The sequence below is a fragment of the Anopheles ziemanni genome, chromosome 2, assembly GCF_943734765.1.
Source record: "Anopheles ziemanni chromosome 2, idAnoZiCoDA_A2_x.2, whole genome shotgun sequence".
In the NCBI taxonomy this organism is placed as follows: domain Eukaryota; kingdom Metazoa; phylum Arthropoda; class Insecta; order Diptera; family Culicidae; genus Anopheles; species Anopheles ziemanni.
In genome coordinates, this window is record NC_080705.1 from 30,181,593 (window position 1) to 30,425,385 (window position 243,793).

The following is a 243,793-nucleotide window of genomic DNA, read 5'->3' on the forward strand; positions in this document are numbered from 1 at the left end:
AATAACTGCACCGTAATTACGTTCCATATTGCCAACCCCTGTTCCGTTCTCGAGGGCCGCCTTTTTGCGGCTTTAATCCTAATCGGAAGCGATGTGGCATTTACGATAAAACGGCAAACTGTTTGTCAAGCAATTGAGCGAACCGCTCGGTATTCCGAACCAAAGCCGGGCCAAGCCTGTTTGATGTGGTGGCGGCGTAAATGGCGTCGGCAAAAGAGGAAGAACGAGAAAAAAAAACCTGCGACATAGCGCGTCCCACGTTCGAGGACGAGTATTCGGAAAGTTCTAAAGGAAGGAAGGCTGGCGAGCGGTAAGTTGTGGTTTGGTATCGAACGTGGACACCGGCTTGCGTTAAGTGCGTTAATGATGGCAATTTACAGCGACCCGAAGCAACCCGACTTGGGGTTTCTCTAATGTCTGAAATTCTCCTCCGGAGAAACATTGCGCTTCTTCGGTGTTCGATTTCCACTAGCGATCGACGTAAAGAATCTTAGAATGTCGAAATAGAACTTAAATGGATTCGCTTACGGGTTGAAGAACACAATGGATAAACCACACCGCGCCCAGGAAAAGCCTCGCCCGTTCAACCGCATGGAATTCGCGAGCAATGTTAATGCGGCGGCCCTTAGTTCCAGCCGGTTGGGCTTGGAAAGGATTTTTCAAGTTCACGATCGTTACATATTTCAACAGGAACTTGGCGTGACGGAGTTACGACCCGCCACCACTCCGGTCGGAACGGGTGGATAGAAAATTTAGTTTTCCGAACGAACGAAAACACATCCACTTAATGTCGGTTGTAGATTTTCGAGATTTTTCGAAGGTGGAACTGTGTGTTATGGGGCTCTCAAGGACAAGCGTATCGCATGCCTGAACGCCACATCGTTCACATACGACGTATGAAATCGACCAATTTATGATCCGTGTGGAGTTGATTTTATTTCCAATTTAAATTGCGTGTCTTAAGCGAGGTCACGACTTTGAGAAAATTAGCCGCCTATCCAAGTGGTTTCCACCGACTTCCGCGATATGCATAGTGAGTTTTGGGAAATCTCCTATAGTGGCCGTCTTCTGTGAAGTCTGTTCTTCCCATATCGGTTACGAATAATATTCCCACATGCCCTTGTGCTTAGTATTTCTTCCTGCTTAATTAGTTTTAATTTCCAGAAAAACTTGCCTTTATGCGTTGGCTATCTACATCTTTCGGTGCTATCTTCGACTTCCATTTTCAAGCAAACGACTCTTTCTTCATCGTTTAATCTTACATTAGTGAAGAAGTGCGACCAAACAGAGCCACATTAGAAGGCGTTGTCTTCTTGGAAAATCTGGATGGAAAACGATCTTGAGTGCTCTTTGAAACAGGGGGTGGTGCCTGTGTCGTTAACCATCCATTACTTTAATTACAACGTACTTGAACATCTTCAAATCAGACCTATCTTAGCAGGAAAAGGCTTTTTATCCAAAGAAACTAGGTGACACTGTTATATATGGCATCTTCTTGTCAACCTAACTTGGTTTTAGTCTTTTTACAATATATTTTATTTAGGAATAACAGGATTTACCGAAACTAGGTTAATACCTTCGCTCCGAATCGATTGCTTTCTCGTTTGTCTTGTTCTAACAAGCTCTAAGCTCTAATGACCTGAAATTCTCTTCTCAAAAACACAATTTCCCAATTACCGCTAGAGCTTTTGTGGCGGGATTTGCTTCGTTCTTTCTCGCGCAGGCAGTAAAACGTCCAAGCTCACAGTGCAACTCCACCATAAAACCACTCCCGATGGCCGTTTGTCATCGATCCACCGCCATGCGCGCTTGATTACTGCGCCGCCGTTCCGTGTATTTGTGTCCGAACTTCCGCGCGTTCGCAGTTCCCTCCGCTTTCAGTCCAGCCCGCCGCTGAAAAGTGGCACAAAATTAGGCCTTAATTTACTATAACTGTTAATCTTCTATCACCGAAGACGGAAGACCTTTCAAAGACCTGTCGATCGGTGAGCTGAAGCAAGCTGCCGCTCTCGTAGCTTTATATTCTTGTATGTCGTCCAAAATCTCTGGCTCTGGCGAAGGCTTTTGGTTGGTGATCGAATTCGACAGTATCACCATTTCTCAAGCAATCGTTTAGAACTACGTCTCAGCAGCGATCGTTGAATATTCATATTTTTAGCCGCGTCAAAGTGGACGGCAGTGATGGGGATTTGAATAAAATCTAGTTTCCCAACCCGTGGTGACTTCTGATGGTGGTGTTTTTGTTTTTCCTCCAGTGCATGTGTTTGTCCTGTTGTTTTGTATGTCGGCGGATTACCACATGGTAACATTATCGATATTTATGATACCCGTCCGGTATTTCAGTTTTGGGAGAGATTTCGTACGGAAGGAACTTGTGGTTTATATCGTGGGAAATGGTACGACCGTTAAAGGCAAATAGATTTATAGGACAACATTATTCCAAAATGTCCAGAGGACTAACTCCTACAAGGTTTAAAAATTTGAAGGGTGCTTCCGGTAACCTAATCGAAGTGTGTCAGACATGACTCACATCAGGATCCCGTGTCCCAATGGGTGCCCACCAAAAAGTAGTGACATTCCAGCGAAAGTTGCGTTACGGCGCACACGGGTACAGAGGGCAAACGGTGCCGGCAACCGTCTTCGCTGACGTCAGTTGGAAGTTTCACTTTCTTTCCTCGTGCGAAAACTTCGATACACCGAAATGAGTCGAACCTACGACTCAAAGACCGATGCCAGCACGACCCACGATTCGTGGCCACGAGGAATTCCTTGTTCCAGCGTGGTGTGTGTCCTCGCGGGTAGGCAACCTTTTGCGCGACGAACTTGCCCTCGGGGGGGAGAGCGCACACATCAGAAGATAGGCGGTGGATATAGAGGCAGGCCAGAGCAGCAGCTGCCGCGCTGTAGCCTGTAATTCGAAATGTTACCACACTCTTCTTTCGGCGATACCTATATCCGCAGCGCCGCCCAGAGGCCTTCCCGTCCGGTCCGGGCAAGGTCTCGGTGGTGGTGATGGTAGTGGTTGTTGCTGCTGATACAGGTTGCAAGCGAACCAGCCAAAGTGGTCGCTGCTCGAATCAACGCCGTGCTGTGTGTGCGTGTGTGCTTGTATGTGGACTCCACCCGATTGCCGCGAGTCGAAACCCGGTCCAAAGGAGGAAACCAGTTCTGGTCCAGTCTTAATAATGAAGTGTGTGCACCTTTACTCGTACGCTGTAGCGAACCTTAGGGGCCTAAGCCTTCTTAGACGTTCAGGTGCACGCTTGCGGGCCACACTATCTTGCCTGCACGCCAACTCCCTCTAGAAACTCTCACTTTGATCTCCTGGATCTGCTCGGCTGCCTGCATGGGCGCTATGTAAACTGTCAAACCTCCGCGGAGGTCAACAGGTTCGATACGAAATGAGAATTTAATCACCGCGACTCTTTAGGTGAAGTGAGACGGGGACGGGTCCACTGTCACGGGAACTGTTGTGAATTCGTTTTGGCAAGTGGCTCCGGGTTCCCGGGGATGAAAGTTCCCCGAAGTAAAATTCCCCCCTTGTGTGGGGGACTTTATCGCTCCAACCTGTGTCGGGGTCGACGTCTCGGCGGCTGATGTCCACGCGCAGGTCATCCCAGAGTTCAGCACTTTTGCTTTCCGCAGGCACACCAACAACGGGTGTTTTACCGTAAACGGTGTACCCAAAAACCTGTTGTGCTTCCTCGGATATGGCGGCGGTGGTACTTGCAAACCCTCGGTGGGCTGCGACCTGTCGCAATCACTTTCACTGCCAACGAGTTTTCACCGGTCTCCGGGTGACAAGCCGGTGGCTTTCCTCGACCGTGTAGAGAATATAACAATAAATCTACCGAAAGGAAGAGTGTGCCTACCAGGTCCGGAACTCTTGGGTCCGAAGTTCGCACAGGAGGACGACGTCCATTGGGCCTGTGGGTCGCAACCGAAACCGCAAAGTTGCAACTGGAAAGGTGGGAAGCTAGAAGTCACCCGCATGCTTCTAACGGCCAGCTCCATCGGTTTCCGGTATGTCTTTACCTACTAGACTGGACAGCAATGGAAAAATTGTGTCCATGGATCGCGCTTCCACTTCATGAACCGGAATCGAATATATGTACACCGTCGGTGGAACGTGCTGCTCTGTCCGATAGTTGGCGAATGCACTCCAACCGGCCCGTGGTAGGTCTATCACATGACCGCACTCGAGAGCCGGTTTTAGAAAATGCATAATCCGATACTCCACCGCCGGCCATGTCCGTGCGGTTCTGCGGTTTTGGGGGGTTCGGTGTTTCGCAAACCAACCGGCCGGGCGGGAATGTAATAATAGTTTAAAAGCTGACATATGCTCGACCGCACGGCGAGCCAAAGGCAAACGATCCAGATGACGACGACGATGATGATGTTGCGGTAGCCATTTTTCCCATTCGGTTTTCCTGCTGCTGGCGGTGTGTGAAGGATATGGTTTTGCGCTACAACTTTTACCGCCTCGCAGATAAGGGAAATGAGTTAAGAGCCGTATGTGAGGGCCCCCATGTTGGGTGTTGATTTAAATGACAGTTTTATGTCGGTTCGGTGCAGCGTCAAGTGGACTACCGGGTTTTTTTTCGGTTGAGTGGTTCAATTTATGGAGGCAATCTTTTTTTAATTTATAAATATCACACATTTGTACTTTCTCTCAACTGATTCAATGCAGGTTTATTCCTCTTAAGCTCATAAGATATCAATTATATATTGCCTTACTTTTTTTTGTCCAGCTTTTCTCCTCACTTAACCCATTTATTTTGTATCTCACAGAATCACGTTCGTGACCAATTGTGCTCTCGGACGGACACACACACACACACACACTTTTTTTCTACTACCTTCATTATGAAGCCTTTTAAAACATTCAATTGCTATCAATGAGCTTCATTTGCTTGGCCGTATGTAACTCACAAAGCAGCACCGATCCGTTACGCCTCGTTGAGTGCTGTACTCGCCATTAGGGATCGGGGTTGGTAATCACACGCGCACAACGCTGAACGGTGCATTTGTTTCCTTTTTGTATCCCCTTGATGTGCTTTTCCCTTTTCCCACCCCTATTTCCCGTCCAATAACGCAGTGTGGCCATTCAATCAAAAGCAGTGATCTGCAACTTATGTGTGCCACCTGAAGCATGGTGAGGAGTCGCATTGTGCAACCGGTTATGGACGATTTTACGAGCCGATAATGTCCGGACATACGATCCCGTTCCGTCTTCCCGTCGACCCCGATCTCGTCCGGTGTTCTCAACTCGAGAGGAGAAGAGTGTCCCTTTAAGAGGTTGACGATTTGTGATTGATTTGTTAGAAGAAAGAACAGCAATAAATTGTAAAGATAAAGCGCAAAAGAATGAAACCACTTTTCAGCAAAAAACAAAAAAAAATCACTGTCAAAGGTTTGATTGAGCAGTAATTGATCGAGCCCCCCCTCGGGTGGTGGTGATCGAGTGGTGATCAAGCATCGCCCGTCCAGCGCACACTTTCCGGTGCGATCACACTGCGCATATAAGATGCGGAAAACCAACATACAAAAGGCGGAAAGCAAAAATTAAGCTAGAAGGGGGAAAAAAACACCCTCCTCACGAGTGCACAAGAAGTTGAGGCGAACGAGTACCGCCAAGATGGAACTTCCATTGTTCGCTCGCCCAGTAACCTTCACGCGGTTGACCGAACGCTTGAAGATCATGGAAAGAACAAGTGGACGCACGTGGAACGCCCGGTTGGCTTCTTGGAGGTACGTTTAATTGAATTCTTCACGCAGAACACTCCAGGCGGGAGTTTGGATGTTAAAGGTACAAAGTGGACAAAGGGGAAAAAATAAATAAAAACAAACGTTTGCTGCTTCGTTGACGGCTCAGAAATCTCGTGAAGAAGGCAAAGTCCCGGGGATAAACCCCTCCGCACTGGCCCTTTTGGGACGAATTGACACGTAAATGTATTTATTCCCGCTGTCGTGTCGGGTCGAGCTTCTTCTTCCGTTGGTGTTGCCGACTGTTGGATTTTATTTCGCGATCCTCGCGCAACCTCGGAGAATAAAACAGGACCCCCTTGAAGATCGGTGATCAGTAAATTCACTTTAATCGCATACCAGGACGGTGTGTGGCGTGAAACGAATCGCGCGACATACGTGAGAGGCTCGAACGTACTCGTTAATGTCTTTCTTCCACAAAATTGTACCTTTTTTATTTTTGTTCACCTGCTGAATCATGCGAGCGAAGGATATGTTCGGTTGCGATAAAACTTTTCCGTGATGCCCGCTGGGGAGGCTGAGAATGATCGTGCTTCAAAGCTCCTTTCCTGTAGCCGAAGCGCTTATTTTCGCTGCCCGACTAAATGGGATTGTAGGATTGCAGCGTCAGTATTTGCGTCAAGAATTAAATCACAATTACTGGCATTACAGAAGAGTTTTGTTGTAACACAGTTTAATTTGTTTCTTCACTTATCTAAAGCAAAACCATCTTATTCTCCTCAGCTTATTGTATGTGGATTAGGAGATTAAAAATATTTGCTAGTGTTATATCAGAAAAGCAAATGCTATAACGATCATCATGAAGAAAACGATCTCTCCGTCGCATTTATGCCCTTCCCGAGTGATAACCTCTTGAAGCGATTCCCAACCTGCTTGTGGTGATGATCTCGCATGATTTCGCCAAGCCAGTGACACCTCGCATGACGCAAGATGAACGTTCAAGATGCTCGCATTCGTAGAATGCCCTCCCCCTTGGCCATGTTATGTAATTGCAAGTGGTCAAGTGTTGATCCGTCTTTTATCCACGGATCCTCCAATTCAACCACTCCCAAAATTTGTTGAAGAGAGATCAGGAGTACCACCGCAAGCCGCGCATGTTGTTTAATCACAGAGTCACGACGAGTGAAATGTTTCTCGAGCCGGGTATAATTATCATTTGTTCCGAAAGGCGCTCGGCATGAGCTGCCCGTGGTGTTCCAGATCTCTTTCCCCAAAAAAAACCAGTCGACGAACGTTCAACCAACGGCTTGTTGTGCCACTTCCTTAGAGGTTGTGGTACAAAATAGAACCCAGAACGGTACAGAATGATTGATGACGCCGGGCATAGAATGTGTCGCTGGTCCCTAACATGGGGCTTAGTTCTATCCATCATCCGAAGTGGGTGAACAGATTTCTTACATGTTTTCTCCGCCGTAAGTTTTTGTAGGTGGTTTAAGCTGCCTGGAATGTCGCTTGAGGGTGTGCTGAGCTTAAGGGCTGTTCGATTTGGAAAACATGTTTTTTGCTTCTTTTGAGTCACCAATGAAATTGTTTTTAATTGTTGAAGATTTATACAAATGTTTTGTTAACTATCTTTGATTGTTTGAATAGATTCTGCTTAATTTTCCCTTTGTTAGTCATATTGTTGATATTTTTATGCCTTTTAAGAGTTGCACTATAAACTTCATATTTTAAAACATCACAAAACTATTTTAAAATTCAAAGAATTGGTCAATTGCTTTTATTGATATCATCAAATCTGTCCTAGCAATAACCTTTTCCCTTGAAACAAATGAAATTTAATAAATTATCTCATATTCTCTTTCTCCTTCCCATTTCTACAGATTACCGCATCCCGGGCCCATCGATCGGTGTGAGAAGAGATTTGTTTTATAATTAAATCCACTCCCAACGACGATCGCACGCCCCGAAAGGCCGCACGGCGAAGCCACGCTTTGCCGGTGGCAATTAGCAGCAATACGACCATTTCCGACAAATCACCATCATCACGAGCCCCTCGGTCATACCGCGTCCCGGCCCTACCCCGCGCGACGGACGCAGTAGTCGCTAGTGGCGTCTAGTTTTCCAAACCCAAAGCGTGGGTCATTTCCTCCGATCGGTAGCCAGTATCCGCCGGCTCGGTTGCTGCCGTGGGGGACCACGAATCTCCGGAACAGGAAGTGAAGTGAAATCAATAGAAGGCAAAAGGCAAACGCACACACAGTCGACCAGAAATGCGGACGGTGAAAATTTATCTGGCTTACCCAAGAGAGTTGGGTCATTATGATATTATGAAATCTTGGTGAGAAGACAAAAACACAAATGGATAGAAATGTGCAGCTCACTGATATCGTGGAGGGGGGGGAGGGGTTTTACTGGCTGCTTGATTCCGTGTGCTCCCTCCTTGTGCGTTTCGTGATCATTGTTTGCAGTGCGTCAAAACCCCGGAAAGTGTTTTCCACCTAAGATCACCCGAATTGATTGTTTGTCTTAATTTAATTCTATTTTTAGCTGCCGATAAAAGGAAAGTAAATCCACCGGAAGCAGTTGTAATAGTTCACGATTTTGAAGGCGCAACTCCGGCACTCCCGTGTGAGGGTGCTGTCGCTTTTGTGTCAGTTCAGGTCGGAAAACCCCGCGCTGCACCAATGTTGTAAGTCAGCGTTGCATTCTCTGCGGCAACAGTGCAGTGCAAAATTAGCGCGGGTGAAGTGAAGTGGAGTCGAGTGGAGTGAAAAGTGCCGAGTGAAGCGAAACGAAAGCCCAATCAACATGTTATCACGCATCAGTGGCGGCGGTCAACCGTCAACACCGCCCTCGCCAGCGACCTCATCAACAGCGACGACGCCGATGATGATGATGGGACCGACCGGCACATACCAGCATCATCATCACAAGGATCAACACCAGGACGTGGACGATCTGGACGAGTATCTGTCCGAGTACAAGCTGCAGGCACCGATCGAACCGATAGCTCACTATGCCGGTAAGTACGTTAGCGAAGAAAAAGTGGGAAACAAGTTCTGGCAAAGGCAAGCAACCGGAAAAAATCATTTCCTCAAACGAAATAATTCTATTATTGAGAATAATTCTTACGTGTCGAGAAAAAACGAGTCAAGTTTTTCCTTATCAAAACGAAAACTGACATTTTTCTGACAATTTTGGAGAATACGGTTCTAATGCTATACACGAAAAATAGACAAATTTAAAGCCTATGCATTCTCAATTTCATCAAAATGCAGTATGGAAATAAATTTACTTCCCTGGAAATGGAACGGATGGATGTTGGAAATTGGGATCAAATTTATTCTGCTATTAGCCCTTTGACTGATAAATTATCTTTCTTATCTATTCGACCGCCATGCAACAATTACGAGTGTTTTCAAATATAATATTTGCTCGTATAAAACGATCACACTTGAAACATGTTACGCGTAGTTCGCGTCCTTCAGGCACTTTAACAGACCGTTCAGTTTACTCCACCGGACATTCATTTCCACCTAGCCTCTTCTCCACCCACATATCAACCTGCATTTCCTTATGCTTGTCAACAACAGCAGCAGATGTTGTGCGATTGCGCTGTTTGCGCTCCGATACTAATCGAATGCAATTTGTTGCGTTGTTTGAGCGTGCCCTATTTGAACACGGGCTTTCAACTGCACGGCCCGTTAACGATTCGATCGGGATATTTGAACGCGCTCGATAACGGCTATCAACAGTCGAGATTCGCGTCCTTGCGAGGCAGGGACAACAGGTGGCGTTATATTTCACGGGCCGACCGTTTTCTTCCTCAACGCCTTGAAATTGGCTTCTTCAGTTGCCATCCATCTCGAGACAAAAGCGAACTGTTCCCGAGATAAAGTGCGAAACAGCGGCCAGCAATCGGGTGATCGAACTTTTGGCTTTTATTGGTCCGAAAGCGAAAACTGATATCTAACGTGTACCACGTTATTGTTTGTGTGCGATTTTTGCTTTATTTGTTCGTCGAGCTAAAGAAGAGTAAAACAACAGTAAATCGCAATCAATCTTATCTAGGTCACAGGGGAATCTTAAACCCCCCCTGCACGTCATCGATAAGATTGGGGAGGTACGTTGGCGAAACAATAAATGCAATAACGACGACCACGTGGGATTAGATAACGGGTGCCGCTCCGTGGCAGCTGGGAACTGTTTGCGATGCGACGTAAGCGAAAGACACATATTATTTTTAGACGCCTTATGTCGTGGTGGTACATTTCTCTTTTCCAACTTTACCATCCGTTCTTTGAGATAAATAAGCCCTTACCAGGTGGAAAAGGGCTCACACAGCTCACTTATCAAATTAGAGGAAAGTGTACGTTAATTTTTCCTCTTAGCCTGGCTAATGTGTTTTTTTTTCTCAACGATGATGTAATGCAATCGGAGATAAAATTAGGGCCCCTGTTCGTGACCGGCTAAACGGTCCCTTGCACGGCCCGAAACCGTTAGGGAAAAGGACAGGGGCATAATTTCCCCTGCCGGGTACCGGAGGAAAATGGCTGACCGAAAGCCCGGCAGCCAAAATGGTAATTGGCGCCGCTGGTAATTTTTATAAATCATCCACTCGATGAAATGCATCCGAGAAAGAGAGCTGGCGTATGAAACTGCAACTGCAGTAGAAACAAATGTGCAGCGTCGTTAGAAATTCCGACCGCGTGCACTTTTTGCCAACAACACACACACCCATGATAACCACCCGCCCGTTGGGTGTGCAATTGCACTCGTTTACAATGCAACTGTGTGTCTGCCAACGCAGTTTGTCTATTTTATTTTATTTCCCCGCTGCTTTCCTTCGCCGTGCTTAAAATCGCCACTCTTTGCCGCCTCCTTTCCCGTAAAGCAATGCAATTGCCGGCGTTTATCCGTTTGACCAGGGGTGCAGTGCAGTGCAGTGCAGTAAAAAAAATAATGGTGCCCCGATGCACCTTCGCGGAATCCGCTAATCTTTGCACCACCTGCACCCGCGCTCAGTAAGACAGTTCAGTAAGTGCCATCGGCTGGTAGAGTGCAGCTCCAGTCGCTAATGCGGCGCACAATCGTGAAAGTGCACCAATTGTGCACCAACACCGCCGCCATTCCGTGGCTGAGGTAGGCAATTTTCGGTGAAGATTAAACAAACAAAGAAACTGCTGCAGGCGTTACGAGCGGAAAAACTCTTTTGCTCCCCGGCGAATTGTTGGGCGAAGCCAATTTCGGCTACGCGAGAGTTGATCGTCCACGAAGGTTATGATTTTGGAAGCGTTTGCCGACAACTCATTTCCTAACGAACGCTAACCGTTGGAGGTCGTTGGGAGTTATTGAAATTGATATCGACGACATTTAGCGAGGAAACGCAAGCAGATAGTTTTTCATAAATATTGAAGAAATGTCAAGTGTGAAGAAAGTGGATAATAAGAAACGGTGGCTCGATGATATTGTTTACGAAAGATCGTGAATACTGACTCTATCAGTACGCTTTCGTAATGTTGACTTGAGTGTGCCTTTAATGAATCCAACTAGGCAATATTTTTGTAAACATGTTTCTTTACTCCATTATGAATTTTAAATGCTTAAAACATACAGTAGGAAAATGAGGAAATATGCAACCCTAAACGAAGAACACAAGTCTTCGAAGTACATTGAACACAAATTCTTCAAACTATACGGTTCGATTCGATCGTTTATTATCATAAAACACTAAAATAACAATAAAATTCTCCAGAACCCATCAAAACCGCTTTACTAGAACAACTCCTTGCCACGCGTTATTGAAATAGCATGGAAAAATGATTTTTAAATAAAATTTACAAACCAAAAAAAAAGTACCATTGATAAAACAAGGACCATACAAATTGGTTTTAATTTCAAATGAACACTCGTTTTTTTGTTGCACAATTTTAATTTGTTCATTACCATTGGATATATTTGGAAAACACTTATTAGTTCACATTGCCGGGTGCATATTTCTATTGGTTGATAACGTGTTATTTGTTTAAATACAAAGATTAAAGATTTTTTTCATTGTTCCCTAAACAACCCTTTCGAATACAAAAATATTTCTGCAACAGGTTTCAGGCCCAAACAGACTTCTCTTCTTTTCTTTCTTATATAGAAAGATAAACAATGTTAAAATTAACATAGAATTCATGGAATGTTATAACCATAGAGCAATTTTCAAAAACAAATGCCAAAGTTTTATCGTCATTTCTATTTTGATAAACACAAAATACAAACCCATTGATTTTTTTTCCAAGGTTTATGAGAAAGATTTATGTTTTCCAAAAACTAGTGAATAAGTTTTTCTCTAACCTTGGATTCTAGCATTGTAAAGATCGTATAGATACGAACAGCGAGACGCATTTCGACACCGATCGGACTCATCCGAAACGAAAGTTGATCGAAAGTTCAGTGGCATCTCATCGCTTGGCACCGAAACCTTCATGGTCAACCGATCGTTATAAACTGGCATAACTTCAGGCGATCAATTTATGGTACGCAGGCACCGGTTTAGCAGCTCATAAAAGGCGCCGCCATTTTCACGCCAGCTAAGCGGTATGCAGGACACAACGAGCCTAAAAAAAAACGGGGTATGAAAAACTTGTGCGAATTATGTGCTTGCAGAAGCATGAAAGCGCGCGGGGCCGGCTTGAGCCGAAGGATCTTCTTCAGATTAAGAAGCACCGACCGGCCAAGGGTTTTCGACTTCCCCCTCCTCCCCCCCACCGGGGAAGGTGACTGCGGGTGGGCACCGTCGTGATTGAACGAGGTCATCGCCACTGGGCCAGCGAAGCTGTTAAGCGGTGGCTAGTGGACGATGCAGCTGCAAACGGTTAAACGCTGTATCCAGAGCCGATCATTACATCATCATCTTCATCCTCATCGATTCGGTGGCTGCGCCGAGGCGCACATGTTTCGGCGTGTGTCATCCCCTTTTGCGACATGCGCCACCCTCGGTCTCGGTTCGATATGCGACCGCAATCGATACTAATACCCTCCGGCGTGTACCGAACCCGCGTTTCGGGGCGAATGAACGAACGAACCGGGCTGGTGACTATCGTGATCAAATATTAAGCCCCATCGCCCCGACGAGATCGGCGACGCGGCGGTATGACGCAATCACGCGGTCTCTGGGACTGTGGGATCCCTCGGTGTATATTTCACCTCCCTTTCTTGACACTTTTCTCCGCCTTCCCGTATCGACGCTCGCCGTATCCGAGGGCGCAAAAAGCAGACTCCTCGAGAAGCGTACAGAAAAAGCAACCCCCAAATCTCTACGCCACGCTGGAGAACATCCTCGAACACGAGCGAGGAGGACAGGTCCGCGGACCACACCTTTTGTTTGCCGGACCGATGTCGGTGGTTTTTCGAATCGACTAAAATTTTAAGTAAATACTCCCCTAGCAGAAGGTAAGCAGCTTGTCCGTTCGGGCGAGGAATAAATAAACTCTTCCACTCATATGACTCCATCATCCGTCTGTCTGCTTAAGACGGTCGGTGGGTAAATTATACTACACGTTGAACGATTTGTCTCTCATTTTTCCTCTTCCATTACTACCCTGTAGTTAACGTTGTTAACGGACCACCGAACACCGGTCGGTAACTAATCGTTCGCTAATTTAAGCGCAAGGAATCCCATACTTAACCCTCACTACTGACCCCCGTCCTCAATTGGCAATTGATCGAATGAGGGGTCGATTTTTTGTTTTTTTTTTTTTTGCTAAATTGTCCATTTGTAGGACACATATACACACACACTCACAGTCAGTCATGTCAAACAATTGTCGGGGAGGTCGGGTTCACGCTTGCCAACATGATCGCGTCATCGCGACGGGTAGAAGAAAAGTGGGCCTTCCGCTGCGTTCTGCATGGCTGCGATCGCTAAACCTGTGGTCACAGCTTTCCGCAACCGCATGCGGTTGCGTTTTTGATCTGTCAAACGAGCACAGCTTTTTGCCAAAAATAATACTTTTATGTTTGAATATACCACTTATATGAGCATACAATCTCATTAAAGTCTACTAGGAACAATATTTACAGTTGACATATAAAAACGCCAGAGTCTGCGGCAAGAATCAAACTCGTTTGATTTTTTAGTACAGAAACCGCAAGGTCTTGCGTCTGCGGTGACAGCCCATGACAGCTCCTATCTCTCCCATGGGAAAAAACGCAAGCGCATGCGGTTGCGCAAAGCTGTGACCAGGGGTTAACCGAACCGACGTATTACAAAATCGTCTTCTTACGCCAAGACCCTCCTCTCTGAGACTTGGGATGGTGGAAGAGTGTTTTCCGGTCGCGAACGACGGGAACGAGGGTTCGTTGAAGCCGTTGGTGCTTTAAGATAGCGATCGATAGATCGATTGTTCTCCGTATGGAAGCGCAGGGCAGTGAGGGGAAAAAAAAGGCAAAACAAAATAAAATCGAGCAGCTAATTAAACGCAAGTACATATGTATGTTCATTAAAATCGTTGTCGTGTTCACTGAAGGGTGTCGGAGGCGCAGCGAGGGAAGGGAAAAGCGGCGCAGGCACCGAAGCATAATGTTCGAATTGCGATTTTGCATTGTTTTTATCGATGAGTGATTTTCCGGAGACCGCCCGTCTCGACGGAAGAGGTCATCCGGTCGTCGCCCGCGGTTCGTCGCTTGACGACCGACGAAGTCTTTCGTGTTTCGTGACGTGAGCTTCCCATGGCGGGGGGAAAAAAAGTACTGGCTGGCTTCCCGTTCGCCGGCTTCGATTGTGCTTATTAATTGTTACGCAAGTGCTTTTCTCTACACCCCCTATCCGCCTAGGGACACGATCTCCACACTCCAGCGCGTACGCATCCGTTCCCGCCGGATCGTGGTCGCAACAATTTTGGCAGCAGCATCAATTTTCGCTTCTTGTAGGGCAGCTGTTGACTTGAGGTGGCGCACAACAATTGAGTTATGATGTGCAGTTTACCTTCTCCAACTCGCAATGAAGGGTTGAGCCGTTTTGTGGCAGCATTCTTGCCGAGTTGGTTGTGGTTCGTCGTGAAAGGTTCGCAAAAGAATGTGCCAGCTCAGTTTTGCGCCCACCGCAACGGATGTACACTACGCGAAGTGGACTCGAATTTCGTGAATTGTGGATTGCGTAATCGTTTGCATTTCGTTCGGTGAAATATGTTTTTATTTTGCCGCACTCAAGAAAGGTGTCCAAATTCGTTCCAAATCGTCGACATACAGAAGAAGACAACCCGCCTTCGTTTCGTGGTGCCGAATTATTAGTATTCAGCCAAGCTGCTTGCCACAGAAGAATGTATCCATAATGATCATCGGGTCGAAAAGAAACCTCTGCGCAGATTTGGAGGAGAATTTTCAAATGGCCCTTTCAACACCCTGTCCAACGTGCCTGGACAGCGTAAAATATTATTTACACACACACACTTTGTGGGAGTTAATTTGCGCCTGCCAAATGTCAACTCGTTACGGATGGTGACGCGACTCGACTGCAGCGGCTTCGTTCGTGCCGGCGTCGTTGGCTTGACCTATCCTCCGGTACCGGCGTCCTCCGGGTGGGACCATCTGCAATAAATTCTAATTCTTATGCCGTATACTACCCGGTTGGACCATGGCTGTCCATTAAACGTGACCATGTTTCATAACCTCTTTCGGGCTGGCGTCCCTCGGTTGTCGGGCTTGGGACGCATAACGCGTCGTGGACGTGCGCAATCTTGGCGATTTCGGTAACCAAGGGGTGTGTTTGTTATCTGAACCTTCGATCATTTTATTGTGCAATGGATGAGTAGGTACCGAACAATAATTTTTATGATTACGGTACGCATCCCGTGGATTCTGTAATGGCAAAATTAAAGTAGACATTTTATTTAAAGTCTATTAAAGATGCATAATTCAACAATGTAAATTTTTGCTTCCGGATGGTCAGTGCCTAGCGAATTAATAGCCTAAGACAATAATTCCCTTGAAAGTGTTCTTCGATAAACTAAATTCCATTCTAACTGAGGTTGCTGAAGGAGTTGATCTTTAAATAAAAATTCCTACAGAGTATCAAAGCAGGGCTTACTATAATTTGGCAAACTAATGATGGTAATATATTTCATATCTGCAGAGGGAAATACCTCACAAATACACAATTGTAAATAGCGAATACCATTTGAGAGTAGGAACTAACTTCCTTTTCTAATGGAGTCCCTCGAGAAATGCTTTCATGCGGTGGCGACCTGGAACCAACCGGAGGAATGAGGATGTGAACACAGAGACCGACCGACAAAGTAGCACATTCCAGCCAAGCCGTCCGGGTTCCGGCTACCATTAGACCCGGCACGCACCGAATGAACCCCTTTTTTGCATGCACGAACGATCGTCGTCTGTTCCTGCCGAGGTAGTATGTGTCGCCCGCTAAGTGCAATATGTTTAGAGCCTCATTTTATGCTCCTGCAAACAATTGCAGCCCGTAATGTGGTCGCCTGAAGACGGCGGTGGACGACGGTTGTCGCGCACTTTGTCGAGCAAATGCGAAACAAAACTTAACACATGGCGATAACTAAAGTAAAACAGACACCAACACACACAGAGTGCTCGTCGTACGCCCTTTGCTGCGCTGAGCGAGGCTGTTTTGTTTTTGTTATTTCTTATCCCGCCCCGGGTGTTGCATTTCGTGCGACATTGTATTGGGAGTCCGCGAGTAGCACTTGGGCAGCGCGCGCAGGAAAATAAATTAAGCGTCTCTCGGTACGCAAACCCGCCCTGTAATCCTTCCCCCCTCACTCCCCTCCGCCTTCGATTCAACTGAACCACCACCAGAGGCTACGTGCCGAAGCATAAATATGCCAATCTGGCACTCCGAAGCCCTTTCGCCTGCGAGGCTAAGGCGGGCTAAATAAACCATGCGGCGATGCCCGACGGTGTGTTTATCGGCAATTGGAAACGAATGTGACATGATGTATTTGTTTTTGATTCGCAACGGTTAACTCGGTGGATTGGTTAGCCCGACTGGATGGGAGTTTGCGATTGGAAACACGTGAAGGGCTGAGCAGAAAATAAAACATGCCCGGGTTGTTTCTAATCGTAACGGCTCAAGACGATACTGTGCCTGCTTTTATTATTCCTTGTTTTAGTATTTCCGCATTTTCGCGTGTTTAACACCACTGCGATTATGATTTCGAACGTTAGGGATGGCATTACAAATGGTACAAATGTTGTTTGCATCAATTTCTGCATTCCCTTTCAAGTTTTATCGAATGAAATGAAAAGTAAAAAATATATAAACCTTGTTTAGCACTAAACAAGAAATTGCAGAGAAATTAACACTAGAGCTACCGCGATTTATGTTCAATATTAAAAAGAAAATTTTATTTTTGTTATACATTAAAAATAAAGATTCCATTGGATGTGTGAAAGTCACGCATTAACATTTGGTAGAATTGTTCAACCTTAAGAAATAAATGTGATTGAAAAAGTACCTGACCAGTCAAAATGACTGGGCCGGTAGTTCTAGTGTTAAAAAAGTAAAGCTCGATCAAACTAAAATATAATTTGGAAAAGCACAAGTAAGTGTAAATGACTGTTGTTTAATTAAGAAAAGTTGTAGTTATAAACATAAATGTAGCGCGAGCATTGTATAACTAGCGTAAAAAAGGTATTTTGTTTGATCACAGAAATTCGATGAATTATTCCATGTAATTTTTGAAAAAACCTTGAAAAAAGAAATTGTAAGACAAACATATTTATATCGAAATTAGTCAAAAAGGTAGAAGTGGTATTTTGCAAATGTGGTACGGTCCTTCTTATGCTTGCATTCTGTATTTATAAAAAGACTGCCTGTCTTAAATATTAAGTTGAATATTCTTCAACACAATGTACACAATCAGTTTCGTTGCCTTAAAAATAAAATTAAGTAAGGACTGTATAAATTATTTCTCTTGCAACACATCCAGCACATAACGGTACGAAGTGAAATGCGAAAAACGATAATACGCATCTGCAGACGACGGTCTGCAATTTGGTAAATGGCAATGCAATTTCGATTGACCATCCCCGGGGCGACCAGTTACCACCACGGCCAAGGAAGCGGGTCCATGCAATCCCTTTTTCGTCCGCCCGTCCTCGTAATGAAGCAGTTGTGATAATTTCGAACGATCACAAGGATGGACGGGCGTCCCATAAAGTCGATAATTAGTCCCCAACCCCCGTTCCGTAATTTAAAAATGGGTCGTCCGAGAGCTCGAGCATCGAAGGCACAATGTCATGTTGCAACATTGCATTGGTTACGATTGGCGAAACAACAAGCAAAGATTTGGGGACCACATTATCAGAATTTCAGAGTTGTTGCCGTACGACTTTCGGCGCCTGGGGAGGTTTTCGCAGATTGGATTGGATCCCGATTCAATTGAAACCCTCCGCCTTCGATGGCTCATGTCATTAGCAGGAGAACAGACTACAAAAGTAAAAGAAATGGGTAGGAACCAACCCTTTCCTTGTGAGTCGCAGGATGACTCGGGGTAAACTACTTCACCTCCCTTACCCCATTCGTGACACTTCCAAAAAGTTCGGAGGAGAAGAAAAACATGATCATGGAGAAGTACATCAGATGACGGACACACACACCACACATCATACCGCCGAGTGGCTGGTGTGTCGTAATTATTTATTTTATCGGTCAATTGTTGACTTGCTGATGACTGACTGGCGAATGGAATGCCACCACGAGTTGCATACACAAGATGCAGCACAAACATTCGTCTCCACGCGTCCGATACTTCTATGCCATTGTTGCCAACTCTCGCGAATTGATTATGATTGCAATCGATACAAGATGGAACCTAACCTCGATCGAATGTAAAATGCCACCGGCTCGATGTCGCGCGTGACCTTGCGGGCGTTGTGTGGACGTTTTTGCGTACTTGTGCATGTGTGTCTCACCCCTCAGGCTCACGGTCCCACGCGGGCGATTAAGGTCGAGGTGATTACGACCGTTGGACGCCGATGGACGAGGTCCCCGAAATAAAACGACGTACTTAACCCCAACACTTGGATGGGCGCGAAATGGTAATCGAACTCCTACGGTTGGGTTTGATGTTTCGTAGGCGTCGGTGCAGAAGCGAGCTAAAGGTGCCATTTTAAAAAATTAACCTCCAACGTGACCAATAACGTGGCAATAAAATTTATTGCACACCTTTAACTTTAAGGTATTCAAATGAAATAAAAAAAGTCGCAACACGAAAAATAACTTGATCGTATCATTTAATATTTTGAGCAATAGTTTTTGAGTATATTTCGTGTATTTTGCGAACGCCAAGGGTTTGGTAGTGGCTTCGATTCGAACCCACTTCGAACCAACTGAACGCACAATTTTCAACTGGACTTGGCCATTCCTTGATCGCTGGTTGGCGCTCTGTCTCACCTAATTATACCAAATAACCGGGCCTCGAGGTCGCGTACGTTGGTGTACGTTTCACCACCTCCTTGCTAAAGAATCCCCGGGCCGATTCATCCCACCAGCAAGCAAACCCATCCGCCTCCGGAGCGAACGCAATTTTAGTGCGTTTTCAAATCGACCAATTTCGCGAAACCGACGCCATCGAAAGAAAGGGAGGCGGCAAGGGGGTAGTTCGATGGGTGGGTGGGGGAGTCTTGCTTAAAATATAAAACCCCAACGTTACTACAACGCAACGGAACCCAGGGGTGCGACCATCGAGGAGGGTCGATTTCACAAATCAAGATCGATGCAATTGTTATTGAAACCACGTACGGGAAAGAGACTCCATTTTTTGACGCACTCCGAAGCCCGCGAGGGATGGGGGGTGGGACTGGGTGTTTTCGACAAATGCAAATCATTAATGGGCCGACCTCGCTCGCATGTTCTATGCGTAGGAACGCACCTATGTTGGTTTTCATCACTGCTTTATGTTCCGTATTCAGGAGTGGAGTGTTTGCACCTATGCGTGTACGTGTGTGTGTGTGTCCATGTATGTATATAGGACGGGAAATCAGTCCCACAATTCCACCGGCCCAATGCTCTGTTATTCGTTCCCGTTGCGTCGGAGAAGGAAAATCAAATCCGCCGGGAAGCGTCCATACTGTTCCGGGTGAGGATGATGATGATGATGATGATGATGGTTGGTTGGCAAAATGAGACCTCACTTCCAAAGCACCGCGTGCGGAAATGGTACGCAATTGTTGGATTAAATTGACTCGAAGAATTGAAGAAGGTTTGTTGGATATTGGCCTAATAATGAAAAAAAAAACCTATCTTCATCCCACCGACTAACTGTACCGGAATTGATGAAGTTTTTGGTACAGTTTTCGCGAAACCACCCACGAATTTAGCACACATACCGTATGTGGGCCGAAAATGTAAACGAGAAAAACCAGGGTAGTACAGTTACTAAGGGTATTCTTTTTTAATTGGAAAAGCAAAAAACATATTTTTTTAAATGAAGCTTTGCTTAAGATCTGATTTTAAATATTGAACAAAACGATGATGGAATGGAAACAAACATGAAGTTATTCAAATGCAAACATTAATCAGCGGTCAAATAATTCATTCCTAATATTTGGTACAAAATTCTTAAACATTTACTCGTCGAAAGAGAAAGCACCCTTATTTACGTAATCCCCCCTTTTCTTGTGAGCGATAAATTTTGTTAAAATATACTCCTAGCCCTAGCGTCTCATGTTTGCCAGCCTATAAACACACACCGCGATAACGATTGCAGCTCGTTTCGTTCGTGTAGCAAGCGTAAAATAAACATTTCGGTATCATCACGCATCGCGGTTCGTCGTGTCGGGGGAGGTAAATAAAGCGCGAGGGGGCAAGACAAACCGTGGCAAAAATAAAATTAACCCAAACCAAGCACCCCACCAAGCTTCGGCTCCATCGCCGTCGTCCCGCGGAGGTCTTTAAACTCATCAAAAAAGATTACGATTTCTTCCGCTTTCTTCCACCAGCCACAGGTTAAAACCTTAGCGCATATTCTGCGTGAAAGATCGCGCCCCCTCGCCCCCAAATGGCGCAGATTTTGCCAAGTTTCACTCCGCCCGGAAGCCCCGAAGAAGCATTGGGGAACGTCACCAACGGGTGGGTGATTTTTCTTCCAAGCCCTTTGTTGTGTCCACTGTTTTGACAGGGCACGCGTGTTCGTGCTCCCACCGGATCGTGGTTTTGTCTGCATCTTTATTAATTAGCAATGAAATTGCATCTTTTAAAGAGAAAAAATTAAAACACACCCCCCCTCAACAAAGCATGGGAGTTAACTATCTGTAGAGAAAATTGGGCAAACGATGGGTGGTTTAGGGAAAAAAGTTTGCCACGGAAAAGCCATACGAACATAAAAATAAAGAAAGAAGCAAAAAAAAGATGATCATACAGGCGCGACGACACAAGGGAAAAATTAAAATTACTGATGACGGTGAAAGAAACCGAAACATAAAACAGAGCTAATCACTGTTCAGCGTAATTCCGCCAACTGCTCGACATCGTTAATGCAAGTAGACTAACTAAAGCACACTCATTTTCCAAACTAATAAAACTCTCCAACGGTCTAGCGAGGTTGTCGAAGGGAAAGAAACGAACTCCACTTTCGAGTGCCACACTCCGATTTTGTGTTTCGCGCGTTGTGGATTAATTAATTATTAATTTATGCCCGCGCGAAACCCCTTTCCTTTTTTAATGGGTTAGTGGAACGGCGGGGCGGAGGGCGTGAGTCCAAAACCGTCGTGAAAATTGTCGCGAAAGGTGGAAAATGGGTAGAGGAAGGAAGGATCCCAGGTGCACGTTGTTTTTGTTGAGTCTGTCTCGAGTTTCAGACGGAGTTTGCGAAGGTTTTGAGATGGCGAGTTAAATATGGATTATTTTGATCACTTCTTTCGCGTCACACGTAGATGATTTGTTTGCATGAAATGAAAGCAGATTAATTAATGCGCCGGTCCAATGTGGTGAGCAGATCGTATAAAGAGCACCCGAAGATAAAAATGATAATGACGAAGAATAGGATAGACTTCCGCATTGCTGAAAAACTCTGAAAAATGATAGGAAAATGGAAATTAATATGTCTCTGATTTTGTATAAACAAACAAATTTCAGATCCTGATAAAATCAGTTATTCTGCATCACAACAAAAAATGTGAAATGTGTGTGAATGGGGCAAGCATTTGTTTTTACCATGAACTATTCTCCCTTTAATATTACAAACCCACCAAATGATTACCGAACTGGCTTCTGTTTATTTATCATCTATTCGTGCTATCACTGTCTGGGACTATCAAAAAAGACAAACATAAAACACTCTGGCAAACCACGTGACCAGCTTTAACACTCTTAACGAAACACGAATTCACTTAAACACCCCAAAACTCACAGGCCCATTTTTTAAGGTGGGGAGCTGCTTGCAAACAAACCTTGCCGGTTAGAGTTTGTTACATAAGCTGGCCACCGTTTGTAACTAACGTTATTTCGTGTTGTTGTTTTTTTCTATATTTCATTTGTTTATTTTTTGTGTTTCCTTCACCGACCGGGAGAGAGAAGGAGTTTTTTCTGTCATTGGCTCGTAATTCGGAACCTTCGTCTTGGCGCAAGAATTGGAGGACCTCATGACGGAGTAGTAGCTTTCGTTTCGGCGCATGACCTAGAACTTTCGCGGTCAACTCGCGCTTTCGTTTGCGGTGGGCGACTTGGTAGGGCGACCTTTTGCGGACAAATGCGAGCACAAGTGCAGTGTGGTAGTGGTATAGTACGCCTTGTCCCTCTAAAAAATAAAACTTGTGACCGAGACGTTCCTCTGTAGGACACAGGTTGTGTGGAGGTTCACAATGCCTATTTTATTTTCCTCTGTAACGATGCGTTCCACCTCCAGACAACTTTCGGCTGCCGATGCAGTCGGACTGAGTGGGTCGATTCGTAAACAGGAAGCACATATAATCTCATCATCGAACTATGATGCCCAGACCAGATGGATGGAAGGTAGATACCGGCAGGCTCGGGGTTGCTTTTTATATAGACACGTTTGCGATACGTCTGTTGACTAATGAGAAACTTCCGCGTGTTGTTTTGTGTACCCTGCGGGAAAAATATTCCACACTCTCCTGTGTGTGGAGCTACGAACTGCCGGAGCTTTGAGCTTTTGCTTGACTAATTGCCTGCACGTTTACTGCACCCTGAATGCACCACGGAAAATAAAACGTATTACAAAACACATGGACAAACTGGCGACCCCAATCGTTCGGTTCGAAGAAAAGACATCCCCCGGGCATAGAGGTTTTGTCCGGAGGAACAGGAGAGGTACGAAAATTAACACCCATCCGCGAGACGGCTCGAGCAGCGCTTCTTCCGGAAGGTTTCCGTAGGCTTCTGCCACCCGACACAAGGTCGGCCAAAGGGTACGGCAAAAGGGTGGTGTAATTACCCGGGGGGCGAAGAATATAGTCTTGGTTGCTCTTAACAAGCGGCAGTATGGAAGATATAATATACTGATCTTATTTGTCTCTCGTTTGTGTTTGTTTCCTTCGCAGATGGAGAACTTGAAGCGGAATGGCTCAATTCGGCTGGATTTCCACAACTAACCAAAGCATTCGAGGAGGTAAGTTTGACTTTCATACACAAAAATGTATGTCCTTCAAAACATCATCCATAGAACCATTCACATTTAATTGATCTCGAGCAAAATGCGCCATAAATGTGACGCAGTGAACAAAACTAAGGCTGACTTAATTAGCGAAGTAAAAAATCAAACAGACATGTGGAAGCAGATATTATCAAATTAAATTGCGCGCAAATGTGCGCAAGTCGTCCTAAACGCTCCAATGAAACCGTTGGTTCTGACGTCACGTATCAATCAACTTCTGACACAACAGCAACAGCTTCCCCGCAGCAGTTTCGTTAGCGTTGTTGCGATTGAACAAACATTTAATTATTCGATTCGCCGACCATGCGTCTTTCCAAACCCGAAGGGGAAGCGCCAGCATCCCGAACCAGAACGCAGCCCCGTGCGAGGTTCTCCTCCGGAGTAAAATTGGAAATGGCTGCGTTGATTGATTACATGATTGAGATTTGGACGATAAAGACGATAGCGAATAAGACAAAAAAACCAACAAACAAGAGGATAAAACAAAGACGCCACCGCCCGAGGGAGCTGTGTTCATTACATTCTTTCGCGCAACTGAGACTGCTGGTGGTTCTCCTCGGGCAGGCACTACACCTGCAAGATCGATACAACGGGTTCGTACGAGCCGAGGGTGTCGGAGGAAATGTTTAATTTCCTGCCGGACGTTGGGTCCACGCTATTTAAAACACCGGTAAACGAGTTATTGTGACGCGCCAGATCCCGCTGTGCGTTCGATCACGGTAGGCTCTGGCGAAGTCCGCCAAGGAGCAAGGTGGAAGCAACCTCAAGCTGCTTTGATCTTGACAGATACGCACAGGCTATGCTTAGTACGTTCGTTTAGTTTCAATTCAAGACTGCTTCCCGTGTGCGTGTGTGTGTCTGTGTGCGTGTGTGCCGTGATCCTTTTGACGCAGGATCGGGTTGCCATCAACTTCAATCATCTCGCTTTCCGATTGTTTGCTCAGGTGATTAAGAACTTCGTGCCAGAATCACATCAGAGAGGGACCTATGGTGGAAGGAAACGATATTAACAATTATTGGTTCATCACACGCTCCTCGCTCGAGCTTGGCTGGTGGCTTCGTTGTTGTTGAGCCGACCAGCAAGATCTACCAAGGTACTAGTCTGCTACCAAGGTCTGCTCTTCTTTTCGTATCGTCTTCCGTTTTAGCTTCCCATAACGGCCAACCGAGGTCGAACGAGTCTTAGCCCCCGATTCGATTCTTCGACATTTTCGGGAAGAGAAGTGTCGTAAGTTATTATTTGCCCACTTCCTCCTACACGATATTCGCACATTTGCCCTTGACTTCGTAGTGCCTGCGTCTGGAAACGTCAGAAAACAAAAAGGAACGCGACCCCATGCGCGGTTCGGCGTTTTAATCCCGCAGAGGTCGCACGGGTCGGCTTTCGGTTGGTTATTAATTAGTCTCCAGTCATACGGCAATTTATGTTCATCTGCAAATCGATGCCGAACGTAATCTGTTCGAACGCTAATAAAGAAGAACTAATTAGTAAAACAGGTTTACGATCGGGTTCTAAAATAATCTGTCTATACGGTGGAATAGAAATAGAGCTTTGTTTCGTGATTCAGTGAAGATAAATGTTTTGACTTGTGGTCAATAATCAGCGGTACCATTGAACCATGTGGTGTTAGAAAATAATATTGAATTCCATCACTCATCGATTTTTCATGCTTGTGTCGACATCGATCAACCAAGCCAGTACGAAATGTTTTTTGTTATGAGTTTTTGGTTTTTGAGATTCAGAAAGATTATTTTTCGATTATCTGTTAGAAAACGAATAACAGAAACAGAACAGATGTTTATATTTGTTATCAGCAAGGAATAAAATTTGAGAACAGAAATGGGTAAAGGAGCGGAAATAGGTGATTGTCAAAAGGTGATTTTTTTTAAATTCCTTGGCATAAGCAAACATCAACAAAGTCTTTGCCACACTAATTAGGTAGCTGGAATGATGTTATGAATGACTGAAAATCATTAAATTTCTATTAAAACATATCTTGTCCTTCAAGGGTTAAGCAGCCTTCAAGCATCTCTTCTTCATCCTATGCAATCAATCAAAGTTTACCATGCATTCAGTGACATTGCAAAATCCAACACTTTAGGCATGCTTTCAAACTAAACAAACATTTGTTCTTCTCCAGGGTCGCGAGCTATCGGCAACGGAACTAGCTCCGGTCATCTCCGGCCTGTCAAGCATGCACGCGGAAGCGGTCAAGCAGCGCGTGAAGGCGCTCAATCGAACCGTGCGGGGCCGAACGCGCAACCGCTCGACGAAGAAGCCGGACATTCGGGACGTGTTCCGGGACCAGGACTCGTCCAGCACGGGGACACGGTCGCGCAGCGCGACACCGGACTCACTCGACTCGCTGGCCGGCGATGACGCGTGGCACGGATCGGTGAACAACGGCCACCATCACCATCACATACCGAGCTTTGTGTCCGTGTTCGATGGCAACGGCGTTGTCCGGCCGACGCCCATCCGTGGCAAGCAGCACCTGCGACGTACGCCCAGTGCACCCCTGCGCGGTTCGGCCGAGCTCTTCCGGGGCTCCCACATCCGGTGCGACATTCCGATTCACAATGGTAGGTAGAGAGAAAGAGAGGAAGAGAGTGTGGTGTACGATTTTTCATTCGAAATTTCCCATTCACTTACAGAGGGTATCGAGCTGCTCAACTTCCAAAGACTAGGTACGATTCACATACCGAGGATCCGGTCGGGGTCGGACCCATCCTGCACCATCGGGTAAGTGTTCGCCTCAACCTTCTTCATCCCAAACTCGCTCATGCTCATCCCCATCCTCCATCTCCTCCTTCGCACAGTCCGCACGCAGGCCAACACATCTCTGGCACACGGAGCCACACGAACCTCTACAACGGCAGCCCGTCGGTCCGGCGGGACAACGACGATTCGGGCAACTCGTCGTCGGAGCAGAGCCCCCCGAGCTCGCCGCCGCGCAACAGTCTGCTCAGCTCAGTGGAGAACTCGCCACTTCGCTCGTCGTACGAACCGGTCAGCTTCGAGAGCATGATCAAGCAGACGACCCCGTCGGCCGCGGACCAGTGGCAGCCGCTGTCGGCGGCGTCGCGCGAACCCTGCGTCGACATCGACCTCATCTCGGAGGGCGAACAGAAGCGCCTCCAGCCGCTGCTCTGGCTCGAGCTGGCATCCCTGTTCGACAAGCATCACGTGTCGCTCGACAAGCGGAAACCGTTCAAGCGGAAGCGCAAGGAGGAGGGCAACGTGTTCGGCGTGTCGCTGAATGCGCTCGTGCGCCGTGACCAGCAGATCACGGGCGAAGACACCACGCTGGTGCCGCTGATACTGCAGGCCATCCTGGCGGAGCTGTCGGTGCGCGGCGCCAAGGAGGAAGGCATCCTGCGTGTTCCCGGACACAAGCAGAAGGTTGGTGTAGTGGTGAAGTGTAAACTGAGTCAGAGTGAGTGAGTGAGTCAAGTCTTCGCAACGAGTGCATTGATTCAATTCACAAAAATGACTTATTTAAGCTCATTTATGAATTGGCTCAGAGCGTAAGGATTTGACTCAGTGAGAATGAATTGAGTTGGTGAGAATTATTTGACTTAGTGAGAATGATTTGACTCACTCTGCCTGATTTGCCCCTCAGAGTGATTTTGAATCATACTTTGTGAGCGAAATCACTCTGAGGGAACCAAATCATGCTGCGTGAGTCAAATCAATCTCACTGATTCATATAACATTCAATGAGACAATTCACGCTGACTGCGACAAATCGTTCTCACTAAGTCTATTCATTCTAAATGAATTAAACAAATCAGTCCCTACTCCAACTCACTCATTCCTAATTGACTCACGTTACTGAATTTTTATTCTCATAACTAGCTTGTAGTCTCAGACGCGAGCCAGAGGGGAATCCATAAAGTATACTCATATTAATTGAACCATCCTTTCCATTTCAAGACCGAAGCTCTCTACAATGAGATCGAGCACAGTTTCTACTGCAAGCCGGAAAAGATAGAACCGCTCATCAAAAAGGCCGGTGTACACGATCTCAGCGCACTGTTGAAACGATGGCTACGGGAACTACCACAACCACTGCTGGCCAACGATCTGGTACACCTTTTCTATCAAACGAACGGTAAGCGAGCGGCCCTTGTTTCCTTGGACGATGAGCATTCATGTTCTAACGCCCGTTACTCGATCTTCCATCAGTTCTACCTCCACACGACCAGTACAAGGCGCTGACGGTGCTCTGCCAGCTGCTGCCGCACGAAAACCGTAACACACTGCGGGAGCTGCTCAACTTCTTCCGCCGAGTCGTGGACCTGCAGGAGTGCAACAAGATGTCCCAGCAGAACGTGGCCACCATCATCGCGCCGTCGTTCTTCCCGCCACGGTAAGCACGACGCATTTATATGACCGACCGTATCCGCTTACTGATAAGTCTTTCTCGCCCAAAAGGTTTGTCCATCCGCCGGACAAGAACGACATCGGGGCGCAGGTGCGTATGGCCGCCCAGTGCTGCCATCTGACGAACGTGCTCATCACGATGACGGACAGTCTTTGGCTGGTGCCGCAGCGACTTATCGAGCAGGGCAAGATGATCAACAAGAATGGGCAGGTAAGGATTGTGGCCAAAGGAGCTAACTCGCAACTGAGAAGTCCTTTAACAAACGTCCTTTCTTCCAGCCCAAGCGACAGCTTACGCGTAAAACCAAAAACGGAAGCAGCAGCATTATCGCGATCAACCGAAGTGCCACGAACGGGGGCGACTTTGTGTTCGATACCAACCACATCCACCGGTTAGTGATCTAAATCTAAAAGGGCGGAGAAGAGAAATCGCGAAAGGAGTTTAAGACGGCCGATGCCTCCACTGAAACAGGTTTTACCACCAATGAGCTTTACTATATATCACCAATCGTCAAAACCCAAGAAACCTTATGCTTAATGTTAGTCTCCCAAAGGCATCCCCGTTACGCCGTGGTGTGTCCGTGCTTTAGCGTTATTATGTTTGCACTAGCCGTAAGGAGTCGTGTCTAAATTTAAGATGAGTGTAATTGTATAGAAGAAGAACGATAAAGGCCACGGTAACTGTCCACTGCGTGCGCATTGCGTCTCCACACCCCATTTTCAATACCTCATTAGAAGATTAGGAGGCGTGCGTTGATTGAAAGGATTGAGGGTTACATTTCGTTGCTTCCAAAACACGTTTGCATAATGAGTGCTGCGGGAAGAGGAGGTGTAAAATAAGAACAGTATTTTGTTTAGACACGGGCTCGCTCTAGTTCTTCAGCACCTCAAAGGGTGCAGGTGCGCGTGCATCGGAGGTATTTTTAGAACCGCGTTTTGTGTTGTGTTTTATTTCTCCCCCGATTTGTATATACGAAGATTTTCGAACGGGAGTGTTCTTTCTGTAAGTCAGCATTTAAATCTAGCCCTATCGCTCTACCCTCCACGCGGCTTCGCTCGTCTTCGTTCCGTAGGAATGGAGCTTAAAAATAGGTACACTTTCCACCGCGACATCCCGCGCGATCGGTGTCCGGAATCGATCATAATTCCATCGCTCAAAGCCGACGGCCACTTTTATGGTATACACACCATGCGTCATTATGTCGAGGTTCTATTTTCGGACCAGAACTAAAGCAACATGCGGCGTGAGTTTAAGTATCCGCCCGCTCTCGGGAAGTGATCTTCTCAAGAAATGGAACGTAGACGGGACGAAAGTGCTCGGTTAGCCGACCCTTGTTTGCCGACGCATCTACTTTGGCTCCAGCACTCGGTCGATCAGTTTGACTAAATTTAGACTGACCGAGTTTGGAATGAGAGTGGAAGCCGTCAGCGTTGAAATTGACACTCGGGCAGACTGTTACTAAGGGGTTCGTCCATAAAACTTAGCGATTTCGAGACGATACCGATCCGCGCGGATGAGGAGGAAGGTTCACATTTAAGTGAATTAAAACGACATGCACTTTATAAGAAGCTGCGCATATGGTGTGAGTGTGTGTTTGAACGTTAGAATGTGTACTCAACTTAGTCAACAGCCTGCAGAAAAGAAAAGCGTATTTATTATCCATACATACGAAAACGAACAGTTTAGTGTTCTAAGCTTTAGGTTCTAGGTGAACGCAATAATAGTATCGACCGCTGGAGCATATAATATGTAACTGTAAAATGTAACGAGCATTATAGCCGGTAAGAATTCGTGACGCTCCGAACGTGAGACTACCTATATTAACACAGCTTTTGTGCGTGAGTTTGTATAAAAAATGGTACCGTGTGAAAGAACTCTACCGTTCAGCAATAATTAATGTGAGTGTGATGAAAGTGTTGCCTCAAATAAATGATTTTCCCATATCTGCTTGTTTCTGTTTCCATATAATGTTGATATGTTTTAATACTGTGGCCATATTCTTAATGAGTATTTATTCTTTTTCTGTTTCAAATTATGCAAACTTTCAGTTTGAGGGGAACAGAAATTCTATGCAGAACGCATAGCTAATTGGCGATTGAATATATAAATTTACCTAATTCCAAGGGCAAATTTTTACATTCAAAAATAAAATATTCTCTCGAGAACTAAAAAACTTTAAAACTTTGTAAAATCATATAAAAACAGTGTACAGGAAGATTGTGCCGCTGTAAATAACGCTTCATCGACGAACTTTTGTCGATGAACTTTGGAAAAGTTTCAAGGGTTTAGCCGAGACACATCCGGTAGGTAAAGCTTTTTGTGGCTTAAACATTCGAAGCGTTTCTATTCTATTTCTATTATTACAGCTTACAAAAAGGATTCTTCAAAGGACATGAAAGAGCTGTATCCTGGAAAAGGATCATATTTAATTAAATTTTACTGATAGTTATGTTAAAAGAAAGCGTCAAATCATGCCAAATTTTATAAAAAGATAGAATATTCTACATTGTTTTCCCATTTTGTAACGGCCGCAAAAATTTCCTGTTGCTAATAAACAATGCATTCAAACAAGTTTATTAATGTACTTTGTGTTCTTACTCTTGGTGAGCGATGCTGGTACCCACATTCCAAACCTGCTACCAGTCTGCCTGTTGAACGTTGAAGTTGAATGTGGTCAGTTTCCATACCGACAGGCCGGAAGAAATCACAATCGTGCAAAATTTTAATTCATAAATCTCCGAACTCATGTGTGCCATTCGATTCGTCCTAGCGTTGTGAATAATAACGGACGATGGTTGTGAGCTTGCCAAAAACGAAACGAAGCCCAACGCAAGAAACCGGGGGGCGTTTGCATTGTCTGGCAAACTGGGTCCCCACCCACATCCCATCATGGAATGTGACAAATAATGAGAGCAAAATTTATGTGAGTGTGTAAACTTGCAAGCTACTCACAAAAAAAGAGGGAACCACACTGTTGCTGGGAGTTAAATGAAAACCGCACTGAAGGAAGAATGCGATAAATTAATTTTTATTAATTGAAACGACAAAGTCTCAAAGTTGCGGAGGCAGTCGACTTGCCGTTTGGAAAACCACCGAAATCAGATACCGTCAGCTCACACAAGCTGGACGCTTGAATTCCGAAGCGAACAGCCGATGCAATGTAGATATTTATCAGTCGGGTTGTTGTTAAATTGTTGCTACATTTATTCCTGCTTTCTGTTACACACGAATTTAATGCACATTTTTATTCATCCCATCAAGAAAAACAGCCACCGATACCTAAACCGTTTTGTGTCCAACAACTTTAATGGTGCAAAATGGAGTCTGCGTTTTGTCCATTCTCACAAAAAGCATGAAGCAGCAGTGGAGTTCTCCATCCGACGGAAGTCCGTCCGGCCTTTGGCAACGGCAACCGAACAACAATGTTCGCTGGCGGGAACGAGGCTTCGAGCAACGAGCAACTTCAGGCCCAAAGGTGTAAGCCACGGTTTTTAAGCTGCCGAATCGCCAGCATGTGTGAGATGAAGTGTGCTCCAGGGGAAACGTGTACGATAAATTATTAAAAGATCATTTCGAGCGACATACACATAGAAATATCGTCTCGCAACAACAAACGAGCGGTTTTCAAAAACCAAGTACGCAATCCGCAGTGAAAACCGTCGCCGAGCTCGAATGTTCGCTATGCGAATGTCGAGATTTGAAGTTCACGATACCAGGCACACGGACACAGACACAAACTCCCCCTAGATGGACAATAAATGTTGACAAACATCCACCGCTTCGGTCCTTGCGGCCCCCGGACCGCGAAAGGATGTGACAGCTAATGTTTGACGTGGGAAAAGTTATGCCGCTCGTTCGCTTTGGGAAATTCAAACGACTCCGACGACTCCGAGTTGATTTGACGCCGTTCGGGAAACTTTTCACTTTCCCAACCCCATCCCCCACCCGTTCAGCAGGGTTGTACAAAAGTTGCTCTCACCACCCTAAAAACCCGGGTGCATGCGTCCTTTCGATGCTCGGAATGATGCAAATGCGATGCACATGCACTTTCCTCTTCTACTCAGTCCCCGGCTTTTCCCGCGCCACCCGAACGGTGAAAGTTAGTTGAATTGAGTTGTTTTGTTGCAAAATAAGCGTTCTGAAACGACACCAAAGTTCAAGTGCACTCGATTGCGTTCGGTTTCAACTCGGACGGCGGGCAAAGAAAATGCCGAAGGAAACCGACTGGGTGGCTAATGAAAAGTTAAATCGGTTTGTGGTTGCCATCTTTCAACGCACACTCAGTTCACTTTCATCGGCACTTTTTGCGAGCGATGCCAATGGCGAAGGATGCTGATTTTCATTTCGGTTCATGGTTTTTCTGCTTGATCGGTGTCCTCCGACATTGAAAGAAATTCATGGCAGCCGTTTGATCAGCTTTTAATAACCACAGCTGGTTGAGTTTCTAATTGTTTAGATATTTACTCATCATAGGAGCTTAGACATTTTTTCGACAAATCATGTTTGACAGAATAACTCCTTTCTAAAAACCTCGCACGCCTGACTTGTTTCTGCTATGGTCTAGAAATTTTGTGGCAAAGTGGTGATTAGTTTGAATGTAGTTCTCTTGTTGCCAAATTTTTTATTTCACCGACGCCATAAAAGTTGGTCCCTAATGTAACACAATTGTTTCAAGATTGTATTTTTTTTTTATTTACAGAGAAGCGTCCCTGTGAGCATAAAAAAGAAATATTTTTATTCAGTTATATCTACATCGAACATACGATTCATACAACTTTCAACCGTATCTGTTTAAATTTGTGAATAATATGACATGGAAACATTACGAGAACTGTAAACCTTCTTCGTTCAAAAAACCATACTCAAAACGTCAATGTATTTCGACTCTAACGTGACCTTCCCAATTTCTCAACATAACGAATTAGAGAAAGTGTAAAAGGGTCATGGAACGTTATTATTCCACATATAAAAACAAGAAGAAAGAATGAAATAGTTTATCAAAAAATTAAAGGTATTTGTTAGCGCTGCCAGAAAAGAATAGAAACATATTATCAAACTTGGAAAAACGACATGGAATCGGTTAGGTGAAAATGTAATTTGGTGAAATATAGATAGAAATTCGAAACCAATGAAAGCATCTACTAAAAACGACTATTTAGTTATTTTCCGAGATAACAGTATTGTTTGCCTATTGTTTTGAGCCGACGTTGAGATTATTCACTAACAAAACATACATACTTATGAGTATTTTTTCTGTTTTGGAGTCTCGGGTTTAAAATGTACCGCATTTGAAAATAAAAAAAGAACACCACCTACTAAGTCTATATATACAAACAGGGTTATCTAAACATATCGTCTCACAAATTAATGAACTAAGTAGTTTTCATCAATTTCAAATATTAATTCTTCCCCGTGTGTTACAAGCAAAAGAACAAACAACGTTCGGTGCAACGCTGCTTATTATTATTGCCAATCTACCAACAAGTCCAGGTCCCGTTGCTATTGGCAGCCCGGTTTGTAAACTGTTGCATCGTAGCCTACTCCTTCGTGGTCCACCGATTGCCGATTGCCCTTCCGTTTCTTCCATTTGGTTGCATTCTGTCATATTTAATATTCCATCCAGCACGTCGTCAGCCAATTCTCTCGCTCAATGTTGACCCGGCGCGCAACATAATGGCGGTAACCGGGGCGGACGGAAGCGGTGTGGCGTGTGGTTGAAAGTTGTTCAATTAAATTCATACCGGAATGGTATTAATAAATTATTCTCCCCCGTTCAGCAAATCAATTTCCATCCCACCCTCGACCCTGCCGCCGCATTCAAATAGAACAAAAGTTCCCCTGCATCCTGGCGGTTAGAAAATTGAATAAACACGCCGAGCGTCGGGGCCGATCGGGTGGAATTCGTGCAACTTCGCACTCCAGAGGGCATGTTAGTCCGGTGCGATCAAATATTACATCGCCGGAAAAAGGCGACACGATGCGAACAGCGGGAGCGCGTGGATGGAAACGAAACAAGAGGGAAACTTTCGAAACAAGCTAATCAAAAATACTTTCCATTGCATTGGGCAGCGCAACACAAATGTTGAAATATTTCATCAAATGACGTACCAATAAGCGCAATCAAACAAGGAATGGCTTTTAATTAATTTTTGTAACGTTTGTTAATTAAAATGGGGGTGCTAATAAATGAAATCGTTTAATTTGAAAAGGCCCTTTTTTCATTTTCCAAACTTGCAATCGCACATGTTGCACAAAACCATACACTAGTTCCAAATGGGCCGGGTTAAAACACAGACAAACTATTGTCCTCTCGCCAAAGCACAGCAGGCACGTCCCCGGGAATGGTCACGTGCAGACGCGTGGTACATCAAACACTCTTGAATTCGGCCCCATTACACCCATCCACAATCGAATCCGGCGACTGACCGGAGGTTCGGTGCACAAACATGGTTCCTGGTTCAATGGGCACTTCGAAGGACTTCTCACAGAGCGGCAAACATTACACTGTCCGCAAAAGCACAGGCCAACAGGCGACGCGCGTAGCTGACAACAATGTGGAATTTATCTCGGCTTGCATCCAAAGGGAATTCGCCGCAGTTCGCAACGTCCGGCACACTTCCGGCTTTCCGCACAAATCCTGCGGGAAATAGTTGCTAAATCAAGCACTGCGACTGCACTACCGTGGTGTGGCTCTGAACCCGTAAACTGGTACGCGTTTTCCACCTGACCGTTCCCTGCCCGGTTCATCCTCTCCATCGGTGCGATGTAAAGCGTAAATATTTGCATTGGATAAACGAATGAAATACCTTCCAACGGGGGATGCACCGAAGGTTAAGACCAGCTCGCCCATTTGTTCCCTGATTTCCTGACTGACCATCCTAGGATCAAATAATAGGACTGGGACCGGGACGACCGAGGAAAGCATTGTTTGGACAGACTACTCCACTCAGCGAAGAGAGGTAACTATCTACAAATCCTTTAGGACTTATAGACTCCCGCATACGATTCTCGTTGTATTATTAAATGGTGAATAAATACATTTGTACTACGAGTTGTACGATCCGCCTCCCTCCCACCAGGAACCGCCTCTGGCTAACGATTTATTCCCCATTCGCTTGGTAAATAAGAAAACAGTTTCTTCCGTACACAACGTTCAATTCTTTCTTGCAACTTGATGAAAGAAATGCCCCGGAGCCATAGGTTATAACAAGTCCGGCGAGACTAAACTCCCTTCCATGAGCCTATTACATATGCTAGGTGGTGGGTTCCGACTAGGTGTGTTTTGTTTGCAGTCTCAAGTGCATCCTGGAGTGTATTAAGTTACTTTTTAATTGGCAATGGAACTCCTATTGTGATGCAAAATTCTTTTCACAAGAAAATTAGTAAAATAAGTTACGTTCGACACATTTTCCACATTCAGCAGAAAGTCAGTAATACTACAAATGGCTGCTTACGGTTGAACCATTTGGCTAGAACATGTGAAGACATGGGTTGAAGAACGCAATCGGAATGAAAGTAACTGGCAAGATAAAACAAACCAGCAAACCACACCGTAAACAATTTATTTTTCCGTTGGCATTTTATGTGGAAGGAATGTTTGCACCATTTATCATCGGGTTGTATAACTATGGTGATGATTTTGCGTGAAGGATATTTAACCGGGAAGCGTAGCAAAACAGATAAAACAAAACCACCTTTGTGGATTATGCAAAGCTAAATGTTCACCGTTCTGTTTACTTGGTGCACTAACTGTATACAATTGATATGAAAGAAACTGCTTGAAAATTTAAATAAAAATAAACGGTGTGACCTAAAAACCGCTGTTGCATTAAAGTCTTTGCGTGACGATCAACTTTTTTTTTTTTTTTTATGTGGCACGACATCCCCTAGTGGGACAAGGCCTCTCTCCGAAGAGAGTTTGTGTGACCGAAAGACGGTATATTATAGATCGGTGGTTAGCCGTTCGTAATACCGGGGGGTGCCAGACTCGAGATTCGATCCCACACCTGTGGTGTGGTGTTTCCTCGCGCTACCGCTGCGCCATGGGCACCCCCAACTTTAGATTAGACGATTGACGATCAACTTTAGATTAGAACAAAAAAAAACGCAATGAGAATAAAAACACGCAATAACCGCTCTACTATGCGAAATATTTTCAGTAAAAGAAATAGTCGGACAACAAAAGAAAAACAATAAAAAGCAGAACTAAACAAAACTGAAAGTTTAACCTTGTCTCATGACAAACTATTTTCAAAAAGATGAACACTTGAAAGAAAACAAATAAAACAAGAAAAGAAAAGTGTAGATTTGGATGCTTCTCTCCGTTAAAACATTCCGAAACAAGTAACACAATGAACAGAGAAAAAAACTTAAGTCAACCAAAAAAAATACGTAAGAAATTAGCCAAACACGCAAATTGAACTAAAGAGAAAAAAATTCATGGCTTTATGTGCTCCTGAAATTCGAATAATTTTAAAAGATGTTTGACTAGAATTATGCAGTCCCCTTGTCTTTGACTGGAAAAAGTGTTTGTTCAGCGTAATTAAATTATCATCCAGTGGAAAACAACACCTTCAACTTGGTTTCTCAAACGCCTGAAATATAACTAAATGATAAATCTTTCCAGCTGATAGCTCCAGCAAAAGAACTAACTGCAGAAACTTACAAGTTCTAGTGTAGAAGATTAAGTTGCTTGTTTTTTCGAATCAACATTCACTTGTCCTTTTGCTAGCAATCGTTGTCCGTCCTTTAATGTCTCAAGCCTTGTAGTTCATTTTCTCCCAGCTCACCGGGAAACGTTGCTCACCGTATTTTACTTGCGCCGGGCCGCAAAGGTAAAGTAACGGGGAAAATAAGAAATCACGACTTCCATTTCCGAGCCATTGCACATTTGCACCCGAGATGGGGACACAGTTGTGTGCAGTCCATCGGAACAGTCCACTGTTTTCCCAGCAGCCTAGGTAGCTCGGGCAAGATTGCTTCGCTCGATTAGCATTTCTGTAGGCAAAAGGAGGGGAGTTAGGAAAAGTAGCTCAAAAAAACTTACTCCCTACAATACGCATACCCCACCAGCGGGGGACAGGCAATCGAATGGAGAGGAAAATCGTTTTAAAGTGCGCATCCCGCGTCCTTTCAAACAGCCTCGACCGGAATGGTTGCAGGTCAGTTCGGAAAGACAAGCAGCTCAGCTCGCTCGATGGACTGGCAACTCATTTCCATTCTTAATGCAACTACTTAGTGGAACACAAAGCTAGATGCCGCTTGGGCGAAGAGTAAGGAAGTCTGCCTTGGGGTCGTCCGCTTGGGGGAGGTGTTTTACTCACTGCAGCTTTTCTCTGCCCTACCCTGTGTAAGTGTGTGTGTGTGTGTGTGTGAGTGAAAGATAGAGAGTTTATCTTTAAGTTAATTTACCTGAACAATGCAGCACCGGTAACAAGATTCCGCAACAAAAGAGACAAAACAAAAATCCGAACGATACAAAAAAAAGGAATACTGTAGAACAGAGCACAAATTTCTCTACTTTTGTCTGGCGCTTGAAACCTCTCCGGTGGTACGATGGACTATCTCCAACCCTCCTCAGGGTACCGGCTGAGTGGCCAGTGTTAGCTTAAATGATTAAAATCCATCAAAATGAGATGGGAAATTTAACTTAAGTGCAAACACACCCTTCACTGGGTTTTTGTTTCGGAAGGAGATGAACTTTGTTTTGCCCTTTTTGTTCCCTGCATTCAACAACGACCTTTACTTGGAAACATATAAAAAAACATGAACGATGTTTTCTTAAAATAGTGATGGTTTTGACTTTTTACTTCATTTTATAGGTTATCAACTAACCAAAATATCTTTTTCGTATGATTTTTTACCGTTATTAAAGCAATCATATAGCAAACATTAGGTTAAAAGTTTAATGTTAAAAAAAACTGTCCCTAAAATTTGTACAAAGACTACACATTTTTTGTAAATGAGAGAACCTTTTTGAATGTAAAAACTCGATGTAACCGATCTTTTTCTATCAAGACTGTTATCAAGTGCCAAACAATATAATCTCGAAAAGGATATGAAAAGTTAAAGAAACACATTTTTGAGATTCATTTCCTACTTTAAATTTCGTTTCCAAATACCTTTGATGAGTATAAATCGTTTTGTTTACGAAAAAGTAAAGAGAAGAAAACCATGTCCTTTGTGAAGAACATGAAATAGTGTTTGTTTCACAAAAGATAACGACAACAGAATATTCAACATTTTCAAGATTAAATCGTAAACCGAACGTTGAACGGAACGCTTAACCCGATGCAAACCAAGTTCGAACGGAATAATTAAAGCGCTTTGCCCGAGATCTCCGGTTCATCAACGGAAAAAGGGACAACCAGTGCAAACAAAGCCACTTGGCTCACCACTTGGGATGTCCACATGCCGGACATTAATTTGACACCCGAGAATCGTTTGTTTGTTTGTCTGTCTGTTGGACTTCCCGGAATGAACATCAACCCCACGTCAACACTAATCGATGACCTACACTAACGACACGACACCTTCCCTACGACGGCCGAATCCCGTAACTTTGGAGCAAATTGAATAGAAGAGGGTCACATAAAATATGCACCAACCCCGCTGGCTGTTCGGTCCAATTTTCACGTGAGAAGGAAAGTGTGACTTTCCACGAAAATTCTTTCCGAGCCGGGGAAGCACGAAGATTGTGGTTGTTTCTCGAGTGCTAGGTAAACTACGCTCGTTGGTTGGAAAGGTTGAGGTAAATCAACCGATTTTGTCCTTTCTCGGAACCTCCCAAGTTCATTAACACCGGTTGTGTTGAAGCGAACTCTGTCAACGGAGATCCATCCCAGCACGTGGTCCTTGCAGTTCATGTTCTGCGAACTGTTGCGCTCTTAAAGTTTTGCCATTAACTGTCGACCAGGGCCAACTACAAAGTAGTGAAAAGCCATTACCTAAATTGTCCGAAGAAACGAACGACCAGCTGATGATGCTTAGGTAAAATGAATCGTTAGTCACTTAGTTACTGATAACCTCCAAAATAATTGCCGATAGGAAAAAACCCCTTGGATTTACTCCAATATATAAATAATTTGGCGATGAAAACACACTGCTAATCTCCCGATTGCAAAACACGTCCATTTGCAATAAATGCCCCATAAAGGCGGATAATGGACATCCGAGCAAATGTCAATCGTATTAAACAGCTACTAAAATCCCACCCGGTCTATTACAATTCGCCTGCTTCTGGTATCGTCGGATCGGTGGTGTTCGGTCGGTGCCAGTTCTGCTCCATCTGCGCGACAATTCTAATCCGATTCCGGGGTGGTTAATTCGATTTTATCGCTCGTACGGTGCGCCACCTCCAGCCAGACCGCCCCACAGTTAAATCATTTCCAAACGAGCCTCCAGTATGGAGCATCTCGAGAATCAGCAGCTAATTGCCGCGATGTAATACCCGGTCTGGTTCCGGTGGGGGAGGGGGAAGGTCATGCGTTTCCCGGCAAGCAATTTCAAACGCCCGGCTCGTGCCGGGGAATGTTCGTAGCAAAAGTAATTGGATTAAATGTAGCATGTTTATAATTCGAACCTGACGCTTGGAATGGGTTCCAGTTCACTGCATACACGCGAAAGTGTGATTGATGAGGCCGAAGAGATAGATGGGTGTTGAAATGGATTATTTTGGATAGTTTTGTGGGGAAAAGTTTAGTGACATTTGATTTATCCGTTGCTTATTTGTTCGGTTTAGGCGCCGAAAAGGTCATCAAATTAAAAATGTTATTGTCTAATCAACCAAATTTCCGTGCATTTATGTATGTCACCTGTAAACCACTAATGATAACCTATCAATATTCATATTTTATTTGTTTTTTATTAATGAAAAACGAATTATTCCTTGTTTGCTTACTGTTAGTAATTTCCTTTTCAAACATTTAGTCTAAGCAATGAATATGATGTTAGAAGGAATGCATATTTCTTTCAGTGAGAAATCTTAACAGTTTAATCAAAAGTCATCCCTGCAAATGTTTCCTTCAATCTCCTTAATTATTAGTAGGTACACTAGAAAGGACATTTTGAAAAGTTTGAAGAGCATTTCAACGATTATTATCAAGATCGATTATTTATTTATAAGTCAACTGCTCTTCTCGCATGGAAGAGACAGGATGTTTTAAAGCTGGTGTCGAGTTGTTTTACCTCTTATCAAGTCAAGTTTTACTTTTTATCCTTAAATCCCCATCGTATGATGAAACGGGGAAGTTCAATTAGTAGTTTCAAAGAAAAAACAATTCAAAAAAAAAAATAAGACCAACCAATATAATCTTCTTTAATAAAATAAATCACAACTATTTCAAGTAAATCTGTGCTCGTAGGGTGAAATGAGGGGTTTCAGCTGCAGCAAAAAATAGAACTAAATAAAACCGAGTCCAATCAATTTAATACGCTCAATCGTCTCCAAAAGTGTGGTGGAAGATAGATGCCAAACGTTTAAATTACTCTGACCTTTATGGAGCAAATATTTGGGTATGTTGGTATGGGTATTTGACTAGCTCATATAACCCACGATTAGGCTCGGCCCAGCAAAGGTAAATTCGTCCCGTTTTTCCTCCATCGAAACGGTCAGCAATCACTGACTTTTCCGATCCTCATCATTGTCCAACCCTTTCCTCCCCCCTTCGTTGCACTAAATGAAAGCACCATATTGGAGCACGGTCGGTGTGGAAAAGAGTCCATTCCGAGCGCCCCACGCCTACACGAAACCCTAATAACTGCAATGAAAACGCTCTCACCGATCGCACGCATCGTACGGAAATACATACATCAAAGCAACCTACCCACGTGAGGGTAATGATGATGGCGATGATGGCGATGATGCATCGCCAGTGTTGTTAGGCAAACCCACCTTTTGTTGACCCGACCGAGCCGGCAACCGGTGGAATATGAACGAAAGCCAACACACCGTCGGCGTAAGCACGGATCATTTCGAAACCGTGAATTATGCGGACGTCCGTTCCGTCTCATTTCCGGCCGGGATTTCCACTTGCCGGGGCCGGGGGAAATTCGATCGAATCCATCAAAAAGCCCCCGTCATTGCGTTCCCGCACGCGCTCGAAACCCCAAAACGATTCCAATTCGAATCCGACGAACTACTGCCAATCAAAATTGCATCAAATCCCGGTGCGGAAGAACTTTTCAATCGTAACAAACTTTATCCCCACGGCGCGTGGCTGCAGAACCCTTTCGTATCCCAAGAAATGGCTTAGCCGCGCGGGCGCGCGTGTGTGTGTGTGGGTTGAACATAAATATCAATTTTCACCCGACACGAACGTGTGAAGGCAGCCAGCTAGGGATAGGATCCACTCCACCTGAAGCCAAATGGATTGCCATTTTCAAACAGAGAAAACCCCGGATCATCATCATCATCATCATCGTCGGCGGCGGCGGCATCAGCGTGGTTCGTGAAGGTCTCGAGGGACTTCCTTCCGTGCGTCAGCTGACCGACCGTGCGAACCGGACTGACCGGTCAATCTCCCGATCGATTGGTACGCCGGTTTGGTCCGAATTGGTGAAATTAAATCGATTATTTCAATCAAAGTCTTTGGCGCTTGATTCCGATGGGGAAAATCACAGATTGGCTGACTTTTTCAAACTAGACAAAACTTCTACAGTAAAACTATTAATCGAGGAAATAATACATAAATAAAGGGTTTTTCTAGAGCGCATTTTCAAAGTGGAATAAAAATTCGTTCTTTTTTAAACATTTCATCTCAATTCAAAACTATGCTAAAGTGTTGTATAAAATCGGTAAAGTTATGAGAACTAAAAAAGGATCCAGAAAATGTATTCTATGTAAATCAACATTGTTTAACATATAAATTTGTGTAAGCCATTCAATATCTCTCTGGATTTAAGAGATTAAAGCATCTTACATCGCAGTTCAAAGTTCTTCGTCATTGTAATGATGATTCTCTTAATTTTTCATAAATTGAACTGTATTAGACCATGATAAAATTCACCTCAAACAAAACATGAGTTTATCAGCATCTCATTAATCCCCTTCACCTTTAAACGAACCTCGAATTCCTTTTCCCGCCGTAAAACACCGGGCGTCTCCATCACGGGCTCACAAATATTTTCCCCTAACATCATCCATGTTTACCGGAGATTTCTCCGGTGAACCACAATTAATGGTAGTACGGTTGATCACATAATAAAAAATCGATCCCGCATTTGCCTCACTAAACGCCATCATAAAACATTTATTATGCCAATTAAACTGCAAGTGCAAATAATTGACCAAAACATTTAAATGTACGTACGATTTACGCGTCATGGCGCGTCAGGCCCGCAAATAAATAAACGATGACTTGCAGACCAATTTCCGGCCCCTAAGGTAAACCCCGCACCCTACCCCATCCCCACCACAACTCGTCCCAGCGTGATGTTGAGTAGGTGAGTGCTTCAGTCAGCTTGTGATAGATTTAAATTCGCTGCACAAAGCTGACCCGATTAATTAGTCGGATTTTCGTCGCCGTTGAACGCTCGGGACCATTCAAATGTCCGTCCGGTCACATCCCCATTAGGTGATAAGCCGGGCAATAATTCCTGACCCCGGTTGGGGGAAGGGGCCGGGACGCGATTGGGCGAATGGTTTCGATTCACCAACTCCATTACCAACTCTTGCACTTACGCCCCATGGCTCATTGTGCCTTGTGAGTGCTCCAAAAGGGAGTCCACCGTTACAAACGCCAAACCGAATCGAATGCCCAAAACCGGGATCCCCGAGAACGTTTGCCGAACATTTGCGGCTTTGCAGGAATATCACGTAACCTGTTAAAAAACGCTTTGTCCGTCGGAAAACCGTCGCCACCGTGCTTGCTGCCTCTCGGAAGCTCGCAAGAGGAAGAACCGGAGGATATTTATGAGGCAATTCGAAGTACATCATCATCCCATTAGCATCAATTTTACGACCCGAAGGCCGAAAGCAGTTTCACCAGTTGTGGGCCGCTGAATGCCAGCACAACAGTGAGCTGTGATGTGTTGTGCCGTCGAGTGGGTCTTGACCGAGTGGCAAGAAGACGCTGCGGCTGGAAATGAGTCGATGATGATGGTATTGTAGTCTGTTTTCCGGCCGCACACTCGGGTGGAATCATCTGAACAGAAACATATCCGGTTGGGAGGTCTGATAAAATGCAACATTCTTAGCATTCCCCTCTTGAGAATGTCCCGTTTTCGTTCGATTTGAGAATACGTTTGAATTTAAATGTTACGCCCATATGGAAGCGAGCTTCAATTTCTTTTGAACTGAACGTCTCTTTGTATCGGAAATTTAATAAAACTTAAAACGCAATCAAAAGAAGCCAATACTAAAGCAATAAAACCCCAAAACATAGTCAACAGCATCCACTAACAGCTTTGAGAGGAGAAAACTAATATCAACCGAAGAGCCGCTTTTACATTGCCTTAAAAAAATGGGAAAAGTATTACATCTCTAAAGTTACTCTCAATCAAAAAAGTTAAACCACATACACAAAAAGAAAAAGAGTCAAAATGGGAAATCGTGTGAAATATCTGTGACTTTCCCGATGGCGATATTTTCCATACCCATCGACACTAAATATGCAACTTTCTAACGAAATCAGACAGCTGCCGATTGGGGATGCTTTGGATGAAAAATTCATGCCTTTCTCCAAGGAAGACGCGTTGGGTGAAAGTGTCGTTCCTTTATGGTCCTTTTTCCCCACTCTTGTTCATCAACGAGCCACATTCCGGCACATTCAAGAGAAAGTTTGATTACCCCACACCCTGAAGCGCCCGACCACAAAAGTCAAGCCGACGGTGCCGGGAAGAAGAACGAAAATATGTCGTCACCTCCCTGTCCTCGGCTGCCTCAGGACGGTCCGCGCCCATACGGGTCCGGTATGGGTAAGAAATCGCCTGCATTCCCCCCGCACCTCTTGTTGCGGTTTCGTGTTTCATCGACGACAATAACAACAACAGCTCGATAAGACTTTCCACCACGCACTTCCCACGGGGAACGCATCTTGGATGCCTTTTCCGCGGACCATTGCCTCCGCGCATACCAATTCGGTACATTGCGAAGGGGAGGGAGGGGGATGGAAAGTGTTTTCACTTTAAACCGTGAAGTGGAAGGAAACGAGCGTGCTTTCATCAGCGGGCCCCTCACACCCATCAAGGGTTGATTCCAACCACGGGCCACAGGTGCTTGGGGAACACGGTGGAAGAAGAACGAACCGGGCGGGTGGTGTGCGAGCGACAAGTGTGCGCCAGTTGTTTTGCTGCTCCATTATGTTTGTTCGATATCAGCTGATACGGAATCGCATGAACGTGAACGTGGTGAACACACCCGAAGGACCTAACACGGCGCACGAACTGTGCGGCATCCTCGCAAGAGGAAAAAAACATCGAACATCCGAGTTTCCATTCATTCTACCTTCGGATGAATACGGTGCGATTGTGTTGGTAAGGAATCTTCCTTTGTATGCGTGCTACCCCTTAAATGAACCTTTCCTGAGGGGTAGATTTCCATTCTGCCCTGCGCATGCGTTGGCCAATATTCAAAATAAAAATCATCGACAGTGCCAATTTAAATTTGAATTGCTCAAAAACATCGCCCGAATGCAGAAACCGAAAAGGATATTTTACACAGGATAATTGACTCTTTTCTCTAGATAGATTTCTATTGGCTGAACAAAAACCGTCAGAAATTATATCTTATACCTTTTATTGTTTTCTATTTTTACCAACCATTCCACGCTTTAATGTATTTTATTGCATTTTTTTTGTGCCTTGCGTATTGTGTCGGCACCAACTTGAAACGACAAAACAACGAATAACTACTAATGCCTACAACCATTTAAAAAAAACTCCTGTGATATATTTTTTGCTGTGAGTAATTACACTTTTTGTTTAGTTTTGGAGCATATTTTTCAATAATATTGAGTTTAATTCCACTTATTTTGAAACTCGAGAAACAAGCCGTACTTCCATGTCTGCCACGTCTTCACTGCAACAGGAAACAAATAAACCTCTTTCGTTTTTCCAACCTCAATTTACTGCAGGATGCCCGCAAGATCGGTTTTATGAGTGAGGCCAACTAATTAAAGGCACTATCAGAACGGTACAATAGTTAGAAGGCTTCCAGAGGAGCATCTCCTTTCTTTTAACTCTCCTTGCGGCAGGCTCGTGGATAGTGTGTAAGGCGGCATTTATGATGGCTAAAACTTGCAATTAAAAAAAACAGTTACGTCTGTAACGTGAGCATTATTGGCTAAACATATTGTAAATGCTAGATATAGTCTTGTTTTCTTTTACAAATTGTAATAAACCAAATTCTGACTACAACATTTTAACTAACTGGTAAAATTAAAACAAAGTGATTGATGACGGCATGACCTTCAATTGTTCGTCGAAAAATATCCGTAATTAGTCTCGCTCTGGTACGAACAGGACTGCTCGTTGAAACCATACAACATCACCTTCAAGCATCACAGCACTATAAAAAGTACCACGCGGAAGCTGGCACAAATCAGAAGCACTCTTACATCCGACCTCAAAAGGCAAGCGTCAATCCGTAACGCATTATATACCGTTCGTCCAAGGAGAAAGACCGGCCCACCGAAACCACCGACGTAATGGATACCGTCAAACTGTTCAGCATGCTGTTGATCTGTGCCGCTTTGATGTTCGTCTGTGATGCACAGGTAAGCAGCAGAAGCGTTTCCAGCAATGGCACGCCGATACCGGGGACGTCTAACTTTTTCTTCCTCCTTCAACTTTAGCTAACTTTCACGCCCGCCTGGGGGAAGCGGTCGCCGGGTGCGCTGGGTATGAGCCCGCTGGCGGGCACGTCGTACGGGCAGGACGCCTGTAAAACGCCGGTCGATTCCCTTCTCGTCATCTACCGGATGATACAAGTAAGTTTCAATTATGCTCACCTACTTTACACTGGGCATAACTGCTAAGCCCGAACCGCGTAAACACAATGGGAATCTTTTCCTTACATTTCTTCCGCACGCAGGCTGAAGCTCAGAAGATTGTCGACTGCAGTCAGAAGTAGAACCCCATCGAAACCATTGCACAGGATGAACGGAATAGCGCAACGCCCTTCAGTGATAAGTTTCTTCAACATCCTTTATCATCGCCCGCACTCGCACACTATCTCGGCCATTCCATTTCCATTCGGTACGGCAGGCAGTTTGGGAAGAATGAAAGTGAAAACACCAACCATTCGCTTTCCCTAAGGTTGGCAGGTTACAGATTTTCCTCGTTTTTTCATCCAACTTAACACCGGCGTCCTCGATCGTAGTGTTGTTTCCGTGCGACGACAACAGTTTGATGTTCAGGTTCGTTCTCGGATACAATTTGTAAATAATCCACGCGGCTATCATCGACGGAAGAATATTTAATGTGAAACAATAAACAAAATGGCATAAGTGAATAATGTGGGGGTGTTCTTCTCGTTTAACGAAAGAAAAGTAATAGAAGATCAAGAGTATCATATTTCAAGGAAAACCGATACTGTTCTAGGAAAGTCCGATACTTAGAAATGAGCTCTTTTGCATCGTTACTGTGGTCAGAGAGCCATGAATCAAGCAGCAGAGCGACCCTCGGAAGCGGAGGCAAACTTAACGTACACGAGAACGCTTCCGTCCAGTGCCTACAAACACTTCCAACCGGGTCAGTTCTGCCCTGACTCTAACGGCTCACATTTATCATCATTCCACGCAGAAGTTTGATGGTCTCGGATTGAAAACTATATGAATCACACTGAGAGGTCTTGCGATTGTACAATTGTTCGATAACGAGCAATCGTGATCATGCCCCTCAGTCAAATGCAGTTTTTCGTCACAGACCCAAAAGAAGCATTAATGAGCATGCTAATATAGCTGAATTTGGTTTTTGATCTTACCATTACAGTTAACGACAAATGTGAGCAACGGGAAATTCTATTTAAAGAAAAGAAGAAATGAAGAGAAACAAATGTAATTTATCAGCTTACAGAAAAGTACAAAAACTACAAAATTCTTTGGAATACTTCTAAAGGGGTTGATTAGGAAAGTGTCTTAAAACATGTTATACTTTTTTTCGAGAAACCGTCTCACTTTGGATAAGTGAAGACGGTGCCATTTTCTTGTCCTACATATTTCCTACATGTACTGTAGCGATATCTGCTTCGTTTTAAATTAGTCTTTATTTCAGACTAGACGACTTGTGATAGCAGCAAAATTCGTTGCATAGTTATGAAAATACGATTCTTTCTAAACCTTCAACCATCGGGAAATAAAAATACGTTTTCAAACTCGATCTGCTACATCGGTTATATTATGACTTATGTAAACTTAACATTGATTATATTTTGTTTATCATTTATCTTTTGAAAAGTAAACTTTTCTTCTTTATTTACCATTCAGATTTGAAAAGCAAACAAATTCATCATGATGTAAAACATCAACTGTGCTACAGTGTGTGTAGCGTATTCAAAGAATGTTTGCAAAACATGTTTCCGAGGATTCAAATTCGTAATTTCTAACAATATATGAAGTCAAACTCCACGCTGGTATCTTGAAGTTTTCCTTTTTCATCCTGATCATTTCAATCATAATCATTCTACCATCATTGGTAGAATTAAACTCAATTTCTCGGCTATATGCAAATTTCCGAATGAATAGTGCTACATAAAGGACAATAATTTTTCAAATGTAAGCATCTTGTTCCAATTTAGAACCAGTAAATTATCAAGCTATTCGCAATGAGGCGCGTTGCAAAAAAATAATCTAGTGAGGACCCTATATAAATCACTCACAAAAAATGGATGATGATGAAATAAATTAACCCAAACTAGTTTTTCGGGGAGTTACCACAGGCCATCGAAGGCGACGCCAAGCACAAAGACCCATAATTTGCGCGACCGGTGCATTTGTGGTAAAACCAGTTCCCGACTCATTCTTGAACGAAGAACACACAACAAACTCGCCCGGGAAGGCACAGTTTGGTGGGGAAGATTCGTTTCAAATCCACCTAACGCCTTACGGCTGGCGGAGGTAACGGAAGAGGTTCGCATTTGAAGGCATCGATCGGTGCACATCGCGCGGCAAACATTTCGCGCTTCACCACCTTTCCGTGAGAACCGTAAATTAAAAGCTTTCAGCAATACAGACCGGACGCGGTTCGCGGGTTGATTGCTTTGTGTTCTAGTGCAGTCCCGGGGGCCGCTGTCGATTTCGTTTGCTCATTCGTGCCGCAGATCTGGAGCAGTAAAGATGAGCTCACGCATCGGAGCGCGCCCGTGGAGGGGCACGAGTGCGTCAGCATCGCCCCTCACGGTGGCTCTACTGCTGTTGGTCGTAGTGTTTGCAAGCGTTGTGCACGCCGATTTAGAAGGTTTGTGTTTATTCTGCGTGTCGAGGGAAAACTATCGATAGTGAAGTTGAGTGACTCGTTCCTAATATCTCCATCTACTCTCTACCAGTGGGGGATGCGTGCGTGGTACAACGAACGTCCGAACCGGGCATCTGCCGTCCCGTGTCCGAATGCCAACAGGTGATCGACGATATCCGCAACCGACGGGGAAATCCCACCAAATGTGGTTTTGTCGAGCGGGTGCAGATCGTGTGCTGTCCGAGTGATCAAGCTAAAACAACGGCCGCCTCCACCACGCAGTCACCGGTGAACGAACATCAGCGCATCAGGGATAGTGCGTCGGACTGACAGACTGACTAGACAAAGAACCAACCAGTTCTCATGTGGATTCTACTTTTCTTCTGTAGAATGCGCCGAATATGGGCAAGCGGTATTTTCCAAGGAGTACGTTAACTCGCTCACTGCCGATGAACCGAAGTTGCAGACCCTGGATAAGTGTGGCCACACGGCAGTGGAACTGATCGTCGACGGGGAGCTAGCGAAGGCTCGTGAATTTCCCCACATGGCTCTGATTGGGTTTGGAGCGGCACCCGAACTGATGTACCTTTGTGGAGGATCGCTCGTTTCCGATCGGTTCGTGCTTACGGCGGGACATTGTTTAGCCTCCATTTTGTAGTAAGTATGAAGGATTGTTTTAAATGGTTTGTGACTGTTGGAAACTTTGATAATATACGAAAAAGAAGGCTAAGGTGATTCAGTAGACAAAGAATACGTTGATTTTAAATTTAAGTAAACCCAATCGTTCTGCACCCAAACACAAATGCTCACCCAACATTGTTTATTGACAGGCACGAGATCAAGCATATCAATACAAATTGATATTGTTCGTCCAATTGGTACTGCCGAAAAAGCAATAAAACTACGACGAATGCATAAGAAGCAAATTGATTTGACCTTGAAGCATGGGATCGAATCAATGTAGAACAATTTTATTTTTCGGGGAGCCAAACTTCTTTTTCAGTTTCCAAAAACCTAATTAAATTCTCAAAATTAGTAATTCATAATCTCATGTATGTTTGCTTCTAGTGGCCCAGCTACCGTCGTTCGTTTGGGAGAACTATCACTAAGCTCCACCACGGATGAAGCATTTCCGGAGGATTTCGACGTAACCGAGCGAATCGCTCACCCGGAATACAAACAGACCGCGCACTACAACGATATCGCTTTGCTGAAGCTGAACCGTAAGGTTATATTCTCGCCCTACATCCGTCCGATATGTCTACCGGTGCAAGCCACTATACCGCAAAAGCGTGCCATCGCGAGCGGTTGGGGTGCGATCGGGTTCGGGCTGGAGCAGAGCAGTGCCCTCCTCAAGGTGACGCTCGAACGTTTCCCCTTCGATGAATGCAAGGTAGCGTTCGAGCCGAGCCGAAAGCTTCGCACGGGCCTTAACAGTACCACCCAAATGTGTGCCGGTTCCCGTAACTCAAGCAAGGACACCTGTCAGGGTGACTCGGGTGGTCCGCTGCAGGTTTACAACGACGCCAACGTGTACTGCACGTACACCATCATCGGTGTGACGTCTTTCGGTCAGAACTGTGGCCTGGCCGGTGTGCCGGCGGTGTACACCACCGTGTATCCGTACATTTCGTGGATTGAGAATTTAATATTTTAAAAAAGAATGCCAACCAATGACTTACCTCAGATTTCACGAGATGTACCGATCGTTCATCATCAAGTGGTAGACTACTTTGCTCAGCTTCTCACCGACGGTTCGATTCGTGGGACCGAACGGGAGATCTAACATCCGCTGCCGTTCCGTCTCGCTGGGACAACGCTCATAAGCCCGGAACAAACTCTGGGGTGTAGGATACTTCCCGACGATTGCATTTACTTTTTCGATCGTGAGCAACTTGATCTGCAGCAGTTGCTTCATAAACACTTCCCGGACGGTGCAGTCTCGTGTCTTCGACGACTGTTTGTAGAAATGATCGAACGAAAGCAGGGGAACGGCGTGACTCGAAAGAGGGAATGCTGTTGGTACCTCGGACGTGGGGCGGTTTGTGACATCCACGAATGTTTTGTTCTGCAAAGAGTGCGAAAACAACTTAATGTAATAATGCTACCTATGATCAAATTAAAAATCCTACTTTATTAAATGTGCTTACCTTCAAAGAGTTATTGATAAATTTCGACATTACCGACAGATACATCACGGTGTGGTGATGGTTTTCCGTATATTTTACGGTAAAGTCTTGCACGTATGTATTGAGAGCCGCCTGCGTGAGCGTGCTTTCCGGTACCCCGACTTGCCGGTTGTTTCCCAGGTGCTCGATCAAGTATATCACATTCGCCAGACCGCATTGTTTGAGACGAAACTTTTGCTCGTGAAATCGCCCATCCTTGATGCTGCTCGCCAAATCGTCCATTCGCTTTCGCTCGATCACGTATGGCAGCAGGAAGTCGCGTCCGGTGTCATCCCGAACGATCCAAACAAAATCTCCAACACTCAGACGACGCACCTCGTGCTCGACGCTATTTTGAGCCAACTCTTTAAGCGTTCTGTCGAGGCTACTCTTCGATTTGCCGATCGTTTCAGCCGTATCGACCAGAAGAATTGCTTTTGGATTCCGTATAGCAATCGAATCACTGCCTCCGTCTACTGCTTCAGGGACATAATTGAATACTGAATCGTCCGGCATGGCATCTTCAACGGGTTCAGACGTTTCCGAATCTACCTCAATAGCTGCGCTCTGCAAACCTTTCGTAAGCTCCCGATAGTGATCACTTTCTTCGTCGTTAAGAATCTTTTCGATGGCTACATTATGATTGGAAGGTACCGTACCTCCGCTGGCAAGGTAGCTTTTCAAGCGCTTTTCCAAATGTTCACAAATTGTTTTTCCAAAGTCTACCAACGCGATACAATCCCGACCCGATGCCAGCGGAAGTGGGTAGCGCCGTAGCGATGTTAGGGCTTTCTGGAGAGCCATCTTTCCCATCGAGTTCTTCTCTTCCGCTTTGGCGATCATTTCTTCCAGCCACTTCTCGAACAAGGGATTGGGACGCTTGAGCCGTGCACTGATTGTACGATACTTTCGTGCGTCGTCGGTCGAAAACGACTCAATGTTCACATTTTTAACTATTTTTATGTTGTACTTAACCGGCGGCATCATGCGAGAATAGCTAAAGGTTTTTTAAAAACGCGATCTGCAACAAACTACGCGGATTTAACCGAATGTTTACCACGATTTCGCCGGTTGGGATTTGAAGGATTAGTTCAAGGTTCATTAGGTAAGCAAGAGGTCTATGCATAACTATATCCTGACCCGCCATGTCTATGACAGTAGCATCTGAAATTGTTTACTGAAAATGACCACTACAAAGGTAGTGAAAGATCTTGTTATTCCAAGAAAAATTAAATCAAATATTGATATGGCTGTTAAATAAGCTGATGGTTTTCTTTTATATGCGCCGGTGTAAAAATTATTTCATGACTTGCTAAACCTCTCTTCTATATAGACCGTATGCTCGTGACATATCGAAAGCATGAAACGTCAAACATACCCGACCGTAATTTCTTGTTTGTCATTCTCCGGTGTAGGTTCGATCGGTGCAGCGCTTCGTATTGTTGTAATTAAACCGTGAACAAGTAAATAGTTCTCAAATTCTGTTAAAATGGAAACTCTCATGGGTATTCGTGGTCCCGACTTTGTGATGCTAGCCGCCGACTGCACGCACGCACATTCGATCATGGTTCTAAAGGACGGTAAGCATTCGCCAACAAAACAAAACAGTTCCGCTGGTCATCGTTACACTCTAACCTTAAACGCGTACGCCTTCGTGCATCGATTCCAGATGAGGACAAGATCCTGAAGGTCTCGGACAACCTGATGCTGGCCACTATGGGTGAACCGGGCGATCGGGTTCAGTTTACCGAGTACATTAGCAAAAACATTCTGCTGTACAAAATGCGCAACGGGTACGAGTTGGGCCCGAAAGCGGCGGCCCATTTCACTCGCCGAAATCTGGCCGACTACCTTCGTTCGCGTACACCGTATCATGTTAACATGCTCGTCGGTGGATACGATGAAGTGGATGGTCCACAGCTGCACTACATCGATTACTTGGCCAATTCACTACCGGTGAAACACGGCGCCCATGGATACGGTGGAATGTTCGTGAATAGTATCTTCGATCGGTACCATCACGACAAAATCACGCAGAAGGAAGCGTACGAAATTTTCCGCAAGGGTGTTACGGAAATTCACAAACGTTTAATTCTGAATCTTCCCAACTTCAAAGTGGCAGTAATAGATAAGGATGGCGTGAAGTATCTCGATGATATTACGCCCGATTCCCTGAAGAAACCGTCTGCAGCATAAGGGAGCATTTTAGATTGTGCTGGAAATAATTTGCTAAGGGGGGAAGGATCATTTTTTTCGCGTATTTGAAATAAAATCATTCACTATGATATATCTTACTCCAGTTGAATTGTCGGCCGAAAATATAAATTTGGGTAAAGAAAACAAACAAATTGAAGTGTGAACATTTGATCACCACGCATGATCGTTGATTTATTCATAAAGCATCCTTCGGAGATTAAAATACTTTATGTGCATCGCTCATCCATAGCTTAATTGGTTGCATTTTAGGGGTTAATACTTTCCGAAATGGATGACCATCTGGATAAGCATTAATGTTTGTTTCTTTTACATCCTACTTCTCAGTGGATGCTGCTGCTGTCGAATGGTTTTCCTACTGTCGCATTTTATCAAAATTTACCTACACTTTAAACCCTACTTCTTTCCTTACTGTGCGTCAGAACGCAAAACACACTTACAGCGGAAACATGCGTTATTCAAACACTCTCACTCGAGTGTTTCTCAGTCAAATAATAACGTTTTTCAGTCGGAAGAAAAAACCCACTATCAGCTCAGATCGAACGCTTGACTGTTTTTCAGTGAAAACTGTCTTGATTGCTAGAATTCTCCAACCTTATGCTTAAGCGGTACGCCACGTTCGCGTAAGTAAATTGTATTTGTGCTGATGGAATACGTTTAGATTGCACTGATTATCGATAACTTTTACAAACAAAAAGAAACTTATTTGCAAAAGGCAGTTGAAAGACGCAAAAGCGATGAACGTGAAACAAAAATCCCAAAACTAACTAACAATTAGGCAACCCAAAAATATTCTAATAAAGTTAACATGCGGAGCTTCCTGTAACTGCCGAATTTTAGGAAGAAGATAGATTGGGTAGATCAGTATATTATTTATGCTACAATCCTGGATCGTTATTTTACACTCTGATTGTTTGCCAGAGAAATGGCCCGTTACTTAATATTTGCACTTATTGGGACACAATCGTTTCGATCAGTTTCGTTTGTAACATGCTGTATGCTGACGAGCCGGAAGATCGGACCTTAGAATGTCCGTTGGTTGGTTGCGGGAGGGAGGGAAACAATTGGCTGAGGGAGAGTCAGTGGGGTTGAGATCGCATTCATTTTGCCTTTTTAGCCTCCTTCTTTTTCGTTTCCTTTTTCACCTGCGGTGCGGACTTTTCCGCATTTTTCGTTTCCTTCACTTTCTCCTCTGGGTGGTCCTCGTACCTGAAACCGCAAAGTAATGGATTATGTAAAATGTCGGGTTAAAACAAATCAATCTACATAAGGAATACTTACGCCAACAAAGTTTTAATGTCTCCCTTAAGTAGTGCGAGCAGAAGTGGCGTTCCCAGACAAGCCGGAACCAAATACAACAGAGCTGGCTGTGCATGCTTAAACACGTGCATCACGAAAATCGTGGCCAGCAGCCCCACAAAGTAGGCTGTGAACGTTGCGTAGAAGTAGGTGTTACTCTTCCGTTTCAGGCTGTTGTCGAAGCGCAGCAGAAGCGCAATGAAAATGCCCGGAATTACAATGTCTCCGAGACCGAGCACGGCAAAGTTGGACGCGGAAAGACCGTTCGTGATAAGGTCCTGCGGGAACACGAGTTTGATGGGCGCCTCGAACGATTTTGCCACCGTCACCATCACGTTCGTACCGAAAACCCAGAAGATATCGTACACGAACAGACCGCACAGAAGAATACATCCTGTGGCGATGTTGTTGAGGTGCAGCAATTCAACGCCGTTTACGGCGAACGCTAGCCCGAGCAGGTTGTTGGCAATCCAGTGCTTCTGAAGCAGGTACCACACGCTAATGACCAACGCCACAATGAAGCACACGACGTCGTGCGTCGTGAAGCGGTAGTCGATTAGGTACTTCTTCTCCTTGCTCTTCTTATCGCCACCCTCCGGTGGACCCTGGACGAACGAGAGGTGGTAGGGAATCTTCGGAATCGAGGCCGGAATCAGCGAGCTAATAACCGGACTCAGCAGATGCGACAGGGCCATCACGCCGAGGAAGAAGAAGTATCCCGTGAGCAGGAAGTTAATGTTATCCTTCGAGAATATCTTGAAGAACATGTACAACCCGAAAAGCGCGCACGAGGCCATGATGGGGAACATCATAGCATCCTTGGACGACATCGTGTCGGGCTTTTCGCCCGTTTTCGCGAAGGCCGTCGACTGTTCCTTGTGGTGCTTGACGGAGCGCATGGACCCGAAGAAGATTGGGAGCATGGCCATCACCACCAGCGTCCCATATGCTAGGGCCATTCCCTCCGGGGTCGACGGGGTCTTGGTGGTGCCATTGGTCGCCGCTCCTCCCTCCAGGTCGCCAGCAACGGTTAAGTTTTCCTGTATCTGAGCGATAACTTCTTCCACTACTTCCGCCATGGTTTGTCTGCCTTCAAAGTGATGTTTGTCGTGCAATGTCTTTTACTTGACCGGATAGTTTGGGTCTGATTTTTCACCTCACTCGTCGGTTTCTATCGCAACGGCCGATTAGACGGCACAGCGATCTTGGAGAAGTTGGAGCAGAATGGAAGAGAACACACGCAAGCTTACACCGGCAGCAAACAATATGTAACACAAAACGATACCGAGGATATCGAAACGAAAGATAAATTCCTACGGCTCTACGTAGCCTCCAGCGCCAAAAGTGTCCCGTGCGCGGTTCTACTTGAGTGGTGCAGAGCAGAAAAGGCCACCTCACTCGCCACTCTACGCGAACAGATTTTGTTTTCACACAAACTGACTGCGTGTCAAATACCAAGGAATTTAGTGCAGGTGCGTTGTTTAGTTTTGCTTACAAAAATGACATCTATGACAATCATTGGTCTGCTGTCCCCGGGATGGTTGTGCTCAGTAAATTCTTATTTTGCATATTTTTTATACTAATTTCACTAAAATATACAACGTTTGTAAGTCAAATAATTGTTTTCATTTTATTTCGTGAACCTGCATTTTTTTTAATCCTATACGAAATTGCTCATTTCCATGATGAAAATGATGAAATTTACCTTCAAATCGCTCTCCTTGGTTACAGGGTGATTCAACGCAAATAAGACATTTAAATTTACCGTTAACAAACTATTGGCTATTTAATTAGAGAATAGGCACAATATCAATTACATAAAAAGGTATTGCTTGATTGCACCATTATTTTTATTAAAAACATTTGCAAACAGTTCCTTTATTGAAATGCTACCGGACGATTTCACAAATCAATGCGTCGAGCAGAGTGTCTTTATCAGGGGGCATCTTGATTTCTTCACTTTTTTGCTATTGCTCTAGTGTACCGATTACCAAACTCCAGCATACAGGCCCGTAATCCTTGTTGACACAGGTGGTAGTCTCGGTACGGCGGAACCAACACCTCGTTCATCGTTGCCATCATCTCCATGTACTTAAGCAGCGCGGTCTCATACTCCCCTGCCGCATGCAACCGTGTAGCCGATTTGAACAACATATCCGTATCCTGGAGCATCTTCAAACCCTTCATGATGTTCGTATGCTCGCCACACTCCGTGCACTTCACCATGAAATCGTTTATCTCGGCCGGTATATTCAGCACGTTCGAACATATCTTCCCACCATCGCAGCGGAACCGAATCACGTTCGGGTCCATCTCGGAAAACAGGGGCCAATTCTGCAGACACGGTTCACACTGGCACGTGAACCGGTACTGTTTGAGCAGCGTTTGGTGGCGTTCTTCGCGACGCACCTGCGTGAACAGTGGACCATAGTTTTCGGCCACCATCGAGTCGGCCGGGATGTTTTTGACCGTCCGCACGCACACCTGATTCCCGCGATAGTAGCGTGTTACGCCTGGGTCGCACGAGTGATTGAAAAGCGCCAGTGTCGGATACAGTCCACCGCCGATAAATGTGGACTGTCCATCGTCTTCTTCTCTATCGCGGATCATTTCGGACACCTCGTGGGCGTTGTACTGCAGTAGCTGCAGATTGTGCAGTAGCAGGCCACCGATGTAGTTCTGCGTCTCCGAATTTAACCCACTGTATCCTCCGAGTGTGAGACACGTGTTCAGCATCGTCGCCATCAGCGTGCGCTGGAACAGATCCTCCGGAGTACGCTCGGACTCGTGGGTGACCAACTTGTACACCTTGCGGTAATCATCGATCGGCAATCTAGCAGGGAGAAGCAGAACAATTGTTCATTTTAGAACCGGTTATTTACGTGAGAAAAGGGGTTTGAATTAAAAATAAATTTCCCAACAAAAGGTTAGCCAAGCCGCAGGTCTCGGGCACTTACTGATCGATCTGCTCGTTTGTCAGCGCAGCCAGTTCCGGTTTGATCTTTGCAAAGTAGTCTCCGGACTTTTGTGTGATCATGCGCAGCGCCATGTGGCACGTGATGGACGCACCGGAGCCCCACAGGATGGGCAGAAAGCCACACTCGTACCGATGATACGATCCGTTCGCTTTGGCCTCACACTCGTCCGAGCAGAAGATCACATCCGAGCACAGCGGGCATGCGATCGGTACCGATACGCGCCTAAAGCAGTGCGTGCAATGATCCAAACTGTAGTCCTCCAGCAGGGCCGCCACATGCGGACGCTCCAGTAGAAGAATTGTGTTCGGCTTCAGATCACTTTTGGTGCGCGCGAAACGTCCTTCATCTTGCGTATAGTCGAACCAGAGGGCCTTATCGACAAAGTGTTCCGGGACCTTCGTTGGCTGGCTGGCCGGAGCCTTCGGTTTCGAAGAAGGCTTTTTCTTCATCTTCTGCTCCATCTCGATGTTCTTCGGCAGCAGGTTGATCATGATTTGAGCGTCACGTTCCAGTTTTTGACGACGCTCCAGGGGAAGCGTCGACTCGTCCAGTGCTGTAACTGTGGCCCTGAAATGCATCAAATTATACCAATTAGACCAAACTGTTAAATCTTCTTGGCTAAGCTTTTCATACTTAAAGCTATCCAATGCCGCCTCGTAATCCTTTTTTGCCAAAAAACAACGTGCCTTCCGCTCGGTCAGCTTGTACATCATCTGCTTGGGATACTGATGGTTGAGGGCCCTTTGAATGTCTCTGAGTGCGAGATCATACTTCTCCAGATGGTACAACGCGGCACTCCGGTTTGCCAATATGATCGACTTTTCTTGGACTGAAAGAAATAAAAAAATCCGAATATCATCTTCTCCTGCCCAAGATACGATAAAGAAATGCACTATCAAAAGAGTTAATTTGGATCGTCGTCTAATGTCAACGAACGGTACGAATTTCGACAATCACACATCTAGGTCAGCAGAACCATTGCTTCCAAATATAGCCCGAAGAACGCACAAGAATGCCAGAGAGGTTATGTGCGCCTAGGGGAGACCGCCATCAGATGGCCTGTGAAAACGTACCGTTTGCCTTCGGCGTGGACAGATAGCACTTGTTGTAGAACACGAGCGATTCGTTCCACCGTTCTGCCTGGAACGCCTTGTTGCCCAGCGTCTTGAACACGATCGCCTGCTCCATACATTTTCCGTTGAATTCACGCTTCAGCTGCAGCTCGTCGATGATGGACCGCAAGCCGTTGACAAACCGGAACCGCTCCTCGTTGCTGGCCAGCTGGGCGAACTCGTTGAACCGATTGGCGTCGATCGATTTCCGTGCCGCCTCGCAGTACCGGGGGAACGTGCCATCTTTGTGGTAGATCTCCATGGTCGATCGTTTTCCCTTGCTAATGTTGAAGCTGATCCCGGCGGATGAAAGATGGCCGTCCCGATGGCCTGCTGCAATGGTACTACGGGGAAAATCTAAACGTCAACCCTGGCCACGTGAAGTTACGGTTAGAGAACGAGAGAAAGTGCTCAATCGGGGATATTTTTAGAAGACGTTCATTTTCTCAGCCCGCCTTGCGTTTGCGAACCACACGAATTCAGTTTCATTTTCATTTTCAACGCCGGGTTGCTTTCGGATGGTTTGTTGTTGTTTACAAAGTTCACCGCGTATTCAAAGCGACGCACGCGCAACCGTTGATTTCATTGAACGGCCGGTTTTTATTTACGCAACGGAAGGCGGAAGCCAACGGGGACGAGAACGCAACGTGATCCATTGCGCAGAATGAATGGATGCGAGGCGCATAGATTACATTGTACCTTCGAGAGATCGTGTATGCAAAGGTAAACAAACCAATCTTGATAGACAGTTCGCAAGTTTTTGTTACTTTTCGGTGTTAGGACATTCCACGTAGCAACTGCCCAGGTCCAGGCAACAGCGGCGTATCCCTTGCTGGCAGAGGTGATAGTCCCGGTACGGTGGCATTAGTATTTGGTCCATAATAGCCATGATCGCGGCATACTTCGATAGTGCGTGCTCAAAAAGACCCACCGAATAAAGGTGGCTTGCTTCGTTGAATCGGTTTAACATTTTTGCGTCCTGTGGAGCAAAAGGAGGAAGTGAAATGGCTGTGTCAAGGTCCTCGACGAAGCCTTCGAGCATGTACGTCCATTAGGTGATGCTCGTGGCTTACCTGAAGCAACTTAATTCGCTCCATAATGTCGACCGTTTGTCCACAAGCGTTACACCGCATGGTGTAGCATTCCGAGCTGAGATCGAACAGCAGTGCCTCCTGGCAGGTTGGTCCGGTGCAGCGAAAGCGTATCACCGATTGATCCATGTCCGCGTACGCCGGCCAGTCTGCCTCGCAGGCCTGGCAGCAACAATCGAACCGGTAATTACTGGCCAACGATTCTCGGCGCTCCGTTCGCGGTGCCTTCGTGTACAGTGGACCATAGTTTTCCGCTATAATCGAACCGGCCGCAATGTTCTTGATCGTCCGAACATGCACCGTAGTGCCGGTGAAGTACCTGGAATGTGTATGGGAAGATGTGACAGTTCAACTCATCGACTAATCTCTTTCCGTAGGAACCATGCAATTACCGGACGATACCGGGATCACAGGAGTGGTTGAAGAGTGCCAGCATCGGATAGAGAGCCGCACCGATTGCGACCGACGTTCCTGCCTCATTCGGCCGCTTACGCTGCACTTCCGAGACGTCGTGCGCACTATAGTTGACAATTTGCAAGTTGTGTAACAGCAAGTACCCTAGAAAACTGTACAGTGAAAGAGAATGTTAGTGCCCGCAAGGAACATCCCAAAGTCCCATTACCCGTCCCACTTACCCATCGTCCGGTTGGATGGTCGTGTAGTTTCCCTGCCGGAGGATACTGTTCAGCATCGTTGCCATCAGCGTCCAGATGAGGTATTCTTCCGGGTCACGCTTGTCCGAGTGCGTAACCAGGTTGAACACTTTCCGATAGTCATCGCTGGTAAGTCTAAGAACAAAATCAAACTTATTGTCGTTCATCACTAGCTCGGTTAGTATCTCATACTTGTCAGTCAAACTGGGCACCAGGTTAGGTAGCTCGTGCCTTATTCCCTCGAAGTAGGAGTACGGTTTCTGGGCGATTATTCGCAACGCCAGATGGCTGACGATGGTAGCCCCGGACTTCCACAGTGTTCGCAGGAATCCACACTCGTACCGGTGATAGGTTTCACAGGCGATCTGTTCACAGCGCCCCGAGCAGAACACAACGTCCGTACAGTTCGGGCAACAGTAGAGAATCTCGATCCGCTCGAAGCAATGGCAGCAGTGCGTTAAGCTGTACTCCTTCACCAGTGCCGCCACGTGGGGTTTCTCCTTCAGAATCAACTGATTCGGCCGTAGGTTCGTCTGGGCCGTGGCAAACCGACCGTCCGTTTCGTTACTCTCGTACAGCACACCACCATCCAGATGTGGTCGAAACACGCGGTCCCCTTTCGGCGGTTCCAGGTACTTCTGTACGTTCTTATACTGGTAGTACACCGTGTCGGTGAGCTTTTGGAGCTCCGCTATCTTGGCATCGCGCTCTGTGTCCGTCAGCACGGGGCAGTGCTTGAGATAATGGACCGTTTTATCGTAGCACTCTACTGCCGCCTTGAAGTCTTTTTTGGACTGAAAGATCTGCGCCTTACGCTCCCACAGGCCGGACAAACGATCCTTTGGGAAGCCGTAGGCGATGGCGCGATCAATATCCTCGAGCGAATGATCGGTTTTGCCCAACTGCAGCAGAACTTGTGCCCGGTAGTCTAGTAGGAGTGATTTTTCGTGGGCTGCAATAAATCAATCAATGAAATGAGTGTTTTAGCGCAGTGGAAAATGGCTTTAATTTGAATCTATGCAGCCTATAATCACATGGTATTAGCTGGACTAAATTAACTTGCAGCAGGTGTTAATACCATGTTTGAAGGAGCGTGGGAAGTCTGTTTCCACCATTTTGCACAACAATAAATGGCTCGTTTACGACCACCAGATGGTGGCGAGGGACCATAAATTTAAATAATGACCATTTTATGGATTAAAAATTCCACAATTTGGTGGAACGAGGATCATCTGCTTTTTTTATAACACCACGTTCGTCGCCGTTGTTACCGAATTTTTCTTTTGTTTTATCTTACACATTTTAACGTACCATTTTCTTCCGGAATGAGTAGATACGATTGATTGTAGCATTTCAACGCACCGAGCCAATCTTCATTCTGCGCCAACCTGCGACCCTCCGCCTGGCACTCCAGCGCTTTTTCCAAACATTTGCCCTCGTCCTGCACCCGCTCCAGCGGTAGATCGTTCACAACGCGCCACTTGAGTTCGTTGACGAACCGAAACCGTTCCTGATCCGTTGTCAGAGCCGCGAACTGCTCGAACTCTTTCATCCCGAGCGCACGGCGGAACTTCTTCGCGTACCCGTGGAAGTATCCATTCTCGGTGCTGACTTCCATCGCCGTCGCGAAATTACTTATCACACGGGTCTCTCTAGGGGTCGTAGTAGCACACAGCACTGTTCGGACTGTTTCTGTTGGCGACAAGCGATGGAATAAACGCGAGATTCTTGGATTCTGACATAGCAGCGTTTCGGTTTTGTGGCAGTGAAAATGTCTTTGTTTTATTAATAGACACCAACCAAACCAAACGCCCCACAACAACGGCCGTAACCGTAACGCTTCTGCGGCTTGCGCAACCTTTGACAAACGCAACGGTGAACGGTGTGGCCGGATGCGCATGAGCATACGCAATGTTGTTGTTCATTGCGGCAGAATGAACCATCAGCGAAAGATGCGGACGGATGGTCGTTATTAATTTATTGTTTAAATTCGAGATATTCAAGCTACACCTGTTCTTTTATTATGTGTTACAAAATCTTTGCGGAATGTATTAAACAATGGATGGTTTTAGATCCCCCTCGTCCAGTAGTAATGCCATCCGGTTAGATCCAGGCGAGGAATCAGGGGCCAATAGACGTCGGGGGTTTGGGCCGGTAAAAATCCGGCACTAACCGTGGACCCTTGACAGGCGGGTTGACCAGTTGTCTACCGAAGATTTCCTCCTCATAAAAAAAAAGATAGTTTTAGTTATATTATTTAAGTGACTTCTTAAGCTCAATCCACGTTGATAATATGGTTTAAAATTTATTTTAATTTTACTTCTCATGACCTCACGTCCCTGCAGTTTAATCACAGCGGGATAAAGGAAATAATAAAAATTAAATATTATAATAACCGTCCGGATGTTTATCCAAAATATTCGTTATTAATTTTTCCTGCCATCGATTAACTTCTCTATAGAGCCGTTCACTTTGCTGTACCGATTTAAGGTGGTACAACCTCGCCAAACTGAACGTTCGCAACAATCTGGCACTTTCTAGATTCGAACGTAAACGGTTGAAACTACATGGGATGGTGCACAATTGAGTGTGACTTGCTTTTTATTTTATTTTTTTTAATACATTACAAACATGTTCACACACTTTCCCACCGTCAATAGTGTTGGGCGGAACCCGGTGCAGTATTACAATATTTTATTTCAGTTACATCGCTCTGCTTTATTTTTGCACCACAGCGAGGCTGCAACGAAAACGCTCACCACACACTACCAGCCAGCGACCGTGACGTGCAGAAAAACGTGTTTCCGACGGGCCCTCCCCGGGGTGGTAAGGGGAAGCGGTGGTGGCGGGGGACTTTCTGCCCCGGGGCAAATGAAACAATTTTCCTGATATTCATGTGCCAAGGGCAATGGAGCAAGTAATAACGCATGCATGCACCCGGTTGTTTAATGCTGAGCGAACTTTGTATCTCTTAGCTCAGTACTATAATCATTTTTTAAAAGGCTTGAAGAAAACATCTTACGCAGTGTGAATCTGTTATACATTTTAAATCAATTTTAGTCATTGTATGTTTTGCGTTTCACTTACTTAATTCAACTGATGGCAGTTTTATTTTCTTTACTTCTATTTTAGAAAAGGGCAAAGAACTAAGCAAACCTGCTTTAAGGAGCACATGTTTCGGACGAAACGTAAAACAATAGCAAACAGTGACTCAATTCGGGCAGCTGCCATTCACCAGTTGATCATGTTTTCAAGCTCGCCTTGGGGTGGGCCGTAGCAAAAAGGTGGTGTAGTAGAAAATCTTAAAATACACCTTCGCCCAATGGCGTGACGAGACGATGCTGATGGCGATGATGACGATGCGCCTGGAACGATAATGCCGGTGACACAAGACATCACAGTGTGAGTCGAAAAAGAAATCGGTTGACCCATTGACGTCGCGCTGCGGTGTGCCGCCTTGGCACTGTGCCCGATAGATCAATTTTATTGTCCACCCTTAATTCGTGAATGTTTACCATACACCCACGGTTTCGTCTTTTCTTCTGCTAAAAAGGGAAGAAAAACCACGCTCACATGTGTCCACGAGCGTCACATTCCTTTTGGGCCACGAAAGGTTTTTGTCCCACATTCGCGCAGTGGGCATCCCCGGGGGCTGAAGTGCACGTGTGCGAAGATGCTCACCTCACACGCTGGTGACGATTTCTTTTCCCATCCCCTTTGGGCGAGCAGTGGTGGGCGAAAGTCACGGCTTTGCGACGTCACCGATCGATGTCCAATGGCACTGATCAAGCTCAAGAGCATCCAACCCGGCTGGCAGGCAGCCTCCAGGTTGAAGTGCAATGAATTCGCCGTTTCGAGGAGGGCCGAAGTGTGTATTGCGAAGATAATTACACTTTACTCCTATTGATTTGCCCACAGGTGCCATTGAAGTGCGGCGTTTGAGAACGCGCCGAGAGTGTCCGTTTCGATGGCCATGAGCTGGCAGCTCCTTGAGGAGGAGTATCATCTTCGGATATTTTTTACGTGTGGATGAGTTCTTTTTTATTGTTTGCTTTTCCATCCCATTGTCCCTCGGACGCGCGTGTAGGTGGTCTTTTCGCGTGGCATTATCGTTTCGAGAGGGCATGTTCATTGAAATTTTCGCGTAGACTTAACCCAATCGTTCGGTTGAAGTGGATCCTTTTGCGAAATAGACAAAGCCAAAGTATGCTTCCACCTAGTGTTGAAAGGATCAATGTGGCATCCGAAGAGGATTAACTGTCCCGCATCTAGGGTACACGTGTCGACGTTTCTTTTAGTTTAAAAATGCCTGAAGAACAGCATACATCTGACGTCAATGTTGATTATTCGTGTAAACTTTGTTCAATGAAGAAAAGAGCGATGCTAGTTAAACAGCTGGACTTTACCTCGGAAATGACCTGTTTTCTAATGTTCATTTATTCTTCTTCTTCTTTATTTCATTTATTATACTTACCATTTCACACAATCTTAAAAAACAAATATTAAAACGCAATGTTCTCTCTAAATTGTAGTAAATCAAAAATTGGTTGATTTTAAATAGTTTATTCATATATTTAAAGATCTTCTCTCTTTGCTACAACAACACTGTTTTGGTAAATTCCAATGTATATGATACATAAATAGAACTTACGGATAATAACTTTCTAGCGATAGATGATGTTCCTTTTTTGTATATGTTCTTTTGTTTTTTTTTCATGTTTTTGTTACGCGGTGTTTAGCTGTTTTGGTATTTTCTGGTTTCGTATTTTCTGCAGCTTATTAGCGTTGCGTTTTGTTTGTCTTTCCCTAATGTTGCCTTTGAATGTACAGAATGAAGCTATTGTTGTTTTGCTTTCTACTTTTCCCTATCTTCTATTTTTTACTATGCGTTTTCTCAATGTTTGCTAACGTTAGATTCTGATATGTGTTAAATTTTTGCCTTTTTTGACCTAGTTTATCATATCCATTCGCTTTATCATTAGGCCCTTTTTGTTTCGCTACAGTGTGCTTTCCAATTTCGTTCGGCCGTGTTGGATTGCAAAGCTGAAGCATTTCTAGCAGAGTTTCTTTTAAATAATACACAATAATCTTACGGAGAACGAGTGTTTCTGTGGGGGGTTTTTGTTTTGCTGTTTGTGCACGGGTGTTGTCAACCTGCCGTTTTGCAAACGGTACACGTAAATTAAAGTATAAGATAATAAAACAATCAAACAAAAATAATACGGAGCAAAAGGAAGTAACGGCCAGATCCAAGCCCGACCATTTCTGGGGCTCGACCATTCCTGTGGAGCACCGCTATCGTCCCGTGTGCAGAACCGTCAGATATAAGGTCGGGGATAGGTAGGTGATGTACCGTTGAGAGTACGTTGAGGTGTGCAAGAGGTTATTGGTTTGGTTTTTCATTGCTATTCTTTAAAAAAAACGTCATACTTCATCATGCTGTAAAACATACAGCAAACGTTGAAAGCGTTTACATATTTTACAACAACACGAAGGACTGATAAGTCTGCAAACATTCAACAATCTGCTTTGCATATGTGTAAGTTAGTGCTAATATCAGTGTTATTCAACGGTGTCCTGTTTGAACTATCATCGACATAAAACATATGAGAAAGTAATAGAATCGCCCTTTTTGAGTTCATAACCACCCTTAGCCCCACTGTTTTCCCTGCTGAATGTTCTCCAGTTCCGGAAGCTATCAAATTTTGGTTAGCATGATGATTAGATGGTTGATTTAGTGTCCCATGCAAGCACCTTCCTCCACAAGGGATGGTTTCGTGTGTATGAGTGTTATCGAATCCTTGTCCCGTTTCCGAAGTGTTTCCAATGTCATCCCAGTAGTAGTTCTTCACATTTTCCACCCGGATTTACGGTCGCTTCCAGCGAGGACTTTCCCGAGGCACGATGTTTGGTAGTGGTTCGTAGTAGTGGTAGTAATAGTTAATCGTAGTACAAACTATGGAGATGGGCTAGTGGGTTACGCTCCGGGCTAAATGTACTGAACATCGTTAGTCACTTGGCCTACTTTGTTAGTGTTCATCTACGCGGACGAATATTAGGCATCCGGGCGGGGCAGGCGAGGTAAAAAAACAGGGAAATAAAAACGAGAAACAGACAGAAGATACACCGTTAAAACAACATTCCAATGAGTTCAATGCGAAAGAAAGAGGAATTGTTAATAGGGATATTGAATAAGATTGTAGATGAATTCTCGTGTGTGAACATGATGGCGATGGAATTGGGATTAGTGTAGTAGGAAGACAGAATCTCCACGGGACACACTCCTTCACGTTTCGGCGGAGGATAGAATAAGACCAATTTAAATACTTGTGAAGAAGCTGTTCCGAAACCTCCAAACCGCACACGGGCTGTGACGGCAATGCTCGTGCCTATTTCTTTCACTTTTGCTCGATCGGTGAAAAGGGGCTAAATCTTACAAGTGGTTTGGGGGGAGGGTTTTAAAAATCGTATGAATTTGATTCCTCGTCACCTTTTCTTACTTTGAAGAACAGACGGTAAAGGGCCCCGGCGATGATACCTCCGACGATCGGGCCAACCCAGTAAACCTGGCAAGGAGGAGAAAGATATATTGGATTGTTGTTATGCTGGTTCCTTGAGCTGGTTTTCCCGGCGGTCTTCTACCTACCCAAAGGTCCGTGTAGTTGCCCATAACGACGGCCGGTCCGAACGAGCGGGCTGGGTTCATGCTTGCGCCGGTGTACTTAATCTGTGGAATTAAAGCAAAGTCGGACGTATCGTAACAATTATTGGTTGCGTCAACAATCGGGAAAACGGAAGGCCTCCTTCCTACCCACGCTTCGAACTTACCGCAGCCAAGTGTCCAGCGGTGATGGAAAGCCCGATGGCGAGCGGTGCCGAGCCCTTGATGTCCGAGCGACGATTGTCACACACGCCATGGACGACGAACACCAGTATGAAGGTGATGAGCGCCTCGACCAGGACTCCCTGGCCAGCGGTCAGTCCCGGGGCGATGCCGGTCACGCCGAGTCCACCGACCACTTCCGACGGTGTGGCAGCCTGTGGGGTATCGGGAGAAAAGCGAGTGTCAGTACAAAAACAACAGCCTGTTGGAAAATGCCACTAAACACGAAAGCTACAACCAGCTGGCCTTGCATGAAGGCTCCAGCACGATGTCCCATGCAGCATAGATTGGGGTAGATTTTAATATCTTATACAGTGTGATGTTCTCTGTCAAGGGTATTCACGTGGGGTGTATCATTTTCTCACAATTAATTCATCTTTAATTTGTTTACTTTTCAATCACGATAGATTACGTTTTAGGTAGGTGTAAAGTAGCCAAATTTGAATGTTTAATCAAGGCGTGTCGATAATTTTTAGTTACACGAGCATGAGTTAAGCTCAAGTTGAAGCTTGTTGCAGGTTTAACCTATCTTAGTTTGCTTGATTACGGTTATGAAATGTTTTGGATTTCGCTTGTAGATTTATGACCTTCTGGACAAAGCTATGTATGTTGTTTGCTAAGTTCTCTTTTTTTTTGTATGTATAAAGCTCCTTAAAGTTGAGTTGTTTGAGGTGGTTGTATTAAGAGTGATTGGAATCAAATCGTACGGCGACATGGTATGCATCAAAATCAAATTCGTCTGTAATAAAGGAAATCCAAATAATCCTCCCAATTGGACTCCCGAGACATTAAACCAAAATCCGTTCCAGAAAACAGATCCACCCTCGGGCCTTCGCTTTACTCGTGAATCAAACAAACTGCTTTTTTAATTGATACCTTACACGGCACTCCGAGACGTGCTGCTGGCGTTGACTCCGGGGGGGAGGCGATGAGTTTACCAATTCGCTAAACAAATTAGCCCACGGTGCGTGAACGTGTACTTGCGACCACGACGCCGGTACGCTAACGGGAGACACTCGAAAATAAGTGGTACGAAAGAACGCACCGGTCGAACCTAGAACGTACACTTCAGCACCGAAACCACCGGCGAACCATTTAGAGAAGGCAACGTTTTAATCGAAACTCGCCATTAGGCGCACCATTTAGCACGTTCACGGCGCGCTCGCTCTAGGTACGTGCGTAGTTTCGGACGAGCCATTAGCCGGCGATTGGCGCGCGAAGGTTGCCAATTAACGAGCCAATAATCGGTCCCCTGGAAGCGGTCAAGCCGGGTGTCCATTTTTGTTTTTTCAACCCGGTCAAATCGATCGTCGCGGAAAATCTCCAACGTCAAGAATCTGATCTAGAATCGCGCTGAGGACTGACCAAAGCAAACACCGAGGCCTAATGTCAATTCTACTTCATCTATTTGTAGCTCGATTCTTGGACAGTATTGGACGGAGAGTGAGCACATGCAGCAATTAAAACAGATTAGACCATCCATAGGTTAAGAAGAAGGCGCAAGATGTCTCTCGAAATCGCAACATTTGACTGCTGTTTGCGCGGAGTTAAAGAGCACAACGATGTTCACGACAACCTGTGGGTTGACCGAGAGTGGCGGTTCGGTTTGTTGAAACATGCAAAACATCATGTCCAAGGGGATGCACGAGCTACCGCCAAACAAGCGTCTCTACTTGACGCCTCGAGTGAGAAGATGCTGCACCCTACATTCTTGTAAGTGTCGCCGAAGACACACGCTCGGAAAGAGAAGGTCCTCCCGTGTCGCCGTGGAGACAGGTTTTGAGAGGTGTCATCATGTCAGACATGCACCTACTACACAACTTAGTATGAGAGGAGCGGTCAGGTCGGCGGAGACCTTAGCGCATGACAAGAGCAAGGCGAACCGAAAGAGAAACACTAATCGGAGTCACTCAACGCTACGGGTTTTCCAGCAAAACACCAATCGGTATCGGTTGGCAGCCAAACATACATAAAACATACACGCCAGCAAGCATAACACTCCCGCCCCCGAATTCTGCCCACCGAGGTGCGGGTGCGAAAGGTTAATGCAGGGCCTCCGGGGTCCGGAGTCATTTGAGTTTCTCCCCGTCACCCGGTGGTTCTCTTGTTATGCGTCAAAATGTTTGGCGGCAAATCAAAATTGGATTGATCTGCGGTCTGCCGTTGCTGGCTGGCACGGGGCGACCGGGGCCTAACCGGTCGCCGGCCCCGCTCGACACTTGGTCAAGGTTTAGGGCAAGGGGAGATCGTCTACTGCCTCCTACTAATGAATAGTTCCACCACCGAATGGAGTGCGTACCATGCGTTCTTTTTTAGCGTCCCTTCGTCTTCCGAAAATTGGATTATAGATCACATCTACATGGTGCTAGTCGGGACATCGGGGCGCACAGACCCGAAAGGCTATTATTAGGGGAGCTGATGGAATGATGGTGAATTTATCGGTTCGAAGCGCGTGCTCGGTCCGCCATTTCGGCAGCTGGCGCGAGTGTTACGAACACGCGACACCACGAGACGCGATTGGAGGTTTTTTGTTTCGCTTCTTTCCGCCGTCGGTGTATCAAGATTCGCCAGGGGCAACCGGTAGGGGGAAACCACTTGCAGTAGTGCCACGACAGACATACCGTCTCGGGGTGGTTCTGTAATGGTTCCGCCGTACGGAGCAGCGTTCACGCTACCACGGTTCGCGCTGATTGATGGCCAGTTGGAAATTTGTCATTTGTTGGCGGTTGGTGTTCTTTTTTCTTTTTTTTTTCTATACCACCTTCACTCCTCCGGTTTCGGGTTCGAATGTCGAATGCAACAGGTGGTGGAACATCGCCCCGGACAAGGCTGACAGGTTGGCTGGCGTGAAGTTGCGGTGTGCACGCGTCTCGCAGAGGAAGTGAACCCTTTCGGGTGGCATATATAAATCACAAGGGCGAGTCCCTTTTCTCCGTCTTCTACTGGGCTGCCCGAGGAAACGAATCCAATAATGTGACCATTGTTGTTAAGGGCGTCAAAAAAGCAACAGACTTGTTTACAAACCACATAATAAAATAAATAACGAACCACTCAGTGACGTATTGCACTATCGAATTATGAAGGTCATGATAGGGTGCATGGTAATAAACGTAGGGTAAGGTGGGGCAAGATGGCAAGATTAAATTTGTTACTGTGACGTATCGATTTATAGGACGAAAACATCATTGGAAAAATCAAATTTGTATTTGGTGTGTGGTTGAAATTTAATTAAATACCCGGTTGACAGAAATTGATATTGTTGCTGGTACTATGTAGTTCCAGCAAGAGTCCCAGCAATCTGCCATGGAAAAACTTGCTGGTACTACATGACAGCTGCAAAAAATTTGAATTTTTGTCAACCGGGTATTTTGTAATGCTCAAACCTATTTTGTTTTTTTTTTATATTAGAAAGAACTGTCTGGTCGTGTTAGGATCATTGATAATAAAGCATTAGCAAAACTCTTTTCACGTGTGTGGAAAATATTGGTCTTGAAAATTGGAAATAGAGAACCGAAATGTATAGAACTTTGGCGTATATTTCTCGAATGAACTACAAGAAACGAAGGGTTTCCGCTAAAGAGGTTGCATATTGCCTCACCTTGCCTTACACGCCGATCGGAGAAAAATGAGATTTCCCTGTGAACTCTTTTTCATGTCAAAGCCCATGAAATGTCATACGAATTACACTCCTTTTAAGGTCCAGTTTGTCCTCAAAACAGATCGACCTACCGATCCTTGATACTGAAAAGAAAACAACAACGAAAACAACATCTACCAAAAGCCAGGCCTGTCATTTCTGCTCATAATGGTCGCAAATTAAAGGTGAACATGTCAAAGTTTATTTGATCCATTTTTACGGTAAAAATAACCCCTCTATACGCTGCCGGGCGAAGGTGAAGGTGCCCTCGAACTCGAACCTCCGAAGGGTCCGCAAAGGTCCGGTCCCGTTTGCCCTCATTATACCACCATCATTATGTACCTTCGGAACCAGGAATGGAGAAGCAAAGAGGGAAAAAAAGGAACTGAAAGAGATATGATTGATAAAACACCACAGGACCGATCCAAGACCAAGGGTTACAAGAAATGGAACCAACCGTCTGCCTCGGTCTGGCGTACCTTGGCATTTTGAGCTCCCCTGTGTCTGGCACAAAATGCATCGATAAGACCAAAATGGCACACATGATGCCGCACGAGACTGTGTCAGGCTTTCGATCGAGTGCGCCCGATTGAGCGATTGAACAACGAAACTCGCACTTTGTCTTCATGTGCGCGCACATGACAGTGAGCAAATAGAGGCAGCAGCACCCCACGTCAAAACAAGTGACTTCGGTAGGTGAACAAACAAAAAGCAAGCGACGAACCCGCGCTTGGAGGGGTGGGAAAAAGCGAAAGGACTCGCCTACCACGCGTACGCGCTTTGAACTTTCAGCTTTCCGGTGTCGGTTCTAAAAGTGCATTTACATTTCAATAAAAATGCGACACAAAACGATCGCAGCCCGAGTTAATCTGTGACAAAACAGTGCATTACTGCACCGGGGCCCCTGAAGGTAGGCAACAGGGAGCGTCGTAGGGGGTTTGTTGGGGGACTGGTTGCCCTATTGTTGTTCACATGCATGTGCATGCGCAAGGGACACCGGTTTACCTCGCGATGCGCACATCGTCGGTTGTAGGCAATTTGGGTTATGTTTCGCGTATGCCACACGATTGCAGCACACGCTTGGGGCTGTTTCCTGTCCCGCGCACCCTACGAACGGGCTTCAGACCGGGGCTGACAGATGAAAAGAAGGTTTCATCTTTGACATCTGCCTTTGTGCCGATTGGGAGACGCGTTGACTTGCGCTGCATTCTACTTGCGTTTTGTACCATTCTCCCTTCTTCGTGTTCGGTTTGGAAACATTCTAAATCAACCCCGGTACACCCAGTCAAAGGCGTTGTTTCCGTTCCATTGATCCCGTTGAAGCACGATGACAACAGGTTTCATGAGATTTCGATTTCGAGCAACAACGGGCCGAGGGAACGGCACATGACCGCCATTATTGTTGTTGACATATTTTTCCGCCATTTAAAATTTACTACAAAAAAAAAGCTGGGTGTGTTACTGCGCCGGGACCTGCCAGTCTGCCCGACGGTCGGGGAATGTAACACGCACGAATGTACATACGTTTCGGTTTCGCTGCTCGTTTGTGCCAAATGACATCGAAAGTGCATTTGCATGCCGAGCCAGGCACTTTCATTACAGAAATAAATCGATCCATTTGAGTGCGTGCTGGTTAATTGCTGCAGGAGCAGTTTACCATTTTTAGATAAAAAATAATCCATTTAATATTTAAATTAAGTTATAGTTATAGTTTTTATGCTGTACAAAAACATGCACTCACCACTAGAACAGTAAATCGATTTATTTTTCTTTTGTATTGTTTTCTACGTCTTATAGCGCCTTAATAGCGAATACCTTTCTATTGCATTAGGCAAATTTTTAACATCATTCCATTTACTTCTTTAGAAATGACATACCCAGTTAAATGAGTTTTTCCTCCTAACTGGTCATATCAAAACGATTCAGGCCCTCAGACGTTAGGGTCTTTCCAAACAAATAAAAATATTTTAAAAATTTTAAAACGTCGGACAAACAACATGCCTCAAAACTAGGGCTCAGTTTTAGTAACATTGATTTAAAACATCATGGTTGACCCTATATTACATTATTTTTTACGATGCTGTTAAGCAAACTGCTCTTCGTGAGTGTAGTTGTAAATTTGACATTTTGTTGTTTACTCACCTTAATGACGGCGGCTCCTGCAATTGCACCGATGCACTGCGAAACGATGTAGAACGCACCCTTCAGTATGCTCACGTCGGCCGTCACCATCAGGCCGATCGTAACGGCAGGATTAATGTGGCATCCGCTCACGTGTCCGAAAGCCTGAAACAAAAAGTTGGCAAAATGAGCAGACGAAAGAAAAAAACATCACAATTGAATCTAGGTGAGAAAACGGTCAATTGCTGCTGTATCATATCTTCCCCCAAGCACACGCGATCCACCTGGACACGTGCTCCACATTTAATACGGGGGGAAAAAAAAGAAACAAACGGCTCGAAAACGCAAATCGGATTCGCAATCCGTTACGCATCGTGTGAGACGCGCGCGCTGGCTTTGATCGTATCGGGCGGCGTGCTAGGGGATTTATTGTTGTGCCTTTTTAGAACTAGCCCAACTTCACGCCTCGCCCTTCCTCTTGCCTATCGCTTCTTGATCCATTTTCCCACGACTTTTCGTACAGTTATAGATATTTTGTTTTTTTTTTTTGCATGAAAAAGGACCACCTTTCGAAGGCTCGTGCGACGTGAACGGATGACCATGTTAACACCTGCCCGTTCCATCACGTTGAGCACGATTTTTGCCCGACGAATGTGGCCGTTTTTGTGGTCGACTAGGCCATTTTTCATCAACCACATCGGGAGTCGTAAACCGGCGAGGCGCGAAAAAGGTGATGATGGTAGGTGTTTATTGGACGTGTGATCGTGATGGTTCTTGATTGCACTACATGCCGGTTGAATGATCTCTTCTTATGCCACATTTTTTTCGCGTTTATTAGAAGAAGTTATTCACTTCTGCTGCTAACAATAGTTTTACTATTACTTTTGTCTATTTTTTGTATGATCTTTTGAGTTTAGAAAGTTATATTATCATTGTCTGATTCACGTTTGAAAATGTTCTCCTAAATAAACTATTAAACGTGCTTCTAACCAAAAGCCGATGCTCCATAATGGTCCATAACTGATGTGATTAAAATCCAAACTATCGATTTTCACTCGCCCCATTTACCGTGCAGTTTAAAATTAGCAGGATCACACCGACTCCGGTGCATATAGCTCCCAGGGCAGCTCGGGGTGCGTGTTTGTGTTTGCATATTCAACCGGCGGCACAAATGGACCCTCTTCAAGGGCCGGTTAATAGGCACGTAACTGACGTTGCTCTGGCTCTGCCCGCCATCGCAAGGGCAACCGCCATCCTGTATCGTCTTCCAGTGGGTGCTTGTGATGGAAAATTAATTACATGTTTGTTCATCATGTCAAAGTACCACCATTTGCGAAGCGCAAATAAATCCGCTGCTCCAGCGGCGGTGGTGCAGGAAAGGGACCGTGCTTCTGTCGCAGTGTTTGCTCCCATTTTTCCCACACACGAAGACGACAACGTCACGAATGTGCACGCGAATGTCATTTGCAATCGATATGGCACCTAAAGTGGGGGGGAGTGGAAATAAACCAAACGAATTGGAAAAAAGAGAGGAAAACCCTAAACCAACACTTCGCATCGTGGAGGGGAACAAACAAGCGAAGGGTTGTTGAGTGATGGCAGGGTTAATTTATGCGTCAATTAGGAGCAATGAAGTTAGAGGGAAGGTATTAATCATATTTCAACGAACGAACGTACGACGAGTTGACGATACCAATTGTGGGATGTTTGAAAGGTTGATCGAGGCTATGATTACTTGGACCAACCAAGGAGATTATATTTAGCTGTATGTTTTTTTTTAAATATTTTGATACTTAAAGTTTTTTTATTCTGTTATGTTTTTTTTATAGAAACTCTTTTTGCGAGGCATCAGATATAACTGTTCTTTGCCTTTAAATCCCATGCATCATCTTCGCCAATGTAAATCCTAGTGAAAGTTTCTTCTAGATCCGGCTGGGAAATTTTGTCGATCACCAGCATGACCAGCCGCTCACCAAACGTGAGTGTGCAAAATCGTGCCAAAAGCAAAGCACAATCACATCAGGCAAATCAGCAATTCCAAGTGAAATGATAAACAACCGACCACCAGCAAAAATGGTGGTTTTACCCAACGATGATTTTCTTTTTCGGGGACTTATCTTTTGTTTTTATTGTCACCACGCATGTAGGTTTTTCCAGCACCCGATTCAGTTCTTTCCCTCGCGGTGATTAACTGTTGACGCACCGGAGAAACGTTGCATAACTGCATGGTCGCACCTCTCGGGCGGGTGTTTTGCAACGTGCAGCTCTTTCCGGTCGACCGGATAGTACCGTTGTGAGTCAATGGAATCAGATCGGAGCGTTGACCGCCACTAGACGCCGCATGCCGCGGACCTCTTAACCCCTTACCGAGCAACCGGCTAGAACGATTAACGAAACGATCAGAATTACAAATGCACACGTGTGCAACGCGGTGCAACAATCGATCGATCGATCGATCAGACACTTCTGCATCGAATTAGCGGCAGAAAACCCCCCATTGGTGGGTAGAAAACTGGATCGACGAGACGCTCATATGCCGCGGGCGGTTGAATGAAAACGCTTCCATCATTCATCGGTTTTGCTTTCGTTCTCGCAAGTGTGCCCTTCCAGGAGCACGCGGGAAGAGGAACGACGCAGGGTGAACCACCCGTGGGGAACCGGTTTTCCCGACCCGGCCCGACGGTCAAGTTTCCACGCACAACTCCGACCACAAAAGACTGGCTCGTCTAGCCGTCTTTTAGATGTCTTCAGCTGCACAACTCGCCCGGGAACCCATCGAAGTGCAGATCAAGTGCGGACGCGTGCCACACACACGCACACTCTGTCGGTCGTCGAGAATTTTCCCCGCACACACTTCGCCCTACTGCCCACCGCGTCGTTAAGGGAGGAAAGAAGTTGTCTCCATTTGGGAGCGTCATTTATCACCTCAACCCCTACTCGGCTCCGAGACTCCGTTCAACTCGAGAACGCCGGAGACGGTGTGGTGTATAATTAGTTCACGTTACGCTTTAATCACATCGCTTTGGTGGAGCCCACTGCGAGTGATACAATTACTGCCTGATGGTAAATAAATTGCTGGGTGCACTTCTTCGGAGCGATAGGAAAGCAATAATTAATAATAAATATGTTTAATCGTCATGTAAAGCAGTTTTTATATTCGTATAAATATTCATGTAACGAAAGCTCGCCTATTTTTAATTCACTGCCGTTTACCTCGGGCTTTAAATTGCGACAAAAATCAGGTACTTGAATTTTTTTTTATTATTTTTGGTTAGAAATGTGATTGACGTCTAAAATTCTATGGCATTTGAAGGCCTAATATCGGGTGGTTAAACAGAGTTTATGACGCTTCATTTCACAAGCATTTCCTCAAACTAAGGAGGGCAAATGTAGGTACATCTTGTAAGGTCGAATTCGTTCACGCAAATATTCGATAACCGAAATCGATCCCGGCCACGATCCGTCACGATCCGGGGATTCGTGTTACCTCCGCATTCTGCGCTTCGAAACAACACGCGCCTAAAAACGTCTCGATGGTAGCCACGGAACGGTTTGCAAAAACACAGGCCTAACAAAACGAAACAACACGGACAACCCTCGGCGGGTGGGCTGTCCATTCCGTAGTGTCCCTGACAGAGATCGACCGGTTGTGGCCACAGTGGTTTTGGTGGGTCCGAGGGTGGTGTGGTTTTAATTTCATGTCGCATGCAGATTGTTTCGCGCTTTGCACCAAGCCGTTTTATGATGAGTCGTTCGGAGTTTATTTTTTGTTTTGGTTCGATCACTTGCCTCGAAGTTGTGTTTTGCACAACGGGGAAGAAACCGAAGCGGTGAACAAGCGCGCACCCAACACTAGTCAACAATGAACTGATTGATTGGGTCGAAGGTAACCCATCAGGCCGAGACCATCATCGTTCTTTTCCACTTCTGCCCCAAACCATTTTTTTCCGAAGCGAAGAGAAGTGCTGCACCGTACATGTGCTCCACGTGGCGATAGGCATTTATTCGTCGCTCGTTCGAATAGATGGGATCGATTTTTGGCCACGTTTGAGATGCAAAACTACCCTGGTAATGAACGAAGCACGAGCGAACCCAATGGCAAACCTCATCGCTGCGACGACCTTTCCCGGGGCTAACGATGCAAGTTTCGGTCGTCTTCTTTACCACCGGGACGCGGAGGTGCGTTCTTTTTGGCAAACCATTAAATGTCGGAAAAAATAACAATGAAAAAAACCGTCGATGATGATTCCAACATCGATCGGAGATCTGTCCGGAACTATTAGCGTTGATAAGCCGAGAGCGGAACGGAGGCGATGGCGAAAGGGTTGACATTTTCGGTACAGTCTCAAGCTAAATCTGAGGCCACAACCACCACAAAGGCTAAAGATACCGATCGCGGGTACTTTGAAAAATGATGTCCAATTGAAACCCTGGAACGTCAGGTAACGTCAGGGTTGTGTTTGGCTAAAAACTTTCAAGATCAATTTCAGCACTCCCACCAGCAGAAGAATGATCCAGAATGGTGAATCCCAGACCGATCTTAGATACATCTGAGCGAGAGTCCTTGCGGTAGAATGGACTCTATAATGCATGGATGTCAATCAGGCCGTAAAATGGTTATTATATTTCGCAGATTCACTCATTAGCCGGTGACTTTGTTTAACGATCGAAACACGAAATGTCAGTTGGCATTAAACAAGGAAATCCACGGCTGAAGGATGAGCAGATTCGTTGCGCAGCGTCGACCAACCAACCAACCAGCAACCAAGAGCAGTAGGTGCGTCACCTCAAGGGCTTATCGTTTCAGTAGGTTCGCCTGGCCGTTGTAAGTAAAAACCGCGGTGGAGTAAGAAGACATTCACGATGCGCGAACCACGGTTAAGCATCCTTGGTGGTTGGGGAAGGTTTTTTTTTCTCCGTCCCATGCCTCCATCTAGGTCTTTTTTGTGACTCCCAGCCAGGCCGCCGGCGGCTGACAAAACTACAATCAACCGATTAAAAGTAATTCCCTCCAAGCGAGTCGGCGAGTTCGGGGCAGCCTGTGGTTCCAGTTTGTCTAGCCCGGCGCGTTTGTTTGCGCCGTTTTGACTGACTCCCTTTTCGCAAACTCGGCCATTCACTTTCGCTCGCGTGAGTCTCTACAGTGGTGGCGACGAAAGCGCAACAGTGGATTGATTGTAGTTTTGTTTGCCTTTTTGTGGTCGTAGTTTAAAAACTGCCAAAAGAAAAACCAGAAACTACGTCAGTGAATGAATAATTGCCACCGTTTGCTCACACGTGTTGAGTAGTTGCGTGGAACAGTGTATATCCATGCACGGGTATAGACTGGTTGTGCCGCGTGGAAGAACTGGTTCACCAACTGGCCACGCTAAAACGGCCCGCTCTTGAAGTGTGGTGCGCAAAAATTGCTCATCGGCGGCGTGTTTTGTTAACTTGGGTTTGTTTACTTTTCTTAAAGGTTTTTGCATTTTGTTTATTTTTAGCCGATCCTTTTCTCCGTCTTTCTGTTCTCTCAGCAAACTTAATAAAGGCGGTCTCCCCTCTCCACCAGCCCGCCAGATTGCCTACAGCACTCGCAGGTGAAGCGTGAAGAATCTGCGGATACGCGAGTAACAGGGGGACAAGGTGTTGGGCGACCGAGAGCGACAACCCGCGAAGGGAGGGTGGGAGTGAGAGATGTCAAGGTTACAAAGTTATATTGAACGGTATTATGCAATGTATTCGCTAAACAAGTTGCCGAACGCACATCGGAATCACTGTTACCGGCGAGCGGGGTTCAAGAAAAGGGTCTCCGTTGGTGGCCTCTCCCCAACAGAGTAAGAGAAAGGAAGCAGGCAGCACGAACAAGAAAAAAAACGCCACGAAGAAAAAGGGAAGGATAACGTAGGTGCAACCGTCATCGTCAAGAGGGTCGGATCGCGAAAATCCCTCGACAAGAATAAGTCATTATTTGGAGGATACATATAAATCTTCGAGATCGTTCTCCACATAGATCTAGCAGAAGCGATCCGGAGGCTTATGGGCCTTTCAGCCTATAGAACGTATTCTAAGACCTTGAGTTGTTTACTGGCCGAGCAAAGGTTTCGGTTATTGTTTACCACGTGTAAACTAGCTTTGGGCTGTAAACAACGGGCCGCAAATTGCCGAACCATCTCGAACCAACCTGATGGTGGTCCAAATTTTATGCTGGTAACGAAAACAAAGGGTTGGTTGTGTCAATAAGCATAGATATTCTAGTCCACATTCGAATGTTAAGAAAACAATCGGGATCGGTTCCGAAAAAAAAACCCTAAGGTACTCAACGCTTCTCGAGGGGTTGCCCAGGAATGTTTGCCTGGCAAACACTGTCAACCTGTCAATTGTTGCATTCAGTGGTTCGCAAGCAGAGTGACGAGGCAGCAGATCGCGACGATCGTCGATGGTTGAAATGGAGCCTGAACCTGTCTGTATCAACCTTGCACCTTTTCACCCTCTTCGCATGGGAGCTAAGAACGCGTAAAGAGCCTTATGATTCGCGGTGGAAACCCAAAGGGGCACGGTCTTTCCCGTGCAAAACCAAACGGTCTAGCCGTCCACTCGGTTTGAGGTTCACTCCCATCTAAGTGTCTACTAGAGCGTCTCGTGTCTAAGCCCTAGCACAAGAGTGCAACCTTTGTGGAATCGGACCTGGCAAGACATGCGTCCTACCACAGCCGCCAACCACACGCCCAACGTTCGCTCGGAATCCATAAACCAGCAGGCAGGTTTCAACAAATCCATACGAACGGCACCTGAGGCCTGCGTTGACAGGTTAACGCCGCGTGGAATCAATTGCCGTCTAGCCTAGAAGTGACTCAGTGACGTCGTGCCAGAGCATGTTTGCTCCACCCTACGCACCACATGTTCCAGCTCCGGGGGACGGCCACATTGGAGATGGGAATGGAAAGGTAGAGGAGAGGTGATATAAATTCGCTATCGAAAACGTACCGTTTGCTCGACGCGAGTGAACGAACTTTCGTGCCACGGGAGCTGCAATCTTGAGCCCTTGGGGGGGTGCGTTTTAACGTACTCTGCCATCAGGTTGATCAAGATCTGCGAGGGCACACCGGGGACACTCTAGTAGCCACACCGGACAGCTCGCCCTGGACAGCGCGCCGGTGACAGTCGCTGACCCTGAACGTGTGTGTACGTTCGCGAAACCGAGCCACGAATGCTTCGGATTCGTGTAGCACGACATAGCGGCTCGGCCATCAGGGCGCACTGCTGTTACCCTTTTGCTGCCGTTGATACTGCACTGGTGAGTGGGGTCCAGTTCTCCAATGGAGATTTGCAGGCGCTTTTTGACTTTTTCCTTTCCGTTCGCAATCTTGTGCGGTGATCAACCGACGTCAGTAGGGTTTGGCGATAATTTGGCGAAAAAAGGTGGAAAGAATTGCTTACCACTGAGTTGGCGATGTTTAGCGGCAAGGCTAGGCTAGGGATCCCTTGGAATCGAAAAGCACGTACGCGAATGATTATAATCTGCCGCCCGGCGGAGCACGGATTCGTGGGAATTGTTGTGAATGTGATTCACGAAACAATAGTTTTGCAATAGTGACCATGAAGGTTCAACGGGCTGTTAGAAGCTATATTCATCAAATCCAATGTCTCAATAGATGAACTAAAAAATGCTCTTCATTTGGAACAGGTTATGTTTCGAGTTCTTATCGCAACGAACCAAATTCTTTTACAGTGAAAGAATATAAGAGATTTTTTTCCCCTCCAAATCACGTGGCTATCTGCAGGCGCCCTGCTATTTTAGGGTACAACCCGGAGACGTGCCTACCTATTTGCATACAGATTTGAATCTAAACGTGTCGGTACAACGGAATCTAGTCCAGTACACTACAGCCGCCTCGTTTGTCGCACGGCATATTTACCCACCTTGATTGTACCATCTGCAAACTAAATGAGCTGCAGCTTGTGCTTGGTCGAGTTGGTGCAATAACTAGAGACCCGTTTCTACGGATGTGCTGTTACTCACCGGCTTCACGGTTTCTTGCAGCACGTCGTTGAAATATCGGCTAGTGTCAATATTGGCCCCCAAGCAGCCGCCATTTGCAGGCCTTACGGAACGGTGCCTTGCGGTAGATTCAATATTTACCCGAAACCGAACTTCAACACCGAATACCCTTTGTTTCGACCGTCAGGTGTCTTCTGCAAAGGTGGCCAGGTATTGGCCGGGTGTTGTACGCGAGCCGGCAGTAGCCGTTGTTATCTTTTTAATTATCGTACGCATTAGTCAAACATACACAGACTCCGAAGAAGTGGAAGATAAAACTAGCGCAACAGCGGACTCAGCGAACACAGGGACAACTACCCCCGACCTTGGGGGCATGGGAAGGGCTTTCCCCGGACGATTTTACCATAACTACTACTTCTACTACCACTGCTACTACTACTGTCCACATCCTCAAGCTCCAGGCTATGAGGGGGTAATTAAATCGTAAATTGTCATCACTGTCCCATTAGAGGAGAGAGTCAGCTGGCGCCCCCCGAGCCTGTCGAGGAAGCAACAAACTTGTCCACTTCACATCGCTATCAGCCACCACCCCAGCCATACCGAATTGGGCACCTTGGCGATGTGTGTGGTCGAGGGGGTTTTGCTAAGGTCTGCCTTATCTTCCCCACTGATCCCCTTTACGAGTGCTTGTTACGGGCAATCGTCTATTTACCGCTTTAAGTAGCTAAACCAACCACTTGGCGGGCACGGGCAGCACTACAGCTGAAGTTTTATTGATCTTTTACAACTCGGGCAGAGATTCCCTTTTGGAGAGGGCTACTTCTGCAGTGCACGAGTTTGAGATTAATAATAATAAAAAAAAAAGATTAGGGGTAATTAAAATGACACGCGGATGATTACAGTGGGACATTAGCCTATCAGATCGACCAGTTGTCAGGACATTGATTTGACAATCTCTAAACCGAAACCGGTTGAGGACGTGCTAGGTCGTGTTTATCGGAGCTCCGTTTGCAGTTAAATCGTCAGTCCAAGGTCGCCGATCCAATGGCTTGACTTACGGTATCCGAATGGTTACCCACATCAAAACGTATGACGGAGAAAAAGGGTGCGCACAACATTGCACTGCCTGTCTGTCAGGTGGTTAACCTAGAAACTCATCAGTCCCTCCGTGGGTCATTGTTAGCACGTGGTGGAACAATTTAACAGCGCAATGAAGCTCCTTGTCCAGTTGATCATTCCGACTCTCTAGGTCTTGCCAGGCGTGCCGAACTCAGTCCTTCCGAGCGGAACTAGACGGCCATTAAACCGGTAAACTCACCGATTGACGTCATTGGCAAAAATTCCTCCCGGTCGAGGTTGAGAATGTGTTGACTTTTTACCCAGGTCTCATCACCCACCCCCCTTGGCTCGCGGAGGCCTCCCGTTTAGAGCAAGACCATCCCTTACCTTCACCTTCACTACGTCGGCTTAGATATCGTGCTCCCTGCGTTGGACGAACGGCTTGTAAACCGCAGTCGCGCCACATTGCCGCCGTCGTCGGGGAGGGAAGCAAATCGCCCATGGTAGTTGCAGTTGGAGATTATGGGATGCACCCGCATGCCACCACCCCGCGGTCAGAGGGCACCGATCCCGCTATTCTAATCTTCTTTAATAGCCGGGTTATTGTTCGGTAATGATTATTATCGTGTCTCGGTAATAACAATTATTATTATTAAAACAAAAACATCGCTGTTTGATCGTCCGCATCGGTCCCTCCTTCTGTAGGCTGGGACGCCTGCGCGTCCGTTGTAGCACTTGCGACCAACGGCAGCCTTGGTTGGATTTCCAATGCACTCGAAAGAATTTTCAACGGCATTCCGCCAAGCCCTTCGTCGTGGTGGTTGCGTATCTGGAAAAACGCACGACGCTGATGATGTGTGGTGAAGGATAAGGCGCATGAAATCTGGGCTCTCTAGTGATCATTCTGGCACGTGGAGGCGATCGCTATCGGAAGAAATCGTTGTGTTCGCATATGGAGAGTATAATTGGAGCAAACCGAACGCTGTGTGGCAGCATTAGAGATCGGTGTAACCCGACCCAAACGATAGGGCTCAACGGGGTTTGTCCTGCGCTTAACCTTCCCAGGCCCAGTGTCTGAAGTGCACGAGCTCAAATCATTTTAATAAGACCAGAGAGATCATTTTAATGCAACGACCTGTGACTGATTTGATTTCGAAATGAAGTAATAAATTGTTTACCGGTTGTGAGGCTGCGACCAATCGAGTCCAGCGTAACACGATAACAATATCCTCTCGAGCCGTTTAAACAAAGCATCTCCCAGCGTGCCGTTGGAGGGCTTTACCCAGCTCTCTAGATGGCCAAATTGCGCACCTCCAACACGATCGATCATTTAAGACAGGACAGACGGGAGGACTTCGGGTAAGTGTGCGAAGACGGACTGACGGACACGTACATGTTGAACTTGGCGAAAGGCGAGTCGCAGAGTCGTACGGTTTGACATCAACGAGACACCAACATGAGCATGGTTTGATTGAAGTACCCCTTCTCCTGGCTGCAGAACGGATCAATCGCACACCTCGGGTTATAGAACCCCCCCTCGGGAGAAACGGTGGGTGGTGGAAAAGGGGAGCGAGAGTAGTGCACATACCCGTGCACAAACACGTTCCAGTCACACGTGAAGCGAAAAGAACTAGCAATAATGACCATGCCCTAGGGCACTGGGTGCTGATCTCAAGATCTCCAACACCGGAGAGTTGTCCGCACGAGCGGTGGTAGACTTGTGTCCTTCTTCTTCTTCTACCTCCGCTTGGATACCCCCCTTCAACTGGCAGGCAAACCTGCCCTCTACCGGTGCCATTCAAAACGGATTGGAAGTTCGAGAAAGAAGCAATCTAAATTCATCTAAGCCTCCTAAGGACACCCCCAGGACAGGATCCACTGGCCAGCGAATGCATGAATCATTCATTGCCCCTCGAGGCTGGGCTTTTGGAAGAGGGGAGGGAGGTCGACGAGCGTGGTCCCCCCCTTCCTCAAACCCTAACCAAACTCGTGTGAACGAGATTCATTCACAAAATAAACCACAGGACTCGCTCGGTTGGTCGCCGCACGCGAAAGGCCCATGATCCGTTATCGGTCGCGAAGGTCAGCGGTCGTACACCGGTTGGCGAAGTGGACAAACTGGTCCGTAAATCAAGCGGATCGCACGAAGCTGCTGTTGCTGCTGGTACCACGTTACCTACCTGTGCCAATGTGGCGACCACCAGGCCGAAGGTGAACGCAATCTGCGTCAGCGTGGGACTGTAGTCGGTCCAGCCCGTCGTGCTACCGATGCCGATCGACACGAGCAAGAAGGTGCCGAGGAACTCGGCGATCAGCATTCGCCATATGTTGCGATTTTCGGTGATATCGGAGACGCCGACGATCTGTTTCACTCCTGCGGATGGGACCGACGATTGGGAAAGAGAACGAGAAATGCGATTAGTGTTGGACTCAGCGGTGTTGTTTCATTATCGTTTTCCCAGCATGGCACACAGTATTACGTCAAAACTACGGCTAGGATGAAATCGGGGGTAAATGTATCGGAATCTTTGTAGGGGAAAAGTTGAACAAGAGCAGAAGCAGTTGAGGTTTTTATCGCCCTCCTAAAGTTTGATTTCGGTTTCCAAGTTCTTTGAAGTTCTTTGAAGCGTTCAGTGTAACGATTGATTGGGAAACCGACTTGCTTCATAGTATTATGATCAATAGACGTCCCAAATCCTATGTTTCAATCCATGTAAATCTGAACAAAACAAGCCTGACAATCCCATCGGGACATCAGGACTACATATTACGTCAAAACTACGGCTACGAAGGATAGGAAGATAGATATGATAATGTATAAGCCAAATGTTGAGCAAGAGCACAAGCCGTTTCAGCCTTTATCAACCTTGTTAACTTTGGATCAATTCATAGGAACTCATGAGATGTTCAGTGGATGATATTCCATGACATAAATGATAAATTATTCATTTTGTTTAACGAATCGTTTCACAGTGCTACAATGTGTTGATGTCTCTAATCCTATCTTCCAATTCATGTTAGAATTAGAGCTGTGCCAATTCCGATTTAGATTCAGATCAGAATAACTTTTTAAACCAAATTAGTGTATCTGAAACTTTGGACGACAGATTCATGAACGCTTAAAGAGCCGTGGTTTTTGGTTTTTGTCGCCAAATCCACAAATCCTGGCAACTCATGAATCACTGGCGAATCACAAACATTCATGATTGGTGTCTCAAAAGTTTCACAGCAAAACACAACTCTAGTTAGAATGGATAAATAGCCTTCCAATTTCAATCGGACCGAAATCTAAAACAGCTATAAAATTGATACAAATCAACACAAATCATGCATCATTCTAGGGCAGGCCAGGGGGTTCAGCATTCTGGGGCACAAAACCTGTCATACATCGGGTTTCGTTGATGTGCCCCCGTTTTTTTTCACCCACCCCTCCGAAGGAGGGACAGGAGGGACCAGGTGCACTTGAGCTACATGGTGCAAAACGAGGCCAAAAGCCACCACTGCAACGTCGCCCGCGTCTGCGATGGCCGCAACGGCGGGATCCAAATACCTGGTGGTTCCTGCTCTCCCGCCTGCATAATACGCACATGAAAACGGACCGCAAACATTTAGCGTACCGGAGCCGACACCAGGTAGCGGAGACCAGTACACCGTAACGCTACACTACCTTCTTTCAGATCGAACTTGCTCAGGATGGGTATCATCTCGATGACGCGTCGGAGTAGACCGGAAGGTGTTCCGGGTTCTAGAGCACTTTGGAAAAGTTCGCAAAGCACTTAATGAGGCAGTCCGATATTGTGCAAATTCACCTCGCTGACGAATACTTTCGATATGCAGTGTTGTTTGTTGTCACAATTATTTTATCAGTCCACGACACTCTTACGACGTCAGCACTGGGACACTGGAACTTTCGCCACCGAAGGCATTTGCCAACGGAATGTCGCGAAATCGAGTGCAGGCAGGGCGGCTGGCGGCCAAACAAATAAACAATTGAACGGCAGAACCGAAGCCGCTACTACTATCAAACTGTGTTTTGATATTGATCAAACTTTGCAATCGCCTAAGGAAGGATGACGAAGGCGCTGATGTTCAGGAGCTAGCGTTTCCGACTCGCTGGTTGGATGGGGTTGGTGAATTGAAGTGATAATAAATCAACGAATGTACAACAACATCCGGAGCGGGCGCGCTGTTTTCCTTTCCAAAACAGGGAAGGAGGAGGTCTATAAACGGGAGCCGTTTGTTTTGCTGCTCGGTGACGAAATGGTTTTGATTCGGCAAGCTGATTACGCGAGAGGGATCGATGTAAGTCGCCTCGGGAAAATCGGGCACCCGGGGAATTATGGTGGTTAATTTAAATGTGTTCTTTCTTTTCACCAGCGATCCGAGGAGGAGCCGGTGTGTCACCAAGGGATGTGCACACTACCGCCGACACGCAACTGGTCGCGTTGGTCACGAAAAATGGAATCGACTTTTCCAATTCGTTTGCTGTTTCGTGCCACAAGCGAGGGTTTTGTAGAAAACTTGCTCACATTAAACGACGGTTGAAAAATAAATAAAACCACAAACAGAGAACGGCACCAACACACGATCGGTTCAGCAACACACAACTTTTATCAATTCCTAGCACGCGGATTTTGGTTCGCCGTCTCCTGTAGGACGCTCTCGGCTCTAGACGCTAGAGTTTCCACCGGTTTGTGCCTCCGTTTCGGAAGAAGGAAAGTTATCTACTGACGACGGCGCTCGAGGGAACCGAATCGATGCCGGAGCAAAACAATCACACGGCCCAGCCCGCCCTGATGAAGTTGCAGCCGCGTGAAAAAGCGGGTGGGAGGGAATTGCAAATCACAGTGCACAGCACCCCTTTCAGCATGTTCGACAGGCCTCCGTCTCCCTTCCCTTGCGTCTCCTACCACGTTTGCGCCGGGTCATGTTCGCGCTTTCACGTGCCGATGCGAACGCAAGCCCGCCGCGTGCCCTTCTCCCGCTGGCTCGCAAAAGGGTCCATGCCATGCCGTATGCATCGATGCGTTCGGATTGGCTTCTGACACTCGCCGTTGCGAAAAAGGTGATCACAAGGACTAACTCTTGGGCCGAGAGTGGGGTTTGTTTGTTTTTTTCCGAATTTCATAGAACACCTTTAATTTTTCGAAACCAAAACACGGGAGCAGCCTATGTTGCACTAACACTTCCAACCACTTCTCATTATAGGTCAATCGACGCTGTCCAGCCATATGGCGTCCGCTTATCAGCACGGACCGGGGCCGTACATTTCCTGCGCGTGCTGATGCTTGATCTTTATCGCTTAGTGGTAAATTCAATTTAGATAAGAATTGATGAAATACCATCGTGAGCGAAAGTGGAAGATTGTTTCAATTTTTGTCTCCGCCGCGTTTGTGTTTGAACATCGTCGTGCGTCCACAAACTATCGCCACCCATCGAAAGGGCGCCGAAGGGTTGCGTAGGGGGGTCGTAGGCTTTTATGTTGTTTTCAATTCGAAAAGAATGATTGGTACGTGTACATTAGGATGTTGTTTTCCCGCGAGTAGCGCCACCCAGACGCCACTACATTTATCAGTTTCGACATACCAAACGTGTCGCTATGTGAAGTGACTATTTGAAAAGTTGTTACGAGACGCTTCCCAACAACAAGTCGAGAACAAGAAATTTCTACGTGGTGGAGAACGGACTCGAGAGAGGACGGGGCAAGACATTGGAACACTTGGAACACGATAGAACATTATCGCCATTGGGGTGCGATAAGAACCCATTGGACACATTGGTACGTGAGCAACGTGAGGGCTTCATCTTTAGAACTTCAAATTGAATCTGTTCGTTCTAAGTGAATTGTGGAATGGGTTGAGGTGTTGACGAAGTGAGATATCAAAGAAACAAACAAGGTTGCAATATCCGTATCGTATGAACGCCATAACCAAACCAGTAAGATAAACCTCGTCCCCAACGGTAGCCTGATAATTGGCAATATCTGTCAACTGGAGCTAATTGACTTAGCAGACATCTCGGAAAAATCGTTTTGCGACGTGAAGGCCATGGAAAATAGAGGTGGGAAAGTGCAACGTCGGTTCGGCGAGCATCGAGTTCGATCCTGACCATCGTTTGACCTTAGTTATTTTTACTTGATTCACCGGTCTTGGTTTAACGGTTTTCTCAAACAAGAACTTCATGCATCGATAACGTCATAAATGCATGTTTTTGAGTGACCTTTAATTGCGTTTTCATTTAAATGATTTATCTACGCAACAAATTTTATTTACGCAACAAGTTTTTCGTCTTCTATAATTCAGAACCAGTGTAACCAATTTCTATTTCTCGCAACTCCAAGATCCATTCTCAAAGGAACGAACTATCGGAAACGCTTCAATAATCAGCAACAAATTATGTTTCATGCACAAGGATACAGCGCGGGTCGCTGCCCTTCGCTTTCAATCCCAGCTTTCCCAAACTCTACGCAAGCTTCGTCAATTATCGAAACGGAACCAAATCGAGGAGCTTCCAGCGAAGCCTAATCATACTTTATGACTTGCACGAAGCGTGACAGATCGACGTTAGAAGATGAAAACGCACAAACTAACGAATCGTATAAAATACGCGTCAATTACAGCTAATCAAACTGAATGCAGGCCGCTCGGATCGAACGGGCTTACCAATCCATCTTCCTGCCAAACGCCAATCCTCACTGCATCGTTGCATTCCGGAATGCACACGCCTGGAGGCTGCATAATAAATGTGTTTATGATAATTAAAAGAGAAATTTTTCCCTTCCATCTCCATGCGCGATAGCCATTATTTTTCCTCGCTCACAATAGTTTTGGCGGTATTCGCCACCAACGGTGGATTGCCGTTTTCCACGTGTTTCTTCTTCAACACGCTTTCATTGCGGCGGCTTAGGGGTGAAAGATTTTCTCTCGGAAGCAGCATCACAGTTTTGCGCCCAACGCAAGCTGTGTCTGTGTGTCTTTGCGCACCGGATCCCATCTATGTTGGCACGCGGAAGGCTTATGCTTTCATCGCTACGCTCGATGCTCATTGATGCTGCTGGCCCCTCTGCTCGTCGCAGCTCTCCAGCTGGGAAATACTCGCACGCTATCTCATCTCCAACATCCATCAGCAACATCGTGTCGGCAACATGTTTGTTTGACGCGACCGAACATTAACCAGCCGACCGGTTGGCTGGTACGAATACATAATAAACAACCATAATGCCATCCCGTAGACATACGTCTTGCCGCAACCTCTCCTCCACGAGTCAACCCTCTCCAATGGGAATTGTGATGTACGCTTGTAAAACAATCTTAGGCTGCCGCGAATCAATTCACCAGCTCGTTTCCATGTTCATCTTCCACCTGCGCAAAAACACTGGTAGTAGCATAAAGTAGCTGCGGTTCGTTTCGGTCGCAGTTGGCAGTGAAAAATAGCAACCATGCGAGCGAACGCGCGTGTGTCTGTGTGTATGTGTGTATGTGTTTGTGTTGTGAAGGTGGAAAAACAACTGTTTTTAACCGGCTGTTCAAATTAGCGTAATAGTAGCCGGAGTTGCCATCGCTACTGTGCTGCGAAACAAGGCAGGCATAGTTGCATAAAGATTGTCTCGCAACCCGGCGGAAGGTGAGGTAGCAAAGACTTGCTATGTTTTGCGAGGGATGAAAAGCTTTTATGCGAAAACGATTGAAATGTTCGTTGCATATTTATTTCAATATAAAACAACATCGAATTCTGTTGTTTCACAGGGTGATGTGCTTTAAAAACTGCATAGATTGCAACGAATTTTGCATTAAATATTTTTTCTTAACAGAAGGTTAAATGTACAGAAATTTCTTGTACAACCCAAAGTAAACAATTTAGGAAACTTGTTGAACATGAACAATGTAAAATGAAATTTGCATGAAACAATGTTTCTAAAAAAAAATTAAATGTATAAAAATTTTTTAGTATAACACAAAGTAAACAATTTAGGCAACTTGCTGAACATGAAATATTAGTTGAAAGTACATTCCATAGACATATCAATCCATGGATAATCAGCAACGCGCATAGCACGCTCTTTTCCGCTTCTTCTGTCCGACGACCGTTGGCAATTGCATGCGCCAGGAAGGAATTCAATGTCAAGGGATAGGTAACGGTCCCCGACGGGGGTTAGCGTGAACGCCCGCTAGTAACAACGTTTTGACGTCCAGGGTTACCGGTGGTATCCATTCCGAGTCCATCTTCCGCGTCGTGACAGTGGACTTTATGGTTCCATTCCTTCGGCCGGTCGACCTGGTTCACTCCAACCAAGCGGATGAAACCACGCTCGAAAAGGGGTCAGCCCGGAATGTAACGTTCGTGCCGGAGTGCACAGTGTGTGCACAAGTGTGATGAGAATACGTAAGAATGCTTTAACGGAGCTTCGTATGCGCCGTGCAACGTGATCATCATCGGTTTGCAGCCCGGTACACTTATAATAGGGTGAGAAGCGAGCAAAACAACATCGCCTGAAACCGTTGCCGACCACTTTCAACTCGAAAGCTACAAATTGGAATAAAGTTGCTAGCAATCAGATTAAGATAAAGCACAGAACAGATTGCGATGAACGGATTAGCATTAATCTGGAAGGTATTGTTGCAATGCGGTCCACAGATGTAGCAGTTTATGTAAGTAGCTAGAACAATCTCAATGCAGTTAATTAAATCAGAGCAAATTAGAAATTGTTAAACATGAAATTAAGTGTAGCAAATAGTCTCCTGTGGCGTAACACGACCGTCAATATTAGTAAATTTTTCTTCATACTTCGTTCTTGATCAGGATTAAACAACTACGGCTGTTCCGGAAGAGGTTTGTTTACACTGAATAATCTGCTCAAGCGATGCGCATCAAGGTTAACTCGCTAAACCTTAACGGATGTAAATAGGATAGACGGTAACTAATCTCTGTCCAGTTATCGATTTGATTAAACATGGTTTATCGAAATCATAGCTGCTGCCGTGCGGATCCAGACAACATCAGTCTAGTCTTATCGTCTCTTAATAAAGCGCCAGACGCGAACACCTGACAATATCGTTGCGAAAAGAACGTAAGCCGAAACAACGTCATTGATTGTTGCAACTGCGTCGTTATCTACATTCCTTGCGGGACGTCTCGTAACACCAGACTCTAGACCTGTTCAACGCTGATATGTAATTTAAATCCCTTTTAATCGCCACCGGTAGGCAACGCGCCAACACGTGATTCCTTCTGCGGCCACAAAACCGATTGATTAAATGCGATCGAAAATCGGTTTCAATTATTTCACGGCCTTGGTTTTGGGGCCGAAAAGCGCCACGCGAAAAAGGTACGCAGTACCGCTTACACATACTTCCCGTCACAACAATGTGCGTTGATTCACGTGACATTAATGTTACGTTTAGTAGCTTTATTACATCCGCCCGAGACACCGTGAGGCTGTAGTTCTCCACACCTCACCGCTGATCTGCCATGGTTAATAAGTAAATTACACGGTACGCCGCCCGGTACCTCGTCTTCCTGGCTAACCTTTCGCTCTGCAGCTCCCGAACGGAACCCCTGGCCATCCAAGGATACATCCGACAGTCTAATGAGTGTGAGTCTATCGAAGTTTTTACGAGGCATTCTGAAGGATCCGCACGTTGCGCGAAGTCATCCGATATCGCTCAATTAATTACCCGCAGCCGGCGGTATAGCCCCCGAAGTCGAGACACGCCAACACTAAACGACGCTACCGGTCGCGCGTTGAGTACTTCCTGTGCCGTGCGCACGGATTCGTCGGATCGCGATCGATCTCTATTCGCAAATCTGGCGATCTTTTTTGCGCACGGGCTGCTACTGCTTTCCTTCCCCATTCACGGACGCTGCGTGAGACGTTTCGAAGCCATCGCCTCATTGCGCGCACCATTATCCGATGGGGCCGTGAGATAACATCACCGCCTTTTCCAAACGCGCCCGCCCGGAGACTAGGTCTGGTCCGGGGGCCAAAATTGCAACGTTACCCAAATACGGCCAATTGTGGCGCGGTAGGTTTGTGGATGGGGTTGTCGAGGAAGGTGTTGCCTTGCATCACCGATCATCAGGCGCCGATCGGATGCGATCACGCCAAGGTTGAGGGCACACCGCGTCGGTTGAAGCCCCGTCGTCCGCTCCAAACCCGTCCCCCTCGATGGTGACGTGCGCAAACTTGTCAAAGTGCAGTGCAAACTAATTAAATTTCGTGCCATTATACCTTCTCCCCAATGTCACGCAGTGGCCGACACCCAAGTGGACGGCGCTGGAACGTCGATGTTGGGATGTTGATTTATCGTTCGGTGGTCTGATCTTGAAAAGGCCTGCGCATCGGCCTTTCTCTACGGGCTTCCATCCTGTCCAGATGATCGCCACCTATACAACTTCACTGACGCGGTGCAGACGCCCGAAGGGAGCTTGAGAGAGGGAGAGAGATCCATCCGATTTATTTTGGGACACAACCGGTACCCGCGGCCTATCACCATTTTAAGCTCTGAAACGGGTAGTACCAGAAAGCGTACAAGGTTGGAGCGATCGGAGGCCGTAACCAAGCTTTATCGCGCAGGGTGAGGTCCATTGGATTGCCTCTAGGGAATAGACAGCGTAACCATCAGCGAGCATCTCAGTGGAAGATGGCACTCCATCATCGAAGTGAACCTCTCCGACACTGATTTCATTCATGGATCGTCAGAGGACCTTATCCGCAACGTCCACGAGGGTGTCTTCTGTTAGAAAGCTTTTTACTCCAACCACAAAACGAAGCCAAATCCCATCGATCGCCACCGATTCGCGTCGTTGGTTCGGACGCGCGTTCCGCACGTGCAGCGAGGTAAATATGTGCGAAATGTTTTCACGCTAATTTATCACCGCGATCAAGCTGAGGGAAGTCGTCGACACGGAATCCACAAGGCACAACGCCGAAGAGGAAGCGGCAGCACTTTAGATTGATGGGCCGCTCGAGTGGCAAGTGACGGGTTGGGGTCAGGTTAATGAAACCGTAGGCTACTGGTTGGTTAGCCGGGCGGAAAGCCACAGTAGCTTTTGATCGTTGGCGATGGATCGGGTAATTTATTGCCTCGCTGGACTACATTGATATGGAGATGGTTATGGTGAATCCGATAAGATCCAATTCAAATTCACTAAAGCTGAGCGACCAGCCGGTGGTGGATCATTTTTTCTTCTTCAAGCTACCTATTAGACAGACTGCCCACAGTTGATCGGGTAACCGATATAGGCAGGAAAGATGAGTGGACCTTAACCTTCGTCTTCCTCTACGCGGACGATGTTGTATCCATTTGTGGTTCCATGCTGTACAAACCGATCTAGATCACGATCACTTTCGTTGCGTGGAGCCCCAAAAATGATGCCGAGACGTCCTTCAGACGCTCAAGTTGAGATTAACAAAGATCAGATTCAAATCCTGCAACAAACAACTTGTCGAACAGCCACAACTTCACCCGATCGGCCTCTCCTTGCCTTCCCCTCTATGTGGATAATTATATGCCATTTTCTTCACCCATCACCCTGGTTGACGACCTTTTCGTCCATGTTATGGTTGTGGTACCGCTTTGGCAACATTGACCGACCGATTCGGGGGTGGCCATCCGAGAGTTCAGCCTCCTCAGCGTGTGTGTGTGGCTGTGCCTACCGGTGGTTCATAATGGCACACAGGTGGACTAATTAGCGGTTGTTAAGTACGCGAGCGCAATGCATATTTAAGTGCAATTTTATTGTTTCGCACTCGGCAATTATCGAAACGTAAACGCGGCGTGGCGCACGGTGGCGCATCCTCACAAGTTGGCAAGTGCACCGACAAGCCACCGAAGGGGAGGTCACCGTTTCTCGCGTTTCAAACCCATGGTGGTGATGCTGGGCATCATTAGGAAGATCGCTTGTTCGCTATCTCCGGGTGGCTCCCTGTTCCTAAGGGCGGCCGCCGGGAAGCTGCTAAGTCACCCTGCCCCGAAGGGTGTAGCACTTTCTGGTTGATGACCGGTAAATGGTACCCTCAGAGCGTGCCATCAGCGCTCTTCGCCAATTAGTCCCAGCACGACTCTCCCATCGACGTCTGCCGTAACCGGACCACATTCATCATCACTCATCGCAGAAACCGGTAAACAATTATAATTTCAAATCGCACAAGGAAAGGGCAACGTTGAGGTGCGGAGTGGAAGGTTCAATAAGTCGCAACTCAACCCGTGTAATGTTATGAAGGCGGGGTGCAATTGTGATAAGACCACGACTCCATCGTAAATATCAAGAAGACAAACGGTTTAATTAATTTCCAATCCAGGCCTGTGGCGCGGTAACACGTTTGCCACAAATTCGCAATGTAACTATGCTAATTATTGGTAGTAAATTCTGTGGCGATCGTTATCGTCTCGATTTATGTCTGTCAGTATGAGCCAGTTTCTAGAATATTACTTAACATTTCTCCCCATGCTATGGTGCCATGTTTCTCACTTTGTTTTATTGCACAGCTCTAGGACGCATTTTGCAAACACGTAAAAGCTTTTCACACAATGTCAGACGAGTAAACGACTCTTCAAGTGCACCCATTTTGCAGTTTTCTAGCACAATCCGTAACAAATCGAACTGTAGCAAGGACAACCGGCCGACTCCTGCTTCAGCTTCTCATCGCTGCGGAGTTCCCGCGCAAGGATACACTCAAGCACACACATTAGTAGAAACCCACAACTCACTTCACACCCTTGTCGTCTTTTGCTGAGTCAACAAGAAAAGAAAAGAACCAATATTCCCCCCCAATTGGCGCACCATAGACGCACCATTAGGTGCGAAATAATCTTATTAAACGCGCCGAACAACGGCCACATCGATCCGCCACTCGGATACGCAACGAGGCAGACAAATAAAACAATCCATATCCGAAGCTCGGCGCAGCCTGCCATGATGCAACCCCTTATGTGTGTTTCGATTCGTTCGGCTTCGTTCGCCGGGTGGATGGTTCAATTATTTGCCCAAAAGTAGCGACGCCAAATGGCCGAAGTGAAGGTGAAAAGCGCGCGTACGAGCGCACTCCAAAATCGCTAAATCCGCACAATCTCGTGCGGATCGGGCTCCAATACCCCGATCGGAGAAAAAGTGCAAAGAAGCGGTAATACGCGGCACAACAACAACGATGACGATGGGCAAATTATGCACACACCGACCCATACCTCTTCGACTTTACCCGGTCCCCAATCCACCGACGGGAGCCAGCTGCTGGCACTTGAAGAAAGTATTTTGCCCATTTTTGGGCTCCATTTCAAAACGGCGAATTTTTGGCGTAGCCCGCCTCGGCAGGATGATTAACTTCTTTCATGCCGGTCCACGGATTAACCACCACTCCACGGCGCGCCATCGAGCCAAAGGGGGTTTTAGTACGCGCTCACGATAATCGATACTTCAGGCATGTCGCTTCATCAACACTCAATGGAGCCGATTGGCGATGGCTTTATTTTTGGGCAAGGAAATGTGAGCTAATTGGCTCGTCACTGGAAAAAGGAGCTCTCTCACCGGGTAGGGCTCGAGTGAAGGATGTGGGCCAAGTTCGACCAAGCACCTTCTTTCACCATATCTAAATATTCTGTTCAAATTTATGAGTGGGCATATTTGCAAGTTATCAGACGTTTTTTGATAAAACAAAATACATCATAAATTTTCTCAAAAACAGGACTAAACAGTATGAAATATTATCATTTGCTATTTTTGCCCTTCGACCTTTCACTTTTGTGGGCGGTTTTAGCGTCGACAAAACCTTGTCGTACGCGTTATTTTAGAAAGACTTCCAATTTGTACTGCCAAAAAAAAAGCCAGTGGGAATGAGTATTTTTATATTTTATAAATTTCTGCCGAAGGGCAAACTGTTTTGCTTCCACTAGTATTGTTTTGCAAGGATTGAATCTTACTAATCAATTTAAAAAATATTGACATTGTTTGTAACTCCTTCGGGATTTGTTTCCGTTCTTCGGGATTTCCAGTGTTTGGGATTCGAGGTCTTCCTGAGGAAGGGTTAATAAATAACTAGTTAATCCAAACTAGGCATTCAAACGCCAAACACCAAATTTCCATTCGAATATGGAAGGCAGGATTTTTTATTTACTTTTTACTCTTTTTTAATTCATACTATTGAATTTCATTTGCATATCCCGTCTCTATTAAAGTAGACATTTTAAACTATATAACATCCAGAGGGATGTCCTTTGTTCTAAACTACAGCGCACCTTGAGTATTTGTATAGCAGGCTCCTTATTTGAAAAATAATCAGGAAATCATTGTCCAGTTAAATGATATTTTTATTACCCATTCATAGAAAACACAAGAAAACGTAGAAATCTTAAGCTGACCATCGCCGACCAACACTCACTCCAACACCTTAAGGTCGGCATATAAAGCTCGCGGCTCGAATCGAACGAAAGAAAATCAATCTTCCCACTCCTCGGGTGGATTGATGACGCAGATTTAAGCACCTTCACCGTTCGCTTCCTTTTCGAGCGATGCTTATTTAAATACGGTCCATTGCAACAACCAGCACGGCCACTATCAACCCTCTGAGCTCTCCCCCATCCCAGGCCCCCGCGAAGGGTGGCACTATTTTCTGTTTTCTTTATCGTTCGGTCAGGTTTTCCCATATTTTCGTCCACCCCTATCCCACGAGGAACGCGCTGCGTTAATTCACAGCGAAATAAGTTCCGACCGTCCCCAATCTCCGCTCGTTCGCGTTGTTTACTGTCCATCACACCAAAAGGTGTACCCCGCGGGCCGCTTGTAGGCCGATTACAGCGTCTTGGGTGGGGGGAAAGACTTGTTTTTGTTTTCCTCCACTTTGAACGCCATTCGCCGCGGAGTGCTCCTTTCGTGACGTGCACAAACCTCCGCGGCGCGTGTAGGTCAAGGTCGTGAGAGCGGCTTACGTTTTTTTCGTTAGTAAGTTTGGTTATCCGAGGAGTACGCTTTGAGTTTGTGTGGTTTCGTCTCCAACGATCGCCGCATCATCTTCTGCACACAGATTGTTTTATTTATTTTTTTTTTGCCGTTTGGCTTAAGCTGTCAAAATTTGCGGCCAACGGCGAACGTCTTCGTTTTTGTTTCGCACAAACGAACCGTATCCAAACTGCACGCGAGCGTGTGGCTTTTCGCGCATCTTATTTAATATCTTACTTCCTCCCCCTTTCGCCCGGTTAGGGAGGGAAGTTCAACCTCCGGAGGGGTGTGATTTTTATGCCACCGGCGGAAGAAAGCCTCGAACGATTGATTGATTCGGTTAAGCGCCTACCACTACGTTTACGTACCACGTCCGTTCCCGATCGATTCCGTTCGGCCGCGCTGGCATGGATTTTCGGACATGTTGTAACTGTCCTCGTGTTTTCTTTCGTTGATTATGAACTTATGCTGCCGGGGTCAGTTTTATTGCTGCTGTTGTGTTCGGGGCACTTTTAGGACGAAGTTTATGTTAAAGTAACGTAATTTATAACCAAACCATAATGTTAGAAAATGCAATGACGACTACTACGATTGGTAGATGGAACACGTTGACTACTTAGTTTTATTACTAAACACGCGTTTATGATTGCAGAGCATGAATACGCGATGAAGAGTAGGTAAAGGTGGTAGCAAAGAGTGTCCTTCGAATGGTGTGAGTATGATTTGTGTTCCTCTTTGAAGCACTTCTTAGACCATTCGCGTCCATTTGGATTATTACTGCGAAAAGTCACGCATAAAATCAGGCAAGTAGTAGTACGTCTTCCACGACGGCACTTAGCTAACCCATTTCCTTTGATAATAAGTCTGTTTCCCTTAAATGTAAGGTTTTTGGAAAAAATTATTTGCATCTTCTGTAACCCATTTTACCAGAAATTCGTTACAGAATGGAGAACTACTCGCAAGCAAGTTATAACGTTTTGTTTTGTTTACAAAATTCTTTTCAAAACCTTCATGCTTTGTCTTGTAGGTTTGTTTTAGATTAACATTCCTTCACGCCGTATTTCTTCCTGTGACGTAAATGATCTCATGACCCAATCATGCAAAACGCGTTATGGCAAGAACAAGATTCGTTCAGTGCCAAAATTTTGCACCACGCTTTCAGGTTCTCTCGAGAAGTAAAAACCCCCCGGCAAACAGGTTCATCGAACTAGCGAAGAAATGCCATCGCAAGAGAAGGCTTCTCAACACATTAACGTTCACCTAAATGACGTCAATTGATGTATCACATTTCAGGCAAATTTATCCCAACAGAAATCCGTTGCTGAAAACGATATATCCAATAGAGCATACGTGTGTATGTTGGAGACAAAAAAAGCCAGCATGAAATGAAGGTATGAAGTGTTTTTCCTTTTTTTTTGTTTTTCGCATTAGTTTGCCCTCCCGTTCCACTTCTTTGTCGGAACAATAGGACCACTCTTACATTCCTTGAAGACCTCTCTGTTAATTTGCCAAAACTAAACGTAACTTCTTTTTTTGTTTTGTAAGCTTGACAACACTTAAAAGCGCCTAAAAAAAACGAGGGTACTGCAAATCGACCACATGCCAATTACCATCTCCCGGTGGGTATCTTTTTTTTTCTCTCACTCTCATTTAGTTCTTTTTTTCCATCCCCACACCCCTCCTCCTTCGTGGGGCTCCTTCTTCGTTAGACGCAACCTTGTGCCACTTTCACTTTTGCTGCTCATATTGTAATGCAAAGGAATTGACTGTGAAGAATTGCCGCTGTCAAAGTAGTGCAAGTTATTTGGCGAAGATTAAGAACGATGTGGTAAACGCGAGAAGACTAAATCCCGACAGCAAAAAAGGGGCACTAGCAGCTGAAGACGTCTTCTTATGAGCGGTCGAATTTATTATGTAATTTAAATAAAATCGAAGGTACGTTGCCCGGGCGGTGAAGGTTTCGGCGCCTCAAGATCACCGGATGCACGAGTTGTCTGATGGGCCCCGATGCTTATCCTCAAAATCGAGCACCGAATCCGCGGAGATCCGCGATCGATCCGATCGGCCGGCCGGCCGAACCTTTACCGGATCCAACCTTCAACGCATCTCCGGAAGCGTCTTCATTTGCATTCGTGCGCGGCGGCTCTTCCCGATCGGCGGGTACCATTCCTTCGGCCCGCGGTTACCTTCACCTCAACCTCAACCATGGCACGGTGCCGGATTTACATAAGCCCGACCGCCCGACCGCACAGGTCCTGAAGCGTTTCGCAGTCATTACTTTATTATGTTCGGCTTTCGGGTTTCCTTCTGTTCCTTCCGCGCGCATTAACATACTACGAATAGTGGCTGATTGCTGACCGCGTGCCTTTTCTGTCGGTTTACTCTTCCGGGCGGTGCGGAAAAGGATCGACAAAAAAGCCCCCTTCCTGCTCACGTTCTTTGCCCGCAACAATACGCTGGCGAAGTGTTTCCCACGGAATCGGAAATTCAAATCAGCAGCTCCTGCTGGCCCGCTTTGGAGCCCTTTGCAATGGACATCGTATCGTTGGATGTGGGCCAGTGCGTTTGGGCTTCTCGCGTCTCCCCTCCTCTCCGCCACCCCATCTCCCCCAAAGTGAACGGCATTTCGGATATTGGCATTTTCATTTTCGGCTCACTTTTCGTCCCACCCTCCGTAAACGTAACCCTCGTGGGCAAATCGAAGCTGGAGGGCGGAGGTTTTATGTACCTCGCACCTCGCAACCTGGGCCACTGGCAATCGAGCAAAATCACGGGGAAGGTCAGGGAAGGAAAAACAATTAACTGGCACTTGACATTGGGCGATTTAATCGATTCGAAGTTTGCTGCTAAGATCCTCGTCGCCCTTTTGATCGACCGTCGGTCAAGCGCGGTCCGGTTCGGTTGGGTTGGGCACGTGCTCGACTTAGAACGGGCAAAAGGTCAGGCGCACCTGCCACCTGGGGGGAGCCGGTTGCACGGGTTGGGATTGCTCTTGGGAGCGTTCGGTATTGTGCGACTGCAAATGTCACCGAGCCGTCAAGCGGTTCTGGTGTTTGACAGTTGAAAAGCGTGATAATTGCGTAGTAAGTTTTCAACGCGTACGCCCTCGCTAGTTGTCTGGCTCGGGAAGGTAAGCTGACCAAAACGAAGCTGCCAAATACAAGTCGTTATGTGTATAGTAAACTTTGGGTGAGTTTTTAAGAAAAGAAAAAATACAAGAAAAAATATGAGTACAAAAATCTTAAGTTATTGTTAAAACCCATGTCAACCATGTCAATTCGTCTTAACAAGGGACGAGCTTTTACAGAAAATACAATTTCTTATTTAGGATATCTGATTGACAATTTTCATCATTGACCAGACAAACTTATGCAGCAGATAATCTCATAATACGTAATTCGGAGAGATCCATTTAAAAAATGAGGGCTTATTCGAAATAGATTTCAGCCAATCAGTAAACAAAATAAATGTGAGGATTGAAAAGCTTTTGTAATTAAAATTTACAAATTTTTAAGCCAATCGAATTAATTCAAGAATTATTAATTTTATTCCCTTAATTTTCAATTGTCGTTGAGGTGAAGGCAATAATCTTTGTGGCAAGTTTTCGCTCCATATTCGTAGATTTTTTATTATTTTACGTTCAATACGAGTATAGGTGAATGGAAATCAGTTATCATCATCAGTGGAAATTATTTTCTACTCAAATTTTTGTTGAAGTGTGGATCGTAGTATTGGGGACGTAATCTTGCATATGGCATGTAAGGATAGCATCCTGAAAATCCAAAGATATACAAGTCCAAATGAACTGCTTTTAGATTAAAAAATTAAAAAAGTCAAAGTTCGTTTTAGATGAAAAACAATTAGCAACAATAAATCGCCTATTAGAACTTGTTGTTGAAAATACAGGCTAAAAACAGGACGTAATCCATACACAAACTTAGCTGCGCACCTAATGTTATTTAGCGACACAATCAAAGTAATTGTGTGTGTACTAAACGGATTTAAAAAAAGCTGCTCACTCGACCCCGGGAGACACTGAGTCATCGGCTGTTCTCAAACTACTGTGCGGTGACCTAAGAGCAACGCCGCTGTAACCAAATTGTGACCATAACCTTGTGGCCAAAAAAAAAACTGATTGCTTTTTATCCCTTTCCCCGTCTCCTCCGTATCCAAATTGTCACGAACTCCAACACCCCACCGAATCGATATACCGGTTCTCCGACCGTCAACTTCGATTGTCTTAAGCAGCTACGCAAATTGGTTCTTCAAATGTCACATCCACAATTTCATCCACATTTCCTCCGCCCGGGTACGCCGGCCTTTGCCTTCCGGCACGCAATAGGGCAGGAGATCTGAAGAACACTCCGCCACAAAATGTCGCCCAGGTGAATCTTGTTTACCCGAAATAAAAAAAAGCCGAACATTTGGGAACTGTGTCAGTTGGGAACGAAGGGCCATCGTCTGTGGACCACCCAGGTACCGAGGTGGACTCTTTTTTCCAAAATGACATGGGCTGCGGTGGAGCATCACAAATTTTGGCCACGTCGTCGGTACTTGAGTCACCGGAAGTGGTTTATTCGATACACGGTTGACAAGCGCGAAGCGTAAAATAACGTCTTGCGCACGTTTTTGAAGGTCCACCGTAGGAACCGTACCGAAAATGGCAGGAACATCTATTAAACGGGCAAGCGTTTGATTGCTTGCCGTTCTATTGCGGTTTGCAGCTTGCATAAGCCACGTAATATCCTGTTTTTGAAGAAAGGGTAGGTTAAGGTTACCACGTGCATCAACTCTTTCCCAGGGATTTGGTTTGGTGTGGTTTGGAAAATATGCTTTTTTTTAATAATTTAATTTTCACTTAAGTTTCAAAAAGCGTTTCGACTTAAGGAAAAAGCGTTTCGAACAAATTAGGGAGTAAAACATTCGGGCAACTGCTTCTGCAAAAAGTTCAACGTCCGCCATTTCCCTCGCTTACAATACGTAATCGTTCCACCTGGGCCCGGGGGAGGGGGTTGCACATTATTAAATCCATCTTAAACACTCACCTGCGCTTTCGGTCATTTTGGCTGCCCTGGGCGGTTCTTCACGATTCAGCGTAACTGCTTTCTCCCGTTGTCTTTACTGGGTGAGCCGATTTGCAGCTCTAATCAACTGTGAACGAACTATAATTTTCCGCTACCGCGCTATTTTCTATTTCTCGATGGATCGTTTTTCTTTTCCTGTTTTTTTCGTTTCGTTTCGTTACGGTTCCTTTGACACGCTTGACTATGCCTCTTGACAGGGAAGTCTTCTTCACAGTCACTAAGCTTTGGGCGCCACGATGGGTTCCAGCCGGGAAGACGACTCCAACAGCTCAATTCGCTTTACCTAAACCTTGTCTGGGGTTGTGTCGGAAGAGAGGGAAAGAGTAGTTGAGAAAAAGAAAATCATTAGAAAAGATGCCGACTTGTTTGGATGCTCGAGGGCTACCAGAGAGGGGCGCTCTTATTTGAACAGCTTGTTTTGGGGTACAAGGAAGTACCGCGAGGAGAATCTCCAATTTCATAACCTAACAATCATAGCCGTTTGTTCTGTGTGTGGAGTTGTTCTTTTTTTTTAATTTGGTGTTTTATTGTTCAAAATAGATTAAAATAAAAGTTATAGAAGTCTGAAGGTCTATTTCCGACGTAAGCAACGAATGGAAAAATAAATCATGCAATTGTAACATAAAGGGATGTAATTTGCAAGCAACAGAAGCAAGCCTAACTGTATCTTATCTTGTTGAAAAATATCTTTGACCTATTATTCGAACCAAAATTCTTAACCCCCTTAATCAGCTGTTTATATTGTGTACTGCTTGCGGGAAAATTAATTTCCACAGACACACACGCAGTTCGCTTCCAAAGCCAGCCTTCCTCTAACGCGCCAAACACAGCGGCGTGAACCTGTCCTTCTCACCTACTTTCGTGCACCTCACGGCGGGCAGGAGGCCAACGTGAGCAAACCTGAATGAAAGTAACGTGGCATAATATGATGCTGCGCGGCTCAAGATCATGATCACGATCGTGCGATCTGCCCGCCAAACCTGTATCTCGCCAGCGAACTGATGTGTGCTGTTTGTCAGCATTTTCTGCCAGCAAACGGTACATTTCGCATCGCCATTTGCTACGTTTGACCACTCTGGGCAAACTGACCGGAATGTGGCCACTACGTAGTCGCATAGGAGAGATTTTATTTATGTTAAAAATGTCTCTAGCTTCTGGAACTTTTTGGATGAATTTTAGTAAAACCCCTTTAAAATCTACTTTGATAAAATTAATATCTTTCAACTATTTGAAATGTTCTAATTTCAGTTTAAAAGCACCTGAAAACAGGTGTAGAATCGCGTAGATCATCGTCTCTGCCGACTTTGGCAACAACCGAACAGGCACGGCCAGTGCACGGTCGTATTTTTATCTTCATCGTTCTATTTCCATTTTCACCCGCTCGCGAAAGGAAGTGCGCTCTTCCTGTGCCGGACTTCAAGGTACGGGTCGGAAAATTTATCGTCCTCCGCAGTCCGAGCGCGGCCAACTCAAAGAAGCATAAACCTATCGCTCGTATGCACTCGCGAAGCAAATGCTCCTACTGACCCACTGGCGTGAAGTGTGCACGATACGGTATATGTAACCGAATACAGGAATAAAAACCATCCCAAGCACGCTGCAGTTAATCGTATGTTTAACATCCTCCCCATCATAACTTTCCACATACACACACGCACACACATGCACACACGCCTGGTGGAAACGACTCCGGGTCCGGATTGAGCCACTATCGTAAATAACTAGTCGCGAGTTGGGTTAGGCACAACCCCGGAAGACATTCCCATTTGTTTCGCCCAACACTTGGTCCACCAGTTGGCGCGGAACGGCTCTCATCGCATCGGCCCGCCCGGAAGTCGTTCGTTCTCGGGCCAGAACTCGAGAATGCAACCCGCACCCGTCAGGGTCCTTTTTATCCTTTTTCTCTTGTGTTTGAAAGGGCAAAAAGCGCTCGTGACAGGATATGCTAATTGGAAGTACAACCGGGAGCTGTCATGCTTTTTCGACTTCCACTATATTCGGGTGGTTTGATTTAAACACATTTAACGGCGGTTTTTAAGTAGAGATTTCAATAGCAAATTATTTTGGTCGATCGTTTGCAATTCTAGTGATGAGTTAAAGCCAGGAAATGGTGCTGACTTTAAAAGAAAAAAAAAATTTTCTAGTAAAGTAAACACTTTGAATAAGCAGATAAAACATTTCCCTTCAGTTTTTTATGAAAAAAATAAAACGAAAGGCAATGTCACATTGGCATAACACTGTTCTTGTTCACTTTTCAATTTTTAAAATAAAAAAAAACCCCACTGACTTATCACCAGTTATCTACTCGACCAAATCAATGGGATGCGAAAAAACCCGCACGTACAAACCGAATCCCTCCGATTGATCAATTCACCACAACCGGGAGCAAACCTGCGATAAAACGATCTCGCCTATCTTTCTGTCCGAGGGCACTTGGAACACTGAATGAACGGCACCCACAACCCGTGTGGCACCTGAGCGATCCTTCTCCGCAGATAAGACACCTTCTGCCTATCGTGACCCGTAAATCTTTCTGTCCACACACGCTTGAAACAAAACGGAAGGAAATAAAACAAACCCCTAAACACACTCTCTCTTATGTCACTAGAAGAAGGGGATAGACGGAGCAGCCCCATCGTCGTGCCCCATCGGGGAAATCGCCACATTTTGCAACATCGGTAGCAAGCTTCTTATCAGCTGCATGAGTGTCCATCCACTCCAGGGGCCGAAAGGCGGACAAAAAACCGGCAACAGATCCGTATCGTCTGCTACGTGCAGCTATTCGCTTTTTGGGTGCTGGCGCTAGCAACGCACGCCTTTTACACTAACCTTTTCCGTGCAGAACGGGCCGGATAAGATTCTCTGCCAACACTCTGGTTCTCGGTTTCTCGACCAGAAGTCGAAGAAAACTGTACGCCCGGATTCGATAAACACACGCAACTGGGAAAACTTTTGGCTCGAAAAACAAAGCACTCTGTGTTTACGACCAAATCGACCAACAACATGCACGGTGGGGAAAATCACGAACTGGACAAAATCAAATTACAAAACAAACACACACAATTCGACACACTCGAACGCGAAAATCGAACTGACCACGCGGTCTGCAACCTGCAACGGACGGTGTTTAAATGGCAACTGGAAGTGGCGCGCGAAAGTAAATATACTGGTGGAGTTGTGGAGCACGGTTTTCGTGCGTCTGCGGGAAGGCGGCTGGTTCGACTGGCGATGCTGCTGCGACGGTTGGCGGCCGTATCGTGCGGCTGCTGCACTCAGCCAAGCCGCCACGGCATCGCGGGCGTGCATCTCAGGTGCGCGAGGCTGAGTGTCGCCGTATTATTCGCGGTTCTGGCCGACGGTCGCTCACGTACGCATCGCGGGATCCGCGGGTTTCACTTCACGCTCGCGACTGAGTGTCGGCAATCGTTTGATGCAGTTGGAAAATCTTTGAAAAACCAATTTGACTGGCGGCGTTCACAGAACGGTTTCCGGCGTTTTTGAATGGTCTGATCAAAAAAACAAAAGATTATACACTTATACGCTTATCAGAATATTACAATTTTAATAGCGAACTTTCCATAAAGGAGAAAAGAATTATACTTTTCATAGCGAACTGTTCATGAAACGAGAAAAGAGTTATACACTGGATAGGAAACTTTTCCTTGTTGAATAAATTACTATACTGTTAAATAACCGTAAAACCAATAACATTTTACAACATAAACTTTCAATGCTGTTATAACACGAATTGTTCAAACGAGCAATAATTTTCTTGATTCTTATAATTTTGTTTAAGAGTCAGCAACTTTTATTTAATCAGCAGCAATGGGTTTTGATATTGCTTTGTTTTTATTTGATTTTAAAATTAGCGTATGACAAAATGGACACAAACATTAAATGAAGCTCCTGAAAAATGATGAATTATGACAGAAGAAGACCTCGGAATATCTCTGTGCAAAGCATTTCTTGAATAAAATCTTATTTTTAAATGTTTGGATATGGGAAAATAGTGAATGAAACGATTAAATCTCACGTTACATATTGTACAATATCAAAATATGGAGCCTGGTTTTAGTTTCCACCACAAGTGAGGCGCGGGTTTGGTTTTCTATTTTATCTATCTAAACAATAAACACTAATTGATAGAATTGAGTCGATTTGTTCCATCAATAAGTCGAACTTGTCTTGCTTGTCGCTTCAACGCTCCACACCCCACCAAAATGTCTGGGAATTAAACGTGGATTCCCCAAAAAACCTAAACTGGTGGTCATCTATGCCGCCCCCATCGATCACCGATGCGTGTACCACCCATCAATCAAACCCATTCCGTGATGGCGGAAGTATCGCAACAATACACCCCCTTCCACTGCGAGCTGACGCCGAAACTGTCCAACCATGTCACACGTACCGACACCATATCGGAACTCCGCAACTTCGGTTTCCGCGTTGATAAGGCACTGACACCGGCCCAGAGCATAGATATGATTCGGCCGGTGCGCCATCACTATCATTCACATTTCAATGAGCCCGTGACAGCCATTTTTAGTTATTCCGGTGGGCAGTTCTTTTGTTGGGTTGAAAACAAACTGACCTACCGTTCGTCATTTCCGCTATGATATTGGACGATTAATTGATTATTCATCCCACACACAGCTTTTTAACCGGTTGCAATATGATGTTTTTTTTTCTCATGTTTGCCAAACTTTACCCGGAATGCGAATGGCTAGATTTTAAACAAACCCAACCTTGCGGGTGCACTTTTGCGAACGTCTTACCGCGGTCGGAAAACCTATTGCGCTGGGCCAACTACTATCAGACGACCATAAACATCGACGGTAGCTTATCGAAAGGGTCTACCCGAGAAAAGAAAACGAAAGCTAGCAACGCAAGAAAAGGGTGACATTTCGCTTGGCGCCCTTAACCGGCCTCGAGCACGTAGGCGTGTCTGGATTTCATTTGCCAAATTGAACTACCGCCGAACACGCTCCGCTTGGCCGTGTCTTCGGTGGCCATCATCCGAAAAATTGGAACCCTTCGGCCCATTGCAAGCGGACGGCGGCGTTATTTACAACCGACACAATTGCCGCGAGACATGGCGGTGGAGATTTAATTTTCCAGAGTGTCATCTAATGGGCACGATAAAAGCGGTACAAGAAAGCGGGGAAGGTTATTTGTGTACCGCAAAAGGTAGAGAGGTAGGTGTTTGACATTTTTGTAACTTTGTAATTTTTCTCATTAAATAAAATTCCAGAAGAATAGACAACGTTGAAGCGTTACGTACGTACGCAAGTTTGAGTCCCATAAACTCGTTATGTAAAAATTTTTGAAATCGGTAAACGACTACTTTTAACTTTATGTTGTTGGTTTTGGTTTTTTGATGCACCTCTTGGTGCAAAGCAAAACAGGTCGAAATTAAGTTTTTTCAGCTTTTATTTTCTCAAAATGTGTTATATAAATCCAGAATGAAAGTGTTCGCTAGCAGCATTTATCAGATAGGCTGTAAAAATCAGGTATACATGTTTATCTACTGTTAGTATACAATTTCTAAATAACATGTTTGCTGATGAAATCATTCATGAATGGTCAAAGAAAGGAGCTTGAAGAAATTTAGAAGAGCTTATAAAATATCAGAAACACTGTTATGCAACACTCTTCGTTGACCTTAAAGTTGTCGTTAAAATAAGTTTCATTTCTAAACCCACCGTTTCATGAAAATAATTAACAACTCAAACTTCGATTTATGTCTTTGCCTTTTTCATTCACAATTATTCTTTTGAAAAGCAGGTTGTTTGAAACTGTTGAATTAACATCTAAAATGTAAATTTAATTTCATTCATAAATACTGTTTAAAAAAGTATGTTATTTAAGAAATGTGAATAAATAGCACTTTTGGTTAGGGTGAAAGTGCATCAATTGGGCAACGATTATGAGGAATCATATAACATGGTCAATCTAAAAGATTGTATAAAATATATTCTTCTCAATACCAAATTTCCTAAAAAGATCCTTAGATTTCCTCGTTATATAAGATGTATTTGAAATTAAAATGGACACCAGTAAGGTAAAATACATGTTAAGTGGCTGGTGTCCGTTCATGTGTTGATCTTGAGAAGGATTCTATCTCTTTATTATCTTGTTCCTTTTTATCGTTATCAGAAGTACAAGATGAAGTAAACAATTGCTTCTCGTTTGCACAAAATATTCATAATGCACCTGACCTTGGTGACACTGCACCTCCTCCGCTCCGACACACTCCACCTGTTCGGTAAGATTATCACGTCGATAGTCGAGAGCTCGCCTCTTTCTCCCCGTCGGCCGAGGTAGCAGCTGACGTCCCGTCGCCACTGCATCTGTGGCGATGCATTGACACGTCTCCGTGGCGTAGGATTCCAGAAGCTGTAATTAATAATTCAGTCACATCCAACACCTTCCGCAAACGGCGTCACGTTGCCCCGTTGCTCACAACCTCACATCGCCACCGTGAGCATTGCGACGGGGACGACTCCCTAGCCCTGATCATGAACTCGAAGCCATCGAACCGAACGACACCTCGAAACCACCTCCTGATTCGGTCGCCCCCTCGTCCACGCCTGTCTCCCAATGCTGGTGGTGCATCTTCCACTAATTAATAACGAATAAAATAACACCTCCCTACAAGATGGGGCCGCCAGAAGAATTATCGTGCAGCGTGCGTACGGTGTCACACGCGGTCAGTCTTCGCGCCTCATTGCGCTTCCGATATATCGACGGTTTGGCCACGACGACGCCACAGGACTCTGGCGGTTCGTTTACAAACAACATCAAGGGGGTTTTTAATGAGCTGCAACCAGCACCATTAAATGGTCGTTTCTAATGATGCTCAAACAAGAAGCAGGCCATGATTATTTTCAGTTGGATTTAACAAATTCGACGCAATGCTTTAACCTTTGCAAATCCTTCACCGACGCACCGACGATTAAAATGAATGTCAATAAATTATTCAACCATGGTTGTTTTTCAAATCAATTTTACCTTTGTCCGACACAACAAAGGAAATAGTGAGTAATAGAGGTGGACGAACTGGTGGCAAAATAAACAAGAAAATAATTTGTTTTCTAACCGACTCGTAATTAACTATTCGTATCATTCATTAACACCCTGTTTAACCACCCTAACATCCGGCATAACACACGGGTGGAAAATCCGTGTCAAACACGGCGCGACAGCAAAAGAAGAGCGCTGATAAATGAGAACATTCCCCAGTAACGCTTTAGCAAAAACTGATTTTTGGAATTCATCACAAAAACACGAAGTAAGAAAATTTAACCCTTTTGCTTTGTTTGTTTTGTACGATCAAATGAAAATATTACGTAACAGCTGGGTTCGATGGTTCGGGGTTTCTTCAACGTGTACGAATGACTGTCGTTTCCTTTTCTTATCTTCTCGACGCGCGAAAGAGTGTCGTTGGTCAGGCGTGGGTGTTGAAATAATTATATTGGGACGCATTGCCGTGGCATACTTTTGGGGCGGCCAGAATGTTTGCCAGACGCGTCTCGTTTTTCGTTCATGTAGACTTTCCTACTCGTTGTTGTTGATTTTTTTTATCTTTTACGACAAACGATTTAAAGTGTCGTGACAACCGTCTTCGCCGCAACGATTTAGTTTATTTTGAGTTTGTTTTCGAAACGTTTTGTTTGAATCGAAACGCAAAAGTAAGAATAAATTGTTGATTCAACTAACGTGAGTATATTAATCGGAAAGTCATAGAACAAGTGAAAGATGTCATGAAATTTTTAAACATGTACAGTAAGTTGGGGCAAAAGAACGCTATGGACGTTAGGGAAATTGGAACTCACTGAAACTAATGATCGGAATTGTGATTTTCTCTAAACTTTTTCAATATATGTCCCACAAAATATAGTACAAGCGGTAGTTTGACTACTGATTCAAAACGAACAAAAAAAGGAGTCGTCGCAGATACCATCAACACATTTAAATAATCTTAAAATTGATATAAGTTAAAAGTTAATAAGACATCTTTATAATTTTTTAAATTGATCTTGCATTCTTTCCCCACTATGTTGATTTTTTTTTCTAACTATCTTACAAAAACTGTACTTGAAAAAAGATACTTTAAATTTATTCAAAGAGACCAACGCTAGATGAAGCTCACAAACGTTGTTGACAAACTCTGATAAATGGTTCATTGAAGAAGAACAGTGCGCACTTGTGCTCCCGCCACGAGGCAAAATAATAATAAAGCTGCTCGACGGTTATTTTAATCGTCATTTGATTTATGTCTTTCGGCCTCACAACCCTTGTCAACAGTTGAACGTGAACTGCATACATTTATTCGATCATAATCGTCCCATGGCACGTGTACTTAGCTTATTTAATGCACTTTCCATTAACTTATATTTGAAAATGACTAAACGTGAAAATTCTATTCATTTTTTTCGTGATGATGAAGTCTTGCTCAACACCATTTAATCACGCATACCGTGCGTGCCTTCACGGGATGATAAAACGTCAGCATCCTTTGTCGGTGAGCGACGCAACTATGTCCCCGGGAAAATGATGGCGATCGTATAATTTACAATGCCACCATTATTTTACACTTTGGCAGCAAACGGGTCAAGCTCTTCTTCGTTCTTTCACGTCGCAACAGTTCTTTAATTACCGTTGACAATTTATAGTCCTCGAGTCCCCAGCCCCTGCAGGTTCTTCAAAACAACCGGTACCAATGCGACAGAAAGACCGATGTTAGTTCCTAAAACAATCTCCCACCCAGTGCAAAGTCAACTCGTTTCTAACGTTTGCCAAAATTTTCCACCACTCATTAGCATCCGGTCCTCTCGGGTTTATGGGGAAATGTTCTAAAAGATCTCGCACGTTGACCTTCGTGGGGGTTGCACTATACGAAAAGTATTATATGTCAAATTTTATGTCCCCCTTCTGCGGGACAATATGCGAGAATCAATTTTAAGATCGCACGTTTGGCAACGATTTGCTGTTCAAAATCAACCATCCCAGATGGTTTGACGTGCAGGAAAATCACGTTCCGTCTGTTCGTGTGGCGTGGTAATGGCCAAACACGATTTTCTGGGGAACGAAAATAATATTTTGCTGGGGGGTGTTTTTCGCAGAGGGGTTTTTTTTATCATCTTTAAAAAAAAATCTAAGATTGAAAATAATTTTTCATTCTCATGAATACCTCCTTTCAACGATGCAATTCTGTGAATAAAGTTCCTTCCCATAGCGAACCGTTTCGCGAGAAGTTTGTTTGGGAAAACCTCATTGTTTACATTCTTATCTCGCCCGGGATTATTGCATTCCTGTTGTTGAAGGAATTGTTTATTCAAACGCAAGCGCTGGCTGCAGCAGCAATTATATCATTTATCTTATTGATTAGTCCCACGCCCAAGTGGTGTTGTTTGATGACACGTGCCCCCAGGACAACACGAGCTTTTGATTATAACAATTGTTGTTCAGAATTTAAAATTAACAATGCAAGTTTAGATCAATGTATCTAGTCATACCTCTTTTAAAAATCAGCTATCAAAATTAACAGTAGAAAACTTTTATATTTGTATACTTTTCAGTTAATATTTTGAATTTGACTCAGATAAGTAATGTAAAGATTTTTTTACTTTGCAATTCATAAATAATATTTATAAATTCATTTGGTTTTGAGTAGTATGTTAAGGAAATCGGAAAGCTATAATAAACTAAATATTAGTTCTACGCTTGTGTTTTTTTCATTTCAAATCCGCTTTGATTACAATGTTTCTTGAAACTTCCGACGCAAATACAGGGCGCAAAAAGCAATGAACAAAAGCACGAGTTCTCTTTTCTCCGCTTGCATTGTAATAAAATGTCTATTCTACTGTCCTTCTAAATCGTGAGCATGATAAACACCCGATCGAGCAGAAAAAGGCTTTGCATGTCGGTTGTGCGAATTCTGCCTCGAATGATTTTCATTCGAAATGACGCCATCATAAGACGTCAGCTGACGTCGGGAACCCCGTGACCGTCGACTCTCCAGTCTCAGCATCGTTGCCAGAAACACATCGCGATGACGTCGAGAACGCCCCGGAGTATAAAAGGATGGCGAATCTTTTATCTGTGTAAGGAATGCGAAACTGTGTGACTAAAAAGGAAAAAGACACCACGCGAGGCAATTATGTCGACAATTATTGGCGAAGCACGCCCGGTGCGGCGTTCCAGTCCGCGTTATCAAATTACTTGTCGCGACGGCGGTGACCGACCACCGGGAACATCCCTTTATCTCCTTCTTCAGGGCTAGATAGAGGCAATAGAGGGGGAGACTATTGAGGGAGGCTGCACATTTGCATGCTTACGTAGTATGGAATATTAATTATAGGCTTAAGCTAATATTTGATACTTAATTTATTCCATTTGTGCCCGGAAGACATAGGGATTCTGTACGGGGAAGCTACTTCGCCAGGGTAGAACTATACCATGTTGAAGCGAGTTTGTGTGTGTATGAATGAGCCTCAGCGGACGATGATAGCCTCAGATAGCCTCGATGCCGTAGACATGATGTAATTTATCTACGAGAGCCACGGAGTGTGATGACGCTTTTCCGAGTGCGCGTAGAACAATAATTAATTGTTTTAGAAAATGTGTACCGATGTCATTGTTTACCTCGCATGAGGTGGACGATTTATACTATAGTTGCACTTGAATTCATTTTCATACTCTATGATTCACCCAACACTTGGAATATAAAGTCATTCTGAAGCTAAACGAATCTAATAAAAATGCAAATCATCATTGCACAGTCGTGAGAAAGTGAAGAACTTTTACAGAAGCATCACGCATCCCGAGTCGATCATTAAAAACTAATCTAACCGAGTTCCTCGCACGTGGGGAAATAATTAATAAATTTAATTACCACCATCGTACCACCTTCATTACATTTCAACTCGAACCGTGTCATTGCAGCAGCGGCAACGATCATTCCCTTCGGCTAAACATGCTGTTTGTGTCCTGCTGAGGGCGCATCCCTTGCAGCAAACCAATCAAATCGACAATAGTGCACGGACGACAAGTGCGGCGACTGGCTACCGCGATGACCGACGAGTTCTTGTTCGATTCCCGCCCCAGGAGATTAGCCAAATGATGTCAGATAATTGTGCATTTTTTACACCCAAAGAAGAAACGACTAGAAGATCATAAAAAACACACACGCTCAGAAGCTTGGGGAAAGGAATACGTGTATGGGAATCCTTTTTTGGCCACCGACCTCCAAACGATATGTAGCTGTGGGGTGGACACGCTGCGCCATTTCGGTGCCAGTCGTGGGCAGAAACCTCAATAAAAACCCCTCAGCAAAACAAGACACACAGGTCAGGTGGTGCTAAAAATACACAAGATCATCGTGATCGCTCCCTTTTATCTCTATCGAATCGGAATAGCTACGTCAATCCAACGAATCCCAACCATCGGATCCAATTTCTCCTCCACTTTCGCCACGAGCAAACCCCACACGGGGCACGAAAAATTATGACACAGATTCTCGAGCAATCGCAAAACGGTGGTAAGATAAGATAAGAGGCATTAAGCGCCAACAATAAAACACGCGCCAACGTCCTTCGGGGTTGACGCAACAATCCGTTATCGAAAGTGAGCGGAGAAAAACGTGTGTATCGTCTTCATCGATTGGCAATCGAATTATCAAGATTATCTCCAGACAACGGCTGGTGGTAAGCCACGTGTGATGTAGACCTCCCCAAACACATCAAGCAAGCTGTGAGCATTGCATACCCAAAGGCGCTCGGAAATCTCCAGCGAACCGTTCGTACACTTTTTGTTCGACCACGTGACTACACGTGGTGTTCGAACAAATTATTTCGCATCGTTATGTTTTGGGCATTGTTGGTAAAGGGCAAACCAGTGTGTGCATCAAAAACAAAACACCTTTGAAATGTAGGGCGACGAGACGCATCAATCTCTGGTGACAACATCATATGTAATCATAGATAACGGGCGCACGTTTCCCTGGCAAGCGTTGAAGAGGACGTAAGTGCACCGTAATTGAAGAGTCTGCTAGTTGTTTACATTATTTACTCACCCACGAATCAATCAAATGCGATAGAGCAACATTCCATGAACTGTCTCTAAGCATACAGAGGCGTTGTAGACAAAATTGTAAAAGAGTAGCCCAAACACAAAAGTTGGTTTTCTTCGAGACTTTATCTAAGTAAGCGACACAGTTTATCATTTTTCTCAAAATATTTTTAGAACAACACGTCCTTGGCGGTAGGAAGCAATCATATAAACACAATGTTAAACCTTTTTGACGTGCGGTAAAATTCGTCCCCAGCATCTGTGGTCAAAGATGCTGAGTGCTGCCCTGAGATGAAGATCTCGTAAGATCGCCACAATGCCGCGCGTACAATCCCATGAGAGCCATTGGTGAGTGGCCAGTTGCCGTTCCTCGATGCTGTCCCCCTACCCAGGAGTAATGGTGGCAGCCGTTACAAGTTCACAGTACCCTCAACCGTTCTTTGAAGTACCTGTGTGTAGAGAATAGCGCCTACCCGAGGTTTGCGATCGTCCGAGCTGAAAGGGTACGCTGAACCGAACTCGCTGTTCCCGCTCATTCGTGGTCGATCCTCCGTGCGAAGAGCATCGTTCAAGCAGAGGCTCCGCTGGTGAACACTGCTATCGATAGCAGACAGATACTACGTATACTACCATCGGCATCATCCCAGGACAGGGAACAGGAGACATAGTTTTGTGGAAAAAAGAAAGAGCAGTGTGTTGTGTAGTGCCCGTGCCGCTATCTCCTACCGGTTGCGTTCGTTATCATTACAGGAAAAGCACCATCTGAACAAACTCCTCGTCCAAAGTAAGTACGGAAAGGGAAGCAACATCGAATCGTCATCGGTGGTTGTCGATTTGACGAATTTTTATCTTACCACCAATAACAACAACATCAGCAATTGCGATCTGCTGTAATTTCAATGTGGAGAAAACTCGCGTCCCTTTACACCTGGACGATGGCCTTAATGAGCCCTTATGGTAGAAGTGTAACGATAAGGACACATGTGCGTACGTGGTGTAGTGTGGATGTATAAAATCGTCCAAGGTACGTTGGGCAACCATATTTGTACCCGATCATGTTCAACTGATGGCGTACCAAACGAAAGGTAGTCATTAGTGGTTTGAAACCGAAGGTTCGCTCTCTGCGGACATAATGGCAGAAAAAATGGTCTTAATTTCACCACGAAGAAGTTGTATTTCAACGAGAACGACCCCTTTGGTTCGCTAATGGTGAATCGGCCAAGTGCAATGTAGCAATTTGTGATAACGCAAAACAGTTGTCACATTTACCTACATCCATCATTCGGAGTGCGTTGGAATCGTATGCTGGAGGCTGGTGTTGATAAGCCTTAGGCAGCAAATCTTCTAATTACCAGGCGTGTGGCAAAGCGCTCTGGAATTGGCTGTTTTTACGATCACGACGATTCTTACGACCACGTTCCAGGTCACTTAAAACTCATCAGACCTTCATCTCCCGATGCTTCGGTTTATTGCTATCGCCATTATTTCTTCCAAAAAAGAAATGGTTCGAAAAGAATGTTTTCTCGACGCCATAATTTTTAACTGCGATGACCAACCAGTACTGTGTGCGCAACTGTATTTGTTTCAAATCGAAACAACTCTAAATCCATTACAAAATGTCGTAATTAGATATTAAGATTTGTATAGGTTCAGGGTCTGCAAGAAAGTAGCACAAAATGCTACAAAGTTTGTGTGCAATAAATTACAAACAAACACTCATAATTTTCAAACAACACACAACTCAAGCCACACACCGCTTCAAACCTTCGCTCTATCTCTCTCTCTCTCTCGGTTGAAACCTTCGAAAACAAAAGATACTTTTCTTCAGTGATGGTTCTAAAATAAAAGTAGTCGCACCAAACCTGACACCGACGGAATCTACCACTTAAAACTGATCGTACTGATTGCGAGGCCACTTACCGAGACCCGACCCGGTGTAGCACGCGCGTTCATGTTTCCTCCGAAACCGCGGCGGTGGCGGCCATTTGAAACGTTTAGTTTTTCCCTCTCAAGTGGAGCAGAATGATTTGCGACACCCGCCACTTGGCTGCGGCAGGGAGTGTGTGTGTGTTTATGTGTATCTGTGTATCCCGACCGGTCGATTTATCAAATTATGTCCTCGGTTTGGGGACACCGCATACCGGGGAAGTACTCTTGCCCTCCCGAGTTAATGACGATTGTGGGTGGACAGTTCTATTGGTTTGCATTGCACGCAAACGCGCCGAGATGCGTCGAAATGGGAGCCAAGCAATGTCACGTTTACAATTGTTTTAATTGCTTCTGAACACAGATTGAAGGTTTTCCGAAACTTATCAGATTCTAAAAATATTATCCGATGTCAAAATATCCTACAAGGTATTTATTTCATTTATTTGCCTACCTTGAAGTAAACAACTTTATTACTGCTTCACTTTCTTTATTTGTTTGTTCAGCATTATCAAACCGTATTGAAATGCGCAATAATTACAATCCTTCGCCAAAACTGTGACCAACATAAAAAATAAACTTAAATTACTTGAATTTATTACTTTCACATCCAGTGCAATCTCAGAATTATCAAATTGTGTTCCAAAGCGCAAAATGTATAATCTAATGGAGCATTGTAGAAGAAAAAATTAAACAACCCTGATACGACATTCTTCGAGCGAAAAGATAAGGAATTGACAAGAATAGGCACAGAAGGCACAGAAAAATCATCCTTTTTGGATTTGGGAGCAAAACGAAAGTGTTTAAGTTATTTTCAAAATGGGAATTCATTTTCATTTTTTTTTCGAGAATGGTGAAACAGATAAAAACACAACGGAAAGCATAAACATAAACAATCTACACCTTCCACTCGCACAAACCATACGCATGTGCCTTAATCTAGACAGATCACCATCGATTATCGGTTTCATTCGAGTTCAACTGATTGCCTATTATCACTTCCCCCGAGACGGTAGGTAGGAAGAACCTGTAAAGTGAATTTAGAAAATTTTCCACTTCCACAATCAACTGCAGGAAAAACGAGTTCTGCTCGCGTTTTATGTTCAACGTGTTCATTTCCGTAGCGTTTAAAAAAAATTGCATGATCGCAAAAACGATACAACAAGCTCACCGGCTATTCCCAGCAGTGCGTTTGAAATTGTAAAATCGTATTGCTTGATCGACGTGTCGTCAGGCAAAAGTGGCGTTTGGGAATTCCCTCCTACAAACACTAATCAATGTTCCATTAGCCTTTCGCGAACGTGTCGATAGCGTGAGGCTAATCCAAAGCCGAAAACTGAGGTCGATCAAAAACCCGCATGCACACCGGATTGCCAGTCTGTTTGCATACGCACGTAATTACACGTCATTTATTTGACATCCAACACGATCGGTCCACCAGCGATACTATCGACGTACGCCATCGGCAACAGTTCATCGTCTTAAGCGTCGTTCGGAGGAAAACTAACCCTACCTACCACCTACCTTGAGGACGCGGAACGGCACGTCTGGACGTATAACTTTTACGGCCTTGTGTGCATGCGGTAAAAATTAGCAACTCCGGCTCGACGGCATACCGAGCGGAAGACGGGGGGATTTGAAAACAATCATAAAACTAACTACTTCCAACACCGATCTGTGGGTTTGGGTTTGGAGTGGAAGTGTGGAGGTAGTGAGGATGTGTGCCAGGAGGTAACGGCTCGAATTGCGGCCGCCAGTAACAATGATGGCCCGGGCTTTGGCCTCGCAGCGGTGACAATTTATTTAAGGCAAGAGAAAGAGGTTACCCGAGATATGGCGGGCGGCTACGATAACGATCTCGACTAGGGCTAACCTCAAAATCCTACCACGCCCCAGGAAGGGCGAGAAGATGCGGCCGGTAATTTAGAACACATTTCAGCGGCAATCGCTACTTCCGTTCTAGCGCCTGTACGCCACCATCTGTCCGACGGGCTTGATTAACTCCCGGTCCGGTACCGTTTTCAAACCCCGGAGTGGAACGATTCCCTACATTTGGTTTTTCGTGGGCAAGTCGTTCCGCTCAACTCTAATTCTTTTCCACGTTTAACAACCCGTAGGTTGGATCTCCTAACGGTTCCGGGCGTAGGTTGAGATGTATTTGTTTGCCCGCATGACGCGTAAAGCTGGTAAACAAAATACAACTTCGCTGAATCATGCCGTATTGATTCGGCTTCATTCGATGAAACTTTTCCATCCACTCTAATCAGCCTTCCACGCATTGGGTGAGTCATTGGAAAATTGTCCGAGTCATTGGATGCAGGTGCAACGTCCGGTAGTTTTTAATTGCATCGGAAATAACTCAACAATAATTGTGCTACTAGTCGGAAGGTAATTGGGACGATGAACGATTAGGTTGGTTGAGAAATGTAATAAATTTTCTGAAAGAATGGTTTATTTCATACACTCGAATGTTCCCACGTTTTAATGTATTGTTTATTCTAGTTAAATTATCAACATGTTCGTTCACTCGTAACAATCGATGAAACAGATGTCACTTTTATGTTCGTCGTCCTAACAATTCGTATGACGCGTTAACTTATTTGTTGTTCTGTTTAGCATCCCATTGGATCATTCCACAGCTTCCGAATAGCAATGATTGATCATCTGAATGCTCACGATCATAACATATTACACAAAAGGAAAAACCAACCGGTGATCGTGCCTCAACATGGTGAGGCTAAATCCAACTTTAATTGCTCAGGAGTATCATTCGATTTTGCATGTTTCTTTTATTGTGATGTCCATTTACTTCGCACGATCCTACTTATAAGTCATCTTATAAAAAAGTAAAAAAAAACAAGCTTCTCTAAGCCTTTGAGCAGAGCCTTTGCAGAATGCAATTTTATGTTGAAGTCATGGCCTACCTAATTGGCAAACCCAGCAGAAAAGGTTAGAAACCTGTAATGAATGCAAAGATCACTCGGTCTCATTAACCCTCGGAGGAAGGATGGTTGATCATAGTCGCGATTTTTAAGGATGCATTTTATTTGAAACGACCATAACACGAAGTAGAGATACGCTGTCAGGTGTATTTATTTAAAACGGAGCGCAAATTGAAAAAATTTTAAACGGAGCGCTCGGGGGCTTCGACAAGTTCCTCTGTATGGAAATTTCTTGGTAAATTGCTCAACACTGAATGATGTTAACAATCAAAATCAAATTCCTTTCCGATGTTGACAAGCGCTCATCAGAAATAATCGCAAATTCCACCGTCGTCGACGTGTGAGAGCAGCACCGCAAGAAATCTGACTCCTCAACATCCTGGATGGACGGATGGAAATTCCGCGCGCAGGGGAACTCACGACCGCACGAATCGTGTTTGATATCAGCGAACCGCAGCATCCATCGCGGGGAACAGTTGCTATAACCGAGCGGCATGCGAGCACGCGACAACTCCCCGCGACTTCCAGCCAAGGTCACGGTCAATTCATCTGCTCGAAAGCCGCGTTCGTCACTTGCTGTTGGAACCAGGTCTATCGCTTCGGCACTGATTTTGTGGTTCGTCTTTTTTCTTCCAACTATTACGTTGCTGCGCTTGCGCGCAATTGTAATTGGGATTTGCGAACGAGAACGGGTGCGGTGAGCGCAAATTGTTACATATTCGCATCGCGGGGTAGGTTCCAATGAATTTGTTTGTTTTATGGCCGGCAAACGGCTTGGCCGTTATCTATTGTTTACGGTGCAAATACGCGGATGGTATTGTTTTTAGATCTCCCGTTGAGAGCTATTTGGAAGAATTAATTAATCGCTTATCTTGCCGGGATTTGTATTTTACTGCCTAGATTAAATGTAACGGGGGTAGATAAAATTCAGATGAACGTAGTCAGTGCCATTTTATAAATTCCATGCAAATAACAATTGACACACGCTGTCCTGATAAAGGCTAGCCTGATCGTAAAAAGTGTGTTAACCAGAGTGGGATTTAAATTGTAAGGATTTGAAAGGTTTTTCAGTAATTATATTATTAACTTAGGTCTGCTGTTGGTTTTTTCCCCATGGGAATATTTTTCATTTAATCAATTTATCCCCACTGAACACTTTGTATCCGATCAACACGATCGCCATTTTTCACTCCACCCCACAAAGGTCAATCGATGTGGCCTGCAACTGAGCCAACATGCAACCCAACCCCTCTTCAACATCTATGGAAGCATCTTTGCGTGTCATTTGCACCGGAGAGACATTTGCAACGGCGCCAGTAGTGTACGGTTCTCCTTCACATCTACGAGTCTAAGTGCATGCAATTAGTCTGCCATTTATCATCAGTTCGTTTGGATAGAATTTCCCTTCAAACGCTCGGGGCCGGACACGGATTGGTACTTCCGTGATGAAGCGTAGGAAGTGAGAAGTAAAGACAATAAGCTAACGCTTTTCCCATTGCCATCTCGAGTGGCTTATCTCGCACACTTAAGTGCATTAGCTTACTTCCTAGCCAAGTAGGCTCTTGGGAGAGAAATCTTTGACACGCTCTTTTCGAGGCCTCTTCTTCTGTTCATTAATTAAAGGGTTAAAATCTGTGGAACAGCGGAACCGAGGAATCATTTATCTTCGTAGAACAGAACAAAATACTGTAGCCACAAGAAATAAAAACCTCTCATCGATCAATCATCGTTAGTGCTGATGTGCAAGCCGAAGGGAGGTGCCATGGCTACGGTGGAGTCTACTTGGATGGTTCTATCCAAAACTGTACAACGGCTTACTTGGTCGTGCGTTCGACCTGTCATTGGTGTGACGATAAATAGCAACAAACTTCTCCTTCGACTACGTGAAAATGACATTACTTACCCCTACGACCGAAGGCAGAGAAAGAAGCGACACAGAGGGCAACCACATCGATCGCATGCAACTGCAATGTAGGCGCCGGACCCTCCCGTACTCACCAACTTTGGTTGGGGAAGGTGCATCGTAAATTTTAAATTCCAAATGCATCACACTGACCTAGTCCTCCGGATGGCAAGCGTGTTGGCATTGACAGTCAGCGGCGGGTCCTCCGCAAAACCCTCACCCTTGCATAATATGCCCACGGTTGGATATGGACGTTACGCTTCCGAGCTCGCGGTAGTGAGAGTCTTGTTTGTTTTGCCTCACACTGTCCCTCGTAGGACATGGTTGTGATAATGCATTTAATTTTCGTCTCGCGAGAGAGTGATTAGCATCGTACTATGAGCACGTACCCGGGTGCATAACGCGATATCGATATCCTTGCCGATGTTCAGGGTGAATGCAGCGCACCTGTGTCAACCTGTGAGTGTGTGTTTGCGTTGGATTAAGCCATTGACATAATTTCCTTACGAGGAAATGGAAGGAAGGTTTTGTTTTGCATACCGTTTATCGTTTTGAATCGTTTCTTTACCCTTCAAAAATTTTATTTAATCAAATAAAATCAATGTGCCTGTGCGTTCTTAGTTTTTTTAAAATACATTCTTTTACGCTGTAAGTATTTATTTGAATTGAACAATGCTTTATTGATTTCATTGATTTTAAATTGTATATTTACAATGTTTGCCACGTGGGCTGTACAAGGATTCTTAATTATAACTGTATATGCCAAGGATTGTCTTTAACAGTAATACGCCTAAATGTATACTGCATGCAAATTAAAAAGGTAGATGTAATTAATTAATCCCTTTTAGTACTCCCTTACTCCCTTACAGTATTGATCAAAATGTTGTGCGCACCATAAAAATTTAAATTCTTTATTTTTCGTTCAATATGAAATAAACTCACTTTAACATGTGTAATACCGTATCTAACAAGATAATTAAAAGAAATTAAACAACAAATGGCAGCCTATCACCGTTGATCTACGGTATTTGTAAACTAGGCCTGTTACTAATAACATTTGTATTTAAAAAAAAGGCAAATTTTCATCGGTGATAGGAAAAAAGCTAACCAAGCTAATCGAATGAAGTAAATTTTATTCTTCAGTTACATCTTTTAAGTACTTTCAAAAAATATTCCGACGGCCAGTAAAGCAGCCTTACTGTCCTTGGCCGAAACTTTGGCCATAGCCGACAAAAGCAAGCGTGTAAGGATGTTTTTCAATGTTTGGGAGGCAAAATTTGGAATAGGTGGTACCTTAAGTGTTGTAAATGTTTTATCGATTGGTTGGCAGAAATTTGGTAAAGGCAGAAGGAGGGTTGGTAGTGTGGGGTATATCAATTATATTTGACCACTGAAACCACTCCTCCAAACCACTGAATCGTACTCTTTATGATAAAGTTGATTAATCTGATCTTTTTCTGATAAAGTTGATTAATTCCAGAAGGCATTGCACACTATACATTCATTCTCTTTTTTCTTCATGCAAATCTGCTGGTTTACAGCCACGATATGGCGTTCTATGGGAGATTAGGGACCTTAAAACATTTTAAATATATTTTAACTAGCTCCAAAAGCAACATAAAGGTCCACAGGTTTTTTACCATTTGCTGCCGTCTGGCTGTAAGTAATTTTTGGTCTTTAAGCATGTTTTAACATACAATCAAACGTAGAGGGTGTAATGTTTTGGCCTCGGCGGAATCAATTCAATTGATACCGTTGTCAAACTTGTTCTAAATTTAAAAGAAATGCTACTATTTATTTTGTTTTTTACAGAAAGTGGCTAACCCTAGCCGTTTTTGCATGAAAAGTCGTTAAAATTAGTTTTTTTCAATGCAAACGATATTGAGCTTCTGCGAGAGGAGTAGAATAAAAGGTATACAGTTTAAACCAAATGCCGTTACAATCCATGTCTCAAAAGGGCATGTTCTTTGAGGTATAGAAATGACTTCAGCAGTAATCCTCAATGGGTGTCGGAAGTACGTCAAACGGTATAACGGCCCCGGGAGCCGGTTTCTCAATCAAACGTATCAAACTTGACACGCGATCGTCAAGACACGGTTACCTTTCTATCAATCATCGTACGGTTGGAAAAAAAAGGTTTCGCCCCGAACTTAATGAAGAAGGGAAGATAAAACCGAATAGCATCGCGGTGGTCATGTTGGGGAATCCCACACTCGAGGTATCGCGAAAAGTTTCCGCAGGAATGAGTTTGCTTTATATTTTCGTTCATATTCTTTACTCCACCCTTACTCGTCCCAGTGTCCAGTGGTGAAGCATTTGGTATTCAACAATGATCGAAACTTTTCTTGTACGGAATGTGCTCCGTTTCCTTTCGCATCGGCATAAAACCATTAGCATACCTTGATCGTTTTTCAATGGAGATAATTAATCTGGCTTAGCCACGGCTATTAGACAGCATCTCATACATGTATATCGTTTGTCATTGACAAGCAAGTTTGTTTGATCAGAATAAGCTAGTTTGTTTTAAACATTCTAAATAATTTGGCCGATCGATTTGGCACCCTTTTCGACAATTTTTACACATCCCACTCATTACAACGCGGTCGGCTACCTTGTTCAACAACTCTCATGTGGTGGTTTAATTTCATGACTTTCAATTGCCTTTGGCTGAGGTCATGATTTATGTCGAACCTAAAATAGATCGCCAGAAGATAACAGAAACCCTCCTCGGAATGGGGGCAAAGTCCAGTGTTTGGCTGTCGTGCCACATTTTAAAAGATTAGCGGGAATAAATACAACGCTAGAAACAAAAAGTGAAATGATCCTATCCAACCATTGCATCCAGTCTGCTATATCAATTATTAAGTCATATCGTTAAAAAAAAAACAGATTATATTTGTGATAATCTTGTATGGTCCATAAGCTTCGATTTGCTGCAGTTTTGTGTTTTTTTTTTTTGTTGCGCAACCTTTTTTGCATCCCCCACCGGTGCAGCATATGGGGTGAAGGCCTCTCCTAAGACGAAGCCCGCGGTATCGAGAAGTTCATCCGCTCTTCCGCTCCAAGTGATCGTTCTATTTTTATCTTTTTATATTATTATCAATAATGAGAGTGCGGGGGGAGGGGGTGTGGGCAGTGGATAGAATAAATTGGAAAAGGAGCGTTGCATATCCCTAACCTAGAATCGAACCCCAACAGCAAGCGCGGTTATTAATTGGTGCATCCACTAAGTGGTTAGGGCTATCCAGCTCCCCGGCATAGTGCCATGCAGCACTAGCATAATACTATCCACACAAAGGGTTCTGTGCTTTGCGTTGGCCGCGTGGCGCATGCGTAAGGCTATGCTACACGCGGCGCCGGATTGGATTTTGTGGAGCCTGGATGGCTTTTTATTTCATTTTTTTTTTATTTCAATCACGAAACGTTGTGATTATATTAGTTGATGTGTCGTCGAATTGTAAACAAATTGAGAGGAAAAATAATGAAGAATCTATTTATATTTTTATTACCCCTTGTTCACAGTAAAACAACACCCTACAAGAACACAAGATGGGCTACAATCTCGGAACCGAGGAGCTGTCGAGCAAATCGAGTGGCCTCTGGAGAGCTTTGCTAGCAGAGTTTGTAGGTAAGTCCCATCATACAACCGATTGCTTGCCACATCATTGAGGGTGTGAAAGGGTGAAACAAAAAAAACACCATTATTAATATCGCACCGTTGACTCGTCGTTCTCTATCAATCTTATCACCCCTCGATGTCGCCGCGCGTCTTAGGTATTTTCATTCTCAACTTTTTTGCCTGTGCCGCATGCACGCACGCGAACGGCGACAAGACGCTGATTTCACTGGCCTTTGGATTGAGCGTGTTCATGGTGGTGATGGTAAGTAGACAGAACACTTGGCGTCCCGCCCACGGAACCGTAGAAAGCCCAATCGATTCAAGCCTAAGGTGTTGGATTAAACCGGAGAAGAGTTAGCTTCAAAAACATCTCCTATTACCATAAACATCCTCGAACGAAGAAGAGGGGCGACGATCGCCAAGAGCGGCACACTCACGTGATCTCCAGAAAGCGCTGCTTTCGTCATTCGAAAGCGATCGATCATTAGTGCCGAAACAGGAATCTTCCATCGACGTCAAACCCGCATCGTTGGCGAATGAAAAATGGTCGTGCGTTTTATTAGCATAAAATCAACGAGAAGACTTCCTACATCCCCCCGAAAAATCGAAAGATATCGTTGAATGTTTGGTTTTGTGAATGTGAGATATAGATGGTTATTTACAGCTTGATGCACATTGCTTGCATCATGTTCAAATGCCTTCAACGCATATTCCCTCAGCGAGCGAAGGTGCAATGCAGGTGAATCACGTAAAGTTTATATGGTGTTTTCGACTATCGTAACAAAATCGCTCTACGTGGTATGGTAGGTTGAGGGTTGCTCCCTCGATTCAAAGCGTGTCGGTTCGAATCCAGCTACTGGCAGGGTAAGGTAAGGTGTAAGGTCTTGGAAAATAGTACGCCCTTTGATCACCACGGGTAACGGATGGATGGGCACGATGACCACAAAGCCACTTGCACGCCGATAATAAGCAAAGCGCTTGAAAGTGTGTGTTATCTATCAACAGAACAGTAAAACGTAAATCATTCACTATTGCCGAATGAGAATACCCAGTTCATTTGATTGATTTTATTTGGTTTTAAATTTTTTACTTTCATAACATAATGCAAAATATCGGCTGAATATTTTTTCTAACAAAAACATTTTTTTTATCCAAAACTATATTCAAAAATATGTTCCGATGCATGACTGCCGAGAAACAACGGGAATATGCCGGCATGCGTGGGAGCGATCAATTTAAGCGGTCATTTTCAAAATACTACAGTTTCCTCACTATTTAAGGCATCAACGTTAGCGTAAAAAAACTGGAAGTATTTTTTAATTAAGTGCGCATACTTTTTGTGGGCCAAAATTTTTTCTTTGAAAAACTATCAAAAGTGGAAAAGTTGTAAACAAACAAACATAAAATGGTCGCGAAATAGTGTGTCCTATTTTTATTTATTTATGTTTTGACCCAATGTGTTCTGCGCATGATTTGCTTCATAATCGTAAATCAATAATCGAAAGTCTACTGCATTCTCAATGCGCTAGCGCATCAAATGGAAAATCGATTGGGCAAATAAGTTTAAACTATTAAAAAGAATATGTTATGAGCTTCTGTTGTGTGATATTCCTTTCATCGATACCTCGGCGTTCCCTTATCCTAGGCGATCGGTCACATCAGCGGAGGACACATCAACCCGGCCGTCACGGCCGGTATGCTGGCCGCCGGCAAGGTTAGCCTGATTCGTGCGTTACTGTACGTGGCGGCGCAGTGTGCAGGTGCCGTCGCGGCCACCACCGCCCTCGACGTGCTCATCCCGAAGAGCTTCCAGCATGGGCTCGGAAATACCGGCCTGAAGGAAGGCGTGACCGAAATGCAAGGTTTGGGTTTCGAGTTTTTCCTCGGCTTCGTGCTGGTTCTGTGCGTGTTTGGCGTGTGCGATGAGAACAAACCGGACTCACGGTTCGTCGCCCCGCTGGCCATCGGGCTCACCGTTACCCTGGGACACCTGGGCATCGTCGAGTACACCGGTTCGAGCATGAACCCGGCCCGCTCCTTCGGTACCGCTCTGGTCACGGATAGCTGGAGCAACCACTGGGTGAGTCTCAAGCGATTGCATTAACAGGGTAAGGTAAGGAGAGATTATATTGTCCCTTTTTTTTAAACCACAGATCTACTGGGCTGGCCCGATTCTCGGTGGCATCGCAGCCGCACTCCTCTACAGCTTGCTCTTCAAAGCACCGGCTTCCAACGATGCCTCGGAACGCTATCGTACCACGGCCGATGACAAGGAGGTAATGTTGAATCTGATGAAGCATGCCGCTCTTGAGGAATCCGTCATCACCACTTGAAGGCAATCGAGAGAATATCGTCCGCGATTAGGATCGGCCATCCTCATCAGATCACCTCATTCGATTCGTTTTGTGATCATATTTTTAATCGTTACTTTTGTGTTGTCCTCGTTTTATCGATCGTTGTTATATCGTTTTTTAGTTGTTGAAAATTTTAATTAAACCCATTATTCATTGGTTTGTTTCATCTCATTTAGTCATCCACAGGCGCCATTCATTCGTTCACTTTCATTCGCTCTTCATCGGTCGCTTCTCTTTCCGTTTTCGCCATCTAGCATTCGCTAATGTATTTCTTTCCACACCTTAGATGCGACGGTTGGACGGCAAGCACGACATGGCTTAAGCTACTTTTCCACTAGAATCCTCACCACTGCGGTTCTACAACGTAACGAAAGAAAGAAAATTAAAATTACGAACAAAACCCCTCCCCGCTTGGAATCCCGAAGCGCGAAGACTCTTTCGGAAGTCGTTGGGGGCTCCCGTGTCTCCATCGGCGCTGCCAGGTTCCATCCAGCATACCCAGCCAGCTCAAGTGCGTTTACTACATTTTAATTTTAATGCTATTTAACTCACTGACCCCAATCGCCGTCGAACGCACGGTTGCCGGAATCGGCGCAAGCAATCGTCGTTTTTCGACCGTTTGTCTTCTACATCCATTCTAAAAAACCCCCCACAACCACGTGTAGGTGTTGGAAAGCTGTTTTCGGTTCAAACGAAAACATGCCTTTCATCCGCACCCCGCGTGGCCTACTTCGTTCGTTAGGTTAAGGTAGTTGTAAAAGTCGTAACCCGTAACGTTACTTTTTGTACCGCGTGGTATGAAAGAAAAATGTTTGGCGGTACATAATTTTAATAAAATAAACTATCGTGCTAAGCGCACTTACAAATCATTTGTGCTCTGTGTCAAGTGCCTAAGTGTTTTAATTTCTACATCAATGACAAATGTTTTTCTGCCTTAAGTGGCCGCACTCCATAGGCTGTCCTTTAAACTCATGAATGAAATACGTTGATTGGAAAAACTTCTAAAACCATCCACCTCGGCGCTACTGCAAACCAAATGGTCCATTGTTGATAAGGAAACAACATTCTTTCCCCCGGCGATAACGTTTTCCCATCGAACGTTTCCAAACCGGGCAGTTCTGTTTGATTTAATTATGTACGTTCAGAAATTCAACCAGCGTATAGTTTACTTTTAACAGTAACACTTTATTGTACTGCATTTTGGTATCGATTAATTGCACGAATTTCATAAACAAGCAAAGGGGTTGAAAAGCAAAAGCTTCCTAAATGGGGGGAGAAAAAACAGTAAGTAATAAAAACTAACACATGTCGAACCACTTCAACTCTTTCTAATAGTTAACTTGGCCTCCGTTGGTTGACACACTAAAAGAGCACCAAACAGCTGCCCTTCTATGGCTTCTACAACTAGTATTGTATATCGCATGAGCGAGCAAAACGGCGCACGTTCATCCTTCTAAATAGGGGATGGAATCTTTGGAATCGTACGCAAAGCTTCCTTCTTTTCTACCTCACCGCTAACAGACTTAAGGTTTCCGCGTATTGTTGCTGTTCGAGTTGAGCTTGCTTTTGTTGCATTGCATCTAGTAGGCAGTCTCAACGACAACATCGAATACTTTGATGTCGCCCTGAATGTAGACGGCTTCAACCGTGCGCGGATTATCACGGAACACAAACTCCGCTATGAGCTTCCCATTCAGCGACACCTGATAGCTGGTATCCGTGCAGGCAATCTGTAGGTGGAACGGCTTGCCGGGCATGAAGTCGGTCATATTTTCCGACCGCTCCTCACGCTCCCACTTGCCGTTCATCCACGAGTTCCGGCAGATGACGTGCCGTCCGCCGACACTTCCGAAGCGCGGGTTCAGATGGAACTGAATGTTCGGATGGGGCCACACGTACGCGCTGCTCTGCAGGTTCACGTAGAACGAGTGGGGCAGCAGCTTAACCCGGCCGTACAGGTGAAGCTTTTTGCCCTCGGTAAACGGCTCCTGGAGGACGCCCGTGTAGGGCATCGGTTTGCCATCGGCTTCCGGCAGTGAGCGGGGTACGAGCGAAAGCGCATCGTGGTCGATCTGCTGGGCCTCCGGGGTCCGCTGTCGGATAAGCTCAAGCTCTAGCTGCGGATAGTACTCCATATAGCACTGATCTACGGCAACATCCCGCACGTCCCCTTTCACCTCCAGGGTGGTGATCTTCTTGTACGGCAGACGGTGCTTGAACGCGTTGAAGTGACGCCCATTCACGCAGATAAGAAACTCCCGCTCGGTCACCAGCACCTGCACGTTGAAACGCTGCCCACGGTGGAGGTTAAAGGAGAGCGGCGAGGCGACCTCCTCCTTGCCCCAGCATCCCTTTACGCGGCAGTTGCGCACGATGTAGTTCTGGGGTAGGCGCGGGTTGAAGTGAAGCGCGATGTCACCATTTTTCAGCAGCAGATTGACGGAAAATCGTTCACAGGTGAGCAGAATTGTGCCCGTCACGGCGAAACACAGCCCCGGCGATACCTCGGTGATGTTTTCCACCGTGTACACCACTTCGGTCGATGAGCTCTTGTCCAGGCTAACCGACCCAGGAGAAAATGCTTCCTGGTAGGCGAAGTCACAGCTATCTATAGATTCCGAAGACATTTCCGGTTCACTTTCCGGATCGTCGGCCGCGGGTGTCGAAAGGGATTCCTCGTTGCTAGCGTCCGGCGGGTAGTGTCGCTTCAGCAGGGCTTCAAACTGACGTTCCTTTCGGGTCACGGCCAACTGCGACCAGCATTCCTTCAACGAACCGCAGCGACCCTCAGCCAATGTGCTTCCGTACGCGAGCAGATCGTCGCCAATACTGAACACAAGAAAGGCAAGTACGGCCATTCGAGGCGATCGTACTACGACAAACTACCAACTCCTCACGTACATCGTCGAATGGTGCACAAGTACACGCGAAATAGATAGGAACTATCTTCAGACGAAAGTAAAAATACTGACAGGCAACGCGGGACGACGCAATAAGTACGACGGATGATGACTAATGTAATAATCTTTACAAGACTCCGTGAAATGAAGCACAATTTATTTTGACGAAGAAAACTCTGTGTACGATTGCAATCCGCTGATCTGTTTTTGTTTATCAATTTTGAATCCCCTGAAAAGATGACGTTTTGCTGTGCAAGTTGTTTTTCGAGCAGTTTCAAACGCGAGTTTTCGAGCTGTTAGCACCTGTAAAAAGTTTGAACTTTCAGTTCGTTGTACGTTTATCGAGTTTTTGTTTGCTTCGCTTGGGAATGGGTTTTCCGTTCAACTAAAACGCAACGCATTTGTCATTTTAAACTGTTACACAAATTTTTATTCAAACTCTACATTGTCCAATGGTCCTCCCTGGATATTCGATGTCATGTAGCACATAGGAAATGGTAGAAAAAAATCGGTTAAAAGCAAATAGTCAAACTTAAAAGTCGTTATAGATAAACAGATAAAAAAATAAAAGAGAAAAAATTCAAAATACTGATTACAATAAGTGGGAATTCTAAAAAGTAAACCAAAATTCCTTAAATTTTGCCCTTCAACTTGCCCGCTTTCTGCAGCGCCAACGCTTCACTTTTGGATAAAATTAATTTTTGCAACTTGACCGTCTTGCCACCGACATTCATCTCGACCGGTGCGTCCGCGTTCGGCTCACGCTTGACCGTGCGGACAACGTTGACCTGCACGGGTTCGCCAGCCTTTGCCGACTTTTGTGTCGTATTACGCAACGTAGAGAGCATTGCCGGATTCATAGTTTTACGCTGTGGGCCCGGCGCAAAACGTTTGCTCGATACCGGCTCGTCGGTTGCGGATTCTTTGTCGGCTGGTCGCTTTATGCCAGCCATCGGCTCCTTCGAGGGTGGTACGGCATACGATCGTCTGACCATCGATACCGAACCCTTGCTGGACGCTCCGGCAGCACTTGGGAACGTTTTTGGTGGCACATCTATTCCTACCCGCGTCTTGGGGAAGTTCATCGTGCCACTACGTTTGAGTCCACCTTCGACGGTGGATTTCCTGTCCGACAGCACTTTTTTGATTTCCTCGTCCAGTTTCGTGTGCTGCTGCTTCCGTTCTTCCTTTTTCATCACCACTGGTTCAACCTTCTTTATGGCAACATTTTCTTTCTTTCCTTCGCTTTCCTCCACCTTCGGGACTATCTTCGGTGGTCTTCCGGGCCTTCTTTTCGGTTCCACCACCATTGCCTGAGCAGTGCCTTTGGACGAGCCCTGGATGGGTGACTTATCTTTTTCAATCGGTATCATTTGCGGTTGCTTCTTTTCGACAACAATAGGCTGTGACGGTTTTTTCGGTGGGTTGGTCGTCAAAGAAGGCGCCGATTGCTCCCGCTTGATCGTCACACCTTTGGGCAAATTTTTCAACATCTCCGACACGTTACGCTGGGCCGTCTTCTTTTCCACCGCCTCCTGATTGCGTTTGAAAAACTCAACCATGCTCTTCTGGCGGGTCATATCTTTGCTTTTTGGAAGCGGTGATAGACGTTCCTGCTTCACTTGCTTCGGGTGTTTTGTTTGCGGAGATACCTTTGGTTTTACCTCCGATGGTGTTTCTTCCACGTATTCATTCACCTCGAATGTTTCTATCACTTGCTCATTCCCTTCCGGTTGCATGAATATGGCCGTGTCGTAATCTGAAATCGTAAGGAAAGGCGTTATGATCAACATTGGTCGAACAGTAAAAGGCAACCCTCATCACCTACCTTCTGGTTCAAGGAAAATATTTTCAATTTCCGAATTTTCGGAATCCAGTACCACATCCGTCTTCATCTCTTCGCCAGACGTCAAGCTTTTGCTATCTCCCTCAACTTTGGGTTGGTTCGCTGCGACCTCCTTCCGCGACGCTGCCTGCTCTTCATTTAGCTGCCGCTGCTGCTCTTCCGACCATTCGCACGCAAGCTCATCCGCGTGCTCATGCTGACAGTGAGCGTTTAACTTTTGCTCGCTCGTGTACAGCAGATCGCAATAGTCGCACGCATACTGGTTTTTCTTGGCATGCTCATGAATATGCGCGACCACCTCATCAATATCCTCGAACAGTTCGCGACACAGCGGGCAGACGAGTGTCTCCTTGGCGTGCACCTCCGAATGGGCAATTAGCTCGTTCTTACCGTCGAAACTCTGCTTGCAGTCGTTACATTTGTACTCGCACTGGCCCGCCGTATTGTGGGCGCGCAGATGCCGCGACAGATGATGGCTCAGCATGAACGACTTCTTGCAGAGCCGACACGGATACGGTCGACTGCCCGCGTGTGCCGTCAGGTGCCGTGACAGTGCGGCCGACGTGTGGAAGCTCATGTCGCAATATTCGCACTTGTGCGGAAGTTCCTTCGCGTGCACCGCGGCATGCCGCTCCAGGCCCTGCTTGTAGGCGAAGCTTTTCGGGCAGTCCGTACACACGAATGGACGATTTTTTTCGTGCGTCTGCGCGTGCTTGTCCAGCTCCTCCTGCGACACGAACACGCGCTCGCAGAACACACACGGATAGGTCAGATCGTCCTTGTGCTGCGCCTGGTGGCGCGTCAGCAGTGTCGATCGGGAGAACGCCGCACCGCAGATCACGCACCCGTACGGGCGCTCGCCGGTGTGCGTTGCCCTATGCTTGGCCAGATCGTACTTACTGAAGAAACGCTTATCGCACTCTTCACACGGGAAGTTTCGCTCGCGTTTGTGGTTTATCTTGTGCAGATCCAGTAGCTGCTTCAGCTTAAATGTTCGCGGACATTCGGTGCATGGGAATATATTTTCCTGTTCCGGTGACTCAACCGGCTCCGGCTCGAACTGCAGTATCATCTCCACCGTTCCATCGCCGGTGGTGACGAATTCTTCCTTCACGTTCTGCCGTTTGCTGGCCATGCTGGCTAGTCTGTTCAGTATGACAGGAGACTTTAAGTTTTGCTTCACCAACGGTTGATCCTTGTTTTGCTGGGCGGGAGGTGATTTCTGCTCGTCGTGATACTGGAGCCGTACACCCTGCTGCTTTGCCATTTTAGTCGGTGCGTCGCGTTTCGGCATCGGAGTCGATGTCAACAGTGGGGTGGACACCGAGACGACACTTTGGTCCCGCTTCATTGTCCCTGCAGGAGGCGTTCCCTGATAGCCTGTCGTCCCAATCCGTTGGGAAAGTTTCAAATTTTTCAAATCATTTGGACTCAGCTTGATGATATTGATCTTTCTTTCTCTATTGGATTCACTCTCGCCGCCAGAAGAAGCATTAATGATGTTAATCGTTGCATTGGCACGTGGATTTGCTTTGTGTTGTGAATCTTTTACGTTTGCCTGAAAAGAAAATTTAATTTGTACATGTTAACACGTGACTATAAAATGTGCATTTTATAGCACGTAAATAGACATTTTTGTAAATATTGATAGAATATTACTTACAGCGAAAGAAATCAATTCCTTAGGTAAGGAAAGTTTTTCTGGCCAAATTCCGGTGGTGAGAAACAGTTTCAATTGCGAATCAGCGGTCTGACATATTTGTTTGAACTGATAGTGATAGTTTAGCAAAATTCGACAGGTGTGACAGATCACCCCCGGCATACCATCGCCAGCATAAACCTGTTGTAGGAAAAAGAAACAATAGAAATTACAATCAACAGCATTCAAACGCTCATTTTCCGTTGCAACATTTAGCTTTTATGGCATCGAAATTCGCCCAGTCGGTACGAGCGAATGTGTCCGCGTTTGCCGCCATATTTGTTTTAGCTTGCTACTTTTTTCGCTCCCTCCTCCTCGAAAGAAGCCGTGGCTAGCGAGAGCACAAACTTTTCATTTTACGCGCAAAATGCCACAATCTACAGCCAGATTCTGCATTCCGCGAGACGAGCGCAACATGATTTACTCCTTTACGCACTTACCTCAATCGAAACGCAAGCCGTTATTTGCAGCGAAAGTGGCGTTTGTGGCGTCCGATTAGGGCCGGTTTGAGGAGTGAAGATCGAGCTCAAAGGTGCATCTTGCGCTAGGCAAAGGCGGCACATTTGCTTCGCTTTCAGCTGCTGGGGACGCAAAGCTTCGTCCACCACATCCACCGCGATCAATGTACGGTCACCCGATTGATCCATGGTGATTGAATTTAACTAGTTTCACACCCTGCACTGGGAAACTGCGCGTTTATAGACGAGCAAACGGGGAAAACACACACGAACCAGGAACCTTCCGATGCACCGCTCCGCAGCAGGTAAGAACACAGACTGAATTGAAGCAATTGGATTGAGTGCGATCGATCGATTGTAGATGGCGCAGGTAATTTCTGCAGCTGTCAAAAAAACGGGCGAAAACGGAGAACCACTTTTGCTTTACAATTAATGTGCATAAATTTAAAAAAAGAACATTTGCTATGATAAGTAAAATATCAAAAAGTCATTAAATCGTGTAGATTGTTGAGATTTTGTTAATTAAAACAGCATTTAATTTAATGAGAGATACGCTTTCTAGCGCCATCTGTTGATGAATCTGCTTGATACTTTTTCTGGCGAACGTTGATTTGACAATTGTAAATTAAAAACATAAACAACGTTCGGAAAAACAACGTGCTTCGTCGGTCGCCGGTTACGCTGCACACGATCATGGACACTACGGGAGAAGCTGATTGTGGAGCATATTTTGATAGCTATGAAGATCTTAAGGTATCCTGCGAAGTGTCTCTTAAAAGTCGGCAGTTTGTAAGAACACCCCTTTTCCATAGATTCACGAGCTGATGCTCTCGGACGAACCCCGACAAACCGCCTACCAAAACGCAATCTTGGGCAACCGGCAACTGTTTGCTGGCAAAACCGTCCTAGATGTTGGCGCTGGCACCGGAATCCTTTCCCTCTTTTGCGCCCAGGCGGGTGCTCGCAAAGTGTATGCGGTCGAAGCGTCCAATCTGGCCCACTTGGCCCGTGCCGTGGTGAAGGAAAACCGATTTGAACAGGTGATTGAGGTGAGCGAGTGCAAGGTCGAAGAGTTTCGCCTGCCGAACGACGAGCGGGTGGACATAATTGTCTCCGAATGGATGGGATTCTTTCTGCTCCACGAGGGTATGCTCGATTCGGTGCTGTACGCGCGGGACAAGTTTCTTAAACCGCACGGATTGATGTTTCCAAACACCGCCACCATTTACATTGCACCGTGCAGCGTACCGTCCCGGTTTGACCGGTGGGAGAACCTGTCCGGCGTTAGCATGCAGTGCTTCGGAAGGGCGTTACGTGAGCAATGTTCCAGCAAGCCCGAGGTGTTGACTGTGGCGTCGGAACATTTGCTTCACGAAGGCCATGTTATGACGTGGCTTGACCTAAAGGAAGTTACCAGCGAGGAGCTAAACAGTATCGAGGCGAAGGAAGTACTCGTTGCACAGAAGGAGGGCAAACTCCAGGGGTTTTGCATATGGTTCGATTGCACCTTTCCGGCGGCAGAGTCTGATGAGCAGATGAGTTCAGAAGTGATACTGTCCACGAACCCATCCGCCCCGGAGACGCACTGGAAGCAGACGGTTATTCTGCTTCCGGAACAGGCGTGTGAGGAGCTGGAGGCACGAGACCCGGTGGCGTTCAGTTTAACCATGACACGCAATCAGGACACAAACCGGAGGTAGAAACGAATCAAACAAAAAAAGCTTCTATATAATTTCCTTGTAATTTGAGAAATTTTCATTTTTAGGTACGATCTGCAGCTGACTCTCCTGGATGCGGAGACAGAGGAACACAATTTACCATGCGAATGTCAGATGACAAAGTGTATTTTAATGAAAGCCCATCTCGACTCAATGCAGGTCGATGGGTAACCAGGCGGACAATAAACGAACGTTCAAGGAACTCCAACTAAGCAGTTGTTTGTGTGTTGGAACTGAACCAATGGTTGAAATCCAGGCGAAGTAATAACTGAGATAAGGGCGCACTACTAGGGCCCGCCTTGAGACCGATGAGAAGCTTCAACAGAGAATCGACGTGGTTCATGAACCTGGAAGAAAAATTAAACATTAACCTACGGCGGAAGAACTGCACGTGCCATTAACTTACCCTTGCTCGTAGGTTACAAACTCCTGGCGTTCCATCTTTGTCATCGGATCCTTGCAGAGCATGCAGAACGAACAGAACCGATCGACGATCGAAAGGATACTATCGAGAATTGTGAGCACCGGATTTTCCTGCACCTGTATCACACCGGCCATGGTGGTCGTTGTGCCGAGTGAGGAAGATGGTTCGCTAGCGCTTGAACTGGCCAGCAGGAAGCATAAGCTGAGCACATTCACCTGGAATATCGTGTGCGCTCGTTGAATCCGTTCGAAGTCGGCCGGCCTGGTGGTGGTGTGGCTTATTACCCCCAGGAGAATGGCGAACTGGCTCTCCAGCACGTCCACCTGCAGGTAGTACTGTAGGTTGTTGATCAGAAACATCAACTTGTTGCGCAGCTGCACCACGTCCGAGTTGTGTTTGATGCGCTTTTCACGCTGATACGACCAGATCTGCAGCAGATCGTGCTGGATCTTTTTGATGCGCAACAGAAACCGGAACATTTCGTTGTACCGGTCGAGAATCTTGGGTGAAAAAAGTAGGTGCAACGGCCACTTGACCTTATACTTGAGCATTATGTTCCCGATGGCGCTCTTGGTGTCGTAGCAAATGCTTTCCTCCACTTCGTCGTTCCCGGGCAGCTCGAATGAAAACTGTTCGATGTCTTCCCCGACGTTGATACTGTTGGCGGCCAGCTGAAGGGCACGGTTAAGATCACGGGCGGTTCCATCGTTGATCTCCTTCCCGATGAGCAGCTTGAGCGATTGCGTTTGTACGAGAAACTCGGAGAACAGTTCACCCCGGCCGAGCAGAAAGAAATCCTTCATCAAGCGCAGCTGGCGTACCAGGTCGGCCTCCTCCACCACGATGACCGACATATGCATCGTCACTTGCTCCTTGATTTCGTCAACCAGATGCTCGAACTTGGTCACGTTGAGATTCTCTTCGTTTTGCAGCTGGTGAAACTTGCGGAACAGTTCCTGCTCCTGTTCGCCCCAAAGATTGTCCTTCGCGGCCGCCGACAATCCGCCCGTCCTACGGCCGGCGATCGGGGCTCGCCGCGCCCCCCGATCGATCGTATGCTGCCGCGGGTCGAAGTGACACATCAGCACCGTTTGGCCCACGAACAGGACCTTCTCGGCCCAGCTGGCTGGAAAGTAGTAGGGTAGCATCTCACGACGGATTTCGTACCGCCACAGTTCCGAGTTGATGCTCGCACTGTCCGAGAACGTGTTGACGGATGTTTGCGTGCGCTGCTGTAGGCCACCGGTGCTGATCGATCCCTTCGGGTTGCTTTCCACCTGCTGAATGAAGAACTCGCCGTAGTGGTCGACAAACTTGCCGTGCATTAGCCAACCGTACAGTTGCTTCAGGAAGATGACGTACACCGACTTTTGAATTCTAAAATCGTAAGAATGGAAATTATTTCACAACGTACTGGCCACAGCCTCGATCCACTTACGTTTTGACCGCCTGATAGTTTGCATCGTTCCCGTGCAGACAGTGTTGCTGCAGGTAGGGCAGCAAGGCGCACCCGTGAATCCTTTGCGTCACCACGCCGCTAACGAGTTGCAGAAGAAACCCAAACAACGATCGATACTGGCTTACTTGGTGAAAGATGAACATGAGCGAAAGATTCGGCCGCTTGAGATACTTGGCCTCCAGCTCGACCGCCAGATCTCGGTACGGTTTTACCACCAGCTCCAGCCCATCGACGAACGCCTGCAGATAGAGACCCTGCGGAAGCGGTTCCTCCGTGGGTTTCTGTTGCTTCGGTTTCAGCAGCCCAGCCGTCAGTGTCCCATACTGCTGTATGAATTTTTTGATCTCCTTATACTGGTTGGCAATGCGTAGTAGCTCTTCGAGGATGTGTATTTCACCCGGGTGCAAGAAGGTGGATGCCACTTCGGGGATCTTGTTGTACGGGCAAAAAGTATTCATATAAACATTCGATCACTGTAAAATGTTTTTAAAACTACTGTTTCGGGCTTACCGTAAAATTTTCGATCGGCAGCTCGGCATTGGAGGAGAATAAAGTGAACAGAATATCGTGAATCATTTTCAGCTGGCCGTCCGGCTCGCGCGCGGGCTGAAAATTGTATATAAACAGCAAACAACGGCAAAATGACAGATAGTCTGAACTGACAGCATTCTGCGCCGGGCGAAAAGTTTTATAGCATTATCAAAATATTGGTTTATAGCTCGATAGATCTGCGTAGCAGCGCCAATTTGTGTACGACGGGAATTCGATTACAAGTTTGTCGATGTAATTAATTTATCCGTTGGTTTTGAATTTTGAAATTCGAATTAACCGGTTTTCACCTGACACACAAACTCTTAAATTATAAGAAACAGATTTTTTTATTATTTTGCTCAACCACTCAAATTTTTAAATAGATACACCACATGAACTTTTTAACACAGTTTATTTAAACATCAATAATACACATCTGAAACAGTTGCTGGAACTTCATTCGCAACCTTTGTAAAAATTAAAAAATGCCATTTTTTACTCCCGTTTTTCCATCACTTCCTTTACTTACTGTTATCCTACTTCATGAAACCTTATCAAGCCGACATGTTTACGTATCGAAATGGTAAATAACATCACGGTATGCTCTGTGGCACATGTTACATTTACAACGGTTATAGGAAAAACCTGGTAATACACTCAGTCTGTTTGAAACCAGTGTCCATTCGCACGAACCTAAACCATGGCTCACTGCATAAACGTGATCTGCGGTGCTGACCTCGGTTCCCGGATCGTGCGCACAGTCATCAAGTTGTCGTTGTAGTACTCCAGCAGACAGTTCCGCTGCCGGCAGGTGCAGATGGCTTCATCGACACCGTAGCTTCCGTTGAAGATGGACAAACGCTGCGAGCCACTATCGGCCATTGCCGGTGCGTTGCCAATGTGCAGCTTGCGTTTGTGGCAGATGTAGCAGCCCAGGTGTGTCTCGTCGTGGGGGAGGATGCTTACCGTTGGTATTTGCTGATCGCTCGAGCTATGCTGGTGCGCCGACACGTGACGACCGGGAACCGTTTCCGACAGCATGCGTCGTAGCGACGGTCGGCTGAGGTTGGTTTGCGATTGGTCCGGTGTGCACAGGAGATCGGGTATGGCTGAGTGGGAAAATCAATTGTTAAAACTTGCGTGTTCTTTGGGGTTTCTCCTGACGTGCACTTACTCAAATTTGTGATCGCGTCGTTCGATCCGAAACGATCCATCCGCTTCTGATCATCCTCACCCTTCAGCCAGTACGTGCGCATCTCGCCCTTTCCCTTTACCTTGATAATGCCCCGCTCCTCACACTTGTACCCTCCGAGCTTTTTCAACAAGCCGTACGTCACGGATGAAATGTGGATCTTCAGCGCGTCACCCGTGCTCTCCATCCGGGACGCCGTGTTAACGGTATCCCCAAACAGGCAGTACCGTGGCATCTTCAAGCCGACCACCCCCGCCACACACTGCCCCGAGTGGATGCCGATGCGCATCTGTATGAACTCACCCGGCCGGTGCCGTATCTCCAGGTTCGAGATCGAGTTCAACAGATGCAACGCCATCGAAGCGATCTCCCCGGCATGCCGGTCACCGTTTCGCAACGGAAGCCCCGAGACGACCATGTACGCGTCCCCGATCGTCTCCACCTTGTACACGTCGTAGCTGGAGATGATGAAGTCGCAGCAGGTATACAGATCGTTCAGCATTTCCACCACCTCGAAGGGGGTGCTGTGGGCGCAGAGTTCCGTGAAGCCCACCAGATCGCTGAAGAAAATGGTAACGCAGTCGAAACATTCCGCTTCCACTCGTTCACCACGCTTGAGGGACTCTGCGACACTCCTTGGGAGAAGAAATATACACAAAATTCTTAACTCAATGAGACCTCCACGGTGCCGATGAAGACATACTTTGGCAGCATCCGCAATAGCAACGATTCCGTCTTTTTCTTCTCCTCCGAAAGCTGCAATGTCCGCTCCTGCACAATGCCCTCGAGATTGTAGGCGTACTTTTCCATAATAGCTAGCATGTTGTCGAAAATGTTGGACTTTCTGGCAAAGGGATCATAAAAAGTATCGTAACGTTTCATTTCAATGTCCTTCCAAACAGGTGCCACTTACAAACCCGCCTGCATTGGTTTCAGCTTCACACGCACCAGGCGTATGTCTGGCCGATCCTCGGGATCCTCTTCCCAACAGGCGTGCAGTAACTGAATCACGTACTCCGGTGCATCGAGCCCTCTCAGTGAGGGACGGAATATGCCGTACTCTTCGGGTGACATGACGCGTGCCACAATATCTGAAACAACGTGGTCGAGGAAAGGTTTAGATGATGACCCGTAAGTGTTTCTCAGTCATATTACCTTGCCAACTCATATTGATGTCACCCCATGGACCCTTCCGTCCGATGATTTCATACAGCACGATTCCAAACGAGTATACGTCCGCCTTCTGAGTACCGCGGGCCGGGAAGTTGGAGTCCCGCAGTATTTCCGGTGCTTTCCAAAGACTTCGGCGCAGTTCCTTCTCGAACCTGTAGCGCAAAAACAACATTCCTGCATGATTGAATGCTTCCCTTCGGGCCTCCCTTACTTGTTCGGTTCTTCCTGTCCCGATTTGAACTCCTGCAGTCCAAAGTCGGCTATCTGTGCGACCCAGCGGGAATCGATCAGGATCTTACTCGATCGCAGGTTACCGTGCGAACCGACGTCACTGTCGTGCAGGTAAATCAACCCCTTCACGATGTCGCTCACCAGCGACGACACGAACATGTGGTCTAGCTTCAGATCCTCGTTCGAGAGGACGTCGACTAGGCTGCCGCGGGCACAGTACGACGTTAGGATCGCTACCGTGCCGTGGTCGACCGATGCGCCGACGAACGTGATCAAGTTCTCGTGCCGTATCTCGCGCATTTGCTTCAGCTCCTTGCGAATGTTGCGCGTGATGTCGACGGAGCGCTTGTGGAGGTACTTAATGGCGGCGATATTGCCACGGTATAGCCCTGCAAAAGAACACAGGAAGTGGTACTTGGCGCGTTTCGGTCAGTAGTGGTGCTGCAAATCTTACCAATCGTTGTATAAGCACGTTTGTTCGCATCGCCTGTATTATTTACCATGATGCTTTGTTGACATACCTGGGAATGTAAAGAAAAAAAGCATTCAGATAAAATACTGAGCCTTGAAGCTGTAAAATAATGGCATCATTGTAGTTTATTATACTCGTCACAGTTTCCAATTTAATCTCTATAAAGATAATTTCAACATTATTTCTGTCTAGTCATGGCACATTTTTGTCTTGTCGTTTTATAAGAAAGTATGAAAACCACAACAGAAACACATAATCATTTTATAAATATTTTAAGCATAGTTCTCTTTTTAAAAGTTATCCATTTAGTGATCTCTAGTATGCAAGAACAAGTAAATTTATAACAAAATAAAACAAAGATTGTTTTCAAAATTGTCCAACTCCTGGCAGTGATCGAGTTGGCCATAACTTAGTTTCCCTTCCTGGTCATTTCGGTATGAAAACTCCTGTTTCCTATTTCACGTCGGGCGGGATTTTGCGCTACCTACAAGGTTTTTGCGGACCTCATTGTTGTAGAGCGCATCGGGTGAGGTGATTAGAATCACATCCTTCATGTCCACCTTCCACAGCAGGCACGCCAATGTCTGCTCGTAGCGATAATGTCTGCAAAACAAAAAAGGAGCAAGAAAGCACATCGTGGCGCAGGACCGGAAACCGGACACTCGCCGTCATTAGTATTGCAAAAGGCAGCGAGAGTAACGGGTCAGCGGGACCACGGTGGCATGACGTCACCGTGACTCCACGTATGTGTGTGTATATCGGAACGCGCTATACTACTTGAAGAGCACGACGGTGAAGATGGCCATGAACAGGATCACGACGAGCGCACCGCTTATGTAGCGCCAGTCCTTCGCCTTCGGGCGACACTTTTCGTTGTAGAAGCCGCAAATCGGTTCGGCGGCCGGTGGCCGTCCCTTCAGCCACATGATGGGTCGGTTCGGGTTGAGATAGCGGAACTCCGGCAGGGTGGTGCTGGTGGTGGCATTGCGCGCCCCGTACACAAACATTGCCACCGCTTGCATCGACATCTGCAGCGAGTTGTTCACCTTGTCGTCCTTCTGGAGCGCGATGACCGAAAAGTTACCCTCGGCGTCCCCATTCGGATCAATGTAAACCTGGCGGAGAAATGGATGATTTGAGATTCGCGTTGAAAGATACCAACCTCCGTCGGTGGAACGGGAGGCAACACTTTAGTATACACGATAACATCGTTCACGTTGTGGCGTCACCTACGTCGAAACCCTGGATTGAGTGATATGAACGGTTGAATATATGGCGCATAATCAATCTTCCATCCGTGATGTCCCCGCCGTCGCGTAAAACCTCCGTCGCGGCTCGTGCGTAGATGACGAGTGTATCGTACAGGTACGCGCCGTATATGGGGACCTGTGGAAGGAGCGAGAAGAAAAGAACAAGCAAAAGAAAAATTGGGAGACGTGAGTCAGTAACGCCATCATCCAAAGGAGATTCAGTCGAACGGAATGAGGCTAATCAAACACTATCGACTTCCACTCCTTGTCTCATCCGAAGCTGAGAGTTGTTTGCCATTCACACAAACTCCGGCATCGGAGAAGCCACATGCTATCGTCAAGAGTTTTCCAGACTTACCTGTATTGCATCGAATATTTTCTGATTATAAGGCAGCGGCACGTTGAAGGGGTCCATGCGGGAGTACAGCTTGAACTGGTGGCACAGGTTGCGATACTTGGGGTTCATTGGGAACGATGGCGATATTCGTAGCACCGACTGAAATGCTTCGTGCAGCCGCTCCTGGTCCTTATAGTTGTACCGCTTCCGGTTGTGGTACTTGTCCTTCGAGTACTTCTGGTAGAAGTCGGAATATTCTAGAGCAAACAGATTGGTGTTTGGACCAAAGGGTTATATTTGTGTGTAGCCATCCAGCGCCTACCTTGGTATATGCTACGCTGCACGGAGGGATCATAGATTTCATCGTCTATCGATATGACGATGTAATCGCCCGTACTGAGCAGCTTCCGGTTCTGCAGACATCGCACGAAATCCACCATTTCTATATGATCTCCCACAAAGACGTACACTGCGAGCATCAGGGATCACAAATGGATGTCAGTAAGTACACTTCTTCCTTAATTTCATTTAACAACTAATACCTCGTGTGTTTTGATAGGTGTCATCCACTATCTCCTGCAGCTTGTAGATCTTCGAAGGGATGTAGTCCGAGTAGATGCGGAAGTGGTTCAGCGTGAGGTTGTTGGATTCTGCTTGTAGCTGTAAATAATCACGAAACCGTCGTTGTTCACCATAGTTAGTCTAAGCGCATATTCTAATATCGAATAACATAAACAATCAAAGAGCTCATTGAAAATCTTTCCTCGACAGTCCAATGTACCGCGTTGGGGAACTGTATAATGCAACGTTTATGGACTATCATAATTTCACGCACCATAAAACGAACACATTTCTTCGTGCAAAGGTAAACCATAAACCTATGGGGAAAACAAATGTTTCACCACAAACACGGATGTTCGGGTTTTAGCGTGGATTGCAATGGCAGAAGCTTACCTTTATGGCAAGCGCAATCTCCATACTCCAGGCCGGATGTTTGCCGGCGACGATGCTGAAGCAGTGCCAGTTGTTGGCCAGCAGCAGGGCGGCCACACTCTTCGACACCTTCGTCGCCGGTGGAAGCGTTCGAGCGAAGCTGCTGTAGACCGTTTTGTCCGAAACCGCGATGTCGGCGCATTTCTATGGTAAAAAACAAGGAAGGGAAAGCCCCGGTTCCGCGAGAGCATGATCAGTCTGGTGAAACTCGAGCCCGAACGTTGGTTGGGATAACTCACGTAGGATATCATTGGTAGGTTCCAGGCGGACGCAACCAGCGCCTCGGAAGTGCACGTTTCATCCGGTCCGATGAACACCACGATGCCACTGTCACGCATTTCCGTCATTTTTCTGTTCCAAAGTATGTCGCAGGTGTGAAAAATCTTCGTCGAAAACGGGAAAAGAAAAAAATCCCACCCCCATACTCACTTTATCGGGAAAGCCTTCAGTGATTTTTGCGCCCCAATGTCCACGGCTTTGAGGCGCAACTTTTTACCGGGCAGCAGCGTCGAGTCGTTGTTGATTGTTTCGACCGCAAGGAGCAGCGCGCCCAGGACGACCTGTGAGGGTGGATGAAATGTCGGTTTATAAACGCATCACCAAATACTTGCTCCTCAAACTCAATCACGTGCTTAATCGGGAAGAAGTTACGCAAGTCAATCTAATATGATTATCCTGTGTCGAGATTGAGTTGGAGTCAATCAATACAAAGTTACTGTAGTTCCGATAACAGGGGTTTTATGATGTAATCAAATCCGACGGTGTGGTGAGTTCAATGATTTCTGTTACTTGTACCATTGATCAATGACTGTAAAATTAATCCTAATAAATTGTTGCTTTGTACTCGATATCAAAACTAGCACTGTCGAAAGTACAGAAGGGCCACATTTTAAGCGTGAACTACTGGGCGCCTCCATTAGGAAACGAGATGCGGTGTTGCCAATAACATTTAATTTTAATTTTAACTTTAATTTTTGATAGAAATGTGCGACCAGCGTTTATAAATTGGATTTGAAGGTAATTATCAGAAAGCGTAATAATCAGGAAGGGCTCTCATTTTTGCTTTCAAACATTGGTGATCCAAATTCGAATAGGGTAACGGTACCAATAGTGGTGCACTTAGTAATGTAACTAACAATATGATGTAATTTATAAGTGTTAAGAACACAATATTTTACATATTTGAATCAAGTATGATCGAAACACGACTGGAAAACATTTATTTTCACCGAAAACCATTAAAAATACACGAAAAAAAGCGTATATTTCTTCCGATTTGGTTGCTCCTATAATGGTGGTATGGTTCCTACAGTAGTGGTATCGTGTTCCTATAGTGGTGGTAGTACTTGGAAATGACTGAATAAATTTTGACTGTGACTTATTTTTGAAGCATATATAAAACAGAATGGTCAAATTACTTAGGCCAATGCATTTTCTTGGTCATAGACCAATGGATTGGCCTCATAGACTACTTATAAACCAATGCATTTTGCAGCGATTTATAGCCTTAAGGAAATCATGGCATACCTGATAAATTCTTAAGAAATCCAGCATATTAGTACAACCTGTTTAGAAAATATTAATTTTGGAGCCTTCATTTATTACGAAATGAGAAGGTTTGTCTTTTAAACACCCCGCAGAAGATCAAAGAACATTTCATAGAAGAACAAATATCTCCATTGTATTTACTTCGTCGTAGATCTGGAATTTTGTTCCACTACAACCACTATTGGTACTAGCCCCACAATAGGAGCACTTACCCTATACAATATTTGAATATACAATAAATATAAATTCTTAAAATGCTTCCTTTCCAGCTTTTGCAATGTTGCAGTTGGCAAAAGTTGACCAGAACTGAACATCATTAGGAATAAAGCCACAGGTAACTGTTTCAGTGTCTTATAAATTTAAGGTTACAAACTTGGTATTTATTGGTACATGTACTGGAAGTAACGGAGGCACGAAGGCAACCAACATTTATCTACAAGTACTAAAAGGATTCCGATGATTTTCTCAAACCGATGAACTATGCTTGAAACTGTAGAAAACTTCTCTTTCATTTGAAGCGTGGTATAAACATGCCATACGACTATCAACGTACTCAGTGTGACTAGGTCAGATAAATCACAATTATCATGCTAACCACCAGCGTACGCTAGTGTGGCAATTTCAATTCCCTCCCTGGGAATGACGCTCCGTGACCAACCCGGTCACCACATCGTACTCCATATCAAGCACATTACCACCCAGCGCGGGTCGGCAATCAAGTTTCAATTCCCGTTACCTACCGGCGCCCAGCCTCACCTTGAAGACCTTGACCGAGGTGGGTCCCTACCTTGGAGTGTACGTAGCCGGCCAAGAATCCCACGTACAGCTCGTCCCCGGTGCGATTACGGCCGATACCGGGTGGCATCGCCATCGCCCCTTGGGTGACGTTACCGCGCGCCAGCCCACCGTCGACGGGGGTTCGTGGACAATCGCAGGACATTCGGGCGACAGCTGATGCCATCGCGTGCGAAATCTGTGGCCCGGAGGGAAGAAGCCGGCCCGCCAGAAGCAGGAGAAGCAGCGTAGGCGTGACCGTTGTTGTCCGAGGCATTCCTTATCTATCGGGGGCCGGTGTGCACCAGCACTCCAGTTGGCGGTAGGTTTTCCTATCAGGTTAATTCTGCAACGAAAGAAAAACGTACTGTACATAGTTTTCTTTGGTCGAAAGTGAGAGACCCCCAGCTTGGGCGATATTTTTTCCAATTAATTTACACCTGCTCAACCATATTTCCTGTTTTAAAGAGGACTTTTCAGCTGAAACTTATTTCCCACCAATAATTTACCAACGGCTGGTTCCTGGAAAAAGCTGTTTCCATGGAAGGAAAGGAAAAGTTTGGGCTGGCTTTCAAAATCCGCTCCTAACCGTGAAATGAATCTACTTTAAATTTGCGAAATTAACAGAACCTTCAAGGTACCCAAGTTAATCGTCTTAGGAGAAAAAGAACAAGCGTTCTGCTTCGTTGTCGACGAGGTAAAATTTGATTCCTCATTAATACTGTGTTACTAATTCTATCAGAGCATTTAGAATTGTTTATAGCCCAATACCGTGTACAGTATTGATTGATTTTCTTAACAATTGTAGTTTAAAACGTATTGTTTCTTATAACATTTTTCGACGAGAAGTACTTTCACCTTTAACCCAGTTTATGTGAGCTTTGAGGGGAGAAGAGCAAACTTAATTATGTTATTTTCAAAACAAAATGCTTCTTTTGCACACAACAACACATTCATTCAAAGACCAACGTACCGAGTCTCGGGGTTTCTCGTCCAAACCGATTACTCGTATGATATATTTTTATTACTTCGCCCGGCCAGCGAGTAAGCTGTTCTCGATTCCTTTTGTCGCCCGGGATGAGCTTAGTTATCCTGCCGAGCGAAAAGAAAAACTGCGCCCAGCGGCCAATCCGGTGCGTACAAACGATGTGGAAATTAAGTTTGGTGTGCTCACAAACACCCTCGCATCACTTGCGCTTCACTTGCCAGGCCGGGGTCATAAAGTAGAACTAGAGCAGTAAAAATTATGATTATTACAAATGGCAAATGGCCGTTCGTGTCTTGTCTTCCGAGGGGTTTCGTGTGGGTAAAACTGTCGACGACTTTCTACACACCAGAGCGTCGAAGTTTCTTGTCGTGTGGAAGAGTGCAAGATACCGGATGGCAGGCCCCGATCAACGCCAGGACACCGGGAACGATGTAAATCCCTTTTATGAGGGAACCGGTGAAAAGACGGAAATCATGTTTGCTGCTCAAATGTGGCGGGATAATAGCGTATGCGTGTGTGTGTGTGAGCATTTGTTGGGAGCCGCTAACCAAATTCCGAGCGGGAATAGAAATGTATTTTAGTGACACTTTGTCTTTATGATAGTGTCCATTAACTACAATTGTGGTGAATATAAAAATCTTAATATCAGTCTACGGAAACATGTTTAGAATTCATATTCAATATTGTTTTGTTTAGGTTTGAAATAAACTATTAGTGATAAGGTTTTGTAATATCTGTAGTCTTATTTACATTCCAACAAATTTCACCAATTTATCCACACACTTACATACTATCGTGTTTATTTTAATCCATTGAGACTATGATCTTCAACGTAAAAGCTTTACCTTCAAATGAACATATTGCTTCAAAGTTGAGTCTATTTAAATTTACAGTTTGAATTTCAAAGTGATTTTCACATTCAATGAAATATATTAAGCCCACATTGTTTTACCACCGAGTTTGAAGGTGTATCTTGGAACTTCTTTTTGACAAATCAAAAGTGCTAACCCCTAAAACACCCATTTGTGCTTGCATAAAAAGAGGTATACTACTGAGAAAGAGAGAACAAACTTTGCAATAGTCGAGTGAGCTTTTATGATCTTCTATTGAGGTACTGTTTACAAAACAAAACCAATTTTTAGTAAGTAACATGGTAAATGGCTAAATGTGTCATCCAATATCGATGTTTTTTGTTTCCAATTATTATAATGTATGATTTTAAATAAATTTACTTTCGAGATGAAGATACTCTTTTTACTTTTTATTTTCGTTTAAAGTGTTTGCTTTTAGAAAATAAGAACAAATAAAACGGAAAGTCCTTAATGATATTTCACTCTTCATCCGGAAAGGAATCCGGAAAATGGTCACGCTACACTACGCCCTCCACCATTTCCCAACCATTTTCTACGAAAACGATTGTGTCGCAAAATTAGACCATCATTGTGCTCGACCCAAGTTTGCTTTGGCAGAAGTTTTCCTTTCCGAACGGCCCACTTTCTACCGGTGCGTTCCATTGAGTAAACTTGCCACATTAAAGTTCAACCGACTGAAGCTGCAAACTGTTGCTTTTTCCCCTTCCTTGACCGAAAGGGAAAGGGGGGAACCCTTTTTCGACACCGGGTTCCCTGTGCGGCGACAAACTTCTAAGAGAGCGTGCAAAGGATGTGCACCACTTTGCCGGGACTGCTCCCCGTTATAAATGGTATGAAATTGTCACCAAAACGACGCGTAGCCCTGGGACCGCCCGGTGATAAATTTATCTTCATTTTCGTGGATAATTAATTTGTTTTCCAGCGACCGGTTTCGATGGTCCAGCCTGCGTGTGCCTGATCATTGCGGACACGTTTGTTTAAATGTGAGTGAATTAGGGAAGAAAAACAAAAAAAAATAATAAAAAGTTAGGATATGTAGGTAGCGCCCATGATGACCACGATGAAATGCTCCTAATCCATGTGGCGACATATGAGAACCACCGTCCCACGTGTTTCGATCGAATTTGTGGATTAAACGTGGCTTAAATAATTTATTACACTATTAGCGGGTATCGAAATGAGGTTTCATCTCCGACGAGGCGAATTTTCTTTCCGTGAGCAACGGTTTCTGTGTCTGTTGGTGATGTGTAATTTGCGATGATCTTTTATCTAGATACTCTATCTTGAGCTTGTTTTTCTTTTCAATGTACTGGCATGAGATTGTTAAAAATTTATCTATTTAATGAACAGTTTTTTAACTCACACTACACTTCTCAAAACAATTGGAAAACGAATCGCTATTGTGCGTCCATCGTTTCCTCGAAACACTGTTTACTTAACACATGACTTTTTCCGAATCACAGCAGACGCTTGAGTTGCTATACTAAATTTAACGGATTTCCACCGAGTAACGATTGCTGCACAAATTGATTTTTAAAATAATTTGTTTACAACATGGACCACCCGGGAAAATTTACCCGAACTACCCTGGCCACACGGCAGAGCATGGTTGCAATCATGTTCACTTGTTCCGACACACGTTCACGCATTCATGGTGACTTTTATTCCGCTAAAAAAATCACTTCACACACCATCAGACCTGCCTTCCTTGTCGCACCAGGGATGGTAATTTCGGTGGCCCCAAAGTCAATTCAACCGGGGGCATTGAAATGAAGTTTAATTTTAATTTCATTGGCATAGGACCCACGTCGGAGGCAGCGACGAACACACACACACACACACACCTTGATACCCACAAAAAGGACACGTAATAGGAAACGCGAAAAGGAAAGCAATCCCGAATGCTGCGGTTTCACTGTGGCGCGCTTATCCCTGATTAATCCGCTCGTGAAAAATCCTATTACCGGGGCGACTGCACCCAGCACGGGGTCTACGGTTTAACGGTCACTGTCATAAAAAAAGAGAAAACAGGAAAAAAAACTGGAAAACCTTAACAAACTTAGCCACATGAATTTTAATACTATTTTATTGCTCCATAGTAAAACATCCGTCTACGAACCATTCGATGTATCCTTGATTTTTTACCCGGACATGCCACGATTAAACCACCTCACCAAGCGTGTTTTATTTTATATGTTCTCGGAATGCTTTTATTTTTCACCCCGCCAGGACTTGTGACGTTATTTTTTCACCACATCGTTTCCACCCATTTTAATGCGATCTAATTGACATCAATTGAAAACCCATCCTTCGGGAGTGCGTTGGTTGGGTGTAGCGTCGACGGAAGGAAAACGTGTGACTCGTGTCCATTCCCTTGTGTTACTTTTTATGTTTTTTAATTTGGATTACTTTTTTCCATATTAACCACCCCCTGACCCCGGCCCGGTGCGAGGTGCGTTGTTCCAATTAAAAGTTATCGGTAATTTTAAACCCTACGAACACTTCCCAGATGCACTGAGTAACGCGGGGAAGGCGGGTCACTGGGATAACGTTTCACTTTCACTGACCACTCTGGCGGCTAGGAGGGAAATTGGCGTTTACTTTCTTCACTAACCTTCTAGCCGGAAGTGAAAGGGGTATTGTACTCCACTCGAGAGAAACAAGGGGAAAAGGATGATGCCACTAATGTCCCGTCCCAGGGATGCCGGTTGATGCGGGCACTATCCTTGCTGGCAACAGACTGTCCGATGCCGGAGTCGGCACTTGTTGCTTTATATACATTTTACGGAAGTAACGCTCGCCCGAACCGAGAACGATTCGGCACCGACATTCCGGAGCGCAGAGTGTCGCTCGAACCAGCGATCTCTCCCGGAGTTGCATCCGCAGGCAATGCGGAGAGTGTTGTTTTTCCCGCAGCTGGTCGTGTTTTCCCTACATTCCTTGCGGGATATGTCCTGGCTCTCAGACGGGAATCGAACGCGGGAAAAGCTGACAGTGGATCATCCGGTCGGAGGGTTTTTTTTAGAAGAATTTATTTACTTCCACCTCCGAGCACGTGCTGCGACGGCAAACATCGATCGACGTGCCGGGATCGTTGGGTAGGATCGTTTTATGAATGAATGGGCAACTCCTCGCTTTAGTTTGTAAATACTATGTTATCAAATACATAACATCGCCCGTAAGCTAGGTGCTACATTGGATGTCGTCATGATTAAAATGGATTAGTTTATTTTAATTGAATTCTCACTTCGGAAGTCGTTTAACATTGCACATATGTCTGATATTGTTGAAAACATATTTGATACATGATCTGGATTAATCAGTAAGCTATCGTAAAATCACTCCATGTATTCAATTGCAATCAAATCACTTGACCCCAACTAATGGGACAAGAGATCTGCATAATAAATCAACATTAATGAACCGGTAATCTCAGTGCCCTTAGATGAGAACAATCGAAAAATTTAATTATTAAATAACAAACAAATTAGTATACACATAATGGATTCTCGAAACGAGCTTGATGAACTAGTTATTCGGTTTCATAAAATGAGACAGAATAAATGAAAACAAAACAAGCTCACCAGTTGAATTTTAAGCTTCCGTTTATTATTTCATCAGGTTACATAGTTCACACGTTTTGATCAGATAGAAACATTCAAGTATTTCTGTACGGTAATGTTTAGTTTGGCAAATTGCTGAACGGATGTAAACTTCGCTTTACTGACCAAACCAGTTCTTACTATGGAGTAACAAACTAACTTGTGGTACTAGAACTGCTTCTACATATCGAACGTCCTACTCTGTTCAGTTATTTACATTGAATGTAATGGTTAGAAATATATTGTTTGAGCGCCAAACGAAGCAAAGAAAACCATACCATCAGTAAACGATTTGAATTGATAAAATAGGTAATGAAAAAATGTCAGCGAAAAAATTCAGAAACAAATCTGTAAGGTACTTAACTTAAGGTAATTCGGGTTCGCGTTCCTAATGAGGTTCGATTATGGACAACATGTGCAAACGTAGTGCGCAAAACATCATGCTCAGAGTGAAGCATTCCATTTTATCCATCTTGACGATCTGGCGGCGGAGGCCTTCGTTCTGCGGGTTCAGTTCCATCTCCTTTACAACTGCTACTCGCTTCTCAATGTACTCGCCAACATGAGAATAACTGTCATTCACCAGCTTTATAAGTCTTCGCATAACCTCATGCATATCCTTTACTTCCTTGACATATCCGATACGCGTCTTTTCCACTTCTGCGATAAAAAATTGGAGCTTATCGCAGTCCCCCAACAGGATTTTAATAAAGGGCTCTACTTGGAATCTGAGCTTGAACATAAGTCCGCTGTTAATGGCATCCTTCAGCTGTGGAACTTGAACGTTAGACCCTTGGATAGTTTCGGCAAAGTAAAGCGCCCCAAAATCAGGGTCTTGTAGCAGATCGGTCAACGCGGCAATCCGCATTGGGAAACTTGTTTCAATCAATGGCTTGAACTGCTTGATCGCTTGTTCCATGTTTTGTAGTTGAAAAAAAACTGCCTTCGCTGTACACCGTTAATATGATGGTCTTATTTGACTATTCTCGTTCAACCGGGTCTCGAAACTAGTGATGAGAAGAAGGAATAGCTTCTTATGATCCGATCTGCTCTCTTGATTATATGATCTGATCTGATCCGAAAATATGAGAGCAAATGCTCCATTATGATCCTAGTGACGCCATTACCCGTAGCGCTATGGCGATGTGTTCTGATCTGATCCAATACGCTCTTTGCCGGCAGACCTATGGCGATGTGATCTGATCTGCTCCATTATGATCCTAGTGACGCCATTACCCGTAGCGGTATGGCGATGTGTTCTGATCTGATCCAATATGCTCTTTACCTGTAGACCTATGGCAATGTGATCTGATCTGCTCCATTATGATCCTAGTGACGCCATTACCCGTAGCGGTAAGGCGATGTGTTCTGATCTGATCCAATATGCTCTTTGCCGGCGGGCCTATGGCGATGTGATCTGATCTGCTCCATTATGATCCTAGTGACGCCATTACCCGTAGCGGCATGGCATTGGAGTACGATTATGCTCTTCTGATCTGATCCGATCTTTGACTGAGAGCAAATGATCTGATCTGCTCCTGAAATTTTGGAGTTTTCTCATCACTACTCGAAACACAACTTTTAGCTGACAAGATGCTGAGCTTGAACTGTCGGTGAACACTAGTGTTGGCAGAATCGGGATTCGGAAGATTTGAAGATTCGATCCCTAGAGGGATTCCAAAGATTTGAATCCCATTTGACGGATTCTAAAGATTCGAATCCCATCTGACAGATTCTAAAGATTTGGACGGTCGTCATCGATTGCACAAGGAGGTACATCTTAGATTTCCCAACTAGCAAAAGGGGACCACTTTCCGGAGTAGGGCAGGTATTTTCGCACAGTTTTGGTTAACACCGCCAGCTATCAACGGTTGATAGTGTGGCGAAACCCACCAGTACTACTTAAGGGACCTGATCTTGTTCCTTGCATACAACGGTCCCGAGCAATCACCTCGAAAGATAAATCCCCGAGTCCCCCAAGGTTAACGAGGCACCACCTTCCGGAGTGTAAAAGGGTATTTCTGCTCTGTTTGTAGTTCACACCGCCAATTACCATTGGTTGATAATGTGGTGCCACTATCAAGAACAGAAAGGGACCCAACGACAGCGAGATGTGTAGATACTACTAGTTCTTTTCGTACAGCCATGTCCACCAATTGTCCTCATTTACGCGCGCGTGTCTCAAAACTATGTAGACTCATTCATTCTATGAAGTTAAATTAAATAATAAAAATAAAAAGTCCCTGTTCATTTTTTTACTCATCATCACCATAGTCAAAGACCATGTTGACAAATGCAATACTACGGGGCTCAAAAACTACAACATTTACTAAATACATTACAAGCACAGCGTCAGACCACCTGCTTCACGTATACGGCGCATAGGCGTTTGAACTCCCTTAGATTTCGCGCTTGTTTAATCTCTCTCGGCATCCTGTTGTACCATTGTACTCCTTTAAAAAATAACGAATTTCGGGCGTTTCTAGACAGTTAGCCAGGAAGTCTTGGCTCATCGGCATTACGAGTGTGATACCGATGGACGTCAGTCCCAACAACTATCCTTTCCCCCAAGTACGCTGGTTCCAGGCGTTTCAAAATTTTGTACACAAAGACCACAGTTCCAAAGGAACACTATCCGCTGCTTGGACTGTTTCGCCTGTTTCCTTGGATTGGGATTCGGATTTGGGGATTTGGTTTACCTATCACTACGAACGAAGCTGCGCGCCAAACTTTGTGCAACAAGCTTCAAAAACCGACTAATTTCTCAATAACTTTTTAGTGGCTTGACCAATTTTAGCGCCAGACCAATTAACTGAAAGGTTTTTTAAAGACTGTAACTCTGTGCAACAAAGACTCTTCCGTAATTCTTAGTTTATGAAATTCTGAGGCGTAGGTGCAGAAACCTTGGTTGGTATTATGAGTGAAGTACTCAGCCGGGTACTGTAACCTGTCAACGCACACTTGCCATAAAATCATGCAACTTTGAATCACTCGGTAAACCAAATCTGCTGCGTTCCGTTAATGCATGAAATTCATAAATAGCTGCAAACGATGAACTTACCCTCTCAAGATATAGTTCAGCTTCAATTTAGCATACAAACCGACCGATGTCAATAACACTTAACGTTTTTCTAAACAACGAATTTACGCAATGCGATGCGGATTTTACTGAGTTATGCAGTGTGCAATTAAGATACAGTTGCACAAATACCTTTATGTAATCACTTCGAAAACATCTTAATTTATCAAAAATAATTTTAAAACAAACAGGCTTGCATTTTTTATAGTTTATTCCATCAGTTTGCATTTCTCACTCGTCGTGATGTGAGCGGAAGAAAACGAAATTACACTCAGATAACAACACTGTATTCTTATACTCCATAATAAAGGTCGACTTGGTTTGGGACTTCCTGATTTCAGTAAGACAAAGTACTCTTCTCCACCATCCCGTACCGTTAGATCGAACTTGTTGCTTAAAAAAAGTCCGGCTTTTCGGAAACGGAATCGTATAACATCCAACAACGATATCGGATGATGCGAAGCCTATTCTCTAGTTTCCGAAGGTACTCCTTCTCATCCATCTTAGCGACCTGTCGGTAGTGGTTTTTGAAACACTTATCCTCCTTCGATTTGATGGTGGAATACTTTACTTTGTGTTGGCACATCTGATCGTATGCAGCGTTCACCTCCATTTCCAAGAATTGTATTTCCATCATTGTCTCCTTTCGGATTGACTTGCCGATGCCATGGCGGTGTTGCCGTTTCGGTTTCACGTCCAGCTTTTTGCCCTCCTCCATCACGCTGATCCAAGTATTGAGCAAATTGCAGTCGGTTTTAAGGGTTTGAATACAGGGCTCTATTTTTAATCTGAGCTCAACGATAAGTGTGCTGCCCTTCACATTCACGGACGACAGCGCGTCACATCTAGTTTCATCTTCCATAACTTGTTGAGAAGACAATTTGATGTTTGAAACATTTGCTTTCTTCGACTTTTCTAGCTTCGAAATTGGAACCTTCAACTTCTGGACGGGATCAGCATACTGACGGCCGGAAAATGTAGGGTCTTCTAGCAGAGTATTCAACCAGGCAATACGCTTTGGTAAGTCGCTTTTCAAGAATACTTCGACGCGCTTGGTGACATAGTCTTCAAAGTCTTGTTCCCATGTTGTTGCTGTTGCAGACAAAGTGCTTCTTCTCATGTTTACTTTTGGCTTGGTTTGGTGGAGTGTAGACTTTTCTAAACAAAAGGTCGAATGGCGGTTCGTGTCCACTGTTTCCGATAAAAACTATTCTGCATTTAACAGCGTGAATAATCAAAGCAGTATTTGTGTGCACTTGTTAAACTTGAACCATTCGGGAACACATGATGAATTGGGCGCTGTGACGTACTAAGAGTTCCCGGTATCATAATGACCCTATGCAATGGTATAAAACCCAATGTTCAGTTCTTCCTTCTTATAAACAGCTACGACTTCTATGAGAGAAGAACACAGCCTGGTACTGTAAACAGCCGAAACGCACACTTGCTATAAAATTATACAATTTCGAACCACGAACCAAACGCAGCGTTTAAATAAATGTATATAATTGGTAGTAAAGTTGGTCCCCGCAGTACGCGATACTCGATATACGCGAATTCGCAATAGGCCGCGTCCACACGGCATCGTAGCGTAGCGATTTTGACACTCCGTCGTAGTGTCAACTATTTTTTATGGCCGTGGCTAAGGCCTCTCGACCAACATTTACACTACGACGGAGTGTCAAAATCCCTACGCTACTATGCCGTGTGGACGCGGGGATACGCGATTTTTTACAACTGACAGCTCATAGCGTTGCTTGAGTTCTGACTAGTCAATTTTACTTTGTTTTGGTAGAATGAAGTTTTTAATATGCACTTTTTAACAGAGACATAATTATGCAATGTAGGAAATGGAACACTTATTAGTGATTTCGATAAAAGATATGTTAAATAAGCGGTTCCCTCTCAGTGTCAACTCTTCAATATGAGGTATAAACGAAATGGCAGAGGAAATCCGCAATACGCGAAAATTCGATATACGCTATTGCGTCCGGTCCCAAACATTCGCGTACTGCGGGGACCAACTGTATATAAATTTTGTATATAAATAAAAAAGGTATATAAATTTTGCTTTAGTTTGCATACTATGTTTATGCCTGTTACAAACAAAACTTGTTTTCTCTTATTTTACATTGATTTTATATACTGAATACGTAGAAGTACTATCAGCAAGTCCATATTTAACATGCTACATTGTTTTGTTGCACATTTTCAACAGTAATGGGAATAAATTAAACAAAAACACAGGCATACAATACTTCATCCAAATTTATTCCATCTGTTTGTATTATTCAACCATATTGGACCAATGGAATTCAGAACGAAAAAACTAATAATTCATATCTAATGATACCGTTTTATAGTTGCTCGATTTAACCTTGAGTTTGGTCTGCTTTGTTCAATTGTAAGCGATTATGTTCGATCATGAAACTTTGCGAGTCAACTGTAGGTTGAATAGGGAAGAAACTAAGAAAATGTCGTTTGATAAACTATGATAAATGTGACGAACGATTTGCAAACCATTTGAATTGAATAAGTAGAGCAAAAGTACTTTTGAGAGAAAGGCATGTGAGGCACACACAGTTAATTCAACGATTTGCCTTACGACGTCTTCAGCTTTTCAACGAAGGCCGCGTACAGCATGCAGTATCGATTTCGTATCACGCGAAACATCTTCCCAAAACGAAGGCACTCCTTTTTATCCATTTCGAGGATCTGGTAGCGGTAGTCTTCGTTGTGCGGTTCTACGTCCACCTTCGATTCGGCCTTTGACCGCTTCTCACGAAATCGGCAAAGTTGAGTTGATAAAGAACTCACCTCCGCTTCCAGTGCTTCTATTGCAACCAGCGTATTCTCATCGATCAATTTGTCGAGGTATTCATCCGGCATTCTCGGCTCTACGATCCACGTTTGGAGCAAGTTGATGTCCTCCCTCAGGGTTTTAACAAAGGGATACACTACGAATCTGAGCTCAAAAATATGCTGTTTGCACTCTACGTCCCCGGACGGCAAGAGGCGAAACTGAAGGTTACTGTGTCCAGCTACCGTACTCCAGCCCGAATGTGTGCAGGATGGCATTTCGGCAGCTGTTTCCTTGGTCGACTCCTGTTTCCTCTCCGCAACACCAATATGCAATGCCCTGGTACAGTTAGGTTCGGCAAACGTAGGCTTTTCCAGCATGGCGTTTAGGTAGCGAATACGTTTGGGCATCTCAATTTGGAAGAATTCTTCAACGCGCCTGGTTAGATAATTTTTTATGTACGGTTGCCATTCTGTTGATTCTTCTGCTGAACTACTTTCGGTCCCCGTTGACCTAGTGTTTGCCGATGTAGTGATCTGCTGATGGCCTGTAGTCCGTTCATCCTGTTCCAGCCTGGTGTCTGATGGTGTTATTTGATCCTTTTCATCCATCTGTATCGCGAGTCTCAACTGCTAGCTGAAGAACTAAACTAAACCAATCAGTGAACACTTGATTGGATGCTGTGACCATCGCCTTGTTTATAAGCTCACATCGAGTTCAGATTTCTTTGAAAAGGCCTTGAATCGTAGCATTGAAGAATACAGCATGATGCTCTAAACTGGTAATGGGCAGATGCTATGAAAGTATGCAACATTCTTTTATGCCATTTTGTGTTCCAAAAATTGGGTAAAATTGGAACCATTCAATTTCAAAATAATTCCAACATGACCGCCTAAACCGTAGGAACGTAAAGTGAATTTTGTAGAACAAAACACTTCCAAGGGGACCCGCCGCCGTGTACCATTGTAAAACTTCGTGCATTTGATAATTTGTTATTCTCATCTACATACATATATCTTATCGTGCAGCAGTTTGCTCAGGTTAGAACGGTAGAAAAAAAGTAAATATAGGAAAATAAAAAACATGCTGCAGGCAACGGTTGGATTTTGTTCGAAAAAATACATCAATCAGTTCGAGTCATTTCCGAGACTGAGCGTGCTCTGTCAGGAGATGCAAAACAAGAAATCGCTAAACTTTCCACCCGGCAAAGACGGTCCCTGCTCTCATAGCAACGGCAACCAACCAAATCCAAGCGCAAGCGAAGCGAAAGGCAGCACGTGATCTGGCATCTTTAACTTTTTTCCACGACGATAACAGACGGTGCAGCGTGCAATCAGCATGTTTTGATTTCGTCTTGAATTGAGGCTACAGGCAAATATAATAAAAACCAACCAAGAAGCCAACCGTTCCGATGGGGGAAAAATGAGCAAGTTACTTTGATCCAGTTCGTGATTTGTTTCGAGCAAAGTGATCTTCTTTGCTCCGCCGCATAGTATGTCGCAACTTCATTTTATCAACTTTTAGCCGATTTTCTTTTCTTTTTAATGTGGTAACGCACAAAAGCAAACATCAATTTGGTTTATGCCATTTTTCTCAAATAGTCCCCTCAGAAATGCGGGCCGGGAAAAAAATATTTCTCTATCAACGGTCTTGAAAATAAGCTGAGCCGCTCCTACAGGTGACACCGTCAATTTGTGTTGCTAAAATTGGTGAATATGAACGTTTGATGGCTCATAAATATCGTTGTTTCAAGGACACAAGGGGGCCCTTTCCAGAGAAAGACAAATTGGGTTTTGTTTCGTATGTTTTATTGGAAAGTATACTAGGACGAACACATGAACAAACTGTTTGGTGTTTTAATATGTGCACAGTTTCGCTACATTTATTTGCTCCTCTTCTCCAGTGTCACGTTGTGCTATTTGTCAAATTTAATCGGTATCGAATTTCATAATATCTAAAAAAAACCACCCAACACCGCTTTCCATGGGCGAGCAACTTTTCATTAGTAATTGCTGGCGGTCCCCGCTAGGATCGAATTCTAACGGCGTGGGGATGCGTCACGCTCCGGGGTTGATGACGTAACGCGAGGACAAAGTTGGATACCCTCCACGGGACGATGATGTGAAAATGTGGTGCCATTTCGTATCGATGATTGATTTGCTTGTGGTTTCTTAAGGATTACGACGGCTTCGGCGGAATGGTGGCACCATCCTTATCGAAAGCTGAGAAAGCAATTTGCCCCAAAAATAGCGCGACCGTTTTGAGCTTGCTGTCTCGGAGGAGGAATTAGATTTAAAAGACATTCTTCAACACCTCGCGATTGACGACACCGGCGTACTGCGTGTAAACGGTCGACTTGCCCGTTAGCGCGATGAACTGCTCGGCCACCTCGACGGCAACGCGCACCTGCGCCTCGGACGTGCTGGCACCTGTAGGAATCGGAAGTGGAATAGCCCGTGTTAGTGTGTGTGTGTTTTCCCGGCCAGAAGGGGAGTGAAATCCGGACCCCCGACTTACCCAGGTGTGGCGTCGCGACCACTTTCGGATGATTGATGAGCTTCCGGGTGGTGTCGGATTTCGGCGGCTCTTCCGGATAGACGTCGACGGCGGCCCCACCACAGTGGCCACTTTCGAGTGCGGCCAGCAGCGCCTGCTCGTCGATGATGCCACCGCGGGCCACATTGATCACGCGCACTCCCGGGCGACATTTGGATAGCGTGGCCGTGGAAATCAAATCTACAAGTAAGTCGAATATTTAGCACTATGCTCAGTATCTCATCCACACTTCTACTTCAAATGCTCTTAGTTTGTTAAACTCCACCGTAAACCAGTCACTTACTTCTGGTGGCCGGAATGAGCGGCGTGTGGACGGTGATGTAGTCGGCCAGTGGCCAGATCTGTTCCAGCTCCATCTTTTCGATGCCGGCCGCCTTTGCCTCCTCGCTGGTTGTGATGGGATCGAAGCCGATCACGCGCATCCCGAACGCATTCATGCGCACGCCCACCTCGCGCCCGATCCGGCCGAGACCGAGGATGGCTAGCGTCTTACCGTACAGCTCGGTGCCGGAGTACAGTTTCCGGTCCCAGCGGCCCTCCTTCATGCTGGTCGCCGCCGGGCAAATGGGACGCGCGAGGGCCCCGATGAGGAAGCAGGTGAGCTCGCACGCCGAGATCGAGTTGCCACCCGGGGTGCTGGTTTTCAGGGGAGGGACAAAACGTATGTCGAATTAACAAAAGAAATGTACTGCCCAATGAAGGATATATCGTTGAAATCATTTGCTCCTCATTTATTTTGAAACATTTTGATTTCCAAAATTGATTTAAAATTAAATTGGCATGCATTTTTAAAGGATCGTGGGTTATTATTATTTGTATTATTATCATACTATCGAAGCACACATTTATCAACTCGAAGAAAACGGTATCAAATATTTAAACCTCACTTACAAACGAATCGATCCATTCGTATTTTACTCCGCAAACGGAGCGCCTCTACTAATCTCTACTTACTTGAGCACCAGCACGTTATTTTTCGTGGCCGCCTCGATGTCGATGTTGTCCACGCCCGCCCCGGCTCGCCCGACCGCCTTCACGTGTCCCGCACCCGCATTCAGCACCTCGGCCGTTATTTTCGTGTCCGAACGCACGATCAGGGCGTCATAATTCTGCCGGCGGGGAGAGAAAACAAATGAGCGAAAATCGATTAGTGCGGGCACGAAACTTAATCCCGGAGTATGTCCCTTTGCCGTAGTCCTTGGGCGCCCCCGGACCGTTACTCCGACGCTGTTCACGAGCGCATTCATTCGTCAGCGTGTCAAAAGCGTTTCCACGAATCGTTTCCGTCCGCCGGACTTATGACTTTCATTTCCTTGAGCCTCGGAAAGGGGAACTCCTCCACCCCAAACACCCTGCGGCGTGGTCCCTCATTTTTTGGTCATTCATGCGACGACGACGTTAGAAGCTATTGTTCTTTTGCTTCGATGCCGAGATTAATTGCTATCAATTGCTTTACGCTGGGCACGGAAGGGATGTCCGGTTTCCGGAAAAAGCTTACAATTGAAGGCAAACATCTCAATTCAATTTGTTTCGTCTACGTCACGGACCAATATTCAATCAGTTTCGTACCCAATGTGTGACCGTTCGTTTGAAGCGGACGCATCTATGACGCGAATCGTGGTCATTTTCGTGGTTTGATTTTTTTTTGTGTTAATGAGCACACAATTTGTTGGAGGAAGAGTTTGCAACATGTAAGAGAAAAATATATTTTAAAATATTCATAATAATTTTTGAGAAGATGAGCACCTTTTATTACACACGACGTTAATTTGTCCTACCACTCAGATTATTTGTGGAATCAAGATAAATTACAATGAAATCCTTATAATGCCATGTGTACCAGAACATTCGATCAGTATTAGCAAAACTAAAAAATCTGTAATTCGTTCAATCTTATCCATTTGTTCCAATAGTTGAGTAATTAAACCTTTATTTATTCTCCAATAATTTGTAACAAATGCTAATTTGATTTCTTTTTAGTTTGTTCCAGAAAAAGTATCGAAATAAGTGATGTGCCTATTTCTAAAAACATAAAAAAATTGTTCACGCACTTTTGTAAAATCACTAGTTTGGTATATTATTCAATTTGTAACCAACACTGTAAACCAATCTTTGCATTTTGAATGAACTAAGCGGCAAAAACGGCGAAGAGGCTACTTTGTTTCGTCTAGTGATGAGCAAAACGATTCCAAAGCCGGAGCCGATTCCGGGCGACTCCGAAAATTTCGGAATCGATTCCGGAACTTAGGTTCGAATGGGTATAGGCAACAACCTTTTTTTTTTTTTTTTTGAATGAATGTTACCGACTTTGACCTTCAGTCATTCGGCGCTAGGATTAATTGCACTTCATGCTTATGGCTCCAAGAAGACTTCTTCTTGGCGTAACAACCATCTTTCCCTTATGTACGTGGATAGTCAGTCCATACGTACAGGGGATGGTCGGTTGGATTTCAAACCCCCGGTTGGGTTATCAACTACACTATTGCGCTCATATGCATCGTTCAGTGGAAATTCTAAACATTTTTATCATTAACATTTAACATGCCTATTATGCCGTGACTTTAAGATGGGTCTCTTATTGTTATGTTTCGCCATCATCTTGCACCGAATCTATCGGACTACCATATATAGTATTAACGTATTGTGAATATGGGACGAGGAGAAGTTCAGCTTGTTAATCATATTTTTGAAAAATTAAGCACGTTTACTGACCAGACATGATATCTGCAGATGTGTAGAAGTAAGTGTTATGGCTTCTGAGGCATAGCATGCGATTTTAAAAAAGGGCTTTACGGATTAGAGCAAGCTACAGGATGCTGGAAGCAGAAGTTTGCCGCTAAAGTTCGAAAAATTGGGTTTTTCGAATAAAAACAAAGCTATTAGGTGAGTATCAGCCCAGTTATGAAACATTTACTGTGGAAAAGATTAGTTTGATTAGCGTTTTGTAGTTACAAAATTCAATCCGTTAAGGATTCCAATGAAAGAAAGGGAGATATTCAAGTTGCCTCCGTAGGACAAATGTATAAAAAAAGCATGCCTAAATCAATCAACCCCAAATTGAATAAAGAATCTGTCATATTAGAAGAAAAATAACTCAGCTCCCACTCTTCAATCAATTTTCGATTAAGTCAATCATCAAATCAAACAGGATAACGTTCTTTAAAGTGTTAAATTTCAATTTAATTCTATAATACAGTTGTCTTATAATACTTTCTTATCTAGAACTTAAAAATAAATATAACTAAAAATCTCGATTTCATCCATATTCGTGTAACATAAAAGTTTTTGTTCCAAATCAAAATTCCACTACTAATGCTACTAAACTAATTAAAATAAATGAAACTTTACTCCAAAATTATTCCATAATTATGTTGTATGAAAATTATTTCTTTCAATTTTTTTGAAGTTATTCTATTACGCTTTTCTGTTAGTATCTGCCCAGTTTTAGAAAAAATGCGTTCACATGGAACAGAAGTGGCCGGTATTGATAAATACTTTTTCGCAAAGCCGCATAGTGTTGGGTATATTTGGACTCTGTTTTTCCACCAAAGTAGCGGATCGTCTTTAATCTTTATCTTTTTTTCACCCAAATATCTATCTAGCTCAGATACGGCAACTAATCTGGGATTAGATGCATTTTCTGGACGTTGCACATGGCGATTCAGTACTTGCCAAATATCTCCATCATCATTGGGATTTTGTTCTATATCCTCACTTGTGTCGGGAGTCTGAACTTGAAATGGAATCATTTTTGAAATAATTTTTTCATATGTGTCTTGAAAATGGTCGTCATCTCCCAAAAATCCTTCTTTTTTGAATCGTGGATCCAAGAGGATGGCAAATGACACTATTTCTGAATTGTTAATTTTTTTGAATCTTTCCTTAATCCCACTTAAAATAATATTTAATAAATCCACAGATTTGGGGTGCAATTGTTCTTTTTCCTTCTTTTCTTCTAATCTGGTTACCGTCGACTTAATAAGCACTCCCATTTTAGAAACGGTAACTAATTTTTCACCCATGATTTCATTTGTTACTGCATTTATAATTTCAAGAATTTCGGTAACCTGTCCTATTATAATCCATTCATTTTCCTGAAGTTTGGATGGCAAATTTAAAGCTGCCAAAGAAGAAACTAAAGGGATCCTGTTTTTAATTAGTCTATTTAGCATCTCAAATGTCGAGTTCCATCTAGTAGGACAGTCTTGTTTTAGTTTTAATTGAGGATAATTAAGATTTTTTTGCATTTCTATTAATTTTGAAGTTGCTATGGTACTTTTACGGAAATGCTTTACAACGTCTTTAGCATCTTCCACGATTTCCTTGATAGAGTTCTGAATGGCCTTCTGCACTATCAAATTTAATGTATGCGCCCCGCACGGCAAGTGAGACACTTCTAAAATATCTGCTGTTGATTTCATGTTAGTGGCATTATCTGTGACTAATACACATATTTTTTCCCTAATAGCATAATTTTCGCATACTGTTCGTATCCAGCTTGCCAGATTGTTGGCTGTATGGCGGTGAGGAAGTTCGGAACATTCTAATAAAAATGATGATGATGTATATTCTTCGCATATGAAATGTGCTGTCAATGCACAATAAGATGTATTGTTGATACTTGTCCAAGAATCAGCAGTTAATGCAATTGTGAAACTGGATATAAGTTTTCCTTTTACAGTATCTACTGTCTCACTATAAAGCCTTGGTAGGGCAGCATTAGAAATTGTTTTTCTACTTGGCAGATGATAGTTTGGATTTAGCTCATGAACAAATTTTTTAAAATAATAATCTTCTACAATTGAAAAGGGATAGTATTCCTTACAAATCATGAGAAGCAAAATGGAATCAAGTTTTTCTTTACTCTCTGCACTCATGGGCTTATTGGATCTAAAATAATTTTGCATAGTGTTTACAGTGCTAATGGCATGTGCTGTTTCTTCAGGGACTGAGTTTCCTGCTGCTGATGTACAAGGACGACGAATTCTAGTTGCTGGAACTGTAGGATGTTTACGATCTAAGTGCCGTTTAAGGTTAGAAGTCGATCCATTGCTGTAACACAAAACAAGCTGGCAATAGCGGCACTTTGCACCTCCTTCAGTTTTCAGGAAATGTTGCCATATATCACTGGTTTGAGCCATAATGTACGATGCAGATGACGTGGGTACACAGCACTGAAGTTAAATATTGCATTAGAACTAACTGATACTCTAAAATGTGGCTAGTAAACCTACCGAATTACTCCGACTTAATTGACACGCACTTCAATTATCAATGACCGAACTCTAATGCTGTCCAAACAAGACTGTCTGCCAAGAACTCAAATTGGGTCTGCTGCGGCAAACATACTGCTCAGTACATTACAGTTAGGCAAACCCCACACCAAGGAAGAAATCCATGAATGAAAAATAACGCTAAATTAAATCCCCTACTATCTCCCGGTAAGTGACTGTTGCATTGAATTCATCAATCAGGCCCTGCCCGATCGCCAGGAGGGGATCGACCACAAAAAAAAAAATGCCCCAATATCGCACCACTGACTTGCGGCCCGCGAGACCCTCTCCTCCTTGGGTAAATGAGGCCTAACGCTATGGTTATTCTACCCAATGCGGCCCGCGTTAAAAAAAGTTTGGAGACCCCTGTTCTACACCATGCGATGCCGGTTGAGTCGACTTTTTTTTATTCAAAGGTTCTCGTCGTTTGCTTTTCGCATCATTCGGTTTTTTCGATGTCGTAGAATGGCAACAGGTACACTTTACTTGCAAGTACCATGGTACCTGTCGATTCCCCCTTTTAATTATAATTTTTTTTAGCACCATTTGTTGCCGTTCGATAGCATGGTGTGTCATTTGCTGCTATCCGGAGCCGCCCGGAATCGGCACCTTTTGTTTCTGAAACCGAAATCGGTGCCGATACCGGTACCGTTGTTGGCACCGATTCCAAAAACAGAATCGGTACCGGCTTCGATTCAAAGACCCATTCTGATTCTGGAATCGGTCTCGGTTCCGATTCTGGAATCGGTCTCGGTTCCGATTCTGGAATCGGTACCGGTACCGATTCCGGAATCAGCACCGATTCCCATTCCGGAATCAGCACCGATTCCGATTCCGGAATCAGCACCGATTCCGATGCCGGAATCGGTATCGATACCGATTTCAATGCCGGAATCGGAATCGGGTAGGTTCGAGTCGGAGTGCTCATCACTAGTTTCGTCGCGTTCAAAACGACACGGCTTGCTGCCGTCTAGCCATTGGCATTGAAGGACGACGACGAAATGCACATGCTGATGCACTGCTCTCGAAAAACAAGTTCTCGTCGAGTACCCGCGCCACGCATCCCGCTCCGAAGAGTATAGGGTGGGCCCACTGTTCCCAGTCAAGGCGAATGACTTCTTCGCCAGCCGTCTCACATTCTTCAATTAATGCAACGTGCAACGCGAGTGGGACGCGAACGTTCGTTACTGTTTCCCTATTTTTTTTTTACTCACCTTCACCTCCTTCACCAGCTCATCTTTCGGCAGCTTCAGCTTGTAGTCGACCTACGGGTGGAGCAACGAGAAAGGAACAATTGAAGATGCAAATCCGGCTAGCTCGAAAAACAATCCTGTAACCCTAGCAAGCAGAGTTCAATCACACGCAGCTCAAGGCTACTTGTGTGTGGGACACTCTAATTGCGGGCACCGCCAGGCAACCGGTGGCATCCTTTTTCTCCGGGCGAACGTTACTAACATCAATGTTGTGGTCCTGCAGCAACTTGACACACGCGTTGTCGACGGCATCGCACACGAGAACACGCTTGATATCTACTGGCATTTTGTGGCACTTTGTTTCGGGGGTGGTTGAGCACAATTTGATTCACAATTCCGTTCCTGCGAGGCAAAACGTCCTGTGCAATACGAGCGCAAACACGACACTAGTTCCCGTGGCTATCGGATCGCTACTGCCGGACCGAAGGGTAGCTCATGCGAAGGCTCTCGACCCGGTCCCGGGATCTTATGGCCAGGGGCAACGACGGCGGCGGCGGGTGCTTACATTGATAATTGGTTCCTACATTTTCCCACTACATCGACATCAACGCACATGCCGTAAGCCGGTCGGACGGCTTTGGTGTGCGTTGCGCCGGCCGTCGGACCTACGATGTTGTTTACTACACTTTAGGAACCAGATCCCCGCACCGATGGGTGATGGAACCGGAGAATTAAAAGGCAGGCGACAACGGGTTTCGTAGTCGTGTATGGCGTGCGACCTTGCGGCGGCATCGTGTTTCACATATTGGTTCAATTACATCCCATGCGCGAGTGAGTGCGCGCGGTCTCCAGGCAGAGAGTGCGGGAGATCAGATGCAACAGCACTCGTGCATAGTTTACGGGATGATGGCTAGCCGGTTGCCAGGGCAGGTCAGAATCATCGCATTCTGTAGTGCTGATCCTCGTCTCGTTCATGTTTACCTCTTGTACAAGCTTCCACGGGGTTCCACAGACCATGTGTGTTGAGTGGTGGGCCCTTATCTCATCAATGTGCACGGTCCTCTCAGGGCCATTCTACCAGATCGGCTTCTGACGTCGTTATCGGATGTTTCAACGCGTTGTTTACCCGTCGTCCGGCGTTGTTGATCAGAACCGAGCACTATGTAAGGCGCACGGTGCGTTGTTGGGAAGCCTGTACGCATTGCCAACAGAGATAAGAAGCTTCTGTCATCGCACTTGAATATATGAATCATGACCATTTGGCCTTGTTAATCCCCTGCCGTCCGAAGGAATGGGTCAGTCAAACACTTTCACCAGACGACAGGATTGCGCTCGGATTATCAGCCGTTACGTAGACGGATCTGTAAATACAGTGTGCTACACTTGTCGTCGCCGGTTATAAAATGAATCTTTGAACGAAAATTTTCCCATTCACTGGAGGCGAATTATCTGTCAAAGTAAGATTTTATTAGAATATTTTTTCAGGAAAAAGAAGGAATTAACTTAATGATGTGCTAATCTTCTACACAATTTTATAGAAGACGCTTCTCCAGATCCTGATGCTCTTCTGAATGTTGAGTGCCAATAAAACTTATCTTCATCCATTTGCTATCACTTCGCTGGCTCACTTCTCGTACCCACTCGGGAGGGCATTTACTTCGGGGTTGTGAAACAGCGTCCTGTTGCCATCGCCCCACGGGAACCGCTTGTTCCGTATGCGAAGGTGCTCGTAGGGAACAAACTCCGGCCGAGCACGGCGTCCGTGGTGCTCCATGTGGTCCAGGTAGACGTTCAAAAGGCACAGCCCGACGGCAGGCAGTGCAAGGAAGAATGTCATTTTCTTCCACATCTTGTAGCCACCGGGGGAAGCTGAAAGTTGTTCCGATGCACAGACAGTTGAACTATACGAACAATTTAGTGGATTAGGCAGAATGTGTGTTACCTTCATGTCCGGATCCAGCTGACGTCATTTGAGAGTAGAGGCTTTGGGGCAATATTCTTTTAATGGTGTGCTGGTACTTTTGACCACATCACAAATTCGATACTAGCGGATCCCGAAAGTTCAGGATTATCAGCACACTACGATGGGGAATTTGATGCTGTTCTAAACCTGAACGAAAACGTAACCTGTACACAAATATCATGGCCAACTTGTGACATATCGAGTTTAACAAAAACTTAGCATAACTAATAATAAACAATAAACTAAACAAGTAAACGAAACGAAACGTTAACATACGGTCAAGTAAATCTACAAAAAGTTGATTTTAAAAAGATCCCTGAAAAATGATTAACGATTCATTCATTTTTTCAAGCTACTGCAAGCGCGGCACTTGACAAAAAACAAAGAATTATAGTTATTCAGTTATATTTTTACTTTATTTTATACAAATTGTTCCATTTACATACAGTATGGGCCTATTAACGATTTAGGATACAAATGGTTTTAGTATTTAATCATTTTCTTTAACGTTCTCTCCGATTCTACCTACCAAAACCCCCCTCCTATCACCAACTCATTAGCATCTGTTGTGTGTCGCTCACGAAACGGTTGGGTTTCTCTTTTTTCATATCATTTGCTACATTTTCTGTCCCACGAAGCTCGTGTGACAACTTAATAAAACACTGGTGCACATCATTAAAGTTTTTATGTTTTGGTTGAAACTTATCATTATCTATTTTTATAAAGTTTTTGTTTTCCTTAGTAATGGAGAGAAATTAGCTAACCACGGTAGACAATAACGACGTTTTTAATAGTTTCCTTCGTTTGTTTGAGACTGAACGTGTTTTCTTGGTGTATGTGCTAGTGACACTTCTTCAAATGTGCTTTTATCTCTTTACCTCTTATCGTTTCACTATCCGGCAAAATAGTTCTAGTTGTTTGCACTCGATTTGTGTTTTGAAAATGTTTCATTTCTTTCACGTGTTGAATATTACGAGTTCGTATGTGCCACGTGTGCCTTCCATCATCCGATAAGCATCCTTGTGGTTTTGCTTCAAATTTTACACCTATTGTACACGTATGCCAGATTCTTGTCGTTTCCCTTCTCCAACCATAATTACCGATGAGAAGCTAAATACGTTTCGTTTAGCATAACAGATCTGTACTCACATTAACTTGATGGTTAACCAGAAAGCTCAACACCAACGCAGAAAGTACGAGTTTGCACCAGCAGAAGCAGCACATTGTAATTGGCTTTGTGTGTGTTATTTTAATCCTTTATCCCTCACCAAAGGAAGGGCAAACGGAAATCTATCCATACATTGAGATTTCCGCCTGGCAGATTTCCCTACCATTTTTACTACCTTTTCCACTTGTCCAGCATTGCATTAGTGTTTAGCTATACATATACGTTTTCTTCCATTTGCACTGAATATTGCACTTTCAAAAAGCGGGTGTATATGGTCGTACAAAAATAGCAGTTCTGTTCAGATGGTATTCTATGCTATTCGCTTTGCAAACACGTAATGGCGCTGCGTTAGCTAAATTTGCGATACAAAAGATCGATAACGAAAAAAACAGGTAAAAAAAACTACATTGATGCAGAAACTATCGTTTCGTTATGGACCTGGAACGCTTGGTTGAAGCGTTTTCATCCAAAGCCATATCGCTTAGCCTCAACCGTTGCTGACATTGGGAAAATGGTTCTTCCGCGGTGGTATTTGTACGTGTCTATACCGATTTCTTACACACATTTCTCTTTTATAAACGACAACCGGTGAGGCAAACACAAACATAAAATTGTAGCGTATCCTGTTGCTTTGGCCGTTTTAAGGATGCTTTACTTTCTTCGATACAAACTGCACACTGGGAGGGTGATTTGGGATGGTTCTAACTAATAACGTTCAGGTCCTTCTTTACACTCTGGATGTGATCAGGTGTTGATTAACATCGCCTTAAACTATACTGCTATGTACATGATTTGAGATGAAAAATTTGACTTTGCATTACACCAAAGTATGAGGCAGTGTGGTGGGTGACGAATGTGCGCATTGGAATCACCGGGTGTCACAAAACAGACAAACAAAGACCATATTTTCCGCATTCATGGTCGGAAAAATGAACAAACAAGTTACTTAAATCATTTAACGGCTAAACAGCGCTACACGCCAAGAGGCAGAGAGAAACATAAGGCAAGCGATGAAAGTCGGAACATAATTCCTGTGGTAATAAATAAGTTGGATTTAGCTAAAGTGAAATTATGTTCACCTCGCACGGCTTGCAACAATGGAAACGTTCTTACACCCTACTATTAGTGGATTTGCGATGCGATTTGGTCAAGATTACAATCGGATGAAATGTCCTTTTATAAGTTTAGTGAAATCCTCTCCTTTCCAAATTGGAAAGCAATTATGTACAGTTCGATTTTTGGCAACACTCAACAATGAGGCGACACCAAGCATGAACCCTGTCTGATGATGACGGTATGATCGCATACATTCGATTCGCTCGGCAAGTATGTTACCGGAAGGATCCGTTTTAATCACGAATGTGGTGTTGGAGGATTATAATCATAATTTCAACGATCTCATTAATCGCTTCCCTGCAGCGATTTTATCGATCGTGAGGGATGTTTTTGTTTTAAGAATGGGTGGAAGGTGGAGCATGCTCGTGTGGGTGTGGATATTTATATATTGAGACTATCGCGCCCAGGTACTATAACCAAATAGTGGATATCTTTACGGTACATTCGTTTTCGAAACAATATCTGACGAACACTGGCATCTTGCCATTTGTGTATTTGCTGCTGTTTGCCGTTCATTCAATGGTAAACATGTTTCGTGCTCTAGCGTCTGCTTCTTAAACATTACCATACACGTTAGCTTTACCTCTATATATATACGCATATTTTACATACACTTCGTAAGCGCAAACCGGCAGACAAATGTTCAAGCGTTGAAGCCCACCCACAATTTCCCAAAACAGTATACGAATAGGACTAGGACTTTAGGAAATTAAGTGGGGCCAACAGGCCAGAAACCAGAAGTAAAACACTCCGGAAGGGTAGGTATCATTTTCCTATCACTATCTACATGTTTCCGGATCTGCAGCGCATTTCGGAACAGCGGCAACAATAGAGTATCTCAACCGGAAAAGAAAAGAGTGTTCGCGTGTTTGTTTCTGTTTTTTTCTCATAATTTTTGATTTTCATTTGCTTCGTCCATTCACATCTTTCCATTAGCGGTTCAGTTCGTACAACTGATGAAATAATAGTTATAAACCTAGCTATAATGTATAGTATAAATAAATAGTGAACACTTACAGATGATCTTTTCGTTATGACCGTTTGTCTACACGCTTTTTTCCTAACAAAAAATAAACCGTTACACACGCACACACATACGCACACGCACACAAACATACACACATCGCTGTACGCATCGGGGGAAGTCGAGCCTTAGTTTCACCAACAGTGACTTTGTGCTAAGTCGTTTCTCGCTTGTCCAGCAAAACTTTCCACTTGAGTAATTTGGTAACAACAAGACGTGGCCACACCCGCGGGAACTGTGCGGGAAGGGTGTACCTAGTACAGGTTGATCTTTTTCGTGATCGCCTTCCGGCACATGTGGCAGATCTTGAGCGTTTCGGCACACTTGGAGCAGGAACCGTGCCCACAGAGGAACGCCACGTTCCGCCGGCGCTCCATGCAGATGCTGCAGCAGTGCGTCTCCTCGATCTCCATGATTTTGCTCTCGAGATAGCGCAACCGGTCGGCGGACGGTTGGCGGCCGTCCTTGGTGCAGAACAGCGGCCGGCCGGCCACCGTCGTGCGGCGCTCAATATGTTCACCGCAGGTGAGACACTTCTTCATCCGGATGCCACACTCCTCGCAAGTGATCTGATGCTGGCAGGGATCGAAAATGATCAGGGGCAGGATTTCGTTGCACACGATACACTCGGCCGGGGTAAGCCGTGGTGGTTGTTGATGGCGGTGGTTGTGTGTGGCGGAGGATGCTGGCGGGGGTAACGGTGGTGGTACCGGTGCACAACCACCACCAGAGGATGGTGGCGGGCTTGAAGAGGACCCGCTAGAGCTAGAGGTTGGGGGCGTTTGCGGTGCGATCTTGTCCAGCGCGAACTGGCGCCGACTGATATGCTTCGAGGGTCCATTCGAGGGCGCCGGAGACGACGAAGAGAGGCCACTGGCATGAGGTGGCGGTACCGGGGCTACCTGTAGCTGTTCGCCGGTGGATGATGGTGGTGGTACTGGAGGTGGAACGCCTGCAGCAGCTCCTCCTGCCGGCGATAAGGCTCTGTTGGGTGACTTGTACCGAGCGGGACTATCTACAAACACGATGTTGCCATTGCTAGCACTAAGACTAATATCACCGGCGGCGAGGTTATGGGAGGCGGCGGAGGTTATGGGAGGCAGATCACTATGGCCGTCTTCACTATGGCCAGCGGCACCGAGTACGGCCGGTGGGGTTACCAGAGCACCGGAGGCGGCACCTCCCGGGTCGCGATTGTGCCCAGCACGGTTCCGTCTCACCGGAGTTGGAGGGTTCGAGCCGATGGGCTGCTGCATTCCGCTGACACCGGGACCGGATAGCGCCGCCAGTGAGACCCCGGACATACCGTTCTCCAGCACGAGCTGCGGATTGTGCGGACCCTCCATCTTGTCCACCAGCTGTTGCTGGTTGTTTCCAACGCCAGCTATGCTCATCGACTCGAAGTTGAACAAAAGCTGCTGTTGCTGTGGATCCTCCTCGTTCGCTAGATTGCGCGAAGCGGCTCCGGTCGCCGAAAGAATCGCCGACGAGATGACGGGTCCGTTGGGGGCTGCCGCTGCGGCCGCTTCCCTCGCCAACCGCGTCCGTTCGTACTCGACGATGATCTCCTTGATCTGCGGGCTCTGAATCCAGTCGAGCACGCGCGCCCCCTTGTGGTTCACATCGAGCGGGCACCCTTCGCTGGCCAGGAAGCACAGCAACGCGTACATCAACCGATGCTCGCTCACGATGCCAGCGAGGGACTGGAAGATGTCGTGGATTTTCGGTGCCTCCGTCGGCGATACTTCCTGCACAAGGTTGGCCTTCTTGATGATGCACAGGTGCATCGCATTGTCGCCGTCTTCGTCTCGCGCCCGAATGTCACACCCGAGGTCGACCAGCTTCTCGATCGCCGCCGTATGGCCCTGCGACACGGCCAACAGGAACGGCGTCTGGCTCCGATTGTTGCGTATGTTAACGTCCGCCTGGCCCTCCTTTACCAACACCTCTACCACCTTCGAGTGCCCGTTGAGGGCGGCCAGGTGAAGCGCCGAAAAGCCATCGTCCTTGCGCACATTCACCAGCTGGCGGGCGAGACGAATAATGTTCCGGGCCGCGTGCACATTCCCCTTCAGCGACGCGTGATGGAGCGCATTGAATCCACGATTGTTGCGGATGGTCAGATCGAGGGTTGGACAGTTGCACAGGAGCTCCACCACTTCCGTGTTCTCCTTGCCGATGGCATCGTGGAGCGCCGTATCACCGTACGCGTCCTGGACGTTCACGTTTGCGCCGAACTCGAGCAGCACCTTCACGCAGTGCGGTGGCTTCTTGTGGGCCGAGATGTGCAACGCCGAGCAGTGGGACGAGTTCAGCACATCGATGTTGGCGTTGTGCTGCAGCAGCACTCGCATAATCTCCGGTTGGTTGCCGAAGGCGGCGTAGTGCAGCGTCGAGTCGCCCTCCTTGTCCACCACGTTCACGTTCGCGCCGAGCAGCAGCAGATACTTAACCAGCTCGACGTGCCCCTGGTGTGCGGCCACCTGGAGGCACGTTTTGCCGCCACTAACGCAGTCCACTGCTTCGGTATTCATTCTGCAAATGGAGACGAATAAAAAAACGTTAGTTAGTTTTCGTACAAGAGATGGTAAACTTCCGAGCACACAACCTACCCCAAATAGTTCTGGACAAACTCCAGGTTGCCCTGGGCCGCTTCCCGCACCAATCGATCCGCCGCCGACGTCCCCGACAGCCCGGACAGTGGCGTCATGTGGTGCTCGTTCGTGCGCTGATTGCTCAAGTCCATCATGCTGTTCGAACGCTCGGTGGCCGCCGCATGCGACACCGCCGACCGCTCCAGCTTCACGCACTTCGGGTTCACCGTCCACGCCATGTCCTCGTCCAGCTGCTGGACGCGCAGATCACCGTCACTGTAGATCTTGATCACTTTGCCCGACTTCCCCAGCACGTTGTGCATCGTTTCGATCCATTCGCCGTGGCCCTTCTGCAGTTGCTGCATTTTGGCCGCATCGCTTATGAACGTCACCACGTCGCCCAGATTGAAGCTGAATATTTTAACCAGTGCGGCCGGATGGAACGTCCACCGGTTTGCGCACCCCTCGTACTGCACGCGGATGTCACCCTTGTCGGTGATGCGGTGCACGATGCCGATCTTCGGCAGGTACTCCGCCATCCGCGGGTTCCATCCTCCGTGGCCCTGCTGGAGCGTCTTCAGGCGCTCCTCCGAGATGGCCACCTGCACCCGGTCGCCGACGTAAAAGTGCGAACGCACCGGCGGCGACACCGGCTGCTGTTCCTCTGGTTGACCTTGAAGGAATGGAAGGAAAGAAACGTTAGTAACCAGGGCCGGCTTACGCATGTCGATCATGTTCGCGCTCACTTACCTAATACTGGCATGTGATCCTTGTAGTAATATCCACCGACTGCCGGCTGCACGTACCGCAGATCGACGTTTCCCTTGTGCCCGAGGCGATACACGTTCGTTGAGCCGGAGGCCCAGGCAACACTGGCCACACTGCGACACGACTCGTTGTCCCAGCCACGAATTTCCATAACACGACCAGTCTTTCCGGGACCACCGTCCTGATTACTCCATTCCCAGTCGGGACCGCGCGTTACTCTTGCACCGACGAATATGCCCTTCAGCTGTACCTTGGTCGCTCCCTTCCGCGGTGGCAAACGGATGCTGCAAGAATGATGACCAAAGCGTCAGTGCACGGCCCTTTAAACCCTACGGAATTGTGGATGCGCGCGTGTATGCGTGTGTGTGTGCGTGGGCAAAGCACGGGTAGGGGTAGGTAGCCCACATCCCCTCGCAGGATGAAGAAGTTTTTCCCAAACGAAATCCCATCCGGAGAAATCCCGCGCCGAAAAACCGAAAACTACCCTAAAACGAACTGGGAAATTTCCTCAAGATGTGCGCGTTCGGTTTTGGGGTGAAAGGCCCGTGAAAGACGGTCGCTTTCTTTCTCATCCCCTCTTCCTCTCGCGCATCGTATCGTTTTGGTCTCTTCTCTTCCGGAAAATTCGTAACGAACATACGATACGATAAACGATGATCCGAAACTATTCTAAACCACTATGAGTACAAAGTGCAAAGTAAAATTTTTATTGAATGTGCATAACGAACGGAAACATATAATGAAATATAAATTAAATGGTCACGTTCGCGTGGAAATTCCTGCTTAATGAACAAACATAAAACAAATCAGGAATAAAAAAACAACAGTCAACGTCTCCAACACACACTCGAGGTAACGTTCTTCTCTCGAGATACTCGATCTCGTTGCGCTATAAATATCGGCATCCGCGGGGGGAAAGGCATGGGATCAGGAGGAGAACCGAACCAAAGGGAACCGTCAGGAAAGTAGCTGAACGGTATGTTAGCATTTAGTTGGGATTTTCCAAACCCTCTTTCTCTCTCTCGTGTTGATTGTGGTTCGATCGATTATTTTTAACGATCCCGAAGCCCTGCGCAGCGCCACTCGAGTTGAATTAAGGGCTTTTGCTGTTTTTTATTTAATTACTTATAGATTGCAGTGCCTCTATTTTACTAAGAATTGATATGAGCTATGGCACTAATCGGTTTTATGCGTTGAGCATTAGTTTAAGCTGTGATTGCACAAATGTGTTTTGATTTGCTAAGGACCTAACCGTTTAGGCTGATTTTAAATCATACAAAACCTACGATCGGCGATCAAAAGGAAAAGTTTTAGAGAGCAAGTCTATCAGCAATGCAAAACTGTTAGATGTTAATGAAAAAACTAATAATTCCGTCCAAATTATGATTCGAACGAACTGATTCATTAGGAAGGGAATTTAAACTTTCCACTGTCTTACCATCCATACATTAGATTGGAATAATAAAAATAAGGTAGTTTTTGGAACGTGAATTAAATTTAAAAAAAAACCCGATGTTTTGAGCATAAGACGTGAGCAAAACCACATTTGGTCTTGCCGGATGAAACAAATAAATGTGCAAATTCAGGAAAAAACCAACAATCATCCACTCAGGAGGAACACCGATCTTCAAATCAATTTGTTTTCAACGAAGAAACTAGGACAGCGAGGCGGAAGCAATCCACCACGACGTTTGAAGTACGTCACGCAGATGTGAGAACACTGTCGCTCCCGTCTGCACCACCAGGCGGAAACAATTTCCGGTAAGCGATGTTCCGGTAATATCTGTCCGCGTGATCTATACGACACGATGCATCAGCAGACATCCTACAACAATGACGCAACGCAGTGTGTACCGCAATTGTAGGACACCGTACGACGGCCCTCGATCAGTCACACGGTTTGCATATCTCAGAGTGTGGGGGATATGTCATGACACAACAGCGCGTGGAGGAGACGCGGCCGGAGCTGCGCGGGGTATTTGGGATTTTCCCAAAAGCGCACGAGTGGCCGGCTCGATGAGGGGGGAGCAAGCAAGTAAGCGAGCAAATAAAGTGAGGAGAAAAAAAAACAAAAAATCGCCAACCGACTCTTCCACCTCCCGTCGGCGAGGCGTGACTGATTTTACAGTTTTTCGGAGCAAAACCAGTTCTCGCAGCGAAATTATGCTGCTGCCCCTTCCGTTGGGTTGGCGGTCAATGGCAGGCCGTCGACTTCCAGCTCCGCGCGCGCATCCCGGACCGACATTTTTTCACCCTGAATCGTCCGCGCGAAAGACAGAAGTGGATGAGGATGAGCGAGCCATCTGGCTTCATGTGATTGGGATGGGGGCCATTTCGTTGTTCTAAAACCCCGGGGCGGACGATGATCGAACAGAATTGCACCACAAATGGTACGAACCACGGTCGATCTGCCGCCATTCTAAAACTAGTTCCAGCGTTAGTTCAGCAATTCGTGAAGCAGTGAGTGTACCCAACGAACAGATGTCTGCGTGTGTGTGGGGCGGGATGACGACGGAGGGGGGAGGTTGTAAAAATCCACTGGGAAAACCCTTTCCGATATTGTGTGCGCACAGCTTGAGCAAGGCCTCAGCGCACTAACGGAGGAGTTGGGTTTTTGTGCACGGTGAGTTCAGTTCTTGAAAACTGTTCCGAGGTCGAAGGAATCACCACCGAACGAACTCAGTAGACTCCCCCGAGTCAACTAACGCAGTTCAGTTGTATCGATTACCGTTCGAGGAGGAGCCTTCGGGGAGCCGGGGCCGATGACCGGAGTGTGGAGGAGCACTATGACTCGGTCGGCGGCCTCCGTCGATAGTGTCAATTTCCCGACGGAATTGCCCACAAGCCCACGACCATCGGCAGTCCAAAGTGACCACCAACACACCTTCTTGGCATTTAACAGGGCCAAAGGGAGACATGAATCGATGCAAAAGAAGAAGAAGAAAAGAACAACAGAAAAACCAAAGGAATCCCCTTCACCTTGCGCCCTGACGCAATAAGGTCCGGTGAACGCTGACCTCAAACAAGGTCTTTTTGGGGGCAGCAAGTACATCTATTCGATTAGCGTTCCCATTCTTTAGCAGTGTGTTCGGTTTTCCCCATCCAAAGCCCAGAACTAAAATCGACCGTTCTGAGTCGTTATTCCTTCCGTTAACGAATTGATAAGTCTTTGTCGGCAGGACTCGGCAGAGATTACAGTAATGGCCTACTAGTATCGCATACGTTTTTATGAGCTGAAAGTATGTGTTTCATGTATACAACAGTTACCTTCAAATATTTGCTTTGATATGTTGTTAGTTATTGGGTTTTTAGCATGACATCTGTTGGAAAACAAAGCTAACAAACCAAAACATAGAAAATACAAGCGGAATTCCGTAGAACTCTTGGATTTCTAAATAGGCATATTAAATAATAGCTTGATGGCCCTAAAACCCCGAAGCGGTCTAAGTCCTAACGACCAGATTAATCCAAATCTCATAGGTATGGCGGGGAAAATGTTCCAGCATAACATGCCTTGAATGCCCCATATTTTGTCACAAGCACTAATGTTGGTGTTTTGCCCTTCTTTTGTTTAGTGAGAACATGAACTGAAAAATGATAAAAATTCTTTTAAGAAGTCAAATAATTTTCAATGTTTTATCCATTAAAAAGGAGGGTATGGATATCATAAAACCATTTATGTTAACGTTTTTTAAACGTTGTTACGTGATCAACGGTGGGATTATCTTGCCAACTACGGAAAATTTTAACAATCCCAATAATAATTAATCGGAAATCAGGTCTCTTAAAATCCTACTACTTACAGCTGAGCATACCACCGGACATGCTTTCGAATAGTCAGAAACTTATCTGAGATCCTTAGCTGTCAAGTGATGAGTATCACATTTTGACAACCGAATAATAGCTCTGATGCAATTTTCTTGGGGGATGAGATTCGAACCCAAGAACTCCATTATCGAGGTTCAGTGCCTTTACTCGCTGCGCTATCGGAACCTTCTCTCTACAGTCGCAATTTCGCATACAAAACAACGAGTTGCTCGATTGATTTGAGCCTAAAACTATACCAAATACTTGTACCTCCGATTTGTTCTATCGTTCTCTCCTTATTTCCAGTGTTGTAATGTACCCACCCGATCGATTTGTTCTACTTACCCCACGGAGTTGGACGTCTGGAAGCGGATGAACGGATGCTCGAGGTCGTGCACGTCGTTGCCGTAGCAGGTGGCGCACAGGTCGTAGTACGGACACTCGGCGCACCGGAAGCGAATGCCGGCGATGCCCGCCTTGGTGCACCCGTCGCAGATTACGTTCGGGTGCTTCACGCCGATCTGCGCGTTGTCGATCACGATCAGATCGTACTGCTTGTGGTAGCCGACGCGATAGTTGGTCCGGTGGCCCGAGTCCCAGTTCACGACGACCGTCTTGTCCGGCGAGTGGGTCGACCCGGAGCGTCCTATTTCGCACAGCGTACCGACGTGTCCTTCACCGTCATCTGAGGAGTGTTGAGGGTGTGTTTGTTGTTGTTGTTGTTGTTGTTTAGTTCCGGCATATAGAATAGAAGAGAAAGACGCGAACACGAGATTACATCACAGCTCAAAAGGTAGTAAGACAGGGTTGGTTTTCGACGTTGTCGAACGATCATTTACATTTTTGTCACCACAACTTTCTTGACCGGTTTTGCTGGGTTTTACGAATTTTCAAACAGACACACACACACACGCACATAAAATTCAAGGAATTCGGTACGTCAATGTGCAAATCAAATCCAAATCAAACCGTCCTCACTTTTAACGCCTATCGCTCGCGTTTATAAAACACTCCTCTTATGCACACTGCGTCTTATCTTTTTTCCAAATAAATTACGCTGTTTTCGCTCCAACCAAACCACAACACCGCTCGAACGTACAACCGGAACTAGACAAAACTTGACCCTCAAAATCGCACACTGTCGCCCGTCTCGCGACCAGCAAACTTTCACTTAAGGTCGATGAGGAGGACAGCGAGGCTAAGAAAACACTCACTGGTGATGCAAATGGAACCGCCGTTTGGGACGGTTGGGGAGGAGCGTTACACTACCAAATCTCTCACTTTCGTTTGAAAGTCACCGTTGCTTATCTGCTGCTCACTACCCGCAGTGCGGACGCCTTGTCAGTTGAGTGAAGCGACCGTCCGCGACCGTACCTCACGATCGATTAACATTTCCATTGCATCTTCCCGTCGACGGCTCCGGCCATCGCGCGTCGGGATTTAAACGCGACGCTCTGGTGGTGCGTGGTCTCTTTCGCTCGCGCCGTTTCACCGTTTCTCTGTCTCAAGCACGTGCTGCTGCTGCTGCAAGACCCGCGAGTTGTTCCGCGAGTTGGTCCCCGACTACGTCAACAGACCCGACGTCATCCGCGTGACTAAGCCCGTTCGGGCAGCGAAGGAGACAGAGCGGGACAACAGGCGGATCGCGACCAGGATCCGGCCGATCTCCTCCGAGCGATCCCTAATGCCGCACGTCAAGTATCGCCAGTCGGATTTATTGTTTTTTTATTCTAACCACTTTTTTTTTCCTTTTTTCTTGTCCCGACCAAGATGGGAACTAATCGACACACGAAAGGGAAACCTTCCTCCCTCGCTATGGGAAGGTCCAAAGTACGGTGCGAGTAAAAACAGAACGGAAACCCGAACCGGGGGTCCAAAACAAATGGCACGACGAATCACCAGCCGAGCGCGCGTTGTTCTTCCATGTCCTCATTAGTCCTCCACCACCCGCCCTGCATAACCTCTATCATGGCGGACCAGAATAAGGGTATTCCAAGACACAGACCCAGACAGCAACGAAAACGAGGCCGTATTTGCCAAACCGCGTCGACGACGGATTCGGAGGAGTGTTTTTCTTTGTGTCCCTGGCCTGGTGGAGGCGCGAGGGCCGGGTTCCGTCTTATCCTTCAACTCGCGCGTTCAGCGTTCGTGGCCAAGGCGAGGGGCGCGCGTATAAACAGCACCGAAAGGAACCCGGCACGCACACTTGCGCAATGCGGACGTGGGTAGGAAACGATGCGAATGATGGAAAAATCGGTGCCATCGATCCGTTGGCAGTCGGAAGTCTCGGCCAAGGAGCATCGTGAGGCAGAGGAAGTAAGGAAAAGTACTAAAACCCCCTACGAAAAGAGCAAGACATCGCTAATAGAAAGAGATTCCTAAAGGTTACTTTTTTCTACCACCCCCGAACTTCCTCCCCCAAAAACGACAATGGTTGATGCTAAACGATAAAAAAAGGTGAACGACAAAAAAACAAAACAAACACCAAAAGTGAACAAATAGAAACGGAACTTGACGCAAACCACACACCACTGTCGGCTGGTTTCCCTGCTCGCGGCCAACGTCATCCTCCGCGGAGCATCACTTCCGGCTGCCGGGGTTCGGGGGGAGGGTTTTTGGTGGGAAAAGTCATGACGGCGCAAATTGGGACGAGCGGACTTCAAAAGGGAGTACGTACTTGAGAGCCGACGTACTTTCCTTCTTTGGTCCTCCCGTTCTTTGTTTGAGGCATAACACACTTGGCGAAGGAAAAAAACAATAAATCATCTAACATTAGCTTTTTTGCCGCTTTTTCTCAACCATTTTTTTTTGTGGTCATTATCGTACACGGCTTCAGTTGGTTCGGGGAATTCATTCATACGCAATAATTGGCGAACCGGGCGACCGGGTTCGTTCGGGGGTTCACATTCCGTAAGAATCATGCTTCAAGAATAAAACATCACAATTAATCTATTCCCTCCTCTCGGGTGCTGGGAGGGGGGGATTGATGGAAAGCTTGGAAGAATGCTTGACATGCCTGACAAGTTCCACATCCACGTACTTCATAATGCACATGCAAAAATGATAAGCAAAATCATATCAATCAAGCTCATTCATTTAACTTCCCCTCCTATCTCCCGTTGAAAAACCATGCTGTTCTTTGTAATGCTAGGCGGTATGCCTATCGCTAGTATAGCTTTGACCTTTGATATGTCTTTCTTTGTACGTATGGGCTTTATGAGCGGGTTTTTCCGTCGGTCTGAATTTGCAACACACTTTATCAACTATAATAAGCTTTCTCTTTGTGGCCTTAAACAAAATGTTAGCAAATTAAATTCGTTCGATTCGGGGTTATCCATGACGTGTACAAGGGTTTCCTACTGGAAACAAATTTTGGGAGCATTTCTTCGCGACCTAAATTACCAACGCGAGAGGATACGTTTTTCCAGCTGCATTCATCATAGGAATATCCAAGATGAATGTTGTTCGTAGGGCGTTGATTTGTTGTTTGTTGTTGCTTGCTTCTTCAGCAGTATGTGTGCGTGTCTGGGCATATGTCTTGCAGATGGGCTTACGAAGATGGAATCCCAACTGAACCCCGTGAGTAATGCAACGCAACGCAAGGTTTTTGGTGAGGTGAGCTCAGACATACTTATACGGAATCGTCAGCGAAACAAACGAAGCATGACCGTGACTTAAAGTGGGGCATACTTCGGCAGAAAATGTTTACAAATTTCTCACCTTCACAGTGATTCGGAGCGCGATTCGAGATAAAGCAGCACAAAGTATCGTAGAAAAAAGGAGTTAGCTTTTGCTAATTATATTTACAGTAAGTTTTTGTCGTCCTGAATGATGTTGGAAAAACCGCAAAACCGCCCTGCTGCAGCGGCGGGCAAGCGGTTAACTGCATTACCAATCCAGGCGCCCGATATGCAAGCCCGGGAAATACCCAAGCGGCCCGGACGGGCGGGTCGAAGACGATCGACGCCAGTCAGGAGATGGCTAGCACAGAAAAACGGAAGTAGATCGCATCGTTCCCTCCATCGGCTGAGTGGGAAGGCCGAGAAGGGAAGCGGAGGATGAGCGAGGATGACTAAATTATCAACAACAATTATCGGTCCATTCTTTTCACTCTCAGGAGACTCGGCCCTACGAGAAAGAGAATACTGGAAAACGGATGCTGGTTCCTTCTGAGGGAGCGTTTCCGTGAAGCGATGCCATATGCGTCTGTGTCCTGTTTGCCCGGGAAATCCCCCGCGATCATCGCGAGTGGGATAAAATTCCCCCGAAATGCAGCGCTTTTCCTCCGACGAGCTCGACACGGCAACGCTTGGACGGTTTCGAACGGCAGATGAAAACACGTGAAAACACGGGAGGGAAAACCGTTCGGGCGTTGTTGGCACGCGTGCCTTTTTCCCGGGCGCGGGATGGAGCCGCGGGACACGCGGGTCGCGGGTTTTTATTTTAAAATAAATCGTCTTGTTCCAACACTATTTTTAGCCTACATGGAGGAGGGTGGAGGGGATGCGGTGAGCCAGAAACTGAGGGGCGGCAAGCGAGCAGTGACATTTTCCGCGTTTCACAAGGCGTGCGCTTCGGTAGGAACACGAAGGGTGTCCGAGGGTCTGGGATGTTTCAACCCGCGCTCGGCTTAAATTACACGCGAAGAAGCTCGAAAGAGCATTCCCCCAAGTCCTGCACGGTACACAGAGCGTCTTGGAGGAAACGGAAACGGGATGTTGAGTGGAAAATCTCGGCAGCAGGAGTAAAGACCACACATTAAAAGCCACCGTTTGTCCTCCACCCTCGGCATGGCACGGGAAAAGCCGGGCGGAACGATTTGTTGCATGTTGAAAGGATTTCCCCGGTGGGGGAAAAATCGCGCCTCCGTGGAATGTGCGTCGGGCATGTGTTTACATTATATCGTCACGCTACACAGTCTGTTCCTGCAGCACAGCCAAAAGGGAAGCGCAACAGGCCTAGGAAGCACCGTTGTTCCCGACATACGTCCCAGCGTGCGTGAAAAATTCGGGAAAAAGGTAAATGACACCTCTGTCGCCGGTCGATGGTGGGCAAATGCCATCTTCTTGCCTCGTTCGTGTACTGTCTGGCGCAACCATTGGTGTTGATGGGTCGACGACGACAACCGGGATTGTTTGTGGAGTGTCTGTTTCCTCAGGTCTAGCTTTGGTTTTAACTATATTAAAAGGTTATGCTTCAATGTGATATTTTAATATTAATGAGAAATGAAACCTTGTATAGTTCTATTATTACAGTAACTTTGAAAAGAAAAGGTGTCGATTCTTCTTACTTTAGGCGCTTCATATCTTGGTAACCGAAAAATTCTCAAGATCATTTCTGAAAATGGTGATTTATACGATGGATAAATTTTAACGAAAATAATAATGCGATCGAAATGTGACTAAGAGTTATGTTTTAAATGAAGTTTTAATTTGTATGATAATATATTAGATACGCTGTAGACGCACAATGTTATCGTGCCAGAACACATTGGAACAAAAGGAACATAGTTTATATAGAATAATTTATAAGCTTCATCGAGAAGTGAAAATATGGCGATACTTTATGAAACCTTCGCTATTAATAGTGCACAATTAATATTGTCAGATCAATCATTTAATTAAAGCTAGTCTGCTGAAAAATGAAAAAGATTGCGACTACAAGACAATGTAGTGATGTTTTAAATTGTATAATAAAGTTGCAACAATCACCAAAGTTATTAAGATGATTATTTGAAATAACTATCAACAAATACTTTGCGAAACAAACTTCCGAATGTGTTGGAGAGCTTCTTTAAAATGCTAAATGTCCTTGCAGTATAGTCAAATATTCATGCTTCGACTGCACCATCTAACCGCATGGCTGAGGATTCCGGGGGGAAAACTTCACGTGAAGAAGTAAAACACGAATAAAATGAGCCTCTCTTGCTCCCTCTCTACCTCTCTCTTTCCAAAGCACTAACGAGACAGGAACATCCTAACTAAACCGTATGATTTTACCATCCGCATTTGCAGACAAGCCCCACATCTGCAGTATTGATTTTTGATTTTTATTTTAAAGCTAAACTTGATCAGCACCGCTACTAAGCCGACTTGGCTTTGGCATTCCGTGAGTGCTTCGAGGGGATTACACGTCGGGAACGGATTTACGGGCGGCTGAGGTTGTGGTGCGCAGGGAGCGCAACGAGCGAGACACGACAGGAGATTAAGGCTTCACAAAGGCCAATATGTCGTGCTATTTATGTACGGATGGTACATACACACGACCTACACGTGCGGCAGCACATGCAAAAACAAACAAGGTGCCATTAGAAGTTGGAAACCGTAGTGCAGGGACATGGAACGTGAGCGAAGCTTTTGAAGTAACTTAAAAGTAAAACAACGAAAGAAAACAATAAACACCATCCAGCGATGGAAAACCCAGTTGAAAAAAAGAAAACCGGATAAAAGTGATAAACCAGTACAGTACTTTCAACCTCCATACCATACACCTAACAGAATCGGGTTTATACCCATACTAAAGCGATTAATTGTACTGACTGATCGTGTTGTTAACGTAACGATCAAATGGTATCTCCGCTAAGTGAGTTACCAATCGCTTGAGCATTATCTAATTGAAAACCGTAGCGTGCAGCGCAACGAAAGGTGGATCACACCGTGAAAGTACATGCTCGAACGAACATGCTGAGCCACACGCACGTAGGTATGTGGTTTCGGTACCGCGGAAAAGCCCAATTGAATCGAGGAAGATCAAAATCACCCTCACCACCCTCCCAGATTGATGGTTATCGGACATCGTGACAGCTCGGGCAGGTCGCTTCATCGACCGGCGAGAAAGGTGGTGAGGCCAAATATTGTGGGCTCTAATCAATGTAACACACTGGAGGAGCCATCGAATCACGCAAGCATTACAGCACCCGCCCCACAGCCTGTACAAAGGCACAAAGTATTCACGAACTGCTAGTAGGAAGCTAATTTCTGTGAAAGTAACAACAATTGACCGATGGTTGAATGAAAACAGTTACATTTTACATGAACAGTAAAGCACTTGTTCAATTCCATGTGCCATTGTGTTGCACAACGTAGCCGATTGTGTTATGCTAAGCTCTTGTTAACTACCAGGCGCACTAACCGCTAATATAAAACTATTGAAACTTCCTCGAGATTACCCAACAACCCCAGAACTATATTAAGGTTTTAAAGGTATGTTATGCAGGAGGTAAGGAGTAAGATAAACTTTTAAGTAGAAGGTAAACCAGAATAAGCACAACAGGTTTAACGAGTAACTAACAAAAACAAAAAAACAAGTTATTTGCGTTGCAATTTTTAAAGCTTACCAATAGTTAAAGCTTACTCGGAATATATTTTTAATGCTTTCAAAACATGGCGATGAGTCACCAAATTTTCATTAAATTTTAGTAAACAATATGAATCATTTGATTCGTAGCATCTTGTCATTAAAAAAAATGAAGTGTGACGCAGTTGGATAGAAATCACGCAAAACTATTCGAATGATTATGCCTGAGCAGTATACGTTCGGAATACAACTATTCTTCTATACTGACAAATGTGACGTTTGCAAAGTATAAAAATACATGTAAATTCCAAAGTAAATTACTGCCATGCAGATTTAGAACGCCAACCGATTTTAATAAGGAAATGGAAATAACCACAGTTTAGTTAAAAAAATAATAATGAAATGTGTCTCTCAAAAATTAGTACGTTAAAATTATCAACCAGTGGTAGACGTGCTTAGTAGGATACCAAAAATGTGTGTGATGAATAAATATATGATGACTTGCAGACAAAAGTTATTGTGTTTAGAAATATTTTTATGATGGAGGTGCATAAATTACCAATTTATCCGGGCAAATGCAAATAAATAATATTTCAAAAATGTTTGTTGCAAAAGGTCAAAAATGGTGAACAATGATCACCAAGTTTTATCATTTCATCACAGCTCATCTCAAATTGCTACGGGAACCTTCTTTCAGCACATCATCATTACCAGCGCAATTTCCATTCGACACCAATGCATGTAGGTGTTCATAGTTCAAAAGTAAATCAGCACATATCTGCATACGGTAAACTACGCAACGTCCGCTGAGTACAGAACGCATCGAAGTGAAATGATTGGAAACGGGGGAAAAGTTTTCTAATTATCCCGAAACTGCACTCGATTGACATTTGCTTTCGATGAAAACCTCAACCCATCCACCCCGAGGAGGACCTTTTGCTCCTTCGTGTACGTACGTCACACACGCTGCTGACGACAGGTGAGATCGTTGTCCTCGTTCTCTGTGAAAACAACAATACGCGCACGTGAGCATGCCAACCGGAAAGGATTTGTGTGGGCTCTTCGACACGCGAACCGCAAAACTTTTCCCCGATCGGCACCCTTCTTCGGTCCATCGAGATTTTCCTCCGCTCCGGGGAGGGGGAGGGGAGGTTTGTAGTGACATTGATTCAAATCAGAGTCGAACGCTTGAGCTTTACAGGCACGAGCCAAGGTTTGTTGAAGCTAAAAACAATCGCTCAGTTTTGTAACAGCTCTGTGGAAACAACTATTTTGGTAGCTTTTTCTTATTCCATCATTAAAGGAAAATGCTTTCTATCAATTTTATTGTGACTATTTAACAAGCACCGTTTGATTTCGTAGAAGATTAATTCAATTAAATATCTTGTACGAAAGCAGAACGGCACTCCTGCAGTGAACAATATGCCACCACGGTTGAAACAGAATGGCGAAACTGGCGAATTTGAATCATCGGCAGGAAAATCCGCCACATTAATTCAGCAATTAATCAATCGCCAACCGATCACGCAATCCGGCCATTCGCTCGCCATCGTCGTAAGGGTAGAAATTAATTAATTAGTTGATTGCTTCGAGAATTAGAGAATGAAACGCGCTCCGTCACTGATACCCTTGCTCAACAACAGTCGTCTCTCGGTGGTGGTAGGGTTTCACAGCGCCGGTATTGCTCCAGTGGGTGGTGGAAATCTATCTCCCACTGCTGGAAGAGCTACTCCAGCTTTCCCCGAAAAGGGAGGCAACCTTAAAAATTGCATCACCTGAATGTATTTCGGGTTTTCAGGGGGGTGCTAAAAATAAAACCCCTCACGTTCATGGGACAAATGTGTGTGTGTGTGTGTGGGTTTGTGGGAGGAAAGTGAGCCAATTAAGATGCACGATAAATGTCGACGGATCGATTTCCAGCTCGTTCCAGACTCGTGCTGTTATTGTTGTTGTCGTCGACGAGCAAGCAACGTTGATGAAATGAACAACAAAATCGTTCCGATTTCCCGAACACGGGAAAACGCCAAACTCAACGCCCAATCCACCGTCACTCTCGAACAGATCCGAAATGGCTTGATTATGGAAATCTATGCGCCCACCAAATGGTTTAGGATGCGATTTCGGGGAGAGCGAAAAACCCGCCGGAAAAACACAAACATATCCTGCATCGCAGAGCCGCGCGGTACGGAAACTGGCCGATGTGGATAAATCGAATGGGAAGATCAATCGCTTTGTCAGATCATTTCCCGCAGCAACAGTCAAAAGAAGAACGAGGGAGGGAAGACAAAAAAAACCGGAGAAAATCCCAAACGGCTAGGAAAGTTTATTTTCCCGTTCTGCTTCGCGGGTCCTGCGGGACTTCCAGAGGTTCGTGGGTAGAAGACGCTCTAGATAGTGCGGGGTTTGAACGCGGGAAAGTTTAGGGGGAACCCTGTTGGGAGAACACTACAACATACTCTCTCACACACACACACATAAACAACCCACGAAGGCGCACGCCCGCCCTAAGCAAAGCCCAAAAACCCACAGGAAAAAACCATCAACACTGCTTCCGTTGCCGCTCGCTGGCGCCCCTTTTTTCGTCCCGTTCGATCTTTCCCTTCTACCTCACGTCACCGCTTCCCCGCCGCTGTGTCTCTCCGCGTGAAGGTCAACGTCCAGGTGGGTTGGTGGGAAAGGCGGGTAGCGATGGTGGTGGTGGAGGTAGGCGTACCCCGACGATACGCCCACCGATCTCTGGTGTTTGTTTGTGTGGTGCTTGCGCTCGTCGTGTTTATCAGTTCCGGGGTTTTTAGGGCAAATTTTTCCGAAACATTAAACCCTTTACTCGCCACGGAAAGACTTCCTAGCGTCGCAGGGATCTTCGCTCGCGTGAAACAGGAGAAACGAACGGCAGTAGGGTAGAAATGGTAAACGTGTTCGGGCATTGACGGGATGGAGTTTCCTTTTTCCAATGGGTTTTTTGTCGCTTTACTACGTTAAATGTTGTTTACAAAAGCCAACAACCGGGAATGCCACCATCTCCGCGACACTAGCATATGTGCCTTGAGGAACCAAATTTAAATTTATACTGGAATTGGACCAATTAACAAATAAACCAGACCACTTGGACACACTGCCCACTTTCGAGCTTGAATTGGCCCCAGACGTTCTTTTATGATTGACAATTCGTCATCAGCGTCATAATCGTGACCAAATTGCGGGGCCCGGTTTTCGGAGCCGTTTCCATCAATTTTACCTTCAACAGACGAGACAGCCAAACCAATGCGGCCATTCCTCCGAGTTTTCCACCACCAAGCAGTTATTGCGAGCGGACCGAGAAAATCAAATCCTCTGTCTGCCCGACTTTGTCACGTTTCGTCTACGCGCGTCGCCCCCGGCGTATTTTCGTTGCCCGAAAATAATTGGCTGCCAATGACGGCGATGAAAATAGATCTGACCCCAAGGGGACCACACACGCACACACGCACTCCACAAACCCTCGGGCGCCTCCTCGTTCTACCGTCCCCGGGCCGCGAATCGCGATCGAATGTGTCACCCAGCGACAGACACACACGCCGGACCCTTGTGGCGTTCTAGTCGTGTGCGGACATCGCCATCATCATCAGCATCATCATTCTAGACGCCCGATATTAGAGCCGGGAGCATTTGACTGCCAGACGAAACGGTAACGCACCGCCGACGGGACTAATTTTAGAGCGCGACCCGCGAAACGCGCTCAAACAATCGGGGACGCCATTTCTATGCGATCGGTCCCGAAAGGAGTGAACGGTTTTCAGGGAGGGGATGGGGAAACCCGCCAAGGGGGAAAACACACGGCGGGCAACCGGAGCGCAGGAGGGAAACATCGTGTTCGGGATCTTTGTTGGGCGTAGGATCGGTGAAGTGAAGTTTGCGGGCTCGAACAACAGATGGCAGCACTAGGTAGGCTGCACACTGGAAATCCGTCCTTTATGTGCGTCTGGCATATGTTTTCCAGGACGATTTTTCAATCCTGAACCCGAAACAAAGTTAGCATAAACATTTTAAGCAGCTTCGCTCAGAGAAAGTATTAAAATTCATTGAAAAAGTTTCAGAAGACGAAACGTATATCAACCGGAATACTCACAGAAAAACTTGTTGCAAATCGAACAACTAAGCGAGAGTTGAAAAAAAAAACTATTTGTATGTTCACGTAGCATATGACAACAATGAGTGTTCAACGTTCGCAGGAAAGTTAATTTTAAAAATGAAGGTAACGGTACTGTGTGAGCGCTATTTTATTGTTTAATAGTGTTTGAAGTAGGGAACATAGGAAAAGTACAAGAATATACAAAAATTGGTCTTAATTACTTTTCATCGAGAGATGGATATGATGTGAGTAACGATTAACAACCTAAAATCAAAAGATAAAATAGAAGTTTCCTACACATCTTTCTAAGTAAGGAAAAGAAACATTTGAAAATAACAAATACGGCCAACAAAACAATCAGTGTACTTGTTTCGATTGACTTGATTAATTGATTGAAAATTAAAATAAAGACAATCATAACATCATAAGTTAGCCCAACTCTTTCAAATCACTCCAATTTACCCAGCGAGATGGCTATTGGTCGTATTTATCTTCTCTGTTTTATGTGACAGTGACTATTGCTAGAATAGTCCACTGTTATAAGAATAGATTTGTGAATATCCAAAGGATTAAGAATTAGAAATTAACGTAAATTGCCTTAATAAAATCCAAAAAAAATATGTAAGTGCATATTCATGTGGCTATAAAGAATTTGATATGAGTATTTTGATGCCCTTATGAATATCAATATATCTTTCAATCTTATCTCATACGAAGAAAACCCCTGAAATACCATCAGATCGAATCTAGTGTGGATATATTCCTTATTCAAATCATGTGTAATACCATGTAATGTAATAACGCAATATTAATAAATAAACTAAGGAATGTAATTCAGCTCCTTGGCTTACCTTGATCCTGCCAGATCCAGTCCGGCCCGCGGGCAACTCGGATGCCCGGCGCTAGCATGGCTGGTGTCGCCGTATTGTCACAGTCCGGTGCCACCCCGGCGTACGCTCTCCCCCTTCGCCTGCTGGCGAACCCGGGCGGGTCGGTGTCACTTGGGTGTCGCTCGGTCGCCGCCGTCGTCGTTGTCGTCGTCGTCGCGGTCGTCGTCTCCGGTTGGCCGTGGAGCAGCGCGAAGCAGTATCTGCCCAGGCGCGTACACACTACCGCCGACTCCGACTCCGCCGCCGTTAGCACTTCATCTGCCGGACGCTGCCAGGGTGCTGCAGCTGCGTCGCTGCATCGACTTCGGGAACGGTCCGCAACCGCAATGGTAACTGCAAACGGGAAGAAGACGCGGTGGTGAGAAACTCTAGTCAGCAGAGGGTGGAAAATGAAGTGTAATTGAAAAATTATGAGTAATTAAAGTCGGCAGAATTTGAACAAGTGGAACCAGGCTGGCCCGAGGGGGGGGGGGAAACTGTTCGACGGACCAAGGAGTACTTTTTTGGGGAAGATGAGCTCCGATGCGGGGGTCCCAAGGGGGGTTGAAAAGGGGGGCGCTTTGACGAACCCCCGGCCTGGACGCCGGGTAGCGCAGAGCAAATCGAATTAACTCGCATTTAATGGGTCAACAAGATGTCGAAGCGCCGGACCGGCAAACTGCTGAGCACAGCACAACAGCGACCGGCGCCGCCTGTGTCCACTGTGGCTGGACAACCAACAACCGGACCTTCGGGAGCGCGGAGACTGACCGACCGACCCAGTCGGACGGACGGGTTACCATCGTTCATTGGTTTGCAAACGAAAAACAACCCAGGGAGTGACACTGACGTACGTGTCTCTAGCGCTCTCGAGGCGACTTATGAAAGTGCGCGGCGATGTGGTAGGGGTTGGCTGTGTGCAAAGGGACGCTCGGATGCCGGACCCGGCACCAAGGTTTCGCCGCTGCGAAACGAGGGAGCATAAAACTTTATTCACATCTATTTATTGCTGTCCATTTCACTCCGTTCGACGACGAGCTATGCGGTATGTGCAAATATTCAACCGTTTATCCGCACTCGTCGTCCCCTCGAAGGAATCCACCATTTCCAGGGTGTCTTGCATACGTACTGTACCCCTGCAGCGGTTGCCGTGCATCGATCACACAGGGTGCCTCGGAGAGGAACCATTACAAAATCAATTAAGGCAGAGAATTAAACAATTCCAAGCGTTACTAATGTAAAATAATCATTATGAAAATGTCATGGTTTGTTTAAAATATTGTTCAAAAGTGGGCCATATCCTGTGACTTGAAGGATATTTATTTCCTTAAACAACACTTGCTACAAAATGTGAAAGAAATACCATAAAATTTTCGGAAAGCGCCGAAATGTATGCAAATGGCAGATATCATAGAAAACCTAGAGCCAAAAACCTTATTTTGTGCATGATTTTTTAAAAAATAATTTGAAGGGACGTGCATAATCTATTTTCGAATTCCTTCTGGATGAAATTAATATGTGATTTATTTATTTTTTTGTCAGAGCGGTTTTATTCAAAACCAATCTATTTTGTTCACTACAAGAAGAAGGTGTAGAGTGTTACCGGTGTAAAACTATTCACTTGTTGCTATTTTACATTGCAGTATTAGACAGAAGAAGATAAGAAAAAGGGAAGACTTCATTGAAAAGTATCTCGGTACATGTTTTTGTAACAAATACCCCGGAATTAAATAGGTCAATATTGCTTATTTAGATCATAAGGCGTACCTAACTCAGCATCAAGTCCCTCTCATAAGGCCTTTTGTCCCTTTTGTGGCGTAACCCGAGCCTAGTCATGACTCTAAGGTCATGAAAGGGTTAAAGAGAACTGATCACCCTGTGGTACAGTGTTCGATATTAACATCGAAATATTTAACAGTATGTACATAAATTCTCGTACCGTACCGCGCCACCGTTATTTTCTGCACAACAATGGCACCGGATGTTTGGAGCTGGGGGCCAGACGCGATAAACCGCTTTTCTTTCCTCTTCCTTTTATTTGCCAGCTCGCGGTTCGTGTGAGTGTGTGCTGCTTCTTCGGCGGACATTATACCCCAAGACTGGAAGCATAAGAGCGCCACACATAGCGCACCCTCCATTCAGCAGCATTCACATCACCGGCGGTGGCCGATGGGGTCAAAGTGCGATGACTAATGTGCGTGCTATTTCTCGGTGACAGCATGGAACCACAAATGAAAACACGTGCAGATAACAAAGTCATCCACAATCGACGGCTGAAGCGTTCCCTAATCGCGGGAGTGGTTATTTTTCTCGCTCAATCGAAAGCCGTAAACCTGGCTAGGGGCATATGGATCGTTACGCCCGAAATTCCACGCCATTGAGCATTTATAATGAAGATAACGATACGTGCGTATACGTGACGTCGGCGTGCAAAAATGGCCTCGCCGTATGACGGCGTATAGCACCCGGTGTAATTGAACAGGGAAGTTGCTGGAAAAGTATTAGACCACGATTGAATCATGCTGGCGGTAATCGCACGGTCCGGACTTGTCCTGCTCATTTGCACGATAATTACGCCACGCAGTTGCTATATAATTAGCACGATGAAGCAGTTGCATGCATTTTTCCCACTCCCAAAACGGCGCACGTATAATTGACGAGTGTTGTTGTTGAAATATTCTTCACAAAATATTACCACCAGCACAGTTACAACACCGCATGGAATAATTATCCCACACTTCCCCCAGACGGCCATCGCTTTTAATTAAAGGACCATCGAGCCGTAACGAGAGTACACGACCGCGACGTGGTGTCTGTGGCTTTGGCTTAAGAACCCAGCAGTTTTCCACCGGTCGGTAAGTGCTCGAGTACCCGTTCGGCGTGAGGGGAAAACGTATTACATCCCCCCTTGGCCCATCCAGAAATCCCACGAGAACATGGACTGTGGCTGGTGGCGTTCCCATGGGAGACACCCGACTCCCATAAACCACACAAATACGCATACACACACACACCAGTCCGCGCGTCGAACCACATCCGGTTTCATTTAAAGTCTTCCGCTCCGAACTTCCACGGCACGCGGGTTTTCGGTGGGAAAACCGACCGAGCAAGAACTAATAACCATCGCCCGACGAAGGGTAAACCACACACAGCGAAAACAGGGAAAAATTAATTGTGAAAAAAACAAGTGACGACGATGATGATGATGATGATGGCGATGGTGACAAAATGGACCCTATCTCGTTGTTTGCGCGGCGGTTTCTGTACTTAAATACCCGGGACGACGGATGACGCGCTCCCAAAACCAAACTTTTAGTGCGCCATTCGATGAGGTCAGTACGGCGGGGCGGACTGATTCGATTATCAGACGCACCGACGTGGGGAGGGCGCCATTTTGTTTACATACTCCACTTAGCGGAACATACTGATTAATACCGCTGAGCTGAGGGCAAAAAGGACTTTAATGTGTTTGATCAGTGTGCTTTGTACTTCGGAGCCTCGTCATTGCCGAGCGTGTGTTTATTACTACCGTCCGCAAAACCGCTCGTGACTCGTGAGTTAGTTGTCGATCGCGATGGCACATCGAAATGGCGTTTCAAAAATCCATCAATACCAATCAACAATCGGTTCAACGGGGTGAAAAACAAATTTGTTACCGGCGAAAAGCTGCTGAGCGTCGCGGCTCGTACCAGCTCGCTCTCCAGCCTAATGAGCACACCCCTTTAAGCTCCATCCCTTTCGGGGCAAAGAAGTGGAAATCTCTTTCCAACCCACCCGAACATTCCCATTGTGTTCCGGATATGGTCACTGGCGCGCGGTTCACGCGGTGGGTTGGTATGTTGCTGTTTAATTCTATCGGTCTCTATTTCCGGTCCGGTGGGAGGAGGTAGTGTGCATCGGTAATTTACTTCCCGAACCGGTGCATTGCATGTGGTCAACAGTTTATATCCATTCATAAATCTACAATTTAAGTAAAACAAATTGAACCAGAAGTTTGCAAAAGATGATAGAAAATAGTTTTGCTTGAAAAGAAAATACTTAAACATTATAATGGATGAAGAAAAATACAAAACAACAAACAATAAAATTAAAGATTGATCATCATCAAACATGCACAGATGTTAATAAACAACACACATGGTGGGATGAAATATGAGCAAACTTTTAAATGTGAAGGCGATGCACGCGTGCATTGGTGGAATAAGAAATATGACCAAGGCGTTCCATGATATACAGATATCCTGCCTACCGTCTCTACCTCTGTGAAACCACGAGCGTGTGACGATCATTGTGCACGCAACAGGTGCGGTATTCTAAAACGGAATACACAGTTGATACTTGCTAATACCAGAAGCAAAAGCGACTCTGGAACAAAATGTGCGGGATGCCGGAACGGGCGAGAATGGAAATATTAATAAACACCAGTTAGAGAGTGTTGCCTGGGTGATGGCATGGATGTCAGTTCTGGTCATTGGTCATCTAAAAGGATCACACGACAATCGTCTTCTTAATAAGTAATGTGAAATGAAGGTATGAAGTCATTCGAACGTATGTTTCCTCTTTCGGATACGATGTCACTTCAAACATATAAGAGAGTCAACTGCACTTTCCAAATACCTCCACCAAACATTAGTAAACGATGCGGACACTGCAGTATCATTGCGGTGTCCGCAACCTTTTGTGTGTGTTTGTTCCCGAATGTGGTGACAAAAGAATACGCCAAACATGCAATGGATGCACCAACCTTATGTGGACGTTTGACAATAGCGAGAGACGCGAAAGAAAAACTAGCCAACGTCATCCAACGTGACAAACCACTTCGAACCGGCCTTGGAGCACCGGAGCGATGCGTCAAACCGCTGCTATCGTTTGCTTCGTCTCGCCAGCCTCAATTCACCTGCAACAAACGAGCCCCCGTTCAACGATAAACCGGTAATAACCTCCCAGCAGGTAGCAGGCAGTGGGGGGTCCGCGACAGCCGAGCGGTAGCGCCGGTTAGAAATTCGGCCCATGAGCGCCGGGGCTCACCACCTCGACGGCGTGGGTTCGAATCCCAACCGAGACCGGACCCTCCCCTGTACGAGAGGACTGACTATCCACGTACAACAGGGAAACAAGTCTCGTAAGCCCTTAACGGGCAGGCATGACCAAGAGGTCGTTACGCCAAGAAGAAGAAGGTAGCAGGCAGTATGTGCGTCCGCAACTTCCTATCCAACGGTTGTTGTGATTAATCCCTCGACCGTTTCGGTAACGTGGAGGGAACAAGCGGAAGGTTTTACCGGTGGTCGCTAGATTCAATTTGAATCCAATACAATTCAATCTGATTGAATTTTCGACGCGTACATCGAAGGGGGTTGTTTTACCAGCGATGTGTTTGAAGTATCACTGATTTTATTTGAATGTAATTCCAATCGTTTTCAATATAAGGGTTAGATTTAGTGTTTTCTCATTTTAGCTCGTAGTTACACTGGACTTCTCCGGTAAGATTTATGTTGAGGCTTCAAGTATTCGCAACAGCTCATTGTTTTTCACAAAATTGTGCATTGGGTTAACAAAGTAGTTTGAGGGTAACAATACTCTAGTTTGGTTGAATTTTAAAGGTATTCGGGTTAAATGTGTTTTAACGATGCTTGAAAATAACTACAAACCTTAAGGGTATGGGGCAAACGATGCGTAATCGCTAGCGTAATAACGAATTACGCTACTTTATCTGTCAAAAACAATTTTGACTTTCATACCCTATAATCGCATGTATAATCCCTGAGACAGGTTGGAAATAGCCGGTCAAAAACGTAAACAAACGAAGCAGTAGTACGTTCGATCGAGCTTTAATGGAAAGGTTATTGGAAATATGTGGTTATTACCTTTTTATTTTCAACAATGCACAACCAAATAAAAGCCGTTAGCTACGAAAAGCTACTTAAAACTTTATAGAAATTTGCTTCAGAAACACCAGCTAAAAATTATGCAACAAATAAACAGAGGAAAGATGAATTGATGATACATGGATGGAACAGTGCAATTTACAATATCACTAGCAATGAAGCGATTGCTTACCGCCCCTGTTAAAATTGATTATTTTCAAATGCTAAATACCATCCCCTGTGAGTAGATTGACCGAAAAGTTTTAATTGGTTTTATGTTGTTTTTTTTGTAAGTAAGGACAACTTGTGAAGCTGTAACTTTTGCGAATGGAGATAGAGCATTTGAGCAAGTTACAAGAAAATGATTTTATTTATATTTAACACCTTGTTGACGTGGGACGGAAATGTTCGTCCTAACTCGGCAGAAAGTTGGTGTGTCGACGTGCAGTGGACCAACGCGCAGCACAAGTAGCCTGGTAACAGCAGTAAATTTTGAATAACAGGCGCCGGTCAACAAAGTGTTAAAAATATAGTAGAAATTATCCAAAGAAACATAAACAAAAAACGGTACATACATGTCGAATGATTCATAGTGATAAAAATTAAACGTATCGCACAAAATGGGACTTTACTGTTAAACATCGATTGGCCATACGTTTTCTTATCGGCACTGTTGATAAGAACGCTGGAATTCTTTGAATAACGTGAGCCATCTGGCCATGAGCTCGTGGCTGACTAATCTCCGGCCAAAGGGCGGGTTAACCATGACGAGTGGCTTACATGGCCACTGGGGAATTGACTGACCGGGGTTGTCGGTGATTCATGCCACGGCGCTGATCTAAACATCACGCTACGAACATACGTATTCCAGGGAAAAAATCTACCCCAAATGGTTGAATTCTGCCTTAGAAACGCAGCGCGTAAGTGATTTTTTCTTTATCCCTCTCGAGGGGGCCAAATTTCCAGGCGATAAAGGTTATCCGAGGCACTTTGTGGCCCGGTGCAGGGTTGTGTAAGCGCTTCGCTCCGTGGGTTCGCGCACTGGAACGCCGCGTTCCGCCTTCATGCCCTCGGACCGATTCCTGGCTTCCCCCGCAACCGGTAAACCAATCCGACCGCGAAGTGTCTTCTTCTCTCTGTCCCAATCTCACTTCTACAGCAGCATCCTTGGGTGGATCATCGTCACCATACATTACCCACCATTTTATGGCTAAAAAACATACTCCCTCCCCCCCCCCCAAAAATCTCCGCTCGTTGCGGGGAAAAGTAAATAAATCACCGTCGTAGGAAAAGTAACACAAAACTGGAGCCACAAAAAATAAGAACACTCTCCGCTATAATTTTTCTCTTTGTTGCTCGTTTTCCCCCCGACCAAGCGTACGTTCGTCCGTTCCGCAGTGGCGCACAGGGCGCCCGACACGGACATTAGTCATCAGACCGGATCGGCCGGCGCGTTGATGGAACATGGCCATGGGGTGGAAGAAATAAAAAAAAATGGATTGTACTTTATGGTGTTTTTTCTTCATTTTCCCGCCTCTCCACTCTACCCGTATCCTCGCCGTATCCTTGAGTGGACTGAACAGACACAGCTGAATCAACCTTCATCGTCTTGGAGGATGATTTTCCGAAGCGTGGCTGGAGGTCAAAATTTAAATCAATTAAATGCAACAATCGGCACAGAAAAATGGTCCAGCTGGTCCGAACATTCGAACCTGACCCCCGAAAGACCTCCCCTACTCCATCTTCATACCATAATTTACAGTGATAGGCATTCGCATATCTTCGCAACACGTAAGGCGATCACCAGCGGAAAAGCACCTAACGTCATAATCGCAGCCCAAGGTGCGATGGCCGATTGCAGATAACGCCACCACCCCGCGACCGACTGACGACGGCCGATTGGGCCGATTGTGTGGGCAATGTTTTCATTTACTCGCAAACCCATCCGTTGGAACGCGTCATTTCCAGTTGTTTGGCTTTGACCGACATGCGGCGGGGTGGCTGACGTTATCAAGGCTCGCAAACCGCACCGTAGCACTTTTGCTTTCCACCGGCGAAGCATGTAATAAACCATTTCGAAAGCAAATACCGGCCTATTTTTAGCCACGCATGGTTTGTGCAGTGCATGCGTGCATTGGGTGTGCGAAATTGTGCTATCCACCGTGACGGCAGACTGGGTGCTGAAGTTTTGAGCGCAACTGTAAACCTATGTATGGTAAAATCTTTAATCTTTTCCGCAAGATGGCAGGATAGCGTAAAACAATACACGGGAAAGCATCGGACGAGTTAAAAGATAACGCACAGAAATACATAAAACGCGATGAAAAATCATTCAAAAGAGGGTTCGCAGAATCTTACAAGATGTACGATTGCGCGGATAGATATGGCACGTTTAATGCGAAGCGGAAAAAAACATAACAAAACCGTTATGAATATGAATAAATAATACACTGAGCTTACGATGGGGGAAGTATGAATGAAACACCCGGTGGAAAGTATAAATGGTTAAAGAGAGCCAATGCTGAGTGGTAATAACACAAAACTACCGTATGCTCATTGACCATGGCAAAACTACACCCACACTTATTTCTCACACACTAAGCTCATATGACCAAAGCAACAGCAAAAAAAATGAAAAAAGATGAAGAGGATATTATTAGTTCATAAACGTAGCAAGGAACGATATAGTCTTACTTATTTGGATTAATATTTAGATCTAAATCTAAATACAGGTTTAGACTGCAGACATAAGTTATGGTCCATTAAAAAATAATCTTATGCAAAAATATTACAAAACAAATATAAAAATAAGATTTAAAAAAACATAACAAAGAAAACATCCAAGAAACAAACCAATCTTCTTCGTACCAAAAATCAAAGAAAAATTTGGTGCAATAAGCCTGAATAAATTGCAGATGTTAGTTATGGTCCATAAAAAATAAAAATAACTTACGCAAAAATATTACAAAACAAATATAAAAATGAGAAAACAACATAACCAAGAAACAAACCAATCTTCTTCGTGCCAAAAATCAAGGAAACATTTGGTGCAATAAGCGCTTCGAAGGCCGACGCCATTCAAATGTCGGGCCGGTTGGATATCCGTGCACAACCATACTGCACGCTGCACGACAACTGCAACAAGAGTGCATCCATCAACTGACAGCTATAATTGCGGGGCTGCAGGAACGATCTTCGCACGCGTTGCACGCAATCCATCATGCACTCTCGGAGGCATGTGCGGCAGCAAGATTTATCCTTCGCACACATGTGGCAAAGGAAAGGCAACCGAACGACCGAGGGGGGGGAGAGGGGATGAAAGATTCGCCAGAGTAAGAAAAATCAAGCGACATAAAAGAAACCAAGTAAGCGCGCGATGACGAACAAGACGGCAAGGCAACGCTGCTTTTCTCGTCGAAAGAGGGAACATCTTTGACGCCGGCATGACTCGTAGGAGAGACTCATCGCGAGGCACAGAGCATCTTGCCGTGTGGGTTGCGATTCTATATGGATGATCGTACTAAATGATAATGACGTATCCGGTGCGAGTGTGTTTGTGTGCTGTTGTTGCAGTTCCAGCAAGTTCTCGATCCAGCTGTCAACCCGTTCCGCGTCAGAAGCGCATCATAAATACAGGCTGCTCGCGGCATACCGGTTTGTTTTTCATTTCGTTTCTGCGATCTGCGCACATGTGTCTCGCAGTTTCTTTCATCGACGCCCCTTCCTTTGGAGGGAAAGGAAAAAACCTTCGACGAATGAAGAAAACATTCTGCTGTGCGGAATCGAGAGGACGTTTGCGCACGCGCACTTTGGAGGCACGTGCTACAATGGCAAGATTGGCGACAGGCTATCTTTACACAGCAAAAAAAAAAAAAAACAAGTGGCAAGTTAATCTGCAAACATAAATGGCCGATAAGGGGGGAGGCCAGGGCAGTTGGTTGCAGACTTAGGATATTTAACAGGAGCAAGTTTTTTTGCCAAGTAGTTTTCTTTTCGCCTCCATTTTCTTTCTGCTTGAAGTAAAACGGTGTACTTTCTTCTGTAATAGGAATTCAACTTTATGAAACAAACCTTCAAGGGATGGCAACTATTCTCCATCGGGAGATTGGAGTTATGAGTCATACACCGTTCAACGCGAACAAGCACGAGCCGCCCGACGACTCTCTCGGGCAAAACCTCGCACGCGCCACTAAACGCGAACCATGTGTTCAGGCGCGTGTGTGCCAGCTGCCCATTGCCTCCTTCCACCTTGGTACTAATGTATCGTTGAGGTTTTTTTTGCCTTTCATTTTTTTTTTGCTGCTCCGAGAAGGTTGTTTTACTTGTTTACTACGTTTATCTGCGTCGTTACTTAGTCTTCTTGAAGGCTTGAATCTTACCCTTTTCGCTACTGTGTACTGCCGTTGTTTTGATGCGCCCACACAATTGGAACGTCAATGATAATTACATTAATATGCATTCTCCACGACGCGAAGCGACGAAGCGAAATTGAATAATCGCGAAACGGGCAAATCAGCATCAGGCACCGTAACGATTGGATTGGGAGAAAACAGACTCCAAGGAAAACGGGAAGATTCGGATGCCGACCGCTAACCGGCACGGAACCGTATCGTAGTGCCGTTTCGAGAATGGGGAACACTCGTCAGTTCGGTGTGTGAAATGTAGCGATTTGTTATGTGAAAACTACCTCCCAGACGAGTTGATAATGATTGTGTGCAAACATGTTTCAAATATTTGACGACAAGATAGATTGACCAAAAACAATTAAAATGAACGAGGAAACATTGAATAGCAGCAAACTGGTTTTTGTGTTTCTTTTTTTTTTTGGAAAAAGGCAAAGCAGACACTTTCCATAACGACTGCTCGGCGAAGGACATTACCCGTGCCGGGGCAGAGCATTCCACCAACACTGAATATGGCCGAGCTCTGCCTCCATTAGGCTTCTCTCATTTCGAGCCTGTCACGGTCGTTTGCATCTTGAAGGTTGTGCGACTTTCGATTGATCGACGAAAAGAAGCTGTTTCGGGCAAGCAAGGGGATGCGGGAGCAGATGTGTGGCGCTCGAAACAACAAACCGGTGTGTCTGGTGTAGGCATGGGCAAATTGAATCAGAACTGTATGATTCACTCTGATCTTTCTACTGAGCGAACGAGTACCGCACATTCAAATCAACCAAAATGATTCTTCCGCACGCCGATGGTCGCGACTATGCATACATAGGAAAAATCACGACTCGCCAGCTGTGTGACGATGCCCTAGTGGCAAAATCAGCATGCTCTCTCGTTCTGCCCAATTGACAATTGATACCGACAGAACGAGAAAGCATGATCATTTTGCCACCGGGGTGGTTCCTTACCGTCTATAGCCGTACGCCAGCGGTGCGATATTGATTCGTTCTACGGTTGATCATGAATGTGTAAGACAATACGTCACCCGCCGGCGGTGTGGTATAGGTTCTACGTACGATCGTTCTCCGTGCTCCCTAGCCCTGCTCAACCGCACGCCAGACGTGCGGTATTGATTCCTCGTGCGGTCACCTACCGTGCAGGCTATAGCCGCACGCCAGCGGTGCGATATTGATTCGTTCTACGGTTGATCATGAATGGATAAGACAATACGCTACCCGCTGGCGGTGTGGTATAGGTTTTTCGTACGATCGTTCTCCGTGCTCCCTAGCCCTGCTCAACCGCACGCCAGACGTGCGGTATTGATTCCTCGTGCGGTCACCTACCGTGCAGGCTATAGCCGCACGCCAGCGGTGCGATATTGATTCGTTCTACGGTTGATCATGAATGTGTACGACAACACTCCACCAACCGGCGGTGTGGTATTGGTTTATTCGATTGATCAACGAGCTGGCTAGCCCTGCTCAATCGCACGCCAGAGGTGCGGTTATGATTCTTCGTACGGTTGATCAACTGTCCTACTATGTAAGTGTGGTGCAAATCTTTACACCATTCTTTCTTTCGTTCGTACATAAACGATAGCAAAAAAAGCGGTTATTGTATCAACCGCTATAATTTAGAATGAATTACTGTTTTAGGTGGGCAACGATATTAATTATGGTTGTTAAAATCACATCCAGAAATATCATGAATAAACATAACAAGTATTCTCTTGTTAAATATTCTAATATCGAATATTTATGTAAAAAATATTCTGAATGTATGTGATATCTTACAATATATCCCATTTTTCACGGTGTTGTAATGACCAGGCCAATATTTGTCGTTTAATCTATAACCCATTCGACGAAAAATCGCTCTTGGGACGTGCGGAAGAATCACCGCACGCGTTCAGTTCACCTCACTGAGCGAACTGCACCGCACCTGATCTTTTTAAAGAATCATCTTTCCCATCTCTAGTCTGGTGTTTATCGCCAAATGGATTGGAAATGGCTTAGCGCAGCCAAGAAACGAAACAAAAACAACGTTGAGAAAAAAAAAGTGCACGAACGATCGTACTGCAAGGTTTTGTTTTTGATTGTAAACATAAATTTTTTGTGGGGGTTTGTGTAATATTATTTTGATGTGTTGTGATACAAGTTTTGTCACAAAATTTAGTGTATTTTATTGGTAGATTTTTGCAGAATATTGAAATTTTAGTTTTTCAACAAAATTGTTAACACTGTACTTTAAAGTTTTACCCTGAATCAAGTAATAATTTCAGGAGAGTAAATCATGCGTCGCTTGCATCTCAATTTCAAGTCCCTTTTGCCAGCAAACGATCGTTAGAAAATGGATTGCAAATCAGCATTTGCAAAACACGGCACACGAATCAGCATTCGTATCATTCCTGCCATAACCCGCCCACTCTTCTCTGCAAAGGTCCTTGAAGCACCGAACAAGAAACCCGACCCGTAAGTAATGCCCAATAAAAAGATCGTTACGAGACACCTTAATTTGGGGCATTTGCAGACGCTTCCGCCCCCTCAAAAAAAAAAAAAAAAAACTCGGGAGAAACGGGATGAAACCAAAAAAGAAACGCCCAACCCGCCAAGCAACAAAGATCACAAGAAAAAAAGGCACCAGGCGCAAACCGGGCCCGTAAAAGCCAATTCGTGCCAAAGACATTACCGGTCGGTTCCGGGCGGGCAGCGACGAGCAGCCTGGCCTGGCCGATAAAATATGTATAAACGATCCCGGCCCGGGTCGTCGACGGGCGCATTAAATTGGGCCGCACGGAACAGGTGGAAGAGCTTTCCGATAAGCGGAAGGGCGAATCCTATTAACGGACGGGGAGTGCTTCCGCGCGGAGGCTGAACACGTGCGAGTGGGGTCATAATGTGCAGGGCAACATTCTCCGGCAACAAACAGGCACAGCTCACATCTCACGTGAGCTTGGTGACAAAAGCAACACTAAATAACCTTAAAAACCCGATAAGGAACCGGTATCGTAGGTAGCACCTTAAGCCATTTCGGTTGGGACCTTTGACTGTGCGGTGAATTTGTTACACATATTTATTATTTCATTGGGAAATTGAATGACAGGATCTATAGGCTCTTATCGAATGTAGCTTTTGTTTTAGTCCTCTCGTGGAAATATTAAGTTAAAATGATCATTGTTCTTTTAAAATATTTATTTTATTCTATAGAACCATGAGTAGGAAAAATGAAGAAAAGTTTAAAAAACAAATTGGGCATTTATTTCTTTGTGGAAACATTTCCGGTTATTATGATTCAATTTCAAATGAATTGAAATGATTTGAAAAATAAAAATTTAAAGTATGACAATTAAGATCAACTGATTTGAACATTAATTTCTTAAACACTAAATCTGTTTGAGGCACTAACAAACGTTTAGTAGAATCATATGCAGCAGTTTGTGCTCAAAATTAAATCGATAATGATATAAATCCAAATTTAATCAATAATATTCGTAAACCCATGAACGTTCTGGAGAGAAAGTTGCTTACTAATTATTTCCGTTATATTTATTACTTTCCGCAATAGAAGGGGTGAAAGATAAAACAAACGGCACGGATTGTAAAAGGTACGTGGCTTGTTGATCTGTTGAAACTGGGGGCCGGAAATGTTTTTTTAGGTTGAGCGTATAAAAGCCCAAAAAGATGGCAACCACCCAAAAATATTCCAAAAACTTGCCAGTTTCTTCTTTACCTTCCAAAAACTTCTGGACTATATTAATAGTTTTGTTTGTTTGGGAACATTCCGAAATGTTGAAAGTTTGTGTAAAAGTTTATTAAATAAGTTTAATTTTGCTTTACTTTTATTTTCCATACTTGAATTAGATCCCAAATGGTTACAACGCACATTTTCAACCCCAAAACCCAAACTTCCACGACCTGCTGACACTTCCGATTGTTTAATATCGAAAAACGAATCTCGGCAGCTTCCGGTAAAAGCAACAATCTACTTCCTTCCGAGTTTCGAAATACATTCTATTCCATGCGGACAAACACACACACACATATAGATACGAAAAGGCCTCGGGAATGTGTGGTAACGGGCGCGGGCGAGATTGGAAGCAGCCAGATGGACCATGAAATAGAACGGTTCCGGATGGAGCGTGGAAGTGAGGGGATCGTTTCAATTTCATAACTTCCTCAAACGAACGATCGCCACGTATGTGGGTAGCATGGAAGCATCGGACCGCTTGGAGTTCGCCGCGTGGGGTGATAAAGGAAACAACTGGCCCGGCTCGGTGAATCATCGCGCACGTCCCGTCAGTCATCGTTGACGATGTTCCTCCATTCGGTCTGCGCTGAATGGAAGTAACGTCCCACGTTTCGTGTCACCGACAGTCGATCCCCGTACGCCACAAAGACGTATGACCCGTCCAAGGGCATGCGATGCACTTAAGAACAGCCCCTCCCGGTGGGGTGGTGGTGAAACGGGTCAGCATCTCCTTGAACGGCCCGGGGCTCGTTATCTACTCGTCCGACACCACATTCTATCGATGCCACTCGGTGCATCACTGGCTGCTCATCAACACACATCCCCCCCCCCCCCCCCCCCCCCCCCTCCCACAACTCCCTGCACCGTTGCGTTCAAAGTCAATTGACTTTTTACTTCAGCTACTTCAGTTTTCACAGCTGAAGCGCAACCTCCAGCTGACCTCCAACCTTCGCTCCGCTGGGAGGTGGAGGGGTGAGTGAATTTTCAAGTGCGATAAAAGGGCCGATCCTTCTCCCCGCACACACCAACCCGGCGCACACCGGAGAGGTCGCATTTTCCCGTTTGGCGCAGTTAGGATGCAATGGCATGGTTAATGATGAGAGATAGGGAGGACGAAGAAAAAGGTTGATGCAACATGCGCCTCGTTCTTCATCCTTGTTGTAGGTCATTGTTCTAGAGGGAAGGTTGATTGCCAAATACAAAAAAAAGGAAAAACTCAATCAAACTTCTTTCACTGGAACGAAACAAATTTTTGATTTAGTTACACTGCAAAGGAGCTTTTCGTTTCTGAGTAGTTTCATCCATGTTGGCTATATTGGCACTCCGTAGTATAAAATGGAAAATTCTGGAACTAAAGAAAGTAACATTTTTATTTTTGAAGTGTTTTTTCACAGCAGAATGTTCTGTGAGATATGCTTAAAATACATTAAGTTAGGACTGACAACACCCTGATTGTAATAAGAAAATATATTGAATGGGATGTGTTAAAAAGTATTTTACATTACAATCTCAAATCAAAATCCGCTTGGCATGAATTACAAAATTAGTCTCCATTTGAAACGATCATGAACAACATTCTTTGAATTGCCGATATCGGTGTCCTTACAAGCGAAAGATGCATTCGACGAGTTGGCTTTCTTTCTGCACCCGTTCCAGGCCACAAATTGTTAATTGATCTCATTTTAGATCCAGCTGCCCCCATCGCCAACGGTTCGGCGTTGAAGAAGGAACGGCACTTTCCAGCGACGGCGAGCTTGCGGGTGGTTGTCGTACTTTGCTGCACTTGCCGTTATCGCTGCAGCAACACCACCGGGCGGGGCCTTGTGCTTGCTGGTGCAATTAAATCGACCAATCGACCCGGGCAATCCAGTCCCAGCCGAGCTGCTACCATTCTCCCCATGGGGGGGACTACGGCGAGAAGGCCACTCGCCGCGAGACCGGCGATGAAAAGCCATCGAGAAACGCTGGTGACACTTGCGAAAACTGCTTCAGGAACTCCGCCTTTGGGAGGGCCCCCGGAGGAAGTCGTCGATAGATTGCGGCCATTGGCCACAGCCTGACGAACCGTGCAACCCGCTGATATCGGGCCGAATGTGGTGGAGCAGGATTGGGTGGTGCGGGACCACCGTTGCATTCAATCGAACGTGATTGCATTCAATTGATAATGGACCTCCCCATCCATCCTACTACTCGAGCCGTCCTACTCGAAGGGAACCTCCACCGACGCGAGCAATTACGCTAATTGATGTGCAGCGTGTATCAAGGTTTGGGTTCTTTTCGTCCAGCGCCAAACGATAGCTGCTGCGACGCGATTTGGGCTGCAGTAGAACATTTAACCCTTCAAGTGACAAGGCACAAAAGATGTTCTTGGTACATTCTGAAAATGTATGTCAATGCTTTTTCCTTCTAGGAGCAATGATAGATTACTGAGAATATATTAGCTTCGGATTTTATAACCCACGGAACAGCACATGTCCTTAGATGTTGTGTATGTTGTAGTAACCTTTTAGTATAATATTTAGTGAAATTTTATCATATTCTTGATGTTTCACTTTGTGCTACTGGCGCTTTATTAGGTCCGGTTCTTACTCCGATCGCGATTCAACAGAGAGACTCTCGAGCGCATCTCGACTCTTTTATATTCTAGTTGCCTACCTACCTACATATCTACTATCCTTACTTAGTGTGTGATCATACCTATCCTTACTTGGTGTGTGAATGTGTTTGTGTTTTAGCCTATCCTGCTAGCACCAGCTACGCCAAATGTCAACCTAAAGGACACTAGAGTGTTCGTGCAACGTATCGTATCACTACAATATTAAAAAAATAAAAATCGATGTTACAATTCTACAACTCTCAATTTCAAACATAGTCGTTGAAATTAAGAATTCAGAGTTGAACATTTGCATTCTTTTTACATTCATCTTATTTATCACTTTGGCATCATTTTACAAGCACTAGTTTAAAATAACTTACACATCATTTCATTCATTTGGCATCATTTTACAATCACTTGTTTAAAATGACTTACAATGACACATATCTTTTATTATATCTCTTTGGCATCATTTTACAATCACTTGTTTAAAATGACTTTGCAAAATGTTAACAAACCAAAAATGTCTTAATTGACTGACGATCCATAATTTTCAGACTTTTGACAAAAAATCCTGAAAGCGATGCGACAACAAATAATTTTAGAAAGGCCACAATTGTAATGGCACAAAAAATGGAGCCAGTAAGTTTAAAGTAAGTAATAAAAAGTTAATGGTCGATGGCAGATTCTGAATTCAATAATAAGTTTTAAAAACGAAATGGTAAAAAAAGTGAAATAGCCTTGTTAAAAAATGGAAGAATTACATAGGCGAAACAGTTAGATTAGATAAAAAATAAGTAAAAACTATTATATTACTCTAAAAAGTACTTTCACTTCCATCCTACAATTCTCAAGTTACTTAAATAAAACTTAAGTTGGGTATAAAATGATTGCATCAACACCTTGCGAGTTTCACCGAAGGGTTAAAAAAACGCACGCATAGGTTAGTCACCTACTCGCCAAGAATGTCTGAAAACACTTCCCCAGACGATTGATTGATCAACGGAAATGCACAGAACTTCACCACGTTATCGGTGCGCGATCGACAAGCAAAGATTGCGAAAGTGATGAACAAAAGCCGAACAGCAAATACACGAGTCATTGAATTTAGAACTCGATGGCCATTTGGCGAACATCCCCCCTTGACCGGGAGACGTCCCTGGCCCGTTGCCACTCGATAACCGGTTGAGCGGAAGATAGAGCTTCGAATCGCGACTTCAATCGAAAGCCCCATTAGAGAAACACGGGAATCGACATGAAAACATGCGTGAGAGCGCGCCTCAAGGTGCAACATGGCGCCCGTCCCCGATGATGACATCCCGTCGGAAGGAATAGGTACTACTGATAACGATAGCCACCGACGCCAACAGATATTAAATGTGTTTTTTCTTAATTGTTAAGAACTTGTGATGTTGCTGGGAGAAAAGAGGCCGACATGGTACCGTGCTCGACGAAGGAAACTGTCGAGTTTTTCCTCCAGATTTTGTCAACCATTGTCATGAGCTTTGCCAGAATAAAGCATTTCTTTGGACAAAGAGCCAAAACCTTGACGCAACAAGGTGCTTTACGACCGCACAAAGTATACAATTGACTGTGCTCTACTTTCTCCGCAGCAACCATTGTATGTCGGGAAACAGCAAAAAAAAAAGCTACATTCCCACGAAGCCATATGCCGGGAGATTCGTTGCAAGGAATCACATCACAAACCCACCGACCGGCCCCACTTCAAAGGGAAGCGCTAGGAAAGATTTCGCTTCGCTTCAAACGATAGAGAGTGAAACAAAATTGTAAAAACTACGAAGAAGATTGGTTTGAAGTGCCACTATTGTGGCCACTCGTAGAACGTCGTCGAGAGTGGCCAGCTGGAGTGGGGTTTTCTTTTTAAAGTCTTGCTGCAAACACGACGATGCGTTTCGATTCGCACAATTCAATTGCGACCGGCGCTGCTTGCATCGTTAGATGCATTTATGCTCTCGGCTTTCGGAAGAAGAATATGTTTTTTAATTCCAACGATCTCCGAAGGCCGAACCGTTCAGCAACGAATGTCTTTGAATTCACCGCATTCACCACGAACAGCTTTGCAATTTACGCCTATTCGGTTGCGGTTTATGTGAAATGGCGAGAGGGGAAAGGATGGGATTTCAAACGGTGCCTTTAGTCACAAATAATTCACCACGACGAATATGGCAGCTCTTTCATCCGTTTTTAAAAATCCTTCAAAGATGAAAAATGTACCAGGTGACACAGTTTTTCGCCCATATTACTAATTATTCCGCACCGCATCCGTATGTGTTTGAATGTCGTACCTTAATCCTGCCCCACATTCGGCTTATCCAACCGAGCATCCATTCACTAAATGTTGAAACGTTCGGGAGGAACCAGAAAAAAACCCATCCTTTGATGAACAGGATAGCGAAAGGATGCACCACCGCGGGTTTCAATGTACTGAAACTTTACACTGTTTCCCAGCTTAGGACATTTCGCAAAAGGAAAAACAACCCACCGAGGCAACCGAGAGCTAGTTAAAAAAGAAATTGTTGACCCATCTCGACACGGCAACGGGCTCATGTTTTCGCCACTCGAATAAGCGAAACGCCGCTTTTCGCTCTGAAGGGCATCCTTTGCGAAATAAAAAACAAACATGCATCCTTCGCTTCATACCACCGGCCCGAAGAGATCCTTTCTGCAGGACCGCTTGGGGGCCACTCGGGATTTTTCCCGCTTTCCTACCAACACATTCGCGCCAACAACTCGCTGGATCCTTTTCATTGCAAGCACCAGTTGAGCGGGAGGATTTAACGGAAAATCAACATAAAAATTCATTTGGAACCGAGCCCAAGGGGCCTGGGACGAGCGGTGGGAGGAGACGGAAGGGACGCCGTAAAGGAAACGACAGGATCCTCGGTCGGGCTTCCTCCGGCAAACCTGGTGCGCCGGTTCCGTTGACGAATGATGTTTCCTTTGCCATTTCCGCCGGATTTTGTCCCCGTTTTGAGAAGTAACGTAGCGTCGTTACCGCCACTATCTCATGTTTTTTTTTTTTCGTTAGTGATGGTGCGTTTGTGTAAGAAAAAAAGAAACATGTTGAATCCACGATTCGTGACGGAAGATTTTCTCCGTTTTTTAAGGAGAATTTTACCATTTGACAATCTTGCTACCTAAGCTTGACAAGCCAAAAATTATAATTCATTTGCTAATACCAGACAAATTGTTTTCGTTTTTTTTTCAAAAACAAGCGCAAAATTAAACAGTTTTTTAAAAAATTGATTAGTTGAAGTTATTTTTACGGTATAGCCGTGCTCCTTCTTTGCATGTATTGTATTGTTCTAAATTATAAAACACACAAGTGATAAAATTAACTTATTTATATTAATTTATAAAGTATTCACAAAATTTAAATTTCCAAGAAACATGATACGATAACTTGCAACAATTCAAATTTTTAAGAATTGAGTTTGAATTTTCTTAAGGACCAACATTCAAACTAATATCATTACATTGAAACAGGATTAAGCTTCCTAGCAAGATAAAATGTACCTGCAGCACGAATTACCCCGAAAGAGAGTTCAAAGTATCGCCCACAAGCAACTTCGACCGCGACGTTTAAGAAAGTCCAAGACCATAACCAGACCAATTCGATCTCTAAAAGAAGCCCTAGTCACCGACGCTCGATTTCCTTTTCTGCGACTCCCGCCGACCGGAAGTCACCCACGGACGAGCAGCGCGATCTCGATCTGATCGGCACCGACGAAGGCGGAAGTGACATGTATAAGAAACGCGAAGACATCTTGCATCCAGTTGCCTGCGGTTGGCCTCATTCGCGCAACAATCCGTGGGCAGGAAGAGACAACATACGTTATGATAACGTAACGCATCGTTCGAAATTGAAGATTATGCTTCTTGCGGAACACCAGGGACGGCAATACTTCCCTAAAGGGCGAACAGCAACAAGGGTCTGCGATGTATATGGAGCTCGTGCAGGGGGAAATATCGTTACCATTATCTTTCACAATCGGCTCCCGGCTGTGACTCATGGTCGACTGTTCGCGCTACACAATTTTTTCATTAGTGCTCCACTTTTTTATATGAAAAAAATAATCAACAGACCAAGGGGACAACCACAACAAGTAGTTTGGGTTTTCTGCTAGTCGTTCTTATCGTTTACAGTAGTGCTGCCGTACTTTCAACCAAAATGTGGTAGCGTGAAGATAGTGCGGGATCGGGAAACACACTATGATACTAGCGAACGATACAGATCGGGTTAGTATTTATCTTTGTTTTCTTGGAAAAAGTTAAACTGCTTGCAGACTAGCTCAAAAAATAAATATACCTTTATGGAATAAAAACCAAATCCAAACAAAGCGAGGTAAACAATTTATCGAAAAAACTTAACGAGTCACAAGTTTCCCCATACATGCTTTGCTTAATTGGTTTTTCCAATTGGTAACGCCTTTTCTGCGCTAATCGGCCGAAACGATCTTTCATCTTCACTCAGCGGGGACAAATTATTTCCATTAAAATAATTATGCATCTTCTGCGAAAATGGCCACACGCGGACGCAATGCAGCAGCTTCCTTTTCCTTATCGGGCCACATCCGGCAACGCGCAATGGTCATCGCTTTTGTTGGTTGGTTGGTTAGTTGGTTGAGTGGGGAAATTGAACCCTCGGGAAAACAACGACTGACATCTGGCTTCCACACTTTCTATTTAATCAAAGACAAATCCATACCACCCTGGTGGTGGACGACCGATTGGAGGGTGTTTAGGTCTACAAACTGTAGTATAGGATTCAGCAGGAAGTATATATTAGCAGAATAGACGCAGAAGATACCACATCGATACTTTGGATTCAATAAGTTAATACAATGTTATGGTTCGGAAACGAATGTGGGTGCATTTATAGTTTAGCAACCTATTCTATTGCACACACTATTAAATTCTATTGTAACTAGTGTATCCTGCGTCTCATGCTCAAAACCATTTCCAGATAACCAGGGAATGATTTTTCTTAATTGATAAAACTAGAAATAATAATTTAATATAACGATTGACAGCAGTGAAAACTGAGCCCCTTTAAACACCAGCTGTCATTGAACTCGTGTCCTCGTGTCGCCAGGTATGAGTTTGCATGCCAACGGAAAGCATGAAGGATTTCCAAACAAACCCCCTTTTTTATGTTCCCGCAAGTAGTTCCCTAGGGTTTAATAGCTTCGTGACCTGCCGGCGCCCGTTTATGCTAATGAAAGCCACAACAGTGTAGCGAACAAACGACCTTTTTCCGAGCTCCAGATGGCTTGTTTTTATTTACCGAAGTTCTTAAACCATCCCAAATCATTACGCAAGGTTGTTAAGAAGATATAACGATTGCTAATACTATTTGTATTGATTGCTTTGGAAAAGCTTGAACATTACCTCGCACGTGGACTTATGACAAAGGCGCGAATTCCATAGTATGCCATCATCGAAAAGACGACTACAGAGCATGAAAGCAAAACAACAGGTAGCCATGGAAATACCATGGTGACTTTGCGTAGCGTAGGGATTTTTCGTCCTCTCTCCCTTTCTGCACCGACTCCTAGCAAGTTCATGTTTACGGACATGCCTCAATTCTATCCTCAGTACGGATTGATAAAACGTTGCCGTGTCGGGCGGTGTCACCTCTCTTCTTGGCGGTATTTATTTCTATTTTTACAAAACATTAGTAATTCCAACCATCATTTGAGTTGTCGTCGACACGATGGAGGATGTTGCCGAAAAAAAAAAACAAAAACCCTATCAAAACGAGCTCGAAAGTATGCCAGGAAAATGGATAGCGTTTCTTGCAATAGTTTTTCCGGATTGGAGAAATTCTCTTCCGACCGCTCCTTCCGCATGGCAACAAAGCGATCGATCGGAAAGGCGTTGCCGTACAGAAGCAACAATAGAACCCTCCCGGGATGGAGGAAAACGTTGGGTTGCCTTTCGATTCGAATTTCCCTGGCGGTGAGCTAAAAATAGAAAACGTTCCGCATGGGGATCGGTGATGGCGTTGGTTCGGTGTTCGCTGATCTCGCACCGATCGGAAGTCAAGCTGGGTAGAGAAAACATTTGCATTCGCCTGGCAAACTTCAACGGGCACCATCTCGCTAGTGTTCCCGCACCATTCGTCCGTGATTTGAAGGTCCCAAATGTTTACTTGAACAACTACCTACCACTGTACGCGTTCTTTTCCTCGGACGTGATTCGGTTGAAGGTTTTCCTTTCCTTTCCTTTTTGGCTTCTTCAACAAAACACACACTCAAAAAGGATCAGGATCGGCTAGACGAGCGGTGGGCGTGCAGGGTTAGTTTACAATTATCACACTTCCGGTGCAAGCCGACCCGAGCAACAGGGAAGCCACTGCAGGACACTACCTCCGGCTGAGGGACGCAGGGATATGTTAATCCCTAAGAACACCAACTGCTTTGCCTCGCCTGACGAAGGATGTTTTCCTTTTCTTTGTCGATCTCACACACAAATACACACACACACACACGGTACACAGAACGGTCAGCACATGATCGCTTGCAATCGTTGTAAATTGCCACTTTTCACTGCGAAACACATCAGATAACTTTACAACTTCCAACACTTACACCGCAGGGTAACAAACCACATGCTGGTCGCAGCTTATAACATTCACGCACGATCTCGCTCAGCGTTGGCAAAAAAAAACACGCACGATCTTACACCCGTACTCACAAACACGCACACACAGTTGCACAACGTCACAGTGAAAGGGTGGCCGAAAATAGAAGTGCAATAGATCGGAGGTGACGAAGCGCAAAGGGACTTCTATTTATTTTTGTTTCACTTTCAGAGTCGAGTCGACCAGCAGAATACAACTGCAATAATGCACAACTGCGGCAATACGGCTGTCGATGTGCCTTTTCCTTGTTTAGTTCAACTCAAATGGAAGCTGTGGACAAAAAACAACAAGAGAGAGGTATAGACACAGAGCGATGAAGTGAAACAGTTACATTCCCTCTATGGTTTAAGAAATACTATCACCTTATGTCATGAAAAATAAGAAAAAAAACACCCGATACAAGTAGCCCTTGAAGCTTGCAGGGAAAAGTAAACAAATGACTGGTGCAGCAGTTTCTTTGCGTCACGTTAATGTTGACGATCATGACACAATTTTTAAACAAACAACAAAAAACTAACAACGCAAACAATTGTACTGACAACAAATCGCACATCTTTAGTACAACGAACCACCATTTGGCGTACAAACTGTGGCTAGACTTTAGCTGTAGGCCACCTGGTTACTTCTATTTCGAATGCCTTCTCCTTGGCGGAGAGATGCTTGCAAAGATTTGCACACTTTCCTTTCGCCCAGGAGCCCTTCAGGAAAAGGAACGATGGCAAAGAAACACAAACATTTCTCGGTTCGCACACCTACAACACGCACACACCGACGCGTAGCTTGAATGGGCGAGTACGGCGACTGCACAACTATAATCGTACGCACTTCGCGATCGCGATTTTCGATCCGCAACAACAGTGGGGTGATCCCTCCCCGCCCTTTTGCCCAGTTCCCTCTCCCTTTGCATCAAGAACAACCACTGTGTGTTGCCTTCGCGATGAGTCAATAGAGCGATCAGGGAGGGACGAGGGTAAGGAACAACAATCCCAGGGGGTTGAAACCTTTAAACATTAAAGGGATGTCACCGCATCGTGCGGTATCATGCGGTCGCAGAACGTTCTATACAATGATATTTTGAGCTGATAATCGTTTCTTCTCGAACTTTTGGCGTATCGCACAGCCCAGCCTGAGGACGATGACTAATCTAAAGTGGCACAGCTTTGCTATAGATTTTCCTTGGTTTAACATTGCACCATTGGAGTGCCTCCTCATTGGGCAGTTGTCACTTTTCAGTCCGGAATTCATCAATCCCGCGGAGATAGTCATTGTTTTGCGCTGTATTTTGGAGGCAATGCCGAGAGCTTCGACACGGTTGTGAGGGGGCCCTTTAGACTCTCCCAGAAATTCCGTTTCGGGGCGCGATTGCCTTTTTTGTCAACACGGGAAAATCTACACAGGAGAAAAAAAACATACACACTGCACACAAGCCGTGGTGCGCTATAGCAACCACTTTGCGGTACGGATTGGGAGGATTTTTCTGTTCTTTTTTCGGTGAAGTAGAAGACATCAGATGACACCGTTTTACATTATTTCTGGGCGCTCGGTTGCCGAGCGTTTTTGCTGCCCTTGACTGGATATATTTTTACCGCTGGTGCTGCTGCTGCTCCAAATAATGATGATGGCCGCTGTTGATTTTGTACTCACTTATCGCTCGGCCTGAAACAAACTGCAGAATCGCGCATCAACTTGCTGGCTCGACCAACCATTCCTGCGCTACCAAGGTGACTGAAGTTTGACAGAAGGTTGCGTCAAACGTGATTTTCACAAGGTTCAAGATTTGTCTAGTCAATTGTCAAAATAAAAATTTGTTAACCTTCAGGTCTACGACCAAAAATACCTACGTTAACATACGACCGCCTACCCGGGTAGGCCATACGTTTTGTATGGGGGTTTGCATTTTGCTGTGCTTCAAAGCTAATATCTTTTGTTCTAGATGCCGTAGTGAGTTGAAATTTTCAGTAATGATACTTAAGAATGTTTTCTAACACATCCCATTCAAATAATAATATTAAAAATTCGATAAGTAAGTAATTTTTTCATTCAAATATATTTTATCCCATGGATCTACAATCGCCAACTCTGTAAACCATACATTTTCAATAAGTTATTGTGTTTGTTTATACTTCTTAAGTTTCTGGTGAAGTAACTTCTTGGTGCCTTCAACATTTTTGCTTATAAATTGAAATTTCAAAGATGTAGAAATATTTTTCTTTTAAATTTTACGTTTTGGAAATGTTCATGTTCCTCAGTAAATTCGGTGGCATATCTGGAGGAAATTCTTCATTATACATTGTTACAACTAATATTTAAGCCTTAACATTTTAAAACTTAGCTCATATACATAAATTCGATCGTTTTGTTTCAAACGATAACAGTTTCTTTTGTATTTAATTCAACCCGTTGCATCATGATTTTCTTGCAATTAATAAATTATTATTTTGTGTAGAAAATTATGAAAGTTCACCTAGAATGCTTTCGTTGCCGCTGTGTGGTCCAAAATGTAGCATAATTTGCATATTTGTACATCGTCTTCGAGTTTATCTGATTACTAATTGTTCGAGGGGTTCGAGGAGTAAAACAGTCTTTCATAGTGTGTCGTAGATAAATTTGGATTGTTTTCAATATAAATATAAAAAGAAAAACCCGAGAGGCACCTCCTTTCACCTACTGGTGGTTTGTCTTGGTACAGAAAAATATAAACTCTCGTACAAAACGTATGACTTACCCGGGTAGGCGGTTGTAGATCTAAGGGGTATAAATAGAAAAATGGTGTAAAAAAATACTTAGAATAAAAATAAAAGGTCGGTTTTCGGCAGAATGATAGAGAACATGTTGCTTGAGGCATTCCAGGAATTTCGTGTCGATATAACTGTTCAATTCGAAGTAATTGCAAAATAAAAGGGCAAAACTTACCCAGGTAGGCGGTTGTAGATCTGAAGGTTAAGCAAAGGAGGTGGTCTCAAAAGGTGCGGGCAGTCCCAAAAGATCAATAATTTTAGAGTAGAATTTGTTTCCGAAACACATAAAAGATTTATTACCCACTAGATCCAACATTTTTTGCCAACTAACCGAAATAATGAGTAAATTGTGTTTCGGATAAACCTCCTACCTCAAAATAAACTAACCTTGACAATTAGTTTTGAGATCTCGGTAGATATGATACAACCTGTCTTTCTATTTCATTTCTCGAGAACCTCACATGCAGGTTTTCGAAAATTTTCATCACAAAAAACATAAACAAGGCAGTTCGCTGGAGATAACTAATAGAATTTAGAATCTCATCCCTCACGCAAGGGGCCCTTTCAGAAATTTTCGTAAGAGCTTAGCTGATAAGAAGATCCCAGACAACACACCACTTTGGTACCACATGTTTCGATGATCTGTTGATTTCACAATAGTATGAAAAGGATGGCGCTCGAAACAACATCTAAAGAATATCAGGATGCGCTCTCGAAAGGTAAGTAAAACGTGTGCCAACGTCCTTGAAAAAAATGTTTTACAAATGTGCTTCATTTTCTAACCAACAGTTACTCTGGTGGAGCGTAATCCCGCCCCGAATGGGACGGCAATTGTGAGCATGTACCGAACGGGTGTGCGGGAAGCGGACGACATCGTGACGTTGGCGAAGGAAATTCAGTCGGCCGACATTGCCGTTACGAATAATGCGTGCGCGAAGCTAGTCATGATAGCGGAGCAGGTCCGTTTTCTGCAGCAGCAGGCGAAAAAGATTCTAGAGGAAACGCAAGCCGCACAAGAGCTACACCATGCGGCGTGTAATTTCCGTAAAATTCCCGGCCACATCTACCACCTGTATAAACGGGCCTCGGGGCAAACATACTTCAGTATGCTGTCGCCGGACGAGTGGGGACCGAAGGGTTGCGAGCATCAGTACCTAGGCAGCTACAAGTTGGAGCACGATCAAACGTGGACCCCCATCGAGAAGATCGAGAAAGTGCAGGAGAACATACGGTGGGCACACCGTGTGCTGGATGCTGGGTTGAATACTAATCGGTCAAATTTCCTTTCGATTGATGAAGCTGGTGCTAATGACGATAAAATGGAATCTTAGATAAGTTAAACTTATAATAAAATTACAAAAGATTTAATCAATCTAACAACGTGCTAGGTGTTTGTCAAACATATAATATATTTACTATATTTGGAATCCGATATTACAAGTCTTGACAATAGCAAAAGGAAATATTAGCAGTGTAAAATAAATACTACACAAAGAATTACACTCGTTTAATGGGGGAAAAACAAACAGAAACTCTGGACACTCGTACCCCGATACTTTCGTTGAAAGTAAACCCAATGTCATCTTGTGGAGCGGAATTTCCCCTTCCGTAAATTAGCGCAAAATAGAGGTAAAAAGAAGTCCCTTCCATAAAATTCATCTCGCTTTTGGAAGGCTTGGTTGTTAAAACTCGACCACCTGGGTGGTGGAAAACTGTCACTAAACGATACTGTTTCGACTATCGCGCTAGAATAAGGCACCTTTCGGCCACAAATTGATGATTGATGATCGTGCGCACCACCGCTTTCTGGGTGTTGGAAGGATAATATCGAGTTACTTCTTTGCGAAGTTTGCGTTCAATGGTTTCCTGGCCGCCGGTTGCCGTTGGCGAGCGAGAAAACTTTGGCCCGGGCCGCTGAGGAGTCGGGCATCCACCGCTTCCCGATGACAGGCCATACCGAGCCGATAGAATGCGGTCGCTATCAGTTGTTCTTCCTGCTGCCCCATCGGTGGACGGTGTGGTGTGTTGCTGGCGGTCGCTGGTGCCCCATCGACTCCGGTCCCGCTGGAAGGATCGCTGGCCATGTGCCCTTTTTCCATCAAGAGTGCCTCTGGAGGAGTGATTTAATAATTTAAAAAATACACAAAACAGATAATCGAATTTTGTACTTACCACTGATCGCGTGTGGATCGAGCGTTTTGATCACTTCTTTCGCCTTTTCGACACACTTTTTGTAGCGTACGTCAGCTGCCTGCAGTTCCTGGTCTTTTGCTGCGAGGGCTGCCTCAAGGTTGGCTATTTTCGTGTGTAAATTGCTGAGGTGTGCCTCGTCAATCTGCGAAGACCGTTGTTCTCCACCAAGATCCATCGTTTGTTTGAGCTGAAGCTCCATTTCACTAAAGTGAAAAGCGGGAAAACTGTTGGCAAACAAAAGTCTATCGATGGTTTAAGAAACTTACCTCTTCGAACTTCCGTCGTCCGTGTGATGTTGACTGAGGAGTAGAATTTTTTGGTTGGCTGCCTTCAGCTGCTCCCGTAGCTTTTCATTCCGTTGATTCGAATCGTCCAGCAATTGCTGAAAGATATGCAAATGTGTTTCGTAAACCAAGTTAATGAGGAAACAAAACATTCAACAATTTTCAAACCCAACTCACCGATAGTGCCGTTTGACCACCTTGTCCCTCACGTAGGGCTTTATTTTCCCGCTCCAACCGTTCGATTCGCTCGTGGAGATCATTCGAGTGTAGTTCCTTGGACATCGTGTTTCCACCAGCTCCTCCGCCATGGCCAGCTCCATCCGCCCCAATCGCTTGGCCACATTTGAGCTCGTCAAACGCTTCCCGCAGCGAGTCCCGCTCGCTCAACAGATGTTCTTTTTCACGCTGTACTGCCGCCAGTTCAACCTGCAACTGATTGAAATCGAACTCGGCCTTCACCGTCTTGCCCATTTCTACGTCAAGCTTGGCGTGCATGTCCTGTATTTCTTTTTTGTACAGCTCTACCTGTCCCTTTAGGCCAGCGTACTTTTTTGCTTCCTCCTCGTACTGCAGATTTTGCTTCAGGTACTCGGAACTGCGCTCCTCCTGCAGTTTCATCTGCTTCCGTAGGTCGTTGTAATCTTCCAGCTTTTTCTTGTAGGTTTGCAGCTGCGATTCGCATATCTTGAGCTTTTCATTCGCCTCCTTTAGGATGTCGATTTCGTCCTTTAGCTGTGCTATCTCGGCCGTTGCCGTGTGTAGTTCATCGATCTTGACATGCAGCTCGCCAATCTCCTTTTCCTGGATCATCGATTTCATCTTCAGATCATCCCGGGCTGTTTCCGCTTGCAGTAGTTCGTCTTTGAGGCTGTCCACCAGCTTACGTAGTTCATTGTAGCGCGACGATCCAAGCTGGATAGGTCCGAGTGAGGTGCCATCGTCGCCAATCAGGTTTGGATTTTCGTACCGGCCAACGATGGCCTGCAGTTTAACGATTTCCTGCTGCAGAGCCGACTTTTCTTCGATCAACACTAGCATTTTCTTGTTCGTTTCGTGACACTTTTGGGCCAGTGTGTCTCGGTCTTCTTGCAGCGTCTTCACATCCAGACTGGAGGTGGTGTTGATTGAGTTTCGCGACGGCGAGGCACCCTGCCAGATGTACTCAATATCCTGCAGCGCTGCCATAATGTTGCGCTGCAGCGACTCCTCAAGCTCCATGATTTGTGTGATGTACTTTTGCTTCTCCAGACAGTTCACGGCACAGCCAAGTATGAGCTGCAGCAGGCGGCCCAGTTCGTATGCGTCACACTTTTCAGCGATCTTCAGCGCATCCGGACGCAACTCTTCCGAAAGGTTCAAGCTTAGCTCGTCCTGATAGTACACGTAGATGCCCTCGATAATCTTTCGCAGATTGCTCACCTTCAGCCGCCAGTTGGCACCGACGTCGGATTTGATCTTCGACAGCCACCCATCGGTGAACACTTCCGGGGCGATCTGATTCAAGGCCTGTGCGAGGGCGGCACCATCGGATAGCTGCTGCACGGTTTCGTGCGGGGCGGACAGATTCAGTACGCTCAGCCAGCGCACCAGTGATTCGTAGATTTCCATTTTGTCACTTTCCATCACCGACCACGACCTCAACCCCGGAGCACCCGGATTTACAGCAGCGTTAAAGCAGCAAAACCCGAACAAGGAGGGTAAATACTTGCACCCGTGTCGTGCTGTGCTGGAAAACGAGCCTTAAAATAAAATATAACGGCGATCCTCCCACGGACCACTGGCCAACAAATAGGTGTACGTTTTGTTTACAACTCGACAGCCTTCGATGCGTTGACAGGGAAAGTTGGGAAATTTCTACTCTTTCTACTGACAGCTATAATTGCCCTGGATAGATTAAAACTTTCAGCAGTTAAAAATAAACAAATCAATAGAACACAATTAAAAACATCGTGAAAATATAATAAGTATTCTGGCCTTCTAGCATTACACATTTTGAGATTATAAAAAAATTTAAAAAATTTCTCAAAAACACAAAATCATACGAAAGGTACAGCACCGAACTTGTAAATATAGACGCTTGGCACCTTTTGGTAAATAACAACAAAAATTCAAAACAAACATACGTCATCTATCTCAACATCCAAAGCAAAGTTTACGTTTTTTCGGGATTTTGGTATCGTTTTGTACTGTAATGTACTGAAACATGAAAAAATGGGTAAAGCTAATTTAATTGAACGGGTAGACTCGATATGCCGCCTGTGTCTGGAAGAAGATGGCATAGTTCCCATATTCGATCATGAAAACATCGATATTCCAAGCGTGGTAAAGTTTGTAACTCAGTTAGAGGTGAGCAATATACAAAAAGATTTTTCTCGTTAGGCATAATACAATGTTTTGTTCTTTGCAGATCTCCAATTATGATGCTTTCACTAAGGTGGTTTGCGTAAGCTGCTGCAAATTCTTAGAAAGTGTTGTTGAGTTCAAGGAAAGATGCATCCAGTCGTACCAAACTTTACTAGAACTACAGCAAGAAAGCGCACATGTAGATTCGAAGGAATTTGCTACATTACACTCCAACCAAGATTTTCCTCTTGAATTTATCGAATGTGTTCCGCCGCAAACGAAAACGATACATGAGACTGCTGAAGATGCCGACGATGGCGAACAGTTGGATACTAGAAGCTATTCGGAGACGGACACCTACGCAAGCAAAGATCGTTTAGAAACCGAAGACGATGAAAAGAGTAAAATATCTAAACGTGGGTCTTTACGCAAACGCTCGATAGAACCAGAGCCGGGGCAAGAATCGTCAACCAGCACTAATCCGTGTCCATTGTGTGGTGAACACATTGCTGGCGGGAAGATAATGGTTAAACATCATATCAAAAGTGATCATGGGGATGATGGTACGCTACCCAAAATACGACAGTGTTTCTTCTGCCCGAAGGCGTACTCATCGTTTCAGCTGTTGAAATTTCATCTCAATTTTCACCCACAAAAAGTATGGCAATGTCCACAATGTGATAAATGCTTTCGAAACAAAGGCATCTTCATCGATCACCTTCGGAGACACGCAAACGAGCGTCACTTTGAGTGTAAGATTTGTGGAAAACGCTTCACGACGAATAACTATCTTTCCACTCATCGGCAGTTGCATAAAATGCAGGATGTACGAAATTCCAAGGTGAATGCGAAACGAAAATGGGCTAAAGACGTGTTAATATCTTCTCTATTGATTTTGTTCCACAGGTTAATCGGTCCACATATAGCGGGCGGAAACAAGGCCGAAAAGAAGCCGTACATGACGATCAAACTTTCCTTTGTAGCATTTGTCCGGACAGGTTCAATCTGCAGATGCAGTTAAACATGCACCTACAATGTGATCACGTTCCTCAGGATAACTCTGAACACCGGTATTATAAGTGCACCGTTTGCAGTAAACCCTACGTCAACATGCAACTGTTAAACATTCATAGACAACTGCACGAACTTGATGAAAGCTGTACGAAAACGGAATCGAACGAAAAAAATACCCAAGATGTAAGTGCAGTCTTCCTGTGCGTATATTGCGGTAGAGAGTTTCTTGCGGAACGGTACTTCAAACGACACCTTCAATCGCATACATCGGATAAACCACAGCAAAAGCCAGAGGTATGTAAAAGGGAACTCAAGGAAAAAATATCACATGTAGTAACATACTCTATATGATATCTCGATTACTATCATTCAGATATATGAATGCGAAATTTGTGGCCAGCAAATGAAAACTAAGTCAAACTACACTAACCATCGAAAGTCACACAGGGATATAAGTGCTACGCACACCAAAAACCAACAACCGGGGGAAACCAGTTCCGATGATGTTGAGCATAAGAAAATGTTTCTCTGTAACATCTGTGGCCATAATTGTGGATCCTCGAGCAATCTAACGGTGCACCTACGTCGACATAATGGGCAGACTATTTGCGAGTGTTTGTTATGTGGTAAGGGATACCCACGTAGGTCCGATCTAATCATGCATATGCGCACACACACAGGTAAAGATGAAGACGATTGAACACAAGTTGTCTGATATACTATTTTTCCAAGTTGTTAAATTATGAAATCATTTCCTTTACCATCCAGGTGAAAAACCGTTCGTATGCACATCGTGTGGGAAAGGATTTTCCCGTCGGGATAAGTTACGGATACACATCCGTACACACACCGGAGAGAAACCGTATGGATGTCCTTGCGGTCGAGCCTACGCCCAGGTACTCAAGTACACTCTGATTGTGTTTTGGAGATAGTTTACCGATAAAACGTTTCTTTCCTTTAGAAAAATGACCTAAAAACACACCAGAAGCGAAATAACTGCGGACAGAACTTTGACATGTCGAAACTGCTAGCTCCTTATCCGTCGTCCATCTGCATAAAGTCTCCTGCGCGTTCGAAATCGGTGTCACCGTCGAACCTCTTGCCGAACGTCCAGGATTCGCTACCAGAAAACGTAAAAGACGAAGCTGAGCTTCTTGTGAGCGGTGGTGCGGGAGTTGATTTAATAGATACTCCCAACTGGGATCAGTACATGTCGGGGACATTCTGCAAGCAGGAAAACGTAACCGATATTTCGTTTTCCTCACAACCGAAGCTGTATTCGTGATTTGTTCGTGTCTGTTGCATCAATTCAATCAGTTATATAGGATTTATCCGATTATATTAAAAGAGTAATAACTATTACTCTTCTAATATTATCTGAAAAACCTTGCAAGTTGAATTTTATTTCTGTCTACCGCATGATTCTATAATTTTCCGCGTTACTTGTTTCCCACCGATTCGTAAAAGCATTTGAACCAGTATCAATAAGTCCTGCAAATAGCGCCACCACAGCAACGGTTAAGATAATACTCATCGGCATCATTTAAATTGCACTTTATTCAAATCAAATATGTAGCATTTGATAATAGATGTTTGTTTTACAAATCAAATCTAGAAAAATACACAGAAAAACTGGTACTCCATCGTTTAGTACATGCATATGGATATAGTCTTCAATTGTACGATCACTACCGGATGTTTCTAAATGTATTTATTTCCCCCTCGGCTCTGACATGGATAACTTTCTGCCTCCACTCACCCGTTACGTTTCGTTACATTCTACTACTATCGTTCACAGGTTAATGAGATTTTACGTTTAGTTATTCTTTCCTTTCTTAAAATGACTATACACTAAGCGAAGGTGTAGAGTAGTATGTAACAGCGTGTTTACAGCGGCAGGTAGCTAAATTATATATTTTACCCCATTGAGGATGGTTTGGTTTAACTCGACTATTTCTTGCGCGACTGTCCATGCAAACATCGAACGACTAACACTGTTCACTGGGTAGAAGAGAGTTGAAAATATATCTGTCGTGTAGTTTTGCTTTCTTTCACTATTACTATGCTCGCCTCTCTGGTGCCAAAAGATCTTTTTGCCGTGGAAACTTTTCGATAAAGGTATCCCGCCTTTGTTTTATGTACACTCCATGGAAACCACTAGATCCAGGTAGATTATAGTTTGAGCTAGAGGAAAGTTCACGAGGAAGGAAACTTCGATCGCTAAAAACGGTCGCCTTTGCAACTAATCTTATTATTGCACATTTATCTTGACTATTTACATCTCTAACCGTTTAGAGATTGTGAACCCGTTTACCAAGGACGCCAGGTTTGTGCCTGCAGTTGACATCCGGTCATGCTATCGGTTCCCTGGCTGCTGCCACATCGGTCACTACTTCCGCTAGCATTGCTACTGGTGGGTGATCTTCGATCTTCGATCGACCGTGGGCTCACACTGCGCCGATCCCTTTCCTCGGAGTACGTGGCTGTCTGTTGGGTTTCCGTGCAGATCATGGGACTGTCTCCATCGAGCGACTCTTTCTTCATCGGTGGACTGCCCGTTGATACTCTGGCGTCGGGCTCCTGTTCAACCAGGCCGGGAGACACTGGCCCAGCTGGTTCAGCTTTTACTGAGTGTGCAGTTGTTGCCGTTTGATCCTCTGGATGGTTCAGGTGGTGATGATGTTGATGGTGCTGATGCGGGTGGTTCGGTTCGTCCACTTCCATCTTCGTTACCACGGGTGTTGCTGTGGTTGGTGTCGCTGGACGTTCTACCTTCGGCATCGTAGGACCGACCGACTTTGCCATCAGCGCCCGGACATCGGTTAGGCTGAGCTTGCTGATCGAGTCCGGTATGCCGAGCGACTTCTTGTACAGCTCCCAGTAGCTTTCGTCGACGTTCTCCGGTAGCCCATGCAAGCTGCCAAGCATTTCCGCTGTCATCTTCTCGTGCGCTAGGACGGCCGCCTGCCGGCGGTTCTGTTCGATCAGGGTTTCAAAGTCTGTCGTTGAGAGAGCGGCTGCGGCGGCGGCTGCTGCTGCGGCCGCTGCACTCGGATGGTCTACCATTGGTTGGCCACTGCCGAGGCCGAGTGCTGTGGCCAGCTGAATGTAGTGGTCAGGAAGTAGCAGGACCTGGCTCTGAGGTGGATAGCCGACTGGAGGCACCACCACGCTATGCTCAGAATGCTGCAATTAGGAAATCGAAACAAGTTAATGTACCAGAATTGTATTGAGTTCGTAGTGATAATAACTATGAATGTAGGGATTCTCAACAAAAACTCCTTTTACATCTAACTGAGAAACTACCATAATTTGGCCGGTGTTACATTAAACCTCCATGTTTTGCAACAATCTTTCATTTATTAACTGACAGAATTACTTTGATTTAAACGAAATTATTTTATCATTTGTATTTGCACCAAGGATGCTTTCGTTCAAATCGCATGATGGTTCAGCTGGGAGCAGTTTTTATTAACGACTAATATATAATAAAAATCCTTTTTATAAATAAAAAACAACTAATGTCGCTCATTTTTTTAAAGACTTCTGTAAAACCACTTACGTTAGACATATCCTTATCCGACTCCATGTTGCCGGCCGCGGGTGATGGAGTAGGTGAAGATACGGCGGATGAGGTGGTGGAGTATCCGTTGACCAGCAGACCACTTCCGGCGCTCGTCGGTTCGTGCTTGATCGCGCCCGGATCAAGCCGGCAGGTTTTGAGGTTAGCCATGTCGATCAGCTTCTGCTGGGACTGGTGGGACTGGTGGTGTCCGAGCATCATTTTGTTAAGAGCCGTATGACTACCGGCGGCGGAAGTGGTCGCAATTTCGCTTCCGTGAATCATATCTTCCAGGTTGGCTACGGACACCGTGGAAGACACCGGTGGCTGATGGTGAAGATGATGATGGTGGTGTTGGTGGTTGCTGGCTTTCGTTTTGTGTCCACTCACCGTCCCACCGCTCGTACCTCGGTTGTTGTTTTCGTCCTGGTGGAGCTGAGTGAAGAGAATCTGTTAGTCCTGTAGAAGGCATTGAAAGTGGGTGAGAAACTTACCAATCCCGATGGCTTTGGAGTCAGCAGGGCTAGGTCGGTCGGGGAACCTCGGTACGAGTACGGAGAGCGACCGATTTCTCGGTTGGACTTGCTAAAATCGAGTGGATTGGAGTCCTGCGGTCCAGTTGGAGCAGCGCCACCATAGTCCACCATGAGATCTTTGGCTTTTTTCAATCCGTCGTACATTACCGCTCCAACGACGGTCGTCGTCTGCGAATCCTGACTGCCGACTGACGAGGCCACCGTCGTTACACCAGCACCATTCGTTCGATCCGTCGCCCCGACAACTCCCGCCGTCTTCGGGCAAATCTCGGTATCGATTTCCGCAATGCAATTATCAAGATGGCGCAACAGACGTGCCTTAGAACCCGCGTCCGTGAGCGTCGGAACGCTCGGCAACGGTGGTGGCTCGGGGGTGGCCAGATAGCGTGCCACCTCCCGCGCACAGTCCGTGTACCCCGCCCGGTACTTATCGATGCCCGGATTGTCCAGATTCCGATGGCGCTGGAAGTGACGCACCGTTAGCTCGAGGATGTCCGCCTTCTCCAGCTTCGAGTGCTTCGTCTGACCGTCGCCGGACTTGCTCTTGACCGTCGACTCGAGGATGAGGGCCTTCAGGATGGCCAAACTCTGATTGATGCGGGCTCGCCGGCGTTTCTCCATCAGGGGCTTGTTGGTTCGTTTGAGAGGGTCCTGCGCCGTAATCAAACCTGTTGCTGTCGTGCCCGCCTGGCTCGCTAGATGGCTGTCTAACTTGGACGAGATTGCTGTTGCGCTTAACTCTGTGCCAACGAAAGGTGGTAAAATGTAAAAGTTATTCCATCAGATGACGTCACCGTCGTCGAACCCAGACTTACCACTGCCGTGTTTATGATTCTTGTAGTCCTTATCCTTCTTTGCAGTCATTTTATGGTAGCTCGTAACGGCGTTGAAATAAAAGTCCTAATAATTTGAGGCGAAGCCAGCGTGCTTCCATCCGTCACTTGACTGGCATTCCGGACCGTTCGCGTCGCTGCTAAAGTCTCCAAAGCACTATTCCCAAAAAGGAACTGAAAACACTGCAGTGCTGACCACTGTGGAGGAGGATTAAAAGAAAGGTTTACATCAACACATAGCCATTGGAATACAAATGGAAGTTTGGATTTTTGATTGAAAGTTTGTACTACAGTTTTGTACTTCAGCTACAATAAGATCCGATGAATTGTTCGAATTTTGCAATCTATTACATCATGGAAGTGTTTTTGATTTGTACTCTTTCATCTTGTTTGTCGTTAGTCGTTCAGTAAGTCCTGTTGCACTAAGAAATTACTATAAATTTTAACTTGTTGCATGTCGAATAGATAAAATAAGGTATTTCGACAAGGATAATAGGTCTGAATGTGATTTGTTGAAAATGGCTCAGTTGATATGCTGAATGCTTTTCCCTAAAAAACCGTTAAACTATAGGAAAACAACGCAGCTCATTTTTTCCCCAGACAAACGAATCGAATTTGGCTCCAGAAGTAAACATATTGCAAAGAAACCGGAAATAAATAAATTCTAACACATTGTCTAGCACAGTTCCACGTAAAGTAAATCCACCTTTCGGTTCGTTCTTCTGTTTTTTTTTATGAACAACCAGGCGCCTCCATTAGATGAAGTCTAAGGTTATACAGGTTATAAATTCGTATAAAGTGCTTGGTTTGTCTTTTTTTAATTTAGAACATGCACATTAATGATTGTATAGAATGTCACCCATTTTTATTGAATTAAACTGCATTATTAACCATTCCGCAAATTAATTCTTTCCAGTTAAATGGTAGAAGAAATATGTAAATTCCTCAAGTGAAATCCAAACCGGTTAATTCGGCGAAACTGTGATGTTTGGTTCGTTAGCTTAACGCCCATCAGGCGCCCTGTTTCCTCCCGAAGAGGATTTAGCTGTTTATGAGCAGTTTTTAATTTTAACTAGTCTGTCTAATAGATGGAAAATAGAAGCTGCAGTATAAATTCTTTACACGAACATGCGCGCAACAATAGCGTGTGCGCAATGCAAAGCGCCCCGTAAACTACCGGTTGTTGGTTGTGGAAAATTAACATTTGTTTCAAAGTTCGCAAACATTTGGCCGGGGAAAAGGATGGGAACGGTGGGCAGCGAAAAGCGAACGAGAAATTCATGCGAGGGCAACATATTGGATGGAAGCAACCCAACGCGACCGCCTTCCGAAATGTATGTTGTAGCTCGCGGGAAAAAGCGGGACTACGTTCACGATGCGCATCATGCGGCTTTCCCTAGTGACCTCCAATGTACGTCCATTTACCTTACGCGTTATCGGGCGTACGATCTGCATTCCCACATCGCTGCATGGTGTGTTTTTTTCTGCATCAGAGTTCAGGACGCATGGAGTCGTCTTTTTGCTATCGTTTTTCCTGCATGCCTTGCGGCTCAACGCTGATGTGAATTTTTCCGTGACCGGACGACACCAACATTCCACAGATTCCATCGCACGTACTTTGTGGAGGGGGAGGGGGGGTCTCGCTACCAGCTCTTTCTTTCCTCACAGGATGGAATATAAAGAAATGTGGAATGCCGTGTGTGCTCGGGGCGAATGGTTTGCGAGCGATTTTCGGTGTCAAATCGTGGGGTTTTTAAAAACATCGTGAAAACATCCTAAGCCTACCGAGAGCATTCACATTCCCATATTTCCAGAACACCATTCAAACCAGCTGCCTATTAGTATAGCTTGTTTTGGAAAGTTTCCCTTTGCGTGGTTTCTTACAGTATGTATGTGTTTTAATATTTTGACCAGGAAGCAAGGAACATGGAACTAAACAAATTTAGAATCGCAATTAAAATTTCGAATTTCGAAATTCGAAAATGAGTAATAATGAGTAAAGATGCTAGAAATAAAACTTGGATTGAAACATTGGCGGAAAATTTTATTAAAACAATGATTTAATATAAACTAAATAATTAAATATAATTAAATAAATTAATGACGATTTGAAACATCGTTCAACGTTAAGTAGTATATAATTAATTATAAATCATTTGATCTTTCGAATTGCATAAACGTTTCTATCGGTCAAGCATTCTCCATTATACGATTTTGTGTTCCACAAAGTTTGATGAAATATACCACACCTCTTACCGAGTCACACATTCCTTTCTCCCAGGTCATTCAATAAAGCAAAGTTCGCAGACCAGATGATGAGCGTATCTGCAAGGTATTTCTCCGGCGGAATGTTTACCTCACCAATCCCCAAAACTGACGAGCGGAACGGAGCGGACTGCAACAAATCCAGTGACTCCTGGCAAACGAACCGGCTGCAGCTGATGACGGGCGTGCTTTTGCGAGCGCATGAAAAGCGAAGCGCCAAAGGGCTCCGAAAAGGACACAACCGTCAACAACGCGGTGTCAACGGCGTGCGGACGTGACAAGTTTAGCCATGGCGTGGATTCCGTACCTATCCTCCGTTGTGCGTCCTGTTTGGGAACATGTTATTTTTTGTCGTTTTTCCTACGGATGCTTCACGAACTAGCTGCCAGCCATAAGCCGTAAGCAAACGGTGCCACTCGAGACGGTCGCTCTCCGATGGGACGTTTTTGCCGTACGCTTGTGCGACTCCTTGTTGACCGTTTCCACCACTTTGGTCACCTGATGGCTCTCAAACGGGGTGGGTCGTTTCCGTTCACTTTGCCAGTTTGTTGCACCGAGAGACGAACGAACGAACTAGGGAAGGTAGAAAAAAATCCCAACCCTTTGAACCCGGAAACCGGATTCAACCGAGAGCCAAAGGATTTCACACGCTGAGTCGAGCTTAAAATAGAACTCCCACTTTGAAAGTAAGGCTTCGAGTCAGCGCAGGCTTTTTTGTGGTGTTGATTTGTTTTTCTTTTGGCAAGCTGCTTTTTTTAAATCCCTTGAAAACATCCTTTCTGTGCCGCTAAATATGCGAGAAGCGGCTCGGAAGGCTCGCCCCTTGAGAAGACACGGACCGGCTAATTTTGGCTCGTGGGATTTAATTGGGCTTTTCCGTGCGCCTCGGGTAAGATCCGATCCACATCGGGAAGAAGGACGAAACGAGCTTCTTGCTGTTTCAGAGAGAACATTTTCGAAGAATCAACCTTTGAAAAGCTTTTTTTAGCTACCTTTGTTAATTCGATGTTTGGCTTCCAAACAGAAGTAGTTTGTTTTTCGGTGAGTCCATTTAGAAAAGCTAAAAATGCTTCTCCATTATTTAGTGCTTGTTTCTATTTCTGAAGGTAAATTAACACCTCTCGAGTGTTGTTTACAAATGTGTTTGTTTGTTGATTGATTTGTTGATTTGTTTGTTGTTTGTACCTGTTTAAATTCTAAGGTTTCTTACAACGTTAATACGAATAAATCTATCACTATCCACCAAATAAAGAAATGCCCATTGCAGGTACATGGACAAGTTTTCCAGTAAGTTTATCACTTTTACTGCTTACAAAAGTGTTCGTCAATCGTTAGAATTTGTGAAACTTTGACAGATTTTCTAAATGCATTTTCGTTATCAGCTTTGTGGAAACTGTAATCACTGTCCATATAGTTTGAATAAATACTTGTTTCACTCCGTTCTAAATTGGATTTTCAGTAGCTCACTTGATCTTTTTTTATGTTGGCCTTCTAATTGTTATATCAATTGCTTATAAAAATTAAGTGCCATTGGCAGACAATGAAATTAGACTAGTTGAGTAGACTAGTTGAGGGATCACTGAAATGTGCGACGAAATATTAAGTTTCACGTCAGTATGCTTAATTTTGTTTGCTTTTAATTTTCTCAATTCCGTTGGTAGCCGCGTAACAGAAATTTTCCACTTAAGTGCTTGGTAAATGACGCTATGAATGACGTGGGCGTCTTAGCGCTGGCGATTCCAAGCAAACATGAAATCCGCCTTCAAATATTCGCGACGTGTCCTGCATTCGTGCCAGTATCCCATATCCTGCCTCGCGTGTCGGCAGCAAAAGCCCTATAAATTATCCCATCTAATTAACTAACCGTCTTCGGGTGGCTCGGTTGGGCGGCTCCGGAGTTTACCCGTCACCCGAGACCGGTTCCTCCGCCTTCCATTAATGTTTGTCACGAGCCGCCCACCTGACGCCCCATCTCGTCGTCGTTCAGCGGAGACCGTCCCAGGCGAGGACAATTTATCATTCGCCGGTTTGCGGTGTCATCGCGCAAGACGACAACTTCTTGGCTTCTTGCCCTTCTGACATCCTACGCCTCAATCACACACACACACACATACACCCACTACTTCCAGCCCGTCGCAGATTGTCCTTAAATCGGTCAATCGTTTCATCTGCCGGTGATAAATTTAATTTTCCAACACTTGTGAAGCAGAGCCGAGTGGGTGGAGGGCAGGAAATTTTCCCTTAAACGACACCGGAACGATGTTACCATTTTTTTGCCCCTCCCTCGCCCGCCCCACCGCCTCCTACTGCCGATGTGGTTTTAAGTGTACATCACGTCCCCTCCCAACCGATACCACCTCCGCTCGGTAATCGCTTTAGTCGTTTTTTTGTTGCTCAGAGCGCCACAGGAGGTCCGCAGGACAATTACCGGAGCACCAAATTGGTCCAATGTGGGAGGGTGCTGGTGGTGTTTTATTGCGCCGTATGGGTTCATCGGTACGCCTGGAAGGAGTTAAACGGATGGTGCGTGGAGGGTGAGGGTCTGTTTTTCATTTTTACGACACCGTGGTGGAGGGACAGGGTGAAGCGGTGAACCTGTTGGTGTGTTGTGGGATATTGATGAAAGTTAGTAGAAAAGGATATGTGATTTTTCTTCAGACCGCATTTTGTTTCTCATAAAAAAAAGTATTTGGAATGTTATATTGGAGTAAGTTTTGATCGTGTAACCAACTCTTTTGTAGCACAGCATTTTTAAGATGCTTTGCTTCCACAAGGATAGTGTAAATTTTCAAGAGATAAACAAGTTAAAATTCCTTAAAAGAATAACTGATATAAAAAGATGCATTTATATAGAGGAAATAATGCTATAAGTTGAAAAACGTTGTCAAAACACTGACGTAGCACATTTAAAAAATGTGTTTGAATAGAGGAGGCTTCAAGCTTTAACCACAAAACGCATTCAAAATAATAACTTTGATTGGGTTTAAAGTATATTAAGTCGTATTTGATAAATTCTTTATTTTGTATAATACATTTATCAGAAAATAAAATTACAAAGCTATGGACTTAAGATAAAACGTTTTTAATTGCACAAACGACGAACCTGCACTATTATGAAAATTATTGTTTTCAGAACAAGAACCATTTTATTAACTTTTCCTTAAAAGTTGAAATAAAAAAAGGGTGATTTATCGTAAATATTTAAGATTTTAGAATATTCAGCAGCGAACACTTGAGTGTTCTAAGAACTTTGTCCCGGATGCGTGAAAAGCTGTCAGCGAATTAGTTGTTCATAAATAAAACATGCCCCGTTTTTGCGCCACAAACGTACACACTCACTCATTTAGTTGACACTTGAAAAATCATCGCCACCGATTTGTCGATTCCGTCATCCGCCATACCACCCTTCCGCGGCCCAACACCAAATGATGGAAACCGTGTCATCGCAGAGGCGTGTGGAAAACCTTCTTCTGTACCTTTTTTCACCGTTTGGAATTGTTTCGCTCGAAAGTGCCAAATTTGAGCCCATCCATCCGACGTCATCCGCGTCGAAAACCGATCCATCATCATATCCGCACAGCAGGCGTAACCTTTCACACCCCGCACCCCGAGAACCGAACCCTGGACCAGGAAAAGGTGGAAAGAAAGAGTGGCGGAAGTGGTGTAGGGTGGGTGTGGGTATGGGAAGGAATGAAAACAAGCACCCAAAGCAAGCGGGCGAAAGGAAGTCACGAAACGATCATCATCACCATCATCGTCATCCGCGTGCTTGTGCCTTCTCCCCCACTGTGCAGCCGTACCGGAAATGGGAAAACGGGCTGGCCCGGCAGGTGCTTAAGAAGCCGAACCGGGTCTCCTTCCTTCACGCAGATTTGCGTCGTCGTCGTCATCGTCATCGTCGTCGTCGTTGTTCGGTCACCGCAGCAGCGCTCAAACGCTCAAACTCCAGCCGATTCGCTTCAACGCCGGCGGCGACGGCGACGAAAACGTTACGGTTGACGTTTCGGTATTATTATTTCTTCCCCCCATGGATTTTTTCCCCTCACTTTTCGTCCGTTCCGTTCCACCACCACCACCAGCACCAACGATTTCCCTTCACCGAAGTGGGAGTGGGGGCATATTATCGTCGTCAGGGCGCGTTGTCGTTGTCAAGTGTAGCACCCCCTCTCCACCCTCTATCCTGCGGGGGGACGGGAATTCAGTCGAAACATAAACCACCATCAAATGTGCACCCGAGGCACCCCTCCCCCTCCTCACCCGATTACATTCGCCCCGGTTCGTCTGAGCCGTTTCGGAAGCTCGCAAGGAGCTCTTGATGTCCTTATCAGCGCCAAACCCTCGTGGAAAACTTACCTCCTGGCACAGTTGACGAGCGACTTCCCAGAGAAAGGGAAGGAGAAGGGGGAGGTGGGAAAAAAAAGTTGGCCGGTGTTGGCACACTCGAGCGCTCGAGCGCCGTGTGCTGCTTCCTGTGTGTTCGTGTGTACGCCACGCGCACGACTTCGAGCACGCTACTGCCACTTATCTGAATCATCACCTTCGTCGAGCAGGAGGAGGGGACGCAAGGGACACGACCGACGGTTACCACCCTCACCGCGGGTGGCATGTGCCAAAACACCCTAGAGGGTGGAGAGAAAAAAAAGAAAACAACAACCAACCACCCAACACGGACGATGACGACGACGAGGACGACGACGTTGTTGATAGTCGCGGCAGGAAACGGAAAAGCCACGCGAGAAGGGCGCGAAGGATAATGTTGGCTTGCGGAAGGCAGGATAATTTGGTGGAAATGAGCGAGCGCGAGAGGGAGAGGCAGAGAGTTGCCGGTTTCGGTTGAATTTACCGTTGACGTCGTCGTCGGAATTTAGGGTCGGCCGGGAAACGGAGAGCAGGAGAGGAGAGAGTTCGGGAGTCAAACATCGCGCGCGCGTTATTCACCCTCGTTAAACTCAGCACCACCCGAGGCGGGAGTGGGTGGATGGTGGTGGGTGGTATCGCAGGCGCGCACGCCACCGTCGACACATTCCTGGTAATCGTTTTGGGGTGTGCACGCGCCATCATCAGCATACTGGCGCTCCATCGCTACATCAGCGACGTACCACGAGCAAGGGCGAGGTGGCTGTGTGATGATGGTGGGCTGAGTGGTCGTTCTCACCCCCTCCCTCTTCCCCCCACCCCCTATCCCAACCCACCCACTGAGAGCAAATGAAAAAGGTGCCGTATCCCGCCGGCGTATCGGTCGGTCGTTCGCAGCATGAACGCAAACATCGCACGTCGTCATCGTCGTCGTCCTCGGCTGGGACGAATGGTCGAATCATGCGATCGTGAGGAGGCATGGGAGGGGTGAAAGAGGCGCAGGGCAGACAGCGCCGACGATACGCGAGCGAGGGGCAACCGCAGGAAACGGCGATGGAAACGGAAGCGCCAAGCGCACAGCAGGCGATGGCAGAAGTTGTTGGTAGCCCAGAGTAACAACAGGCAGGACGGTGGAAGTGGCCAGGGGGTATCAGCAGCAGCGTGTGCCATGCACGAGAACAGGTCCTTTTTGCAGTTTCTCTTAGATTACAGTGTGGTCCTCACGATTTGCTGATTAGGTGAAAATGCTTACGCTTTAATCTGCGCTTTAATCTGCGTTAGTTTCGGTTTTACCATTGTTGTCAATTTTCTAGATTTAAATAATTTCAAATAACTCTATGAGACTGAGTTTCATTTGTAGAGTGACGCAAATTTCTTGTTTTCATACAAATTTTCTAGTAGCATAATTTACTGCCTCGTGTTTTTATCTGAAAATATGTACCGAAAAACGTACATATTGATTTGTAGTGGTTTATACTACAAACACTTCTCAACAACAACAATTCACTATTTGTTTTTTTTTCAATTTTAATACAATAAAACAGGGTTGTTATTATGGGCAGCTGACCACCGTTTTATAATATACCGTCTTTCGGTCACATTAAACTCTTTTATAAGAGACATACAAAATAACTTGTACGCAGCATATTATGGAGTTTTCATCCAGAATTGCCTAGAATGTTGCTTAACTTTAATAAAAAATAATGTGAAAGTTGGTAGAAACTGCATGAAAGTTTATTAAAGTTACATATTTCCTTGGCTTTAAGGCAGATGTCGCTAAGTCTTCGGTCCATACTTATTTAAATAAAAGCTATATGAATTACAAATCCACCCAAAAAATCATTTTTCATAGGAAAGCTAAATTGTTTAAATTATACGGTTCAGTGACCCTTGATTTGCTTAATACGCTTGAATATTTTTTGTTGAATTCTCAATAATAAAGTGTGAAAGAAGGCCATTCATTTATTTTTTATTTGATCCATCCGTCTGCTTGCTTAGAAAAATCCAGTATTGTAAAGTAAGATTTTTGGGGCTGAAAACAATTTAAGCCTAGTTTTGATACGTGTTTTTTCATCAACTTGACTGTAAAACCGTTGAACTATAAATTGAAGACACGTCGAAAATAAATGATATGGTTTTGGTTTGTGTTGCTTGACCTTCGAAATGTTGTTGTCCTTTCAGCCAAATGTTTTGCACAGCACTGTCCGAGAGCAGCGTGCTACGGAAGATAGTCATCGCGGACGACAAGCGAAAACGAGCAAAACGAGGCGGAAACCAAGTCACCCTATTTACCCCCCGAACTCAATTTTCCAACCCTCCTCCCTCCTCTCCCCACCAATCCGAACCGCTCGTGGTTCACATCAAATTTTCCTGTGGCACTTGCCAACCCCACCGAACCCTTGAACCCGGACGATCCGTATCCGGCGGCGGAACGCGCGCTGCAAAAGCTGCTCCACGTAGACTCGTGTGGCGCCACCGAAAGTGTGTGTGTGTGTGTGTGTGTGTGTGTGTAAGTGTGTTTATGGATGTGTGTTTGTTGCCGGTTGCGCCTTTTCCGGCAGCCCGTCAAGCCTACATCCTTCCCCTTTCTTCCTCCTTTCTCACGCACCATCGTCGTGTTGTGACGAAAACTATCCGCCGGCAAACATTCCTTGCCTCGTCTCTCGGTTGGGAGGGTGGGAAGGGGGAAGGGTGGCCGGCAGGGAGGGTGGTGTATGCCAGCCGGTCTGTCGTTGACGCTGGGCCCACGGTCTGATGGCCCCACTCCCGTGCGGCATCGGATTAGGGAATGCTTCTGGGGCTTTTTGCCAGACCGTTCACAGCACGGCACACACGTACGTCGCGCGCGCACACGTACGCCGGGCAGCCACATGCACACGTACACGCTGGGCACGGAGTTGGGCACGCCTCGGCACTGATTGTCGGCAACTTATGGAATGGGAAGCGCCGGGGACGATCGTTAGCCTTCTAAGCGCGCACCACGACACCATATTTCATGTGCACACACACATACACACACACATACACACACACAGACATACTCGATAAAGTGGGTGGTGAGAGGAGGGGCAAAATGGTAGAACGTACCCGTACCGACGAGGCAAGCAACGCGTGTTCGCGTGCCGTGCGAGAACTTCTGCGGTGTTGACCGGATGGTCGAAATCCGGTGCCAAAATCCCTCCCCCCCCCCGCGTCCATGACCGCATCGTCTTTCGTCCCACCATCTTCGTGTCTTAATCTCTACCGAGCTACCGGTCTTACCTGGAGTTGTGGGAGAAGAAGGTGGAGAGGTTTTTTAACCGCATGTTCGAGGATGAACCGCGACGCACAAAACCACACCTTTCCTTCGATGGCCAGTGTGTCGGGCGCTAACGCATAGTGGTCAAACCGGAGGAGATTCGTAGTTGATCCTCGATAGTGTATATTTCAACTTAGAAAACCTTTTCTAGCTCTTTCAGAATACCAGAATATTAACTTTATCATAAATATCTCTTAACACGTTCCGTACCGCGTCACCCAAATACGGGTGACAGCAGTTCTAGTTCTAAACAGTTTTTGACCCATAAATAAATGAAAATGCAACATAATTCAACGTGTTAATTGAATTCGTAATTCCTTTAAGTAATAAATTATTCACATTTACAGTTGCAATGCAATTTATTTGAATTTAAGAAGATCTTTTACAGGTTCTAGAGATTAGGGCTGAATAAAACATGGGTATTTCAGCAGTCGGTGTTGAGTAAGTGGAACATTTCTTTTATGGATGCATCATGTTTATTACGGAAATTAACGGTCACCTATTAACGAAAGACTATTTTAACTATTTTACGATACCAATATTTTTTCATCCAATTATTTTATCCTAGTTCAGCTTATTTCAGAATTGACAGGCATTATCGAAAAAATGTTGAAATTTTACATAGGAGCGCAAGGAGTTTGATAATGAAATGGAAATACCCTAGGAAGTAAGTTAGCTTATTTCAACAAGGAATAGGTTTTTTGGAAAAGTATACTTAAAATGTCCTCCTGAAAGTCTACTCTGCGACCCACTGTGCGGCGTGACAAAACGCTATCGCATTTCTTTACCCATGATTTGGCAGGCACAGGTGGAGGTGGAGTTGAGAAAGTCGTGCCTCGGAGTGGAGAACACAGAGGAAGACAAACGATTCCCAAAATCCGTCGTCCGCCCCGGAAATCAAGCGAACGGAAGTGAAAAGCGCCGCTGGGTGGGGACGATGAGTTTGACGTGGTGGAAAAGTGACAGCTGAAAGCCGTCCGTCGTCGGTGTTGAGGTCGTGAGGTGTTGGATGGAGGGGGCTAGCAGGACGGAATGGAACCGCACCATCGACCACATAATCACAATCGCCATCGGTTCCTTCCAGTTGGGGGTCCTTTGACCTCCACCACTCCCACTCCGGACGCCGAATGGTCGAGATTCGTGCGAGAACGATCGACGTACCGTTTGCCCCGTCCCTTGGAGCAGTGGGGATGGGAAAACACCGGCAGGCAAAAGTTTGGCAGGACGTGGTGGGCAATTTTTCTCTGCCAACCCGCAGACGGTCGTTCGCTTTGGCGGGGGTTGAGAAAAACTTTAACGTGTAGGCTGATTGGGGGAAAGGCGGGTATATGGGGTGGGATCGGGTGAGGACAATTGCTAGCCGGTGGCAGAAAGTAAGTGATGAAACTCGCTCTTCGATCTGCCCAGGGTTTTCTATTTCCTTCGCTCTTACTTTCATCCTTCTTTTCGCCCCAAGAAGAGTTTTCCGTTGCCTCGTTGGAGTCTCGTGCCAGGGAGCGTGGGATGGAAACCACCCGTTTGTTGTTTCGGAAGGAGAATCGAGGCAAACAGGCAAAGTGGGGATGGAAAAAAAGAAAAACAATACCACCCGAAAGGAAAAAAGGAAAGGATCTCAACATCGTACCAACCGCAGCAAACCCACGAGGACACTTTCGACGAGGGAACGGCTGCTTGCACGGATCGAACCGAATCGAAGCAGGACTTTCGACACTTAATGCCCTTTCCTTTCCTTGCGAGCCCGTTGGTGAAGAGTTTTTCCGGGCAGCAAGCAATGAACTATGAGCTCGGGGATGGGGCGTGCGCCCTGACAGTTGACAGGCGACAAGAAAGAACGTCGACATTCGGAAGCCAGCTCGACGTCTGTGCCGGCGACTTGCCTCCCCGTTCCCCAGGAAGGATATATTTTCCGCCCCCGGAAGCGAGCATTCGTGGAAGCAGACACCACCAGTTGTCCCAGTGAACAAACAGGAGAGAGAAAGAGAGGGAAGGGAAAATAATTCAACGCCACGGCACAAGAGAAAGACAAACACGAAAAGGTAATAGAAAAGGCAGAAAAAGGATGCAGCAAAGCGAAATGGAAAAAATAAAAACGCATTAACGAGACAACCGAGGTTCCGTCCAGGGTAAGGAAAACAAAACCGGACGACGGGCGCTGAGCAGGCGAAGAAAACCCCAGCGCAGATGGGTGGAAAAAAGGGCGAAGGAAAAAAGGCAGCGAGACAAATGGAAAGAAACAAAATGCCCAGCTCCCCCCGGACGCGAACCGACGAGGAGCTGGGCGCGCCAGGTGTAGCTTCCGGTGCTCGGCGAAGAAAATAAGCGTGACGATGAGTCTCGCCCTGTCCCTGGGTGTGTGTGTTTGTGGGTGTGCCTGAATGTGTTTGTGCATTTTATTCTTCCTCCCTACGGTTTGGCATCGAACTCCGGCCATTTTCTTCCGCACCGCACGCCGAACGTTTCGGTGGTGCGTTGGGGGAGGGCTGGCCGGCTCGGAGGTTCTAATTAAATTAGAACGAAACGGAAACGCAGGCACGGGAGCGCTAAGTTATTGCCGGCGCCGGGAAACGCCGGGATCCGCAGCCGTTCCGCAAAGGGAAAAAGCTGGCAAAGTTTTCCATCCATACATTTCGTTTCCTTCCCGACGAGAAGTGTTTTGTTTCGTTTTGTGTGTGTGTGTGTGTGTGTGTGTGTGTGCGGGTTTTTTTACTCCACTACAGCGCGTTTTCCTTTTTTTGCAGTCCAGTTTTCCTCCTTTGTTCATCTTCACCATCCGTATTTTATATTTCCTTTATTTTAAGGCAACATTTGAACGGTTTTTCGGGTGCGCCATTGGCACGGCAAGAGGAGGACCGTCGGGTTGCGGTTGTCGAGAGGACAGAGACCGTTTTTTTTCTGTGGCCCAGACGCAGCTTTTGGCAGAGTTTGGTTAGGTCTTCGTGAGGGTTACGAAATACGTTGACCCACAACATAAGGCAAGGAAAGGAAAAAAGGGTAACTATCAGCAAGGAGGACGGTGGGAGGTAATGCGATGATTATGTAAGCGTAAAAGATATACAATTCCACCGAGAATCAACCTTCGGTAAGTACTAAATTACACCATAGCAGATGCAGCTGAAGTTGGGTTGTTTTAATTAAACACAGGACTTGTCTTGTTCACGACTGAACTATTCCAAGTTTATATAATTTAGTGATTTATTTAATTAAAGTTATCGATAGATATTTCGAACAGTTTCACAATTTCCTCTCGAAATAGTTTGATGTCCTTCATCTGACCAATTTTTGGGAGGTTTGCCACTCTCTTTTTCAGTCCAATCAATTTGCTACCGAAATGTTTATTGATTTACGGAGGAAAAAATCGAGGCGCCCTCACGCATTCCCGTAGGAAAATGGCACGCGTGCCACATGGCGTTCGCTTTTTGACTTTTCTTTTTAGGTCTCCTATCGGGGAGGGAGGAAGGGAATGGTACGGATAACTATGCCAAATCGTGACACATTTGGCACGCGGGCGAAACCATACCCGAAGCGGATGGAAAACGGCATCAGCTAATGCGTTCAGTTCGAGGCCATCGGTACCCGGAAGGGGTGGAAAACATCGCAAAAAATGTACAAACGCACACGCACACATTTACACACATTCATAAACGGTGCCATCCTTTTGGACGCAGCACGCCAAACGTTTTAATAATCCCGCGTGTTGGGGGAGAGAGGGTGAGCGCGACAGCGTGTCGGAAAAACGTTCCTACATTGACCGGAAAATAGGCCCAATCAGTGTGCGACATCAGCGCACCAAGGAAAATGGGGAGGCGACAAGGAAACGAGAAGAGCTGGTGGGTGGGTGAAGTGGGAGTCGAATTAGGGGTTGGGAGGGGACCCGGTTAGGGCCGGGGTTGAAAGATAAATGAATTCACCGACCCAGAAGCAGACACGCTTCCACGCGCTCGCCGGCTTCGGTGCCGTGCCCATTTTCCCCGGCCGGGTTGGTGCGTTCTGGGGTCGGGCGGGGTTAATTCGTGGCGGTCGTACAGTGCGTGACAAGCTTGTTGGGCCGCCTGTTGATTCTGCAATCATTGTTAGTTGATATTTTTCTATTTGCTTTATTTTATTATAGGTCCAGTTTTTTATAAAAAAAAGTCTGCTTGAAAAGCTCTTGTACTTTACATTCATATGAAAAATGTGTTTTTATAAAGCATGTTTAAGAGAAAGAAATATATTCGTTTGTCTGTTTACTATGATAGTTCCGTTGGCACCAAAAGTACTTTCTGTAAAAATAGAATCTGTTTTAAGCAACATCAGTAAAATATGAAATATTTTTCAATTACACAAAATGAAGCTTATAGACAGGATTGTCAACTTGTTCTTGTGCATTGAAATTTTTAACTATATAAACATTTATTGTAACTTTTAATTGTAACCAACAATTTTAGTAACAATTACCCTAATTACCTAAGAAACATTGCAGGACCTTTTTTCCGAAGCATAACGTTTTTGCCATTTCGAAAGACAAACCGTCAATTGTTTTGATTTGTGTTACTTCTTGTCCAACAGTTTGCGAATGTAAGCATGATCTGGAATTTTTCTATAATTTAGAAAATGGTAAAATCTGTAGGAATTTCATATGTTCACTACGCGATGAAGCAAAGGTTAAAATCTTTACCATCTGTACTATCCTCTCAAACTTATCTTTGCTATAAGTAAATTTATTACCGAACACAGTGTGAAAAAAAGGATTGTTAGATTGAACACCATAAGAAATAAATTTTTCTATATGAGCGTGTTTAAACATTTAACCAACGGAAAAAGACTTTGTCGGAAAGAAAAAACATGTTAATTGAATAAACCAATATTTCCTGATGTTCTTTACGGTAGCGCACTGTTAGTGCCATGGTTCACCGATAGCTAGGCCGGATTTCGCCGGGAGACGCCAACAGATGGCAAACGGGGCATGGAAACGAACTGCTAACGCCGATAACATCGGACACTCGCCTCGGTCCCGGCGTTCGCGGAGGTGTTGCTGATGAGCGAGCGAGCGATAAAAAGGCTAAACCGGTGGAGGGGGAGGCGCTAGAACGGAGGACGATGGACCGTGCCGTGAATTCCGTCACCCGAGACACCCAGTCCCACCCACCCCCGGTGGGTGGATTGGGGGATTGGTTGATCTGAGTGAAACGACACGTCCGGTAAACCCCACGTAGTTTTCGCGCGCAAGGTACGCAATCAGTGTGAATCCTTCCGGGAAGGCGCGAGCTGGTGGTGGGGGAAAAAGCCAGCGGGAGGTTACACCGATAACCTTTGACTCCCCCGGTGTTCGCTCGCCGTGTTCGCTCTACAACCCTTTTCCCTCCTTCACGTACCGCATTCGTCCGGGTTCGATCGAATGACAAATAACCGAGTCATGAACTTGTAAATTTTATTCCATTCCGAATTGGATTGGCCGAACCGATCGACCGGGTGGTTGGAGGGCGCGGCAGAAGGGGGGCCACAGTGACAGCAACCTTTGACCCGTTTCCTCGGGTCGACCCCTGACCCGCTTCCGATCGTCTCTTTCTCACCCTTTCTTCCACTGCTAGTTATCGGATGGAAAGCGTGCGCACGTCGTTAAACGCCGGCACCCGATGGAACCCGAGGAGGGTGTCGGTCTGTGTGTGTGTGTGTGTGTGCGTGCCGGAGGGTGGAGGTGATTATTTGAGGGATTTACGCAAGGACATGCCTGCCAAGCGTACCGACCAGGGGTGGTGGTGGTGGTGGTGGTGGTGGCCATGGTTTGTGGCCTGATGACTGATTGCTTTAAGTGTGCCTCGACACAACGACGACGGACGCGCCCGAAGGGAAGCAGTTGGGAAATTGTGTGGGGCCGGGGTGGGCGAAACCCGAGAGGAAACCGAGTTGAAATCGGACATCCTGAGCGGCCGAGCCTCGCCCTTCCACCCGTTTTCGTTTCGTCCCCGTACACCGAGAAACGTTCGTTCAATTTAGGGCTCAGGGAGGGAGAAAAAAAATTTATGGGTTCAGGAAGGACGGAATCGGTGAAGTTATGGTTGTCGGGAAACTTTGGTGGGGCAGTAGAGGGGGGAAGGAAAACGGACGGCAGGAATGTGTCCGGTGCAGACCGATGGAATCGTCTGCCTTCCTACCCATCACTTGACGACCCCGCGACGCCGACGAAAACGACGAGGACGAAGAGGACTATGGCCGCCCACAAGGGACTTCCCATTTCCTTGTGCGTCCCTTCTCTCTCCTCCCGCCTACCCCATATGGAACCAGACCAACGGTGAAATGTTACGGAGGAAAAAAAATAACAGGTTCGTCCTTTCATTTGTCCGACCGTAGCACGCGCGCGTGCGGGCAGCTTGTTCGTGCCTTTAGTTTGGCGTTTCGTTTCCTCACGGGAAGGAGAGAACGTTCCAATATGTGTCACTATGAAAAGAAAAATAAAGAAAAGGGTTCTCTTTTTTATAGTACTCTTTTTAACGACAAACACCCTCTACAGAATGCAGTAGCTTCGTTCATTAGTTTGCATGTTTTTGCAAAGCTTTCCAAAACAATATTTGATTATGATGTTTGAAGTTAAAATAAGGTTTTATCATATTGGTTCGATAAAGTTTCATTTTTTCTTTTAATGTTTTGATTGTAGAATACAAACAAATTGTAATTCTCTCGATGTTTTGTTAAGAGTATCGCACCACATAGGTTAATGTGCGGTTTTACTCTGATTAAATTTTTTTCCTAAGACTTTATGCTTCTTCTTCCTTCCACTTTATGACTTCCTCCGTTATTTGTTTATTGCAATAATATAAAATAAGCTTGGCTAGTATACATTTATTATTTCCATGTTTTACCCATGGGGAAATCTCGATGCTCGAACGAATGAAGTTTGTTT

General features: G+C 45.3%; 22 protein-coding genes across 24 annotated transcripts; 8 read left to right on the forward strand and 14 right to left on the reverse strand.

Annotated features, from left to right (window-relative positions):
• Positions 1-8,503: 8,503 nt before the first annotated feature.
• LOC131288595 (rho GTPase-activating protein conundrum) lies at positions 8,504-28,347 on the forward strand. Its single transcript, XM_058317746.1, has 9 exons — positions 8,504-8,731; positions 23,230-23,297; positions 25,484-25,925; positions 25,998-26,085; positions 26,163-26,745; positions 27,280-27,457; positions 27,532-27,715; positions 27,781-27,940; positions 28,009-28,347. The coding sequence occupies exons 1-9, from the start codon at positions 8,518-8,520 to the stop codon at positions 28,132-28,134; spliced, it is 2,043 nt and encodes a 680-aa protein (XP_058173729.1). The 5' UTR covers positions 8,504-8,517; the 3' UTR covers positions 28,135-28,347.
• Positions 28,348-45,375: 17,028 nt separating this feature from the next.
• Positions 45,376-45,800, forward strand: LOC131281391 (hypertrehalosaemic prohormone). The gene is made up of 3 exons (XM_058310719.1): positions 45,376-45,444; positions 45,523-45,657; positions 45,762-45,800. Exons 1-3 carry the CDS (start codon positions 45,376-45,378, stop codon positions 45,798-45,800), a joined length of 243 nt encoding a protein of 80 aa, XP_058166702.1.
• Positions 45,801-48,003: 2,203 nt separating this feature from the next.
• LOC131293355 (venom protease-like) lies at positions 48,004-49,778 on the forward strand. The gene is made up of 4 exons (XM_058321435.1): positions 48,004-48,124; positions 48,213-48,437; positions 48,511-48,778; positions 49,190-49,778. The coding sequence occupies exons 1-4, from the start codon at positions 48,004-48,006 to the stop codon at positions 49,776-49,778; spliced, it is 1,203 nt and encodes a 400-aa protein (XP_058177418.1).
• Positions 49,779-49,811: 33 nt separating this feature from the next.
• LOC131281444 (crossover junction endonuclease MUS81) lies at positions 49,812-51,273 on the reverse strand. Its single transcript, XM_058310776.1, has 2 exons — positions 50,272-51,273; positions 49,812-50,189 (listed from the first exon to the last, which is right to left on the reverse strand). The coding sequence occupies exons 1-2, from the start codon at positions 51,271-51,273 to the stop codon at positions 49,812-49,814; spliced, it is 1,380 nt and encodes a 459-aa protein (XP_058166759.1).
• A 410-nt stretch (positions 51,274-51,683) lies between these two features.
• LOC131282168 (proteasome subunit beta type-2) lies at positions 51,684-52,718 on the forward strand. Its single transcript, XM_058311573.1, has 2 exons — positions 51,684-51,869; positions 51,959-52,718. The coding sequence occupies exons 1-2, from the start codon at positions 51,779-51,781 to the stop codon at positions 52,483-52,485; spliced, it is 618 nt and encodes a 205-aa protein (XP_058167556.1). The 5' UTR covers positions 51,684-51,778; the 3' UTR covers positions 52,486-52,718.
• On the reverse strand, positions 52,619-55,217 carry LOC131282167 (minor histocompatibility antigen H13). Its single transcript, XM_058311572.1, has 2 exons — positions 53,785-55,217; positions 52,619-53,712 (listed from the first exon to the last, which is right to left on the reverse strand). The coding sequence occupies exons 1-2, from the start codon at positions 54,879-54,881 to the stop codon at positions 53,604-53,606; spliced, it is 1,206 nt and encodes a 401-aa protein (XP_058167555.1). The 5' UTR covers positions 54,882-55,217; the 3' UTR covers positions 52,619-53,603.
• Positions 55,218-55,758: 541 nt separating this feature from the next.
• LOC131281503 (SET and MYND domain-containing protein 4) lies at positions 55,759-58,154 on the reverse strand. Its single transcript, XM_058310837.1, has 4 exons — positions 57,854-58,154; positions 57,414-57,609; positions 56,760-57,347; positions 55,759-56,635 (listed from the first exon to the last, which is right to left on the reverse strand). Exons 1-4 carry the CDS (start codon positions 58,152-58,154, stop codon positions 55,759-55,761), a joined length of 1,962 nt encoding a protein of 653 aa, XP_058166820.1.
• A 501-nt stretch (positions 58,155-58,655) lies between these two features.
• Positions 58,656-61,254, reverse strand: LOC131282003 (SET and MYND domain-containing protein 4-like). Its single transcript, XM_058311384.1, has 6 exons — positions 60,948-61,254; positions 59,829-60,588; positions 59,619-59,771; positions 59,376-59,549; positions 58,966-59,302; positions 58,656-58,871 (listed from the first exon to the last, which is right to left on the reverse strand). The coding sequence occupies exons 1-6, from the start codon at positions 61,252-61,254 to the stop codon at positions 58,656-58,658; spliced, it is 1,947 nt and encodes a 648-aa protein (XP_058167367.1).
• Positions 61,255-65,625: 4,371 nt separating this feature from the next.
• LOC131281348 (aquaporin AQPAn.G) lies at positions 65,626-85,021 on the reverse strand. 2 transcript variants are annotated; one of them, XM_058310675.1, is made up of 7 exons: positions 84,985-85,021; positions 83,498-83,691; positions 72,299-72,442; positions 66,465-66,674; positions 66,283-66,363; positions 66,137-66,202; positions 65,626-65,676 (listed from the first exon to the last, which is right to left on the reverse strand). In XM_058310675.1, the coding sequence occupies exons 1-7, from the start codon at positions 85,019-85,021 to the stop codon at positions 65,626-65,628; spliced, it is 783 nt and encodes a 260-aa protein (XP_058166658.1). The 2 variants fall into 2 exon arrangements, with proteins under 2 accessions (XP_058166658.1, XP_058166657.1); XM_058310674.1 differs by lacking the exon at positions 65,626-65,676 and having other exon boundaries at positions 66,095-66,202; positions 83,498-83,688; positions 84,982-85,021.
• Positions 85,022-123,690: 38,669 nt separating this feature from the next.
• Positions 123,691-126,861, forward strand: LOC131282442 (aquaporin AQPAe.a). 2 transcript variants are annotated; one of them, XM_058311913.1, is made up of 5 exons: positions 123,691-123,803; positions 123,950-124,056; positions 125,440-125,874; positions 125,948-126,070; positions 126,435-126,861. In XM_058311913.1, exons 1-5 carry the CDS (start codon positions 123,725-123,727, stop codon positions 126,468-126,470), a joined length of 780 nt encoding a protein of 259 aa, XP_058167896.1. In that variant the 5' UTR covers positions 123,691-123,724; the 3' UTR covers positions 126,471-126,861. The 2 variants fall into 2 exon arrangements, with proteins under 2 accessions (XP_058167896.1, XP_058167895.1); XM_058311912.1 differs by lacking the exon at positions 126,435-126,861 and having other exon boundaries at positions 125,948-126,136.
• Positions 126,862-127,318: 457 nt separating this feature from the next.
• On the reverse strand, positions 127,319-129,182 carry LOC131284334 (galectin-6-like). The gene has a single exon (XM_058313193.1). The coding sequence runs from the start codon at positions 129,004-129,006 to the stop codon at positions 127,729-127,731; it is 1,278 nt and encodes a 425-aa protein (XP_058169176.1). The 5' UTR covers positions 129,007-129,182; the 3' UTR covers positions 127,319-127,728.
• Positions 129,183-129,680: 498 nt separating this feature from the next.
• Positions 129,681-133,331, reverse strand: LOC131293356 (transcriptional repressor CTCF). The gene is made up of 4 exons (XM_058321436.1): positions 133,034-133,331; positions 132,558-132,734; positions 130,877-132,452; positions 129,681-130,807 (listed from the first exon to the last, which is right to left on the reverse strand). The coding sequence occupies exons 1-4, from the start codon at positions 133,238-133,240 to the stop codon at positions 129,681-129,683; spliced, it is 3,087 nt and encodes a 1,028-aa protein (XP_058177419.1). The 5' UTR covers positions 133,241-133,331.
• A 413-nt stretch (positions 133,332-133,744) lies between these two features.
• On the forward strand, positions 133,745-134,977 carry LOC131281817 (protein arginine N-methyltransferase 6). Its single transcript, XM_058311171.1, has 3 exons — positions 133,745-133,804; positions 133,864-134,747; positions 134,817-134,977. Exons 1-3 carry the CDS (start codon positions 133,745-133,747, stop codon positions 134,938-134,940), a joined length of 1,068 nt encoding a protein of 355 aa, XP_058167154.1. The 3' UTR covers positions 134,941-134,977.
• On the reverse strand, positions 134,854-137,228 carry LOC131281815 (gamma-tubulin complex component 4 homolog). The gene is made up of 4 exons (XM_058311169.1): positions 137,163-137,228; positions 136,632-137,083; positions 135,176-136,570; positions 134,854-135,116 (listed from the first exon to the last, which is right to left on the reverse strand). Exons 1-4 carry the CDS (start codon positions 137,226-137,228, stop codon positions 134,978-134,980), a joined length of 2,052 nt encoding a protein of 683 aa, XP_058167152.1. The 3' UTR covers positions 134,854-134,977.
• Positions 137,229-137,888: 660 nt separating this feature from the next.
• LOC131293357 (guanylate cyclase 32E) lies at positions 137,889-151,534 on the reverse strand. The gene is made up of 18 exons (XM_058321437.1): positions 151,337-151,534; positions 145,167-145,352; positions 143,261-143,391; positions 143,071-143,182; positions 142,793-142,975; positions 142,381-142,498; positions 142,161-142,307; positions 141,860-142,095; positions 141,485-141,637; positions 141,029-141,366; positions 140,740-140,854; positions 140,234-140,300; positions 139,760-140,168; positions 139,531-139,700; positions 139,289-139,466; positions 139,079-139,219; positions 138,352-139,010; positions 137,889-138,292 (listed from the first exon to the last, which is right to left on the reverse strand). The coding sequence occupies exons 1-18, from the start codon at positions 151,532-151,534 to the stop codon at positions 137,889-137,891; spliced, it is 3,945 nt and encodes a 1,314-aa protein (XP_058177420.1).
• Positions 151,535-154,088: 2,554 nt separating this feature from the next.
• Positions 154,089-154,814, reverse strand: LOC131293358 (uncharacterized). Its single transcript, XM_058321438.1, has one exon. It carries the CDS (start codon positions 154,812-154,814, stop codon positions 154,089-154,091), a length of 726 nt encoding a protein of 241 aa, XP_058177421.1.
• A 3,533-nt stretch (positions 154,815-158,347) lies between these two features.
• On the reverse strand, positions 158,348-165,924 carry LOC131288625 (D-3-phosphoglycerate dehydrogenase). The gene is made up of 6 exons (XM_058317779.1): positions 165,779-165,924; positions 165,538-165,588; positions 160,005-160,159; positions 159,334-159,686; positions 159,012-159,230; positions 158,348-158,923 (listed from the first exon to the last, which is right to left on the reverse strand). The coding sequence occupies exons 1-6, from the start codon at positions 165,860-165,862 to the stop codon at positions 158,787-158,789; spliced, it is 999 nt and encodes a 332-aa protein (XP_058173762.1). The 5' UTR covers positions 165,863-165,924; the 3' UTR covers positions 158,348-158,786.
• A 4,723-nt stretch (positions 165,925-170,647) lies between these two features.
• On the reverse strand, positions 170,648-213,068 carry LOC131282922 (E3 ubiquitin-protein ligase MIB2). Its single transcript, XM_058312468.1, has 6 exons — positions 213,019-213,068; positions 190,215-190,586; positions 178,302-178,641; positions 174,132-174,433; positions 173,400-174,054; positions 170,648-173,322 (listed from the first exon to the last, which is right to left on the reverse strand). The coding sequence occupies exons 2-6, from the start codon at positions 190,270-190,272 to the stop codon at positions 171,042-171,044; spliced, it is 3,636 nt and encodes a 1,211-aa protein (XP_058168451.1). The 5' UTR covers positions 190,273-190,586; positions 213,019-213,068; the 3' UTR covers positions 170,648-171,041.
• A 3,825-nt stretch (positions 213,069-216,893) lies between these two features.
• Positions 216,894-217,715, forward strand: LOC131283012 (uncharacterized protein C1orf50 homolog). The gene is made up of 2 exons (XM_058312570.1): positions 216,894-216,951; positions 217,022-217,715. Exons 1-2 carry the CDS (start codon positions 216,894-216,896, stop codon positions 217,561-217,563), a joined length of 600 nt encoding a protein of 199 aa, XP_058168553.1. The 3' UTR covers positions 217,564-217,715.
• LOC131283011 (protein hook) lies at positions 217,629-220,492 on the reverse strand. The gene is made up of 4 exons (XM_058312569.1): positions 218,887-220,492; positions 218,692-218,807; positions 218,405-218,628; positions 217,629-218,342 (listed from the first exon to the last, which is right to left on the reverse strand). The coding sequence occupies exons 1-4, from the start codon at positions 220,330-220,332 to the stop codon at positions 218,065-218,067; spliced, it is 2,064 nt and encodes a 687-aa protein (XP_058168552.1). The 5' UTR covers positions 220,333-220,492; the 3' UTR covers positions 217,629-218,064.
• Positions 220,493-220,920: 428 nt separating this feature from the next.
• Positions 220,921-223,351, forward strand: LOC131293359 (zinc finger protein 182-like). Its single transcript, XM_058321439.1, has 6 exons — positions 220,921-221,055; positions 221,117-221,893; positions 221,959-222,360; positions 222,440-222,746; positions 222,835-222,962; positions 223,028-223,351. The coding sequence occupies exons 1-6, from the start codon at positions 220,921-220,923 to the stop codon at positions 223,349-223,351; spliced, it is 2,073 nt and encodes a 690-aa protein (XP_058177422.1).
• A 1,025-nt stretch (positions 223,352-224,376) lies between these two features.
• Positions 224,377-227,028, reverse strand: LOC131293360 (protein pecanex). Its single transcript, XM_058321440.1, has 4 exons — positions 226,980-227,028; positions 226,123-226,904; positions 225,629-226,063; positions 224,377-225,252 (listed from the first exon to the last, which is right to left on the reverse strand). Exons 1-4 carry the CDS (start codon positions 227,026-227,028, stop codon positions 224,377-224,379), a joined length of 2,142 nt encoding a protein of 713 aa, XP_058177423.1.
• Positions 227,029-243,793: the final 16,765 nt, after the last annotated feature.

What these genes read in the sequence shown, in the direction of transcription:
- LOC131288595 (XM_058317746.1), top strand. Translation starts at nt 8,518, where the DNA reads ATGTTATCACGCATCAGTGGCGGCGGTCAACCGTCAACACCGCCCTCG. An exon ending in CGACATTCCGATTCACAATG is followed by an intron (nt 25,926 to 25,997) that starts GTAGGTAGAGAG and finishes ATTCACTTACAG; the next exon opens with AGGGTATCGAGCTGCTCAAC. An exon ending in TTCCCGGACACAAGCAGAAG is followed by an intron (nt 26,746 to 27,279) that starts GTTGGTGTAGTG and finishes TTCCATTTCAAG; the next exon opens with ACCGAAGCTCTCTACAATGA.
- LOC131281391 (XM_058310719.1), top strand. Translation starts at nt 45,376, where the DNA reads ATGGATACCGTCAAACTGTTCAGCATGCTGTTGATCTGTGCCGCTTTG. An exon ending in TGTTCGTCTGTGATGCACAG is followed by an intron (nt 45,445 to 45,522) that starts GTAAGCAGCAGA and finishes CTTCAACTTTAG; the next exon opens with CTAACTTTCACGCCCGCCTG. An exon ending in TCATCTACCGGATGATACAA is followed by an intron (nt 45,658 to 45,761) that starts GTAAGTTTCAAT and finishes TTCCGCACGCAG; the next exon opens with GCTGAAGCTCAGAAGATTGT.
- LOC131293355 (XM_058321435.1), top strand. Translation starts at nt 48,004, where the DNA reads ATGAGCTCACGCATCGGAGCGCGCCCGTGGAGGGGCACGAGTGCGTCA. An exon ending in ACATCAGCGCATCAGGGATA is followed by an intron (nt 48,438 to 48,510) that starts GTGCGTCGGACT and finishes TTTCTTCTGTAG; the next exon opens with AATGCGCCGAATATGGGCAA. An exon ending in TGTTTAGCCTCCATTTTGTA is followed by an intron (nt 48,779 to 49,189) that starts GTAAGTATGAAG and finishes GTTTGCTTCTAG; the next exon opens with TGGCCCAGCTACCGTCGTTC.
- LOC131281444 (XM_058310776.1), bottom strand. Translation starts at nt 51,273, where the DNA reads ATGCCGCCGGTTAAGTACAACATAAAAATAGTTAAAAATGTGAACATT. An exon ending in TTATCAATAACTCTTTGAAG is followed by an intron (nt 50,190 to 50,271) that starts GTAAGCACATTT and finishes CACTCTTTGCAG; the next exon opens with AACAAAACATTCGTGGATGT.
- LOC131282168 (XM_058311573.1), top strand. Translation starts at nt 51,779, where the DNA reads ATGGAAACTCTCATGGGTATTCGTGGTCCCGACTTTGTGATGCTAGCC. An exon ending in GATCATGGTTCTAAAGGACG is followed by an intron (nt 51,870 to 51,958) that starts GTAAGCATTCGC and finishes CATCGATTCCAG; the next exon opens with ATGAGGACAAGATCCTGAAG.
- LOC131282167 (XM_058311572.1), bottom strand. Translation starts at nt 54,881, where the DNA reads ATGGCGGAAGTAGTGGAAGAAGTTATCGCTCAGATACAGGAAAACTTA. An exon ending in GACATTAAAACTTTGTTGGC is followed by an intron (nt 53,713 to 53,784) that starts GTAAGTATTCCT and finishes TTGCGGTTTCAG; the next exon opens with GTACGAGGACCACCCAGAGG.
- LOC131281503 (XM_058310837.1), bottom strand. Translation starts at nt 58,154, where the DNA reads ATGGAGATCTACCACAAAGATGGCACGTTCCCCCGGTACTGCGAGGCG. An exon ending in GCGGCATTGGATAGCTTTAA is followed by an intron (nt 57,348 to 57,413) that starts GTATGAAAAGCT and finishes GATGCATTTCAG; the next exon opens with GGCCACAGTTACAGCACTGG. An exon ending in ACAAACGAGCAGATCGATCA is followed by an intron (nt 56,636 to 56,759) that starts GTAAGTGCCCGA and finishes TCTCCCTGCTAG; the next exon opens with ATTGCCGATCGATGATTACC.
- LOC131282003 (XM_058311384.1), bottom strand. Translation starts at nt 61,254, where the DNA reads ATGGAAGTCAGCACCGAGAATGGATACTTCCACGGGTACGCGAAGAAG. An exon ending in ACTCATTCCGGAAGAAAATG is followed by an intron (nt 60,589 to 60,947) that starts GTACGTTAAAAT and finishes GATTTATTGCAG; the next exon opens with CCCACGAAAAATCACTCCTA. An exon ending in ACCATCCAACCGGACGATGG is followed by an intron (nt 59,550 to 59,618) that starts GTAAGTGGGACG and finishes TTCACTGTACAG; the next exon opens with TTTTCTAGGGTACTTGCTGT.
- LOC131281348 (XM_058310675.1), bottom strand. Translation starts at nt 85,021, where the DNA reads ATGATACCCATCCTGAGCAAGTTCGATCTGAAAGAAG. An exon ending in TGGTCGCCACATTGGCACAG is followed by an intron (nt 72,443 to 83,497) that starts GTAGGTAACGTG and finishes TTTTTGTTTCAG; the next exon opens with GCTTTCGGACACGTGAGCGG. An exon ending in TTTACCGTCTGTTCTTCAAA is followed by an intron (nt 65,677 to 66,136) that starts GTAAGAAAAGGT and finishes TCGTCCGCGTAG; the next exon opens with ATGAACACTAACAAAGTAGG.
- LOC131282442 (XM_058311912.1), top strand. Translation starts at nt 123,725, where the DNA reads ATGGGCTACAATCTCGGAACCGAGGAGCTGTCGAGCAAATCGAGTGGC. An exon ending in GCGTGTTCATGGTGGTGATG is followed by an intron (nt 124,057 to 125,439) that starts GTAAGTAGACAG and finishes CCCTTATCCTAG; the next exon opens with GCGATCGGTCACATCAGCGG. An exon ending in ATAGCTGGAGCAACCACTGG is followed by an intron (nt 125,875 to 125,947) that starts GTGAGTCTCAAG and finishes TTTAAACCACAG; the next exon opens with ATCTACTGGGCTGGCCCGAT.
- LOC131284334 (XM_058313193.1), bottom strand. Translation starts at nt 129,006, where the DNA reads ATGGCCGTACTTGCCTTTCTTGTGTTCAGTATTGGCGACGATCTGCTC.
- LOC131293356 (XM_058321436.1), bottom strand. Translation starts at nt 133,240, where the DNA reads ATGGATCAATCGGGTGACCGTACATTGATCGCGGTGGATGTGGTGGAC. An exon ending in CGGCTTGCGTTTCGATTGAG is followed by an intron (nt 132,735 to 133,033) that starts GTAAGTGCGTAA and finishes TTCCTACAACAG; the next exon opens with GTTTATGCTGGCGATGGTAT. An exon ending in AGGAATTGATTTCTTTCGCT is followed by an intron (nt 132,453 to 132,557) that starts GTAAGTAATATT and finishes TTTTCTTTTCAG; the next exon opens with GCAAACGTAAAAGATTCACA.
- LOC131281817 (XM_058311171.1), top strand. Translation starts at nt 133,745, where the DNA reads ATGGACACTACGGGAGAAGCTGATTGTGGAGCATATTTTGATAGCTAT. An exon ending in ATAGCTATGAAGATCTTAAG is followed by an intron (nt 133,805 to 133,863) that starts GTATCCTGCGAA and finishes CCTTTTCCATAG; the next exon opens with ATTCACGAGCTGATGCTCTC. An exon ending in AATCAGGACACAAACCGGAG is followed by an intron (nt 134,748 to 134,816) that starts GTAGAAACGAAT and finishes TTTCATTTTTAG; the next exon opens with GTACGATCTGCAGCTGACTC.
- LOC131281815 (XM_058311169.1), bottom strand. Translation starts at nt 137,228, where the DNA reads ATGATTCACGATATTCTGTTCACTTTATTCTCCTCCAATGCCGAGCTG. An exon ending in AACTATCAGGCGGTCAAAAC is followed by an intron (nt 136,571 to 136,631) that starts GTAAGTGGATCG and finishes TTACGATTTTAG; the next exon opens with AATTCAAAAGTCGGTGTACG. An exon ending in TTTGTAACCTACGAGCAAGG is followed by an intron (nt 135,117 to 135,175) that starts GTAAGTTAATGG and finishes TTTTTCTTCCAG; the next exon opens with GTTCATGAACCACGTCGATT.
- LOC131293357 (XM_058321437.1), bottom strand. Translation starts at nt 151,534, where the DNA reads ATGGAACAAGCGATCAAGCAGTTCAAGCCATTGATTGAAACAAGTTTC. An exon ending in TGTTCAAGCTCAGATTCCAA is followed by an intron (nt 145,353 to 151,336) that starts GTAGAGCCCTTT and finishes TCCGGGCCACAG; the next exon opens with ATTTCGCACGCGATGGCATC. An exon ending in ACCTACCAATGATATCCTAC is followed by an intron (nt 142,976 to 143,070) that starts GTGAGTTATCCC and finishes TTTTTACCATAG; the next exon opens with AAATGCGCCGACATCGCGGT.
- LOC131293358 (XM_058321438.1), bottom strand. Translation starts at nt 154,814, where the DNA reads ATGAGAAGAAGCACTTTGTCTGCAACAGCAACAACATGGGAACAAGAC.
- LOC131288625 (XM_058317779.1), bottom strand. Translation starts at nt 165,862, where the DNA reads ATGCCAGTAGATATCAAGCGTGTTCTCGTGTGCGATGCCGTCGACAAC. An exon ending in GCTCATTCCGGCCACCAGAA is followed by an intron (nt 159,231 to 159,333) that starts GTAAGTGACTGG and finishes ACTTACTTGTAG; the next exon opens with ATTTGATTTCCACGGCCACG. An exon ending in GGTCGCGACGCCACACCTGG is followed by an intron (nt 158,924 to 159,011) that starts GTAAGTCGGGGG and finishes CGATTCCTACAG; the next exon opens with GTGCCAGCACGTCCGAGGCG.
- LOC131282922 (XM_058312468.1), bottom strand. Translation starts at nt 190,272, where the DNA reads ATGCTAGCGCCGGGCATCCGAGTTGCCCGCGGGCCGGACTGGATCTGG. An exon ending in CTGGATCTGGCAGGATCAAG is followed by an intron (nt 178,642 to 190,214) that starts GTAAGCCAAGGA and finishes AACACTCCTCAG; the next exon opens with ATGACGGTGAAGGACACGTC. An exon ending in TTTGTCCAGAACTATTTGGG is followed by an intron (nt 173,323 to 173,399) that starts GTAGGTTGTGTG and finishes CTCCATTTGCAG; the next exon opens with AATGAATACCGAAGCAGTGG.
- LOC131283012 (XM_058312570.1), top strand. Translation starts at nt 216,894, where the DNA reads ATGAAAAGGATGGCGCTCGAAACAACATCTAAAGAATATCAGGATGCG. An exon ending in TCAGGATGCGCTCTCGAAAG is followed by an intron (nt 216,952 to 217,021) that starts GTAAGTAAAACG and finishes TCTAACCAACAG; the next exon opens with TTACTCTGGTGGAGCGTAAT.
- LOC131283011 (XM_058312569.1), bottom strand. Translation starts at nt 220,332, where the DNA reads ATGGAAAGTGACAAAATGGAAATCTACGAATCACTGGTGCGCTGGCTG. An exon ending in GTGGTCAAACGGCACTATCG is followed by an intron (nt 218,808 to 218,886) that starts GTGAGTTGGGTT and finishes CATATCTTTCAG; the next exon opens with CAATTGCTGGACGATTCGAA. An exon ending in GACGACGGAAGTTCGAAGAG is followed by an intron (nt 218,629 to 218,691) that starts GTAAGTTTCTTA and finishes TTTTCACTTTAG; the next exon opens with TGAAATGGAGCTTCAGCTCA.
- LOC131293359 (XM_058321439.1), top strand. Translation starts at nt 220,921, where the DNA reads ATGGGTAAAGCTAATTTAATTGAACGGGTAGACTCGATATGCCGCCTG. An exon ending in AGTTTGTAACTCAGTTAGAG is followed by an intron (nt 221,056 to 221,116) that starts GTGAGCAATATA and finishes TGTTCTTTGCAG; the next exon opens with ATCTCCAATTATGATGCTTT. An exon ending in GCGGTCGAGCCTACGCCCAG is followed by an intron (nt 222,963 to 223,027) that starts GTACTCAAGTAC and finishes TCTTTCCTTTAG; the next exon opens with AAAAATGACCTAAAAACACA.
- LOC131293360 (XM_058321440.1), bottom strand. Translation starts at nt 227,028, where the DNA reads ATGACTGCAAAGAAGGATAAGGACTACAAGAATCATAAACACGGCAGT. An exon ending in GAATCATAAACACGGCAGTG is followed by an intron (nt 226,905 to 226,979) that starts GTAAGTCTGGGT and finishes TCGTTGGCACAG; the next exon opens with AGTTAAGCGCAACAGCAATC. An exon ending in CGGATAAGGATATGTCTAAC is followed by an intron (nt 225,253 to 225,628) that starts GTAAGTGGTTTT and finishes TCCTAATTGCAG; the next exon opens with CATTCTGAGCATAGCGTGGT.